Source organism: Dromiciops gliroides, chromosome 2, assembly GCF_019393635.1.
Source record: "Dromiciops gliroides isolate mDroGli1 chromosome 2, mDroGli1.pri, whole genome shotgun sequence".
Classification (NCBI taxonomy): domain Eukaryota; kingdom Metazoa; phylum Chordata; class Mammalia; order Microbiotheria; family Microbiotheriidae; genus Dromiciops; species Dromiciops gliroides.
Genome location: NC_057862.1, coordinates 526088620 through 526376977, shown reverse-complemented (window position 1 = coordinate 526376977; position 288358 = coordinate 526088620). Strand labels below are relative to the sequence as shown.

Below are 288358 nucleotides of genomic sequence, written 5' to 3'. Positions count from 1 at the left end.
TAAAAAACTACATTGACCATCTTTTATTTCCTTTTTATTTTATAATATTTTAAAATGACGTCACTATTATCGCTAATTCTCCCATCCCCATTAGTGTGGGGGAAAATACTCCACAATTTTTGGAGAGGCTAGACCCAGAAAAATCACAAATGTACACATGAATGTACACTACAATGAATGATTGTAATGGTAGTAACTATGACAATAGTAGTCAAAGTGGTTATTATGGTAGTGGTTGAGTGATAGTAATAGTAAATTTGGTGGTGGTCATGGTAGTAGAGTTAATTGTTGGTAGTGGATATGGTGATAATGGCATTGCTAAGGGTATTCAAAGCTGCTATTAAAGTGTTGGTGATTGACATGAAGTATTAATTATGATCATGGCATTGGTGAGAATTGATGTTGTTGGTTATTATAGTGATGATAAGACTTCTGGAAAGGGGAGTTTATTCCTTTCCCCCTTTCCCCATCTCTCCTTACATTTACTGTATACTATCTCTCTACCAGTTTTCAAGACATATCAATGATGTCTCAAGACCCTTTCAAGAAAATAGGTTGAACTATAGTATGAGCACTAGCTGAGCCTTGTTACACAGCATCACATCTGTGAATATATCTCACTGCTATCCATAAAGCCTGGTTGCATTTCTGAGTCTACTATGACACTCAGGCAGCAAATTAAGCATCAATACCATGGCTCAGTGAACAGAAGCAAATATTCACCCTTGACTGTACAAATCCATTTAGCAACAATATTTGGCTACACCAGCTAAGTCAATGACTAGTTAAAAGGAATTCTGAAAGGTATTCCTGTTCTTCTTTTAAGGGTGGAAGGATGGTGGCAGGTGGGAAATATAAGAATGGGGGAGATAATTCTTCTGGGGTTTCCTTTACAATCTGTTTACTAAAAACATTGGAGGGTTTTTTTTTTTAAACATGCTCTGCTGAATGACATTATCCTATTTTCAGCATCTGGGAGGAGATGACATTCTCCTTCTCCTTCTCCTTCTCCTTCCCCTCTCCAACCTTTCACATCTGTTTGTCTTAGATGTGAACCAAGTGTCTTCCTTCTCAAAGACCCGTTAAAAATCGGTAATGCAAGGTAGCAGGCAGGCTAGCCTGGCGGCCACTCATTCCTTATGAATCATCTGGCAATTTTGTAGTTTGACAATTGCACCTCATATATTTTAATATTGGTTTTGAAAGAAGAAAGTGGGTTACTTCCATTTCTTTATAGCTCCCTGTAATTTCAACTTGCTCTTTACTTATGTATGAAGCCGACTTGGGTGGAAAGGTTAGAGGCAGATGAATTTCAAGTTTCAGAGCCCAGGAAAGGCCAATAAAATGTGCAATAATCTTAATGCTGGGGTTTCACGGAGCTGGAAGTGTGTTTTATATTCATGGATAAAACACCCTGAAAATGAGGATACAGGATGGATATTTTTAAAGGATTTTTTCCCTTTTATTCTCTCCCCTCCTTGTTTGGAATTTTCCCAACTTCTTTGTATGAAGAATGGACTGGCATATCATCCCCCATAAAAGCTTTTCCAACCTCTTCAATATCCAGGGAAGATTAGGGTTTGTTTCAAAAGGTTACTAGCTTGATCATAGAAGATCTGTCTGCTCTCTTACCTTCTGTACACTTATATAATGAGTTTGAAATGATAAAATTCTTTAAATTTTATAAAAAATCCATTACTTACAACACTGTCATATAAGGGGTACAAAAATTATAATTTCCACATTGCAGTTGGAAAAACTGAATATTTTCTATGGTGAAACAAAAGATCAGATCGAGAAATCAAAACTATTTTTCCCAGTCTATTAACATGCTCTCTTGAATGGCGTTGTTTGTACTTGTGTTCAGGATCTGGGTGGAGCTGACTTTCTCATTCTCCTTCTACTTCTCTAGTCTGTCAATTTAACCTTGTCCCCCCCTGATTTTTCTCCCTTTGCTTGCTCTAAATATGTTATAAATGACTTAACAGATCAGGTCATAATCTTCTAATTCCCTTTCTTCTATCTGTACCTTCTGAGATCCTAGGTTTAGAATCAAGATGCAAATTATGCATGCAACTATTTACAAGTTCTTTAACTTTTTGAATCAGGATAACATAAGTGTATGAAGTGTTATTTTTTTCCTATGTTGGTGCGTGGGAGAAAAGGAGGATAAAGATCAAAAAAGGGACAGGGCTATGTTCCAGATGAATGAAATGAAGAGAATAGACAAAGCAGAAAAGGCAGAACTACTAAATATTTATTTTGCTTCAACCTTCTCTGGCAAACAGATAAATCTTTGGACTAGAAAGGACAAAAAATAGATAACACAAAGTTGTTTGTGCTTTCTCAGTCATCAAATATCTTGATGTTGGATTTATTCTGAACATTTATAATACTACCTGTATGATCTTATATGGGTCACAAAATCATCACCCCCTGCTCTGCTTTGTTCAAATGTAAAGTGAGGATATTAGACTTGATGATTTCTGATGTCTCAGCTCTAAATCTATGACATAGTTGCTATTTACTAAATGATTGCTGACTGGAACTGAATTTGTGGAACTATATGAGGAGTTATTAAGAGAACACCATTTTCCAGAATTAATTCAAGTCAAAGGCCAAGAAGGACTGCATCTACATGTAATAGGAGATCTGGACGATATGAATGCTTCATTACTGACATTGATCTTATAATGATTATGGAGAATAGGAAATCTGCCAAAATATTTGAGAAGTTGGTATTCAACCACAAATAGTTAAATACTATTAAACTCAATACTAATAAATTCAAACTCTTACAGAGCATAAGCTTGATTCCTGACAAAAATTGAGGTTCTTATTAAAAGGATAAGTTTTGAATAACTAGAAAGGAAACAATGATCATTAATAGTGAGAATGGCTTTATCAAGAACAGATCATGTCAGAATAAATACATTTAATTTATTCACAGGTTATTACAATGGTAGTTTGATTGAGTACTGTATACTATGAATATAGTAGATTTCAATAGAGCAAAGACACATGCTATCCTAATGCATAATATGGAGAGATATGAACTAGAAAATAATATAAATAATTGAATTCTGCAGCATTCATTCATTCATTCAACAAGAATTTTTAAGCACTCTCTCTTTGCCTCTGTTAGGCACTGGAGATTAGAAGACAAAAAATAAATATTTCCCATCTTTAAGGAGCTTAATCAATTAAATAACTGGACCTAAAGTATAGTAATTGATGGGTTGATTTCAATTTATGATAGGATCATAGATTTAGATTGAGAAAATATATTGAGGTCATTTAGTCTCACCCCTCCTTTTATTTATGAAACTAAAGTCCAGAAAGATTAAGAATTTTCCTAAGATTATAAGTAATTAGGGACAGGGTTAAGATTTGATTCAGGTTCCTATAACTTCAAAAACATTTTAAACTGTGCCCACAGAAATTTCTAGTGGGGTATCCCAGTAAGCTGTTTTTGGTGCTATTTAACTTTTATTACCAATGACTTGGATGAAAACATAAAGCAGAAGGTTCTAAAATTTGTAGTATAAGAGAAATATAACATGGTAGATGACAGAGTAAGGATCCAGAAAACAAAATGATCTTAATAGTTGAGAGTAATAGCCTGTCTACTTAAAACCAGGGTGATATGAAAGAAATCTCCTGAGATATAAATTTTCAGATTTGAAATGTTTGTCATTGTTATTATTGAATCCTTTCAGTCATGTCTGACTCTTTGTGACTGCATTTGGGATTTTCTTGGAAAAGGTACTGAAGTGGTTTGGTATTTCCTTCTCCAGCTCATTTTACAGATAAGGAACCTAAAACAAACAGGTTTAAATGAAATGTCCAGGGTCACACAGTTAATACGTGTCTGAAGCGACATTTGAACTCACAAACATGAGTCTTGCTAACTCCAGAACTAAAGGTGCACATACTGTGCAACCTACCTGCCTAGATTTGAACTACCATCTCATTTAATAGAAAGTATTATGAAATCTTAGGTGGGCAGTTTGGGGGTACAGTGTGTAGAGTAGCAGGGCTGAAGTCAAATATGATCTCAGACCCTTACTAGCTTTGTTACTCTGGGAAAGTCACTTAACAGCTTGCTTAAATTCCTCATTTGTAAAATGAGCTGGAGAAGGAAATGGCAAACCACTCCAGTATCTCTGTGAAAAAAACCCCAAGTAGGGTCACAAAGAATCAGACATTACTGAAACAAATCATCATTCAAAACAACAACAACAACAACAACAACAACATTGTGAAGTCTTAGGGTTGAGTTAAAAAAATCAAGTCTACAAGAACAAAATAGGAGAGAGCTTGTCAGACAACTAACTATTCATGTGAAAGATCTGGGGACTTTAGAATGTAGTCAAAAATCATTAAGATTCTAACTCAATAATAAAAAAAATCAATGAAATCTTAGTCTTCATTAAGGGAAGAAGCACAGTCATCAGAATGAAGGACAAAGTGGTAGTGAAGAGTTGGCCACCAGAGTTCACCATCTGCCTTCAATACATTTATTGTGTGATCATGAAAAAGTGATATTTTCTTAGTGTTCTAGAGCAACTAAGATTATAAGTTACCAAAGAAAAGAAAGAAATGAAGGAAATAAGCATTTATTCAGTATCTACCATGTGCTAGGCACCATACTAAACATTTTACAAACATATGATTTAATCCTCACAACAATTTTGGGAGGGAGGTGCTATTACCATTTTATAGGAGAGTAAATGACAAATAGAGAATGACTGACAAGACACAACTACCAAGATTCTGAAGTTTGGTTACACCTCAGGTCTTCCTCATTCCAGATCCATTGGTCTATCCAGTGTACAACATAGTTACCATTCTTATCAGTGGAGAGAGTTTCCATATGAGGAGTCCCCTATACCACCAATATCATTAGTCTGAATAACAATAGCAAAGTATTCAGAAATTTTCTACCCTTAAGAAAATTACATTCTACTGGTGTAATACCACATATGGTAAATTTAAAGTAAGTAAATATGAATAAATAAGTAATTATATAAATAAGATATTTATGTTACATATGAATAAATATATGTGAAGGAATTATAAGCAAAACAGAGAGAAACACACAGAGAAAGAGTGGCAGGAGGAGATTGAATAAACAATGAGAAAAATCAGGAAAGACCTTACTTAAGAAGTAGAACCAGAGTTGTACTTTGATGGAAGTCCAGGATCTTATGAATTGAGGGTAAGGAGGCAACGTATGGCAGATATGGTGGACCACCTGTGAAGGGCCCAGAAAATTTTTAGGTCATAAGTAGTTCTGAGTTACTCTTTGAATCTGGAACTATATAACCCCAAAGCAGGTAAAACAAACTTTGTGGACTGTTGTTGGCTCAATTCCTAAAATCCTCGACCCACAGTAAGAGACTTCTGATTCATTTACTTAAATTAACTTTCCTAAGGTGCTCAGTAAGCTACTTTTTATTTGCCTCCTTTCTTTCCAGCTGTGACAGTTCTGCCCTTCTATTTTCCCAAGTGCCTGATTGGAAAGGACATGGTCCAACATCTGGCATGGGATGAGACTTTATTATGCAGTACAGAAAAGTTACAATTGATTAAACATTAATGGCATGAACAAGCCGGTGCTTAAGTAACTTGTATGAAAGATTTTGAGAAAGAGGTTATTTTTTTCAGGGAGTGAGTTCTAAAATGGTGAGAATGAGAGTTGCCAGCTTAGATCAAAGCAATAATCAAAGGATTAGGTCTTGGAAGAAGGATTTAATGTGCTCTCCTTGGACTCTGGCTCAGAGGTAGGATTTATAGGTAATTTTTTCAGTTACATATTTCATTTAGGTCTAAGGACAATATTCTTTTGACAGTGAAACTATCCAAAAGTATAATGGGCTATCATGGCATGAGTAAGGTTTTTTTTTTCTTTTTTTGTGAGGCAATTGGGGTTAGGTGACTTGCCCAGGGTCACACAGCTAGTAAGTGTGACTGAGGTCAGATTTGAACTCAGGTCCTCCTGAGTCCAGGGCTCTATCCACTGTGCCACCTACCTGCCCCAAAAGTGAGTTTTTCCAATACAAAAGGCCTTTAAGCAGAGACTGGGTGACCATTTGCTAGGAATGCTTTAGAGGGCAACAGTTTCTGGATGACAGTTTCTCAGGTCAATGGATCAATAGAAGAAGTCCTCTTCATAGCCCTTTCATCATATAATCTATTTCTATTAGACTTTATCTTGTGGTCACATTAAAACTGTCATGTATGCATCAAAATCTCATTCTTTTTTAAGATAGTCATTAGCTGGACCAGAACTGATATCTATGATGCCTTATAGTTCTGGGGTTTTATGATCCTGAGAATGATCATTTTCTAAGCTAATTTCACCTAGATACGCAATTTCCAAGTTGTTTTTCTCCTGAAAAATTATCTGTAAGAGTGACAAAGGCCAAAATTATGGTTTAAAAAAAAACTAGTCCAAGTGAATGTGGAGATGAACCGCAGTGAACTCAAAATCAACCTCGGAATCTTAGGGAAAGTGTCTCTTTTCTTCGCCATCCTCCTCACCAATTACCATTCTTCTTCAACAGGAGATATAGTTGCTATGGCTATGTCTTGGTTTTGTTCCAGATTAACCTGAATACTAGAACAAGGACATATATAACTGAAGCAGTTCTTTGTTCTGTCCTTTGGATGCCTCAGCATCTTTACTTGAATCATAGAGAATTCCATATCAAGCTGATCCATATCCCAGTCTAAGAAAAAGTTTTATTCAAAGTAGATTGGACTTAGGTAGCAGTTTAAAAAAAAAGGGTTCTGTCACTTATAGTTTACCCTTGCCATTTCTTCTAGGCTTTGTAGTTAATTCAAAAGATCCCCCTCCATACATTTTATGTAATGAACAGCTCAATATAAAAAATTCAATGGGGTTCTTTATGAGGTAGTGAACTTCTTGCCACTGAAACTGTTGAAGCAAAGAAAGGAATAAGGAGAAACAGAAGAAAGGAGAGAGGGAAGGAGGGAGGGAGGGAGAGACAGACAGACAGAAAGAGACAGAGAGGGAGGGAGAGAGAAGAAAAAAGATGACAAAGAGTAATAGTAATAGTAGCAGCAGCAGCAGTAGCAGTAGTAGCAGTAGAACAACAAGAAAAAGGAGAAGAATAGAAGTAGCATGGTATTTACGAATTATTGTACCTACAATTAAGAGAGATCTGGAATTGAATAAACATTTTTACAACAAATTACAATAAAAAATAATTAGCAATAATATAATACTTTAATTTTTGGCTGTTATTGTTCTTTTAAGTTTTTATCATTTTCCTCAAATTATATGTACAAAATAATTTTAATGTCAATTTTTTTTTAGGTATATATTTTTTTTTAGTGAGGCAATTGGGGTTAAGTGACTTGCCCAGGGTCACACAGCTAGTAAGTGTTAAGTGTCTGAGGCCGGATTTGAACTCAGGTACTCCTGACTCCAGGGCCGGTGCTTTATCCACTGCGCCACCTAGCCGCCCCTAATGTCAATTTTTAAAACTTTGTGTTCCAAATTATCTTCCTCCCTTAAAAATGAAAGCAATTCTATATAAGTTATACATGTGTTGTCATGCAAAACACATTAGTCAGGATGGAAAGAAAACAGAAACAAAAAAACTTAAGAAAAAAGAACTAAAAAATATACTTCAATCTATATTCAGACACCATGACTTCTTTCTTTGGAGATGTACTGCATTTTTCATACGTTCTTCAGAGTTGTCTTGAATCATTTTGTATACAATACATTTCACTTTGCATCAATTCATGTAAGTCTTTCCAGATTTTTCTGATAGCATCCTGGTCATCATTTCTTATAGGAAAATAGTGTTCCATCATAATCTCATCTCACAATTTGTTTAGCCATTCCCCGATTTGTGGGCCTCTCCTCAATTTCAAATTCAAATTTTTGGTTTTTTGTCTCTTTTTGGATACCAACCTAGTAGTGGTATTGCTAGGTCAAAGAGTATGCATGGTTTTATAGGCCCTTTAGCCATAGTTCCAAATTGTTGTACAGAATGTTTGGGTTGGAGCAGTTTTTTTTTTCTTTTAATATGGCTATAGCTAGCTTTAATTATTTCATCTGAAAACTTCGTATCTTTAGATCATCTGTCAATTGGGGTATCGCTCTTATTTTAATAAATTTGATTCAATTCTCTATGTGTTTGAAAAATGAAGCCTGTCATACTTGCTTCAAATTTTGTTCAGTTACTACTGCTAACTGTATTTCCCTTCATCTTATTCCTTCCCCATGATGTTTGCTCTATTTTCTATCTTCTTTGACCCTCTCTCTCCTCAAATGTGTTTTGCTTCTGACTGCCCTGTCTCTCAATCTGCCCTCCCTTCTATTACCTCCATCCCTTAGCCCCTTCCCCTTCTTTCCTGCAGGGTAAGATAGATTACTATATCCAATTGAATGTGTATGTTATTCCCTCTTTGAGTCAATTCTGATGAAAGTAAGGTTCACTCACTCCCCAGCACCTGCCCCATATTCCCCTTCACTGCATAAACTTTTTCTTGTTTCTTTTATGTGAGATATATTACCCCATTACACCTCTCACTTTCCCTTTCTCCCAGTACATTACTCTCTCACTCCTTAATTTTATTTATATAAAGATATAACCCTTCATATTTAACTCACAGCCATGCCCTCTGTCTAAATATACTCCATCCACCTGCCCTAATAAGAAGAAAGTTATTATGAGTTAAAAGTAACATCTTTCCATGTAGGAATGTAAACAGTTTAATCTTTTGATATTCTTTATGATTTCTTTTTCCTGTTTACTTTTTTATGATTCCCTAGGGTCTTATATTTGAAATTCAAAATTTCCATTTAGCTCAGGTCTTTTCATCAATAATGCCTGAAAGTTCTCTCATTGAATTCCCATTTTTCCCCTGAAAGATTATAATCAGTTTTTCTGAGTATGTGATTCTTGGTTGTATTCCCAGTTCCTTTGCTCTCTGGAATATTATATCCCTAGCCTTCTGATCCTTTAATGTAGAAGCTGCTAGATCTTGTGTTATCCTGACTTGGGCTCCACAATGCTTGAATTGTTTCTTTCTAGCTGCCTGTAATATTTTCCCCTTAACCTGGGAGCTCTAGAATTTGGCTATAATATTCCTGGCAGGTTTCATTTTGGGATCTCTTTAAGGAGGTGATTGGTGGATTCTTTAAATTTCTGTTTTGCCTTCTGTTTCTAGAATATCAGGGCAATTTTCACTGACAATTTCTTGAAATAAGACATCTAGAATCTTTTTTTTAAATCATGACTTTCAAGTAGTCCAATAATTTTCAAATTGTATCTCTCAGATCTATTTTCCAAGTCAGTTGTTTTTCCAATGAGATATTTCATATTGTCTTCTATTTTTAATCCTTTTGTTTTTGCTTGATAGTTCTTGATTTCTCATAAAGTCACTAGCTTCCATTTGCTCAATCCTAATTTTTAAGGAATTATTTTCTTGAAAGAGCTTTTGTTTCTCCTTTTCCATTTGGCCAATTCAGCTTTTCAAGCTGTTGAATGTTTTTCCTCATGATTTTCTAGCATCACTCTCATTTCTCTTTCCATTTTTTACTCTATCTCTCTTACTTTATCTTCAGAGTCCTTTGTGAGCACTTCTGTGGCCTGAGACCAATTCGTATTTTTCTTGGAAGCCTTTTTTCTCACCATAGAAACTTTCTAGGGTGAGCATTATTTTCAGTTTCCTCATTTTCCCACCCTATTTCTTGACTTTTAACTGTTTGTTAAAGTAGGGCACTGTTTCCAGGGTGGAGGGTGCACTGTCCTAAGCTTCAGTGGGTTGGAGCAGCTGTTCTCCAAGATATTTCTAGGAATTTGTAAGTCTTTAGTTCTTCCAAGGGGGTATGATTTATGCAGAGATATGTTTACTACTTTCCTGCCCTGCACTCTGGTATGCAAGCAACCAAAAGCCTGCTTTTCTGCCCTGTAACTATGAAGCCTGCTCCACTATGGCTTCAAGCTCTGGTGTGCTTGTGTTCCTCCCCTGCCTGGGACTGCCACCCAAGACTGTGACCTGCATCCAAGTATGAGCAAAACAACAGAGTTGTGCCTGACTGCCAGAAAAGAGACTCCTGTAATCTCCTTCTGAGCAGTTGTTTGACCCCCTTACCATCTGTGGGCTGAGTGATGCCACTGATTCAAAAGCTTAGGAGGCTTGCTCCTGGTTTGCTGTGGTTATGGCTTGGTCTGCACTTGAATTGGATTTGCACTGGCATGGTCTGCACTGAGCTGCATTCCACTCTCACCCTGGTACAACAGACCTTTCCTGCCAACCTTCTAAGTTATCTTTGGCTGATAAATGATTTCACTCTATCCTTTTCTGGGTTTTGCTGCTCCAGGAATTGTTTTATGGCATTATTTGAAGGTATTTTGAGGGGTCTTAGGGAGAGCTCAGGCAAGTCACTGCCTTTCCTCCACCATCTTGGCTCCAGCCCCCAACATTTAAAATTTTTAAAGCACTTTTACATATATTTCAGTTGATCCTCCCAAAAATCCTGTGTGTTGGGAGCTAATTTATCTCTTCATCCTGGTACAAGGACCACATTTAATGTAATGGACCTTTTTTCACTTGAGTATTCAGATAAATCATCACTTGACTACAAGTACAAATGAGTACAAATTTCCTCAATCCCCTATAAAAATATGCTCAGTGAAGTACCAGTCCTCAAGAAGGTAAATGGAGTCCAGAAGAAAGTAAAAACAGACTATAAGGGAGTCAAAGCATCCTGTGATCAAGTTCTTTAGGTTCTCAAAAGCCTCCTGCTTAATCTATAGTATAGAGTCCTTGCCCAAAGGATCCCCAATTGGAAGTGTCCTGTAGAAAATAATTTAACCTGAGCTGCTTTGCATCTGTTCCAAAATATCCTGACTTACAACAAGTCTGGAATATGGATATGGGAACAGCTAGCTCCCATTATCTTGGTCCCCACATTACCTGACTCACAATACTTGAAGCATGGGGAGCAATAGTCATTAACAAATACTGCCCCAGGCCTGTATGATAGAATAATGATCCAAAGCAGCATACTTTGAATTTATAATCTACATTGATATTAATCAAGGTGTCCCCTGGCTTTTCCTTAGAATCATTCATCCATGGAGTCCATCTTATCCTTGGAGACTAAACTAGAAGCATGTTACAGTTCTCTGTATTGCACGTTCACTCCTAAAAGAGTCCACATGAGTACACAAGGGGAGAAGTTATTTTTTGTACCTTTGTCATATGGGAAAGTCTATGGCATTCAGTAAACATGATTCAGAGAGACACTACAAACTTAGTGGTTATTTGGCTGTACCCTATGAACCAATATATCAATATCTTTAGGATGCGTGACTCTACAAGCATGGTTACCTTTTCAGTAATGTAGAATACTATCTTTCTATGACTTACTAGTTCATCATTGTCATTTTTTTATGATTGAAAAAAAACCTCACCATACAATTAACCTGATGATATGTCTCTTTGCACTTAAGAAGACTTGCTTTTGGCTAAGAGACATACTTTGTTGTGAGACCAAAAAAGACTTTCTAGCTTGGTAGAGCCCATCAAACCTTGCTGCTTGGTGTAGCTTTCAGAAAACATGACTTGCTTCTTTGTCAAAATATGAAACATTGGAAGAAGTCTTTAGAAGAAGGGTCTGATCATGATTGAAAAACAATTATACAAATTGTTGCATTGAATTCATTTGATTTTCGTTATTGTTTTGTTGTGGCTTCTTGGGGAAAAATATGGAGATAAGCCTACATTTCCATTCATTTACTAACATATATTTTGGGGGAAATATTTCTTAAGTTCCTACTGTGTGCAGGAATTTTTTTTAGAACCCTTGAAGTATATACAACATTTAAATTCTAATGGTTGCTGTCCTTATAGAGTTTACAATCTCATAAAGGAAGGACACATAAACATCAATAACTATAAAACACAATATAATATCATGAGTGCATTGGACATAACAAAATGGTGTATACTTCGATTGTAACTTACTTCTGCTCTTAATGTGCTTTCAACAGTTGATTTCCCAATAGATTACTTGGCTCTCCATTAACCACCAGTAATTAGGGGGAAAAGTGTGGATTCTTTCCTATATGCCTAGGATGCAGATGTGGCTTTATTTAGGTACAGTATATACAATACACATCTATGTCATAAAAATTCAAAACATGCTTAAGCAATAGTCATAAACTCGTTAAATAAGACCATCCCAAGCAGTAAGAAGCTCTGTTTGCCAGCTGGGTGAGCCCCTTCTATATGTCATTTTGATAAAATGCACTCCCATTCTTGCCGTTATTATATGCAAACTATTTGAAAAGATGGTAGTTTGAATTGAAATCTGATTACATCTGGTTTAGGGTTTCTGGAGCATTAGCTCCGTCTTCCCCTCTTAGCCCCAAACTCTCTTGTTTTCTTTTTAATTTCCCAAATATGTATATATGTACAAAATCCCAAAGCTTCCTCCTACTCACCTTCCTCCTTCACTTTGAATCTGTATATTGTGTAGGCTTCTTAATTTTCATTTTTAAAGGTAATCAAGGTATAGAAAATAATGAAATTGTACATTAGAGGCCCATGTAAAAGAAATACATAACCTCTGATATAACCATCTGTGAATGGGGAGTGAGTACTGCATCAGATGAAACCATACAAACGCTAGGCTTCTTTAAATTCTAGCCCTGTAGCTATTTAAGAGCAGGTCTATAATCACAGAAAACCCCCTGTTGTATTAGCTTTCACTACGCAAGCACTTTTCATAGGAGAACCTTAAATCACTAACAACACATTTGATTAGTCCTCACAACTACCTTAGGAGGGAGATAAACATGATCTTCTATAGGTGATAAGACAGAGAGAAGTGGTGATTCGGTCTGGGTCGTATAAGAGCACAGCTACATAGAAAGGCCCTGAGATCCTCCTCCTGACATTTACTATACATTCACAATGAAAAGCTCCATTTTTTATGAATATAAATTCACATGGAAAATGCAAGTGTATGCTGAAGCATTGCTTCCTCCTTTCTCTCCTCACTCAATTTCAGAAGGAAACAAACATTTATTAAATGCTTAGCATGTGCCAGGCACTATGTTACTATTCAACAAACATGTTTTAAAGATCTAATAGTCAGGGGCAGCTAGGTGTCACAGTGAATTCAGCACCGGCCCTGGATTCAGGAGGACCTGAGTTCAAATCCGCCCTCAGACACTTTACACTTACTAGCTGTGTGACCCTATGCAAGTCACTTAACCCCAATTGCCTCACATAGAAAAAGAAAAAAAAAAGATCTAATAGTCAAATAGTACTAGACTTGGAGTCATAAAGATATGAATTCAAATCCTGCCTCAGCAACATTCTACCTGTATGAATTTGTGCCAGTCACTAAACATTTCTGAGGCTCAGTTTCCTAATCTTGAAAATTGGGAGAATTGTACTTGCTGCAGTCACTTCAGAAGGCTACTGTGAAGGAGTGACCTTTAAACCTGAAGTGCTTTACAAATGCTATTTGTGCTGCTGATGATAGTAATGATAATTATGATGTTAGGGATGAGAAAATATCTACAGAACACTGTAATATGCATTTAGAATATAAAGTTGAAAAATGGTACATTCCATGAATGAATTGAGCCTAATTTGACTATAAAGTTAGGTTTTGGTGAAAATCTCAAGTGAAGGGGAGTAGCCTTTCTCACAATGCTACTAGTTTGATTTTTCCCCCTTACATCAAACCTGTATATGTTTCATATCTCTTCAGTAAAATATAAACTCTTTGATGGCTAGACTTGATTTAACTTTTTTTTTCCTGATGCTTTTTTCATTATCACAGAACATGCCACCTGTAATGTGTGCAAAGAGGAAATGAGAGGATGAGGGAAGGGAGCCAAAGAGGGGAAGGCTCAACAGTTGTCTTACTTCTTCCCTTTCTTCTTGTCCTTTTCATTCATTATGCTAGGATCATCATAAGTTTCCAGAAGAGGGTGACAAAATCCAGGAAGAGGTCAACACTGTGCCAGATGTAATCCTTATCTCCATTCTCAGCTTTTTCAATTATGAGTTGAGTATCAAAAAGGACAAAACCACACATGACTACCAGTCTCACATACAGATTAGCCTGGAAGAGGCAAAAAGATCCAAAGAAGAAGTTCCCAAGGGAGGAAAACAGCATCAGGCTCATGGCTGACATCAAGATACTTCCTAGGAAGAGGTAGCTGCGACACCTCGCATAGAGTGCACTCAAGGTGAAGCAGCTGAAAATCATTGCTGTGCCAAGGAAGGAGGTGGAAATGATGCTGCGGTTGATGACAATGCATAAGTCCAGGGCAGGGCCCAACCAACTCCTGTAAGGAAAGCAAATCCAGCCAGAAGGCCCAATCTCTTCTGCTCAGTTTCATGACTGTGTGGTGTTGCCATCAGCCATATCATCAATCCCAAAGAACCTAAGGCTGAGAGCAAGCCAGCCTGAATGAAATGGGTAACCACGTGGACATAGGCACCTGTGGCTGCCACAAACATGCAGAGAACAAAACTATCATAGACCTTCAGGTGCTGCTGTGTAGAAGGTGTGATGTAGGAAAATTTTAAGAGCGCATCAAAGTTAATCTTCTGATCAAACATGTTCCTGGTGTTAGAGTCTGTAGGACACAGCCTTCACTCCACTCTGCCACTCACACGACCCACTCCTTTCAGCGCCAGATGTGTCACTCGATTTAACTTTTTTCCTTGTAAACACAGAAATCATTACCGTTTATTATAGGTAGAATAAAAATGATAAATACTTTGCTTTACAATGAATTGCAAAAATGTATATTTTATTTATTTCATTATTTCCCAATTACTTAAATTTTTAAATGTTCATTTTTAAAAATTTTGAAATCTACATTCTCTTTCTCCTTCCAAATCCTCCCATCTTTTGAGAAGGCAAAAAATTTTATATAGATTATACATATGAAGTCATGTAAAAAATATTTCTAGGGGCAGCTAGGTGGCGCAGTGGATAGAGCACCAGCCTTGGACTCAGGAGGACCTGAGTTCAAAATCCGGCCTCAGACGCTTAACACTTATTAGCTGTGTGACCCTGAGCAAGTCGCTTAACCCCAATTGCCTCACCAAAAAAAAAAAAAAAAATTCTATATTAGCCATGCTGCAAGAGAAAAGAGAGAATTTTAAAAGAAGGAAAAAATAGTAAAAATAGTAAACTTCAATCTGCATTCAGAGTTCATTAGTTCCATCTCTGGAGATGTGTAGCATTTAAAATTTTTTCAGATTGTCTTGAATCATTATCTAGGCTGTCATCCTTAACACTTTTTCATTGATTCCCTTGATGTTCTTGAACTTTTGTTCTTCCAGATGATTTTTTTTTCTAGCTCTATAAAATAATATTTTGGTAGTTTGATTGGGATGGCACTAAAGAAGTAAATTAACTTAGGGATAATAATATTTTTGTTATATTGGTTCAGCCTATTCACAAGCAATTAATATTTTGCCAATTATTTTAATCTCTTCCTCCTCTCTCTCTCATTTTTTAAAATTTTAGTTCTAAATTATGTCTCTCTCTCTCCCTCACCTCCTTCCCCCTCCTTGAAATTACAAACATTTGGATATACTTGTGGGATCATACAAAACATATTTCGATATTAGCTATGTTGTAAAAGAAAACACAGACCCCTCAAAAAAACCTGAGAAAAAAGAAAGTAAAAAAGAAACAAACTATGCTTCATTCTGTATTTAGACTCTATAAGTTCTTTCTCTGGAAGGTGATAATATTTTTCATCATGAGTCTTTGGAATTGTCTCAGATAATTGTATTGCTTAGAATAGCTAAGTTATTCACAGTTGATCGTCAAACACTATTGCTCTTATTGTGTACAATTCTCTCCTGATTCTCCTCACTTCACTTTGCTCTAGTTCATGTACATCTTTCTAGTTGTTTTTTTTTTCCTGAAGCCATGCTGCTCATCATTTCTTTTTTTTACCATGTATTTTTTCTGATAAAAGTATTTTATTTTTTTCTAGTTACATGTAAAGATAGTTCTCAACATTTGTTTATATAAGCTTTCCAATTTCAGATTTTTCTCTCTCTCTCCCCTCCCTCCCCTCTCCCCCAACAGCAGGTAATATGATATATATATATATATATATATATATATATATATATATATATATATATATATATATATATATATAACATTAAACATATTTCTGCATTAGTCATGTTATAAGAGAAGAATCAGAGCAATGAGGAAAAACCTCAAAATAGAAAAACAACAGCACCAAAAACAAAAGAAATAGTATGGTTCAATCAACATCTATACTCCACAGTTCTTTTTTTTTCTGGATTCAGAGATCCCCTTCCATTATGAGTCCCCTGGAACTCTCCTGTACCATTGCATTGGTGAGAAGAATCTAGTCCATCACAGTAGATCAACACACAATGTTGATGATACTGTGTACAATGTTCTTCTGGTTCTGCTCATCTCACTCATTATCAGTTCATGCAAGTCCTTCTAGGTTTCTCTGAACTCCTGCTGCTCATTGTTTCTTACAGCACAATAGAATTCCATTACATTCATATACATATACCACAACTTGTTCAGCCATTCCCCAATAGATGGGCAACCACTCAATTTCCAATTCCTTGCTACCATAAAAAGAGCAGCTATAAATATTTTTGTACATGTGGGTCCTTTTCCCTTTTTTATGATCTCTTTGGGAAAAAGACCCAAAAGTGGCATTGCTGGGTCAAAAGGTATGCACAGCTTTATAGTCCTTTGGACATAATTCCAGATCGCTCTCCAGAATGGTTGGATCAATTCACAGCTCCACCAACAATGCATTAGTGTTCCAATTTTCCCACAGCTTCTCCAACATTTATTATTTTCCCTTTTTGTCATATTAGTCAATCTGATAAGTGTCAGGTGGTATCTCAGAGTTGTTTTAATTTGCATCTCTCTATATTGATTTCTAATAGCATAATAGTATTGTGTCAAAATCATATACCACAAGTGGTATATGGGGAGTCAGGAAGATTCATCTGCTTGTGTTATTATCTGGCCTCAGACATATCCTAGCTGGGCAAATTATCTAACCCTGTTTGCCTCATTCCCTCATCTGTAAAATGGGTTGGGGAAAGGAAATGGCAATTCACTCCAGTATCTTTGCCAATAGAACCCCAAATGGGGTAATGAAGAGTTGGACTCCAATGAAAAATGACTAAACAACAACAAAATATGCAACATAATGGTAGTGTAATCATGAGCAAATCCATTAAGTTCTCATTGTTCTAGGTAGCTCTCTAAAACTGAAAGTTGAAAGAGTAGGTGCCAACTTCTAATTTTGAAGGGGTTTTCCTCATTGGGAATTCTCTACAACAATAAGTCACAAGCAGGTTCATTTCTCCTCCTCCTTTCTTCTTCTTCTTCTTCTTCTTCTTCTTCTTCTTCTTCTTCTTCTTCTTCTTCTTCTTCTTCTTCTCCTCCTTCTCCTTCTCCTTCTCCTTCTCCTTCTCCTTCTCCTTCTCCTTCTCCTTCTCCTTCTCCTTCTCCTTCTCCTTCTCCTTCTCCTCCTTCTCCTCCTTCTCCTTCTCCTTACCATACTTCTGACTGCTATCTGGCATCCAAGCATTTTTAGCAACAATCAAAAATGCCACAGCATAAGTTAATTTGAAATTTGGAAAGGATCACAGAGGCTACATAGTCCAACTAGTACCCAAAAGGAACTCCCACTGTAATCTATATGTAAGCATATATTCCTATAAATCTTCAATTGATTTTATTTTCCACATTAAATTGTTTTTATGTGATAATCTATAAACAAAAACTTTTGTTAATTTGAAATATTAGTTGGTACCATGACCTTAGGAACAAATGATGTTTTCATCACTTCTAAGTTTTAAAGGTGGGCTATAAGGAGAAAGACAGATATGGCAAGTGAACAGCTCATTAAAAAGATGATGTCTGGGGAAAAGATTTTTATTTATATATTACAGATTAATATTTAGAATGATAAAATCTGAGAGACATATTATGGGATACATGCGACAAAAACTGGTAAAATTCACATATACCTACAAACTTAAGAATCTGATTGAGGGCTTTAAATTAGAAATTAAGGTGAAAAAAAAATACCCACCCCCATATATACAAATATATATGTATGTAGATGTATATATACACACATATATTTTTACTAAGAGAGTAGCAGCTAAGACACGGAAAAGTAGATAGTAGTAGACTCACTCAGTACTTCCCATGGGAAATTATCCCGGAAAAGAGAAAACACAAAATAAAATAAACAAATGAGTTGTCCCTGGATATCAAAAGAGAAATGCACAAAATAAGGGAAATTAGAAAGAAGCACTAGTGGTGGTAATAGAAGAAGCAAATGTGATCTGAACTCTCATGGAGACATGGTAAGATATGATTCATAACTGGAATGAAGCTTTGAAAAGGTATGCCGTTTTACCATGGAAGAGAATCAATGAAAGGATGTGGATGGTGGCAGCTGAGTAGCTTTATATATTAAGGAGATATCCACATATGATAAAATTCAAGAGCCAAAATGGAGAAGCATGATCGAAAACATTTAGAATAAAGGCAGTAGAACAGAAAATAGAAGATATATAGTTGTGGAAATATAGAACAAACTACCTAGCCTGAAACAATAATAGATGATTTGAGAAAACAGATCACAGACCTTGATCAGAAGTATGATATAATAAGGAAGGGGGAGTTGTATCATCAACATATTTGCTAAAGCCATCACTCTCTTCTAAAAGCAGAGAAATTAGGGCAATCTAAGCTTAATTTAATGTTAATTTCATACTTCAAGAGGTGGTGAAATTATGAGTAAATTCCTATCCTATACTTGATAATGACCAATGAGGAAGAACTTGGTGATGAAGTAAAAGTGACTTGGGAGTACATGACCATTCCATCATATAGGAGAAGAAAGTAGTTTTAGATTTGATGTGCACTTTCAATTTTGAGGAAGATGATTTCAAATGGTTCAGATGAAGCATAGTTAGCATTATATGGCCAAAATTGACAGGAAGAGTGAGTTCAAAATGGATGAGGGACCCTCAAGTTGGAAATTCTAAAGCTACTGTTAGAAAAAATTTAAATATGAAAGAAAGTGGATAGTTAAATGGAATAATTTAGATATACAGGAAATGAATTAAGAAATAGGCTCAATGCCTGTCAGATTTGTAGAAGACACAAGGTGGGTGGAATAACTAATGTTTGGGGAGAAGATCAGGATTTGAGCAGACCTTAACAAGACAGAATGAGGGGCTAACTCATATCAGATGTAATTTGTTTTGTTTTGTGGGCAAATGTAATTTTAATAAAGGTAAATGTTAAATACCTCTCAGGTTAAAAAAATAACTTTACAGATTTAAGATGTTATGTGTGTTGCATTTAATTCCACATGACACTGAAGATTTATAAGTAGGGGAGAGGTATAGTCTTACCTTTCTTTTGGGAATAATAAACTGGTATCTTTTTAAGAGAATAATGGGATCCAGATTAATAGGCTATTGCAATAGTCTAGAGAGAGATGGTATTGATGCTGGCAGCAACAGCAGTGCTGATGGAGATGACAGTGGTGATAGACAACATGATATAGTAGATATAAAGCCAGAGTCAGAATCAGAAAACCTTAAATTCAAGCTCTGCTTCAGGTATGTGATATGTACCAGATTGTGATCACTTGACTGTGGACAAGTCATTTTATCTTTCAGTGCTATAGGCAAATAAAGAACTGATACTTCATGGCATTGTAGGAGTTTCATATGGTAATAAATAAAAAGTATAATTTATTATTAACAATATTCATAACATTATTATTAATAATGTTATATGATGTGTATACAAGCATACTTCATAATACCTATATTCCTTCTTTTTGAAGATTATGTAATATAGAGTTATGACTAAAATGGCCAGTATTGTACAAACAGTGCTTTCCATATAGAATGTATGAAAGTGACTGTAACTTCTTTCTTCAGTGACACTACTTCCTATGTTAGTAGTCAGCCTGAAATCATTGCTTTAAAAACAGCTAATCCCTTCTTTATAAGTATGTGCCAAGCCTATTAGTCAACTATGGAGTTGTTCCCTAGTCATCAGAGAATATCATATTATTTTGTTTATACTTTTGGTGGTTGAACTCTATTTTCCTTGCCTTTAATAATTCCAGCATAGTCCAATATACATGAGTCTCTTGAAGTACCATTTTTAACTTTCTTTGTTTTATATCCATGCTGACATGGTGGCTGTTATGTTCAAGTGCAGTGAGAATATATTCTCAAACTTCTAAACAAGTCATAAGCTTGTTTGACAGGAATTGGGAAAACTATGCAACGGCATACTTAAAACCCTTAAATTTGCTCCCCTCTCAAGATAGTGATTTTGACACTTGTAGGAAACCACCCTCTTGTTCTGTAGTTGCCAACAGCTGTGACAAGTGAGAAGATACTATTATGTGGGGTTGTACTGAAACAGCAAGTGAGTCTTTCCTGATTTCACAAACTTCTCTGACATCTCTGTTGGAGCTTCTCAGCTGTTTGCATAACTCCTAAAGACAAGAAAAGTTGCTTGAACTTGTATGCCTGGTGCCAATGTGAACAAAGGCCAGTAAAATGTAGTCGGGGTAAAAAAGTAATTGTCCAAAGAATGAATTACTGGTAACATTGGCTTTGGGCATATCATTATCTGGGTGAACCAGTTATAATGAATGCCATTCAAGAAGGACAGATGTATCATCCTCAGGATGTGCCAGAAGAGAGATATTGTTATCAATGATATCCTCTGCTGCTGCTTTATGCTATCATTAGGAGGAATAAAAATATCTGCCAAATATGTGGCTAAATCACAAACATCTTTCCAGTACAACATGGCGTGTCTTAAAAAGAGAGAGACAGATTTCTGGGAAAGGATTGAACCTTGTCCAAGGGCAAAAGTATGAATAACAAGATAAAATGATGAAGAGAAAAAAAATATGGGTTTAATGCAGCTTGAGAAACTTGGAATATATGAGATGTTTAGTGCATATAATGATCTTCCTTTATGACAGGCACACCTGTGGTGTCATAGGGTATACCCCAAAGATATTGTTGTTGTTTTTCCTTCTTTCCTGAAGGGGACCATGACATGAACATGATGTCATCACTTGCATTGAATCAGATTTAAATGAGGAAGGTCTGTGCAAGGTCATCAGCCTGTCCTTCACTCTCTCCTCCAGAGCCATCTGAGTCCAGTGCCAAGATATATATCAGACATCTAGTAAATATCTGAGGTGAGATTTAAACTCAAGTCCCCTTTATTCCAGGGCCAGTGCTCTATCAACTGCACCACCTAACTATCACATTGATAGTATTTACATTCAGGAAAGACATTAGTTTTATAGTCAATCAAAGCATGTTAAATCAAAAGGAAGGGAATTAAAACATTTTTTCCATTCATTCAGATATTTATTTAATAAATTTATTAAGTAATTGTATTATGTACAAGTCACTATGGTAGAAGCCAAGGAATAAAATGGTGAAGATATAGTCATAGCCTTCAAGGATTTCCAAACAATATCTGAAATTATGTGTAGTATACAAATATCATTAATTATAATAATAATATGTGCTGTTTCATTTGATCCTCCACACAATCCTCTGACAGAAATGTGCTACTATTATCTCCATTGTATGTCTGAGGAAATGAAGACTGAAAAAGGTTAAATGAATTGCTGAAATTATCTGGGCACAAATTGCCATAAAGTTATTTAATGTCTGAGAAAGGACTTGAACTTAGGTCTTCCTGCCTCCAGGTAGAATACTTAGCTGTCTAAAAGTGAAGTAGAATAACAAATGGGTGACTGAAATCTGAAATTTCAGGAACAGAAGCTTTTCCATGAATATCTTTAACTCATCAATTTGAAAAATGCCTAAACCAGTCAGAGTTGGATTGAAACATTCAGGATTAAGAGAGACCAAATCTTGATCACATAAAAAACATATAGTAAGCCTTTAAATTAGTGACCCCAAAGAAGTCTGACTAGGTCCCCTTCCAGCAACTTCCAATGAGTCATATAGTGAAAACCACTGTCTAGTTTGGAGTTTGGAGTTGTATAGCTTCCATGTTTTACTATATCACCTTTCTCCTAAATTATCTTGGCACTTATCTAAATTATCTCCCAACCCAAAGGTACTTTATTGAGTTCATTAGCATTGTCCAGTAAATTAAAATGTAGCAGACAGCTTGAAAGGAAAAAAGAAAGCAATATTTACTAATGAAGCATCTTACCTGAATGAGTTTTCCTAATCAGGTTAGGGAGAACACAGCATTGCTCAGCAGCATGCCTGTGGAGGAGGAAGGAAGGAAAGGCATCATTGATTGTCTTAATGAGAGAGTACCTAGCATTTAACACTAACCCTCTAGGACAGAACAGTGGACCAGCAAGCTGCTTTTGTTACTGTGATTAGACCAGTGCAGGATTTTCTGCAGTATAAATATAGGTTAGCCTGGACAGGCTAAATCATCCAATATGTTTAAAGGGAGGCCTTACCAAGGCAGTAGAATGGGGCTAAGTTAAAGGTTTGAGGGATCTTTTCTGTTTAATGAAGGTGAAAGAACACAGGATTCAGTGATAGAAAGAATCTTATGGAAATCAGCGAGTTCTCATTTTATTGTTGAAAAAACTGAGTACCAATAAAGTTAAGGAACATAAGTTCCTTACAGGTCACAGAGGTAGTAAATAGCAGAGCCATCATTTGCTTCAAGATTTTGGAGTACACATCCAGTGCTTTTTCCTCTCAATTATACATGCTCTATTCAGACCTTGGACCATAGTAAATTCTTTTTTTTGGTGGGGCAATGAGGGTTACGTGACTTGCCCAGGGTCACACAGCTAGCAAGTGTAAAGTGTCTGAGGTTGGATTTGAACTCAGGTCCTCCTGAATCCAGGGCCAGTGCTTTATCCACTGTGCCACCTAGCTGCCCCCATAGTAAACTCTTAATAAATGTCTTTGCATTTATTCTTTTTTTTTTTTTTGGTGAGGCAATCAGGGTTAAGTGACTTGCCCAGGGTCACACAGCTAGTAAGTGTCAAGGGTCTGAGGCTGGATTTGAACTCAGCTACTCCTGAGTCCAGGGCTGCTGCTCTATCCACTGCACCACCTAGCTGCCCCTTTGCATTTATTGTTAACTGAGGAAGGCCAAGTGGGGCCTCAGTGTGTTAAAACATAGAGGATGATGAAAGGTCTATTTCCCCCTCCCTGCAACCTCATAATCATCTCCAAACTCCCCAGCAACTCTTCTCCCCAGGAGTATGTCCTGTAGAAGTTTAGAAACATCTCAGTACTCCAGAGCAGTGGGTATCAAAGTAGTGGCGCATGGTAGTCCCTGAAGCCCTTTCAGAGGGTATATGAAGTTAAAACAATTTTGATGAAGATAAGAAGTTGTTTTAATTTCTACCATGGCAAATATAAAAAAAAGTTTTTTGAGATGTCCTCAATAATTTAAAAAAGGTTTTTAATAGTGTTTTATTTTTTTAAATTATGTGTAAAGACAAATGTTAACATTCATTTTTTTTAGTTCCAAATTTTCTCCCTCACTTACATTCTTCCCCCCTACCTAAGATGGTAAGTAATCTGATATCGATTTTATATGTGCAATCATGTAAAATATCTTTCCATATTATGTTATGAAAGAAGAAAAATACCAAGTTAAAAAACAACAAAGTAAAAATGTTATGTTTTGATCTGCATTTGGACTCTATCAGTTCTTTCTGTGGATATAAATATTATATTTCATCATGAGTACTTTGTAATTGTCTTTGATCATTGTATTGCTGGGAATAGCTAAGTTATTCATAGTTGATCATTGCACAATGCTGCTGTTACTATGTACAATGTGCCCCTGGTTCTGCTCACTTCATTCAGCATCGGTTCAATTTAATCTTCTCAGATTTTTCTGAAGTCGGCCTGCTCATCATTTCTTTCCACATGATAATATTCTATAATATTCATATACCACAACTTAATTCCAGAAAGTTTGACCAATGCTCTAGGGTAGGCTTCATTGAGTAATATCTTCCCTGGTTCTTTCCCATCATCTTTCCAACCCTTCCCTTGGTCCAGATTCAAAAAAGTATTAGGTAAATCTCCGATTCTTTGGAAAGGTTGAGAGGACTGCATACTCATATATAACTCTTACCCTTCTCCTGTCCTTAAAGTCACATTGTCTTTATTTCATGGATTACCAAGCCGAAAGAGTTTACTATAAAGTTACTAGCCTACAAATCTTTTAACTTTACATATGTAAGTGGGCTAGTCCTTAGAAAATGGAGATGATTTGTCACTTAGAACATACTCAAAATTGAATCACTTAGAGCTTGTGCTTGAATGTCATAACATTAAAGAGTGTATTCACCTACACACCACAATAAGACATCTGAGAAATTCTATACTAATCCAGATTAAACTATGCATTTATTATATATAATATGTGTATGTGTATGCAATATACATATATATGTATCTGTTTATAGCATATTTACTGATACACATAAATACATATATGTGTGTGTATATATATATATATATATATATATATATATATATACATATGTGTGTATATATCCCTGATAGAACAAAATAAAATATTTATAAGAAAACGAAAGCCTATGATAGGTTTTGGAGTTCTTCTTTTTCTGTGCTACTTCTATGATTTATGTATCTGACTACCTGCATTTTTCATTTGTTTTATTTTTTGTAAGAAACCATCAGAAGGGAGGAAGAAGAAAGAAAACTTTAAAGCTAAATTAAGTTATCCCAAGGACCATGAAAATGATTCCTATTCTCAGGGATTTTGGAAGCCTCCATCTTTTTCATAGGATTTGTGTACATACTAAAAGAAAGATGTGAACTCTGAACATCATATTTTTTTTAAGAATGTGGGTGTTTTCCCCTATATACTATATTAATATTTTAAAATGTTGATAAATAACTAAAGTTTTAAGTGACATAGGTTTTTCACTTATAACACTTAAGAAAGATAAGATCTCACTGTATCCTATATGTATTCCAGAAACACTTGAAATCTTATGGGAAAGGAAAATCAAGTTGTCCAGTCATTCTTAGAGGGGCAGAAAAAGATAAAAATAAATGTTAATATTTGTGGAGTACATGAAAACTGGAAGGGAAATCTTTCTATCTCGTTCCTTTATAATGCATTCTCCTCACTGTTGTTAAATTCTATTCCTTAAACACAGGACTGAGTGTATCACTCTTGGGCTAAAAATTCTCAGGGCTCCTATTTGCCTCTAGAATAAGATACAATTATTTCCTTAGCATTTAAAACTTTTCAAAATCTGGATTAATCATATTTTCCCAGACAATTTCACCTTGTTTTGCTTCACACAGTCTTCATTCCACCCAAACTGACCAACTTTTCACTCTCTATACAAGGTCATGTCTTATGTCAAGACAACATCCGTTTATGTGTACTTCACCTCTTAGAACCTCTAGCTACATTAAAAGATCACCTCATTTTGAACCTTCTATATAACACATATCCTGTAATCTCCATTTGTTAGTTAGGGCTCGCTGAAATCCCAGACTTTAGGTTGCTTGAAGAACTCTAGAGTGGATAGTAGATAGGCTATAGTAGAGCCTTTAGTCAGGAAAACTTGATTTTAAATCTAGATTCACTTAGTAGCTGTGTATGATCTTAGACAAATTATTTAAATTCTATCAGTCTCAGTTTTCTGATCTGTAAAATGGAGAAAATAATAACACCTTCCTCCCAGGGTTGTTATAAGGATAAAATGAGAATTTGCTGTTTGAAAATATTATAGAAATACTAGCTATAATTATTATTTTTAATTAACATTTTATTTAAAGTTTTAAATTTCCTCTCTCTTTCCTTCCCTCCCCTCCCCTTTCCTGAGGAGAAGAGTTGCTGGGGAGATTGGAGATGATTATGAGGTTACAGGGAGGAGGAAATAGACCTCCCAAATAGAGCTTTCATCATCCTCTATATTTTGACACACTGAGGCCTCACATGGCCTTCCCCAGTTAAGAATAAATGCAAAGACATTTCTTAAGAGTTTACTATGGGGGCAGCTAGGTGGCACAGTGGATAAAGCACCGGTCCTGGATTCAGGAGGACCTGAGTTCAAATCCAACCTCAGACACTTTACACTTGCTAGCTGTGTGACCCTGGGCAAGTCACTTAACCCTCATTGCCCCGCCAAAAAAAAAAGAGTTTACTATAGTCCAAGCTCTGAATAGAGCATGTATGGTTGAGAGGAAAAAGTACTGGACATGCATGTACTCTAAAAATCTTGAAGCAAATGATGGCTCTGCTATTTACTACCTCTGTGATCTGTAAGGAACTAAAGTTCCTTAACTTTATTGTACTCAGTTTTTTCAACAATAAAATGAGAACTAGCTGATTTCCATAAGATTCTTTCTATCACTAAATCTGTGTTCTTTCACCTTCATTAAACAGAAAAGATCCCTCAAACCTTTAACCTAGCCCCATTCTACTGCCTGGGTAAGGCCCCCCTTTAAAAATATTGGCTATACATACAATTAAGTAAAACATTTCCATATTTATCATTTTGTATAAGAGGACTCTAATGAAAGAAAATAAAAGTGAAAAACAGCATGCTTCTGTATGTCTTCAAACAATATCAATTTTCTATGGAGGCAGATAGTATGCTTAATCATGAATCTTTGGGGATCGTCTTGGATCATTGTATTACTGAGAATAGGTAAATCATTCACAGTTCTTCATCAAATGTGACATTTAAAATCTAATGTGTGGTCAACTTTTTTCTGTCCCCAGTGTGGGGGAAAAACTAGCTAGGTTTTACTTATAAGTTTGAAGTGTCAGTACTGGTTTTTGGCATTAAGTATTTATTAAAGATTAAGGAGAGAACACGTGAAGTTCAAAAGTTAAGAAAGAAACCTATCTACCCTAGGGTTCAGACTGGCCTTCTTCTTCTCCTTCTCTTTCTGCCACCAACACAAGGTTAGGGAAGAAGACCAAGAGAGAGAGCAAGAGAGAGAGAGAGAGCGAGAGCGAGAGCGAGAGCGAGAGCGAGAGAGAGAGAGAGAGAGAGAGAGAGAGAGAGAGAGAGAGCCCACACACTCCCTACTTCCTATGGGACAGCAAGACTGGTTGTCCCCACACACAACTCCAAGCTAATTGGCTGCTAGCTGGTAGACATGACTTAAAGGTGGTCCATGAATTGTGAGGTAACTTCCAGACACTGATTTTACCTCAGAAAGGTCACTTCATGCTTTCTTGGCAGAGGGTCCTGGTAATAATATTCTCACAAAAAAAAATTTTCTGTTACTTTGTACAATGTCTGGTGGTTCTGTTCACTTCACTATACATCAGTTCCTATAAGTCTTTCCAGGTTTTTCTGAAATCATCCTGCTTGTCATTTCTTATAGCACAGTAATATTCAATTATAATCTTATACCACAGCTTATTTAGCCATTCCGCAATTATGGCCATCCCTTTGATTTCTAATTCATAGCCACTACAAATATAGCTACTATATATTTTTGTACAAATAGATCCTTCTCTCTCTCTCTTGCTCACTTGCTCGCTCTCTCTTGCATGTCTTGGGATATAAACCTAGTAGTGGTATTGCTGGATCAAAGGGTATGCACAATTTTATAAATCTTTGGCCATAGTTCCAAATTGTCCTCCAGAATGGTTGGATCCGTTCACAACTTCACCAACAGTGGATTAGCATGCCAGTTTTCCCACATCCTCTCCAGCATCCAACATTGTCCTTTTTTGTCTTATTAGCTAATCATATAAGTGTGAGGTGGTAGCTCAGAGTTGTTTTAATTTGCATTTTTTTTAATTAATAGTTTGATTTTTAGGCAGCTAGGTGGCACAGTGGATAAAGCACTACCCCTGGATTTAGGAGGACCGGAGTTCAAATTTGGCCTTAGAAACTTGACACTTAGTAGCTGTGTGACCCTGGGCAAATCACTTGACCCTCATTGCCCTGCAAAAAAAAAAAAAAAAAAAAAAGAAGTTTGATTTTTATATGACTATAGATAGCTTTAATTTCATTAAAAAATACTTGTTCATATCCTTTGACTATTTACCAATTAGGGAATAAATTGTATTTTATAAATTTGATTCAGTTCTCTATATTTGAGGAATGAGAACTTTATCAGAGATACTTGTTTCAAAAATTCTTTCCCAATTTTCTGTTTTCCTTAAAATCTTGGTGGCATTGATTTTGTTTGTGCAAAAACTCTTTAATTTTATATAAACATTATCTATTTTACATTTTGTAATGTTTATATATTTTCTTTGGTTCTAAATTCTTCCCCTGTCCATAAATCTGGCAGATAGACTATTCCATGTTCTCTTAATTTGTTTATGGTAGCACCCTTTATCATGAACCCATTGTGACATTGTTTTAATTCTTTTTTTTTTTTTTTTTTTTTGGTGAGGCAATTGGGGTAAAGTGACTTGCCCAGGGTCAAACAGCTAGTAAGTGTTAAGTGTCTGAAGGCAGATTTGAACTCAGGTCCTCCTGAATCCAGGGCCGGTGCTTTATCCACTGTGCCACATAGCTGCCCTGTTTTAATTTTTTAATAAACCATCTCCTTTTATTAATTCATTTTTTACTTTCAATTTTATTAATTTCTCTTTTTATTTTCTAAATATCTTTTGTTTTTACTTTGTTCTCTTTCTAGCTTTTTAGTCTCATGCCCATTTTTTGATCTGCTCCTTCTCTCTTTTATTGATTGAAGTGTTTAGTTTCTCCTAAGTACTTCTTTGGTTATATCCCATAAATTTTTGCATGTTGTCTCACTATCATTATAGTTAATGACTTTTAAAAATTGTTTCTATGGTTTGTTCTTTGCCTTATTCTTTAGGATTGGATTATTCAATTTCTAACTAATTTTAATCTAAGCTTCCAAACTCTTGAGGGATGCAATTTTGGGGGGCAACTAAGTGGTACAGTGCATAAAGCATTGGCACTGGACTCAGGAGAACCTGAGGTCAAATCTGGCCTCAGACACTTAACACTTACTAGCTATGTGACCCTGGGCAAGTCACTTAATCCTTGTTTCCCTGAAAAAAAAAAAGGAATGTACTTTTTTTGCATTATAATTCCAAAATTGTAAATTTAGTGTTAATGCTTCTTTCTGAATTTATTTTTAGGGGTTTATGTACTAATATTTGTCCAATTTCTGTGAGGGTACAAAATGTATATTCCTTTTTATTCCTATTCATTGTTTTCAGAGATCTATCATAACTTGCTTTTTTGAAATGAATTTTATTAATTACTTAACTACTTTCTTATTTTATGGTTAGATGTATCTTGTTTTAAGAGTGGTAGAATGAGGTTCCTCCAGTAGCATGTTTTTTGTCTATCAGTGCCTAAGATTAATTTAATTAAAAACAATATGGATAGTATGCCATTTTTGCATAAAAATTTAGTATTATAACTTTGTTGTCTATTATACCTTTAGGAAAATGAAATTTTTCTGATTATCTTTTAAATTTGGTCCATTTTTGCTTCTGCTTTGTCTGAGATCATGATTGCTACATTTTTTTTTTTACTTCAGCTGAAGCACAACAAATTCTGCTCTAGCTCCTTATTTTAACCATGTGTGTGTTTTTCTTTGCTAACTGTGTTCCTTGTAAACATTTCCCCCATTTTTCCTCTCCCCTTTTCCTCCTCCAAGTACATTTTTTTTATATCTCTCATTTTCTTTTAGAATCATTCTAACTTAATAGATTCACACTCATCCCCCCTAAATAAACTACTTTTAACCCTCCCAGTGATGATAATATTCTTAGGAGTTCCATGAATCATCTTCCCATTTGGGAATGTAAAAAATTTAACCTTAAAAAAATTACTCATGATTTCTCATTAATGTTTATCTTTTCATGTTTCTTGAGTCTTTTATTGGAATATCAATTTTTTGTTCATCTTAGGTCTTTTCATCATGACTGCCTGGACATCCTTTATTTCATTAAATTTCTATTTCCCCTATAGGGGTATAATCCATTTTTCTAGGTGGATTATATCTGCTTGTAATGGTAGTTCTTTCATATCCTGTATACCATATTCTAAGCCTTTTACTCCTTTATTATGGTAACTGGTAAATCTTATGTAGGCCTGATTATATGTAGCTCCATGCAATTTGTATTATTTCCTTTAGGCTACTTGCAGTATTTTTTTCCTTGACCTGAGAGCTCTGGAGTTTAGCTATAGTTTAGCTATTCTGGTGGTTTTTCATTTAGAATTCTGTATTAGGAAGTGATTGGTGAATTCTTTCAATTTTTATTTTGTCCTCTTGTTTTAAGATATTGACACAGTTTTCTTTTATAATTTCTTGAAATATGATGTCTAGGCTCTATTTTTTTTTTTTTACGTGAGGCAATTGGGGTTAAGTGACTTGCCCAGGGTCACATAGCTAGTAAGTGTTAAGTGTCTGAGGCCGGATTTGAACTCAGGTACTCCTGACTCAAGAGCCAGTGCTCTATTGACAGCACCACCTAGCTGGCCCTCTAATTTTTTTGTTAAATCATGGTTTTGAGTTACTCAAATAACTCTTAAATTATCTTTTCTGGATCTAATTTGCAAGTCATTTGTTTTCCAATGAGAAATTTAATATATTTTTTGTTTCGTTCTTTTTATTGTGCTTTTTATTGTTTCATGGTGTCTCATTAAATATTTAGTTTCCACTTGAAGAATTCTTATTTTTAAAAATTATTTTCTCAATGAGGTTTTGTACCCTTAAAAAAACATTTGGCGAATTCTGTGGTTTTTGTTTTTGTTTGTTTTTTTTGAAACAAATCTTAATTTTCTTTTTTTTCCACTTAAAAGATTTTGAGTTCCAAATTTTTCTCCCTCCCTCCCTTTCCTCCCCCCTCCACAAGACAGCAATCAATCTGGTATAGGTTATATATGTACAATTCACAAGTGCTATTTTTATCAGTTCTTTCTATGGGAGTGAATATTATGCTTCAACATTAGTCCCTTGTGATTGTCTTGGATCATTGTTTTGCTGAGAGTAGTTAAGTCATTCACAATTGCTCATAGAACAATACTGTTGTCACTATGCTCAATGTCCTCCCAGTTTTGCACATTTCACTATACATCAGTTCATATGAGTCTTGCCAGGTTTTTCTGGGATCATACTGTTTGTCATTACCTATAGCACAGTATCATTCCACTACAATCATATACCACTAGAGCTTCTTTAGTCATTCCTCAATTAATGGACATTCCCTTAATTCCCAATTCTTAGCCACCACAAAGAGTTGCTATAAATACTTTTTGTGCAATTTTCCCCCATTTTCTCTTTTTCACTATTACTATTGCTGTTTCCCTCCCTCATATTCCCTTCCCCATGATATTTACTCTTTTATCTACCTTCTTTCACCCTATCCTTCTTCAAAAGGGATTTGCTTCTGTCTGTCTCCTCTCCCAATCTGCCCTCCTTACTTTTGCCCCTCTCTCTTTATCTCCTTCCCTCCTATTTTCCTGAAGGGTTAGATAGATTACTCCACCCAACTGAGTGTGTATGTTATTCCCTCCTTGAGCCAATTCTGATGAGATTAAGGTCTTTAAGCCAATTTTGATGAGTGTTAGGCCCATTTACTGCCCAAATTAAATAAATTACTCCACCCAATTGTGTGTGTGTGTGTGTGTGTGTGTGTGTGTGTGTGTGTGTGTGTGTGTGTGTGAATCCTTTCTTGAGCCAACTCTGATGAGATTAAGGTCTTTGAGTCTATTCTGATGAGTGTAAAGTTCATTTGCTGCCCTGCTCTTCCCCCATCTCTTCCCCCACTCCATAAGCCCTTTCCTGTTTATTTCATGTGGGATTTCACCTCATGCTACTCTGCCCTTCCCTCTCCTCCAGTGCATTCCTATCACCACTCAATTTTACCCTAAAGATGTCATCATGGGGCAGCTAGGTGGCACAGTGGGCAAAGCATACACCCTGGACCCAGGGGGACCCCAGCCAATACCCTGCCTCTGACATAAGGCAGTAGCCCACTGCATGACCCCAGGTATATCCCCCAACTCCAATATTTTATGGTTCTCCAGGGTCTTGTATTTGAAAGTCAAATTTGCCATTCAGTTCAGGTTTTTTCATCAGGAATACCTGAAAGTCCTCTTTTTCACTGAAGTCCCATTTTCCCTCTTGAAAGATTATACACAGGAACAGCTAGGTGGTGCAGTGGATAGAGCACTGGCTCTGGAGTCAGGAGTACCTGAGTTCAAATCCGGCCTCAGACACTTCACACTTACTAGCTGTATGACCCTAGGCAAGTAAGTCACTTAACCCCAATTGCCTCACTAAAAAAAAAAAAAGAAAAAAGAAAAAAAAAAAGAAAGATTATACAGTTTTTCTGGTTGTAATCCCAATTCCTTTGCCCTCTGGAATATCATATTCCATGCCCTCTGATCCTTTAATGTAGAAGCTGCTAGATCTTTTGCTATCCTGACTGAGGCTCCACAGTATTTGAATTCTTTCTTTTTGGCAGCTTGCAGTATTTTCTCCTTGAGCTGAGGGCTCTGGAATTTGGCTATAATATTCCTGAGAGTTTTCCTTTTGGGATCTCTTTCAGGAGGTGATTGGTGGATTCTTTCAATTTCTATTTTACCTTATGCTTCTAGAATATCAGGTAAATTTTCCCTGACAATTTATTGGAAGATGATGTCTAAGATCTTTCCTCGATCAAGGTTTTTAGGTAGAACAATAATTTTCAAATTATCTCTCCGGACTCTATTTTCCAGGTCAGTAGTTTCTCCACGAAGATATTTCACATTGCTTTCTATTTTTTTTTTATTCATTTGGATTTTCTTTATTTTGTCTTGGTTTCTTATAAAGTCACTGGCTTCCATTTGTTCAATCCTAATTCTTAGGCAACTATTTTCATCAACACCTTTTCCATTTGACTTTTCAATCTGTTGACTTTTTTCTCATTTCTTTCCTGTATCACCCCCATTTATCTTTCCATATTTTCCTCTACCTCTCTAACTGTACCTTCAAAGTCCTTTGTGAGGACCTCTATGGCCTGAGACCAATTCATATTTTTCTTGGAAGCTTTAGATATAGGGACCCTGATGTTGACATCTTCCTCTGAGTGTCCAACTCGTTTTTCCTTTTCACTAAAGAAACTTTCTATGGTCCTCTTCTTTCTCTGTCTGTTCATCTTGCCTTTCTTTTACTTGACTTTTAGCTCCTTAAAGTGAGGCACTGTTTTTAAGCTGCACTATCCCAAGCTTCAGGGGGTCCCAGGTGGTATGATTTAAGGAAGAGCAGGTTCTTCACTCACCTGACCTGTTCCTTGCTCTGTAGATGACCCCAGACCAACTTGCCAATCAACCACATTTGTGTTCGGGGGTTGTCAGCTCCAAGGAGCCTGTACCCCTCCCCAACAGGGGCTACTGCTACTCAAGCCTACCTCCTGGTTCCCAGCAGGGGTGCAGAACCCAAACTCTGCTTCAGCACCAGCATAGACACCTGTAGTCTCCCTCCTACCAAGGGTTCAGATCCTCTTATCAGATTTTTTTTTAAGTGAGGCAATTGGGGTTAAGTGACTTGCCCAGGGTCACACAGCTAGTAAGTGTTAAGTGTCTGAGGCCAGATTTGAACTCAAGTACTCCTGACTCCAGGGCCAGTGCTCCATCCACTGCACCACCTAGCTGGCCCCTCTTATCAGATTTTGACCTTATTTCCAGATGACACTGGAGCTGCAGCTGATTCAGAGGCTCTGCGGGTATCTTTCTCTGATGAGGCCTTCCTGGTACTGGGTCTGTGTCAGTGTGACTGTGAGGTTGAACTCCACACCTGTCTCAACACAGTAGCTCGCTCCCTCCTTCTGACCTTCCAAGCTGTTCTTGGTTGGAAAATGATCTCAGCACACTATTCTGTGGATTTTGTTGCTTCAGGAGTTGTCCTATGGCATTATTTGGATGTTTTTTGGAGCGATCATATAGTGAATTTGAAAGCTCACTGCCTATTGTCCACCATCTTGGCTCTGCCCTGGAAGTCCAATTCTGTTTTTAAGGGAATTTTTTTGTTCAGTATTTTTCTACCTCTTTACTAAATCATTCATTCTCTTTTCATTTTTTGCATTGTTTTCATTTATTTTCCATTTTTCCCTTTACCACTCTTTTTTGAATTTTTAAAATATCTCTTTATCTCTTCTAGAATTTTAGTTAGTCCTGTGTTCAAATTGTGTTTTATTTTGAGGCTTTACTTGTATATATTTTAATGCCATTATCTTCTTCTGAGTTTTGAGTTTCCCTGTCATAGTATTTTTTTTTTCATAGTCAGGTTCTTTTATTATTTGCTCATTTTTTCAGTCTATTTCTCGTCTTTGAACTTGATGGTTCAAGTTGGACTAAGTTCACCTCTAGGGAGTGATATGTCCTTCCCAATCGTGCTGCTTTTTCACTATGCATTTTCACAGTTACTTCTAGGGTATATATAAGTTGTTCAGGTTTCCAAGGTTATGTGATCTGAGGAGAGGTGTGGCCACTGCTGTCTTGGTCTGTGATTTAGTCTAGCAGTCCCAAAGCTAGGGCCTCTGCTTTCTTGAGACTGCCAGCCCTAGAACTTTTCACTGTCCTGTTACAATGACTAGGAAGTTGGTCCCTGTTCCCTTTCAGCCTTAAAATTATGACCAGGAATTAGGGTCCATGTTCCCTTGCATGGACTACAAATTCTTATCTCTACCTTGGGATTGTTACCAAGAACTGCATAATGTTCCATGGAATTCCCAAAAGGTATTCAGTTTTGTGCCCAGTGCCAGCAGAGTGGTCCCTTGTCATATCTTTCTTATCAGGTATCTAATCTCCTTACCATATTGGGATGGTATTTTCCAGTACTTATGTGGCTGCTGTTATTTCTGTCATGGCTGGTGTATCCAAGCCCCAAAACTTGTACTGCTGCTGCATTGTGTTCCATTCTGTACCACAAACTTCACTTTCCAACCTCCTAAGTTGTGCTGGCCAGAGAAAGTATCTTACCTCAATCTTTTGTTGGTTATGCCATTCCAGAACTTTATTTTTTCTGTTATTTCAAAGTAGTTCAAAGGGGTATTTTGAAACCGTTAAGCTTGAATGCTCCATGTACTCTGCCATTTTTGCTCAGCCTCCCATTAGCATTTCATATCAAAAAAAGAATACTCACATGGAAAAATCTAGGAACTAGAATGGGAAAGTATGATGAAGAGTATTTGGATAAAATTAAATGAAGAGATATAAATAAGATATTTAGGCATTAGGGAATACTATAAAATATAGAAAGATGAAATATGTGAGAAATTTATAAAATGGATCAGTAGCTTGTAACAGGCATACTATTACAGTGGTCAAGAATTTAAAGTATTTGAACATCTTTTGAAACTCAAATTTTGTAAAAAGCAGGGAAACTAATAAATTACTGACTTGCCTTAGCAATAATTGCATTCATCAATAAGTGGAGGAAGCAACAAGGAGAAATGTTATTCTGGATCTGATTCTCACTGACAGAGCAACTTGAAAGTTAGGCCAGGTAACAAAAGATGAATATAGGTGTGATAGAGTTCTATAACAATAATGTCAGGAATTCTAAAACTCAGAATGAGTTCAGGTAACAAATGGAAGCCAAGTACAAGAAATAAGCTTCATTTAACAATTTTGGGGACGAAATGGAGGATGGAATAAGGTGTTAGGCCCCAGTTTCAGGATTGAATGCCACAACTGTCATTGACAACAGGTAGAGAAGACAGAGTTGTTCAAGTCATATATTTTCTGTTTTCTCTGTAAAGGAGAATGACTACCCTAGAAATGAAAGAATAAAAATAACTAACAGGACATTGATATATGAAATTACTAAAGAAGTAATAAGACTGTGTTTAGATGTCACTGATGAAGTCAATTAATTTGGCCCACATGAACTTTATGCTTGGGTTCTGAAAAAAACAAAACTGAGATATATGATTCTGAGCCCCTGTCAGTGATATCTGAATGGTTATAACAATAGGAGAACAACAAAAGCTAAATGTCCCAATTTTTAAAATTAGGAAAGAACAAAATCTGAAAAATATAGGCCAATAATCTTGACTTTAATTCCTGAGAACAATAGAATTGAACTTGAAAGTCATAGTTGCTTAACATCTAGAATGTAAAGCAGCAAATATAAAGAAGTAATATCAAAAACATGTTATAACAGTGTAACTTCTGCTCTTGTCTGTGTCTGTGTCTGTGTCTGTGTCTGTGTATCTGTCTGTGATAGCATTCTTAAGCTGTTAATGAAAGCAATGTTCCAGGTATAGGTTACCTAGTTGTTGTTCTTTTTTAATCATGGCCAGATTCAACGTGTAGTTGTGAATTATTCAATATAAATCAGCCAGAGATCTTTAGGTCTTAGTGTCTGGTATATAGTGAGCTGCTTAAAAAATGCTCTTTGATAGACTGATTCCCCCTCCCACCAATAGAATATAAGCTTTTTGAGACCAGGAAGTGATTCATTTTGGTCTTTTTTTTTTTCTTAATACCTAGCACAATACCTGAGATACTTAAGAAATGTTTGTTGAAATAATTATCGAATGAACAAATAAAGAAATGGCTATCACATTGAGTGATGCATTACAATCCAAGGGGATTTCAATAGTCTAAAACACTAGTCTACATCTAACAGTTCTAAATTTAATAACAATAAATGCAAAGCCAGACACAAACTCAGAAACATACGTGCCAAAGTATGGAAATGACAAGTAGATAACAACCTAAATGATAAAAAACCTGTAGTATTAGTATAATATGAACTCATTATAAAACAACAATGTGAAATAGTAGTCAATGAAATTAATATGATTTTGGATTACATTAGTAGAAATAGTATCCAGAAAGAAAAATATAATAGTGCTATTTCCTTATGCTAAAAACAGACTAAATCTGGAGTATTATATTCAGTTTGGGGCCCCACATTTTAGGAAGCACATTGATCAGCTAGAGAAGGATGAGCAGGATGTTAAGCATTCTGGAAACCATGCAATTAACTAAAAGAACTGGAAATGTTTTGTGTAGAGAACAGAAGATTTAAGGCGATAGGATAGCTTTCTTTAAGCATTTAAAAGACTGCCATGAGGAAGAGAAATTGACCTTGGTTTGTTTTGCTGGGTGACAGAGGAAAAAACTATGAACAGTAAGTGGAAGTTGCTGAGAGACAAATTATACTTCAACATAAATATAAATGTTCCAACAAGTAAAGACACAAGAATTAGATTAGGGCATATTGGTAGATAATGGGTTTCCCATCACTGGAGATCATCAAGTAGGAATTGGATGATAACATGCACACTTGGAAGTATATATAGAATATATTCTAAATAAATACAATGTAATTGAAGAAGGTGACACTAACAAATTAGGGAATCAGGAAAAGCACTTTGCAGGAGGTTGTGTTTGAGCTGATTCTTGAAGGAAACTAGAGTCTAAAAGCCAGAGGTAGGGAAAGAGTGAATTCTAGGCATGTTGAAGAAATTGTACAATAATACAGGCAAAGTAATGGAATGATGCATGTGAAGCATAACAAAAAAGGTCAGTCTGACTGTATTAAAGTGAGTGTGAGGGGAAATATGTAGTAAACCTGGAGAGGTAGGTTAGAGCCAGTTATATATGTGGCTTCAAATGACAAACAGAGGAATTTTTATTTGATCCTAGAGAAAATTGAAAGCTGTAGGAGATTACTGCAAAGGACAATATCATATGCTTTAGGAATAACACTTTGACACCTGATCCTTAAAGGGATGTACTGAAAATATTTTAATTATGTGACCATTGGCATGCCACTTGAACTCTATGGTCTCAGTTGTCTCTCATGTAAAATGTACCTTATCTACTTCACAAGGTTGTGAATCATGGAATTAACATCATGAGCTTAGGGTCATAGGTCTAAAACTGGAAAGAACTTCTAAGGTCATCTTGTCCAACCCATGTGAATGAAATTATGTATTCAAAGATGTTTTTGAACTTTAAAGGACCATTAAATGTCACTTATGAAATGAAGAAAGTGAAGCTCAGGGAAATAATTATTTTCTCAATACCTTACCATGAGAATAAGGACTGAAACCTGGAGCTCCTTATGCAAAATTCAATTTTCTTTCTACTACTTTTTCAAATTGGCTACACAAATTGGACCACAGTTAGACCTTCTCAAGATGAGGTATGAAAGAGAACTATTTGTATTAGTATGGCCTAATTCATCTGTGAAAAAAAGTCCATTCTTCTCATAATAGTCATTGATATTTGATGCTGACACAACACAAAGTTTTAGGTTAAACAATTTCCAAATAGATTGATATAGCTAATATAATATTTGTTTAATCCCCTTTGCTTTAATTATATCAAGACTATGAAGCTAATTTCATATTTGTTGTTGTTATTGTTTTTAAATAAACCTTAATTTTTCCCAAGGATGTATGTTTGGTTGAAAAAATAATAATAAAACACCACCAAACAAACAAAAAACCCTGAAGGACTGGTAACCAAAGAGAATTCCCTGAGCAAAAGAAGGAAATGTAGATGAGCAAGACTTTATCTTTTCATATTGGTCTGCAGCTTGCACATGACTGACTGACTCACTCTCTCTCTCTCTCTCTCACACACACACACACACACACACACACACACACAAAATTGTGTTTTTAAAACTTATTTTTGTTTTTTTGTCCTCTTCCACTATACCCCAGTTATACCCATTTGCTACCTCAGAAGTGCCTTTCAGATGGGCAGTGAGGCTGAAATCAAATCAGACTTATGATGTTTGTTTCTGTGTATTTGTGTGCATTTGTGCACATGTGCATGATTTACATTTCTCTTGAATGACAATGACGGACAATGCAAACACCAATTAATAAAATGTTACTAAATTACTAAAATGTGTTAATAAATCTCAATCTTCACCCCCAAAATTCTCTCTCACCAAGAATATCTCCTTGAAATTCTATCAGTAATATTTTGCTTTCTAGAAATATGTGCATGTTCAATTGGTTAACGCTTCCTTTAACGTGGAATAGAAGTTGTGATGTAAAATAAAGAACTCTGGGTAAGGAAAACTGAATCCAACTTCACTAATTAGCTGGGAGTACTCCTGAAATTTGTTTAACTACTCAAAACTTCATTTGCTTCATTTGTAAAATGAGGGAATTGAATAGATGATCCCTGAAGTCCTTTTCAACTCTACTATTTTATTTTAAAATGCTTAGAAAGGGCAATAAGAATGCTAGGTGAAGTGTCATGCAAATATTAAGTATTAATAAATAGATATTGAATTGTAAAATCCAAGAACTTTTGCACCGGAAAGGATTCTGAAATATAAGATGAGCAGTATCAGACCTGGGAAGATTAAAGATCATAAGATCATAGCATTTTACAATTTTAAACTGACTGGTAACTTAGAAATCATCTTGCATAGATATCTCATTTTGTAGATTAGGAAACTGAAGGCTAGAGAAAGAAATAATCAACCAGAAAGTATCACATCTTTTGTTGTTGTTCAATTGTGTCTAATTCTTCATGACTTTATTTGGGGTTTTCTTGGCAAAGATACTAGAGTAGTTTGTCATTTCCTTCTCTGGCTCATTTATAGATGAAAACACTGAGACAAACAGGGTTGTGAGACTTGACAAGAATCATACACCTAATAAGTGTCTGAGGACAGACTGGAACTCAAGTCTTCCTGACTCTAGGCTCCAGGCTCTAGCTACTGTGCCATCGAGTTGCTCTTAAGTGTCTATCATGTATCAGGCACTATGCTAAGTTCTTTTTAATAAACGTCTTATTTTTTGTTGTTGTTGCTCAGTTCTTTTGGTCCTGTTTGGTCTTCATGACCACATTTGAATTTTCTTAGCCAAGATATTAGAGTGGCTTGTCATGTCCTTCTACAACTCATATTACAGTTGAGGAAACTGAGGCAAACTGGATTAAGTAACTTGACAAGGCCACACAGCTAGTAAGGGTTGGAGGACAAATAGGAACTCTTCCTGATTCCAGGGCCAATACCCCATTCATTGCCCCACCTCGTATCTACTGGTTGTGTAAAATGCAGTCAAGCTATGGATTGAAAAAAATGATATCAAATTACCTTACCAAATCGCATACTATATGATTCTGGGTTAATAACACATTGCATATATTAAAATACTACCCATTTATTGAAATTTGAAAATCACTTTGTGTACATCATCATATTTAATACAAATGAACCTATGATAAAGAAAATTATATTTATTAATATCCCTGGGACAGCTAGGTGGAGCAGTGGATTCAAGAGGATCGGAGTTCAAATCCAACCTCGGACACTTGACACTTACTAGCTGTGTGACTTTGGGCAAGTCACTTAACCCCCATTGCCCCACCAAAACAAATATATATATATATATATATATATATATATATATATATATATATATATATATATATATATATATATATATATATATATATATATATATATATATATATATATATATATATATATATATATAACAAATATATATATATATAACAAATATATATATAATAAATATATATATAATAAATATATATATAACAAATATATATATAACATATATATGTATATATAACAAATATATATATATATATATATATATATATATATATATCCCCATTTTATGGGCCTATGAGTTCAGGTAAGTCATCTGATTTGCCCAGGGTCAGAAAGCTACTAAATATCAGAGGTGAGATTCAAACTCAGAACTATCTCAATTCAGATCTAGCATTATTTTGACTATACCATAGGAAGCAATAGAAGTTTTGAACTGAAAGACATAATTTATTATTTATAGGATCATAAATTTAGAGCTGGAAGGGATCTCAAATGTCATTTAGTTCAACCCTCTCACTTTATAAATGATAAAATCTTTTTACATTCCCTGAATTTACAATAAAGAAAACTTGGAGACACTGAGAATGGCTAATCAATTCAATTCAATTTGATTCAATTCAACAAACACATTAAGATTGTAAAGACATTAGCTTGGAAACATTTTAATGGGTCCAATAAATGCATTTATCCATATACATTTTCAGCTACAAAAGAGGTCACCAGAGAGTTTAAAGGGTCTAACTCTCCAGAATGGTAGGAAGTATTTTAAAGAAGTGTTTTAAAGAAAGGTCTACATTCTAGAGTGTTGCAACATGTATTTCTATATAGGGAAAGCATGAAGACACTAGGTGATTGCAATGGTGGTAGAACTGTGATGTTGAATTGAGGGGAGAGAGAAAAAGGGTGAGGAGAGAGATAGACATAAAGACACAGAAAGAGATGGAGGGGTAAAATGTGATGGGGAATAGAGAGAAAAAGTGGGAGAAGAAGAGGGAGGGGAGTAAGGGAGAGAATCCATCTCTTTTTCTTAAGTGCCAGACATATCTAAAAATTAATTTTGGATCAATTCTTCTCCAGGTAAAATCTGTTCTCCGTGACTAACACTTGTACTCAGACATCTTTGCAACATCAGCTGGTATATCTCCAGCCCTCCTTCTCAGTACCTGTCACATTTTTTTTTCTTTTTCTAGTGGTGGGAAGCATTAGAAAGCAAAGAAGAGGGAAACCGAGGAAAGGTAGGGAAGAAGAAAACTAATGCCAGTTAGTCAATTCACTCTCTTCCGTTGAAGGGCAAAAATCTTGCAGCACAAATGCCAAATGAAGGAGAGGAGGAACAGCAAAGGATGGAAAATTACAAGATTAGCTAGAACTAAGCCTGATCAAGGCCTTAGGGCTTCTCAGGGAGTAAAGGATTTCTGCCCTGAGAAGGAATACTGGTTGCTTTCCATCCATTGATACCTGCCCCATGAAGTCTCTTCACTGAAAGCAAAGCAAGGTTTGTAAAGCTCATCAAAGCTGTGTCCCTAGTAACATTGAAACAGTTTACAGTACAAACTGAATCAAAAGAGACAGTGAATGTATATCAAGTTTGTCAATCATAGCATTCAAAAAGAGGCTTTGCTTTCTAATTGCTCTGCCAGTGGTCATTGGACATAATTGAATGTCTCAGGATTAGAGAGAACCAGGGAGGGGAGCAGCAGGAGAGGGCTGGTGAAGGTTTCCCAGTTCTTTGAATTTTCCTGCCCTTTCTTCTTTATGAAGTAAATCAGTTACTAAAACTACCTCAAATGGAAGGGAGGCCACAAGGTCTCTTGTTCACTCAATAGGTTAGAAAAGGACTTGTTGAGCTTCTCACTTTCACAAATAGATATGAATGGAAAGCCTCAAGTTATAGTGATTTTATGAAATGTGAGTCACATCTATATCTTATCAGAAGTTTCACTAGCCAAAAGCCCTGCTGCACATGAAGCCTAAGGAGGAGGTATCCCAAGCACTCTTGCACATCCGTGAATGGCACCCTGCTACAACTTTTGAATAGAGATGATGGCATGAGGAATGAATATGTCTCAGCTTGCGAAAGGATTAAGGACCCAGTGATAATCAAAGGGAATTAAAAAGACACCTCTTTGATGAAAAAAAAAAAACATCATCATTACCATTTATCATTTTAATCTTTCTCAATTCTTTACATAGCAACTAAAAATCACCAACCCATGGGATACTAATACTCTGAAGGCAATTGGGGTTAAGTGACTTGCCCAGGGTCACACAGCTAGTACGTGTTAAGTGTCTGAGGCCAGATTTGAACTCAGGTACTCCCGACTCCAGAGCCAGTGCTCTATCCACTGCGCCGCCTAGCTGCCCCTTAGGTGGATACATTTTACATGTCCCACAGGTATCCATCCTCTCTACACCTTAACTTAGCCTTCCATATGTTATAAGAGTTGGAGCTGGAAGGAACCTCATCTAATTGCCTCATTTTACGGTTGAGAAAAGTGAGGTCCATAACAGTGAAGAAGATATCTCTAACATCAAAGTTTTTCTAAATTGTAGAGATGGGAATTCAACCCAGGTCCACTGATTCCCAAAGAATCTCTGTTCTTTCCATTACATCATTCTGACTCTACTGTTTCATATAACAACAATCTAATAGAAAAGTACTTTCACCTTGAAAGACAATGTTGAAGTATACAAACACAAGTGCTAAAGAAAAACACCAGAAGGAACAAAAAGGAAAGCATGTTTTATATATTCTCTAATGCTTTCCCTGATTACTACCAAAATTCCCACTCATTGCTTTAATAAATGGAATGATTTATGAAAGATATCAAGACTTCAGCAAATATTTATTAACCCTTACATAAGGTATGGGCATGTGAGTGCATCAAATGCAGGACAGAAAAATGGAATCTTAGATTTTATAAAAGGAAGTGACCCTAGAGGTCATTAAATTCAACACTACCATTTTACCTAAAAGAAAAGTCCCAAAATTTTAAGGAAAGTTTTCCAAGTTCACACAACTAGTTAATGGCACAGTAAAGTTTATGATTAAGGTATCCTTAATTTCAATTCATTGCTCTTCCTGCTAGACCACATTATGAATAGCCTATGCAAAGGAAAATAGGCAGGGATATACAGACTATGTTTGAGGAATGAAAAGTAGCCTAGGTTTGTTTGACTGTAAGATTCATAGAAGTAAATGAGAATCAGTATGGCACCACTGAATTTTGTTAGATGCCATTAGGATGATTAATTTCTTTAAGTCCAAGGACATTGAAGAAGATCCTCTATAGAATCCAAAATCACCTAAAAGAGTTAAACATACAGTAGCAATTCTCACAGGGAAAACCAAGTAGATGAAATGTGTTTATTGCTCAGTTCATGACAAGCATTTGGTTAGGCAAATTATAGATAATCCATCAGTGTGCATATCTTGAACATTTCTTCTCTATTTTTATATACATATGGACCTATATCATATCGTTTAGATTAATGATAAGCTGTATATTGTAGTGGAAAACACGTTGAATTTGGAATCTGGAAGCCTGTGTTTCAATCTTGATTCAACCATTAACAAGCAGTGTGATCTTAGGCAACTCACTAAATACCTGGATTCATGCCTTCCCCATCTCTTTAAGGTAAATGATAGTAATAGAAACTTCTTGAGCATGAAGATAGCCTTAAAGCTTCTTCCTGATACAAAGGCCTAATTTTTAATATTAATTTTATTCCAAAGATTACATATGGACAAACTCTTCATGACCCTATTTTAGGTTTTCTTGACAAAAACACTGGAGTGATTTGCCATTTCGTTTTCCTGCTCATTTTGTAGATGAAGAAACAGAGGCAAACAGGATTAAGTGAATCCCCAGGATCACACAGATATGGATAGAAGTCATGGAATGCCACAGGCTAAAAAAGTAAGTCATTTCAAGTTACTCAAACCAATGAGTGTAAAAGAATTTGTTAAGCACCTACAATGCACAGATAATTGTTAAGCACTGGAGAGATTAATAGAAAATCAAGACAATTCCAAATTATAAGGAGTAAGCATTCCAAAGGGAGAAACAACAAATACAGGAAATTTCCATTCTAAATCATATGGAAAGGGCATGGATTCTTTAGCATGAAACAGCAAAGGTGATGTTGAGCCTTATTTAATTTCATTTTCATTAATAATATCAAACAGTTTTCTGATGTTGAATCGTTTCACAATGCCAGGGACTTTGGTAACTTGAATTTCTTTTCTGGGACTTTCATAGCTGTAGCTACTAAGAAACGTGGGGCTGTAGTACCAGGAGAGGAAGATGAAAGTCACATCTCCATAGAAGTAATTTCCCTAGATCATAGCTTTGAGGACTTATGAAAAGAGCTATTGGTTTGTGGGGTGCTGCTATGAAAAATGACAATTAAAAAGTTCATTTTAAGTATCAGTATACTGTGACATTTGACCAACAAAACATTGCACAGTAGTACTATTGTAAAATGAGTTAGTAATGTAGAGAGGGATAGGTAATAAATGGACTATGTGCTATCTTAATGTCTATATTTAATATTAATTAATCTAGAGAATAGTTATGAAGACATTGTGTGGACACCAGGTGGAGGACCTATGCAAATCATCCATAGGACGTGAAGTTGTAAATTGCTTACAATCTACATTATTGAAGACATCACCAACAATGAAATATTATACTTCAAAGTGGCAAAATTTCAAGTACTCTTGCTATTTAAGTTACAGAGTAAGTAAAATAGGGATGAGTGAACTTTAAAGAATTTAATAGTTCTTATTTATTCATGTATTGCCTTTTCTTATTTGTTTATTCATTTAAATTTATTTATCCATCCATCCATTATCTATCTTTGCATCAATCTATTGAACTAATTTAGAATCATCTCCCTATGTCATCCAGTTTGAGAGTATAGCAGCTGCTCATGGGACTGATCCAAATTCTGATTGGCATGGAAGACTTAATTGGCTCAGTTTTTCTGACCTGGACTGGCTTTCCTCTCCTGATAAAACATGGTGGTCCCACACCTAGGGGTGCATTATATTTGGGTCAGACCTACTGGGAATATCTTATTGGATTTATCCATATTGTAGCTCAGAAATCCCATACTCATGGGATCCATCCACCTAAGCCTCCCTAAGTAGCGATGATTACAGACATGTGACACCATGCTTGACTAATTGCAATTTTTTAATTAGTTGAAAATTAGTTTATTGATGAAAAATAAGAGAAAGAGAACAAGGAGGCTATGAAGGAGATATTTGAGGAGCAGGAAGGAGGAAGATGAACAAAGGGAATACTGGGAGAATTGGCTTCACTTTTTATTTTTGTTTATCCTTCAGGCAGCAATGCCTCATGACCTTCATAGGTACATAACTAGAGTCAGACTATTAAGAACTTTAAATGCTATGGTGAAGAATATGTATGTTATTCTAGATGCAAGCAGGAGTCATAGAAAATTTTTGAGAATTGCCAATATACTACATTATCCAAAAAAGATCATTCAACCTTTACTTGAAGACTGCTAGTATTGGGGAACTCACTACCTGTCATGGCTATTATTTCTCCTCTCCAAAAGTAATATTCTCACACACACACACACACACACACACACTCCATGTTCGCTGCATTTGACATTCTCAAATATCCTCTCAAACAAGCATGAAATAAATGTGACACTGTCCTTTTTGGCTATTGTTATCATACTCCATCCATTTCCTGAATCCAAGATTTTTCACTGGCCTTGAATATTCTCTATTCTCCCCTTCCTTTACTGTCATCCTTCAATATTTTGATGGCTAGAAGATCTTTAAGACTCTACCTTCTTTAGGGCACCTAGGTGATACAGTGGATAAAGCACTGGAATTCAGGAGAACCTGAATTCAAATCTGGCCTCAGACACTTGACACTTGCTACCTGTGTGACCCTGGGCAAGTCACTTAAACCTCATTGCCCCGAAAACAAAACAAAACAAAAAAACTCTACTTTGTTAAATAATTGCTGACCTAAATTTGTTGAGAAAGTTTCCTTACTAGTGAAATCTCTATATCACTGTTACCAATTATTCATATAAAATTATTCATTATGTCATTAATAATAATTATAATAAATAACCTACTATTTTTAGAATCTAGTTATTTGATGTAAAAAATATTAAGATGCAACTAGCTGATTCAGTGGATAGACCCCAGGCCCAATCTGGATTTTGAAAGACAGTTCAAATCTGGCTTCAGACATTTATTACCTACATGTTCCTTAGAAAGTCAATTAACCCCTGTTTGCCTCAGTTTCCTTAAGTGTAAAATGGCAATAATAATATCAAATAGATAATGTTCATAAAAGTCCTTAGTACATAGTAGATACTGTATAAATGTGTATTCACTCCCCCCCCTTTCCCACTAATATGAAATCTCTCCACTAAAAGTCTATTCCCGTGATAATTATTGTATGGGTGTGATAAATATACCAGCCAAGACTTGAATTCAAATCTTAGTTCTTTGACATACTCACTGTACAATCCTAGAAAAACAAAACAAAACACATTTTGTATCTTTGGGCTTTAAAGGAGATAAACTAGATAATATCTAGAAAAGTCTCTTTTAGGTATAAATCATGCAATCTTAGGAATCAACCATAATTCATAAGTACACATCCAATGGGATATTATTAACAGTAAGTTTATCCAGACACTTTGATGCTTAGCAAAGTTATCGCTATTCTCATTTCCTTTAAGGATTTTTGATGAGATGAGGATGAGTGAATGTATGTTTGAGGTGTTTGAAAGAATGGTAGAAAAGGGAGTTAAAATGATGGTGAGGGTTTTATGTGGATACCTTTAGCTGTATTTCTAAGTCTCCATTTTTGGACAGATATATGGATATCTATATACTTATGTATTTATATATAACACATGGAAACATATATGTATATACATATGTATAAATACATACACACACACACACACATATATATATATATATATGAATATCTATCAGTACCTATATCTATCTATTTCTATATTTATTACATGGAATATTTTCCAGGTTTGTGTTTCAGTAAAAGGACTTTTCCTTCACTTCAAGCCATTATAAGATGCACAGTTGTCTTGGGAAAATTTTTAAGCATGATATGCATTTAGACAGGTTGAAAATCGTGGGTTGAGATGGATATGTTGACTTCTCCCAGTTTTCTTCAGTGATATAACTACATAGCTGACTAAATTAGCCATTACACTGAAAAACAATATTTACTTCTAGAAGGCAATGATCTACCATGAACTGAGCTCTAACTAAGTTTGAAAAGCCCATGAGCATATTTTAGAACAATTTCCTTCTCTTGAAATTACAGTCATCTCAAAATGATCTTGCTCAAGTCAGAGAGCTAAAAACAAAGAAAATAAGTCAAATCACAGAATCTCATTCTAGTCTGTTACATTCATCTTCTCTATAACTGAATCTTCTTCCTGAGCAATTAGAAAGTAGCTAAAAAAGGGGAACCATGATTCCTGCCCAGTACTTCCCATGCCTTACCTCTATTGGAGATACTACAGAACAATTAGGGATTAAGAGGGTGAGGAGAATCCATAAACTAAATAGAAAAAAAGTAAAGTGAAGAAAAAGTGCCTCCAGTAAAATCATTCTTCAATGACTTATCATGGAATGTAGGTGATCTTCAGTATCTTAAAGGCTCATGTTTTAGATGTATAGACACAAAGCTGTGGCCAAGGCCTATTGATTTCACTTTTATAGGATTTCTTGAATATACATCCTTCTCTCCTCTGACACTACCACCATCTCCTGCCTGTATTTTTTTAATTTTAAAAACATATTTTATTATTTTCCAGTTATATGGAAATATAGTTTTCAACATTTGTTTTTATAAGATTTTGAGTTCCAAAATTTTCTCCTTTCCTCACTTCCCTCTCCTCAAGGGAGAAAGCAATCTGATATAGGTTATATATGTACAATCATATTACACATATTTGTGCATTACTCGTGAAAGAAGAATCAGAACAAAAGGGAAAAACCTCAAAAAAAAAAAAGTAGAAACATTGTGGTTAAACCTGCATTGGAATCCAAAAGTTCCTTTTTCTGGATGTGGAGATCATTTTCTATCATGAGTCCTTTGATATTGTCTTGGATCATAGTATTGTTGAGAAGAGCTAAGTCTATCACAGTTGGATCACCACACAATGTTGCTGTTACTGTGTACAGTGTTCTCCTGGTTCTGCTCATTTCATTCAGCATCAGTCCACTTAAGTCTTTCTGGGTTTTTCTGAAATCTGTCTGCTCATCATTTCTTATAGCAGAATAGTATTCCATTACATTCATATACCACAACTTCTTCAGCCATTCCCCAATTTAGGGGCATTCCCTAGATTTCCAATTCTTTGCCACAACAAAGAGAGCTGCTCGAAATATTCTTGTACCTGTGTGTCTTTTTCCCTTTTTATGATCTCTGTGGGATACAGACCTAGCAGTGGTACCACTTGGTCAAAGGGTATGAACAGTCTCATAGCCCTGTGGGCATAGTTCCAAATTGCTCTCCAGAATGATTGGATCTGTTCACAGCTCCATCAGCAATGCATTAGTGTCCCAGTTTTTCCACAGTTTCTCCAACATTTATTATCTTCCTTTTCTGTCCTATTAGCCAATCTTATAGGTATGAGGTGGTACCTCAGAGTTGTTTTAATTTGAATTTCTCTAATTAATAGTGATTTAGAGCACTTTTTATATAGCAATAGATAGTTTTGATGTCTTCATCAGAAAACTACCAGTTCGTATCCTTTGACCATTTCTCAATTGGGGAATGACTTAGATTCTTATAAATTTGATTTAGTTCCCTATATAATTTAGAAATGAGGCCTTTATCAGAAACACAATGGCTATAAAAATTGTGTCCCAGCTTTCTGCTTCCATTCTTATTTTGGCTGCATTGCTTCTGTTTATACAAAACCTTTTTACTTTAATTAAATAAATATCATCCATTTTGCATTTCATAATATTCTCTCTCTCTTCTTTCATCATAAATTCTTCTCCTCTCCATAGATCTGAAAAGCAAACTATTCCTTCCTCTCCAAATTTACTTATGTCTAAATCATGTGCCCATTTTGACCTTATTTTGCTATATAGTGTAAAATGTTGGTCTATGCCTAGTTTCTGCCATACTATCTTCCTGTTTTCCCAGCAGTTTTTCTCAAATATTGAGTTCCTTTCTCAGAAGTTGGAGTCTTTAAGGTTATCAAACAATAGATTAATACAATCATATTCTACTCTGTCTCCTGTACATAACCTATTCCCCATTGATCCACCACTATATTTCTTAGCTAGTACCCAATAGTTGTGATGACTGCCATTTTAATAGTATAGCTTCAGATTTTGGATGGCTAGCCCACGTTCCTGTGCATTTTTTTCATTAGTTGCCCTGATATTCTTGACTTTTTCTTCTTCCAGATAAATTTTGTTATTATTTTTCTTGTTCTATAAAGTAATTTTTGGGTAGTCTGATTGGTATGGCACTGAATAAGTAAATTAATTTAGGTAGAATTGTAATTTTTATTATATTAGCTCAGTCTATCCATAAGCATTTGTTATTTTTCCAATTATTTAGATGACATTTTTTTCTTGTTTACCTTTTTATACTTCTCTTATGTCTTGTATTTGAAGATCAAAACTTTTGTTTAATTCAGGAAATCTTGAAAGTCCCTTATTTCATTGAATGTCCATCTTTTCCCATGAAAGATAACGCTCAGTCTTGCTGGGTAGTTGATTCTTGGTTACAATCCAATCTCCTTTGCCTTCTGAAGTATCATATTCTCAGCCTTCCAATCTTTTAATTTTGAAGCTGCCAGATCCTATGTAATCCTGCTTGTGGCTCCATGATATTTAAACTGTTTCTTTCAGGCTGCTTACAATATTTTTTTCCTTTACCTGATCATTCTGGAATTTGGCTAAAATATTCCTTGGAGTTTTTTTTTTGTTTGTTTGTTTATTTGTTTTGATTTTTGGTGAGGTAATTGGGGTTCAGTGACTTGCCCAGGGTCACACAGCTAGTAAGTGTCAAGGGTCTGAGGCCAGATTTGAACTGAGGTCTTCTTGAATCTAGGGCCAGTCCTCTATCCACTGTGCTACTTAGGTGCCCCATTTTTCTTGGTGGAGTTTTTCTTTTGGGGCCCCTCAGGAGGTGATTGGTGGATTCTTTCAATGACTACTTTATTCTCCATTTCTAGGATACAAGGGCAGTTCTTATTGAAAATTTTGTGGAATAATATGTCTAGACTCTTTTTGATCATGGATTTCAGGTAGTCTAATAATACTTAAATTATCTCTCCTGGATCTATTTTCCATTATTACAGTTGTTTCTACTAGAAGTTATTTCACATTTTTCCAATCTTTTTTCATCCTTTGATTCTGTTTGATTCCTGGTGTCTCATGGAGTCATTAGCTTCCATCTGCCCAATTCTAATTTTTAAGGCAATATTTTCTTCACTAAGCTTTTATTTTTAGGGCAATAAGGGTTAAATGACTTTCCTGGGGTCACACAGCTAGTAAGTGTTAAGTGTATGAGTCTGGATTTGAACTCAGGTCCTGCTGAATCCAGGGCTGGTCCTTTATCCACCACATCTGGCCAGCCATCAATAAGGTATTCTCAGGGGCAGCTACCTGCCCCTTCACTAAGATTTTTTACCTCCTTTTCCATTTGGCCAATTTTACTTCAGAAGGAATTAATTTATTCAATGGATTTTTTTCCAATTTGGCCAATTGTATTTTTTTAAGGAATTGTTTTCTTCAGGCGAATTTTGTGCTTCTTTTTCCAAATTGTTGACAGTTTTTTTCATAATTTTCTTGCATAACTCTTATTTCTGTAATTTTTTTTGCATTTTTCTTCTACCTCTTAATTTATTTTTAAAATCCGTTTTTAGCTCTTCTAAGGAAGCTTTTGGGTCTTGATACTAATTCATCTTCCCCCTTGAAGCTTCACATATAGGCATTTTGACAGTATTTTGTTTTGGTCTTCCCTATCACCATAGAAGCTCTCAATGGTAAGGGTCCTTTTCTGTTTCTTACTCATATTTTAGACTTTTTTTGACTTTTAATGTTGAGGTCTATTCCTGGGGCACAAGGGCCACTCTTGTAAGCTTCTTGTTCTGGGGCATAGGGACCTGGCTTTCTGCTCTGAGGCTTCTGTGGGTTGTAGATTCCTTACTGCCCCAGGCTTGCTCCCAATGCTAGAATGGCTTTGACAATCATCCCTCTCGTGTGGGTGATTCGCTAGCTGGCAGTTTGTCCTCTTAGCCAGGGCTGGTGGGTCTTACAACTAGACGGCTGTACCACCAGCCTGCTCAGCCAGGACCAAGAAGCCTCAGCTTTTGATCTGTGCTGTGGCCAAGGGCCAGTACTTAATACATTGTATTACATGTAGCATTAAGGTGTTTAATGTTTATTGACTGATTGATATATATGTATGAATCCATTTGTGAAAGAAATTACTGAAGCATGGAGGAGATAGAGGTCTGCATTTATGTAAGAAGGATATACACCCATAAATGATATGTCTTTCAAATTGCTGAGTACTCATCACATCATTTTTTCATGTAACTTAGCAGAATCATATACTATTACACTATATTTTTTTCTTAACACTTTATATGATAAATGTGTGCTTATACATACATGTACACATGTGTATCTAGAGATATATGACATAGAAGTTAGAATATTTGTGATATATAAATGTATATATACACATGTACATGTCTTTGAAGTGTGTATGTATATATGTCTATATTAATATATATGCATATAAATTATACATGTATAATTGTCATCATAATGTTAACAATATAGTATGATTATCATATAACATATGAGCAATATTTATAATATTGTCTCTCTATATATCTACCAACCTATCTCTTAAAGCCTCCTTACTACTAAGGTCTTTCTGCAATTAGCCATAAGTATTTGTGAATAAGGTACTTTCAAGTACATGCAAAATGACTAACCATTTTCTATAGGTCTATAAAATATTCAGTAGTTCACTTTATTCTAGTTAGCTACATTAATCTAAGTTTAAATGAAAGAAACTGGGAGAGAAGGAAAGAAGCTTAATCTGCAAAGCTGATCCTAATAATGAAGGGATTTTTTTTATGCCCTCATCTGGGACCATATGTTGAGAAAACTACTTTTGAAGGGAAGTGAAATAGGAAGGCAACAGATACCTAAAGACAATGGAATGTATAATTCTTGGGAAGGATCTTGAGGAAAGAAGGACCAACAAGACTGGAAGTGGGATAACACCTTTCCAAAGTATGTCAGTCAGTGTCCTAACAGTTGAGAATAATATAAAATAAAACAATGTAAGTGAAAAAAGTGGTAAAAGGAAGACAACTACCTACAGTATAGGGAATTGAATTAGGACTAAGAGATATCAAAAAGATGTAGGAAGACTACCCATGGCATCAGTTTCAGATGCTACTCAATAAACTTAATAAGAGTTGATATTTACATTTTTTTTTTTTGCATTTAGGTGGCACAAAGTAAAGAGTATTCTGGACCTGATTCAGGAAGACAAGTTCAAATGTAGCCTCAAACACTTTCTAGAAATATGACTAAGGCAAATCATTTAACTTCTCTCTGCCTCAGTTTCTTCATCCATAAAATGAGATTAATAATAGCACCTACCTCCCAAGCTAATTCTGAGGATATGAGATATTTATAAAGTAATTTGTGAATATTAGACTGATTTATAAATCTTTGTTATGATTATTATCATAATCATTTTAAACAACAATAATAAAATCTAAGAATTTCTTCTATTGATGCCATAAATAAGTAGAAAGAGGGAAGATGACCAAAACTTTAGGCATAGAAATTCTGTTTTCTGATGCTGCAAACCTTCCTTTGAAGAACTGATCATGTTTCTCTGAAATAGCCTGAGTCCTTGACACAGACGGAAAGGTCAGACCACCATCATGGGTTGTCTGCAAAGGTGTTTTATTGGTACCCTGTCATCTTAGTTATACACAGCTATCATCAGTCTCACACATAGCTCATATTTCCACACATCTTTAAGGTTTATAAAATGCTTTCTTTATGACTACCGCTGAAGTAGGCGAGTTGTATCCCTAAGATACAAATGAGAAAAACAATACTGAGAGAAGGTAAGTAATGACATTGGTCAAGGTCATAGGCTGGAGTGTTGCCAGACTCAAATGTGATGATGGTTATACACCTTGCACAACTTAAAATGCTGGTGGTGGTGGTGGTTGTTTTGGTTGTGTTTAGCCTACTGTCACAAGGCTTCTAGTCCAGTGATAACTTCTTTCCCTGAGTCTTCTAATATCCTCCTGCTCAGATCAAGCAATGTTTTGTAGTAGTTAATTACATGTTCTCTCTCATTAGAATGTGAGATCCTTGAGGAAAGGACTGTGTTTTTTCCCCTTTTTATTGCTAGTGCTTAGCATAGTGTTTGGTACATCTTAAACACTTAATGCATGCTTCTTTTCTGACTATCATGTTAATACATGGGTATTTGATTTAAAATGGAAAGTATAGGAGGAACACAAAGTAGAAGAGCTGGCATAACAGATGGAAGATCCAGGGTTATGAGCCTCCAGTGACAGTGGGAAGAGGAGAGGCAGAAGATGGGGGAAAGTCCCGTCTTGCTGTTCAAATCTCCTTCCTGATCTATAGCCTCCCAGGGGACAAGAGGAAATGTCAATCCCTTTTTCCAGTCTCCCATTGCTAAGGTATGGAGAGAGGGTGCCACTCCATTAAGTTTCCAACCTGGTATCTTGCCTTGGGGAAGTAGAGTATCACCATTAGTTCTGTTCCAAGTTCTTGCCTCCTGACTCAAATTATCCAAGGTTCTATAAAGACTTCACTCACAGATCATAATTTTATTGACTTTGAGAATCTCTCTAAAAGCTTTACTTAATGAAGAACAAACTCCTACATGTTCTTGTTCTTTATATCCCAGAAATTCTGAATACCTGTAGGTCACCATTCAAACTTTACTCCCCATCTATTCAATTCTTTATTCTCATTGCCCTCAGTATTCTCCCTCTCATAAAAGTCCCAATGCAAATCTACTTACCACTTCCACTCTACCCTTTGGAAAGCCTATTCCTTAGGCAACAAATTTGCTTTCATCTTTAAAAGAGGTCCTTTCCCACCCCTTTCATCTTCTGGCTCTCACTGAAACCTGGCTCCCCCCTAATGACAGAGCCTCCCTTTTTTTCCCTTCTAGGAATGGCTGCATTTTTGATCACTGATTGAGATGCAGATGGTCAAACAATCCTTGCTCACCATAGCCATTTCCAGGTACTTATTATAGTACGTTCACTCAGAAACCTTTCTTCCTTTGAGTTTTATACAATCCATTTCTAAAATCATCCAAAATCCTAACAGCTATTGTCTACATATCTTCAGGACACTCCTTTCTTTAGTGAGTTCATTACCTGACTCACAATCTATTTTTTCTGCTCCTCAACTTTTATCCCAATAATAGGGGACTATAACCTACTCACTTCCCATGACCTACTCATCCAGCCCACCCCAGACACTCAAAAAGATGCTCATACCCTTGATTTTGCTACCCCCTCACAAATATTTCACTGATGTCAATGAACTCTGAAATTCCATGCTCTTCATCTAAACTGTAACTGTAAAATCCTTTATCCCTAAGTTATTTCTCAGGCCAGATCCATGAAATAGCTATATTCTCCTTCTTTCCCCATCTTGACCTATTGATGAATCAGTTCAACTCTTTATTATCTTCTTCTCTGGAATCCCTTGCTGTCTCTTATCATATCAATTCTGCCTTGGCAAACCTCAACCTTAAATCACTATCACCATCTTCTGCTTTCATTCCTACATAGTAGCAATTGTCCTGACTGAGTCCACTATAAATTTGTTATGTAACCTTAAATCTACCTTCACTGCTGTTTGGCAATCCTATATTTTCCCGAGAAACTCACTGTCTCATTCACCAGAGAAGCTGTTTTGAACCTATTCTTCTCTTCTCAAATCTCCCATGGCTCCCTTCCTCCACTCTCGCAGCTGATATATTTGCCTCTATTTTATTGAAAATAATTGATGGTGCTCACAAAAAGTTCCCTTTTCTCCTTTCTTTCTCGTGTCAATTTCATTTACATGCCTTCTGTTTTATTTCCTTCTCCAGCTCTTTCTAACATTTTTACCAAAACAAAATCTGCTGGTAAAAGTGATCCCATTATATCCTGTCTCCTCTACCATCCCCATAATTCCCCCTTATTCAATGTCTCCTTTTCTATTGGCTTGCTTCTCTAGTGCCTATAAATATGTCCATTTCTTTCTATTAAAAATACTCACTTTATCCTTCTATACTGCTAACTACCATCCCAATATCTCCCCTGCCTTTTGTGGCCATAACATTTGATAAGGCTGTATACAATAGATACCTCCACTTGCTCTCCTTTTACACTCTTAATTCTCTACAATCTGTCTTCAATTTCATCATTCAACTGCAACTGCTCTCTTCAAATTTACCAATGATCTTAATTGCCACATCAAATGGTCTTTTCTCATCCCTCATCCTCCTTAACATTTCTGCTGTCTTTGACACTGTAATCATCCTCTTCTTTTTGATATGCTATTCTTTATAGGTTTGGGAGACATTCCTCTCTTCTGGTTCCCTCCTACCTATCTGTCTCAATTTCCTTTGCTGGCTCTTCATGTAGGGAACATTAACTCTCTGTGGTTGTCGCACAGAATTCTGCCATGGGCCCTATTGTCTTCTTCCTCTATGCTATTTCATTTGGTCTTTATATCAACACCCACAGATTCAATTATCATCTCTATGCTGATGATGCCAAAATTTTCTTATCCAGCCTGAACTTCTCTGATGACCCAGTTTCACCTGCCTTTCAGACATCTCAAACTGGATGTCTTGTAGACAGCTTAAATTCAAATACCAAAACTGACCTCTCCCCCTAAACTCCTCTTTTAAACTTCCTGGAAACTGTGAAATGAACCACCATTCTCCCAGTGCCCCAGTCTTACAACTTAGATTATCTCCTCTCTATCTCTTACCATGCATATCCAATTGGTTGTAAAGCCCTACTGATTGCAACATCTCTTAAATACACTTTTCTTCTGCCCTCTGATACTGCCAATAACCCGGTGCAAATACTCATCTCCACATGGATGGACATTGCAATAGACAACTTGGTTGTCTATCTGCCACATTCCTTTCCCCACTCCAATCCATCTTCCATCCTGCAATTACAGTGATTTTCAAAAAGAAGTGCCAGTAATCTGCAGTGTCTATTTATTACCTCCAAGTTAAATATAAATCCTCTGTTTGGCACTAAAAGCCTTTCATAACTTACTCATCAACCTTTCTAATCTTTTTATACCCTATACCTCACCAGTTACTCTTTGATCCAGTGGTACTGGCCTCCATGCTGTTCCTCAATGAAGACATTCTATCTCTTGGTTCCAGGCATTTCCATTGTTGCCTATACCTGGAATGCTCTTCCTTATTTTCATCTCCTCCCTGTTCTAGGTTCCACTAAAATCCCATCTTCTACAGTAAGGCTTTTCTAATATCACTTACTTCTAGTGCCTTCCCTTTGTTGATTATTTCCTATTTAATCTATAGATAGCTTGTTGGTACATAGTTGTTTGACTCTTTTCTATCCATTTTGATTATGAGATCCTCAGGATGGGAATTTTGCCTTTGCATCTATAATTCTTAGCACAGTTCCTGTTACATGTTAGGCACTCAAATACTAATTGACTGACTGGTAAGTGATATATCCTAGGCTCAAACTCAAGCCTTTCATTGTGGAGTATAAGTTGGTATAGGAGAGAGAACATTAGATGTAAAGTCAGAAGAGACCTGGGTTTGAATCATATCATTGATGCTAACTATTTATAAAATTGAAACAAGTTACCTAAACTCTGTTTGCCCCAGTTTCCTAACTATGAAATGGGAAGAAAAATAATCTGAAATCAACATCATTTAGTCAAATTTTTTATGCAGTACATAATTTTCCTCCTTAGAATCTCTAAAAGTAAAGACTTAAGTAAAGTAATCTTGGGCTTTGCCCCAGAATGACAAATTTAAAGGAATCTGAGAATATTTGTCATATTTCAGCAAGTTAGAAACAACATGGCTTATCAACTATGGAACAAGAATAGTTAATTTAAAAAGAAGGGACTGGATGCTATGCAGAGTTGAACTCCTTCCTTCCTACCCTGTGATTGCTTCTACCAATCTCTTTCTCTATTTAATACATAGTGCTGTGCATGATGACCCTCAATCCCATTATCTGCTGTTTGCTTTCATCACCAAATTTCCTTGTTAGACTTATTTTTACTTTGAAAGACGTCAGTGAAGGCAAGTATACTTTTCTCCTTTTTATAGATGAAGTAAACTGAGGCTTAAAGACAAGGAGCAACTTGCCCAATGTCCCACTGCAAATCACATAACCTCCCTGAGCTCTAGTTTCCTGATCTATAAAATGAGACTTGTGGACTAGAATGGCCTCTGATACCCTTTCCAGTGCTAGAACAATAATCTGACAATCCCATGAAAAATAGAACCCAAATTCATATTTGACTTAATAAACACAGGTGATGATTACTGCCCTCCCATAATACATATACACACATACACTTATGTACAGTAAATAAAATTCTGGATTCAGAGTCAAAGGAACTACACCTCTGCCTCTTATGGTCTGCATAACTTTAGCTTAGTTAGCTAACTCTCCTAGATCTCATGTGTGCATCAGTTAAAGTGATGGAGTAGATTACCGTAGATGACCTGAATTCCCTTCAAAAGTCAAAATCTTCTGGTCTTTAGGGATAAGTGCCCAATTTTGTTTTGCTGATTTCCTTTTGTCCTTCACTATGAAAACTGGTCAAGCAGCCGTCTTTTTCAAAGGATTAGTGGAATAGCTTGGTATAGCACTTTGAGAAGCTCATGCTCCTGGCACACTATTGTCTTCTAAGATCCTTTAGTCTGGGCACTTGAATCGCTCTGCCTTAAGCACCCATATATATATATGAAGTGAAAAATAGAGTGGTTATAAAGAGCCTTTCTTGTACCTCTCAAAACATCTGTCTATTCCTCAACCCTGCCAAAGCAAAACAAAATAGCCCAATTAGGAGATTTTTGCTGTTTTGTTACCTTCTAAGAATCTCTTTCTTTTTAACCTGCCTTACAGAACATCTAAGTAGAAGCAGCAAAGGAACAGCTGAAGAGCTAACATTCTCAGAATGCTTTATCTGTAAGGGGTGCAGGGGATACCCCTGCTTCCTATTTCTAGGTGACAATTTCTCTTACAGAAAAATTGTCTTTGTAACAGTAAGAGAATGAGTAAAGCAGTAGCTAGGACTATTTATCAGTGAGCCTTGTATAGGGTGGCTCAAGGATTAGGGCTGAGGAGAAAAGGGGCAATTGATGCCTCTTTCTCTTCATCTCTAAGGCAAAAAGGGAAAGATTCTAGAATAGGTTAGAGGAGCAAAATAGAGAAAGAAAACTTTCTAAAGGAGATACCAAAGTACCTAAGAGAGCAAATATTTATAAAGTGGGGAACCACAGAGAATATAACTGACCTATAGTTGCCTCACTGCAGATTAAATAGGCTACCTAGGCTTGCATAAGGTCAATGGGGGAGCCAGAACATATCTGTTCTTTTAGATAGCTGCGTCTTATGATCTCATTGTTCAAAATGCATCAACGGAGTGACAATGTGGTGAAAAAAAGAGGTTGCCTTTTTAGATTTTGTTGGTAATATGTAACAATTACATTGCACTTGAAAGTAGGTAAATAGTCTCATATATATTATCTCATTTGAGCCTCATGAAAACTCTGTGGAATGTACCACAAATGTTTTTAATCCCACTTGAGATATTTGAAGATCAGAAAAGTTGAATTACTTGACCATGTTCAAACAACTAATCCATGTTTTCTTAATTTCAGATTCTGCAATCTACTCACTGTGGAGCATATAAGATTGTCTAGAATTGGAGTGGAGATGACTTCACTTTCTTCTTTCTTAATCAGACCGTATATAGGGTTTTGTGATCATTTAATGGATCATATCTTAGGAGGTATGTAGACAAGTTTTTGCATGTCCAAGATAGGGGAACTAAAATAGTGAAGGGATTTGAAACCATGCCATTTTAAGACCAGTTTAAGGAAATGCAAGTGTTTGCCCTGGCTAAAAGAAGTCATATGCATTTTGGAATTGTGCTAAAAATTAGCTAAAATGGTTATAACCATTGATGCAAAGATCCCACTCCTATGGTGTATAGGGATAGCATTATTCAAGTCAGTCTGATAGTTCAGGCTCAGGATTAGAATAAAGTGAGACACATATATCATGTAATATTTTTTGGTAATATATCATGTAACATTTAACTAAAGAAATTTATTCAACAATATTTTGGAAAGGACACACAACAAGTATACATTTTTTGTTAATATGCACACAGATTTCCTCCTTTCTCTACCACTTAATTTCCAATGGGTATTTGCATGGTCACTTTTGTTTACTGATTATGATTTAAATGAGAGTCCATCAAGCCTGAGGATCCCTAACTACTCATATGTTTGGCATTTATGTGTTATATGTTTAGTAAGTTATGTGAGCGGTTCAAGCTTTAAAGCTCTGGAACAATCAAGTCAAAAGAGTGGTTCTGTTGACTTTTTTTTGTTTGTTTTTTAGGGACAGTGAGGGCTAAGTGACTTGCCCAGGGTCACACAGCTAGTGTCGCGTGCCTGAGGCCAGATTTGAACTCAGGTCTTCCTGAATTCAGGATCAGTGCTTTATCCACTGCATCACCTAGCTGCCCAGTTCTGTTGACTTTTAAGGAAACTTTGGCATGTGTGGAAACTTTTGCTGTGCAATGGGGCCATCTGTCATTGTTTCTGACCATATTACTAGTATATCTTACTCTTATCACATAGGGATATAAGTCAAAATAATCAAAGACAGCAACATAGATACCTTATTTCACAAAATATGCATAGTAACAATTATTGTGGTAGTAAAAACAAAATAAAAATTTAGAAACAAAGTAGGTACCCATAGATTGAGAAATAAGTAGGGAAATTTTTGCACATTAATGGAATGGAATATTACTTCATTGTGGACAACAAAAGATTAAAGTAAAAAGTTTGGAAAAACATGTCTGTCAGTTTAATCAACAGATATGTGGAGATAGCCCTCTGTCCTGCCCCATTCCATTTATGTAATTGCTCTCATTGAGGCATTTCCCAAGGAGTGTTGACCTCCTCAATAATTGCAGTGACATCTGCACTTTGGATTCTTGATAAATCACATGTATAACAAAGTTTTAGGTTGGTACATATGTACACCACCTTTTCCTCCCCTCGTCCTAAATGAAAAAAAAAATCCATGGACTATATTAAAGAAGTGTGGCCATCGAGCAGAAAGAACAATATACTAAGTTGATTTTTATTAACTCTTTCCCCTTTGTGTTTTCTCTTTTGGCTCTCTCTGGCAACCTTTTATGATTTGTTGTTCTTTACACGATACAGATAATGTAAGAGTGATCCTGATATGGATAGCTGGACGCTTGTAAGTAATTTGAGAAGTTTGAGAAGTTTGAAACTCTTGGAATAAGGCCCAGCAGGAGATAAGTGCTGAAACAACTTTTGAGAAGAAAAGATAACTGCCTATAGAAGGATATGCCATGGGTTGCCAGGGCATGGAAATCTTGAGCAAATGCCTTAAGAATACAGAGCAAAAATGAACATAAAACAATTGTTTACAATCCCCCTTTTAATCTCCATGGAGAGTAGAATACGGTTATGGAATATTGCAGAATGTATTTATAATTGTCAATATGAGCTTATGTGTCTTATGTGATTTAAGCATTTCTTTTTTGGTGGAAGAAATTAGTAGATGTCTTTTACCTGTTTACTCCATAAATCAATTACTTTTCAAGAAGTGATACCATTAATCCCTGCTGTGGAGGCCAAATCTAAGCATAGTTTATGCTTAGTTATATTTAGGAATGTGGCCATAATGAGCCAGAAAGTGTGGAATGAACTTGACTAGTCTAATTTAGAGGTAAAGACTCCCAGGACCAAACTCAGTCCACTTTATTCCAGAATTATAATATTTTCTGGCATAGAAATCACCAATTCCTTGGTACCATGGGCTTATTACATAAGGATAGAATTAGAGGTGCTGATGCAAAGTGAGGAAAGTAGAACAACAAAATAAAGTATACATACATACATACATACATGTGTGTATATGTATATACACATATATGCACATGTATGTATACATATGTGAGAATCAGAGCTCTGCCCTGAGGAGAAAGCACGTGACTTGGCATCTGGAAATTAATTGCCTGTAGTCATGTCAATCAAAGCTAGCGTCCAATTAGCTTGGAGCTGTGTATGTGGACAGCCCTGCTTCCCATTTCACAGACAGCTTCTGGGAGAAGCCATTGAGGATCAGCTTCTTTTTGTCCAGGGAACGAGCGTGGTGGCAGATGGAGAATGGGGGCTGGGGGGGGGGGGGAAGGGGCTGGCAGAAGGGGGGCCTCTTAGTCATTCAAATACCAGCTTGGTGGTGGTAAGAGATTTCATGTGGGCTGCTAAGAAAGGTAATTGCTTTCTTTCTCTCTGGCTATACCAAATTAGGTCTAAGCTAGGATTTCCATTCTATAAGGAATCTTTTCTCAATCTCTCTCTTCACTTAACTTATAATATATATTTTAATAAATCTTTAAAAGCCTAAACTCTTGCTGAATTTATCAGTGATTTTAGCCAACTTCCCCCATAGACTCGGGGGGGGGATTAGAACCCACAATTTAGATTTTAAACGACACACATATAGACACACTAGCTAAACTTACACAACTGAAAAGAAGAATACAATGAAACACATTGCTATGGAATTATGATGACCAAGTTTTATCCTGCAGAAGAGCTGTAACATTTTAAATTCCATTTTTCATTTGCAGACGTAGGAGACTATGGATATGGGATTTTGCACATATTGTCAGACATGGTGGATGTTGTTTATTTTGGATTAACTTTTTTTTTTCTTTTAGAATCTGTTACAACAGAAACATGACTAGGTTGGGGGTAGTATATATATATATATATATATATACATATATATACATACATATATATATATATATATATCTGTAAATGAAAGTGTTGCCAAAACAAAATGCCTCAATAAAAATTTTGCAAATAAAAGTATGTAGGAGAGACATCATAGGTGTCTTCAAATATATGCAAACCTTTATGCACAGTGCAAATGTGAACTATTGTGATTATGCTTATTTAAAGGGCTGCCATGTGGAAGAGGAATTAGATTAACTTTGTCCCCAGAGAGGAAGCCTAGGACAATAAATAAAGTACAAAAAAAGGCTAATTTCAATTTAATATAAGGAAAAATTTCTAACATTTAGAACTTCCAGAAAAGAATAGGCTAATTCAAAAGGTAGTAGGTTCCTTGTTATTGAAGGTGTTCATTTGGAAGGTGAATGCTTATTTATGATGGATGTTATAGATGACATTTTTTTTAGGGATGGTTTGTTTGTATTAGATGGGCTCTGGGCTTCCCTCCAACTCTGAATTTCTTCAACTCCGTGAAAATTTTGGCTTCTTTAGCTAGCTTGAACTCTACTGCCATATAGATATTTGTTTTCTAAAATAGATATTGTTGGAGATAGTTCCCAAGCAGACCTCCTTTGGTGGCAATAGGAACAGGACCTTAGATGTTTAATTTCTGATGACAAAAACAATCAAATAGAGATCCTCAAATTCTATAGAAAAATTAAATATTTATTCTTCAAGGTCAAGACATTTTATGTAATGTTTAAATCCTGAATCAATTTTGGAGACAAACTGCAAAAATCTGTAAGAGGACAAGTTTCTAAACTGTAAGTATTGAAAAAAAATCACCTTCCTTATGAACCCATAACTGCTACCTGTAGAATCCCTAAGATTAAAGAGATATATTATATTAGGGCAGTTCCTCACTTATTTCACATCTGTTGCAAGACTAAGAACTGCTTTTTTTTGCAGTATTTAGAGTGGTAATTTGGACATGTAGGGACCAATTTTAATTGGGGAGTGTTAGCTAGGTATCTTGCCGCAATATTGGGGCAAGGAAGGAGACCAACAGCCTCCCTCAAGACAGAGCAGGATTTATTTAACAAGAACGAACTTAAAAAAACACAAACAGGATCAGTAGGATTAAGGGAAAGGAAATAAAATGGGGAAAGGAAAATAATGCAACCTGAATCACACCACTGCCCAGGAATCAGTTGAGAACACACAGCAGTGTTCTGTCGCCTTCCAGCTACAAGCTAGAATGGCAAAATACCTCCCTTCTTCCCAGCAGACCCCAGGCTGACCACACACAGCACCCAGCCAATTGTTTGGCCGCTCTGACAGTCACATGACTGCCCTCACTAGGCTTCTAATCATTATAATTTTGCCAGGCCCATGTAGGCATCAGCGAGTGGTGATGAAGTAAGGTGCCAGAACCATGGTGACAGCTACAACCAGTGGGTAGAGTACTGTGCCCTTTGCAGAGCCAGTGCACACCAAGGCATAAAAACCTCAATTAACAATTAATTCTTTACACACCCTACTACATGCAAGCTACTGGCCATTATGAAAGATGCAAACAGGCACAAGCAATGGCTACTCTCTTCAAGCAGTTATTTAATTGTAGTGACAAGACAGATAAATATTAAATATCATTAGTAATGTAATGTAGTATATCATAAGCAATAAGATACATTGCTAGAAGAAAAAATGCTGAACTTGGAATCAAGACCTGTTTTCTATACTTGCTTCTCACATATACTAGCGATGTGACCATGGGCAATCCTCAGTGCCCAACGCAACTCTGTATGAACATAAGATAAAAACAGATCCTCATTTGGTATACAGGAGTTTCTATGACAAGGAGTTCTCTATCCTAATGAAGCTATAGATCCATACATATACATATATGCATAATATATACTATAAGCTCCAAATTAGGAATGTTTCAAGAGGTCAAGGAAATGAAAGGACACCATAGGCCGAGGTTATTAAGGAAGGCTTCAGAAAGGAGTTGATATTTTATTGTGTTATTGAAGGCTTTGTAGCGTTCAGATAGCCTGAATTAAGTCAGAAAACATATTCTATGTAAGAGGAAAGATGTGAGCAAAGGAATGGTGACAAATCATAATACCATACTGATGTAGAACAAGAAGGACCCTTAGAGATCATTTAACCATTTGTATGAGTGGTTAAGTGAGTTGCCCACAATGTCACAGTTATTAATAATACTCTATCTCCCAATCCCAGTCTAGATTGGACATGTATAATTAATTGTTCTCTACATAAATTATAGTGTAACTCAGGAATAAACTGGAATAAACTCCTTTGGCACTCAAGAGTTCATTGTTAAATTTTTAATCACCATTTACAGCAATTGGCAAATGCTATACTTCACAGCTTGATTTTTTATTTCATTGATTGTATAGATTTAAGAAAGTGATGGAGATAATGTCAATGATGCAAATTAAATTTTAAAAGTGTCTTGTGAGTACTTTTTTCCACCCAGAAACCCAGTTGTTAAACACTTACTAGTACTCCCTGCTCTGACTCTTTAGTAGGGTATAGAATCATATATTTAGATATATAAGAAGACTCAGAGGTCATACCATCTATCCCTTTCATTTCCAAATGAAGAAACTAAGTGAGAAGGAGGAGGGATTCAACTCTCAGTATTTCTCTCCTTTAAACAGTATCCTTGTATATAAAATGATCTCTTTATATAAGGATGATCTCTAAAGTCTCTTTTGTTTCTAGAGTTTTACAATTCTAGGTTATTTGTTTAAACAATAAGTCAATCTATCAGTCAGCAAGTATTTATGAACATCCTATTCTATGCAGTAAAACTTGCTTCCCTGGGGTTTGATGGGGTTGTTTGAGCCATACTATTTCAAATCTTACTTAGGTAGAAATAGAGAAAGATTTGAAATTTCCTACGACAATATGACACTTTTCCTTTTGTCCTCATCCCTATGATTATGACATGCTTTGTTACTGAGGGCCCAGGATCACTTAGAGGAGAATGGCTTCTTCACTGTCAGAGGAAACATTGTCCCCTTGTCTCTTTTGGGAGAATATGACCCCTTGATTCTCTCCAACCAGGATGTAAATTAGGTCGTACAGTCAGAAGGTCTGGGATAGAGATCTTTATTATGTATCAGCTGTTTGATTTTCTGGGTAATGTATGTTGTGGACCAATGACTACAAGCCCAAACTGAAGTATCTTCCTGACATTAGGCCCATAGCACACTTAGCTACCCTCAAGGATGTGGCATTATTCTAGAAGAGACAACATATGAACAGATAAATATACAGAAAATATACACAGAGTTGATGGAAGGTAAGCTTAGAGAGTAGGAAATACAGTTGGAGATGGGAAAAGGAGAGGCAGAAAGTAGCATTTGAGTTCAGCCTTGCAGGAAACCAGGGACACTAAACCTCTATGGGCTTAAAGTTAAGAAATCATATTCTATAGTTCTCTGAGCTGTATTTCAATATTCTACTACCTGCATCCTCTGAAACCTTTTATGTCCTCTCTTTTCTGCACCCCAAATGACAGTCAGATCTCAACTATTTACTTTAGTAATAATGAAGTTAAACCTTCTGCAATACACTTTTGCATGCTTGTGAGCTAAGTAGCAAGGCAATTTGGCATTGTGGATAGTATTGGGAACACCCAAGTTCAAATTTTGCCTCATTTACTTAATGGCTTTGAGTGACACTACTTAATCTTTGTCAGGCTCAATTCAAACATTTATAAAATGGGTAAAATCCTAGACCCTCTTTCATAGAATTGTTAAGATCAATGAGAAAATGAATATAAAAGGATTTGTGATTCTAAAGGTGACTTAATAAATAAGCTATTATTGAGTACTACAAGTTATTATCACTTCCATTTTACAGTTAAAGGAACTGACACCAAGGTTAAGTAATTTGTCCAGGACCATGTGAATAATTATCAGAAAAGGGTTTGAAACTGTGTATAAATTGATTATAGTTATATAGCTAAAAGGGAACTTTAAGGTTATCAAGTCCAAACCCCTCATTTTACAGATAAGGAAATAAACAAGAGTAGAGAATGAATGAAGTTATCAAACATTTATTAAGTGCTTACTATGTGCTTGAAATTGTGCTAAACTCTAGGAATACAAAGAATGAAAAAAATAAACAAACAACAACAAAAAAACAAGAGGCCTTGCCCCTAAAGCACTCACAGTTAAGTGTCCGGAGGCACAACTTGAAACCAAATCTTCTTAAGTTCAAGTTCATATCCTCTCTAGTACTGTTCTCATTTCACTATTCTACAACTTATTAAAAAAAACAAAAACTCTGTGTGTGTGTGTGTGTGTGTGTGTGTGTCTTATTGCTTCCTGGGAAAGATTGATCCCATATTGCAATCCCATTTTCTCTATAATTAGTAACCCACTTTATCTGCCTTCTACACACCTACAGAAATACTTTGGATGTATTTAGCAGACTTCTTTTATGGGATATCAGTTATACATCCCTTGATCTCATGTTCTCTTACCTCCTCCAGGGCCTTGCCTCAGCAATAATCCTTATATTGTCACTGGCTCCTTCCCACCAGCCTTCAAACAAGCTTAGGTGTCCCTGATTCCAAATTAAGGGTCTCTCTATATATATTGAAGTGAGTGTCAGCTGTTCTAAATTGATACCTTTAGTTCCTTACTATCCATTCCTGTTGATCATTAATAATCAATTCTTATCTTCCTTTCTTTCCCTCCAACTTTTGTCATTGAGGATGTTCCCCTTTCCCTTTCCACTGCCTTCATTTTCCCCCAGCTTCTTTAGTTTTATTGTTTAATTTTCCCTTTACCTCTTTAACAATATTTTCTCTGTATTCTTTTGTGATCTGCTTGTTATTTGCCTAGCTGCTCATTTTTGTTTGTTTGTTTGTTTTGCAGGGTAATGAGGGTTAAGTGACTTGTCCAGAGTTACACAGCTAGTAGGTGTTAAGAGTCTGAGGCTGGGTTTGAACTTCGGTTCTTCTGAATCTATGGCCCGTGCTTTATGCACTGTGCCACCTTTGTTTTGGTTGTTTTGTTTTTTGTTTTGCCTAGCTGCTTATAAAAGATACTGTGCTACCAGTCCTATTTTTATCCCTCTACATGTTCTCTCTAATCTCTATCAACAGTATCATAGACCCTTTTGACTTCAACTATTATTGGGAGATGACTTCCAATCCATATCACAAACCTTCAATAATTTTTCTTAGGCTCCAGACCTACATCTTCAGCTACGTATATGACACGTCCACTTAAATAATTTACTGACACCTGAAAAACTCAGTATATCCCAAACTAAGCTTATTATCTTTTGCTGTAAACCTTTTAGTGTCATCACTGTATATTCCATTTCCTATGTTCAAAGCATCAGGGTTATTTGTGACTATTCCTTCTCTCTCACCTCTTACATCCAATTAATTAGCTACCAGGTTCTGTCCATTTTACTGCTAAAATGCCAGGAATATGTTTTCCCTTCTGTCTATTTCTTCTGTTACCACCTTAAAAAGCCCTCATTAACACATGCTTAAATTATGATGAGAATCCTCTGTGTCTCCCTACTGTGTTTTCTTTACCCCACCCAATATGCCTTTCAGACAAATACTAACACAACTTCCTCATATACAGATAAGGGCATGTCTTGCCTCTGCCCTAAAATCTCTAGTCTTTCTCTATAATGTGATAAATAAAATTCTTAAAAGTCCAGATACATTTAATTAGCATGATGTATTTTGAACATTGGCCTACTGCCAGGTATTAGCTGACAGAAGTGACTCCATATTTGACCATAAATCCTAAATTTAAGGACAGGAATAAAAACTCAGCCAACCAATAGCTTAGCAAACTTCATCTAAATCAAAGTGTGTAGTTAGTAAACTTTACTACTAATCAGTGTCCTTGTCCTTGAAAAAGGGATGAGAGGGGAGGGGACTTCACTCATAATCCAGAACATGTGATTACTGATTGCTTCTAAATTCTCCCTCTTTCTCAATTGCTGTGAATCTGCTCAAAAATAATAGTTGGATGGGGTAACTAGGTGGCACAGTCGATAAACCATCAGCCCAGGATTCAGGAAGAACTGAGTTCAAATGAAGTCTCAGACACTTGATACTTACTAGCTATGAGACCCTGGGCAAGTCACTTAACCCTCATTGCCCTGCAAAATAAAATAAAATTAAATTAAATTAAATTAAATTAAATTAAATTAAATTAAAATAGTTGGATTTCAGGGTAGACACCCAAAAGCCTTGTGCACTATATTGAGGTACCAATCCACTCTTCCCGCACTACTGTTAATGTCACAGTGTGCCAGCAAATCTGCAAAGCAAGGTAGCCACACCCATGTACATACCTGATAATAATAAACTACCTGATATATGATGCCTTGAACACTTATGTTACTTCTTGGTTATCTTCATGATTGCTTCACAAAAAATTTTTGAAAATCTTCATCACCAATTTTTGAGCCCTCTAAAATTTCTTCTCTTGATGTATTAAAGTAGTATAATGGATAGAGCACTGCACTGGAATCGGGAAGACCCCAGTTCAAATCTGTCATCAAACACTTGTTCTATGTGACTTTTGGCAAGTCACTTCACTTTTTTTTTCTTTTTTAGTGAGGCAACTGGGGTTAAGTGACTTGCCCAGGGTCCCACAGCTAGTAAGTGTTAAGAAGTCCCTTCACTTCTATGTATCTTAGTGTTCTGTAAGAAATGGAGATAATTATAGCACTGGCATCCCAGTATTGTTGTGAGGATAAGTTGAGATATTTATATATTTCCTGGAAAACCTTAAAGTGCTATGAAAATGTTAGCTATTCTAATGTACTACATATAACACCCCCCCCCCATACATTCCCTACACTTTCTTGCCTCCATAATTTTGGCCGTTCTGTTGTCATAATTCCCAACCTTGACCTCTTCACCATCGAATCCCTTTAAACCCAACTTAAAGGCCACCTCCTCCAAAAGCTTTTCCAGCCTGACAATCCATAAGAACTTTTTATCACAATGGCCTTCATGCAGCACTATATTTTCAACTCTCTAATGCAATTTTCATGTATTAATTTGTATTAGATTTATTTGAAATTTGTCATATCCTTACGCAACACAGGAAGCATGTCTCATTTAAATTGAATATTCCATAGCACCTAGGAGAGCAATCTGCCCATGGAAAATTCTTAATATCTGTTTGTTGAACTTTATCAATTTGAATTTTCTTTTTCTTGGTTTTCATGCCCTTTCCTTGCCCATGTCTTTTGTTGTTCCATTATACTGTGACCTCCCTGAGATTAGGGACCATTTATGTTGTTGTTGTGATTATTTATATACCCAGCAGTTAGCACAGTGCTGCACATAGAAGGTCCTTAATAAATGCTTCTTGCCTTGACCCCACATATAACTATACTTTTATTTTTTTAATTTATTTTTTATTTTTGGTAAGGCAATTGGGGTTAAGTGACTTGCCCAGGGTCACACAGCCAGTAAGTGTCAAGTGTCTGAGGCTGGACCTGAACTCAGGTCCTCCTGAATCCAGGGCTGGTGCTCCATCCACTGCGCCACCTAGCTGCCCCACTATACTTTTATTTTAAGTGATTGGCTTTCAAAATCTATTTCTAATCTTTCATGCCTAGAATTTTAGAAAGGGATATTCCCTCCTACATTTTCAGTCCTGGCTGAAACTACCATGAAGATCTTTTTACTATTTTCGATTGTATGAGATACATCTAGAAGAGTGAAAAGGCCATTATGGATACAGTGGATGGTTAGCAGAAAGGAGTAGAATGAAATAAGTTTAGAGAGGTAGTTTGGGACAAGTATTCCAAGATAAGGAATCTCATATGTCCTGGGATGGAGTGGGTAAGAAAAAAGTGTAGGATTTTCAATGAGGTTCAATTTAGGTACAAACCCTTGTTTATTTCTATGCCCACAAAATCTCTCATCTCAAGCCCCTTCTTTCTACTCATACATCTACCATGTTAATAAAGATCCTGATCACTCCTTGCCAGGATTACTGCAATAGTCTCTTAATGGGGTCTCAGGCTTCAATTTTTTCTCCATTTTTTCGTTCTTTGTGTGCCCTGAACATAGAACACAGTAGGTACCTAATGAATGTTCATTGACTGAGTGACTGGCATTTCTCTCAAAAAGATTTTCTTTTAAGTGCAGTTCTGATTATGTCATTACCTTACTCAATAAAGCCCAATGATTTTAGCTTTTAAAGCCCTTTTCAAACTGTCCACAAATCGTGTTTTCAGTCTTATATTGTATTATGCCCCTCCTGTACTCCATGATCTAGCCAAACTTAACTTTCTCTTCTATATATAGAAGACACTCCTGTATCTCTATCTTTTTACTGGCCATTCCATATTCCTGGAATCCACTCTTTCTTCATTTTGATTTTTACAGAATCTCTCTGTTCTTTAAAGTTGAAGCTCAAGCACCATCTTATAAAGTGGAACCTTCCTTAATCTCCCATGGCTGCTAGAGCTTTCTCTCCAACATGACATTGTTTAATTATTTTCTATTTATTACCTTCGTATTTATCCTGTTTATACATACATGTGAACATAAATTATATATGTGTATATATATATATATATATATTCATACATATATCTATGCTTATATATGTGAGCTCACTGTTTGTATGGATTGTTTCCCTCCTATTTTTGGGGGGGGGGCAGGGGTTGTTTGTTTTTGTTTTTTGGTGAGGCAATGAGGGTTCAGTGACTTGCCCAGGGTCACACAGCTGGTAAGTGTCAAGGGTCTGAGGTCAGATTTGAACTCAGGTCCTCCTGAATCCAGGGCCAGTGCTCTACCAACTGCACTACCTAGCTGCCCCTTTCCCTCCTATTTTTAACTCCAGCACCTAGTATAAGGCCTACCATATATTAAGTGTTTATTAAGTTCTTATTGATTGATCAATTGATGATATATAGACAGTGTTTTAGAAAGATGAGACTGCAATGCATGCTTTTCTCCAAAAGATCCTAAATATTGGCTGAAGTTCATTATTGGTGCAGATAATAAAGAGGGAAGAAATAAATTAGAAGTCAAAGATGCTCAAGCCTCTGAATCAGTATAAAAGTTAATTTCCTGACGTCAAAGAGGATAACACAGGTGATCTGGTGCTATCTGCCTACCACTCAATTTGCCAGCAAGTCCTTCTCACTGGTTGGTAAAAGGACTCTCCTGTAGTACCTGTGAATTTGCCCTTTTACATAGGTCCACGTCCAGCTGTTAAATACCACATTCACCTGGCTGTTATTTTCTCCATTTTTTGGAGTTTGGCCCTAATACAATTTGCTTCCATCTCTCATACTCCCCTGTTATACATTTGTCACAAGAGATCAATTTCAGACTTATTATAGGAAGTAATAATTGTTTTAATAATAAACAGGAAGGGCTGGAAAGATTGATTTGGTCAGCCCAAACAGGGATCTGAATCATTGGAGAAGTGGAGGGAAAAAGGAAAAAAAATTATAATGCCATTTAGTGGATATGGATTCACAGGAGCATTTAAAATAAAAACTGACAGTTTTGAGTCTGAGCAAGATGATGGACTTCTTTTCATTAGGAAGGAAGAGTGACAGGGAAGGTAGTGACTGACAACCATTTTAGAGCAATGACACTCTATCCTTTTAAAAATTCCCACCACTCTCCTCTCCCTCCTGTTAAAAATGCTGTAGGGCACATACTTATTTATTAAAATGAATTAAAATTAATTTTGTTTTCAGAACATTTTGAGAATTTCACAATACTCCTTGAGATAATTGGAGTCATTGCAGAGTGTTGGAAAGCTTTTCTTTTTCTTTTCTTTCTTTCTTTTTTTTTAAGGGAGAAAAATGTCATGGTGCAGTGGCCAATGTGGGCAAAGAGAGTCATACATTTTTAATATACTTCATTCATAGTTCCTGGCCTTAATTTAAGAATTTAATAAAACATTAGTTGATTATTAACAACAATAATAGCAAAATCTGAAGTTAATATTGTATTTTAAGTTTGTAAAATGATTTCCATATATGTCAAATCATTTGCTTATTTAGTTTCTTATATGCCAATGTTTCATAAAAAGTGTAAAATGGTTTGGCAAATTTCATATCTTAATTGTATTTTTTCCTTTCTGGTTTGATTTATTATTTTTCTCATTTTGTAAATTAGATATAAATGTCAGACTAGTGACTGAACTTGGGCTAACGTCTACCAATAATAAGGTCATGAGAGTTAGAGCTAAAAGGGATTTAGAAACCAGCTAGTCAAATTGCTATGGTTTGACATAGGAAGAAACTGAAGCTGAAAGGGCTTAAGTCTTGGTTAATAAGTGTTAAGAGGGAGCTCATAGATGAGATTTAAACCCAAATCCTGTGAACTTTAATCTACTATGCTTCACCAAGTCCCATTACCAATACTAAATGACTATTGGAAATCCATAAACAAAGTTCCTATTTATCAATCTCTTTTGTATAGTATCTCTTTGTTGGAATTCAGGTCTCAGTTTATGAAGATCAACATTTCTTTCACCTTTCAGAAGACAGAGGAAGTCATGAGCAATGGTACCATTCTGAACATAGAATCCCAGAAGCCCAGAGCTGGAAGAGACCTCAGAAGTGACTGAATACAAGAGCTGCATGAATTCCCTCTACCTTATTTATGTCAAATGTTCAACCATTCTCCAATTTGAAACAGCTTTCTATGTTGGGGGACTAACTGCCTATAAGTAGATATCATTTTCATTTCTTACAGTTTTCTTAGGGATTTTTTTTTTCTCCCCTTAAGTCAAGCTGAAATATTGGCACTCTACATATTCCTCTCATAGTTCCTAGTACTTACCTATAGAGATAAGTCAATAGAAGTCTAATCCCCCTTCCTTGACAGCTGTTCACATACCTGAACTGTTAAGGGCTAAAATTCTAGCTAGTCTGTCTAAAATATCTAATGAGTGGTCGCCAATAAATTATAAGCTTTAGCAAGAGTTAGGCTTTTAAGCATTTATTAAGGAAAACAAGAATTTGGTAAAGAGAGAGAGAAAGGCCTAGATTCCTATCTATTAACGGGAGAGCACATTTCTAGCTCCGCTCTCCACCAGAGTCCAAAGGAAAGAGTGCGAGACTGAGCGCCAGTCTCTTCCTTCCTCCTCCCACTCACCCGCGTCACTTCCTGATGCCAAAGAAAAGACTCCTGGTCTTGCCCTCAAAAACCTTCGCTTCATGGGTGGAACTCTTCTACAGTAGGTCTCCAGCAGGTGGCATCATTCCAATCGTTACAGAACAATAGCTACAAACTATTGTGCCTTTTCTTACATATCTGAATTTCCAGTTTAGAAGGGACCTTAGTGACTTTTTATTCCCATCCATTCCCAAAAAATAATAATAGCTAGCACCCATATAGTGTTTTCAGGTAGACAAAATCACTTTACACATATTAGCTCTTTTCAGGGAGGTTGATGCTAGAATTAGTCTCACTTTATAGATAAAGAAACTGAGGCAGACAGAAGTTAAGGGATTTCTCCAGGTTCACAATCTAGGAAGTATCTAAGACCAGATTTGAATTCATTTTTTTCTGGCTCCAAGTATAGTATAGCTTCTAATCTACTATGTCACTATATTTGCCTCTAGAACATATTCATGTTGCTTTCAGTTGAAGAATGGCAATGAAAGGGAAGCTACTACCTTTCAAGGGAGCCCATTTCATTTTAAAACTCTTGATTTAAGAATTTTGTTACATAAAGCCTACATTTCCCTTTTGGCTATGTACCTTACTTGCCTACTCAGTTTTTTATTCCATATTGAGATGGAATCTAACTCCTCTTTCCACAGGGCTACCTTTCAAATAGTTGAAGACATTTCAACTATTTGAAGTGATTTATGCAGGGTTACAAACTACGTGAGGCTAGATTTGAACACAAGTCTTTTTGACTTGATGTTTAGCATTCTATTCACTTCATCACTTGGCTGCCTTTAGAGCTGGACTTGGAGTCAGGAAGGCCTCAGTTCAAATATCACCTCAGACACTTATTAGCTATGTAGCACTGAGCTAAGCACTTAAACACTGGCTGCCTCAATTTCCTCAGGGTTGCAAGGAACAAATGAGGTAACATATTTGCAGCTTATTCATGTTTAATGTAAGTTGGTATTAACTGCTAATCTATGTGATGACAGAATCAAGATTTAAAATTATTTTGACAGACTATAATGATGTAGTGAATAAAATAGGATAAAATCTGATAGGGTACTTTGGGTTTCAATAATCTTCAAAAACACTCCAGAGGAAATGGGCAGAATGTTCTCCTGAGACCTAGGGTGGGCGGGACTAACGACTTTCAAGAGGCTTTCCTCCACTCTTGTGCGGCCAGGAAGCCCAGTTTCTCCCTTTCCCCTGGCGGGCTGAGCAGAGCATATATGATAGCCAGAGTCACAGTGAAGGACCTAAATTAGCAGGAGTTCCTCCAGGCCCTGGCCGCCTTCCTGAAAAAGTCTGCGAAACTGAAATAGGTGAACATAGTCAAACTGGCCAAACATAAGGAGCTGGCGCCCCATGACGAAAACTGGTTCTACACCTGGGCTGCCTCTACAGCCTGCCACTTGTACCCCCAAGGTGGTGCATCTTGTGGGATTCATGACCAAGATCTACAGTGGATGCCAGGACAATGCGGTCATGCTCAGTCACTTCAGCAGTGGCTGCAAGAGCTGGGCCGAAGGGTTCTGCAGGCTCCAGATGACCTCAAGATGGTGGAGAAGGACCAGGATGGAGGTCGCTGACACTTCAGGGACAGAGAGACCTGGACAGAATCGCAGGACAGATGCCTGCTGCCAACAAGAAGCATTAGGGCAGACCATACTGGATGGATTCACTAATATATTGCCTTGTTCATATATATATATATATATATATATATATATATATCAAAAGTGTGACACGGCAATTCAAAAAGCTGATGCAAATTTTAGTTTGCATTAGTAAACCCATACTGTTTATAACTCTTTATTTTACAACCCCGGTTTATTCTTCCCTCCTTCAGTCACATTTAGATTATAGTTCTGGCTACCACATTTTATAGCAATGTCAAAAAAGGAAAATAGATATTTTCTTGAAGAACCCCTATTGGCTTTTAGTGATGGTCACTTTCCCTTTCTAAATCCTTGCAGGCATCTCAATGCCATAAGCTTCTAGATCTTTTTGCCATCTGTCAATTTGAAGCTCTCCAAACTATACTTGAAGAATCTGAATGTTTTCCCCTTCTTGAAAATTGGGGCATCTGTTTTGACCTCTAATTCTCTGACACCTACTATTCTCCACTACTTCATAAAAAACGCAGGCTTAGTGATCACATGCACAACATCCTTCATGTACTAACTGTGGCATGTGGTTATAAACACTTTTATGTGTACATATGTCTATGTAGACATATATATGTATGTATATATATACATATACATATTTACATTATGAGAAAATAATTGATAATGGATTTCTTGGGGGGACCCACTGATCCAGTTTTATTTGGCTTCCTCTCCCACCACTTCAGAAATTTCAGTTCTTAAAGTTCTAATCTCTTTTTGAGACCAGCCTAAGGGTACAATGGAGGTGGAGATAGACTCTTTTGTCTAGTTCTTAGTGAACTGATGGGATTATACCTCACCTAGATAATGGATTTTGCCTTGAGCAATTTAGGGGGGTAGTCTTTTGCATACTTCCCCCTGATGCCATCTGTAGAGCTCATTTTAATACAGACCACCCTCCAGTCACATCAACCAATGGAATTGAATTATTGTAACCAATTAGATTTGACCAGTGTTGGTGACCTGTCTCTGTCAAAAGAGGATAAAGGCCAAGACCATGGGAGGGTCATGGGCTTCTTGATTATTGCCTTTCTGGACCCCCTGCTTGTTGGTGAGCATTCTACTCTTAGGACAGGGTAGGCTGGTAGGCCATGTACATTCTTAGAGACAATATGGCACCAGGGGTTTTCCTCTTGCTTGTGTTAACTGTCAGTAATATTCAATATTAATAATAAATACTGCCCAAATGGGTGCAATAGCCATTATTATACAAATAACCATTAATATAGTAGTAGAAATAATTTCAGAAAAACCCAGCATGGCTCAAATAATTTAATAAACACAACATATTATATATATTATATATATAATATATATACACATACACACACACATATATACTGCATTATATGGGCATAATATGAAGTGAACTCTTATTATTACAGTACAAAAACTATTTATCAAGTATTTATTTTGGGAGGCAGTTAGTTGGCAAAGTGGATAAAGGACTGGTCCTGGATTCAAGAGGACCTGAGTTCAAATCTGACCTCAGACACTTGACACTTACTAGCTGTGTGACCCTGGTCAAGTCACTTAACCCTCATTGCCCTGCAAAAATAAAATAAAATAAAAAAGTATTTATTTTTAAATTGAAATTATTTAAACCTTTTATAGATGATAGAAATTTTCAGGTAAGTTGAAGAATGCCTAAATTGTTGTTCTCAGAGAAGTGAATAAAATAAATAGATCAGTAAATGGATATGTAAACAAACATTGATAGATGATAAATAGGTAAAAGTAAATCAAGTGTTAAGTAGAGTTTGTGTCACTTTGCATATGTGTTATTTTAAATCTAAATTTTTAGTTCTAATCTGCTCCCTTCCATTCTTAGGGGGAAGTTGGCTAAAAATCACAGATAAATTTAGCAAGAGGGGGGCGGCTAGGTGGCACAGTGGATAAAGCACCGGCCCTGGATTCAGGAGTACCTGAGTTCAAATCCCACCTCAGACACTTGACACTTACTAGCTGTGTGACCCTGGGCAAGTCACTTAACCCCTATTGCCCCGCAAAAAAAAAAAAAAAAAATCAGCAAGAGTTTAGTCTTTTAAGGATTTATTAGAGTAAAGACAACACATGGGATCCCGTAATGCCAGAAAAGTCTATCTACTTTCTAGTTTCCTCAATTTCACTCTCCACCTTTTCTCTGTCTCCCACCAAGCAGAAGTCCTGAATGAAAAGAGGCCCTCTCTTTTTCTCTGTCTCTGCCACCACACGTTGGTTCCCGAACTAAAAGGAATGATCTTCCACCGCTTCTCCCAGAAGCTGTTTGTGAAACAGGAAGCAGGGCCATCCACACATACATCTTCAAGCTAATTGGCTGGTAGCTTTGATTGACATGACTACAGGTGGTTCTAAAGACATAACTTCAGGACGTCAAGTCACATGCTTTCTCCTCAGGGTGGAGCTCTGATTCTCACACATACAAAGGCAGAAAGATACTTTATCTTGTGAGTCACTTTCTTTTTTTTCTTTCAATGATCATTCAGAGGAAGCTGAGTCCACTCTGAATATAACTTCAATTTGTGTGCTATGGCAGTGGATGAAGAAATATAAAATATCTATGAAGATTTAGACAAGATTCTCAAAATAGTCTCATCACAAACCTTCATTCTTATTGACCTCAATAGGAAGGTGTGCTGTGTGGGTCATAAAGTCAAAACTATGTTAGAAAAATATATAGTTTGTAATCAAGAAATGCAAAAGCCTAAAGTTTGTAGACTACTAATAAGTTTGTATTACATGAATATTTTCCCTAAGAAGAAAGTCTGTGCTGGCTATGTTGAGCACTAAATAAGAAAACAAAGAAAATCAAAATAAATTAAAAAAAGATAAAATTGACTTATGTTATGGGACAGGACTTGCCTAGCTATTGTCATGAGAGTTACTCCAGACTTGGTTGTTCAAGAGCAGTCAGACCTTTGCAGTAAAGGTTAAAATCAATGCAAAATATAGAGAAATGCTGAAGATGAGTCAATACTGTTACATGTAAGTCACTTGGCCCCCAGTCACATTTGAGTAAAACAAAAAGCAAACTGAAAAAAACTGAAATGGGCAAAAGATAAGTTGTTTGTCACAATGTCATAGAGAAAGTTATCCTGTGCTAAAATTTTCAACTAAATTTGGAAGGAAAATAAAGCTCGATCAACAAACATTTGAGCATATCTGAGGAAAATGGGGTAGCCAAACATATTCTGGTTTAGAGAAGCCCATTACTAAAGCATTGAGCTAAGCAAATGGAAAGATAATAGAAGATTACTCGCGGGAATCCACACAAAATAATGAAAAAGTGTTTTGTTTTTTCCCATTAAAAGTTAAAACAGGGTTTTTAACAAACACTCTATAAGTTTCTTTTGTCATCATTTATGACAATATTCACACAAAACTGGAAAAGCTCAAGTATCTATGAAACAGAATAATATGCTTTACATCTTTATAGTGACCTATTTTCATCATCAACAAAAAAATGGAACTACCACACCATGACTCTTATCTCAGTATCGAATGACATGTGAGGAAGTGAGAAAAACAATTAAGAAGGTTAGATAGAACACTTGGATCTTGGACTGAACCAAATATTACATGAAAAACCCATTATGGAGGTGATTCATTTTGGCTATTGCTTGTTGTTTTTGTATTTGCACACACATACACACACTCTACACTTTATTTAGGAAAAAGAAAAAGCAGCTGGTTGGATGACCTAATGACTTATTTCGTACTCTGCGTGTGTGTGTGTGTGTGTGTAGAAATGCCACAGATGGATAACAAGATGCACCAAGAAATGAAACAGATAAGGATATCAGGTGGGATTACATGTGAGAAATTTCAAAGTAGGTTTAATCATCCCATGCTGCTTATTTGTGCAAAAACTCATCTTTCTAATACTGAAATTTTCTAGCTAATGTATTTAAGGATAAGAATGATGGAGTTCTAAGATCTCAGAAGAATAAGAAGTGTAGAGGATTGAAAGGGCAAGAGCAAAATGCATTATGGGTGTAAATAGGATGCAGAGTATTAAAAAGGAAGTTACCTATAAAAAGTGATGTAGGGGCAGCTAGGTGGTGCAGTGGATAGAGTACTGGCCCTGGAGTCAGGAGGACCTGAGTTCAAATCTAGCCTCAGACACTTAACACTTACTAGTTGTGTGACCCTGGGCAAGTCACTTAACCCCAATTGTCTCACAAAAAAAAAAAAAAAGTTATGTAAAAAGTAAAAAGATATGTGTTCCAGGAAAAAAAGAAATGTACCAAATATATAGCAAGAAATGAGGACACTAGACAAACAACTCATAGTCTTTACTACGTTGTTTTTCAAAAATTTAATTACTTCCTTTTGTTTTTTACCATCTTCATTTATAAACATATCACTCCCTAGTTCTGTTCACAGAGGTAAACCTTCTGCCATTTTATTTTTTGTTTTGTTTTGCTTTTTCTTTCTTTTTTATTTTTGTTGGGCAATAAGGGTCAAGTGACTTGCCTAGGGTCACACAGCTAGTAAGTGTCAAGTGTCTGATGCTGAATCTGAACTCAGGTCCTCCTTAATCCAGGGCCGGTGCTTTATTCACTGTGCCATCTAGCTTTCCCCATCCTTCTGCCATTTTAAAACAAATTTTAAACAAAGAAAGAGGAAAACAAATACCACTTTATCAAAATTAACTAATGAACCAGCTGATTCTGACATTGTATGCCACATTCCACATCCATAGTTCCCCACTTTTACAAAGAAATGAGGGACATTTTTTTTCTAGCAACAAGCCTAGTCATTATAGTTATAAAGAATTTGTTTTAATTTTGTTGTCATTCTTTCTATTTACATTGCCATGGCCATTATGTACATGTATGTGTATATATACAAATTAAAACTACTCTGAGGTGCCTCCTCATACCTATCAGATTGGCTAATATGACAAAAAAGGAAAATAATAAATGTTGGAGAAGCTGTGGAAAAAATGGGACACTAATGCATTGCTGGTGGAGTCATCAACTGAACTAAACATTCTGGAGAGCTATTTGAAACTATGACCAAAGGGTTATGGGGCTGTGCATACCCTTTGACCCAGTAATACCACTATTAGGTCTGTATCCTAAAGAGATCATAGAAAGGGAAAAAGACCCACAGGTACAAAAATATTTCTAGCAGCTCTCTTTGTGGTGGCCAAAAATTAGAAATATAGGAAATGGAGAATGGCTGAACAAGTTGTGCTATATGAATGTGATGAAATACTATTGGCTATAAGAAATGATGAGCAGGCAGATTTCAGCAAAACCTGGAAAGACTTAAGTGGACTGATTCTGAGTGAAGTGAACAGAATTAGGAGAACATTGTACACAGCAACAGCCACATTGTGTGATGATCAGCTGTGGTAGAATGAGCTCTTCTCAGTAATGCAATGATCCAAGACAATCCCAAAGGACTCATGATGGAAAATGCTTTCCACATCCATAAAAAAGAACTTTGGAGTCTGAATACAGATTGAACCATACTGTTTCTGCTTTTTTTGTTTTTGTTTTTTGAGCTTTTTCCCTTTTGTTCTGATTTTTCTTTCACAGCATGACTAATGCAGAAATGTTTAATGCACATATGTAACCTATATCAGATTGCTTTCTGCCTTGGGGAGGGGGAAGGAAGGGAGGAAAGTAGAAAAATTTGGAACTCTAAACAAATTTTGAAAATTATCTTTACATTTAGCTGGAAAAGATAAAATACTTTTATGATTGAAAAAAAAGATTAATGGCTGCATCCAGAGTTCCATTCTTCTTTGGAAAATATTATTCCCTTCCCTTCTGCATTTTCTGTTGTGTACACGGTAGTTTTGTGTTAATCAACTTCCCATTTTATTGTTTTTGAAGGTCTTTTATTCTTGAGCATTTACAGAATTGTTTCTGAATGAAATTGCTAAATTAAGCTACTATGTGACTTGGAGTTTATAGCTTTTCTTTTCTTTTCTGGAAGTAAAATATGAATTACTGTAGTTATTTCACTTTTTCTGTACAGAAGTTCTGGGCAGTTCTCTTATATAATTTCCTGCATTTTGGTCTTCAAATTATTGCCATATTTTTCTGGGGGATATATTAACCTTAGTTTGTCTCTACACATCCTATTTTTATATGCTTTGCTTAGATAATGAGCATATATTCTTTTAATATTGTTGTGGATTTTTGTCTTCTTTACTTCTATTTTTCTAGATTGCCCTTCACTTCTGTGTATTTTCATTCCCAATCTATTTTTTTTCTTGTATTTCTTTGGAAAGAATTTCCATTGCAGATTCCCACTGGAAGATTTCTATTCTGCCAATTACTTATGCAGTGCATACCATAAATTCTGATCTCATTTTTTAATTTTTGTTTTAATATTGTTGTGGTTCCATGATCTCCTCAAATTACACAGGGTCCTTTGATTCAAAATGTCTTGGATCCTTTTACTTAGCAGTACTTATTTATAGATGCTTGAACTTATTTACCAGATCTGGAAATCATATTTCCTTCTGCCAATAATGTTTTCTGTTTTTATTTTTTAATTTATTCTTTTTGTTCCAAGTATTTGAGATTTCTTTTTTCTGAGATAATTTCACTCTATTTCCACCCTTTATTTTCTCAAATTCCTCACCTTCTGATTCCTTGCCTTCTGATGTTCATTTCCCTGGGGGCTGGATCATAAAACATATCAGCCTGTTCCATGTTAAGATATCTATTGTACAATAGCTTATTTTTCTGACCCAAGATACTTTTGGGTGGTCAGTCCTGGCTTCAGTTATATGTTAGGCTCTTTCCTTCAGCCTTAGGGAATACTAAATAGTTCCTGATACCAAATGTCCTATTCTGCTCCTTCTGTGGTTCAGTTCTCTAGACGATTATCAGAAGCTCAAAGACCTGCCACATTAGTGCTACAGGCATACTTTCTATTGTTTAGGTCTCCAAGTTTCTCTGAGGAGTGTGGGATAGAGTGTAATTGAGGTCTATTTCAAGCCCAAACACATGTCCCATCTCTTTCCCCCTCTTCTACAAATCTTCAGTAGAGAGCAGAAATATTTTGTAGCACAGAATATTATCAATTGCCCTGGATAGCAAGGTCTTAGGAAACTTCTATAGCCTGAAGACTAGATCTCCATAGCACTGGAAGGTAGGGTCATGGCATAGGTGTGGGTTTATTGCAAACCTATATGTTTGGTTCTTGGGTCTACTATTGCAGTCTTGTTGCCTTGTAGTATGGTGAGTGTTGGGAGTAGAGATGGTGAGTGAAGTCAGGTCAGATCAAGTATCAGTTTATTTATTTTTTTTAATTGCAGGTAGCCTAGATAATGGAGATCATTGAATTTGGTTTGTAATTGTTGCATAATTCCTGTTTTGTAGACATTTGAGAGGTCATTGGTACCAGAGAAAGTGTCTAGTACTCCATTTGTTGATCATATAGTCCAGCCTAATATATAGTTTATGCACTTTTTGCCACCCAAATACACACAGAGGTCTTAGCATAATACCTTGTATGTACACACACCCACATGTGGGTGTGGTAATGATTTGACAAACACAAGTTTGATAAACATTCATTAAACAAACAATTAAATGGAATGGAATGTTCTAAGTTCCAGTCTTCTATGGAGTCATTTGCAACATATAATGTAGTGTTGCAACATTTTCACTTTATTACTCTGTCTCACATTTGAGCTAATGTGGAAATTATGTGTGGCCAATCCAAGGATTAAATGGAAATGTGTGTGGCTAGTAAGTGAGAAAGAATAAAGAAGAAGGATTCTAGAGTGGCAAAAGCAGTAGCAACCATCCCAGAAGAAAGACATTTTTCAGAGTTTTCCACTAATTTTGCATGGAGAATTCTCAGAAGTATGGGGTTCTTTCTTAAAAAAATTATAGATGGGAAAATAGTGCTTCAGTGCCATGAGAGTATCATAAGAATAGAAAGTTGGAAAGACAGGGAGAGGGAGAAAAGAGTGTAAGAAGAGTACAGAAGTACAGGGAGAAGGAGAATGGTGAGGTAAAAATGAGGAGAGAAAAATACCTACACACACACTTAACACTATTCAAATAGCAGGGAGCAGAAATGCAAGATGTGGGGTATGTCCAGGGAGAAACATTTTGTTAGGTAAAGGCTTCATCAGAGAAATCTTTCTATTTAGTATTAGGGTTGAAAAATCCGAGGAAAAACAAACATCCATGCATGGGACATACATTTAAAAAGCTCTCTACAATTATGAATTATTCTTGGGCATTAAAAAGACATTTAAAATGTTGCTTTTCAATTGTCATGCCATGAAACTTCTGGATCTTGGGTGTTTTCTGTGATGGATCATTGGTAAAGTGCTTTGAAACCCTCAGTCTAATATTGAAAACTAATAATTCTGCATTGCTCCATCATTTAGCTATTTGATACCAATCTTGAATTTAATAGAAGCCCTATCATATAGCACTCTGAAAATTCAGCAGTCAAATGGTTAACAGGGGAGGCAAATGATTGCCTGTGTAAAGAATAGTAATTCAATTCATTATTAATATATAATTTTGAGGGAAGATGAGTGAAAGAGCACTTACTTCCATATTTGATTTTCCACAGAGGAATATAGAAGAGTAAGCTTTAAAGAGAACTGGTATTTGAAGGTGGAAGCTCGAAGTTAAATCTATATGTAGAGTGAATGGTCTTAAGTTGTTGGGGAAAATGGTTCCTAGGGCAAGTCAAAGTCAGGTAACCCCTGGCTCTGTAATTGGCTGGTGAAGTTTCATGACTGAATCCTAGTGCCAATCCTCATGCAACAATCCTAGCATCTGGAAACAGAAATTATAACCTTTGTAAGATGTATATATTTAAGTGTTGTACTCAAGATCAGTCCCCAATAGCACTCAAAAGGAAAAAAAAAGACATGAAAAATTAAAAAGTTGCTTAAAGAGAAGGCAAAAGTACAGAGGTCAGTTGTGAATGGGATAGATGGATGTGTTTTATGTTCTTTCAAATAATCCCTAAACAGCTTATTTCTTAGCATCTGTAGTCTTTTTTTCTTCACTGATATCTTTTTACATTGTTACATATGAAATTCTTGCTTTTCTTTAAATTTTCTCCTTTCTTTATATGCTTTTTCCCTCTCTTCTTTAATTAAGAGATATCTGAGATCAATGGAATAGGCTAGGCTCAAGATCAATGGAATAGGCTAGGCTCAGGAAATGCAGTAGTAAATGATACTAGTAATGTAGTGTTTGATAAACCCAAAGACTACAGCTTCTGGGATAGGAACTCAGTATTTGACAAAAACTGCTGGGAAAACTGGAAGATAGTATGGCAGAAATTAGGCATAGACCAACATCTTACACCTTATACTAAAATAAGGTCAAAATGGATACACGATTTAGACATAAGAGGTGATACCATAGGTAAATTAGGAGAGAAAGGAATAGTGTACCTATCAGATCTTTGGAAAGGAAAACAGTTTTTGACCAAACAAGAGATAGAGTATATTATAAAATGCAAAATGGATGATTTTGATTATATTAAATTAAAAAATATTTGTACAAACAGAAGCAATGCATCCAAAATTGGAAGGGAGGCAGAAAGCTGGGAAACAATTTTTGAGGCCAGTTCCTCTGATAAAGGCCTCATCTCTAAAATATATAGGGAATTAAATCAAATTTATAAGAATCCAAGTCATTCCCCAATTGAGAAATGGTCAAAGGATATGAACAGGCAGTTTTCTGATGAAGAAACCAAAGCTATCTATTCCCATATGAAAAAATGCTCTAAATCTCTAATGATTAGAGAGATGCAAATTAAAACAACTCTGAGGTACCACCTGACACCTATCAGATTGGCTAAAATGACAAAAAAGGAAGATAATAAATGTTGGAGAGGCTGTGGGAAAATTGGAACACTAATGCATTGTTGGTGGAGCTGTGAGCTGATCCAACCATTCTGGAGAGCAATTTGGAATTATGCCCAAAGGGCAATAAAGCTGTGCATACCCTTTGACCCAGAAATTCCACTTTTAGGTCTTTTGCCCAAAGAAATCATGGAAGGGGGAAAGGGACCCACATGTACAAAAATATTTATAGCTGCTCTTTTTGTGGTGGCAAGGAATTGGAAGTTGAGGGGGTGCCCATCAATTGGGGAATGGCTGGACAAGTTGTGGTATATGAATACAATGGAATACTATTGTGCTGTAAGAAATGATGAGCAGGAAGAGTTCAGAGAAACCTGGAGGGTCTTGTGTGAGCTGATGATGAGTGAGATGAGCAGAACCAGAAGAACATTGTACACAGTATCATCAACATTGAGTGTTGACCTACTGTGATGGACTATATTCTTCTCACCAATGAAATGGTACAGAAGAGTTCCAGGGAACTCATGATAGAAGAGGATCTCCAAATCCAAGAAAAAAAAAAGAAAGAAAGAACTGTGGAGTATAGATGCTGATTGAACCATATTATTTCTTTTGTTTTGGGTGCTGTTGGTTTTTTTTTTCTATTTTGAGGTTTTGCATCACTGCTCTGATTTTTTCTCTTGTAACAGGATTAATGCAGAAATAGGATTAATGTTATTATGTGTATATATATATGTGTATGTATATATCTATATCTATATCTATATATATATAGAGATCTATATATATATAGAGATATATAGATATAACCTATATCAGATTACCTGCTGTCTAGGGGAGGGGGGAGGGAGGGGAGGGAGGGAGAAAAATCTGAAATTGTAAAGCTTGTATAAACAAAAGTTGAGAACTATCTTTACATGTAACGGAAAAAATAAAATACCTTATACATAAAAAAAAAAGAGATATCTGGCTCTCTATGAAGGACATCATATAGCCATATGCCTACTCTCTCCAGTGTTATTTGCTCCATCAAATGTTTCTCAATATACTTGGCCAAGAGAAAGAAGTGTACATTGTATATTTCTCTTTGTTATTAATGAAGCTAAATAAAAGGGTTTGTGGTTTTATATTCTATTTTGTTTTCCTATATTTTATTGAAAAAATATTTCTTCTATATCATTATTAACCTTGCATTTGTAAATGGAGATTCGGTCTCAGTACACCTGTTAATAATATCTATCTATGTATCTAATCAATCAATATATATTTCCCCAGGACTCATTGGTGAAAATGACAAACTAAGAAAATAAGAAAATTCATAAGTGTACCTGAATTCACCTCACCATGAGAAATTTCCTATCCCAAGAGATACAAAATTGTACATTTCCAACTGGACAAAAGGATTAGTTGTACCTCTGATATCACAAAGCCATACTAAAAACTAACCTCGGCAAAGTGCTATAAAACCCTCAGTCTAATATTGAAAACTAGAAATTCTGCTTTGCTCCATCATTTTAGCTATTTGATGCCAACCTCAAACTTAATAGGAGCCCTATCATACAGCACTTTGAAAACTCAGCAGTTAAAATAGTTAACAGGAGAGGAAAATGATGCATTGGAAGTTGAAACCATTATCACCACGCATTATCTTTTTTTCTGTATAAATCCATTTCTTGAGGAGTTTAAGAACTCAGTTCTCATAATGATTCAATAAATATAAACTTAAAAAAAAATCCACCAGAATCCCAGTAGCGGAAACAACATTACAATGCTAATACAGTCGGTAGGAGGCCACAATAATCCAGATTACCATACATAACTGTCTCATGGAAACTAATTTGACTTTTATTGTGCTGCTAAATGAAATTATTACATGATCTATAGATTATTGAGCCCCGTGGCAATACAGGATGGTTAGGTATTGTATGCATCTTTGCCTTGATGGGAGTAAGGTTTATAAGAGTTTGCACATTAAGAGTGACTAAAGCAGACTATAATACTTATCTATCCAGTGTGACTAAATAAATTACTTACCAGCAACCACAGCTATGACAGGGAGAATGCTGCATGCAAAACATTTATTCATTAGCAACATGCTTCTAATGAGGACAAAGTATTAAGAAGTACTCTCATGTGAGACCTGAAAAATTTGAGATGATGAGTTAACTTCTTTTTTGTTATTGCCTTGTTTTGTCCCCCTGTCTATTCCCTAAGCAATCCCCTACTGAACATGTGCCATTTCATAGGAGTTGTTATTTTATGACCCAGGGGATATTTCATTTTCTCAGCAAATTTTACATCTACTTGATAAAGAGAAAAACAACAGTGGTAATTTCGAATTTGCAGTCTTGGAGCCAAGAAAAGTTTTAGAATCACCAGAGAGGTTGTTTATTGAAAATACCTTTTCAAAGGGGAGTTAAGGGAGGGAGCATTTAGTTGGAGTCACAGAGAAAAGAACTGTTCAATAACTTCTTTTTGAATTGTCATCTTCTTGTAAACACCCAAGTTACTGCTATGTAGTAGTGGGTACATTAAAGTTTAAATCAGATTCTTTAATATGTAGCACTATGGTTTAAAGAGAAGCTCATAGACTAGGTTTCAGAAGACCTAGCTAGAGTACAAAGCTGGGCACATTCCGGGGGGGGGGGGGGCACTTTCTCCTTGACTTTCTCCTTGTATTCCAGTCATGATCACTACTTTTCCTTGATAGCCTCTTTTGTTCTGTGCACCTGTAGTGGGGTGAGGTTTATGGGGAGTGATCCCTGAATAAGTGGGGAGTTGTTTTCACAGGTAGCAGAAGTAATGAGAGGAGGGGCAAAGGATGTTAACTTATCTAGTGGCAGGACTGCTCACTCTTGCAGTTGGACTGTCTCTCTTAGATCCTGACTATATTGCTATATCTCACCAGTTGAATTGATTCCAGTTCTGGAATTCCTACTTATAGCTCTGCACATAACTTAAATTCTCCTCTTCATTCCATTGCTAACAAACTGTGTTGTCTTGGCCAAGACGCTGGACATACCTATGCTTCTGTTATTAAAAGAGGGGAAACTGGGGGCAGCTAGGTGGTGCAGTGGATAAAGCACTGGCCCTGGATTCAGGAGGACCTAAGTTCAAATCTGGACTCAGACACTTGACACTAGCTGTGTGACCCTGGGCAAGTCACTTAACCCCCACTGCCCCGCCCCCCCCAAATAATAATAATACTAAAAGAAGGGAAACTACAAAATGTTCTAGATTTAGTGGGTATAATTTAGAAACAACTCCATTACTGACTGCATGTGTGACTTTGGATGAAACACTTCACTTCCTGAGCCTCAGTTTCCTCATTTGAAGGTATTTACCAGACTGGCAAAACTTAGATATCCTTAACTGCTCTGAAAGAGGAGCTATAACCTGGATTCTAAATTTTTATTGTGATTGTATTTTCAACATTCTCATTAATACTGAGAACTTGAACATTCTTTTACTTTGTATTTTTTCTGCCTTTTCTTTCCCTGCATTTGTTGAAATTAATTAATTTTTAAAAGTCTTTTCCTTTGATAAGATTCAGTGATGTTCACTTTAGTCATAGGATCATAAATTGAGAACTAGAAGCAAACTTAGAAGCCATGAGGTCAATGTCATTCGTTTTATAAGGGAGAAAAATTATATACATGAAGGTCAAATGACTCAATCTGTATTTTCTAAGCTTCTCCATATGAACTCATAGTTTATGGAGAAGTTTTCTAGGATATTCAGTGTGTCTTTCTGAGCCAAGTACCAATAAATGGTTGTGTCTTTGTTATTATCATCAGGGCTAAGCTATACTTATATATGTATAGAAGTGTCTTAATACATAGCTGGGACATGAAAAAAATAGAAGAATAAAAATAAAGAAATCTAGTAGAAAGAATAAAATACGTGACCTTTTAATAATAAAATCTGTTTGAGTAAAAGAAGAACATGAATATTAATCATAGTTGTATGGCACTGTAATAAAGGTGATCTATTGTAGTGACTATGTTGAAAAGCGACTCTCTGGGTATGGTGAGGGCCACCAAATTAGCCTCTTTGTGTAACTATTATGTGGACTGAATCCATTTATATGACATCATAGAATCTCCTAGAAGAGAAATCATAATTATTCCCACAAGTTTGACCTTTCCATCTTCATGGGAAAGGCCAAGTGGATGAAGAATAACTCTTTCCCATAGTTTTATAATTTTATTTAGTATTTTATCTTCCCCAATTACAAGCGAAAACAATTTTGAACATTTTTTTTTAATTTCACATTCCAATTTCTCTTACTCCCTCCCCATGGCCATCATTGAGAAGGCAAACAATTTTATTTTGGTTATATATGAGTAATCATGCAAAACATATTTCTGTATTACTCATGTTGTAATAGAAAATATAGACAAAAAAGACCCAAAATAAAAAGTTTAAAAAAAGTATCTGTATTTAGACTTCATTACTTCTTTCTCTGAAGATGGAAAGCATTTTTCATCATAAGTCCTTCAAAGCTATCTTGGATCATTGTGTTGCTGAGAATAGCAGTCATTCACAGTTGTTCATCTTATGATATTGCTGTTACTGTGTACTGCTTCTATTGGTTCTACTCATTTAACGTAGCATAACTTCAGGTAAGTCTTTCCAGATTTTTATGAGAGCATACTGCTCATCACATCATATATCACCATAGTATCCCATCAAAAGCATATACCACAGCATGCTCTCTCTTTCTGTGTCTCTCTGTCTCTGTTTCTCTCTCTCTCTCTCTGCACACACATGTATATGTACATGTACACACAATACATATATACACAGATAAACAATGCACATATACACATACACATACACATACATATATACACACAAACACTCTGATATGTTATGATCATTGAATAAGAGACAAAGTAGACCAATGTCAATAATACCTAGGTTCAAATACCTCCTCTTGAAACTATTAATTGTACTACTGTGCTATAAGAAATGATGAGCTGGCAGATTTCAGAAAAACCTGGAAAGACTTACATGAACTGATACTTAGTGAAGTGAGCACAACCAGGAGAATATTGTACACAGTTACAGCAACATTGTGTGATGATCAGCTATGATAAACTTAGCTCTTCTCTGCAATATGGTGACTCAAAACCATTCCAAAGGACCCATGATGGAAAATGCTCCCCAAATCCAGAAAAAGAACTGTGGAATATGAATGCAGATTGAACCATACTACTTTTATTTTTGGTTTTTTTTTTCTCTTTTGAGGTTTTCCCCTATTTGTTCTGATTCTTCTCTCACAACATGACTAATGTGGAAATACGTTTAAGATGATTATAATGTAAAACTTATATGAAATTGCTTGCTGGCTTTGGGAGGGGGGAAAGGTAGGGAGGGAGAAAAATTTGGAACTCAAAATCTTACCAAAATGGATTTTGAAAATTATTTTTGCACATATATGGAAAAATTAAATATAGTATAAAATATACTGTAAATATTATATATTTATATTAATATATCACATGTATAAATATATTTTATATTATGTTATATATAACATATACCATGAAATTTATAACAAATATAAATGTATAATTAATGTTTTAAAATATACAATATATAAAAATAAAAATACTATCATCAAGGAATTTTATAACATGAAGTCAGTGGTCACATGGCAAGACGAATGGATCTCAGGTGCTTGTTTTTAGTTGTTTTCAGTTGTTTCTTACTCTTCATGACCCTTTTTGGGGTTTTCTTGGGAAAGATATTGGAGTGGTTTGCCTTTTTCTTCTTGAGCTTATTTTACAGTTGAGGAAATTGAGGCAAACAATGTTAAGTGGCATGCCTATGGTCACATGGCTAGTAAGTATCTGAGGCTAGATATGAAAAAAGGTTTTCCTGATTCCAGGACTGGTGCTCTATCCACTGAATATTATTTTTCTTGACATTGGGATAAAGCAAAGAAAACTTCAAGGATGTTGGGTAGACTCACTGTGGTGAACTTTTGGGAGAACCTGTATAAGAGTTAGATAGCATGGGCAATCATGGCTTGGTTATAATCTGCATCTCTTCAGATAATTGACATTCAATTTGACCATACATCAATTGCAATTTATATCACATCACAGTTACATATTCCTTTTAGTGGTATAATGGCTAGAACACTGGAATCATTGATCAAATAATTCTGCTAATAAATCTAGAGCTGCAAAGTAATTCAGAGACCATATAGTCCAACTAAATCATTTTATAAATGAGATCAATGATGACCAAGAAGGATAAGTGACTTTCCCAAGGTCACACAAGTAGTGGATAGCAGAAGTGAGGAGGTATTTAAAACTATATCATTTGACTCAAGAGATAGGGCTCTTTCATCTCTGTCACAAGAAATCAGAATTCCTGGCTTATTTTTCCCAGTTCCACCATTTACTATGTGACCATGAGTAAATTGGCTAATTCAATTCAACTGATCTCAACAAACATGCATTAATCAGTATATTCAGGATATTCATTGTATTCAAGGACTAGAGGAAAAAGATATAATGAAAACCTTAATTTCAAGAAAATTATAATCTAATAGGGGAAAGATGTATGTATGATATGGAAGAGTGTGGGGTTAGCATACAGGAAAGGAACAGGGAAAATGCTATAATGAACTTCAAGAGGAATGGAATTATACTTATCTAGGGACTTAGACTAGATCAAGAAAAGCTTTATGAAGTGATCAGCACTCATTTTTTCAGGTCTCATATAAGTGGTTTTTTAAAAAAATTCTGTCTTCTTAAGAAACATGTTGGATCTCTATGGGCTTAAAAAGGAGACAGGAAGAAAGGGTCCATCTAGCTACTATGGAGAGTTTGAGGTAAGGCCCAGATATGAAGTTGAAGGGAGAATAATGTATGAAGAGTAGTTCAGTTTTACTGAAAGGACATGAAATGGAATAATGTGAGATAAGGCTGGAAAATAAATTGGAACCTGACTGTGGATGGTCTTGAATAATAACTGATTTTCATTGTAGAAATTTGTGGTTTGCAAATAATGTTCTATGACCCATTTTACTCGCTTGCTCCCCAATATTTCGGGGAAATATAAATCCAAATTATTCTCTATAATCACTGGAGGGAAGAGGTGTCCACAGATTTGTACTTCTGGCTTGTCTATGTATACCTCTACTCCTTTGACTTTGGGTAATCTGAATCAATACTCAGAGAAAAAATCATCCTTCCCTGGTTACAACTCCTAATACCCATCAGAGTAAATTCTTCTACTCTCTAGTCTCTTTGTTCCCAAATCCTCTAGTAACATTTTCTTACATGGAAACCATATTTAAGTAATGGTTAGCAAACGTCTTTTCAACTTTGAACTTTTCTTTTCATCCTGTGCCTCTTCTTCCATTCTGTCAGTTGTATTAATAGCATTTATGAACTATTTACTATGTGTCAGGCACTGTGTTAAATTCTGAGAATAGAAAGAAGATAGTGATCTAAGATGGAGAGGGAAAAGAAAACTCTTGGCAAATAGCCTCAGTTTTGTCAGTGAAATATGAAGCAAGCTACTCAGTTGAAATGGTGGGTGAAGAAGTTCCTTGGGAGCCTTAAAGAGGGATAAAATATTTGGAAAAGAAGTCATGGTAAATCGGATAGTGAATCAACTTTGGAGGTGTAAAAGGATTGTCTTACTGTAATCAAAGGTGTAGTTGAGATTATGAAATACCAAGAAAATCTTGGCTGTCTCAGGTAGATGTTGCATCCCTCTACAATGTTTGTTACTCCCTTCCTCATGTCTCACAAACAGACTGGCCCAGCAGCAGGAGTTAGAATCATATCTACTGTGGACAGTCACATGCACACTCTCCTTCTTGCCACTATTACTCAGTAATCTCTCTCTGTCTCTCTCTGTCTTTCTCTCTCTCTCTCTCTCTGTCTCTGTCTCTCTCTCTCTGCATTCATCTATATCACCTAGTCCAGATCTTTGTGCCTGTGACCTGCCTATCCAAAATCACATTTCCTTTTGTTCTCAAGAAGTTCAGTACCTGACACCTAGTCCTTCTGTCCAACCCAATCCCCAAATTCATATTAGGATGCTTCTTTGTATACACTAAATTCCCTTCAAACAATCTTGTATCCTAGTTAATCACTTTCTCAACTCTCATGATTTACTGTTTCCCACTGAGATGCTCATACCTGAGCTTTCAGTTTTCCATAACTTTGACACCCCGATGATTTTGAATTAATTAATTCCCACTCTGACCCTGATCTTTCCTTTCTCTTTATCTTCTATATCACTTCTCTTAAGCCAGTGCTTTGTCCTCACCAAAACCTTCAAGCCCTCTATTCCTTCCCTTTTTCTATTTACTAGTCTATCACTTCCTCACTTGCCTTCCTTTCTTGGATAAATTTTTGACACTGTTCATTATTTGGCATTGTTCAATTCAATGAAATGAAGGTTTATTACATAATAAATGAAAGCCATTTTGCTAGTTATTAGGAATTTTAAAATCCTTTTCTTCAGGGAACATGCATTCTATTAGACCTTTTTCATATAAATATTTTCTTATTTTTCAGTTACATTTAGAGATAGTTTTCAACATTTGTTTTTATAAGATTTCTAGTTTCAATTTTTTTCCCTCCTTCCCCTCTCACAACCCTCACCAAGACAGCAAGTAATCTGATACAGGTTATATTTTATATATATATATATATATATATATATATATATATTAGACCTTTAAAACTACTGTCTTCCACTTTTGATTCCCTTGTCCCAGTATCTGTGGCTATCCACAGATAATTGTTCCTTACCCCTAGATAAACCCACAAAACCTTTTTCTTCCGTTTTACTCTTGACTAACTGAAGAACTTATCAGATTGACTGGATTTACTACAAATTTATGTTATCTAATCTCAAGTGGATTTTCACCATACACAACAAAATTGTTATTCTAAAACCACTACTACATTGCTCACTCCCCAATCTCTTTCAGCAGGTTTGCTTGCATTCTTTTTACTAAAAAAAATAGAGGCAGTCATAGAAGTTCTTCCTGAACTTTTCTTTAAGTCATATAAGTCCTTCTTTCTTCTTGTCTTTCTCTGTCCTTCAGTATGTTCTTTTTTATGGGCTCTTTCTTCACTGTCTGAAAATGTGCATGTCTATCCTTAAAAAAAACCCACCAAAATAACAACAAAATAAAACAAACAAACAAAAAAAAACCCCTTCACTTGACTCTCAAACTCTTTTTGTTCCTCTTTCTCTCAATTGTCTCTCCTGTACCTCCTTGGTAAATCACACAGTTCTTGATCCCTTGTCATGGTTTCTGACTTCACTTTCCTGGAGCTGTTTCTTCATAATTACCAACCAAACACACCCTACATGATAAATTGAATAGGCCTTTTCTCAAACCTTATCCTTTTTTAAAAAAATTTTCTGCAGCATTACATCAAAAGAGTGTCTTCTCATGGAAACTCTTTTCTCCCTTGGTTTCTGTGATATAACTTTCCCCTACTTCTCAACCAATTTGTCTGTTTCTATCAGAATTTTTTTTTTGCTAGATTATCATCCATTTCTTTTTTTTTGTTTGTTTTGTTTTGCTGGGCAAAGGGGGTTAAGTAACTTGCCCAGGGTCACACAGCTAGTAAGTGTAAAGAGTCTGAGGCTGGATTTGAACTCAGGTACTCCTGAATTCAGGGATGGTGCTTTATCCGCTGTGCCACCTAGCTGCCCCCATTTCTTTTCCTCTTCATATGGTTATACCCCAGGGCAAAGTTTTCTTCTCTCTGTGTACATAATCTCTTTGAAATCTAAATATTTTATGTATTTAAGTATCAAATCTCTATAGGCACATATTGCTCACAAATCAATATATCCATCTCCAAGTATGTTTTCTTAACTCATCATCTAAATAAATCACACACACATGATATAATTTGATGAATTCTTATGATGTACTGTGCTAAAGAGATGGGGACTTTTCCTGCCCTCAAGTAATCTATTATGATGGGAAAAATATAAAAATGCATCCTGAAAAGGTTCTGGAAGGCTATATTTATGATGGCATTGCATTTATATGGGCAGAAAATGATCTGGAGGCCTGAATCTAGGGAAAATAACATGATGGCTGACCTATCAAAGTCCAAGGTGGTTACCAGCACAGAATCTAATTTTCTGACATAGGAAAAGATAGAATGGATGATCAGAGTGGAGATGGCATGTCATGGAAATGGCCAGTGAGATAATAAAGTGCCTACTACATATCTCTCCCTGTGTGTTTTGTTGACAAATTCAATGAGAACAAAGAGATCTTACTAATATCCCTTATAAAACTTGACCATTTCACTATTTCTATTGTGGATACCATCTTCTCCCTCTATGTTACTCAAGATTTTTACTTCAGAGACACTCTTGATACTGCCTTCTTTCTCCCTCCCTCCCTATATCCAATCAATTTCCAAGATTTATGAATTTTATTTTCATAATATCCTCCATATATGTTCCCTTTTTTCTACAGACTTATCCAACACTCTTTTCCAGACCCTCATTTATTCTTGTCTATATCACTGCCATAAATTCCTAATTATTTACTCTCTTTGCATTATCTTTTTTTTCACAGTCATCTTCTACTAAAGTGATGCATAATCTTCCAAAGGTTTAGATCAGGTCATGTCTCTCAGCTGCTCAAAACTTTTGGTGACAACTGATTACCTATGAGGTAAAAAAAAAAATTTAAAATTAAAAAAAAATTAAAAAAAACCTTTTTAGCATGGTATTTAAATCATGCAATCTGCTTCTCACCTACTTGTCCAATTTTATTTCAAAATACTCAATGAAATAATTGTTCCAGTTCATTTAGACTATTAGTCATGTCATAAATGCAACACTATTCTGAAACTGTAAATTTTCTCAAACCAAAGGCAACTAGGTTATTCAATGAAAAGAACACTAAAATTGGATTCAGGAATACCTGAATTCAAATTCAATCTTAGGCACTACTAGCTATGTAATCCTGGGAAAGTCATTTAACTTCTGTTTACCTCAGTTTTCTCATCCCTAAAATGGGGATAATAGCAACACATATTTTCCAGGGTTACTGTGAGGGTTGAATGTGATAATACTTGCAGATTCTTTAGCACAGTGCCTCACACATAATAAAGTATTTAAATGCTAGCTAGGATCAGCAACATTATCATTATCACCACCCACATCCTCATCATCATTTTTGTCGTCATCATCATCACTAAATCCTTATCTTCTTCCAAGGCTTGACTATAACACCTTCTCTGTTAGCCTTCTATGATTTTCCTCTTTTATTAGTCATACTGCTTTCTTTAACTTCCTTCTATTGTATTTATTTCTGTTGTATTGTCTTCCCCATAGAATATAAACTTCTTAAAGGATGGAACTAGTTTTACTTTTCTTTGTCCTTACAGTATCTCACATAGTAGGTCGAACATGGTAGATGCCTAGTAATTGTTTGGTTAAATTAATTAGGAGTTTCTTTATTCTGTTATAAAATTTGGAAATTACTGATGTTTTGAAAGTAGAAGCATAAAATACAGTAATCACAGCAGTCTCCCAGGAAGATTGCATGGAATGAAAAATGGGATGGACAAGGTGAGCTTGGAGGTAGCAAAAACATTAAGTATGCTCTTTTAATAGTTTAAGTAAGAGAGATGAAGGATAAAAATGTGAATAGAAAGCATCGTGGCTTAGGGACAGAACTAATATAATATCAACCACAGTAGTTAGGCTTGAGGGCGGTGAGGAAAAAGAGAGAATCATGGATGATTTCAAGAATTTGAACCATGTAATTGAGAGACAGTACCATGAATAAATCTAGAGAACTTGGGTTTTGACCAATGTTTAAGAGGTTTGGGAGGCTTTTTTTTTTAACTTTGCAGTGTTGACATATGTGATGGTGGAGAGATCCAGCAGGTCACTGGAAATATCGAACTGGAGTTCTGGAGAAAGGCTTAATGTGGCGGTATAGATTTGGAAGTAAATCTGCTTAGAGGTGATAATTGAAAACATCATAGGAGTGAAAGTGATTGCCAAGGGGAATACAGAGAAAAAAAGAAAGGAGGATTGAAGACAGATAAGCTATGCAAATTTCCCTAAATGACTGCTTTTTGAGGAACAATATGGGGTTTGTGAAGGTTAGGTTTGGACAGTAGTTCAGTTACTAAGTAACATGAACTGTTAGATCAAGTCTCTCATCAGTGAAGTACACAAAACGACTATAATACATTTGTAGACAGACAAAACACTGAGAACTAGAATAATATGAAGTGCTGGTGCTGGCTTATAGGTATTTAAAAAAAAAACAAGTTTTAAGCAAGAAAACATGAACCCCTTCAGTGGCATTACAAGTTTTCCTTAGAAAGAATGAACTTCAGTCTTACAGTTCCCTTATTTAGTGAAAAAGCATAGTGGTGGGTAGTAAGTGGGCATAATTAGAGTTTGGGTTATGGAAGTTCTTTTCCTTGCAAAGAATAATGTTCTGAGAAATTATATACAGTACAAATAGACATATAGCTTTCTCCAAGTTCGGGAAAGTCAAGGGTTAATGAGTTCCTTTCTTTTTTTTTTCCTGTTGGAAATTTAGCCCAGAGCAGTCTGACAAACTACACTGCTTATGAGCTGTTTGAGACTCACATTTGTTTTGCATGATGGGGGCTTCAACCTATCCCTCTCTCTACTTTTTCCTCTTGTGCCCCCATTCTGCATGCAATTCATAGATTCTAGCAGGGCCAGCCTGTTCAGAATGCAGGGACAAGACAACAATACTGACTTGGGGTATTAAAAATGCATTTGGCCTGTGAGTCTGTTGGGGTTTTGCAGCTGATGACAAATGGCAGAAGCAGTGAAGTGAGGGAGTAAAAGATGGGAACATGTGTGAGAGCGTGCCTGTTGGGCTGATAGCCATGTTGTATGCCTTCTGTCATGCTCCTCTCACTTTTGTATTATCACCAGAATACTGAACTCATGACCAGTGAAGTTGAAAAAATTCGCTATTGCTTTGGCTTCTACAACATGGTTCTCAACCACTTCCCATCTAACCTTTGTAATCATTCTTCTATCCTTTCATTTTTTTCCTTTTCCCACCCCTAAAATATTGGCATTTTCCATAGTTATGCCTCTCACCCTCCCTCTCTCTCTCTTCCTCTCTCTGTTCTCCCCACCAAAGTTGTAACTATTACCTCCATATCTTGATGACTGATAACTCCATATCTGTATCTCTAGACCTGAATTTTCTTTCTGTCCCACATTTCCAGCTACCTCAGAACATGTCTGCCTAGATACTCTACTAGCTAGTCAAAATCCACATTTTTTTGTTTTTGTTTTTGCTATTGTTTTTGTGTTTTGTTTCTTGGTGAGGCAATTGGGGTTAAGTGACTTGCCCAGGATCACACAGCTAGTACGTGTCAAGTGTCTGAGGCTGGATTTGAACTCAGGTCCTCTTGACTCCAGGGTCGGTGCTCTATCCATCGTGCCACCTAGCTGCCCCAAAAATACTCACACATATTTAAACCTGATATTACAATTTTCTCTCAAAACCCATGTAGCTTCTTTACCTATTTCTGGTATGCATATTGCCATATGTGTATTTCTCTGTTACTCATGCTCAAATTCTTATGCCTCCATCTCATACACACTCCTCATCAAATATTTTCAAATCCTGTAATTTCTGTCTCCAAAATATATTTCATAGCTATTTTCACATCTCTATTATTACTTCTCTTGGGGGCAGCTAGGTGGCACAGTGGATAAAGCACTAGCCCGCAATTCAGGAGGACCCAAGTTCAAATCTGAACCTCAGACACTTGACACTTACTAGCTGTGTGACCCTGGGCAAGTCACTTAACCCTCATTGTCCTGCAAAAACAAAACAAAAAAGAACAAAACAAAATTTAACATGCACTTAACAATATCAAATATGCCCAATACTCTCCTTCCATGAGCCTTTGCTCCTATGGATCTCTTCACCTTCATATCCATACCTGTGAGCTCTGCTTCTCCAATTCCTACCCATACTTCAAGATTCAACTTAAGTCTTATTACCTCCTTTATGAAGTCAAAAACAAAACAAACAAAAACAAAATGCCCTCTTCCTCTTCAGAAATCCTATTATTATTTCTTTCTATAGATGTATATGTATATGATACTATACTTACTATATAGTTTTGTTTATCATCTCCCCTACATGATTGAAAGTTCAGTGAGTACCAGTATACGTCAATATGATCACTGTATTCCTTACTGAAGGTATGATAAGTACCATGTGCATTGAAAGTTATCAAGAAATAGTTATTTATTGAATGGATATATTATTATTGAAATGTGATTCAGCAAATGATCATCTTAATTAAAATAGATGGTTTGAAGCTCATCAGTTTAACAGCATGGAGTTGTGTGTATTTATATGCTAACCTGGAATTCTGCTTTATTGAATATTTTAACAGATGTTAATAGAGTTTCTACCAACTTAACAGGCATGATTTTTGGTCTCTATTGGCATATAGGCAGGTAACTGCCTGTATCTTATCACTGAAACTCACCAACTTTGTTTATTTGGCTAAATTGAGATAATAGAAAGAGGCTATTGTGGTACAGAGGAAAGAATATTTTGATGTAAATTCTGCTATGAACAATTTGGTGTATGTGGTAGCTTTCTGTATTTTTCCTTGGTAGGGCAAATGTCTAGCAATGGGTTATCTCTAGGTTTAAATGTATGGGCATTTTAGTGGCTTTTTTAAAAGTAAAATTCTCAATTGCTCTCCAGAATCATTTGATAAAATTTACAGGTGCACCAAAAATGTATTATTGTTCCTTTCCCTCCACAATATCTCTAAGAGTTCTATCTATGCTATCGGTCTGACAAGTTAGGTGGGAGTCAGATCAGGAAGGACTGTAAATGCCAAACAGATGATGTATTTTATCCTAGGAGCCTTTGGTGATTCTTTAGTTGGGAAGTGGCATAGACCGATGCTATAGGGATAATAATTTAGAACATAGATTGAGGAGGTATTGGAGGAGATTGTGAAGCTGGGTAATAGATTAAATTCTGATGTTTTGACAGAAATAAGGAAATTGCGAATGGTTGTTTTAGGGGGAAAGACTAGTTCTCTTTTAGAAGCATTGGGTATGATATGTCTATGATTATATATACATATGCATAGGCATAGGCTTATGGCTATGCCTATACACATGCATATACACATGCACACACACACACATGTACATGTACATATATGAATGAATGATGTGGATCCAGAAATATTTGTGGAATGCTGTATTTTTTTGCTGAAGTTCACTAAAGTCTCATTAAAACCAATAATGGTATAATCAATTAATGATATTTCATATGGTAATGAAAATAAAGTACCAATAATACTTCTAATAATATGAAAAATAATAGACAATATTTATATATTGTTTTAATGTTTCAAAATAATTTTACCTATATTATTCCATTTGATTTTCACAACAACTCTTTGAGGAAAATCCTATTATTAATTGCATTTTAGAGATGAGGACATGAGGCAAACAGAAGTTAAATGACCTGCCCAGCATCACATAGTGTTTGATGCTATATGCAAAGTCCGGTATTCCCTATTCTATTATCAACTGTGACACCAGCTGCCAAAATATAAAGAAATCTATGTTCCATACTTACAAGGGGAAGCAGAATAACAAAGAAAAGACCAGAAAAATGAAGGAGCAGATTTGTGTCCACATAATATGAAGGGAGAAATGGAGAGATAACTACAAAAACTACTTCTTAGCTTGAATGTTGATGTCTTTGACACATTATTAGACAAAAAAGAAAAACAAAACATTGAGCAAATGTAGAATATTGATGTTGCTAAGGTTCTTGGGTTCATCTGCTAGATTTTCTGGATCTTTGTTGAAACAGAAAGAAAAACAACTTTTTTTAATGCTGCCTTAAAAATATTCCCAACACTCATGTTCTTTTGTCCTCTACCTACCCACTCACATGCCTACATACATCTGTGGGGGCTCAGAAATCCAGATGATGTGGCAAACTTCTGGATGTTTTACAACATGGAAGAGTTGTTCCCAAAGGTCTCAGCTTCTTAGAAGAGCAATTGGTATAAAGCACACTCTGAAAACTCATGAAAATGTACTATTCTGAGCATGAATACTGCTTTAACCTAATATTTCTATTGAATTTATAGGCTGCAGTTTTTGGCACAGTGTTAGGTAAAGGGTTCTCTCCACTATTGATCTCTGAAAAATAAAGAATAAATGGTGCCATGGAAATTTTATTTTTATGCAATGGAAATGCATTGAAGCATCAATTATTGTTATACTTCATGTGTTTCAGGGACATTTCTATATCTATGGGACCAAATCAAATCAGACTTGGAGAAAGTAGGAAAAATATCTGCAGAAGGCATCATAGTCATAGAAAATGTAACAAAATAAAATCATCCAAAAGGTAAAGTCTTATGCAAAATAATGTTGGCAAGAACCAATCAATGATTACAGTTATTTTTAATGGACTTAATTTATTTCTAGATCTTGAATAGGAGACAAAAGTTTCCAGAAAATAATGTATTTTAGAGACACTAACGTAAGCCTCCTTTTTTATAGCCATCTTCCTCTATAGTCAATATCCCACTCCAATGCTGCATTAGGGAATGGAAGCGACTCTTGATTCCCACAGTCTATGCTCGTGGAACATAACCTTTGGCTAGTCATACCAAGTGAAAAAGGCTTTGAATACCAGTCAATGATATTGTTACTTTCACATTTTTTTAATGCATGTCCCATGCTCATGTCCATGGTAAATCTGCTCCCACTCCATCCCAGCTAAATAAATCTCTCCAAAAAATGAATGAAGGGGAACTCATAAAAAACACATAATTCATAAATTATATATGAAACTGTTTTATGCAAGGGTCAAAGGATCATATATCTAGAGTTAATAGGGACTTCAGAGTCCATATATTGTAACCTTCTAATAATACAGATGAGACAATTGGAGCCTGTGGAATTTAAGATGACTTGTGTAAGGTCCCATAGCTAAGTATCAGAGGCATGAATTGAATTCAGATCATCTGAATTTAAAATTTTTCTACTCCACCATACGGGGTTAACAAAATTTCTTGAAGTTTACATTTATAATCAAGTGATAATTTTACTGAGATACAAAGGATATAACCCTCAAGTATCAGCACAAGGATAGGTAGTGGGTATGACATCTCACAGTGGCCCTGTTCCCTTCCAAAGATTCCTGTGACCTCCTCTAAAGATGGTCACCATGGAGTTGGGGTTCTATAATGTATGAGAACTTGACTAGTAGGTATGAATAGGCTTAATGTACTCCCAATAACTTCCCTATCAGATAATCTCTTGCTCAGGGCCTAAAGCCTTAGGTAATTTAATCAGGGAAAGTTTCTTACTACATCATGATAACTAAGCTATTTGTCATCTAATGATATCACAGACTAACTGAACTCTTAGCCAACTTCAAAGATATAATCTGATTTGCCCGTTTTTCACCTGAACTTATTCTACTTGTATTTCTGAATGAAGGGGAGAATGGGGTGGGTGTGAGGGAGGAATGACAGTAGGAGCTGTGTCACTACCCTGCACACATACAAGGTCTTTCTTAACACAGCTTTCCCATGCTGACTTGGCCCATCTCTGTGCCTACAAGACATACATCAATTTGTTGACATTATTATTCTCTACCCTGAACACTACCCATAGTTTCCCATACCAAACTTACCCTCTTCTTGCACTCTCATTCTCTCACCATATAATGACTCATCTACTTTAACTACCAATACTAGCTCTCAGATTATTCTTTCACCACATCTAGACCGAAAAGAAATTATGCAGCTACATCTCCTTACTTTTGAACAAACCCCATTTGTTGCCTGTTTGTGATGCCTCTATGCAACTTGGAAGAGCAAGGTGCTATGAAAAATAATGTTACTGAGATGCCAAAAATATTTAAAATTGTTTTGAGTAGAGTTGGCCTGCTCCTAGAATTTGAATAGGAAACAAAAGAGCAAATGAGCATAATGAATTATTTCCATAATAAATTATGAAAAGAATAAAGATCAAATTAAATAATATTTGTAAAGTTCTTAGCTCAGTGTCTAGCTTTTAGTAGGTGATAAACAAAATCTTATTCCTTATGACCTTTACATCCTTTCCTTCCCTTCCCTTCCCTTCCCTCCATGTCCTTACCTTTCTGCTCTTTGTCTACCTTACTTAATTGGCTGTATTTCTATCTTATACCTTTCTGATGTAATCCTGCCTGTGAATACACACACACACACACACACACACACACACACACACACACACACACACACACTTTTATTTCCTCCCCTAATATAATAGTCCTGTAATGGATTTGTTTATACGACAGGATTCCAAATTTAGAGTAACTTGTTTGAGTAGTTGGAGGCTTTGGTTTATTTTCCTCACCTTAGCCAAGCTCTGCCTGCCAGCCCTATCTGATGCAGGCTTCAACAAACCTTTAGTAGAGATTTTGCATGAATTGGCTAGGTAACCCCATGTGCTGGGTCAAAGACACAAATAACCTACCTGCCTTTCACTGTAATCATATCTGTGGGATGTCAAGATACAGCATAGACTTCCTTCCATTTGTATTCTGTACTTAAAGAAATAAAAAAAGATCAGAAACTTCAGTTTTCAGGTTTTGTTTTTCATTTTTCTTTTCCCTAAGTGTCCACAAATACTCTATAGTTCTTTATTCATTATGTTTCATTTTTCCCCCTTTTGGCCTGGAGAGTCTATATTAATACTTCATGAGAACTTATTTATATTTATAAAGTTTCAATCAAAATGAAGCTTCAAAGCCAAAGATATTGAGCTTGAAATCCTCATGTGTTATAACAATTGGTGCCTGTAAGGCTGAAAAGTTAATTGCACTCAGGCACCCACCACTGAAATGGTAGTTTCCCTTAAAACCAACAAATTAGTGTTTTAACAGCAAGGTGCAATTTTTCCTACAATCGATGCTGAGGTTTGATGGGTAGCTAGATTATTGTACATTCTGAAATTCTAGTTTTAAAAGGTACAATAAGAAGTCCCAACTTGTTCTGTTATTGAATGGAGGCTTCCAATTCTGTACTCATAACTGTTACTCAAAACTGGGAAATGATGTTGAAGTCCAAGGTCACAAAGAATTTTAAACAGAGCTACTCCAGAGCCAGTCAGACTATCAAGTATTCTGAGTATTTGTTGTACATTGACTGTGTATCCAGCTTCATATTTGGGACTGTGGGTTATGCCAAAGAAGGTGTGGTTCCTGATCATCATGTTCCAGGGAAATGGTAGGGGGGTGTTGAGGTCCTTAGAAATTCCTCTTTAAAATTCCCTCTCTTTAAAATACCCTCTCTCACACAAATTCAATTAGAATAAAATAATATTTTATTTGGGTGCTAGAGAAAGGAAACCAAGAGAGAAATCCTTGAACTTCTTCTCACGAGAAGAGGGCATGGCACAGACACTTGTTTCTCTGAGATACCGATTTCCTTGAGCAGAAGAAAGGCAAATACTTTTATAGAGGACTGATGGGATGATCATCTGACTGTGGAAAGTTCACTTTGAGGGTAGGGGAAACTGGAATGAGGGGAGGTGGTCCTGACTTCTGGAGTTATCCATCCTCTAGACAACACTCAGGCAGCAGCCATAACCTATTAGGATTATCTTGCCAAGGGATTTTGGTCCTGGAGTTAACTCAGTCCAGATCAGGAGCAGTTTATCTCTTTAGGTGTGTCTATCCTTTGGTTTAGCTTCTTAAGGAGAATGTTTCCTGAGTTCCCCCAGAAAACTTGTGAGATACCCCAGTCCCAAAACAAATAGGACATTACACTTAAATTAGAGAGATTAAAATATATCCATGTGAAACATCTAGAGAATAACAGAAATTCTATACAATTGAGAGAAAATGTTATAATAATATCACCAACTTCTAGTGTTACTATCTGAATATAACTCTTTAAGACATTTAAAATGTTTTGCCTAATTTAGCTCTTTTGAATCACAAAGTAAAACAATGAGGTAGTGAATACAGGTATTTCCATTTTAAAGGATCAGAAAGGTTCAGTGACTTTCCCAGGCCTACAAAACTAGTAGGTGTCAGAGACAGAATTTGAACTAAGGTCTACTGTTACAGCTAATGCACATTAATCATAGGATATTGGATCTAGAAAAGACCTTAAAGATGATCCAGAAGACGAAGGAATAATACTAAAAAGAGGTAAAATGACTTTTCACAACACGGTGTCTAAACCATATCTTTTGACTTGTAGTATAGTGTTCTTTACCCTTTGTGATTCTACTTTCTAAAGCGAAGAAAAAAATACCTTAACATATTTAATTATCAAACCTTAACTCTAATTCTCTCAATCATAGATATACCACATCAGTCTTAAAGGGTTGGGAGGACAGAAAGCCCTCCAAGCCACTCCCTCTAAAAAGTATCAGTTTGGGTTTTCAGACTGCCTCCTAGGGCCCATGCACAATCAATCCCCCAACAGCATTTGTTAAATATCTACTATGTGAATAAAAAGATAGCCTTGGAATGAACATGTGAATTTAAGTCTTGACCATGACATATCCCCATTTGGTGATCCTGAGCAAGTAATTTGACGTCCCAGTATTCTGGGCAAACTTCCAAGACAGTAAGTTGCAAATATGTTGCCAGATGACATTTGTAGAGGTTGTTTCCTCCCCCGAGTTCCCTATTCAAATGTAACTATAGGTCCAATCCCTAACCCTATGTGCCTGGCGAAATTCTAGATCCTAGGGAAAAAGGCCAAAATGAAATGCTCCCTACCTTTAAAGAACTTATATTCTACACAGAAAATTGGTTTCTTGTAAGCATGTATATATGGATATATACAGAAACTTCAGAACAGGGTGATTCAAAGTACTCTTCTCTTGAATTCAGTCACAGTTGAATTTGGTGAAGAGATAAAATATATTTTTGGTGATGAAAACATGTGAAAAGAGGAAACCAGGAAACCTCTGTGCCCTCCTTCTAATGTTAATTCCTCCCTTCCATAATCTTCCCACTTGACTCCCTTAGATCTACCTAAATACAATTCTTCCCTTATCCTAAGATAAGGCAGACAAGAGAAGACCACTGTAAACCAGTATTTGCCAAGAAAAAATGAAACAAAAACAAAAGCAAAACATACAGCATTTAGAATTTTACAATGAAAACTAATGTGATAGAATTGTTGATTTTATGCATACTAGAATGGCTATGGTCTTCTAGGAACTATAAGAAACACACCAAGAGATAAAAAAATATTAGAAAAGCCTAGGAAAGAGCCTTAGGGTGCACCCAAGTCTAAGAAGTAGGTTGATCCAACAAAGGAGACTAAGGGGGTGGCTTTCAAACAGGTAAAAGAATATTCCACATTGACTCCTTTTTTACCATCTGATCTTACTGTCATTGTTCTCCTCTATCCTACTTCCCCCTTTCCCCCATGCTGTCTCCCATGACTTAAAAATATTCGGTCCCTTCACTCTGTATTTGGTCTTGTTCCAGTCAATCATGCCAGGAATACATTCCCTCCTCACTTCTGTCCCTCTATGTAGAAATCCCCTTTTTCCTTTATAGCACAGCTAAAATACCACCTTTTACATTAGCCCTTTCTTGATCCAACCATCTGCTAGTGCTTCCCATCCTCAATTACATGTTAGTGATTTCTTGTACATTTATGCTCCACGGATTCACTTTCATCACATTCAATATTTGTGCTTTTTATGTATGTATGTGTTGTTTTATAGACTGTAAGCTTTTTGAGAGCAATGGCTATTTCATTTTTATCTTTATATACTGTGTGTCTCAAATAGTTCTTGGCACTTGAAGATATAGGAACTGAACTTTTGTTTAACATTGGTGTAAGATTAAGAAACTTCCTCTACAAATGCAGGTTGACACCTCTGAAATTTATAGTCATAGAGAGCTTCCTAGATCAAACAGGGAACAGAAAGATCCTTGCTGGTCACATATTGACTAACAAAACTACCTATTATCTATTTTTTATTATGGCTTTCTTCATTTTGTTAAATATTTCCCAATTACATTTTAATACGAATTACTCTTCACCTAGGAGTGTTGTTGGCTGTCTGTTCCACATGTCTGGCCTGGAGCACTGAGAGGTTAAGTGACTTATCCCTGTCACATGATTAGTTTGTGTCAAGGTAAAATTAGAATTCAGGTCTTCCTGGCTTTAAGACTATCTCTCAAGTCATTACACCTCTAATCTGACATTTAGTAATAGCTTAAAACATGATTGTTGATTAATTATTTGACCAAATGCTTATAGGATTTAGAGCTGAAAAGAATGAGTGATGGCAAATGGAGTGATTTTGCCAATCACCCAGTGAATAAGTGGTAGATTCAGGGTATGAAACTGTGTTTTCTCTCCCTGTGTTCATTGGTTCATTGTGCTTTCTCTAAAATTATGCTGCCTTCAGACTTTTAGGACTGAAGCCATCACAAAACCAGCCAATGAAAGTCTTTATCTGTGTCTGCCAGAGAAGCGAGCATTCAGCAGAGGAGGCAGGCCTGTCTTCATTCTATATTAGTGCAGGCTTCCAGCAGATAAAGTGATTTAAGGTAAGGTGTCTTTATATAGTACCAAAACTGTTATGGTATAGCCAAAAGATAAGCAGATTTAGAGGGAATATATCTAGGTTTGAATTCAGGCTTTGTAACATACTAGTTCTTTGATGCTTATCATGCTATTCTACCTATTTCAATTTTCTCATGTCCAAAATGAGGCATTTGGATTATATTACAGTATCATAGAACTGAGGAAAACACAAAGTATATAGTTTAGCACCCTCATTTTATCCATGAAAAACAAATAGGTTTCATTAGGGTAACTGACTTTTTCAAGGTCACACAAGTAGAGGCAGAGGGGAGATGTTCTAAGTCCCTTATAATGGGAATTTTCATGAAAATGGGAAGCTATTCCAGATTTAGGAGGAAAGTAGAATAAAAGAGTAGCATGAATGTGAAATTCTGTTGAAACCAACAACTTGGGAAATTCATGATTTCTAAAAATCTTTGTGTTTGGAGAGGGAACAGAAGACATCTGAACTCTCTTCAGGTATTTCACCATACATGCTTAAGTTCAGAGAAAACAGGTAGCTATTTACTTAACATTTCTGCTCCTATATTAGTGAACCCATTCCTGATTTTTTTTAAGGATAACTATGAGCTGGAGGAATTGTACATTTTTTTAGAGCAACAAAAAGTTGCTGGACATATTAAAATTTCCATCATGCATCTGTTCTTTAGTGTATCAATTTCTCTGTCACTTGCCCTGATAGTCAATTTATGGGAATAGACCTTCAAATATAATGTCTACCAATCCCTAAAACATACAGAGCATGCCCTATTTGCTCTAAATTTTTCATTCTCTTGAATCTGTGGAAGAGATTGAGTATTTAGAGGGATTTTCATTAATTAGGCTTTCAGAGTTTTCATTCTTTAAGCATCTTTTGCCCAAGTGAAAATTACCTTAGCAAGAATAATACTTTAATCCCTTAGCAGCTAACACTTTCCTAGAAATTGTCTGACCAGTTAACCAGCAGATTACTCTGAGTGGAAAGGTGGTCAGTATAGTTGATAGATTAGCATTCTACCTTTGGTGGCTATACCTATGAGACCACACTTTCCCCCTCCCAAACAGTGGTTTAGAGAAAGTGAACTTCCTTTGGCCCACACCTGTATTTCTCCCAAACTCCCATTCCATGGATTAGAAACTTCACTGAGAAGTCTACCACTCCATGCCACTTCAATATTGCTTGCTCAAAACTCAGCGTTCTAGAAATAAATAGTCCTGAGTCGCATGTTTTATCTAGCTTTGCTCTTCATGAGCTTGTAAGAATTACTGATAGAAAGAACAAAACTAAAAGATTATCTCACAATTATAGCTTCTGGCCCTCAAATCTAGGATGAAACTGTAGCTATTTTAGACCAAGTTGCAAACCTTTGTTCCATCCAGTATTATATATTTCAAACTACTCACTCTCTTCCTTTATTGAAAAGAAAACCTCTACATGCAACTAATGAATAGCTACTAGTCTAAAAACATTTGTGACCAACCATAATTTCACATGAAACAATATTTGGAATTAGAAATAGCTTAATGAAATCAAGAAATTAAATTAGAAATGTTTGCTAATTTCATAAATAAGGAAAGTGGGAAAGGTAATGAAACCTTCATTGTTCTTTTACTAATCTTAAGGAGTGATAACAAACAGAAGCTTCAGTTTCTTTTAGCCACCTACTTCTTCTTAGGAGTCTAAATAGACCAGTCAGAAAACAAAGCCATTCTAACCACATCTATATGCCAGGGTTATTCTGCATTCAGAGTGTTCATTGGAATCTCTTCACCTCTTTAAATGTTGAAGCACTATCTACATTTATGATCCTACCACCCACTTCTCCCCTAAATCTGAACTAAACTTTTAACCCAGCTGTTTCAATTTAGCCAGCTACCCACGAAGTCTCATGATCCTTCTTCTAGGTGTGAAGACCTCTACAACTGGTTACACTTCTCAGAAGCCTACATAGATATTCAAGAGCCTTTCTGTGAGCTGCAGGGAAATTGTTCCCAATTCTAGGGTATAATTACTAGATGAGAGCAGAACCTGTCAGGGATGGAATCCAGCATAGTCACCTAGGGATATGTCAGATATTAAGTTTAAGTGAGGCAAGAGTTAGAAGAATGAGAATTTCTTTAATCCTAATATGTACTTCACATAGATTAGATTTTGGTTTATAATTGTATATTACCTTGTAAATTTAGAAGGGAAAAAGGTGATAAACTGGAAAGAACCTAGGGTATGTTAATTGAGTCTATAGCTGTCAGGGAATCTGGTTCAAAGAATATCTGTAATAAAGGCCAAGTGGTTTTGAAGGGAATTTCAATCTAAAGCCAAGGGGCTCAGACGTAAAGAGGACCATGTTTCTTCAAGGAATCATCAAATAAAAAAGGATAAGCCTTGGACTGTGAATCAGAATAGGGGAAATGAGCAAGATGCGAAGAGCATACCAAAAAAGAAATTAAAAGATGAATAGCCTGACGTAGGGTCAAAGGTCTGAGCTTCATTTTCTTCATCTGTAAAAGAGATATAATAATGCTGGCATTAATTACTCTAAAATATTTATTTTGTGTGTTTTGTAAATTATAAAGTAGTATAACCATATGATTAATTAATTTTGCAACCAATAATAATATCTATTTAAAAAGAGAGGCTATAAGATACTGTTGAATTAATGTTAAGCATCTTGTGTAACAAGACAATATAATTAAAGCTTGTTTTTATCTAAATTGTGCACAGGTAATTCTTATTAGTATACAAATTGATTAGTCTATAAAATGATGTGACAATGAATGAAATAATTCACAGGAAAAATAAGAGAGTGAAGACTAAATACTAATATGAAAAATCAACCCTGATATTCTGTGTAATGTAAGCAAATCAAAATTATGCAGGGACTTGTGGATTACCCCAGAAAGTCTTCTGTTTAATGTCTTCCTCCTTTTTCAGGCACATGAGGATGAGTGAGAGGCATTAACAGGTAGCTAAGGAAGGAGATGACCAAAAAGAAGGTTACAAGAAAAAAATCAAAAGTTTTCTTTGGTTTGGTTACTTCTGTAACGATTGGAATAACGCCACCTGCTGGATACTTACTGTAGAGGAGTTCTGCCCATGAAGGGAAGGTCTTTGAGGGCAAGACCAGGAGTCAGGAAGTGACGCGGGCTAGTGGGAGGAGGAAGGAAGAGACTGGCGCTCAGTCTCGCGCTCTTGTCCTCTGGACTCTGGTGGAGAGCGGAGCTAGAAATGTGCTCTCCCTTTAATAGATAGAAATTTAGGCCTTTTTCTCTCTCTTTACCAAATTCTTATTCTCCTTAATAAATGCTTAAAAGTCTAACTCTTGCTAAAGCTTATAATTTATTGGCGACCACTCATTAGATATTTTAGACAGTTTAGCTAGAATTTTAGCCCTTAACAGATGGCTGACCACGAAGAGGAAAGCTGAACCTCACTTCTGATCTTCCGGTTGGGTAAGAAATTTTCCCTACCCTAACCCTTTAAATCTTAAGTACTGCTGAATTGCCTGGTGTTTTCCCTTTAAATTTTTTCAAATGGACCTTTTAAACTCCCTAATTATCCTATTTTTGATTTTAGTCTGTTTAACCAGACAAATGGGAGATAAGATCATGTTAATGCTTTGTTTTTGTGGATTTTCTATTTTTCTTTTTATTTTTGTTAGAAGAGCCAGCAATGTACTCCCACAAAGAAATATCTCCCCCTCTCCCAACCATGCTTTTTCAGAGAAACCTGAAGAGATTCCTTCGGCTTTTCCCAGTTCTAACACTAATTGTTGCTCTAATTTTGCATGCCTGGAGGCAATGACCCACCCTCTAGAAGCTTTTAATCCCCTAGCACCTGGAGGCAAAGTGGGGGAAGAGGAATCCAGGCCTGAGTTCAAAATCAAGTCTGATTCAAATTGCTCTGGTCCCTCCCCTCCTCTCCAGACCCCACCCTCTACTCCTCACATGGCCAAGCCCATTGCTTCCCCTGCCTGGGAAGTCCAGAGATTTGATGCGCATGCTCAACTTTTTCTACCTGCATTTGCAGCTTCAGGCTCAGCCCTTCCCCATCCTGGCTGTGCTTTTGAGACAATCTTAGAAAACTCTTTAAATTCCAGATATGCTCGTTTTGTTCATAATTTTGCTAACCTGCTTTTGTCTTTCATTAGTAATCTTATAAAGCATTTGTATGGTGAAAAGCCCGACAGACAATATAGAGGGGTTAAAGAAGAAAAACTTAAGCTGAATAAGAATGACAATCATCAACATAGTTCAAGACAATGCTTCTTTTGGCATGGAAGGATATATATTTTAGAGAAATGTAGAAGTAAGCAGCAAGGTATTGATATGAGTATTGGGGATTTTAGATATCGGAATCAAAGGTGTTCTGAATTCACTCAGAGTATTAATATCAGTTCAGAGGTTACATAGGATTTCTATGCTATTACATATACATTTTGAAATTAATGGTATGGGTTTATTTTCATAGAGATTTTCATGCTTTTGAGATTGTGTTTTATATTTAGTTTTTAAAACAAGGAGAATATTTGTAAAAGCTTTTTATAGTCATGTGATCAAGTTTATATTTTATAATACTCTTATTAATATTAAGTTCACATTCATTTAGACTTCCTTAGTTTGAATTTCATTGTCTTTTATTGTTCCATGTGTATTTTCTTCTATTCATTTGTCTATCTAATTTTGAAACATTGCAAGATGGTTTTGATTTTATTATACAATGTTAATTCTAGGAGTATTGTGCTCCCATATTCTGAGTTGTTTGTTTTTGTTATTTTTTCTCAACTGATTATTTGATCAAACTCTTTAAAGCATTTCCCTAGCAAATTGTTTGCCATGGCAAGTGTAAATTAATTCTAGAAGTATTATTTTTGATAAGCATATTCCAAAAAAAAAAAAAAAGAGGGGAACATTTGTAAAAGTTTTCTTTTTTAAAAAAAAGTTTTCTTTGAGATTCTGTTGTGCTTTAACTTGTATTTAAATATGTTCTGATTTTTCACAAGAGTAATTGTATACTAAGTAAAAAAAAGGGGTATTATTTGAAATTGTTGCATAATTATATATTGTGTTCTGAGTCAAGGTGTATTCACATTTTTTGCAATCATTTATTATCCTCAATTTTTAAATCCATATGAGATTTTAAATTATGGGAATTTATCATTTAAGACATTAATTGCCGTTATTCTGAGTTATCAGATGTCAGTTGGCCAAGATGCCATCCAATCACAAGAGGAATACATGCAAGAGCAGACACTGAACTGTCACATGAGGGGAGACATGCATGAAGTCAAGGTATGGCCGAGGGAACGGCTTTTGACAAATGTTGAGGTTGGATTCTCTTGGTTTAATATTTTATTCTCTTTTTCCCCACAATATTGTACAGATGGCTGGAAGTATTCATCCCACCCATCTCACTTCTACACCTGGCTTCTATGCTCCCTCCTATATGCCTGATGCCATGGACATCTCAATCCCATGCATCTGATTAAGTCTGACTCAGTTTCTTCCAATATGTTCGGTGGCATGGACATATATTCCATCCACCTATTTTAAGCCTGGCATACTGTATGGGCAGTACATATTGCTCAAGTGTGGGAATGCTCATATCCCATCATTTCTCTGTTCTTTTATGGTAACCCCCATAATTATCTCAGGTGTCATGATAAATACACTGTTGAATTTGGCCTTGACATCTGTTACCAATTATATAAGATTTTAAAATTTCTCATAATGGCATGAGGATAATTAGGCAGATGATGCAAAAAGTGATGAAACAAAGACAAAAATTATTTTTAAAAATTAATATCACAGCAATTGTCTTCTCAATTACTCTCCATAAGGGGGGACTATAATAATAATGTAATTTTAAAGAATGGTTCAATTTTTGTTTTATTGTATGTTTCAAGTGTTAACAACTAAGATTCTGTATTCCCTTAGACATGTTTTTGAGAACTTTCATTGTTTGATTTGATTATTGACAAAGCTATTTTAAAGTTGTGTTAAGCTCAATTTTGTAGGAAATTTTCCTGGCTGATTACCAGCATCCACACCTCAACCCCTGACTTCCATTCCATGACTACACCTAGAGGACATCTGAGAAAAGACTTTCAGAGACTTTAAATGAACAGTTTTGATTTGTTTTTGTTGGTTTTTTTTCTCTTTCTGTTATAATATACACCATCTGTAACATGTATTCTCTGCAGAGGCCCTCCCTTTGCAAGACTAATGTCAAAGCGTCGGTTCATGAGGAAAAAAAAAAAATCGCCCCTCTGGACAAAACTTTCCTCTCTTCCTTTTCTATATTGTTGTTCACATATTATTAGTTAGCAATAGTTATTATATTCTTTTTACTGTTCCATCAAGGAAACATTTTGTTTCTTGAGGAACAACAGGGGGGACTGTAACGATTGGAATAACGCCACCTGCTGGATACTTACTGTAGAGGAGTTCTGCCCATGAAGGGAAGGTCTTTGAGGGCAAGACCAGGAGTCAGGAAGTGACGCGGGCTAGTGGGAGGAGGAAGGAAGAGACTGGCGCTCAGTCTCGCGCTCTTGTCCTCTGGACTCTGGTGGAGAGCGGAGCTAGAAATGTGCTCTCCCTTTAATAGATAGAAATTTAGGCCTTTTTCTCTCTCTTTACCAAATTCTTATTCTCCTTAATAAATGCTTAAAAGTCTAACTCTTGCTAAAGCTTATAATTTATTGGCGACCACTCATTAGATATTTTAGACAGTTTAGCTAGAATTTTAGCCCTTAACAGATGGCTGACCACGAAGAGGAAAGCTGAACCTCACTTCTGATCTTCCGGTTGGGTAAGAAATTTTCCCTACCCTAACCCTTTAAATCTTAAGTACTGCTGAATTGCCTGGTGTTTAATAATTATAAAAAGAAACGTGTCCAAGAGCAGTTCTACCGGGTAAGCTGAGAGTTGGCAATGAATATTTTGGACAGTGGCAAAAAACTGTGTCTGTTAAACAAGCTGGAGAATGTTGAGGTGATTTCACCAACCAATTATATTCATTTTGTTTGATTTGTTTTGTTTCTTGATAGCACTTCCATTACAAAGCAGTTTCCCCAATTCTCTTGACTCAGTTTATTTTCAGCATCTTTGTAAGGTAGCTAAAGGGATGAGAGGTAGATATTAAACTCTCATTTATAAATCAACAATTGTCTTTTGAGTAGAACATACCATCCAGAATCAGGTAGTCTTATGCTGCTTCAAAGTAACAAATGAGAGAAGAGATAACTAAAACAAAGAAATTTAGAAGTCAGATCTTTACTGGGAATTCATATTAAGCTGCTATTTTCCAAAAAGAGAAAACATTCATTACTTCAGTGCTTAAAAAAAAGGCTGCAGAATTCATATTAAAATGGCAAAGTCAGAATTTGAAATAACTATCTTGATGGACTATTTGTGTCATCTGTAAATACCTTCCCTGAACTATGTGCTGTTTTTTTTTTTATTATAATAGTTAATGCATCATGGAAGGGTATAAAATGTGCATTTTCTTTCATAAGGAAGACAGAAAGTAAAGCATCCATTTTACAATTCTAGTACAGAATAAAAGGTGTGGTGTTTTGACACCTTGTTACTTGAGGAAATGTTTGTGAAATCATGTTTTTCTTTAAAAAAAAAAGATCCAAGAAAATGACATCCAATCCTGATGATTCAATTAAGTCTGCCTGTGGATAAATAGGAGTGAATGACCTTGAGGAAAGAATATTCCGATACAAACATCAAATGGCATGTGTTGAGACAGATTTTATGTCAAGGATGCTCTGTTGAACACTAAAACACATTTGCTATCAAAGTGAGAATTTTTCATTGTCACCTACATGACTCTGGTTACTAATAGAGAAGAGAAAACCCAGTCTTGGCATGTATTACACTAATGGAACAATTAAAGAAAGGTGTATCTTACATATTATTAAGGCCTATTTGCTACTGAGAGTATTCATAATTTGTGTCCCTGTGACCAACTAGAAATTGGCATAGTAGATATAGTTTCAACAGAATAAGTAGGGATTTCTTCAACTGCATTTTAAGGATCAATATGATTATCCTTTGCTTTATAAGATGAGGATATTGATGGTAATATTTACTATGGATACAAATGAAAGTGAAAAGATCAATGAGGGACTAAATATTCCAAAATGAGGAAGCAGGAAGGAATCTCAGAGAGCCTTCATTATTAACATTTGAGTATCATCCATGTGAGGTACTATTCAAGAGTCTCTTTATTCCTACGGACTCATCTATGGCTTTGTCCACATCAGCTTTTTCTAATAGCTTTTTTAAGTTTTCCCCTTTGACAACTTCCTTCTCTATATATTGTAAGCTTCACCTTCCAGGAGAGTGCACAGGTGAAATGAGAAGAATGGATGTGGCTAGACAATATCTTATGTGAAAGGAACCCAGGGATTTTAGGGGACTGGAAACTTAGTGTCTGTCCAATGAATATTGTGATATGATGGGGGTAGGGGGGAAACTAATGCAATCCCATAATATGTTAAAAGAAGTATACTTTTTAGAATAATGGAAGTACTGGTCTGGTGGTAGACTGCTCTAATCAAATCATATCTAAAACATTGTGTTTAGTTCCAGGAACCATAATTTTGGAAAGACTTGGATAAGCTATAGTAGGTCCAAATGAGAGATACTTCAAATGAAAAGTATAAGGACCTATGTATTAAAGGATATTTATAGTGACTCTTTTTGTGGTGGCAAAGAATTGGATTTTAAGAGGATTCTCATTAACTGTAGAATGGCTGAACAAGTCGTGGTGTATGGCTGTGATGGAATATCATTGTGCTATAAAAATTGATAAGCAGTAAGGTTTCAGAAAAATCTGAGGAGTCTTATATGAAATTATTCAAAGTGAAATGAATAGAAGCAGGGGGGCATTGTACACAGGAACAGCAATAATATATGATGATCAACTGTGAATGATTTAGTTATTCTCAGAAATAAATGATCCAACACAATACTGAAGGACTTATAATGAAAAATGCTATTCACCTCCAAAGAAAGAACTGATGAAGTCTGAATGCAGATTAAAGCATTTTTAAATTTTCTTGAATTTTCTTGAATTTTTTGGTCTATGTTTTCTTTTGCCACATGGTTAATATGGATTTTTTTTTTTGCATAACCATACATATATAACCTATATCAAACTGCTTGCTTTATCAAGGATGGGGGAGGGGGTGGAGCATATAAAGAATGGAAACCATGCTGGATAGATATGGCCTATTGGGGGTAAACTACTATTCCATTCAAGTATTTGAAAGAAATTAACTGGAAAATGTAGAAGTGTTTTAATTAGCCAGAGCAGAACTAGGAAGAATGGGTAGAAATTGCAGATGATAGATTCCAGCCCAATACAAGGAAAACCTTCTACCAATTTGATATTGTCCTCAAGTACAACATGCTGTCTGGAAGTGTAGTGTATTTTCCATAACCGGATATAATCAAGAGAAGCCTGGATTAATTTTTCTTGGTGATATTTCAGAGGGGAGTCTTATTTAGTTATTTATTGGACTAGATAACTTCTGGTTTTACCTTCCAATCTGATCATTCTTTAAAAGCCAAGAGTATCATTTTTTTTCTAACCTTTAGTCATATGATTTAATTTGAGTGGAAGTCCTCTGCTATTAGTAAGAAGCTGCTAATCTATCCCACCTCACTTTGGATTATAAGGTAAGTGGGAAGAGGGGAAGTCTCAAATAAATTACATCATCCTAGCAAGTATTCTCTTTTAGCACCAACACTAGATGCAAAGCCAGTCTGACCCAGAAGAGTAAACAACAACAACTTAAAGAATGTTGTAGACAGAGGTACAAAAACAAGTTGTTCATAAGAATGCAATAAAAGAATTAAGAATCCAGAATATTTCCTCCATGTATAGAGAGCAGTGGTTTGGGTGTAACCACAGAAATTGAGAGCTAACTTATCTAACTCCACCCTGCCATGCTAGTCTTCTTAGGGTATACTTCAGAATTTTCTGTGTCCCTTAAAACTAGCTTCTGTGCATATGAAGTTTAAGAAAAAAATTTACTTACTCTAACCAAAATATTAGGTTGGTCTGGGAAGTAGCCACCAAGAGGGAAAACAAATTTGTCAAATTACGAATTTGTTTGTTTGTTTGTTTGTTTGTCTTTTCTGGAGATACCCTTCTTGTACTGACTAAGAGCAACTGTGAATCTGACTCACAAAAAAATGACAATATCACTAAGAAAATGGTTTCTCTCATAGGAGGGATGGAAACACTTCTCTAATAGGAAATAACTAACATTTGTGATGAAATAAACAACAGATGACAACAACAGTTGTGCTCAGAAGCAAAAAGTGGCAGTTTCAAAGGCAGAAAGATGTGCTAGCTGTACCCCAAACCAAGAATCATGAGGTGTCCATGCTACATATATTCTTACTTCAATTGGTTTTGTGACAGCATTTCTGAGACTATGCCACTTTGTATATGGATGTATTTTTTATTGTCATTTATTTTGTAATTCTATTTGACTAAATTTCTTTGTTCTGATTTAATGGAATTTATGGTGCAGGTTAGGTTAAAAAAAATGATTAGGGCAGCTAGGTGGCTCAGTGGATAAAGCACTGGCCCAGGATTCAGGAGGATCTGAGTTCAAAGCCAGCCTCAGACACTTGACACTTACTAGCTGTGTGACCCTGGGCAAGACACTTAACCCTCATTGCCCCCCCTCCCCCCAAAAAAACCCAATAATTGGATCAGGGATTCATATGCTGCAGTTTTAAATAAATGATAACCCAAATCATCTTAGAGTTATCTGTATCTTGAGTGAATGAATAAAAAAAATGTTTTCCTGTTCTAACCATTATGCTAAATGTGGAAACAAAAGCAATCAAGAAAATTCTTTGCCATCAAGTATCTTATATTCTAATAATACACCACATAAAGTTGGACACAATTAGAGATGGGAAAATGGAACAATAAGATTTAAAAAGAACTGGCAAGTGGGATAGTGGCCTAATTTTGAGTAAGATTAGGTGAAATCTCATCTGTCAGATTTCAGTGTCCCAAAGGCAGAATCCAAGTTCCAGTATGAGAAGGAGAGCACGTAGTATGGTTTGGAAATGGCTAATGTGCAGTTATGTCCTGGTTCCAGTGTGGGATAGTTGTGTAGTATATTTTACATAATTTTTATTTGCAATTTTTGAAAATGTAAACTTTTATTTTTCCTTTAAATGACCATGTGGTAGAACTACTTTTGTGGAAATCTGCATAGAGTAAGGGCTTAAGAAGTAACTATGGAGGTTAATTACATCAAAAGTTCAATATAATGAACACTTTTTGGTGGATAATAAAACAGGTCTAAAATCTGGTCCCCCATTTGAAGGACTTTATAGTCTTCTATAGGAGGTGGTGCAGGAAGAGAAGTATTACATATGCTTTCACAGGTTACTTATGACCTTGCACTTTACAAATCCTTTCCTTTTTCAATTTACTTTCCTCAGCCCTTATTTTCTATGACAGCTTTGTAGCACTGAACACCACTGAACATTCCCTTTTTTGTTGAAATTCTCTCCTTTGTTTTTTTTTATGACATCACATTATTATGGTCCTCTTCCTTTCTGACAGATCCTTCTCAGCAAATATGATTGTGTAATTGCTTTTAAAGGGACCAAAAGAAGATACCTTATGCGTTCACTTCAAGTTCTTACAAGGCTGCTATCATGTTTAAATAAACTATATTTAAATAGAATCCTGCCCCACCCTCATTGACCATTATAATCTGCCTAGGTCTGTTTCCTTGGGGGTTTCTATTTCTCTTTTCTCTCTGTCTCTGCCTTTCTGACTGTCTCCCTATTACTTTAACTCTGTGATTCTGTGCTCCTGTGTTTCTATATCTCTGTCTCTGTCCCTTTTTTATTCTCTCACTTACTTATTTAACCTCCCAGAGAACCTTAGGGTGAATCTTTCTTCTCTGTATACCCTTTGGAAACTTCCATCCCATGTACATTGACTTGGCTCTTCTATGTATGATCTGACATTCTGAAGGGTCATTTCTGGACTGCACATAAAGGGAACCTTGACAGCCTGCACAATTTCTTTTCTGTCATACAATTTCTTATAGTAAGGGGAATTCTTAAAATAGAATTTCATTTGTTTGAGGGTCAGATACAAAAGGATTTTTCACTAAACATTTTCTGGGATAATTTTTCTTTGCCCTGTTTGATGGTCATGTTTACTTACAAAGAAAATATTTTTTTTCTGTGCTTCTGGTGACTACTGGGGGTGATTTCAGAGGTGACCTTGACACATTCACCATTACCTATGTTGAACTCCCAATGGGCAAATTTGGAGAAGATCTTCACCAGGTAGATATTTGGAAGACCAATGTATTTGTATTGAACTAGCCCCTCTAAATGAGGAAAGCATTTTATTATTACAAGTTTATTGAATCATTTTTTTCCTCCCATCTACTAAAAGTGGCTTTACCCAACGTTTTAGCCTTTTGTCTTCTACATTTTGTGTCTTTTATTCTCTCTCTCAGAGGAATAGTAATAAGGTCATAGCATCTTTCTTTTACCATTGGTGGAAATTTTATATATATATATATATATATATATATAGTGTAAATTGTAAATGCAGTGTATATGTGGTATTGAAGACTGCATGGGTCTAAGGAATCTTCTTGCTCTGGGGGGCAAATTAGTACACAAAAGGAATTAGGGGGAGGACTAATCACACAAGGATAATGGAACTTGAGAGAAGGGGTGAAAAGAAGTAATGCAATTAATTGTATGTGAAAAGAGAATTGTAAGATGATAGAGGAGACAGTCCCAATATGCACTCCTCAGGTGCTCTGCCACATGAACTTCCATCATATGTAGTCTATTCCACAACATCAAACAGAGAAGAAGCCCATGAAAACATTCATGAATAGTCATCTATGCATTTTAGACCTTCATTGATAAGCAACTCACTGATTCCTGAGGTATTGCCTCTGCCCATAAGGAGCTTACAATATAGCAATATAGATCATCTTATTGCATGTTCTAACTCAATAGTTCCAAAAATAAAATTGATCATTCTCATCCTTGAAAGAGAATTCCTTATTTTTAATAGTGTTATTTTTCTACCAGTTAATTAGACTCTAAACATTCGAGTCTTTATGACTCTGTTTCCTTTTTTTTTTCCTTCACTTTTAGGTCATCAAGTGCTACCAAGCCTTTCTTCATAGTGTCTTGTGAATACATTTTTTTTCCTGTGTAATCCCACAACCCATTTAAACCATTTGCCACTGGCTTCTCACAGTGGCCCCATGACAGGTCCCCTGAATAAATCTTCACTATTTTGATATATCATTGTCCAAATATAATCTTTTTCAAATAAAGATTTGGGTTCAAATGATATAATTTTATTTCCCTTTATAACTTACTGCTGCTGCTGATAATGATGATGAATAACTATTATTTATATAATGCTTCAAAGTTGGCAAAGTGCTTCACAAATATTATCTGATTTTATCTAGGCATGTTTCTTTCAACACTCATAATGCTTCTTCTATTGTTCATACAATTACTACAACCAAAAATGCCTTCTTAAAGTTTCCATCAATTCAAATCTTAGCTATCATTCAAGATCTAATTAATATTATGAAAACTTTCCAAACTACTGCAGTTCAAAGAGATCTCTCTTTCCTAAGAATTAACTGTAGACATAGTTTCTATACATTACTTTCCACTTGTTATTCTTTTATTCACTTAATTATCTTGTTCCTGCGTCATAAGCCAGGCTGTTGTCATTAAGAAATTTAATTTCTAGAGGAGGAGGAAGTTCTGGACTTGGAGAAACCTTGGATTAAATTCTCTGTCCCTGCCCCTCTATGGAGTCTGAATGCAGATTGAAGCATACTATTTTCACTTTTGTTTTTGCTTCCCTTGTTGTTTATTCTTTCTTGTGTTATTTTTTCCTTTTGTTCTGATTGTTCTTTTACAATGTAACTAATATGAAAACATGTTTAACATGATTGTAAAATTATAACCTAAATCAGAATTTATATCATTGCTTCCTTACTTCAGGAGGGAGAAAGGAGACTGGGAGAAAAATTTGGAGTGGTAGATCAGTGGAATAGATTCAGTATACAACACATAGTAAATGACTATAGTAGTAATCTAGCATTTGATAAATACAAAGAGCCCAGCTTTAGGATTAAAAGTTCACCAATCAACAAAAACTGTTGTGAAAATTTGAAAGCAGTTTGGCAGAAAGTTTACATAGACCAGCATCTTATAGTATATGACAAGATAAAGTCAAAATGGATAAATTACTTAGACATAGAGGGAGATATCATAAGTAAATTAGGGGATCAGGGGAAAATGTACATGTAAGTTCTATGAATAAGAGATTTTATGACCAAACAAGTGATAGAAAGAATCATTGGAAGTGAAATGGTTAATTATGAATACATATTTTTTTAAATGCAGAAATCAAACTAATGTTTACAAAATTAGGAGGAAAACATGAAATGGAAAAAAAATACACCATTTAGCTGCTAAAAGTCTCATTTCTATTTTAAAAAGAATATATATTTTTCCAATTACAAATAAACATATTTTTTGAGCTCCAAATTTTTCTCCTACTGTCCCACTTCCTCCCCTCTCATGAGGCCAGCAATCAATCTGATATAGGTTATACATTACAGTCATGTTAAACATATTTCCACATTAGTCATGTTGTAAGAGAAGGATCAGAACAAAAAGAAAAAAACACAAGAAAGAATAAACAAGGACAATAAAAAATGCAACAACAAAAGTGAAAATATTATGCTTCAATCTTCATTCAGATCCAACAGTTATTTTTCTGGATACAGAGAACATTTTCTGCCATAAATTTTTTGGTATTGTCCTAGGTCATTGTATTACTGAGAAAGCTTAAGTCAATCACTCTTGACCATCACACAGTGTTGTTGATACTGTGTACAATGTTCTCTTTGTTTTTTAGGCCTCATTTCTCAAATAAATATAGGAAACAGCAAAATTCATAAAAAAAATGAGCCAATCCTTAATTGATGAATGGTAAAAACATTTGACCAGGCAATATTCAGGAGAAGAAATCAAAGCTATAAATAACACATAAAATTCTCTAAATATCTACTGATAGAGAATTGAAAATTAATACAACTATGATATACCACCTTGCACTTATCAGATAGGCTAACAGAAAAGGAAAATGAAAAATGCTGGATTCAATGTGGAAAAATTGAGACTTCAATTCACTCTTGATGGAATTGTAAACTTACCTAGGGATTATAAAGAAGAACTTAGAACTATGGCAAAAGGACTATAAAACTCTGTATCCTGTGTTAGTTCTTTAACCCAAAGACAGCAAAGAAAATAGGAAAGGATCTATTTGTTCAAAAATATTTATAACCAGTCTTTTTAGTTGTGAACATTTGGAAACTGAAGGCATGCTCATCAGTTGGGGAATGGCTGAATAAGTATGATTGTTATGGAATAATATTGTTCTATAAAAATGATATGCAATATTATTTCAGAAATAGCTGCAAAGTCTTATATGAGAAGATGGAGGAGGAACGGCTATAACTTTCAGAGCTCCCTACACAATCTGTCCACATACCTCCAAATAATGCAATAAGACAATTCTTGGAGAAGGAGAAACCACAGAAGAACAGAGTTAGATAATTTTCCAGTCAAAGGATGGTAGGGAAGGTCTGCTATACTGGGGTGAGAGAGGAGTGCAGCATGGCACAGATCCAGCCCCAGGCAGGCTTCAGAATCATCAGTATCAGCAGCTTCTTCTGGAAATCGGTTCATGGACCCATGAATGGGTCTAGCATTTGACTGGGGGAAATAACAATGGTCCCTGATAGAGCTGAGGTGGAGCATTGTTGTGTTGCTCAGGAAGCAGACCTGAATGCTGGTGTCCCAGTGGGGAAGGGGCACAGGCATGTCAAGCTTGTGACCATAGAAAAACAGATTTCTGCTTCTGATTAAAGAGAAAGTGGCCCCATGGTTACTTACAGGCCGGGCAGGCTGACAAAAAGCCTCTCCTTAAAATGTGCCACCTGGGACCTCCTGAAGCTTAGGACAGTGCATCCTGGAAACAGTGTCCCATTTTAAGAAGGAGTAAAAAGCCAAGAAATAGATATGCAAGATGAGCAGGCAGAAAAAGCAGCAAACAATCAAAAGCTTCTTTGGCGGTAGATCAAAATATACCCTCAGAAGAAGATAACAAAATCAAAGAACCTACAACCAAAGCTTTTAAGAAAAATATGAATTGGTCTTAGGCCATGGAACTCCTCAAAAAAGACTTTGAAGATAAAGTAAGAGAGGTAGAAGGAAAAAATGGAAAGAGAAATGAGAGTGAAGTGGGGGAAAAAAGTCAACAACTTGAAAAGCCAAATTGGGCACATCGAAAAGGAGGTAGAAAAGCCTTCTGAAGAAAACCATTGCTTAAGAATTAGGATAGGGGCAGCTAGGTGGTACAGTGGATAAAGCACCGGCCCTGGATTCAGGAGTACCTGAGTTCAAATCCGGCCTCAGACACTTGACACTAGCTGTGTGACCCCGGGAAAGTCACTTAACCCCCATTGCCCCACAAAAAAAAAAAAAAAAACGAATTAGGATAGAGAAAATAGAAACTAATGACTTTATGAGAAACCAAGACACAATAAGGGAAATAAGGGAAATCCAAATTTAAAAAAAAAATAGGGGCAATGTGAAATATCTCCTTGGAAAAACAGATGACCTGGAAAATAGATGCAGAAGAGATTATTTGAAAATCTTTGAACTACCTGAAAACCATGATCATAAAAAGAGCTTAGGCATCATCTTCCAAGAAATTGTCAGGGAAACTTGCCCTAAAATGCTAGAAGCAGAAGGTAAAATAGAAATTGAAAGAATCCACTGATCACCTCCTCAAAGACATCAAAAATGAAAACTTCTAGGAATATTATAGCAAAATTCCAGAGATCCCAGATCAAGGAGAATATATTGAAAGCAGCTAGAAAGAAACAATTGAAGTACTTTGGAACTACAGACAGAATAACACAATATCTAGCAGCTTCTCCATTAAAGGATCTGAGGGCATGGAATATGATATTATGGAGGGCAAAGGAACTGGGAGTACAGCCAAGAATCACCTACTTAGCAAAACTAATTATAATCTTTCAGGGAAAACCAAATGAGACTTCACTGAAAAAGAGGACTTTCAGACATTCATAATGAAAAGACCTGAACTGAATAGAAAATTTGATTTTCAAATACAAGACTCTAGAGAAGCATAGAAAGGTAAACAGGACAAAGAAATTATGAAGGATGTTAAAAGGTTAAACTGTTTACATTCCTACATGGGAAGATGATACTTCTAACTCATAAGAACTTTCTCAGTATTAGGGCAGCTGAAAGGAATATACTTAGAGAGAAGGCACAGGTTTAAATTGAATATGAGGGGATGATATCTGTAAAGCACTTATTTTTGTGTATCCTTGGATTCTGGGGGGCAGTCAGGGTGGGGTGGCTTATGTCTGGGGCCAGATTTGAGTTTGGGGCCTGATGGGTTTAGGGCTTGTGCTTTGTCCATTGTGTCACCTAGCTGACCCATGATGACATCTTTAAAATAAAGTTAAGGGGTAAGAAAAATGCACTGGAAAAAGGGGAAAGGGAGAGATAGACTGGGGAAAAGAAGCTCACATAAAAGAAACAAGAAAAGCTTATGGAGTGGAGGAGAAGATGGGGAAGGAGGAGGGGATTGAGTGAGCCTTACTCTCATCAGAATTGGCTCAAAGAGGAAATAACACACACTCAAGTGGGTATAGTAATAAATCTTGCCCTATGTGAAAGTGGGAGAGGAAGGGGTTAAGGGGGGAGAGGTGAAGGAAGAGAGGGCAGATTGGGGTAGGGGGTGTTAAAAAGCAAAACACTTTTGATGAAGGATAGGGTGAAATAAGATATAAAATAGAGTAAATTTCAAGGGGAGGGAATAGGATGGAGGGTAATATGGTTAGCAATAGTAACTATGAATAACTGATGAGCAAGATCCTATCAGAAGGACATATGAAAAATGCAATCAATCTAACTGTTCGTATCTGAATACTGATTGAAATATATATTTTTTCTTAGCTCCTCTTTCTAAAGTTATTTTTTCTGTTTTTTTTCACAACTTGACTAATAGAGAAGTTTTGCATAACTCCACATGTATAACTAATATTGAATTGCTTGATTTCTTAGGGAGGGGTGGGGAGGGAGGAAGGAAGAGAATTTGGAACACAAAATTTTTAAAAAATCAATGTGAAAAATTTGTTTTTACTTGTCACTTGGGGAAAATTCTAAATAAATACACACTTTAAAAAAGAGACTTATATGAATTGAAGCAAAGTGAAATGAGCAAAACCAGAGAACATTAATACACAGTAACAACATTATTGTAAGGATGATAAATAGTGAATGATTTAGCTTTTCTGATCGAGACAATGATCCAACATAATTACGATGGACATATGATCAACAATGTTATCTGACTCCAAAGAAAGAACTGTTAGATTTTGGAGGCAGAGTGAAACATACATTTTTTAAAAATGCTCTTTATTTTTCTTGATGTTTTATGTAGTCTTTTCTTTGAAACATGGTTAACATAAAATACGTTTTGAATGGCTTTCCACATGTAAACAATATAAGATTACCTTCTCAAGTGGTAATAGAAGGGCAAGAAGGAAGAAGACAATTTGGTACTCAGAATTTTTAAAAAATGATAAAATATTTACATTTGATTGGGAAATATTTAATGAAATGGAAATATTTTAAAAGCCTTTTCATACATAATTATTGTCCTACATTCTTGAAGGTCATGCAAATATAGAAGCATTGAAAAGATGCCCCAAACTGAATTCAAATAATAGAGTTTAAGGGTGAAAAAGTTATCAATTACATGTGCTGTCCAAAGGCTGGCAAAAATAAAAGTGGAGAGGCCCACTGTCAGAATTTTATCCAGTAGGTGATTGCATACATATATAGGTACATACATGTGTAAATATATTTATCTGTTTATATAGACATATAAAGATATGGATATGTGTGCACTATTTGTCCATAGCAACTGAAGAAATAAAGAAAACCAATATGCTTGTTCAACACTTTTCTATTCCTCTACTGATGATGAAAAAAAAGAATATGAGGGCAAATTATAGTGTTTGTAGATGATTAGAAATACAAATTTAATCATTATGGATCTTTGTTCAGTGACCTCAAAGTTAATATGCACTGGAGGAGATGAGTAACAAAACTATGTGCATATTTATATGATCACAAGAAATGAGATTATAAGACATAAAGGCCTTTTAACTGACTAAATATAAGGATGGCTCATAGCATCTTAGTGGAGAGTTAAATATGCCAAAGAAATTGGTATACTCCTTTTATAGCTTAAATGATTCAAAATTGCAGGTGATCAGAGGAGCTTTTGAAAGACACATGGGGGATATAAGCAGGATGCCATATACTGTGAATGATGAGTTATATGTGAGAAGTTATATGAACATCATTATTGAAAAAATATATGACCCTCCCAAAAAAAGAGTTTGGTCATGTGTCAATAATGGGAGGTAATAAATGGGCAGTGTGAGTGTAACACTCATAATCTAGATATAACAGGAACTACAGGAAATCTTCCAACATCTTGGAAAGATACTCTATAAAAGATTTATGACAAGAAATAAAATTATTGCACAATATTAAAGGTTCTGTTTGTATTGGAAGAAAGAATGGCCACAGATCCATCTAAATATTGAAATTACACTGCTGAATCATATTGAGTTATCAGTTCACAGAGACTCCCAGGTCTTTTCACATGTCCCTCATCTTGTAGTTCAATTTTTACAGCTGGAATCATAACTTGGTCAATAACACAGTTCATGAATATAACATTCTTCCCACAATGTCCATAAGTCTTCTTTAAGATCCTCACATACATGTTTGCAAAATAATGAGGACTGGCTTTATTGCTGTGTGATGTTAGCTTATCTGAATCTCTTGAAGTTATATGGCTTGTCCTAAAACTATAGCCTACTGATGGCTAAGATATGGTGTTAAACTTATTTATGTTCCTCATAGCGCCTTAGTCCAGTGTTATGCACACAGTAAATGTTAAAAATATATATCTTAGGGGCAGCTAGGTGGCACAGTGGATAGAGCACTAGCCCTGGAGTTAGGAGGACCTGAGTTCAAATCCGGCCTCAGACACTTGACACGTACTATCTGTGTGACCCTGGGCAAGTCACTTAGTCAACCCCAATTGCCTCACAAATATATATATATATATATATATATATATATATATATATATATATATATATATATATATATATATATATATATATATATATATATATATATATATATATATATATATATATATATCTTAAATAGATGTTGTAGGAATTTTATTGAAAAGAGCACTGGAGTGTGAGTAGAGACTTTAATCTTTTACTTACTAGCTATGTCATTTTGTATCCTCACTTTAAAATCCCTGGATCCTATTTTTTCTTTCTCTAAAATAAGAATATTGCACTGTGTTCTTTAAGGCTTCTTCCCACTCAATAATTCCAGGAATTAACAAGAACAAATTAAATACTGACCTGTGTGATGCTGGCCACTAGCATAGAAATATACTGAAAAATCATCTAAAGATCAGTGTGGACTAGATAATTTATTGGACAATGTACTAATTCTTTATTCGCTTCTTCTGTAAACTTGGGTGGGGGGAATTGGAATGAATAATATCTCATATTTCTTCTAGATCTAAATCCTAATATTCTAAATCTAGAAACTTTTTACAGAGGGGATCAAATTGTAATTGAACTAGTCCATGAGTAATATTCCAATTGGTAGAGGTAAGTTAAGAAAGTATCACAGAAGGTCTAGAGGCCAGAGAAGTAGGATTCAAGGTACAAAGGAAAGGAAGAATCTACTGTGTTGTATGGAGACCAATCAAAGGATAAAATTGGTGTTTATTGTGCAACAATAGGACAAGAACTTGTGGGGGTAAATACAATGTGGAGGGCTCCTCTAACCTACTATGAGGTAGAGGCAGAATTTATTATGTCTTCTTTCAAAATATGTCTTCATTTCTGGAAGTAGAAGTTTAGGAGCATTTCACAATCAAAAGCCAGGTTCTTCAAGTAAATAATGATCTCAAGGAAAGTCTTTTGTGCTGAAAATCTGATTATCCATATCTAATGTACCAGAGACTTTCTGATGTATTGGGAAAATATATGGAAAGCATTCTGTTAGCACTTTTAGTTCATGGCTTCTATTTATGACTTATTATTCAAAGAAATTTAATGTAAAAATCAAATAGTTTGATACAGAATGATAGATTATTTACTTCCAATGGGCAAAAAAGCAGGGAGAAAAGGTACAGAAGGGGGAAATAATTAAAAAATAGGGGGAAAGTATTCTCTCCCACTATCTATTGAACTTGGGGATTAGATATAAATTAAGAGGGTGGTCCCTTGGGCTCCTTAGTGAAATGAACTGGCAAGAGATTGACTTCTCATTTTGCCCTTTCGTTTAGCCTGTATATCCTGAGGATTTGCTATGTGATAAACACTGAGCTTGGCACTGCGAAGCACTATAAAATAAGGAATAACACCTAAGGAATGAGGAGTTGAAATGGTTACACAAAAGCCATTAAAGGTCAAGGAAACATAAAGCCACATGCACAGTAGTCCAAAACATACCTAGGAATGAAGAAACAGCAGGTGTGATCGTGATGGGTTAATGCTAATTAGAAAAAATGTTTTAGGAATAACTAAGAACATTTTGAACAACTTCTTAGAATTTGAGTTTTATGCAAAAAACTGGTTTGGTTTCTTTGCAGGGTACCTTAATCTTAAGGGATGCAATGAGGTAGAGGAGTGTTTATTGAAGCTATAAAAAGAATGGATAAATTTAAAGAGGGAATTGACTGCACACATGCATAATCAGTGCTTTAAATCATAAAAATATATTGTTAGTTCATAGAAGCACAGTTTTTAGTGTTAGAAGGAACCACACAAGCCATTCCAGTCCTGAACAAAAATTGCTTTTCACTAGGTACCCAAGAAGTCATTATCTATTCTTTGCATAAAGAACTACAGTGCAAGCAAATGAATGACCATGACCACCATGCCATCATTTTTTTGTGATGGACTTTATTCTATATTAAAATTAATTAAAATGCTCACTTCACCTATAAAATTGAATGTTGGAAAGAACTATTTTAGAAATAGAAAACTATTAAATTGCAACTTTGGTTTAACACACTGAAAAGGCTTCATATCCACCAACAATATAAAGATACAGCAGAGCTTCTCTTTGTTGTTTTTGTTGTTAGCAAAGGACTTGAAACAAAGTAGGTATCTATCAATTGTGGAATAATTCAACAAATTACGATGTATTAATGTAATAGATTATTACTGTGTTGTAAAAACTAAAAGACACGATGAACCTAGAAATTAATATAAAGACATATATGGAATGATACAAAGTGAAACAAGCAGATCCATGAAATTAAACACACACAGACACACACACACACATATATGTATATATGTATGTATATATATATATGTATGTATGTATGTATATATATATGTATGTATGTATATATATACAAATACATGTTGACTGCAACAATATAATAGAAGGAATAGCAATGGAAAACTTGCAGTAACAGAGCACTTTGTTTTAAATTCAACCAAACATTAAACAAGAGATTTTCCAAATTGCTGTGATTCTGTGCATTTGTATTTCTTGAAATCAGTACACTAAATTCCACTAAAATTAAGATTGGAGACATTTAGAGAGGAAAAAAAGGAGGGCATCTGACTACATTTTTATCTAGGCAAAATGAATGAAGAAAAGACATACACAGATTCACCCCACCCCACCCCAAATACGACCTCTTGGGTGAGGGGTGTGGGTGAGTGTGCATGTGTGTGTGTATTTGTATATAAAATATAAGAGATCTAAATTGAGGAGAAATGGCTATCTTTGTGGAAGAGGGTCTACAAGGTGTCTGGACTTTTGTTTTTAATAGGTAACATCAAGGAACCAGAGTCTCAGGAGTCCAGGTTTATATAGCTAGTAAGTATCTTTCAGATTTGAACTCCAGTCTTACTGACTCTAGGCCCAGCACTCTATCCACTGAGCAATGTAGTTGGCATTGCTAATGAATACTGATGTAAAATTATTAAACAAATCCAATTTTAACAAAGAGACTTCAGTAATATATTTTGACTATCATCTTATATAATGTACCTTTCAATTCCAAATGAATAAAATATGGAAATATTAAAAAGTCACAGTATCAAAAACAAATAAGAAGATAGCGTAAGATTGTATTATTCACAATTGTGAAGACAGAAATGATTATCAACTAAAGTAGAACAATTTTTTAAAAGACTAAACAGGCAATTTTAATTTTATATCATTTAAATTAACCAAGTTATATGACAAATAAAACCAATATGGGTAGAATAAGAAAAAAAATGGTTACACAGAAAAAAGAACTGAATATTTACATTAAACATCTTCAATAAAATTCTGCCTTCCAGCCCATTAAATCAGGGTAAGATTTAACAAATTATGGAATTTTGATGCATTATACTATATAATAAGATCAAATTATTTTGATGAAAATATAAAGAAGCATAAAGATTTCATGAAGTGATATGTACTGATACCTGATGCAAAATGAATAACCAGGAAAATATTGCATTACATTATTCGTTTATAGAAGGACCAAAGTATCACTCCATTTGTAGCAGGACACAAATGTTATTACATTAATATAAATTGAAAGATAAACAAAATATTCAGTACAAAGTGATGCAAGTCTTTACAACTAGCTTGGTAGCAAAGAAGAGATGTGAGAAGGAACTTCTCCCTTCCTCTTTGCAGAAGTAAGTTATTATTCATGTGGAATGCTACACATACTTTCACACTTTTTAGAAATGTCGATTTTTTTTAATCCCCCACCATTTTCTTCTATCTTTTATCAATAAGGGCTCTCTGCGTGTTGATACGGAGATGGATATATTAAAAGATATACGTAATATAAAAACAAAATATATTCACAAATTTAAATCTTTATCGCAAAATATATAGGGAATTTATAGAAATATATAAAATGGAGAGGCAGTTGCAAAACTGTCCAAATGATACAAAAAAAATTCCAAAAGAAAAAAAGAAAATTATAAAAAATTCAAATCTGAAAAAATAAAACTAAATAAATGGAAATCATTCAAGCCCATCAAATTAGCAGATGTGGCAAAAATGGGAAGACACATTATTGACAGGAATCTAGGAAGGAAGCATTTAACTGTATTTAAAGGTATGCATTATGTAAATTGTTTTGTAAAACAATTTGGAAATAAAAAAATGGAATTCAGAAATTAAGAAAACATTACTGAATTTTCAGATACTTTGATCCAATGGTATCATTGGTGTCATAGGAGATTAATTTGTCACAAAGAATTATGAAACTGAACAACTTAGAAAAATATGGTAAGCTTTGTATGAAATTATGAAGTATGGAGGTTACAGAGATGTATTATATACAATGACTTAAACAACATAAATTTAAAACAAACAACAATACAGCAGATGATGTAAGCACTAACAGGTAAAAATCCAACAGAAGGTTTTGACTTCAAGATATTACATTAAAGCATACATCTTTTTTTTTTGTCTCCTGACTTTTAAACTGTAAAAATATTTTATCAATTTGACTAATTTGGGGCGACTAATCTGACTGAAGAACTAATCTGTGGCCTCTTGACTCACTGGCTATCTGATTGCTATTAATTTAACATGGGCCATTTATAAAGTTCCACCACACTTGCTCCTCCCAAATTGATAAGCAAAATATTAAGAAGCCTCTTCCCTAAATAATCAAAGCAGAATTTATAAAAATCAAGTAAAAGATAAGGGTTAAGAAATGCAAATTATACAACCTGTCTGCTTTTAATATAATAAGGGCCTCTTCCTGCCTCTTGCCTTAGGGTATGCTCCAGTTTTCTCTTTCTTAGCTTTTTTTCTCCTTCACTCCAGCTTCCTGGTGCTTTCACTGCTCAACTGCTGAATAATCCCCTGCTTCACTCTTTAACTTCTCTCTCACTACCATACTCTCACCCCCAGCTTCTCTACCTTCTCTGTATCATAGCCCTTCCTCACTTTCTCCAAACTCCTGTTCTGTCTGTCTGCTCCATCAGTCCCCCTGCACCCCTTAGTGTCTAACTCCGTAGCACATATCTTCCTTCTAACCACTCAAACCTCAGGGCTCCCTGTGCCCCTACACATGTCAAACTAATCTGCCGCCCACACTAGGGCTGCAGCTGCAGGCCTGGGACCTTAGCAAGGGCTACTCCAGAGCCCAGCCAGGACAAGCCCAGGATCTCTGAGATAGATCCTCTCAGGGCAGAGGGAGCTGGGGTTTTTTCTTTTCTTTTTTCTTTTTTTTTTCCCCAAGCCATCTGACCTGGGGTCCTGAAAAGCCCAAGGGGCTTTTTTGGCTCAGCTGACATGGAGCCCCTCCCACACAGAAAAAAACCCTGAGGGCCCAAGGCTTTCTAATCTCAGCCCAAAGGTAGGGTCCTCAAATCGAAATAAATTTCCACAAAACTAATATAAAGTTCTTATCATTAAAAATTGTCTCACTTTTGTGACTCTGGGCAAGTCACTTAACCCCAATTGTCTCACTAAAAAAAATATATTTTATACCCAATCATCTACCAAATACTATATATTTTAACTTAACAATTTCATGTAGCCACACCCACCTCTTTATTTTCAGTACTATTACCATAATATAGTACCCAACATATTCCTACTTCTATTCGCTTCTATCCAATCCATCCATTACTCTTTTTGAGACAAATCTTCCTTATGCATATATCCCAGTGAGCTTAAAATTCTTTAATGGCTCCCTAATGTTAATGAAATAACATTCAAGCTTAGGCCATCATTAAAGGACCTCCTAAATATAATTTCTTCTCACCATACCTTTTTAACCTTATCTTGTAACAAAATCACCCCCGAATTCTGTCTTATTTAATGTTCTCTATTACCCCTAATGACATTAAAGTCCTGAGGGGACATTTGTAACACAACCCTCTTTTAGGATGTAAACATTTCACCTTTACCTACTGCTTCCAAGTATTTATGTTTGCTTTTTTAAAGTTTCTTTTAGCTGTGTGAGAGCCAAATTCATATACAGAACACTAATCTCCCCCTTTAAACTTTCCCTTTTATATATATATATATATATATATATATATATATATATATATATATATATATATATATATATATATATATATATATATAGACCAATAAGAAAAAGGAGTCACTGAGCTTTAATCTGTGAGGGATCAGTTTTTTTTTTGTTTTGTTTTGTTTTTTTATTGTTTGGGAATTAATTAGACAACAAGAGCATTTTATGCATTCCACAATTTCTTATTCAGAAATGCTTTGAAATCTTCTATTACATTAAAGGATCATTTCCTCTGCCCTACCACTTCTGTTTCTTCAATTATATTATGTTTCTGGGTAAGTTATTCTTAGTTGGAAGCCTTTATATTTTGCCTCTTGGACTACCATATTCCAAGCTCTCTGTACCTATTCAGTGGTAGCTGCTAAACCTTGTGTTATTTTGACTGTAGTTCCTTGGAATTTGATTTTTTTTTCTTTATAGTTGCTTGAAGAATTTTTTTTTGTCTTTCGATCTGGGTGCTCTGAGTTTTGGCTGAGTTAATTGTTTCAGTTTTACATTTTCTTTTTAAAAGTGACAGTTTAATTTTTTTCTATTTGCAGATTGTCCTCTAGTTTTTTGTTTGTTTTCTTTTTGTTTTTGTTTTGTTTGTTTTTTGTGTTTTTTTGTGAAGCAATTGGGGCTAAGTGACTTGCACAGGGTCACACAGCTAGTAATGTGTCAAGTGACTGAGGCCGGATTTGAACTCAAGTACTCCTGAATCCAGGGCTGGTGCTCTATCCACTGTGCCACTTAGCTGCCCCTGTCCTCTAGTTTTAATAGGTCTGATCAAATTTCTTTTATGATGTCTTGAAATATAATATAGACTTTTTGTTTTCATGTTTTTGAAAGTCATGGCACACATACATGTTTATCTATACACATATATATAATAGAAATACAGATACATGTCTGTCCTCTATGTATCTTTCTTTCTTTCTTTCTTTCTTTCTTTCTTTCTTTCTTTCTTTCTTTCTTTCTTTCTTTCTTTCTTTCTTTCTTTCTGTCTGTCTGTCTGTCTGTCTGTATATCTATTCTAACCTGGGAAAAAATGTTAGGTATACATTGATATGAGGTTACTCACATTTCCTTTTATTTTTTCCAGTTTTCTAAACTTTGCTTTAATATTTTTTGCTGCTTCATGAAGTCATTCTTTTATCTAGTGCATTCAAATTTTCAAGAAGTTTGCGAGTTGAATAAGATATTTTATCTAAGCAAAAGTTTTCATTCCCTTTCCTAAACTTTTTTTCAGTGCAATAAATATTTATTTTATTTTTTTTCCATTTACATGTAAGGGTATTTTCAATGTTCAATTTCATAAGATTTAGAGTTCCAAATTTTTCTCCCTCCCTCCCTTTCCTCCCCCCTCCACAAGATATCAACCAATCGGATATAGGTTATATATGTACAATACCACAGCTTCTTCTGTCATTTCTCAATTGGTGGACATTCTCTTGATTCCCAATTCTTAGCCATCACAGAGTTTCTATAAATATTTTTTGTACAATTTTCCCCCCTTTTCTCTTTTTCATGATTACAATTGTTAACTATTTCCCTCTATCCTATTCCCTTCCCCATGATATTAACTCTATTATCTATCATCTTTCACCCTATCTGCTTCAAAAGGGATTTGCTTCTGTCTGATCCCTCCCCAAATCTGCCCTCCCTTCTTTTGCTCCTCTCTCTTTATCCACTTCCCCTCCCTTTTTCCTGCAGGGTTAGATAGATTACTCCATGCGATTTGGTGTGTATGTTATTCCCTCCTTGAGCCAATTTTTATGAGTTTAAAATTCATTTACTGCCCTGTTCCCCCCCCCTTACTTCCCCCACTCCATGAGCCCTTTCCTTTCCTGTTTCTTTCATGTGGGATTTCACCTCATTCTACCTCTGCCCTAACCCCTCCCCCAATGCATTCCCCTCACCACTCAATTTTATGCTAAAGATGTCATCATGGGCAGCTAGGTGACACAGTAGATAAAACATCCACCCTGGACCTGGGGGGGGGGGTCCCACCCAAAATCCAGCCTCAGACACAAGACAGTCACACACTGCATGACCCCAGGTATATCCCCCAACTCCATTTTTTAATGGTTCTCTAAGGTCTTGTATTTGAAAGTCAACTTTGCCATTCAGTTCGGGTCTTTCCTCCACCAATACCTGAAAAATCCGCTTTTTCATTGAAGTCCCATTTTTTTCCTCTAAATGATTATGATCAGTTTCCCTTGATATGTGATTCTTGGTTGTAATCCCAATTCCTTTACCCTCTGGAATATCATATTGCATGCCCTCTGGTCTATTAATGTAGAAGCTGCGAGATCTTGTGCTATCCTGACTGTTGCTCCACAGTACTTGAATTCTTTCTTTTTGGCAGCTTGCAATATTTTCTCCTTGACCTGAGAGCTCTGGAATTGGCCATAATATTCCTAGGAGTTGTCCTTTTGGGATCTCTTTCAAGAGGTGATTGGTGGATTCTTTCAATTTCTATTTTACCTTCTAGAATATAAGGGCAATTTTCCCTGATAATTTCTTGGAAGATGATGTCTAAGTCCTTTCCTTGATGTTCAATTTAGCTTGGCAGGTCAGATGCAGGGGTCTCTTAGAGATAGTTAGATGAAGTTGGATTTTTACCTCTCTCTCTCCTCACCAATTTCTGATGCACTTTAATAAACTCTTGCTAAAATTCTAATTTAAGGTTACCACTCAGATTTTAGACATCATAGCTAGAATTTTAAGCCCTTACAAAGAAAAACAGCTTCCTCCTGACCTTCCAAGCCATCCTTGGTTGGAAGATGATTTCAGCACATACTTCTGTGGATTTTGCTGCTTGAAGAATTGTCCTATGGCATTATTTGGATGTTTTTTGAGCAATCATGACATGCGTACAGGGGCTGACTGCCTTTCCTCCACCATCTTGGCTCCACCACAGAAGTCCATCTAAGTCTTCAGTCCTAAACTTTTCTTAATAGCCTTCATTTCTAATTTTTTTTTCTGGAAAAAGAAATCATGTTCACCCTTTTATGTTTCTCTACAGTCTTGTATTTGAAACTCAAATTTTCTATTCACCTCAGGTCTTTTCACCATGAATGCATGGAAGTCCTCTCTTTCATTGAACTCCCATTTTTCTCCTGAAAGTTTAAATTCAGTTTTGATGGGTAGATTATTCTTGGTTGTAATACCAGTTCCTTTGCCCTCCAGAATAGCATAGCCCATGCCCTTTGATCCTTTAATGTAGAAGCTACTAGATCTTGTGTTATCCTAATTGTGTCTCCACAGTACTTGAATTGTGTCTTCCTGGCTGCTTGCAGTATTTTCTTCTTGACCTGGGAGCTCTGGAATTTGGCTCTAATATTCTTGGGGCTTTTCATTTTGGGAGCTCTACCAGTGGGGTGATCAGCGGATTATTTCAATTTCTGTTTTACCTTCTACGTCTAGAATATCAGGGTAATTTTCCCTGACAATATTCTTGGAAGATGATGTCAAAGCTCTTTTTTGGATCATGGCTTTTAGGTAGTTTTATAATTTTTAAATTATCTCTCCTGTATCTATTTTCTAGGTTAGATGCTTTTCCAAGGAGATATTTTATATTACCCTCTATTTTTTCATTCATTTGGATTTGCTTTATTGTATCTTGATTTTTCATAAAGTCATTAGATTCCATTTGTTCAATGCTATTCAGAGAGCTTTTGTATCTCCTTTTCCATTTGATTTTATAAGCTGTTGACATTTTTTTCATGACTTTCCATTATCACAGTCATTTTCCCTCTACTTTTCTTACCTTATGTTCAAAGTCCCTTTTGAGCACTTCTATGGTCTGAGACCAATTCATATTTTTCTTGAAAGTTTTGGATGTAGGAGCTTTCACTTTGGTATCATCTTCTGATGGTTTATTTTGATGTTCCTTGTCACCAAAGAAACTTTCCAGTGTCAGCATCTTTTTCTGTCTGCTCATTTTGCCAGCCTATTGTTCTTCTTTTCTTCTCTCTCTCTCTCTCTCTCTCTCTCTCTCTCTCTCTCTCTCTCTCTCTCTCTCTCTCTCTCTCTCTCTCTCTCTTTGGAGTGGCAAGGAGGGTTAAGGGATTTGCCCAGGGTCACACTGCTAATAAGTGTCAAGTGTCTGAGGCCAAATGGTTCTCCTGAATCCAGGGCCAGCACTTTATCCACTGTGCCACCTAGCTGTCCCCTTGCAGGCTATTTCTTGCTTTTAACTCATTATTAAAGTAGAGCATGGCTTCCAGGGTTCACTGTCCCAAACTTCATGGGTCCTAGATGGTATGATTTTAGGAGAGGCACTTTCACCATTCCCTTGTTCTGTGCTCTGGTCTGCAAGCAACCACAGGCCTGTTTGTCATTTGGCTCAGAAGAGAATCTATTTCTCTTATGGCTACAGGCTCTAGCATGCCTGCATCTCTCTCCTCCTGGGCTGCCACCCAAGACTGTAACCTGTATCTGAGCATGAAAAAAACAACAGAGTCCTGCCTCACCACCAGCAGAAACCACTCTAATCTCCCCCTCATCAACCACTCGACCCTCTCACCATCCACGGCCTGAGTTCCAGAAGTAGAAAATGCCAACTCTGACACCAAGTATCCTCTGCAGTGCAGCCTACCTGGGGCTTGGTCTGCATGGCGCAGTCATGATCTGCTCTCCACCAGGTACAACAGATTGTTCTTCCTGACCCTCCAAGTCATCTTTGGCTGAAAATGATCTTACCCCAGCCTTTTGTGGGTTCTGCTGCTAAAGGAATTCTCCTATGGCATTATCAGAAGGTATTCAGAGGCATTTTGAAGAGTGCACTGAGAAGTCACTGCCTTTACTCTGCCATATTGGCTCTGCCTCTGATATACGCTGCTCTTTCTTTTTTGGTTTTTCATTTATTTATTTATTTACTCATGTATTTATTCATTTATTTATCCATTCATTAAATTATTCATTCACTTACTTATTTATTCATTCATTAATTTATCTGCTTATTTATCTATTTGTTTGTTTCTTTGTTTATGTGTTTATTATTTATTTAGAATTTATTTAGAATGTCCCAAATTCTCATTCTTCTTCCATATTCCCCCTTAAGAACTCAAGCAATTCAATTTGAATTATACACAAGCAATTGTGCAAAACATAGTAGACAAAAAACTTAGAAAAATAAACTAACAACAACAAAATATACTTCCATCTGTATTCAGGTACAATCAGTTCTTTCTCTGTAGTTGGATTTCAATTTTCATAAGTCCTTCTGAGTTGTCTTTGATCATTGCATTGCTAAAAATAACTAAATCATTCACAGTAGGTCATCTTACAATATTGCTGTTATTTTGTATACATTACATTTCACTTTGCATCAGCTCATGTAAATCTTTCCATGTTTTTCTGATAGCGTTCTGCTCATCTATTTTTTTATTGTAAACTACATTTATATAATAGAGATATTTCCTTGCAAAACACCCATGAGGTTAATTATTGCAGCAAAAATAATAGCTAACATTTATATAGTACCTTATACGTGAAAAATAATTTTCTTTACAATAGCCCAGCAAAATAAGTATTATCCTCCTCCTCATCATCATCCTTATCATCCTCATTTTACATTGCTTTTGCCTCTGCTTCAAAATTTTTTCCCAGTTACTATTGCCAACTGTTTCCCTCCATCCTATTCACTCCCCATTATATTTATTCTGTTTTCTTCTTTTAACCTCTCCCTCCTCAAAAGTGTTTTGTTTCTGACTGCCCATTCCCCAATCTGCCCTCCCTTCCTTCACCCCTCCTCCCTTATCCCCTTCCCCTCCCACTTGCTCACAGAGTAAGTTATATTATTATTCCCACTTGAATGTGTATGTTATTCCCGCTTTGAATAAATTCTGATGAGATTAAGGCTCATTCACTCCACTGCTCCTCCCCCATCTTTCCCTCCACTCCATTAGCTTTTGCTTGCTTCTTTAATGTGAGATACTTTGCCCTATTCTACCTCTCCCTATCCCTTTCTGCCAGTTCAATCCTCTCACCCCTTAATTTTATTTTAAAGATGTCATCATGGGACAACTAGGTGACACAGTGGACAAAGCACCCACCCTGGACCCAGGAGGAGTCGAGTCCCTAGTTGGCCTCCAAGATAATACACTCCCCAACTGTGTGACCCTGGACATCCCCCCCAAAAAAACAAAAAAAACAAAAAAACCCAAACAAAAACAAAACTGACTGCCCCACAAGAAAAAAAAATGATAAACAAACAATAACTGCTTTATAGATATCATCCTGTCATGATTCCCACTTGTGTGCTGTCCAAATTTATTCTTTTCAGCTACCCTGATACTGAGAAAGTTCTTATTAGTTAGAAGTATCATCTTAGGAATGTAAACAGTTTAACCTTTTAACATTCCTCTTGCTTTATTTTTCCTGATTACCCCTGTAATTTCCCCTTGTACAGCTTCTTGGCCCTCTCACCAGACCAGTATTTGAGTTTCAGAAGTAGCCACAGCTGCAACCAATTATGAAGCTCTGTAGGTCTCTTTCTCTAGTGTGGCCTGCCGAGGTCCACTCCCATTCTGGAACAATAGATCTTTCCTGCCTACCTTCTAAGCTGTCTTTGAGTGGAAAATGAAATCACCCTGTCCTTTTGTGGGTTCTGCTGCTCCAGGAATTGTATTATGTCATTATCTGGAGGTTTTTGGAGTGATTGTGTTGGGAAGTTACTACCTTTCCTCCTCCATCTTGGATCCACTCCCAAAAGCATGCCATGCTTTTTCTTATACCAGTTGAAGCATAGTAAATTCTATTCCAGCCCTTTATTTTAACTCTGTGTATCTCTCATTTTTAATTATTTCTTGTAAATAACATATAATCTAATTCTGATTTTTAATCCATTCTGCTATTCATTTCCATTTTCTGTGTGAGTTTATATCATTTACATAAAAAGTTTTAATTACTATTTGTGTATTTCCCTCCATACTATTTTTCCTCATTATTTATCCTTCTTGCACTATTTAACTTATACTTCTGCACACATCAAATTTACATCTATTACCTTGTCCTCTTATTCTTTAATCTACCTCCCTCCTCAAGAATTCCTCCCTTATTCTCTTCTTTCACCCTTCACAAGTCTCTCCCTTAGCCCATCCCCTTGCCCTTTTATTTCTATATAAATTTAGAAGACTTTTATACACTTCTAGATATGTATGTTGTTTTCTCTTTAACCTAGTTTGAATGAGAATAAGGTTCCAGCACAACCAATACTCCACCCCCACTTTCTTCTACTGCATGAATTCTTCCTTTCATGCCTCATTTGTATGAGATAATTACTCCTTTTTATTTCTCCTTTCGAAGTTTTATTTTTTTAGAAGCAATATATCATATTCAGCTTAGCTCAAGCCTTTTTTAAAAATTTCCCAATTAATGATGACAGTCAAGCATATTTTTAACATTTTTCACATATGAGAAGTAAACAGTTTAATCTTATTGAGTCTTTTATAATTGGTCTCATGTCTCTCCTGCATCTTATATGTCAAATTTTCTATTGATGTCTGGTCTTTTTCTCACAAATACTTGAAAGTCTTTCAATTCATTAAATGTCCATTTTTTTTTCATTCAGGGTTATACTCTGCTTTTCTGGGTAAACTATTTTTTGGGCACAACCACACTTCTTTTCCTTTTTGAAATTTAATTCTCTAAGCCATATATTCTTTTAATATAGAAGCTGCAATTTGTGGCATGATCCTGATTATAGTTCCATAGAGTTGCAATTTTTTTTTCTTTTGTTTGTAGTATTTATTTTCTCCTTAAGCTAAGAGATTTGAAACTTGGCTATGATATTCCTGTAAGTTTTCATCCTCAGATCTCTTTCAGGTGGTGATAGGTGGATTTTTTTTTCTATTTCTACTTTACCATTTCATTCTAGAAGTTGAGGTTATTTTTCCTTAATAATTTCTTATAATATTGTGTCAAGACTTTTATTTGTTCATACTTTTCAGCTAGTCCAACAATTCTTATTTTGTCTCTCTATCTATTCTCTAGGTCAGTTGTTTCTCTAATGAGATATTTTACTTTCCCTTCTATTCTTTTAATTCTTTTGATTTTATTTATATCTTGATGTCTTATAATATCATTAGCATCTTCTAGCTCAATTCTACTTTTCAAGGAGTTATTTTCTTTCTTAAGTTTTTGGATCTCTTTTTCTAGTTTGTTGACTTTCTTTTCATAATTTTCTTGGATTGCTATTTTTTTCCTAAATTTTCCTCCATCTCTCTTATTTGATTTTTGAAGTTCTGTGTAAGTACTCCCCAGAACTCTTTTGAGGTTTGCAACCATTTGATGTTTCTCTTGAAATTAGGAGGCTAGGGGGCAGCTAGATGGTACAGTAGATAAAGAACCAGCCCTGGAATCAGGAGGGACTGAGTTCAAATCCTGCCTCAGACTCTTGACACTTACTAGCTTTGTGACCCTGGGCAAGTCATTTAACCCTCATTGCCCTCCAAAAAAAAATAAATAAAAATTTAAAAATAAAGTAGGAGCCCTTTTATTTGTTGTTGTTGTTGTTGTGTGTGTCTGTGTGTGTGTGTGTGTGTGAGATTTGGGGGGGCAGAGGGTTTGGGGTTCGTTTTCTTTTTCAGAAAATGAACTTGGATCTTCAATATCCCAATAGTAGCTGTCTATGGGCCAAGTTCTTTCTCCTTTTATTACGCATTTTTATTTTTGTTTTGTTTTACTTTTTTTTAGCAGCTTATTATAGTCTGACTCTAGTCCCAAGTTGTGGGAAGTGGTGCCCCAAGCTTAAGGTCCTTCTTACTGTTATTTTTGAGCTCTGTTCAGGGCCAACTTTAGGTACTTCTCTCTGTATCTAATCCAGAGGTGGGGCCCCCTGGCACAAAATTCTGCTAATGCTCTTGCTTCCTAAGGTGCCTCCCTTGGCTACAATCCTCTGCTCCCACCTCTGCTTTGGAACCAAAACCAGAGACTCTGCTCTCCTGCAAGTGTCCATAGCCACCAGGGCCCTCACCCCTTTGCCACCACACTAACCAGGTGTGCACTACCTCCTCCTCATCCATAGCCACAGCCCAGGATCTCATCTGGTCAGCAGAGCTGGGCCGGGCATCCGGAGATAGTAGAGAGTTCTTCAATCTGCCTCTATCAAGCTGCCCAACCCCAACACTCTCAATAAGGTGAAAATTTCTGTTGCAGAAGTTTCATTCCCAACCCATATGTCTCCCAGGGCTTGTTGTTTGTTGATTTAGAAGAGTCTGCCTAGAGGTGTTTGAATTTCACTTGGGCCAGGCCGCTGTTGGATGTTGGGTCTTTCCATACGTCCTCTCAAATTGACTTAAAATCTCAGCTTCTTTACCTTGACTTGTATATATTTCTGCTGCTCCATGTTTGCTTTGAAACAATATTCTGTGTTGTTTTGGGGGGAAATTTGGAAAGCCTGTTATTTTTATTTATTTATTTTTGGTGAGGCAATTGGGGTTAAGTGACTTGTCTAGGGTCACACAGCTAAGTAATTAAGTGTCTGAGGCCAGATTTGAACTCAGGTCCTCCTGAATCCAGGGCCAGTGCTCTATCCACTGTGCCACCTAGCTGCCCCAAGCCTGTTATTTTTTTCGACCTACTCTCCAATCTTCCCAGAATCCTCCTCATGCTTCACTTTTAAAGGAGTTAGTTTAGAATTTGTTTTCAAGTTTTGTTTTCCTTTTGGAGACTTACTTATAGAAGACTTGATGTCATCTTGTTCTGAGTTTATATCTTGGGCATTCCTATCACCATAATAGCTTTTTATGATGCAATTCTTTCTTTGTCTATTCATTCTTCTAGCTCTTCTTTTTGAATTGGAACTTTGTTCCTAGTTCTGTGCACTTCTAACAGGGATGCCTATGCCTTATTTGGTCCTGTTCATAGTCTCTTGTGTTCTACTGCTTTTTCTTTGTATTAAGTGCCCTGCTTTTTGCTTTGTTTGTTTTTTCCAAAAATCTCAAGAGAGATCATGCAGATTTCCCTACAACAAAGCTATCTTTTCCTGAGTAAGTCTAATTGTTGTGCTACTAGTCTGAGCTTTATCTCAAGTTTGTGTCTAAGCCACAAAACTGTTGGCTTGCACCTGGTTGGAGCTCCCATATATTAATGCTGGCCCCAGCCATTGTCAGTCAGCTAGAAAACTGTGAAGATTCAAAATGTCGGAACGTCAGGATTCTCCTTGTTCTGAGCTCCCTATAATCATATTTCTGGATTTGAAGTATTTTTTTCTCACATAGTCATAATCATAGTGAAGTCTATCATCACCTTGTTCCTATACTGTTCAACTGCCTGCTGTTTTGTCTCCCTGACTTAAGTTTCTCCTCAGTCCAGTCCATATTTTAGTCAGCTTTCAAGATAATTTCCCTAAAGTGGAGGATTGACCATATTACTCTCCTCAATAAAATTCAGTGGCTTCCTATTACATCAAGAATCAAACATAAAACTCTTCTTTGATTTTATTGTCTTTCAGAATCTGATTTCTTCTTTCCTTTCCATTTTTCTTTCATTTGACTATGCTTCACATATTCTACAATCCAGAAACACTGTGTTTCTTTCTGTTCTTCATACATGACAGTCTATCTCCCAACTTTATTCTTTGTGTGTGTGTGTGGGGGAATGGGGGTTAAATGACTTTCTCAGGGTCTCACAGCTAGTAAGTGGCAAGTTTCTGAGGCTGGATTTGAACTCAGGTCCTCCTGAATCCAGAGCCAGTGCTTTATCTACTGTGCCACCCACCTGCCCCCAACTTTATTCTTTTTTACTGGTTATCTATCATGCCTGAAATGCTCTCCTCCCTCACATCTGTGTTAATTTAAATTATTGGTAGACTAGGCTGGGTTCTCTAAAATATTACTAAATTATATATTAATGGCTATTGCATCAGTTTGGAGAATAAGCATTTATTATTAATTAATATCACATATTATTAAAGTATTGATTGCATGTTTCCCTGACTTCCCCACCATTCACAGTCTTATAGGCTTAAACAATTATATACCCAGCATATTAAGCCAAGAGGGTAAGGAAAAGGTGCATGGAGAGTAAAAGAGAGTCCAGGGAAGAAGAGAGCAAGCCCCTCATGGTTCAGTCATTTTTTCCTCCTTTTAGTAGAAGCAGGTCACTGTACATTGATCAAAGCATTTTGGTTAGCACAATTCAGCTCCAATGATTGACATGAATTGGGGGTAAGTTCCTGCTGGAGGTGTGTCTTCCCATAGCTAATCAAAAGAATCAATCTGCATGCCTTTGGTTAAGGTGAATTCATCCCAGGCAGGTTTCTGGTGTGAGGGGGTGAGAGCATGAAAGACTAATGTCTGTGTTTCTCCTAGAAATCCATTATTAATAATATTTTCTCATACATCTATGCCCAGCTTCCTGGCTTCCTTAAATATTTTAATTAAATCATACCATTTTCAAAATACTTTTCCTTTAAATCTCCCCATGTTTTCCCCACTACTAATGCCTTACCTCTGCAATTACCTTCTTTTAACACCACATATACACATATGTACATGTATGCCCACATGCATGTGATTGTATATATAAAACATATTGTAATTGGTTCCAACCCATTGGAACAAGAATACAAATTCAAACTATTTAACCACATCAAAGGATTTATTATTCACACTAATCAGCATCTAGCTGTGTATAGATATAAATATAGATATAGATACACATCTATATATACATATATGTAGATGTGTATGAGTATGTATATGTATATATGTATATGCATATATATGTGTGTGTATATATAGCTAGATCCTGATTAGTGTGAATTATGAAAATGTACATACATGCAATATATATACTTTTGTATATACACGTGTGTGTATATACAAAATATACACACATGTATACATATTGTGTATACATACATACACATATATTTATTTATCTGTACACATGGTCCTGATTAATGTGAATAATGAATCCCCTGAAGTGGTCAAATTATTTGAATTTGTATCATGTTTTCAGTGGGCTGGAACCAATTACAATATTTTATATAAATATAACTTCAAATAATACAAATTTTAATAAATGAAACTTTAGAGGATTCATTACTCTGACTAATTGGAACCTGACTATAGAAGTTTGCATATTGTTTTCACCATTAAATTCTGAACTGCTTAAATACAAGAACTCACTCACTCTCTCTTTCTCTCTCTCTCTCTCTCTTTCTCTCGCTCTGTCATTTCTATGCTCAATATAGTGCCTAGAACATAGTAAATGCTTAATGCTTCCTGACTATCTTATTAGGATCATTCTATTTCTTTCAGGGCCTAGCACAATGATTACTGAATACTACCACTTTACATATTTTTAAACAGTCATTATGTGTTTCTGTGGCCAAGAAATCCATTCATCTATATACAACTTATTCACATAAATTTTCTACATTTAAGCAAAAATATTTTTATAGGATTTAATGAAATGTTATATTCAATGTAAAGTAGCATGTGAAGTTCTTGCCAGGTATTCCAGCTCTCTCTTTTAACAACCCATCCCTCAGTACCCCTGTTGAAAACAAAATTCATGGTATGACTCCTGAGTCTGATTCAGTATGACAGTGTTTAAGGATTTTGAGTACTTCAGTAACCAAGATGATTCTGTCTTGTAGTGTATCGCACTCCATATCAAATGTAACTTGGAAAAGTTTTCTGTGTACTAGTATCATAGCAAATTTAGAAATAAAATTTACTGACTGGAAATATTCAAGTTCTGGCCCAAAGGACAATTTGGATCTTTTCTTGGGCAATTTTATAATTGGGGGATAAAATAGGAATGGATGACACTAAGGAAAAATATCTGGTGAATGCATCCTAAGCTTGTTACTCCTGTTCCACCATGTGACCTACTTGTGAATTTCTCATGTATGTGTCATTGTCTTTTGAGCTCGTCATACCTGGCCATATTCTACTTTAGTCATTGAGCTACTACTTCAGTGATTCATTGGAATAGATGGCACTAAAAAACATATATTTCATTGGAATAGATGGCATTAAGTACATCCCTTCTATACCTTTGTAAACATGAGTGTCTGTGACCAAAAAATTCAATGTGCTATGGACAATTTGATAGAGCCTTACAGAAGTTAAGTAGGTTAGTCATCAGAAACTTACTATCCTACTTTGAAATTGTCCAATGACATCATTTGAACATAAGATAGCAATAATAACTAGCATTTATAAAGTACTTTAAAGTTTACAAAATTATTTACCAAAATCTGAGTTCATCCTCACATCTCTGTTAGGCAGGTGTTATTATAAACGTCATATTACAAATATGAGAACTGAGGCAGACAGGTTAAGAATATTGCCCAGGAACAACCAGTTAATATAAGTATTTGATGGAGGATTTGAACCTAGGTGTTCCTGATTCTAGGTGGAGTGCTCTATCCACTGGGCTACCTAGCAGCATCTAAGATAGATATAGAGCAAGCCATTAACTCAGTAATTTCATCTTGCATTAACCAAAAATAACCCTTAACAAGTACATCTACATGGTGACATTATTAATAAAAGCTTTCTCAATTCTAGCCTTTATTATCCATGTAACCTTTTTTTAACCATGATTATCTTTGTAGAACCTTCTAAACAGAGGTGAACTGAACTTCTCTCCCATGTAGTCAATCAGAGAATTTGGAAAGCTAGAGAAAGAATAATAATTGTATTTGCATTTATCAAATTCCTTGAAGTATTGGGTATGGTGAGGTATGTCTTAGAATGAAATAAATTCTGTATTTTTCCAGTAGAAGCTTGTAGTATAGAATTACAAAGAGGAATAAGAACTCAGTGACTTCAAGACAACGCAAAAGATCCATAGCATAATCAATAGAGTAGTGGATCTAGATTCAAGAACACCTAAGTTCAAATCTCTCCTCTGGTACATATTATCTGTCTGGTCATTAAGAGTTAGAGAAAAGGCAGCCCAGGCCTCTAGCATAGCATTTCTAAACTGGCCTTCATTGTACAAATTTGTCTTTATGGTCATTAGGGTGAGGAAGAGAACCAATTAAGATAGCTATGTGGTAGAATAATGTTTCTTTAAAGAGTTTGATTACATCGATTATTTCCCTTGCCTTTCTGTTTTTTTCCTATTTTATGTGTTACGTGAGGGAGGGAGGGAAGGAGAGAGAGAGAGAAAGAGAGAGAGAGAGAGAGAGAGAGAGAGAGAAAGAGAGAGAGAGAGAGAGAGAAGCTTGTACATAGGACTATGCTGTGATCTGCTGGAAGTCTTAAGACACAGTACACAAATGCACTGATCCACTGATCCATGGTGATTCAATGACATATGTTCATGTCATGGTTTAAATCCTTAAAAATAACTTCTGGGCTATTTCCTGTTCCCTCAGGAAGGCCTGCAGTAGATATGGAAGGAACCTACCACAAAATCACCTTTATCAATTTTCCTGGAAAAAATTAAATGTATTTATATATGCATTTCTACCCAAACACTATTAATGTAGACTAACTTTAGATTATTATGGTTTTGGGGAGAAGAATGGAAATTCCTGGAGGCAAGGGAGCAAGGTGAGAAAGTAAATCCATATATGGAGAACAAAATTATAGCAGAATTTTGCTCTTTTCAAAACAAAGCAGACCCAAAGTGATGTCTAAAGTGTGAGAAAGAAGAAAGACTAATAGATGGCTGGCTAAGTTCATCTTCAATAATTCATTTGGAAATCAGTAGGAGAACAAAGTTGTAGAAATCTGAAAATGTCATAAAGAAGTGCTATTGAATGACTTTCTACCAGTGACACAAGGTCATGAGACATACTGGCTGGGGAACCCACAAAAACCAGAACATCAATCTCTAATTTTAACCACTGGATCATGCACCTTTTCCTTCTAGTTATGCTTCCCACCCTTTGGGAAATAAAAAGCCCTATAGCTAAACAAATCCAATTGCCTGTTACCATAACCTTATCTTTTAAAAGGCATTAGCTTAGTACCAAGTGGTAGTGGGTGTGAATTATTCAATGCCTATATCCATTCTAACTTTAAGGGTTCTTTTTTTTTTAAACTAGGTATCAAGACCATTAATAATTGATAAAGTATTTGTAAACCCTTAGAAAATGAACAGTCAAGGGACACATTAATAAAACATTTGTAAAAATCTCAGTCTGTGGCCTGATTTTCTTCATGCCCTCCTTGAGCAGAGTAAAAGGGACTGGTCTAGGTATATTGTGAGTAACTTTGCACATCACATGTAACAAGGTGAGCCAGAGGGCACCGACTTTCAGTGTGAATTCAAGCCATCTTTCACACAATTCACACTTCTCATACTTGTGAAAAGCTCAAAGAAATTCCCCAAGTAAAGAAAGTCCTTGGCATTAACTTTTCTGCTAGGTCACTAAATAAAAATTAAAAAAGGGACCTTTTGGCACTTCTTTCTGCAAAGTAAAACAATCAAGTTCCTTGGGGAATCTGATGAGTTAGGCATTTGGGAAAGGCCAGTGGAGATTTTTCACCTTGAGGTCATTATTCAAATACAGCTCCAGCTAAAGGGGAATCATCAGGTCAACAGCATATCACCACACTGAAGAAGATAAGTGGTTAGGCTTTTCTTCCTCTTCTTGGATTTTACACAGGAAACAAAAAAGTGCATTTTAATGATATAGCAACTTTTTCCTTATTTGCTTAAAAGATCATGCAAATAGTTATCAATAAATTAAGTACACTCAGGTAGGCATGACCATTGCAGTCTGGGCTCCTATATCTGCTAAGGGTGAGCAATCAGGCATCAAAAGATCATAGAATCATAGATTTTAGAGCTAGATGTGACATTAGAGATCAACTAGTCCAATTTTATCCACTAGGAGACTTAAACTCAGAGAGATTAACTGACTTTTTCAATATCACAGAGGAAGTTCCCAGTGGAAAACAAAAGTCAATGAACAAAAAGCACTTGCCAAGAGACTTTAGGTGAAATAATAAAAAAGAGAAAAAGACACCAAAGCATTGGTTCAAAGAACAGCCATACTGTAAGCAAAGATGGATTTATCTTCATTTAGAAGATCGATTTCCCATGACATATTTTGGGTGGGGAAGAAGAGAGAGAATAGGTAAATGATTAAATAAAAATAATTAAGCACTTACAATGCTGAAAGTACCAAACTAAGTTCTGGGGATATAAGTAGAAAAGCATCTTAATCCCTGTTCTCAAGGACATCATGTTCTAATAAGGGAAGCCAAGGTCTCAACTGTAAATCAGAAGAAAAGATCCTGAGGTCAGTAGAATACAACAGTAAAGCAGATTGTTAATTTTAATGCCATTCTCAGTGATTAACCCATATCTGTCTCTGATGTGGTCTATTTGACAGTGCAAATATGATGACAATTTTCTTTTCCAGTAACTGTGGCTGCTGATGAGAAAGGGACAGCAAGACCTGCAGAGAACATTGACAGGTCATGTATCACAAATGTAACTTCTCTAGACTCAAGATTTAGGGACCAGACTAGAAGCAGAGCTAGTGGTCTGAAGGACAGTGCTATTCCTCAGGGTTCTAGGTGTTTACCTGTCTTTTGGTGGGAGTTTACCATTACTTGGTGTCATCTTCATTATGAACAAATATTTGTTGATCACCTACTGAAGGCAGCTTGGTACTATGTAAAGACCATAGGTCTACAAATCAGAAGATCTGATTTAAATCTTAGCTACGACCTTAGTTACGTCCTAGGTATGTGATCATGGGAAAGTGACTACTTTTTTGTGAGCTTCATACTCATCACCTGTAAAATGACCATACTCATTTGTAAATTCATAGTTATTTTTCAAACTTGCAAACCTTTAATATGAGATAATATAGTTGTTACTGTTCACAGGGCACCAGGCTAAACACTAAAGATACAAAACGGCAAGAGGCCTGATCCTTGCCTTCGAGAGATTTTAAAGCATTTTCAATTAAAATTTGGCACCAAATAGATTGAAATTTGTAGAATAAATGGTATTTTTAGGAGGATGGGGGAAAGGAGGGAGCAGGAACTTCATTGTCTTTAGGAAAGCAGGTCACAAGTCTGACCAAGTTACTTCCCATTTTGTTACATAAGGTTCCCAGTATTATTTACATAAGCAAAAGGTATATTGGGAATTGGATGGTGTTAATATGAATTATTGACTTCAATGAAAGATTGCCAGCTTAAGTGGAAATGGGGGAAATATTTGAAAAAAGACAAACCTAATTCCTAAATAATTATATGGCTGCCCTGCTATTTATAGATGAATCACAAATAGGTGACTTGCCCAGTCACACAACTAAAGTCTGAGGCTAGATTTGGACTCAGGTCTTCCTGACTAGAGGCCTAGTGTTCTCACTGCAACAGCATCATAAAGGTAAAGATAGTGTCTTGTTTTCTAAAATCTTGGTGTTAATAGTGCCCAAAAGAGAACTTCTGCATGCAGGAGAAAAAAATCAATGGGATCACTTGCTTAATTGAATAAATAATAACTCAGGATTATTACGCAAAGTGTGAAAACAGCAACAACAATAACTGGTATTGACAATTCCTAGTAGGAGAGTTTAGAAGAAGGATTAATATAGGTTTATTATAATGTTACATAAGATATAGCCAAATAGTTACAGGCAGTGTTGTAGAAATAAGAAAAAAGTAAAAAAAAAAAATCCCACTAACCAGATAATGGGAATTTACCTAAACTCTCATTAGGTTCCTATTTCCAATTCCCTAAGTTCCTAGTTACTGACTAAGGCTCTTAGATGTCCACAGCCCTTCCAAAGATGCTTGGTAACTTAATTTTTCTGGCTATATATTGAAATTCATTTATCCTGGTAGAGTTTGGAATTTTGTTTTGGAAAACTCTTGAATCCTTTAAAGTAACAAGCAAATTCAAAGTAGGAAAAGGGAATAGAGATATTCAATGACTTCCTTGAGGGTTAAGTTATTCAGAAGACTCCACTGGAGTAATTCCAAACCTCCAAAGAAGACTCAGAAGCAGCCTCTATCTTTAAAGGATTTGACATGAAAACCAGCCTGGAAATGAAAATTAAGATTCTTTGTAAATCATGTAACCTTCATGTAGTTTCTCTGGTCCTTACATAGATATGTGTGTATAAATTATATATATATATATATATATATATATATATGAGATGCACTGGATAGTATATAATAGGGTAGGAAAATAAATAAGCCTCTACTCCTTTACACTTCATTTTAGAAAATAAGATTACTGGTTTCTACTCTTACAAGGAACAATTCATTATTGCTTAATTGGCATAGGCATTTATTGAGAGAAATATATTGATATCACCAAAGAGTAAGAAGTAGATGGCTGTCTTTTACTGGAAATTCACACACACATATACATACATACATACACACACATACATAAAGAAAAGGAATATAAATGTATATGTGTTTTATATATACATGTATATAGATACATTGATACATACAAACATATGTATATATTCCTTTTCTTTCACTATTTTTTTTTTGGTGGGTCAATGAGGGTTAAGTGACTTGCCCAGGGTCGCATAGCTAGTAAGTATCAAGCGTCTGAGTCCAGATTTGAACTCAGGTCCTCCTGAATCCAGGGCTGGTGCTTTATCCACTGCGCCATCTAGATGCCCCCTCTTTCACTATCTTTTAAAAGACTAGTTGGGAAATGAGAAATTATTTTTTGCCTCAATCTTCAGATCTCCTTGAACCACTTGTTTTCATTTGTGGCATTTGTGGAATTTAACCCAAAGAACTTCAACAACAGCCAAAAAAAAAAAAATCATGGAATTGAAATGTTACAGGAATGAGAACACAGATGTACTATATGTTGGGGAGTCTTGTCAATCACCTTTTTCTGGGATCAATGGACATAGAAAGCAAGTGATTACTCCTCCATCTCAGCAAGACTTTTTAAGGAATGCAGAGAGTATAAAAACTTTAAGCATTTTGGTACTAGTTAGAAAACTGCCTTGATAATAACAATATGTGGGGGCAGCTAGGTGGCACAGTGGCTAGAGCACCAGCCCTGGATTCAGGAGGACCTGAGTTCAAATCTGGCCTCAGACACTTGACACTTACTAGCTGTGTGACCCTGGGCAAGTCACTTAACCCTCATTGCCCTGAAAAATAAAAAAGAATATGTGATGATGCCATGATGATTGGAGACATGAAATCTGGTATGGTATACTGGAAAGGTACATCGACTTTGGAGTAAAACGACATAGGTTCAAATATTGCCTGTGTCACTCTCCACATGACCTTCGGGAAATCACTTATCTTACCTAAGTCTGAGTTTCCTCATTTAAAAGGAGAGGGTTGGACTAAATAGCCATTGATGTGCCATCTAGCTATCAGTTTATGATATGAAAAATATGCCTGGTAAAAGTAACAATATAGATCCCTTCAACAAATTCAGTTTTGATGGGGATACTAGGGATACTAACTCTATGGAGTTAGACATATATAATGAAAGACAGACCGGTCTAGGTGGAAATACCTGGACATGTCAAGGCCATTGCTTTAAAAGCTACAAATGCAAGAGGTGTAGCTTGAAACCAAATGAAAGAAGAGCACACAGGTAGATTTCAGAAAAATACTTGGAAAGACTTAAGTGGACTTATGCTGAAAGAAGTGAACAGAACCAGGAGAACATTGTACACAGTAACAGCAACATTGTGTGATGATCAATTGTGATAGACTTGGTTCCTCTCAGCAGTGCAATGATACAAGACAATTCCAAATAACTCATGATGGAAAATGTTCTCCACATCCAGAAAAAGGAACTGTGAATTCTGAATGCAGATTGAACCATATTGTTTCTACTTTTCGATTGTTTTTTTTTCTCTTTTCTGAGGATTTTCCCTTGTTTTTTATTCTTCTTTCACAACATGACTAATTCAGAAATATGTTTAATGTTATTGTACATATATGTACTATATCGTATTTCTTTCTGTCTTGGGAAGAGGGGGGAAGGAAGGGAGGGAGGGAGAAAAATCCAGAACAAAAAATCTTATGAAAACAAATGTTGAAAACTATCTTTACATGTAACTGGAAAATAATAAAATACTTTTATGATTAAAAATAAAACAAAAGAAAGAGAGGAAGGAGGGAAGAAAGAAAGAAAGAGAGCTCAACAGTTAATGCTGTGCGAGACCCATATCATTTGGATAATTTCATATTTAAATAATTGTTATTGCTATCAAGGTGTTAAACACCTTAAAAAATTAAGAAGTCCAAGCAAAGTCAGTCCTTCTGAATTTTCCAATCCTGGTTCAAGTTCTGGTCAGCCCTACCATAATAGTGCTGCTTCAGAGAGTTCTGCGAATGGGGATTGGAGAGATTGTATAATGCATCCTGAGTTTTCACTTTTTGAATCTTCATTATAAGTTTATAGTATGTAACTACTGGAGAGAGAGGGACAAGATTATTGACCAGTTTATGTCAGTATGTTTTGTATTTCAGGATGCTCCGGTATCTATATACATGCACATCTATATTGGGGAAACAAATTATGATAAGAGTTGTGGTCACTTAGATCTTAAGCTTACTCTCCTATTCCCTGTGGCCCTTGGAAAGTTGTCTCTAGGTTTCTCACTCATCTGAGAGAAGATATCCCAATATAACACAATGACACATAGTCCTTGATATCCAGCTTATCAATATACCTTTAGAATCTCTTGGCCCCTTCACCCATCCTACATCTGAATCCTTCTATATGTATATCCACCAATTATATAATGAAAGTAGGGACTGTCTTCTTCTTTCTGAATCCCCCAAATTTAGCAAATTATTTAGCACATAAGGAGCTTTTCATTCATTCATTCATTCCTCTAGAATCACACTGCCTATCTGAATTGTTCTTTTTGAGATCCCTCCTATTTTCCCATTTCCAAGAAGGGTGCTTGAGCATCATGGGAAAACCCCATAGTATTCTGTCACTGTAGGAAACCTTGTGACTTTCTTTTATTTTTTCATTAATTTATTCACTCACTAAATAAACATTTATCCAAGAGCTGATACATTCAAGGAAAAGACATAAGAGCTTTTAACCTAATGGAGGACATGGCATGCATACAAACAACAATAATAAAAAAGACACTAATTATTTTTTTTAATCATAAAAGTATTTTATTATTTTCTAGTTACCTGTAGAGATACTTATCAACATTTGTTTTTATAAGATTTCTAGTTTCAAATTTTTCTCCCCCTCCCCTCCCTTCCCCCTTCCCAAGATAGCAAGCAATCTGATATAGATCATATATGTATAATCACATTAAACGTATTTTTGCATTAGTCATGCTGTGAAAGAAGAATGAGAGCAAAAGGGAAAAATCTCAAAAAACAAAAACAAAAAAAGTAGAAATAGTATGGTTCAATCTGCATCTAGATTCCACAGATATTTTTTTCTGGGTTCGGAGAGCATTTTCCATCATGAGTCTATTGGAACTATCTTGGGTCACTGTATTGCTGAGAAGAGTCAAGTCTATCGCAGTTGATCAACACACAATGTTGTTGATACTATGTACAATGTTCTCCTGGTTCTGCTCCTCTCACTCAGCATTAGTTCATGAAAGTCCTTCCAGGTTTCTCTGAAATCCATCTGCTTATTGTTTCTTACAGCACAAAAGTATTCCATTAGATTCATATACCACAACTTGTTCAGCCATTCCCCAATTGATAGGCATCCCCTCAATATCCAATTCCTTGCCACCACAGAAAGAGCAGCTATAAATATTTTTATATGTGGATCCTTTTCCCTTTTTTATGATCTTTTTGGGAAAAAGACCCAAAAGTGATATTGCTGGGTCAAAGGGTATGCACAGCTTTATAGACCTTTGGGCATAGTTCGAAATTGCTCTTCAGAATGGTTGCATCAATTCATAGCTCCACCAATAATGCATTAGAATTCCAATTTTTCCACAACTTTTCCAAGATTTATCATTTTCCTTTTTTGAAAAAAACACTATTTAAAACATCATAAAGGAAGCTAACAATGAGTTCATCTGGGGAGAGAAAAAGGAAAGATGTTGTCTGATGTAGGTGATTAGGGAAGTGGAGGTGGTGACCTTTGAGCTAGGTCTTCTAAGATATCTAAGATTAACATTAATAGAATTGTGGGGAAAGGAAATACAGGTAAAATGAATGGCACAGACATTCCTCTTCTCAAAGTGATGAGGAATGATTGTGAATTGTTATCATCATTAATGAATAAAGCCCTAGGTTCTGTTTAATCTGACAAAGGTGAGTTAAGAAGATGTTAGGATATAATGAGAAAGACACAATCTACTTTACCTCGAAAATGGGTGAGGTCATAGTCTTCTCTGATTAAACTGAAAAAAAAATATGTGTGTGTGTGTGTGTGTGTGTATGTAGATAGATAGATGATAGATAGGAGTACAAAAGAGGAATCTAGGTAAAGTGAAAAACTCAGAGAGAAATTGCAGTCACCAGTGATGATAACAATGCGTGTGTGTGTGTGTGTGTGTGTGTGTGTGTGTGTGTGTGTGTGTGTGTGGTTGTAGTAGGGAAGTTTAGGTTGTCTTCATGGAGGAGATGCTATCTGACCTGAGCCTAAATGGAAAGTAAATGCTTCAACAGATAGAGATGATAAGAAAGAATGAAATAAATGAATGTAAACTCATTTATTAATGGATTACTATATGCCGTACACTGTTAAATTTGGGAGACAAAGATACCAACTTGAGATTTAGTACCTGCCCTCTAGTAACATACAGTCTGATGGGGGAGACAGCACATAGCAGAGTGGTGAGCAAGGGAGGGCATTTTCTTCTAGGATGTCACAGGGAGGCAAAGTGTAACATATCCTTTCTTTCTTCCTTCCTTCCTTTCTTTCTTTCTTTCTTTCTTTCTTTCTTTCTTTCTTTCTTTCTTTCTTTCTTTCTTTCTTTCTTTCTTTCTTTCTTTCTTTCTGTCTGTCTGTCTTTTTTTTGTGTGTGGGGTAATAAGGGTTAAGTGACTTGCCCAGGGTCACACAGCTAGTAAATGTCAAGTGCCTGAGGCTGGATTTGAACTCAGATCCTCCTGAATCCAAGGCCAGTGCTTTATCCACTGTGCCACCTAGCTGCCCCTACACATCCTTTCAATAAGCAATGGTGCTGTCCATATAATTATAACTCTCAAAGAGCATCAGGGAGATGCATGTGGCAATAGGACAGAAAGCTTGGATGAAGAATAACAATCATGTCTAGAACAGACTAAATATGGAGGCCTCACAGCCATCAAAGCCCCAGAGGAGTTCATTTCTTGTATGGGCAGGAAGGGGTTAGGGAGTGGGGGTGGGTTATGAGGACGTCTTCATTAAACTAGGAAAGGCTTGGGTTCTCGTGACAAAGGAAATGATGAATAATAATAATGAAATGATGAATAGGTTTGTATCAATGACAGCAGATTCAAATAAGAAGGTTCAGGAAACTGTACAACCTTAATCACAGAGGAATATTGTCTGACAAATACAGCATTTCTAAGGCCCTTTACAGTTCAAAAATCTATGATCCTACATTCATAAGACCATCGCATTCTTTCCATCTTCTCACAGAGGGAAAGTTGAGGGCATTTGTGTCTGCTTACACACACACACACACACACACACACACACACACACACACACACACTGCACACATACAAACAAGTGGCAGTAAAGATTCCATCAGCTTTCAGACAAGAAGAGATTTAATTAAGTCTCCTTACCTGTCTCTTCCCCACATGAGACAAACAAAGCAGGGAGCCTCTAAAGTATAATTAATTCAAAAGTGAACAGCTGACTCTGATTTAAACAAAATGAGAGAGGTGGCAAACTGGTTAGCGTTGAGAGTACTTCATTATTTTGGCTTCAGAGAACTGTCTCATGTTCAAGAAGCAATAACAATGACCTCACTATTAGTAATGGAATGATCTGTAAACATGCTTCCTAAATTTCACAGTGCAAAATTATGGTCCAAACCACGAAGTCAAAGTCTTTTCTACATGCTGTAAACTCTGAGGTAATACTACATAGATAAACATAGGGTCAAAGATACAGGACATGAATTCACAAAAACTAGGTTCAAATTTTGACTCGCTTTTTTGGTGTCATCTTGGCAAGTCATTTAGCCTCTCTATTCCTCAGTTTCCTCACCTGTAAATACATAGAGTTAGATTAAATGAGAGTAAGGTTAATTCCCAGCTTTAAAAACTATGCTCCTATGAACCTGTTGAAAAATGATTTATTGAAACATATTGGCAGCGATATCTGGCACTGAAAAATAGAGTAGGAAAAGGAGGAGTTGGAAGTCATATTAGACAGGGGATTGTCAGGATGCAGACAAAGTTCCTAGAGAAGGACAGGTAAACTATGAAGGACCTAACAATGGATAATAGGAAAAAAATCTGAAGTAAGTGAAACATCAGAATAATCTAAATGACAACAAGTATAAATCTAGGCTATTAAGATCATCAGTGGTCTGCTATTAGGAACCCAATCAGAGGGAATGATATTCTGAAGGAAGAATCCAACAACTACAAAGACTGTAGGTTAAAAAAGAACTGCAATGATACGTCACATTAATATAGTACTTTTAAATTTACAAAGTTCTTTCCTCACATTAGCTTTTTTGTAGTAATTAACATATTCTCATCCCCATTTTCTACATTAGTAACCTGAGTCTCAAGGAGATAAAATGCTTTTCATATGTTTTTTATAACAAATAAATGTCAGCTGGGATTCATAGCCAGGATTCCTGGCTCCAAGTTCTGTGCTATTTTAAAACATCATGCCACAATTCTGGTCAAGACATTGGTTCAGGCACAAAGAAGGCAGAGATCCAGATCCTGGAACTAGAAAACAAAATAGGACACTGGTAACATAAAAAAGGAAAAATCGTAGTTATTAGAAACAGTTTATAAAGTAAGGGTGGGATTTTCACTGGGCCTCATTTGATGCTGAGCCCTCTGAGTTATGACTGTAAAATAGTTATATATTTTCAGCTATATAGGTAAGGATTGGTTTTAGGAAATAAAATGGGATCTGTTAATCAATAAACATTTTTTTTAAATACCTACAATGTGACAGGCTTATGCTAAGCCTTGGAAGTTCAAAGAGAGGAAAAAGACTTTTCCTCAGAGTTCAAAATCTAATGGGAGAAGACAACACACACACACACACACACACACACACACACACAAGCTGAAAGGGGGAGACACAGGATGAAGTCCTACAGCAACATGGGCAATTATATAATGGTTGCTTTGTATTCCCCTTAAATGAAATATCTGGAAGGAGCCCTCTGATATCCTCATCCTCCCTATATCTTCTCCAATCAGAGGGAATGATGGGCTCCAGGATGTAGGGTATTGAGGAGGTATGAGTTTCAGGGCTGATGTAATCCTTCAGGATTATATGTTTCTGGAGACCATGATAAATTTCAGGAGACTAGCTGCGTGGGAAATGATGTGATGACTGGCTTAGGTTCCCACCTTAAATGGGAGATCTGGGAAGGGGAAATGACTCAATATAGAAGAATATGGGGGTATGGTGCTAACTTGGTTTTTATAGATTTTCCATTTAAATAGCTTCAGTCGAGCACACATTTCGAGGTGTGTATGTGTGCGTGTGATTTGCTTTGTTTTGTTTTGTTATTTTTTGTTTTGTGTTATTGTTTTTCTTCCTGGTCATATGGATGAACTTGTATCAATCCATGCTAATCCTTGTAAATCATTTGTAAATAACATGTCAGGATAAGAAGTCTCTGATCATGGAATAAGTAACAAAGCTACCTGCTTCACATACAGGGGTCCTTTACAACTTTGGCTTAGTAGAGAAAGAGTATTATAGTGAAAAGCTTGCTGCACTTTCTAAGTGGAATTGGAGTCATTTGACCTTAGTGCAAATCTTAGCTCTTCTTCCTTTGTTATATCGGACAAGTCACAACTTCTCTTGGCCTAAGTTTCTTTATCTGTAAAAGTAAGAGCCATATTAAGATCATAGATTTAGACCTAGAAGAGACCTTAAAAGTAATCTAGAACAACCCCTAGATTTTTTTTTTTGGTGAGGTAGTTGGGGTTAAGTGACTTGCCCAGGGTCACACAGCTAGTAAATGTTAAGTGTCTGAGGCCGGATTTGAACTCAGGTCCTCCTGAATCCAGGGCCGGTGCTCTATCTACTGTGCCACCTAGCTGCCCCAATTATCATCTTTTTAATCTTATTTGAGCAAAGTTGGATTTATTTCATTTTTAAGGCTGTCATTGTATTCTAATTGTAGGTCTCCATCACTGAACTGGTTTGGCTTAATTGGTTCCAGAATAGTCCACATGGGCAAACTTGTCTAAACCTTCTCAGTTAATAAATAAGTAAATTCTTAAAAGGCTTCACAAAGTGAAAAGTAGCTCAAGTTCTAGTTAAGGAAAATTCTATTTCTTTTCCCTTACATTAAATACTGGTTGAAACAACTAAGAATATTTACCCCAGAGAAAATAATGAATAGACATTGACATGGGGCTTAGCACATATCAAAGAATTAAGGGACTATCAAAGTTTAAACTGGCCAACTAGCTATCAGGATGCACACACCTAAGAAGTAAGGGGAGATAGAATTCTATAGCTGGAAAAGTTAGGCATGGCTACTACCAGAGCTCTGTTCTTACTGGCTGTGTAGCCCAGTGCAAGTTATTTATTCTCATTTTTTTCTTTTATAAAATGAGTTCATAATAACTGTACTACTCATATCATAGGTCTGTACAGAAGAAAGTGCTTTGTAAATCTTAAAGTACTATGGAAAATTGAGATGTTATTATTATGTTAAATTATATACTGGCTGATATTGTTCCATGTAAGGTATTATTGCTTTCTCAATTATGTTATAAGCTCTAGGACAGCAGCGACTGTTATAGTTCTCTTGTATCCCTTGCAGTGCCACAATAATGAGACTAGTGCTGGGCACATAATTAGGTGTTCACTATTGCCCAAGATTGATTGATTGAAAATGGTTTACTAGATTTTTTCTCTGAAGCTGTTGGTGTATAAAGTGATAGATGTGGTGACAGGATACCTAGAAGGGGAAAAAAACAAAAAGAAGTAGAAGACATGGTCCTTGCTTTGCAATAGCAAGTCAAAATTAACAAACCTAAGACAATTAGGGAGCAATGTTGTCATATAACCAAGTGTTGTCTGTAGCATATTGTGCTTATATGACAGAATAAAATTCAGAGTCATGTAATCACTTATATGGAATGGGCACTAAAATTATAAAAAAATGTCCCCAGAGGCAATTAATCACTCAAGATTTATTAAGTTCCTACTATTTGCCAGGTACTTTGCTAAGTGCTGAGGATACACAAAGAGGCCAAAAAAAATATGTTTCTTCCCTCAAGGAGCTTACTGTCTAATGGAGGAGACAACATGCAAACAAATATATAGAAAGCAAGTTACATACAAGATAAATAGGAAACAATGGATAGAAATTGAAGTTGGACATTTTTTAGGTCCAGATAAGAAAAAACATCGAAACAATGAAGGCTATCCAAAAGTGGATTGATCTCTCTTCAGAAGTAGAGTTCCCTTTTCCTGGAAGTCTTTTAGTGGAGGTTGGAAGACAACTTGTCCTAGGTATCATAGGCTGGATTGCTATTCATGTACAGGGTAGACTAGATGATCTTATGCTTCTCCTGTAGATCTGAGATGTTATAATTCTCAATGAGGAATGTAGCCCCTGGAAACATTTAGATACTCTAACTTTAAGAGTTCTATCATGGATACAAACACATATACCTTGTGGGGCAACTTAGAATTCTGGACCACAGGTTTCTTTGTTACTGGTTCATTCACAAACATCTGAATCATATAAAAGTGCTACTCTACTCACAGCTTTACTCTTGATCCTCACTACTCTTCCTCTAGGGAAATTCCTTTTCTCTATTTAAACACAGCTTTTATAAATTCTTTCAATTACCTATTAAAAAGTGTTAGCTCTTAAGGTGAATAGCAGTTCTCTTTAAGCCAGAAAACTGCTAGGCTCATCCAATTTCCTGTCTCTAGGTTATACAAACCAGGCCGGTCAATTATTCATTCACTTGGATGCTGCATTGCCTAAACCTAATGCAAATGGAAGCAAAACCAGATGTATCACAAGGATAACACCCCTACCCCCCAATTTTCATGTTCCATCTCAATCCAGAGGTGGCAGCAGAAAGCAAGCAAGGATCCCTGAAGAAAAGCTTTACCTTTCTCCAGCCCTAGGTGGAACTGCAGGACAAAAGCTATCATCAAAGTTCTTGTTCAATGATGACATTCTCTCCCAATCATCAGGAGTCACTTATTGTAACCTTTTCTCAACTGACTGACTCTAACTTGTACAGTTCCAAAGAAGCAGTTTTCTGAACTCAGCCCTTCATCCCACCATGTCTTCACTTCTCTGCAGGATTTTCTTCTCCTATTGCCGATCTCTTCTCTTGAACTTATACTTCTTTTTACCTATGGTAGTGGTAGTTTAATAGCTTAAATGAAAGGGTCTGATTCTTTATAAACACATTTAAGTTGTCCCATATATGGAATGGGCACAATGAATCTCCCCAAACTGATTTGCATTGGAAATATAGCAATTCATGAATTAATGGAAATTGGAAGGGATTTCACAGAGATAATGTAGTCTAACTGCCCCCCCCCCACTTATGGCTCAGAGAAGTTAGGTTATTATACAGTTGGGTCAGCATGACAGAACTCAGCTTTTCTGACTTCCAGCAGCATGTTTTTCCCCCTTAGATACACTGGGATCCTCACAGTATCCTAGGGAAATAAGGAATTTCAAAAGATTTTCTATTTTCTATACATTGGAAAAAGCATTATCATCAAAACTCATTTTACAAACATCTCTCTGTACATGGTGGTATTCTGAGAACATTAAATTGGGGAAAATGCCACTTCTCACCATCTTAGAGGTTCATAATCTAAATCTAATATTGCCACAAGCAGACAAACAGAGAACATATGAGTGGACATAGGATGTGCAGCGATAAAAAATAAATAGAAATTTTTTTAAAAAGATCAAAGGCCACCTTCTGGTGATGATGAAATGTATTTATGTTGCTCAGAGAAGATTTATAAGGCTTTCACCTTATCTTGGCTGGAACCCTGCTTTTCAGTCATTTCCTGGATATCTCCAACACATGCTACTCTGTACATCCTTCCACACCCATGGCTCCTCTTATGTGTAGTGTAATTCATTAGAATGTAAGTTTCCTGAAGGAAGAGACCATCTTGTTTCTTGTACTTATATCCCCAGTGCTTATCTATTTGTCTATTATATAGGAAGGGAGGGTGGAAGGGAGGAAGGAAGGAAGGGAGAGAGGGAGGGAGGGAGGGAAGAAATATCTGTTAAGTGACTACTATGTAAGAAAGTGTTTTACCCATTATGCTTTTAAGGCAGGTCTAAAGAGGAAAAGGAGCATTAGGGATCAAGGCCAATTGATGGAGGGAGGAGACAAGAGGCATGAACTATAAGTACTACAGGCAAAGAAAAATACAATAAGGTCAGGAGAATAGATCAGCAAAAGAACAAGATGCAGAGAAGTGAAGACATTGTGAGAGGAACGTATAAGGTAAAAAAAAAAAAAAACCCAAAACAAACAAACAAAAAAACCTGCTTATTTGACACTATAGGAGTTAAAGGCAGCCACTTAAGAAAAGATTATAGATAAGTGAATCCTGACTTCTAGGAGAGAATTATCATCATTGAACAAAAACTCCAACGACCATTTTTGCTTTTCAGCTTCACCTAGAGCTGGAGAAAGGTGAAGGTTTTCTTCAGTCCTCCTTGATGTGCTCTCTGCTGCCGTCTCTGGATCAAGAAGGAAAATCAGGAGTGTGTGTGTGTGTGTGTTTGTGTGTGTGTGTGTGTGTGTGTGTGTGTTTAGGGGTAGGGAATGGAGTCATTATTTTGGTGAGAGGAGTTGTGTTACTTTCATTAGGTTTGGACAGTGCAGCTTCAAGATGAATGGATAGTTGAGAGGGTTGCTTTGTATAGCCCAAAGATAGGAAATTGGATGAGCCTAACAGTTTTCTGGCTTAAAGAGAACTGCTATTCACCTTAAGAGCTAACACTTCTAACAGTTAATTGAAATAGTTTATAAAGGCTGTGTTTAAATAGATAAAAAGGATTTCCCCAGTGGAAGAGTGGTAAGGATCAAGAGTCAACCTCTGAGTAGAGTAGCGCTTTTGTGTGATTCAGATGTTCATGAACAGACCAGTAACATTGAAGCCTGTGTTCTAGAGTAATGAGTTGCCCAATGTACATGTGTTTCCTCTAATGTATTCTTCTCTGCTAGCTTCCTGTAAATGTTCTTCACACATTCTTCACCAAAGCTATCAAGTGCTTTGGTGGAAGAGTGTGATCTGGGTTTATATGTATATTATGAGGTATTTTTATACATTTTTAATGTATTATTATATAATTTATTTTGTCTTATTATTAAGTAAATAGTCAAGATTGAGATTTGGCACAGTGGATAGAGCACTGGCCCTGGAGTCAGGAGTACCTGAGTTCAAATCCAGCCTCAGACACTTAACACTTACTAGCTGTGTGACCCTGGCCAAGTCACTTAACCCCAATTGCCTCATTAAAAAAAAAAAAGGTCATTATTGTAAGTGGCTGTTTGTAAAAATAGGCAAATATATACAGTGTTCAGGGAGGGGAGGGGTTCAAGGGTTAAAGTAGTTAGTAGGGGAAGCATATTTCCCTCCAACAGAATTATTCCTAGAACCATAAGAAAATTAAAAATGTAACAATTGGTGGTAGTGATCAACCACTGGAAACTTAGATTTGTTAGTATAAGAAGAGATTAAAAGAGAAAACCAAACCCAGAGAAAGAAAACCAAACCCTTTTGTGTCTACACTCCTCCATAACCTCCAATTTAACAGGTTACATTGTGGATGTTTTAACATAGACTACAGATGACCCTGTTGGTACTGTTATGTGTTCTAAACTATTAATTCTCCTTCCCATTCTTCCTAGGTCTCATAATTATTGAGCATTATATTCTGTACCCCTCATTTCATATCTCTGACAAATTCTCTTTTGGCCAGTTTATTCTTTTCTCTGATACTGTACTTTGGACTTTTGGTTTAACTTTCTGCTTCTAGGTTACATCTTGGGCTTTTTTCAATCTATTCATTAAATTTGTATTTGGGCCTCAGACACTTAACACTTACTAGCTGTGTGACCCTGGGCAAGTCACTTAACCCCCACTGCCCCGCAAAACAAAAAATGTATTTGTATTTGTCTCAGTTCCTAAAATTGAGCTTTTTTGTTTGGTAAGGTTTTATTTCCACATACTTTCTTGGATAGTGTGGGCATGCTCTGAGTGGCCTTGGATGTATAAGTTTTACAGACTTCAGAGTCTTCAGGAATTTCTGTAAAGCTCAATGACAAATATATGTGAGTGCATATACATATATACATATGTATGTACATATATAAATACATATATACATTCTATATTTTTGTATCTGCCATGTATGGGATGTTCAAGGACTAGAAGCTCTAGTGTGAGGGCTTAACAAGCCCTTTTCAGAGCTCCTCTTATACTTTTGGTGTCCACCTGGCATTTTTCCTCTTCCACCTATGCCTCTAAGTAGCTATATATGTAGAGCAGTCCCAACCTATTAAAACTATCTTGGCAGACAGGCTAAAGTAGGTTGAGGGTAACTGATAGGCCTCAAGCCTGTTGGTGAGGTAGGTGATGTCTACCCCAAGCAAGTGAAGACTTTTCCCATGAGAATGGGTGGATGAGAAGAGTTCAATCCAATGGCTCTGTGGAGCACTTAGATCTTGGTTAGACACTGAAGAACCCAAGGTCATCCAATGCATCCTAGGCCACTGCAAGTCATTTTGACTTTTGTCTTGTCATTGGGCTTCTTTGATTCTGAAAGAGACAGTGAGCCTGACATTTTTGTGCAACTCTGCCTCATCTAAAATGATTTCATGCACTGAGTCAAGACATCACCCATGATGTCAATGGTCTTCTTCAAAAACAAACGACAAACAACAACATCACTATCTCTCTATGAGAACATATTTGTATATGTGTGTATATACATATGTGCAGATGTGTATATATACACACATATTCATATACATATACATAGAAATGTGTGTGTGTATATATATATATATATGCACATGCACTCTATGTATAGGTATGAACACACACATAATATATGCACTGAGGCTAAAATAAATTCAACTCCTGATTATAATTTTTTGATGGTGTCCTCCTTGGAAAACTGCTGAGTTGATTTCACATGATGGCCCTATTTTTCATTACTGGGGCTGAACCCAAAGCCTGTTCAGTTTGGTAGAACCTATTTAGTTTGTGCTACTCTGAACTAATGGTCATGAACACTATGATCCCTGCCACACCATAATGAAGCATCAAAATCAGACTTTAGTAAAGAAAGAAAGAAATATTATTTCTGGATGAAATGAATAAATAATAATCTTAATTGTAAATTTAATATTATATGATCTCCTAACATCCTTGTCCCTGAATGACATTTAAATAGAAACAACTTAAGTATTTACTTAATCTTAAGTAGAAATCAAATTATTTCTCCACAAACAATCTCCATCTTATTCTCGGACATGAGATGTTCTACTGTATTAGATGAAAAGCAATAGAGTTAATGATGTCATCAAATATATTGATGTGTCTTAAAGATTTAAGAAAGGTTTATATAACTCCAATTATGACATATCTTTTGGGGGCTTATTTAAGAAAGGTAAGAATGTTTAACAGTACAGATTTTTACTCTGTTAGCATTAATGTCAATCTTTCCCTACAGTGAACCCTTTGTTCCATGAATATTAGGCTAGATAGATGAAGGATCCGACCTTTCCATGACTAGTCTTTTGTTCTTGTATATTTGACTCTATAAATCTTTGCAACGTACCATGGGTTCATATATGAAGAGCTGAAAGGACCTTTATGTATATACTTTGAAATGTGTTGGTTAAATGACTTGTCAGACACAGATAGTAAAATTGAGAGCTCATTTTGAATTCCTGTCAGTTGATTAAATAATCAGTGCTTTTTCCTATTTACCCACTTGTTTACAGAGCACAATGGTGAGGATTTCAAAGTTACAATTTTGATATTCATATAGGACCAGGTGACCTTTCTTTATTTCATGTCTTACCAGAGATTCTCCGCTGCTTTGCGGCTATACCCACATATGGGAAAGGCTTCGGGAGTTAACCCCAAGGAAAAATCAGGAGTTGGAGTCCCTTAGGCAGTTGGATGTTGGACATCACATCCCTCTGGCAACTCCTGCGGCGGCACTGGTGCCAAACTGTATTGGCTCTGCCTCTCCTTTGGATCCACCAATGTTGCGGAGAGGGAAAACCTGCTGCATAGGCAACAGCTTGTTTTCCATATTGATCCATCCATGCCAGCGCCCTGGAGAGGACACTCCAGCTACTCCTCATGGGGTAGATGCAACACGGGATACGGCTGTTACCGGTTACAAGTCACTCAGGAGCTGCAGCTCCCGTATTGGACTGCACAGCCACACTGCGGCCTGTGGCTCTTCAAGGTGCTGATCCATGGTCGTCCGCGACTGGTGGAGGCCTACTACCAGAGATTATAATCCAAATTTTAGTCATCTACTTTGCCAGTGCATTCCATAATGGAGTTAGTTGGGAATGGATCCATTTTGCATTATCTCCAGTATATTTCCTTTCCTCTCCATTCTTACTGCCACCACCATAGTAAAGAAACCCATAAAAACTCATGAACTAACATAATATTTTCACTTCAATTAAATTCATATTTATTGACAAAGCATGGTAACTCCAGGAAGACCTAGACTTAAGGCCTGCTATTGAGAAGTGCTGAATGAATCATCGTAAGAAAGTATATTATTCTGTTTGTGCTGCACATAAGTAATAAAGTCTAAATTGTGGAATAATTACCAATTTATATTAATAATGGAATGCCCTACATTGATGAATTCAGAAGTCTATACCAAAAACATAAAATATTTATTAAACACCCAGCGTACAGTGTATTTTCACATCTACTGGGCAGATGTCAAGTTCAGATAATAGAAGAATGTTCCTCATAAAGATTATCTAAGTGAGAAAGAAGACATAGTTTAACACTAAAATTTCTTTCATCCTACCCATTCTCAAAATTGAGTCCTCACTAGTCCTTATATACAATCTAAAGTGTCCTATGCTCAAGATTTTGGTCCAACAACAGATAAACAATTCTGGACTGCCTGAGTCACTTGCCTCACTGACTGAGGTAGCTTTGTAGTACAGTAGATATAGTACTGGAGTTGGAGAAACGAAGTCCTGAATGTAAATCCTAATAGATACTTACTAGTCTATAACCTGGGGTAAATCATTTAATTTGTCTCAATTTTTGCATCTGGGGGATAATAATGACATTTAGCTCAGTGTTGTTGTAAGGACATGATAAGATAGGATAAGATAATTTTTTTTTTTTGTAAATCACATAAAGGCTATGATGGTGGTGGTGGTGGTGATACAAAGACCAATAACTATTTTATAACAGACACAATAATATTCCTTCATTTGGAATTACTTCTTCCTTTCTGTATCATTTTTCGAAAACCTTCCCATGCATGAGAGCCCCAATTTCACCTTCTCCATGAAGTTTTCTTTGAATTTTCTAGCAGATGTTTTTTCCTTAAGCCCTCAAACTTCAGAGATCACTTTGTCTTCTCCCCTCTTTTATATGTAGCAAATATTACTTTATATTACAATTAATTGTAAAGTCCTATGGCTTATCAAGATTCTCCATGTAGGATTTAATGAAGAATATAGTCAAGAATGATATGTAATTGAGAAAAAATTGTGCAGATTGAAATAAAAAGCAGTGGGAGTAGCACATATAAAAATAAAATCATGGATCCAATCCAAGCCAACTTATTGTTGTTGTTCTCTACCTGTTATGTGAAAGGTGTTGCATGAGGCACTGAGGATCTGAAGACAAATAGAAAATTTCCACAGAATTATCAAAATGTAACATATTTGTGTATATATCATGCTAGAAAAAAATCACTAAACTACACATCTTAAGAGGCCAGGGACTCTATCTTTTCAGCATTCTTGTTCTTTTCCTGAGTGTCTGGGATACTGTAAATCTAGCTCTAATACAGAAAGAAAATAAATCCAAGACCATGATCTCCTGAGAGTGAGGCTGTTACACAATCTCCTAGTCAAAGTGTAATATGCAATATTAACATCCCTAGACTTAGAGTCAGAAGACCTGTGAATCACTGCCTTTACATTTACTAGCTGTGTGGCTCTGGGGCTAGTCAGTAAATTTATCTGAATTTTTGTTTCCTTAGCTGAAAAAAAAGAGCAGGGATAATAATATTTTCATTACTTTCTTCATAGGAAAGACATGGACTCAAATTCCAACTCTGACACTTACAAGCTGTGTCACTGCTGGTGAAGTTATTTGAATTCTATGAGTCCCAGGCAATTCTCTCCAACTTATTTTCTAAGCCATAGTTGTGTTGTGATCAGTGGCTATGGAGAGAATTCTCACACTGGGATCTTTCCACATTAACAAAAAGTACAATTACATGTGCTGACTTCTGGGGACGGAGCCAAGATGGCAGAGAGAAGCTAGGAATGTTCCTGAGCTTTCCCGGATTTCCCTCAAAAACAACATTAAACCAAGCCTCTAAATAGATTCTGGAACTACAGAACCTACAAAAAGTGAGACAAAATCCTGCTACATGAGAAAATTTAGAAGACTTCAGAAAAGGTCTGTCTCACCTGGGGTAAAAGGAGAGGGCACCTCACCTCAGTAAAGCTCGGCTCAGTGTGGCTTAGTACCACTCATTTCAGCTGGCAGATCACTTCAGCAAAGCTCCACTCAGTGGCAGCTCAACACTGTTGTAACTCGACAGAGCTGAGAGTGGGGCAGCTGAGAGCAGTAAGAAACTTGCAACCATGAACCCTGTGCCCCAGGAGCAGACTTCAACTTGATAAGTTTAAAAATAGCCTACAACATGAGCAAGAAACAAAAAAGGACCCTTACCATTGAGAACCTCTATGGTGAAAGGGAAGACCAAAATTCAAACACAGATGAGTTAGTCAAAACGCCCACAAGTGAAGACTCAAGAGGGAAGATGATCTTGTCTCAAGACCAAAAAGCCATCTTTGAAGAGCTCAAAAAGGCTTTTAAAAATCAAATAAGAGAGGTAGAAGAAAAAATGGAAAAAGAAATAAGAGAAATGAGAGTTACACTGCAAAAAGAAGCACAAAAAATGACTGAAGAAAACAATTCCTTAAAAAATACAATTGGCTAAATGAGAGAAAAAATTAGGCAAACAGAAAAAGAAGTGCAAAAGCTTACTGTGGAAAATAAGGCCTTAAAAATTAAAATTGAGCAAATGGAAGCAGATAACTCCATGAGACAACAAGAATCTGACAAGCAGAATCAAAAGACTGAAAAAATAGAAGAAAATGTGAAATACCTCATTGGAAAAACAACTGACTTAGAAAATAGATCCAGGAGAGATAATCTGATAATTATTGGATTACCTGAAAGTCATGATCAAGAAAAGAGTCTAGACAGCATATTCCAGGAAATTATTATGGAGAACTGCCCTGAAATTGTAGAATCAGAGGATAAAATCATCATTGAAAGAATCTACCGAACACCTCCTGAAAGAGAACCCAAAAGGAACACTTCAAGGAATATAGTAGCCAAACTCCAGAATTACCAGGTGAAGGAGAAAATACTCCAAGCAGCCAGAAAGAAACCATTTAAATACCATGGAGCCACAGTCAGGATTGCACAGGACATGGCAGTTTCAACATTAAAGGATCGCAGGGCTTGGAATATGATATACAGGAAGGCAAAGAAGCTTGGATTATAACCCAGGATCAACTACCCAGCAAAACTGATCATTCCTTTTCAGAGGAAAAGATGGACATTCAATGAACTAGGAGATTTCCAAGGCTTCCTGAGAAAAAGACCAGAAATGAATAGAAAATTTGGTCTCCAAATACAAGACTCTAGAGAAATATAAAGAAGTAAACAAGGGGGAGAAAAGAGGTGTTCAATGATGTTAAACTGCTTGAGTCCATATGAGGGAGGATAGTACTTTTAACTCTTGGAATCTGTATTTCTGTAAATGTATTGTTATTAAATAAACTTTGATGTGATGATATAAAGAAATTAAAGGGACAAAATAAAAAAAAGACTAGGGGGAGGAGAGGAAGGGAGAGGTTGAATGGGGTTAATTATATCAAAGGAAGAGTCACAAAAAGAACCCATTAAAACAGAGGGAAAGAAGAGAGGAGTGGGCATTGTTGCAACCTTACTCTTATCAGACTTGGTTCAGGGAGGGAATAAAATACACTCCCATTTGTATAAGGAAACTTAGCTTACTCTTTAAGGAAAGAAAAGGGGAAGGGGGGAAATGGTGGTACTGATAGAAGGAAGGACACAAGTAGGGGAAAAAAGGGGCAAGAATAAGAAGGGCAGCTGATAAAAGGGAGGGCAGATTGAGGGAGGCAGTGGTCAGAAGCAAAACACTGGTCAAGTGGAATGGGGGAAAGAAGGGGAAAAAAAGAGTACAAAGGGGAAAAGAAGATGGAGGAAAATAAACAGTTAATAATTTTAACTGTGAATGTGAATGGGATGAAATCTCCCATAAAACGGAAGTGAACTGCAGAGTGGATTAAAAACCAGAATCCTACAATATGCTGTTTACAAGAAACACATTTGAAGCAGAGAGATACACAAAGAGTAAAGGTAAAAGGCTGGAGCAGAATATATTATGCATCAGCTAAAGTCAAAAAAGCAGGGGTAGCAATCCTTATCTCAGACAAAGCAAAAGCAAAAATAGATCTAATGAAAAGAGATAAGGAAGGAAACTACATCTTGCTAAAAGGTACTATAGATAATGAAGTAATACCAATATTAAACATGTATTCACCAAGTGGTATAGCATCCAAATTCTTAGAGGAGAAGTTAAATGAGTTACAAGAGGAAATAGACAGTAACACTAGGGGGATCTGAATCTTCCCCTCTCATAATTAGATAAATCTAGCCACAAAATAAATAAAAAAGAAGTTAAAAAGGTGAATAGAATACTAGAAAAGTTAGACATGATAGATGTCTGGAGAAAACTGAACGGGGATAGAAAGGAATATACCTTTTTCTCAGCAGTACATGGCACATTTTCAAAAATGGACCATGTATTAGGGCACAAAAATATCATAGGCAAATGTAGAAAGGCAGAAATAGTAAATGTATCCTTCTCAGATCATGATGAAATAAAAATTACATGTAAGAAAGCCATGGAAAGGTAGACGGAAAATCAATTGGAAACTAAATAATTTCATTCTAAAGAATGAATGGGTCAAACAACAAATCATAGAAACAATCAATAACTTTATCCAAGAGAATGACAATAATGAGACAACATACCAAAATCTATGGGATGCAGCCAAAGCAGTGTTCAGGGGGCATTTTATAGTTCTAACTGCTTACATGAATAAAAAAGAGAAAGAGGAGATCAATGAATTGGGCATCCAACTTAAAAAGCTAGAAAAAGAACAAATTGGAAATCCTCAAAATTAAAGGAGAAATTAATAAAATTGAAAGCAAGAAAACTATACAATGAATCAATAAAACAAAGAGCTGGTTCTATGGAGAAACCAATAAAATAGATAAATCACTGGTTAATTTGATTAAAAATAGAAAGAAGAAAACCAAATTACCAGTATCAAAAATGAAAAGGGTGATCTTACCACCAATGAAGTGGAAATTAAAGCAATAATTAGGAATTATTTTGCCCAACTCCATGCCAATAAATTTAACAATCTAAATGAAATGGATAAATATTTACAAAAATACAAACTGCCCAGGTTAACTGAAGAGGAAATAAAATCCTTAAATAAGCCCATATTAGAAAAAGAAATTGAACAAGCCATTAATGAACTTCCTAAGACAAAATCCCCAGGGCCAGATGGGTTTACATGTGAATTCTACCAAACATTTAAAGACCAATTATTTCCAATATTGTACAAATTATTTGGAAAAATAGGTGAAGGAGTTCTACCAAATTCATTTTATGACACAAATATGGTGGTGATACCAAAACCAGGCAGAGCCAAAACAGAGAAACAAAATTATAGACCAATTTCCTTAATGAATATTGATGCTAAAATCTTAAATAAGATAGTAGCAAGGAGATTACAGCAAGTGATCACCAGGATAATACACTATGACCAGGTGTGATTTATATGAGGAATGTAGGGCTGGTTCAATATTAGGAAAACTATCAACATAATCAACCATATCAATAAGAAAACTAACCAAAATCATATGATTATCTCAATAGATGCAGAGAAAGCTTTTGACAAAATACAGCACCCATTCCAAATAAAAACACTAGAGAGCTTAGGAATAGGTGGAGCTTTCCTTCAAATAATAAGCAGTATCTACCTAAAACCATCAGCAAGCATTATATGTAAAGGAGATAAGTTAAAGGCCTTCCCAATAAGATCAGGGGTGAAACAGGGATGTCCATTATCACCTCTATTATTTAATATTGTACTAGAAATGTTAGCCTTAGCAATCAGATAAGAAAAAGGAATTAAAGGAATTAGAATAGGCAAGGAGGAAACAAAACTATCACTCTTTGCAGATGATATAATGGTATATGTAGAGAATCCTAGAGAATCAACTCAAAAATTACTGGAAACAATTAACAACTTTAGCAACGTAGCAGGATATAAAATAAATCCACATAAATCATCAGCATTTCTATACATGACCAACAAAGTCCAGCAGCAAGAGACAGAAAGAGAAATTCCATTTAAAGTAATGGTAGATAATATAAAATACTTGCGAGTCTACTTGCCAAGAGAAACCCAGGAACTCTATGAACACAACTACCAAACACTTTTCAAACAAATCAAATAAGATCTAAAGAATTGGAAAGATATCATGCTAATATAATAAAAATGACAATTCTACCTAAATTAATGTACTTATTCAGTGCCATACCAATCAGACTACCTAAAATTATTTTATAGAGCTAGAAAAAAATAATAATAAAATTCATCTGGAAAAACAAAAAGTCAAGAATATCAAGGGAAATAATGAAAAAAAAATGCACAGGAAGGTGGGTTAACTGTACCAAATCTGGAGCTCTACTATAAAGCAGCAGTCATCAAAACTATCTGGTACTGGCTAAGAAATAGAGTGGAGGACCAATGGAATAGGCTAGGCACAGGAGACACAGTAGTAAATGACATTAGTAATGTACTGTTTGATAAACCCAAAGACCCTAGCTTCTGGGATAGGAATTCAGTATTTGACAAAAATTGCTGGGAAAACTGAAAGATAGTATGGCAGAAATTAGGCATAGACCAACATTTGACACCTTATACTAAAATAAGGTCAAAATGGGTACATGCTTTAGGCATAAGAGGTAATACCATAGGAAAATTAGGAGAAAAAGGAATAGTCTACCTTTCAGATCTTTGGAAAGGAGAGCAGTTTATGACCAAACAAGAGAGAGAGAATATTATGAAATGCAAAATAAGATGACTTTGATTACATTAAATTAAAAAGATTTTGTACAAACAGAAGCAATACATCCAAAATTAGAAGGGATACAGAAAGCTGGGAAACAATCTTTATGGCCAGTACCTCTGATAAAGGCCTCATTTCTAAAATATATAGGGAACTAAATCAAATTTATATGAATCCAAGTCATTCCCCAATTGAGATATGGTCAAAGGATATGAACAGGCAGTTTTCTGATGAAGAAATCAAAGCTATCTATTACCATATGAACATAAAGTACAATTGATAGGCTCATAGATTCCAAATTAACAATGACCTATGAAGCCATATCATCTAACCTCTTAATTTAGTAGAATAGGAATTTAGGTGCTTGGAGGAAAAGTAATGTTCCTAAGGACACAATTAGTAGGTAGAAATGATAACATTAAAATCTTGGGTGTTTTATTCCAAATCAAATATATACATATACATATACATATAAAGATACACATACATATGCAATACATATACACATGCATATGTATACACATACATATATTTTTTTCTCCCCATAGTAACACAGTATCTATTATATGCATATCTGCATATTTTCACCATATTGTGGCATATGCTTGAGCAACACTTAGCTTAGGATTCCATGGAACTAAAGAATGTGTGTACAATAGAATAAGTTTATCATGTAAAACATATGTACTGTTAAACCATGTGTGTAGACACATACATGCATATACATTCATAAACATATATATAAACACATGGTTGCATATGTATATATGCATATGGATGTTTGTACACACATATGTATACATGCATACACACATATAAACAAACATTTAAATGTGTGCATGAAATTACACATATATGCACATATTCACAAACTCATCAATCAAATATAACAGTGGGATCATATCTAACAGTATCTTTGAATAATAAATGTATTTTTTTTTCACCTATTTTACTAATGTGTCAAAGGCTACCACTACAATCGGGCAGATTTTGCAACTAGGAGACAGAATAGTCATCTCAGTACTAAACCAAGAATCTGGGTTATTCTAAACAACAGAAAACACCTAATTCTTCCCACAGAAATAGCAAACATTTTCTCACTTTGTTATGACTGTGAGGTTTGTTAGGACTTGACCCTTGACATCAGAATGACCACAGTCAATTATGGGAAGAGCAGATACATACAAAAAAACCCAAAAAACCAAAAAGTAGACTATGTTTTAAGTTAATGATAGAGGTGCAAAACAAATGCTATGTGAAGGCCAAAGCTGGAAAAGCTCATTAGCAGCAGGGAGCTCTTGGAAAGCTTCCTAGAAGAGGTGTTTGGTAAGTTAGATCTTAAAAGAAAGATAGAAATTTACTTAGTATAAGATAGAGGAAATTCCAGGCATAAGGGGCAGTCTAAGCAAAAACACAGAAACAAAAGAGGCCTGTTGAAATTTTGGTTGCAGAGATTAATATAGTGTATGTGTAGAGGTAGGGAGGAATGGGTGATAATACAGGAAGCTGGGTTGGACTATTTTGAGGGGAATATATATCATAATTTGTTGCTTGTTTATTTGCTGAAATGTTTGCATGCATGCATCTATGTACATACATGTGTAATAATCTGTATATCTATCTACTATCTAAAGTAGATTATACTTGCATGACCACTTTGAGATAACAAATTCTTTGGCAGAGCAGTGTATATTGATCTGAATTTTTCTAACTCCTAGCAAAGGCCAACCAGCATAGAAAGGCTCAGTGAATGTTTCTGGAGGATTGTAAACAGCATTTGGCTGAAAAGATATAGGCCTTACCTACTCACTGCTTTGCCAGGGAACTCTGTGTGCATCCAGTGCATAATTATTACTGCTGTTTTCCTGAAAAGGTCAGGCAGAGCCCCTTAAGGTTCTTGTTTCCATTATATACCATCTAAGACTGTGTCTTCCAGTTTTGCCATTTGCTATTATAGATTTCCTATATTTTCAATTATGTTCTTTTTCTAGGAAGTTAAATCAGCTTTGGGGGCAATAAAGGGTTAATTAAGTGATTGCAGAATAATTACTCATTAGAAAATAGCTTCCTTTTAGTCATGGCATGTGATTTTGTTTTGTTTTGTTTGAAACAGGGCAGCAGTGACAGTAAGCTGAGAATTCGAACGAGGTCTGTCTGTTCTCTGGCAATTTTGATCCCATATTGAAATGCATGTTACTTGTCAAAGGCACTATTAGGAAATTCACTGCAAGATGAAATGTGGAAGCAAAAAAAAAAAAAAAAGAGCCAACAAAAAACAACCACCTGCCTTTCTTTTCCCATTGCTCAAGAATGTTTGTACATGTATGTCACCAATGACAGCTTGAGATGTAAGACAGAGAATGCCTGGGTGCCTCCTTCATTTATTAGTTGTTCTATTCCCACTGCACACTGTTACCAAAAGAGAAAAAAAAACACACCCCAGCTAATACTATGATTATATCCAAGAGAATGAAGACAGAAGCCTGCCAAATCAATATGAATCAACAGGGAGATATGGAGGCCAAAACCATCAACATAAGTGTAGGCTTCATGAATAGAGACATAATGTTAAGAATTCCTTGGGAAGTTAAAGCCTTGTGTCCTTTGCCCTGGTCAGATTGCATCTGACATATTGTGCTCTGTTTAGGGTGCCTCATTTTAGGAAGGACATTGAAAGGTTAGAATATAATCAAAGGGGATCAAGATGGTTAGGAGAGGGGCAGCTAGGTGGCATAGTGGATAGAGCACCAGCCCTGGAGTCAGGAGGACCTAAGTTCAGATCTGACCTCAGACACTTGACACTTACTAGCTGTGTGACCCTGGGCAAGTCACTTAACCCCAATTGCCTCAAACCCCCCCCCAAACAAAAAACAAAAAACAAAAAAAACAAAAAAGCAAAACAAAACATGGTTAGGAGCCCGAAAAGAACAAACAAACAAACAAAAAGAAAGAAAAAACAAAAGAAAGGAAAGGAAGGGGGAAAATGACAACAACAGCAACAAAAACAATGTGCCATATGAGAACCAGTCATAGAATCACATATATATAGCTATAAGACCCTTAGGTGTCATTTAATTTAGTACCATAGAATTTCAGTGTTGAAAGGAACCTTCAAGGCTATTTGGTCCAACTCATACCTAACCCAAAAAGTTCCTCTTCATCACACCCAACAAATGGTCATCTATCTAGTCCTTGCTTAGTGACCTCTAATGAAATTTCAAAAGGTAATATAAATTAAGATTGGAGAATTATAAGCTTTTATGTTCTCACTTAGCACCCCAATTCTACTATCCTTTATTCTATAGCAAATTGCACAAGACCACCTATGGGCTTGCATGCTATACTACCTACTTAAGAAATTTCCTTCTGCTGCCTACATATCAATCAAAAAGTTTCTTTCAAAGAACCAAAAGTTTGAAGATGAAAAAAATTAATTTTAAAGCTTCCAACAGAAGCAGATATATACAAAAATTTAAAAGGAAGATTACTCAACATAAAAAGATAATATATTTTTTAAAAATATATTTTAAAGGAGGCAGCTAGATGGTGCAGTGGATAAAGCACTGGCCCTGGATTCAGGAGTACGTGAGTTCAAATCCAGTCTCAGACACTTGACACTTACTAGCTGTGTGACCCTGAGCAAGTCAATTACTCCTCATTGCCCTGCAAAACAAAAACAAAAACAAAAAAACAAAAACAAAAACAAAAATATATATATATATATATATATTTTAAGACAAAGGAAACTGAACCAGCAACTTATCAAGCACAGGAACTTAAGGATTCTAAAAGAGAGCAAAAACCACAACAGAATGTTACAGAATGCTTCAAAAGAGAAATAAGAAGCAGTAGATTTAGAATACAAATATACAATAGTGAAGGACAACCTGGTAAAAGAGAAGCAAAGGGAAAAAAGAACATAAGGTCTGTTAAAAAAAGAAAAGAAAAGAAAAGAAAAGATAGTATATGTACTGCCCACTTAAATATTATAGCTTATGGGGCAGCTAGGTGGCGCAGTGGATAAAGCACTGGTCATGGATTCAGGAGGACCTGAGTTCAAATCTGTACCTCAGACATTTGACACTTACTAGCTGTGTGATCCTGGGCAAGTCACTTAATGCCAATTGCCTCACACACAAAAAACTTATACCTTACCCCAGAGTATCCTAATAACCCCCAACATGAACACCTTAATGTGGGAAATAATACAAGGAACCCCTTCCCACAAATTTCTATGTACAGAAACATTAAATTCTTCACACTTACTAGCTGTGTGACCCTGGGAAAGTCACTTAACCCTCATTACCCCCCCCCCAAAAAAAGGTAAACAAACAAATAAATAAATAAAATAGGAAAGGTAAACAAAAAAAGTATAAACTGAAAGAACCAATACTAGCCATAAGTGGAAATAAAACTCTACCTATCATAATTCTAAGTTTGAATTAATTTAATCAGTCAACAAAACAATTAAGCAACATTGGATAATAAGACAAATTCCTACAATTAGTTCCTTATATGATGTAAGAAGAAAAAAAAATAAGTGGACGGTTAAAAAAAAATAAGATTTATCCAGGAAAATTAAAGTAGTAAAAATTAAACAAAAATAAACAAGAAAATGGTATTATATTGAAAGAGCTCAAACACAATAAACCCATGTCAACATTATATTTATATTGTCCAAGGGGAATAACATCTAAATGCATTAAGAAATATGCTAGGGGCAGCTAGGTGGCACAGTGGATAAAGCACCGGCCCTGGATTCAAGAGTACCTGAGTTCAAATCTGGCCTCAGACACTTGACACTTACTAGCTGTGTGACCCTGAGCAAGTCACTTAACCCCCATTGTCCTGCAAAAAAAAAAAAAAAGAAATATGCTAACTGAACTACAAAAAAGACAATAATAATAACATACTATAATGTTCATTTCTAATATTTGGGTAAATATAACATAATTAACAAAGTAGAAATAAAGAAAATTAAACACCTTTTGGAAGAAATTGGACCTTAAGGACTTAGGCTTAGCTAAAAGAGAAAAAAATATATACATTTTTCTCCATAAAGAAGCATGTATTAAGAACCTATTTCGTGATGCTTTGTGTCAGCACTCTGCTAAGCACTGGGGAATAAAAAGGTCAAAAACAAAACAAAACAAAAAATCTAGGTTTTCAAGATGCTAACAGTGTAATGTTCTAGACAACATGCTAAAGACTATTTTCTAAATGTTATATACAGGAGTAGTTGGTGATGATCTCAGGACAAAGGCAATAAAGTTAAAGAGGACCAGGAAAGTATCTTGCACAAGATGAACCTTGAGCTGAAACATAAGGGAAACCAAGGAAGCTAGGAGGCAGAGATGAGGAAGTAGAGCATTATAATCATAGGTGACAACTAGTAAAAAGGCTCAGAGTTAGGAGATGAAATATCTTTTGTGAAGAACAGGTATTTATACCAGCATCCATGGATTCAAATAAAGGTAAAAAATATGGATATACTAAGCATATTATTTATAGATGATAACACAGTAAAAATTGTGATCAGTAGAAGGAACAAAACCAAAAGACACAACTTAAGTAGAGACTTAATAAGGGGCAGCTAGGTGGCACAGTTCATAAAACACTGGCCTTGGATTCAGGAGGACCTGAGTTCAAATCCAGCCTCCGACACCTGACACTTACTAGCTGTGTGACCCTGGGCAAGTCACTTAACCCCAATTGCCCTGGAAAAAAAATAGAGACTTAATAATGAAATCATAAAGAATAAATGATGACTACTCATGTAAAACTTATTTTGAATTGCATGAGTTCTTGTGGGTAGGGGGTGGGAATGGAGGGAGGAAGAGAAGTTGGAACACAAAGTTTTAAAAAAATGAAGTTAAAATTTGTTTTTACATATATTTTGGAAAATAAAATTCTTTGCAAAGGGAAACAAAAGAATGAATGAGTCAAAGAACAAATCATTGAGAGCATGAATAATTTTTGTGAAATACGGTGATGCCAATGATGAGATAAGACACTAAAATTTTTGTAATGCAGGTAAAGCAATCCTTGTTGGGTGTCAGGGGGTGGGGAGTAAAGAGAGACATATATACAGGGTGTCCCAAAAGTCTTAGGGCACTTCTCTGATTTTTTAAAAGATTAAAACAACTTTTGGGTCACATGACTAAAACTAATACTTATTACCTCTTAAACTTCTTCAAAATAAGAATTATAAGCAGGATATGAAAAAAAATCAACTCTCTCCATGGTTTAGGGAACTAAGAACCATGAACAAACAGTAGAGAAGCCTAATACCTAACCCCTAACAAATTCACTTATGCCATACAATACGATATTCAGTGTTTAGTGAAGTATTTCACTAGCTGACTCATCACCTTGAAACAGAACTTGATTCTATATTCCAGGCCTCCCCCTACTCTCACTAGTGGCAAGGGAATTAAAAATACAGATATTTGATTTAAGTTCCAGCAGCAGTACGAAAAATTTCAATCAAGAGTGGTAGCATTCTGTACAGTAAAGAGAGCTCAGTCAATCAAAGAACAGACAACAGAAGGACATGTGAGTGAGGCCATATGGTACTCCTCTAAAATTGAGAAAAGCACCTGACCTCTAGTTAGGATGGATTCTGTCCTCTCACAAGTCACTTGAGGTAGAGACCTAAGCAGTTGAATCAGAATGAGTTACCTAGTGTGAGAGGAGGCTGAGTCTTTTTGAGATCTTTCCCAAGAGAAACTATTAAAAGGGAGGGAGTCAGAAAATTAATGAAAAGGGAAAATAATGAAATGAACAAAGATGAATTATCAAATATCTCAGGAAGAAGATAAATCAATTCGAGATCTTGAGCAAATGGAGATAAACCAATGAGTAAAATATTACTAACAAATGTAAATATGGCCTGCCCATCAAGTGAAAAGAGTTTAGACACTTATGAATAAGTATTATAAGACAAAGGAAAATGAATTAATAACTGAAAAATACATGGTCCTGTAGATTCCAAAGGAGGCCACAGCAAGATGTTCCTGGATTATTTAAAAGATAAATAAGAATTATGAACACAAAACTTATGATTTATACATGGCAGAAATAATGATCTGAATAGCAAAACTTAAATTGATAGTACCAAGTTGCACCAAAGAAACCAAAAGAGGGTATTGGTTGGAAAAGCAAATACACAGAATAGAAGAAAAATCTTGAAGAACAGAATAATGAAGTATTATCATAAAACTATAGCATGAGCTCCATACAAATACAAAATATTTATCTTTAAGGCAAGACATAGAGTCACCTTAAGAATTATAGATCTACCAGAGGAGCCCAATGAACCCTGCCCCCCCCCAAAAAAAAAAACACCTAAATTCTAAGCATAGGAAATAAAGTGACAAGATTGTCTCTAGAAAAAGAAAAAGTAAAACATCTCCATTCTTACTTTATTTATTTATTTATTCATTCATTCATTCATTCATTCATTCATTCATTCATTCATTTATTTATTTATTTTTGGGTGAGGCAATTGGGGTTAAGTGACTTGGCCAGGGTCACACAACTATTCAGTGTTAAGTGTCTGAGCTCAGATTTGAACTCAGGTCCTCCTGACTTCAGGGTCGGTGCTCTATCCACTGTGCCACCTAGCTGCCCCCTTACTTTAATTTCTTAGCATCCCTGGTTTCCTTTATGATTCAAGTCAAGTGCCATGTTGTACAATGGGCCTTTGCTACTTCCCCCCAGTTATTTTTATATTCACCTCTAACATTACCTTTCATCTATTCTGCATGCAACTTGCATATACCTATTTCTTTACACAGTCTCTCCCCTAGTAGAATGTAAACTTTTTGAGGAGAGGGACTGCTTTCCTTTCTATCGATGCTTAACACAAGACCATTTATATAGTACTGTCTTAAAAACTCCTGTTGGCTGATTATTAATTAGCATTGAAAATATTTTATTAAGTACATTACTATGTCTCAGGTAGTGTGTTAGGTACTAGGAGCCTGAAGACAAAATGAAATGATATCTCTTCTTAAGGTCCTCATATTTTATGTACTGTAGGAGACAACACACATATTTGTATATAAGAAACACAGAATAAATAAAACATCTTTCAAATACAAAATAGTCAATGACCAAGTAGTTGGGGAGGGAGGAAGGGCCGTAGAAGTTGAGGAGATCTGGAAAGTCTTCTTATAGAGGGCCATGCTTGAGCAACATCTTTAAGATAGTATCTTATGGATTCTATGGGATGGGAGTGAAGAGAGCACAATTTAGGCATGGAGATTAGAGATGGGCCATGTGTAAGGTACAGAGAGAAAGAAAATTTGAATCAAGCAGAGTCTAAGAGTATGAATGAATAATGAGGTTTGAAAAATATCTACTGGCCAGGACAAAAAGACTTTTACATGTGAACAAAAGAGGATTGTACATTCATAATAGAGGCAATAAAAACCCAATAAATTGTTATTGGAAAAAAAAGGAAAAGCATATTTAAAGCTGAGCTTTATGAAAAATATTTGGTACATAATTGGATGACGAATTACAGTGGGAAGAGACTTGAAGTAGGGAAACTGACTAGGAGACTATTGCTATAAATCAGGGAAAAATTACTGAGCTTCTGAACCAAGGTAGTGATTTGTGTGAACAGAAAGAGGGCTGGGATGCAAGAGATGTTGTAGAGGTATAAACAGCATGATTTAGAAACTAATTGGACATGTGACTGAATGATAAAGAAGAGAGGAGGATATTGTTGAGGTTATGAGTGACAGAGGCAAAGAAGTAATCCAAACAAAGATCATTATGAAATTTTTAGGAGATATCAAATTTCTATTGGAGAGGATTGGGTGAGAATGAGAAGATGTTATGGATCTTGCAATAAAAACATGTTTCTGAAAAGTAATCATTTGTAGAATGATTATTCCCCCCCCCCCCCATCACTCAGGAAAGGCTGCAGTGATAGCAGTTAAATGGAAATCACAGTGATAATTTGAAATGTCCTTTTTGTTGTGGATTCATCTTTGATTCCCAGTGGACTGTGACAAGTGCTGTAAGTTCATTTGTGCTGTTAAAGCACTTGTCTATGGTCTCACTAAATATAGATCCTCCAACATATCGAGATTATTCGCAATTGAATCTTGGTGCCATTGTTAAGTGTGAAGACAGATACATAATGTTACTTAAGATAAGAATAAACTTGCAGTATGATGACAGAATAATGGTAAAATAGTATAAGCTCTAGTCTCTTTCAAAAGGCTGTATACACATTATTCACAGAACATGAATTTTTTTTCAATTGTTGAAGGACATTGATGAAAGTCATTCTAGTGTAGAAAAGAATTACCATTATTACTATCATATAAAAAAGAAAGAAAATACATTTCCTTCCCAACCCCTCACATGCAAAAATAACATTTTAATGATACTTATATACTGAACCAAATACAGGAAACAGTGGATAATTTGGAGGCAGAAGACCTGGGTTTAAATACAGGCTCTATGGCTAGCAGACAGTTGTGTAACATCTCTCTCCACATTTACTCATCTCCAAAACAAGGTTGCTATAAAATGTATTGAAGATCCCTTCCAACTGTAAATGCATGATCTATGAAATTTGGGGTCCTGTGATATTTATATAATGGGAAAATTATAGAAATTATTTAGTCAATGAATATTAAGTATTTACTATATGCAGATCACTAAGAAAGATAAAAAGTTTAAAAAGACATGAAGATATGACATAATAAGACATAAATTTTAAATAAAACTTTTCATAGTACCTGGTACATACTAGGTGCTTAATAAGTGTTTATTAACTAAATTATAGTCAATATCACAAAGATTACAAGCATATGGGGATAAGACACAGGTATGGAAAACTGTAAGACCTACATGATAAATGAAAAAGAAAAGTAAAATGTAATATGTGTGGCTAAAGGGAAAGACCTTTATATCCTGGATTGAGCAGGAAAAAGATAAAAGGATCATAGAATTAGAGCCAAAAAAGATGTTGTATTATCATACATATTATATAGTTCTGCACTGTTTGTTTTGTTTTGTTTTGTTTTGTTTTACAGATGAAACCTAGGCCAAGAGAATTTATAGGAGGTGAAGTGACTTCATCAATGTCATGGGAGTACTAAGCGTCCACAAAAAACTCTGAACCCCAGTTTTTTTAGTGTTTCAGATACATAGTGCTGTCTCAGTTGTACCATGATAAGGCAGTGGCATTTTAATCATGCTTTAGTGGATAAAGATGAAAAGAAAAAGGGGCAGCTAGGTGGCTCAGTGGATAGAGCACTGGCCCTGGAGTCAGGAGGACCTGAGTTCAAATGTGACCTCAGACACTTAACACTTACTAGCTGTGTGACCCTGGACAAGTCACTTAACCCCAATTGCCTCACTAAAAAATAAAAAAATTAAAAAAAAAGATGAAAAGAAAAGCAGGTTGGACAACAATCTAGGTATAGGGGATACCATGATCATAGGATAGAGGATAGAAGAGTTGAACTGAAACGTGGAGTTCATGAAGAGGGTTATTAAGAGGTGAGTTAGGAAAAGTAAGAAGTTATAAATTGGAGAATCTTGAACTTTAGGCAAAATACACACACACACACACACACACACACACACACACACACACACACACCCCTACCTTTTTACCCCATTTGGAAGTAGTGAGGAATCACTCAAGATATTTAAGCAAAGGAATGGCATGACCATTTATGCATATACAAGTTTATGCGTTATAAATGATTATTTAGAGGGGATAAAAAGTAGAATAAGGAAAACTGGTTAGAAGAGTGATAATTACAACTCATACTAGGGAAGGGATCATAAGAAGAGAGAGAGGAAGGAGAATATAAGGAATCAACAGAATTTGACAGTTGGTAATAGTACTTACTGTCTTATGAACAAAATCTACATTTACATCCTATATGCCTTTGTTCATGTTATTTCCTATGCCAGAGAAGATATAGAAAAGAGGGAAGAGAAAATATTAGAACTAAGAACAGAGATGAAGTATTCAATTTATAGACCACTTTAAATGTTTGCAAAGTACTTACTAGGCAAGGAGAGAAATAAAATTAATTCACTCTTTCTCTGGCTCTGGCTCTAGATCTCATTTTCATTCTAACCTACACAACTAAATGTTTTAGCATTAGAAATTTCTGTAATGCTACATGTACCTTCACACTGTCTCTCCAAACCTTATTTTATGGAGCAGTTTCAGAGTACAGTGGATAGAGTGCCAGGTCTAAAGTCAGGAAGACTCATTTTCCTGGGTTCTAATCTGTCCTTAGACACTTACTAGCAGTGTGACCCAGGACAAATTACTTAACTGTGTTTACCTCAGTTTCCTCATTGGTAAAATGAGCTGGAGAAGTATCTTTGCCAAGAAAATCCCAAATGGGGTCACAAAGAGTCAGACATGACTAAAATAAATGAACAACTACAGACCTCATTTTGGGGCTTCTGCCCAACTCACAAAAGCTGTGTGGAAAATGGGCTACTAAGCTCCTTTTGTTCCTAATATCATTTCTGAGAAAATAATTACATAAAAGATGGATCATTTGAAGGAAATGGGAATATTTAGAATGGAGAAGAGAAAAGTAAGGGATCACATGAGTGCTGTCAGTAATTACTTGAAGGGTTATTACATGAAAGAAGCATTAGAATTATTCTGCCTGAACACAAAAGGAAGAATAAGGAACAATTGGTCCAAGTTGTGCAAAGTCAGGGTTTAGATGTAGATAAAGTAAAAAAAAAAAAAAAGGCAATCAGTTTTCATAACTAGATCTGTCCACAAGTAGAATGAACTTCCTAGGATGACTATGCATTCCCCTAGCAAAAAGACTCTTCAGGGAAAACAAAACAAAACAAAACAAAACACAGAATAACCTGTTTTTATAGTTGTCGAAGAAATCATCCTGTCTAGAACAAAAAGTCCCTGTTGTAAAAGAGCTCCCTTTAGGGTTAGGTAGTTATTGTATTTAGATTATTCAAGGCCTTGAAGGCCAGAGAGTGAATTTTAGGTTAATTGTCCATGGATTGTTTTTGAATAAAGAAATAGTAGGATTAAAGTAACATTACAGGAAAATTAGTTTTGTGGCAGGAAGCAGGCTGCGTTGGCGGGCACTGGTGGTGGGGAGGCCAGTCATGAGGTCACATCAGTGAATAGGTGTGTGATTCTAATAACTTTTATTAGGGTTGTATCAATGGGCAAAGAACTGATGGATATTAAATCATTCAAAAGATGATGAGGTGTGACTCATCCTCCCCCTCCCCCTCCCCCTCTCCTCCCTCTCCCTGTCCCTCTCTCTCTCTCTCCCCTGCCTCCCTCCATATCAATTTGTCTAGACTTTATGCACAAGAGACAAGATAATACATAAATTAAGATGTAATACAGTACTGTAAGGTAATTAGAGGTAGATATGACAGAGAATTACCCAGTCCTGAACTTGATGGTACTCAGCTTCCAAGGTAATTTACAAAGCTACAATTCTACTGGACTGATTATAACATGTCTGGCTCCTATGAGGGCCCATAAAGTAATTAAAACATTTTCCCTTAGCATACTATCATGAAAATTTCAGGTGTGCCTACCTGGGTGTGCTGACCCGTGTCCATTCATTCATTACACAATTTCAACCTCACTTTCATTCAATTTGGTAGTCAATTGCTTGCATGGCAGCTTTGGGGTGGAGGGTAATGGTGGAATGTTTAATCCAAATTTGTAGCTCATGTAACTCCACCTATATTAGTCAATATTATCTATCCTTAGCCCCTATTATTTTATTCTTCCACTTAGCATCATGTACTTTCTTCTGCTCAAACCTAAAATCTTCAAGCTGTTTCTCACCATTTTAGCCTCTCATCATCCTCTGTATTCTTATCTTGTAATTAAGATTTCTTCTTTATTTGACTCAGTTTCCTCATCTATAAAATGGGAATGATAATAATACTTACCTCCGAGGATTATTGTAAAAATTAAATGAGGTAATGTATATAAAGACTATTTCAAACTAACATATTATACTGTGGGGACAAATTTTTAATTGGGGAGTGCTAGCTAAGCGGCTCACCACAATATTGGGGAAAGGAAGGAGACCAGCAGCCTCCCTCAAAACAGAACAAGATTTATTTTAACAAGAACGGACTTAAAAAAAAGATGCAAACAGGATCAGTAGGATCAAGGGAAAGGAAATAAAATGGGGAAAGGGAAATTATAATCCCTTTAAAAAATACCACCGCCCAGGAATCAGCTGAAAATACACAGTAGAACGCCTGTCACTTTCCAGCTTCCACCTAGAATGCCCAATTCTCCTCCCCCAAACCTAGAAACACCCCACACAGCCCCAGCCAATGGGATGGCCGCTCTGACAGTCACATGACTGCTCTCACTAGGTTTCCAATCACTATAATTTTGCCAGGCCCATATAGGCGTCGGGGAGTGGTGATGACGTGAGGTGCCAGAGCCCTGGCAATGGCTACAACCAGTGGGTGGAGCATTGTGCGGTTTGTGGAGCCCCAGGCCAGTGCATGTGAAGGCATAAAAACCTCAAATAACAATTAATTCTTTTCTATCTATCTATCTATCTATCTATCTATCTATCTATCTATCTATCTCTATCTCTATCTCTATCTCTATATATTAACCAGTCAAATGTGACCTCTTGAAGGGACAGGAAATGATTTATTTTATCATTTTATACTCAACATCTAATATAGTACTTTGTACATGGAACATGCTTAATAAATGTTTGTTGAATTGGACCTAATTTCTTCTATTCTATTAAAAAAGATAATTCCCATGTTATCCATTTCAAAGCCTACTAAACAGATCAAAAGAAATAAAGAATTCAGAACAAAAAGCCTGGGAATTGTTGAATAAGGAGATTTATGCATGTTATGCCTAGGTCTTCAATAAATACTTGTTGACTGGTGGATTGACATATGTTGTGTGGTAAAGGGCAAGCACATTCTACTTACTTTCCAGGGGTTGTCCCCTAGCACTTTGCAGCATCCAGTAAATATTAAATAACTGTAATGTATAATCTTCGTACTAATATATTTAAGCACATCCTTACTGTTTCTGAAATGATAAGGGATAACAGCTACTTGCAATCCTCCATTTTAAAAAGTGAGATGAAAGACAAAATGCATAATCTTGAGATTGACACATAGCCATTATCTTCTCTGAATTACTCTCTATTCTTTTAGGCCTCAAAAATATCTTCTACAACCCTTTAGGTTCTTTCCTCACATTTCTCTGGCAACTTTTTTTTTTTTTATCAGATCTTAGTTACATTAAAAGGAGAGTAGAGTTAGATGTGATTTCTCTCTCTTCTTCAACTGTGAGAGTTCTGACTTTTGCCCATAGCCCATTTTGGACCCCTTCCCTTGAGGTTACAAATCCAATATCCTGTAATTAGCTATTGCCCTTGCATGTATTTTTGGATAAGAGCAAGGAGGCATAAATCTTTGGTTCTATCCCCATCAATACCCCCATCGTTGTCCATCTGTCTAATTGCTATTGACCACAGAAAGTAGTTTTTGATTGAGGTACAATGTAAAGTGATATTGATTACAGTAAATGAACTTTTCTGCAGTCTCTGAGTCAATTAAGAAATAAAAAAGAACCAGAGTTATGCCTCATGTAGCAAAGTCCAATTCCCACCATACTGTTTTGTGTCCCCCCATTCCTGGGTCTCTAAAGCAAATCCCTTCCTTGGTCTTCTCTACCCTGAGGAAAAGGGTGATAAAAATAGCTCTTTTCTGCTTCTGTACACTGTACAGAACTGAAGTAAGTTAGAACAAAAACAGATTTTATTTTTGATCCTTCAAATAATCACCTTTCCCCTATGCATTTTATACAAGAGCAGTGTACATTTTATTCTGCATTGGCAACCAAGAAATCCATATCAACACAATGTCAGCTTTTTGCAGCTCTTTCCTTTTTTTTCTTTTTTGAAGGTTGTTCAACTCATGATGTGATCTGAGATGACTGATAATGAGAGCACTGTAGGTAGTGAAGTGCTTTTTACTTGGAATTGCTTTACAAAAATTTCTTCTGCCAACCTTGTTTGCTCATATTTAACAGGAAGAAGGTGCCCTAATCCTTCTAAGGGTTTATAGGAAGCATTAAGAAAACAGTATGCTATAGTAAGTTGCAAAACCTCCAAGGATTTGTTGCTTGGTAGGAGGGGGGTACAGGTCTAAGCCCTCAAATGTAATTGAATTAAACTGCAGACTCTAAAGGATCATAAACATAACTAGACCCAGTCATACAAATCAATACTAGCCTTCATACCTAGGACCTTAACAAAACTGGACCTAAAAGAAATTTTACCAAGTATAGACTGTATCACAACCAGTTCTTACTCATTAACATGACAAACCTTAATAGGTTTTTGTGAAAATTATTATTGAGGAAGGACATGAAGTGAGTAAAATGGGTGCTATGAAAATATGTTTCTATTGCCAAGCAGTAGACAGATATGGTCATTGTTAGAAGGGGGTGGGATGGGTGGAAAGAATGTCTTTCTGAAACATACTTGGATTCAGTGAAAATTGCTTTTTTTTCAGATGCCTTTGGAATAATGACTTACCAACACATACTTCAAAATCAAAGGAAATATAGACATTCGAGATAGGGCCGGGAATGGGAAAGCACATCTAGGATGAAGGCTGGGGTTACACTAAAAGACAAAATATGTAATATGATGGGAAATTTAATACTGTAAAAGGTAGAAACATTTGTCTAATGTGAAGCATAAGTGCCAAGGAAAAGTCCCATATGGGAGGAAACAGTGTCATGGAATGAGCACTGACCTTGAACACAGGAAACCTGGGTTTTAATTGTAGAACTTCCACTTATTAAGTCAGAGCAATTCATTTTAACTCTTTAGGCCTTGATTTCTTCAGTTATCATATAAGGGACCTTGTAAGATCAAATCTGTCTTTCATTTGGTAGATCAATCAAGATACTACAACACAAGAAGTTTTACTGACTTGTCCTTGGCCACATTGGTACCATTAGAGTTGGCTGCAGGAACTCGCTCTGTCTCTTCTAAGCGAGTCCAGGCCATTCAACAACTCTCTGCCCCCACTACTAAGAGGCAGTTGAGAGCCATTCACTAGGCTTAGACTTAAGACAATTTGTATTGTATTTCTACTTTCCTATCCTTCTAATCAACATCACCTTGTGACTACCATACAATAAAAGCTCTAACTAGAAAACCAGAAGCTTCTTCCATTTACTAGTCTGGGAGATAAATTAAGGGAAAGGTTAAAGAGGGGAGATTTATGATCTAATATCCAATTTTAAATCTCACAGTTTGGCACTTTCAACAGTATCAAAATAAGTGCTCTTTTCACTGCACTACAGAAGATGACATCTGGGGCTTATGGCAGATAAAATGTTCTTTGATTCTATGTCTTTTATATATACATATGTATATATATATATATTTGATTCTATGTCATATGTGTATATATACATATATATTATTGTTCTCGAAAGTCATATGAACAAAAATCTAATCAGCCTCAAATCTCTGACTTCCAAAGATCTCATTTCTAGGAAAAAAATGTTTCCTCTGACAAGTCAACTTCAATATAGACACATGCATATAGCTCTTTTTTTTTTCTCTCCCAGATTTGTACCCACGTTTTTCTTCAGGTTCTAATGACCTGAGTCTATTTGCTTTATGAAAACATCTACTACGTAAGCAAGGGCCATTTCTTCTAAGACATCCTCTTAAATATTCTCAATTTATTAGTGGCTTAAAGCATTGTAGAGATGTCTTCCCAGACCAAAAAATACAGAATGACTTCATTATAAAATCTGATTGCTGCTAATTTATTAGAAGACAATAATTAGTATAATTATATTATCCTACAAAATAAATCAGCTACTTACACTCCTGCTGCCTTGTCATAAACATAGTACTGGAGTGAATAGAAGCTTTCCTAAGATAATATATAACAGAATCTTATCCATATGGAAAAGACGTAGTTTAAATAAAAACTACTTAGCTCACCCCCTAGGTTGAAATGGAGCATAATAAGACTTTTTCTTTTTTCATTTAAAAAATGGTCAGGAAATACTGCAATCTTTTGGGGGCATAGTTAAGCCATGCAAATATGCCTAGAGATATTGATCTGATCCATCTGTCTCTGTTTTTGACACAGAAAAGCCCAGCTGTGACATACTGGATCTATGATCTGGAATGGGAAGTATCCTTAGTCCATTTAGACCAAATTACTCATTCAACAAATAAAGATTATGGAGCATAGGGAGTTTAGGTGACTTGTCCAAAGTCACACAAGTTAAAAGCACTGAAGACAGAATTTTAATCTAGATCCTTTGACCCCAGAGATAGCAGTCTTTACTCTTCACTTACTACAGTAAGATTATATTACCTATGCCTACTTTCCATTCTCAATTATACCTATTAATCATTAGTATTGCTACAAGCACAAGGAACAGCTCTTCTTGTTGTATGGGTGTGTAATGCCCCTGGCAACAGTTAAGTGTAACGGGATAGAGTGGATTGGAGGTCTGCATGAGAATCCATGAGACAAATTTACCCCATGAAACAAATTTACCCCATGAGACAAATTTACCCCACAATATAGGGATTCAAGTAATTAGAATTAGTCCCCAGTATTATGCCTTGTATAAACAAGCCCCAAAGAGCTTCAAGTAGAACAGTTAGTGGCAAGGTATGGCACATGATCCAGGAGAGTGGACAATTTTTAAGAAGAGAAATGTTTTATATGGGGAAAAAACTGGAAACAAGTTTAACTTCTTTAGGCATTGTTAAAATCTTTCTATATTTTCTTTAATTAATTGATATTATTTATAGTAATAATTCATATTTATCCTCATTACAGTCTTGTGAGTTGGGTAGTACAAGTATTACACATATATGGAAATGAGGCTAAAAGAGATTACATGACTTTTCTATACTCATACAGCTATTATCAGACTTGAATTCAGGTCCTCTTGATTCCAAACCACGTATTCATCCTAGGACTAATCTGGATTAGGCAATGGAAAAATAGATAGCAGAGTAAAATGTCACCACCATGGCATGGGTATGGTAGAGAAAAAAGAACTCAATTTAATTCAAGCTTAACAGTGAGAGGAAAAGGATTGAGAATAGAAATTATGTGTTCTGCCCAATATAGATTCTTAGTGTCTGTTATTAAATGATTTAAAAATTAGATTAATAGGATATTTAAGATGGGGAAAATAGTTTGCCAATCATGGTGGCATCTCTAACCCTCAATTTCTAATTTCACTTTACCCAAAAATATTTGTTGCTTATCACAATAATAACTAATATACACACACATATATATATTATATATATATATAATTTCAAACTCTAAAATTATATATATATATAATTTTAAAGTTTGAAACTTTTTGCATATATAATATGGGTTAATTGAATGCTTAGAGTACCTCAAAAGGAATCTTTGCACATGGAGGAAATTAAGGAACTTGCTTCCAAGAAAGTGATGATGAAATAAAATTGAAGTGGCTTTAAGAGATTGTTAAGCATTCACTGACATTCTGTAACTGGTTCTGGTTGGATAACTACATCATGGATGAGAAGTACTTTGATTGGCTGTGAAAATCAGCCAACCAAAGAGCTTTAGCCACTTCTTTGCCCTATCTTTGGCTTCATTTAAAATGTCTGAAGAGAGATAATACTGTAAGGGGCCATGAAACTCTCAGAAAACAAGCCTCGACTTATGGCCTTTGCAGATGGTGTTTTTCTGTATAGTGAAAACGGATAGAGCCTCTGCAACCTTATGAGTTTCTGAAGATCATGATGGTGTTTGCATATCTGCATTACAGAGTCTGGGTTTTAGAGCTAGTGAAGTAATGTTGCCTCGAGGCAAGAACTCTTTGGACCTCAAGCCAGTGGAAACTGAGACAAGGAGTCATCCAGCCATCCAATTGTATTTGGACATTTGCACTTGCAAATGCATTGCATTTGGTAATACCAGTGCTATGAAGGAACTTAGCTAAATTTTGATACTGCCCACCACAGAAGGAAGTGTTATACGGTTTGGTATGTCCTTGAGATTGTTTTTGTGGATAAGGATGCTTGTACATTTGTTCTTGCCATATCTTTGAAGTAAATTATTTCTTTGTAAAGGCTACTCAGTGTGAAGTGTTTAAATAGAATTGGACGACTGGGTAAAGGCCCCTAAAAATGGAAGAAAAACATCCAGCAAGAAACCATCAAAATCTTCAGGGTACCTTAGAACCCAGAGAGGGGGACTTAACTCTGAATGGCTCTCAGAGAGGGAATCCAGGAGTACTCAATATGCAGACCTTATTTTATTGGAGCCTCATAATAACCTAGGAGGTAAGACAGAGGTTTTAGCATACCTGTTTCACAGATGATGAAACTTGTCCATAGTCAAGTAGTTAATAAATGTCAGAGGTGGTTTCAGAACACAAGCAGTTGCGAATTCACATGGAGCACTCTCTTTTCATGATACTGTATTGTCTTTAATATGATGCCTGTGAAATACAAAAGTCTATGTTAAAACCTATGAGAATGCCAAAATAATGCAGCTTCTCTGCTTTGAGGATTTAAAATCTTTTTTAAAAATAATATTTATTTTCCCCCAATTAAATGTAGAAACAAATTTTAACATTCTTTTTGTTGTTGTTTTAAGTTCTAAATTCTATTTCTCCTTCCCTCCCCTTCCAAAACCCCTGAGACAGTAAGCAATCTGAAATAGTTCATATACATATAATACACACATATACACATATAATCTCATAAATCATATTTCCATATTAGTCATTTTGTGGGAAAAAAAACTTGATCCAAAGAAAAAAAGGAAGAATTCCATGGGGTGGCTAGTACAAGATTAATTATCATTGTTTTATGGAGGAAGAAACTAAGGCTGTGTGGGGACCAATTTTTAATTGGGGAGTGTTAGCTAAGTGGCTTGCCACAATATTGGGGCAAGGAAGGAGACTGGCAGCCTCCCTCAAAACAGAACAGAATTTATTTTGACAAGAACAAACTTAAAAACAAAACAAACAAAAAAAAAACAGGAACAGTAGGATCAAGGGAAAGGAAATAAAATAGGGAAAGGGAAATTATACAACCTGAAAAAACACCACCGCCCAGGAATCAGCTGAGAATACACCGCAGCCTCTTCCAGTGCCTTCCAGCTTCCAGCTAGAATGCCGAATTCTTCTCAATCCCAGAAAACCCCACACAGCCCCCAACCAATTGGATGGCTGTTCTGACAGTCACATGACTGCCCTCACCAGGCTTCCAATCATTATAATTTTGCCAGGCCCAAGTAGGTGTTGGAGAGTGGTGATGACCTGAGGTGCCAGCACCATGGCAACAGCTACAACCAGTGGGTAGAGCACTGTGCGGTTTGCGGAGCCCCAGGCCAGTGCACGCCGAGGCATAAAAACCTCAAATAACAATTAATTCTTTACAGCTGAAACATATTGTGATTTGTCTATGGTCATCTGGATAGTCATTAGTTGAACTTATAAATCTAGGTCTTCTAACTCCAACCTGGGTACTCTTTCTAAAGGACCATGTTCCCCTGCCTTATGGAAATTCCTCACTTCCCCTCAAAGGGAGCATACTCCAGCATTTCCACTTTTCACCCTGATATAACACACACACACACACAAACGCACATGCACACTCATGTGTGTATGCGTGTGTGTGCATGTGTGAGTATACATATATAAATACACTATTTTTTTTGTTTGGTTTTTGGGCTTTTTTTGGTAAGGCAATTGGGGTCAAGTGACTTGCCCAGGGTCACACAGCTAGTAAGTGTCAAGTGTCTGAGGCCAGATTTGAACTCATGTCCTCCTGATTCCAGGGCTGGTGCTCTATCCACTGCTCCACCTAGCTGCCCCTAAATATACTATTAATACACTCTCTTTCCCCTAGTTTATGTCACTAAATCGATAAATGACTACAAACTTTTACCCTCCCTTGACCTTTTTATAAAACCTTTATATAAAGAATTAGAATACAATATCTAAATGGCAGCATGCTCTCCTGGAAAGTGCTGGATTTGAAATGAAAACTCTTGGACTAGAATTCTGGGTCTAGAGATAACTTGTTGTCTGACTTTGAAAATTCAATTCATTTTCCCTAATCTGTAAAATGGGGTCAACACTGGACCTTTCTCTCTTGCAGGCTTGTAAGGAAAATATTTGGTAAAACATAAAATAAATGTGCATGGTTATCAAACCTGACCCTAATAGTTTCCCTAATGAAGTCCCTTAGCATTAACCCTAATAAGAAAAGTTGTCTCTACAACTAGCTCTAGATATACCCTCAAGAGATGGAGGGAAGTTTGGAGGAAGAGCGGGTTTAGAAGAAAATGAGTTTTAGTCTGTTGTTTCTTGAGTGTCAGGTGCCATCAGGACATCTGTATGTCCAGAAGGCAATGGGACAGATAGTACTTAAGAGGTAACTAGGTGGTATTGCCAAAAGAGTTAGTGTTAAGAGCTTGAATCAGGAAGACCTGACTTCGTATCTGGCTTGAGACACTCACCTTGAACAAATGTGACTGAATACTTCACTTGATATTTCTACCTCTCAGTTTCCTTTATTTTTAAAATGGGGATAATAATACTTGCCTCCAAAGGGTGTTGTGAGGATAAAATGAAATATTTAAAGCTTTTTTGTACCTTAAAATAATATAGAGAGCTATTATTAGCTATTATTATTTCAAATGAAACTTTAGGACTGGATTTGAGAGTAATATTCATAATTATTGAATGATTGTAATTAGGGAGAGAAGCGAGATCAATAAGGGTGTGAATGAAGGAAGAAAAAGATAAGGGCCTAGACTACATAGGAAAAAAAGGAAGATGAAGCCAGATAGCTAGTTAATCAATTAGCATTAAGCTTTCAGTATGTGTCCAGCACTGTACTAAACCCTGGGCATACAAAGGCAGAGAAAAATAATCCCTGCCCTCAAATTGTCAAGTGAGAAGAGAACCAGTGTCAAAGAATCCAAAAAAAGGACACAGTATTATAATAATGATTTTAGGAGGCTAGGTCTAGGCATTGGATTTGGAATTGGGGCAACTAAACCCTTAAGGAAAGAGAGCTATGACACCTTTGTCACCTACCCCAGTCTATCCGGAGTTAATCTTAGTTTTGCCACCTCTGTGATCTTAAGCCATCCTTGAAGTCAGAAACTTTTTCATTTATCTTTATATGTCCAATGACTAGCCCAGTGCTTGGATCAAGTTCAACGGCTAATAAATGCTCTTTATGGATTGGTTGATTAATAAAATGGAGGAGTTGGGCATGATAACCTCAAAAACAGTTAGTTCAGTTGGGGACTTTTTAGTTGAAGAAAGTTGACAGCTCAAAATCATATCATCCTATAAACTCCCCATTTAAGCTAGGAAATATTTAAAGATGACCTCTTCTTGGGGTATAGCCAAGATGGTGGAGGAAAGACATTAAACACACAGAGCTCCTGATACAATTACTCCCAAAACAGCAATAAAAGAAACCCTGGAGCAGAAAAACCCACAAAAATACGGGCTGAGATTTTTTTCCAGCCATAGACAGATTAGAGGGGGCTATGATAGGCTGAGAGTAAAGTCCAACCCCAGACCAGAGAACAGGCCAGGTGAGAGAAAAAGGAAAAGGAGATTAAAAAGCTGTCTGAAGAAAATCATTGCCTAAGAATTAGGATTGAACAAATGGAAGCTAGTGACTTTATGAGAAACCAAGACATAGTAAAGGAAATCCAAATGAATGAAAAAATAGAGGGCAATATGAAAATATCAAATATTTCCTTGGAAAAACAGGTGACCTGGAAAATACATCTAGTAAAAAAAAAAAAAAAAAGATGACCTCTTCTCTACTTTTGAAACTGTTGTTTTCCTCTTTCCTTTGTCACTCCAGCATTCAAGCTCAGGTTCTGGGATATTGTTTACCTGATTGGTGAAAGGTAACTCTATCTTGGTATCCCCAGACCCATGACAATATACTCCAGTCATTTTCCTGTCATGTCACCATACTTCTTTGTTTTTGTTTTGTTTTGTTTTGTCTTTTTGTGTGGCAATGAGAGTTAAGTGACTTGTGCAGGGTCACACAGCTAGTAAGTGTCACGTGTCTGAGGCTGGATTTGAACTTATGTCCTCCTGAATTCAGGGCCTATGCTCTCTATCCACTGCGCCACCTAGCTGCCCCCATGTCACCATACTTTAAGGATATGTCAAAAGCAGTTTCTCTTTGTCTCTACTTACCATACATGTAATTTCCTAGGCAAATTTTCCCTTTAATGACCAATACTTCCTTGTATATGTCATCTTTTCCCATTGCAATGTAGCCTAATTGAGTACAGGGATTGTATCACTTATCAGTATTCTCAGGATTTAGCATAATGCCTAACATATAGTAAGCACTGAATGTGTTCATTCATTTATTTATTCATTGATCAATATTCCTTAATTTACTCATCTATTTATTCTCCTTTGTACACAAAATGTACATTATATTGTTCTGTAACTTAGGGTGAGTTGAAAATTGTCCTTGGAAGTAACACTAAAATAGCAGGTCAGTATCCTCCAGATAGACTCCTGATCCTCTAAGTGTATTTTGAATTCTGAGAGAATTAAGGTATGGACCTGATCTTTCCATGATATGTCTGCCTTTAACTAAAAAGCTAGTCCCTCTCCCATCACAAATTACCTTATTTTTTTTTTTAATTTTCTGTATAAAAAAGTAAGGCATCCTGTTCTCTGGGACCCTAGGCCACTTCTAGTGTTATACATAAGACTCTGCCTCAGAGCTAAAGGACTTTGTACATTGAGACAATGAAACAGTCCCGTTAATGGCCACTGAGAACCCCATCTCAGAGGAATTCGCAGAAGAGCATTCCATGACACATGTTCCAGAGAGAGGAAATAGACATAGATAATAAAGTTTATCTTTCCTCTTAAAATGAATTTAGGAAGTGTTTTCTGGCTCAGATTAAAGAAATCAGAGGGTTTTGACAACTTATCCCTAAGAGATAAATATAATTATATATATATAAATAGAATAATACATTAATAAGTATTTATTTTATATACAAATATGTATCTATATATTACATAATAGACAAACATATTTTATATGCAATTATCTGTTATGTATATAATTATATATTATCTATAATTCAAGTATACATTCATATATATATATATGTATATATGTATGTATGTGTGTATGTGTATGTGTATGTATGTATGTGTAATATAATGAAAACTCCTCGGGGGAGAGAAACTGTTGTTATACTTCTGTCATTGCATTCCCAGAACAGTTCTTAGGATATAGTAGATAGTTAATAGATGCTTGTTGGCTAATTGATTGATCATGGTATAATAAAGAGCATGGGATTTATATTCAGAAGACTCAGATTCAAGTCTCAGCTCTGATACTGATAAAATGTTTTACCCAGGACATCACCTCTAAATGCCTCACTTTCCTCTTCTGCTAAGTGGTGCTCATAATACTCTTGTTCTCTAATTTGACAGGGTTGTTATTTTATCATAAACACAAAATTGCTGTAGAAAAGTGACCTCTTCCCACATGATCTTTGCTCAGATCCATCTGTTTAAAAATCCTCCTCCATATGTACTATCTGCTCAGCTCCAAATTTTGGGCTTGAATACATTTGTGGTAGATTACAGGAAGGAAATTATCTTATTTGATCTTACATGCATGGAGCCAGAGCTTCTTGAATACAATATGCAGATTGATGTAAAAATATGCAAATCAGCCAGTCACCAGATTAACTGAATAACAAATCTTCTAGTTTTATCCCACATCTAACTCTTCCATTTCCATAACTTCTACTAGATGTTAAAATAAAACTGGGGAATCATAATGCCAGCCCTATACCCCTCCCAATAGTAGTGGTAAGGATCAAATAATAATAACTCCCACTGCTATTGCATTTCATTTTCCCCACAAGCCTTTGAAGTTGGTTGTGAATTTTTTTATCATGAGTACCAGGCTCAGAGAGGATCAGTGACTTGCCCATGAACATGCAGCTAGTAAAGGACAGAGACGGGCTTTGGATCTAGATCCAAAGTCTGTTGGAAGTCCAAATAATGAACTTTCCACTACTATTTTTTCTTTGTTTTTGGGGGGTTTTTTGGTGAAGCAATTGGGGTTAAGTGACTTGCCCAAGTTCACACAGCTAGTAAGTGTCAAGGGTCTGAGGTCAGATTTGAACTCAGGTCCTCCTGAATCCAGGGCCGGTGCTCTATCTACTGTACCACCTACCTGCCCCTCCAATACTATTTTTAAAAAGAAAAGGATTACATTTAAAATTTCAATGTATTTTCCTTATAACAATCTTTTGAGGGACGATAATATAGTATGAATATCACTGTCCCCGTTTTACAGATCAGAAAACTAAGGTTCATAAATTTATGTGATTTGTGGAAGGTTACACAGATACTAAGGGTAAAAATCAGGAATCAAACATATCTCTTGACACTAAGTTCAGTGTCCTTTCAATGACCTAATAAGGAAAGACATTAAAAACTGTTAAAGCACTTGGAGTGAATAGCCTGAAGATGAAAGAAATGCTAGATTTTGAATCAAAGGAATGGAGTTCAAATATTGGGGTTACTTATATGACTGAGCATATAATTTTTCATTGCTAGACCTTGGCTTCCTCAGCTATAAAATGAAGGGGTGGGAATCAAGGACCTCTCTGATTTCTTCTATTCAGAAGCAAGGACATATTTCTAAACAACATCAATAATAACAATGGTAATTGTAGAGAATATTACTAATTAATTATAATTATATGCTTTAAATAAGAACGGTTTGAAAAAATAGCTAGACTGTATATAAAAAAGGGAAGCGAATATGAATATCTCTATATAGTACCTTCTCTGTGCCAGGTGCCATCCTAAGGATTTTATAGGTATTAATTTATTGGATTCTAACTATTTGGTTATCTCATGTGTGCATAGCTCTTTATAGTTTACAAATATTTTAGTTATGTTATTCATTTGATTTTTATAACAACAAAAAAAAGATGGTTGGGGTATGGGAGCACTTCTGAGCATCATCTATCCTGTGATTACCTGCAGAAATCTATTCTAAAACTATATATAATATAGGCCCTGAGATCCTAAATTTAGCCGTTTGGAACATTAATTCATGGTGAGAAATAGCTAGGTGGTATAGAAGATAAAGTGATGGACTTGGAGTCAAGAAGATCTGCGTTCAAATCCAGCCTCAAATGCTTACTAGCTACAAGACTTTGAGTAAGCCACATAACCCCTGTTTGCTTAAGCTACTTTATTTGCAAAATGAGAATAACAATAGTACCTAGCTACCAGGTTACCAAAAAAAAAAAAAATAAGATAATTGTAAAGTTCTTTCCAAAGCTTAAAGCACTATTTATTTTTAAAATAACATTTTATTTTTCCTCATTACATGTAAAGATAATTTTTTAACATTTATTTCTTAAAAAGTTCCAACATTTCTCTCTTACTCAGAATTATATTGCTGAGAATAGCTGCATAAGTCACAGTTAATTGTACAATATTGTTGTTACTATGTACAATCTTCTCCTGGTTCTGCTTACTTCATTTTGCATCATTACATATTTTGAACCAATTCCAATGAGAATAAGGTTAATGTGTTGCTTGGCACCACCCCCCTATATTTTTCTCCATTGTAAAAGGTCTTTTGTGATTCTCCTATGTGAGCTAATTTATCCCATTCTACCTCACTTTTTTCCCTTTAGGAGTGCATCCCTCTTTCTCACTCATGGATATCATCTAATAATAGTCAACTAACATGTGTGACCTCTGTTTATGTATATTCCTCCTAAATGCCCTAATAATGATAAAGTTCTTAGGAGCTAAATGTAGCATCTTCCCATGCGGTCATATAAAAAGTTTAACCTTATTGAACCTGTTATGATTTCTCTTTCCTGTTAATGCTTTTATATTTTTCTAGAGTCATATTTGAAACTGAACATTTTTTATTCAGCTCTCATCTTTTTTTCTTTCTTTACTTCCTTCCTTCCTTCCTTTCTTCCTTCCTTCCTTTCTTTCTTTCTTTCTTTCTTTCTTTCTTTCTTTCTTTCTTTCTTTCTTTCTTTCTTTCTTTTTTTTGGAGGGGGCAATGAGGATTAAGTGACTTGCCCAAGGTCACACAGCTAGTAAGTGTCAAGTGTTTGAGGTCAGATTTGAACTCAAGTCCTCCTGAATCCAGGGCTGGTGCTTTATCCACTGAGCCACCTAGCTGCCCCCAAGCTCTTATCTTTTCACCAGGAATGTTTGAAAGCTTTCTGTTTCATTAAATATCCTTTCTTTTCCTGCTTGAAAGATTTTACCCACATTTGTGGGTGATTATTGATTAGTGATTATTGATTTGTTGATTGTAATCCTATATTTTTTGGCCTTTGGAATACTATACTCCAAGCCCTCATTTCTTTAATGTAGAATCTGCTAAATCTTGTATTGTCCTGACTGTGTCTCAAAATTATTTAATTGTGCCTTTCTGGCTGCTTGAAATATTTCCTCCTTGACCTGGGTGCTCTGGAATTTGGCTATAATAATACTGGGAGTAATCTCTTTGTAATATCTTTCAGTAAGTAACTAGTGGATTCTTTTTATTTCTATTTTATTTTCTGTTTCTATGATGTTGGGACCGTTTTCATTTATATATTTATTTTATCAAAATATTATGTCTAGGCTCTTTTTTAAAAAATCCTGTCTTTCTCATAGTGCAGTAATTCTTAAATTATTTCTCCTCAATTTTCCTTGTGACTTGTTTTTCCAAAGATACATTACACATTTTCTTCTGTTTTTAATGACTTTTTGCAACACAATTATTTTTCCTGATTTTCTTCTATATCTCTTATTTGATTTTTAAAATATCCATGAGATCTTTTTGAGCCTGAGACTAATTCACATTTTTCTTTGAAGCTTTGCATGTAGCCATTTTGACCTTGCCTTCTTCTGAATTTCTATTTTGATATTCCCCATCACTATAATACCTTTCTATGGTCAGAGTTTTTCTTTTCTTCTTTTCTTTTCTTTTTTGTGGTTGTTTTTGGTTTTTGTTGTTGGTGTTGTTGATTTTCAGCATATTTCTTGACTTTTAACTTCATGTTAAAGTTGGACTTTGCTTCTGTGGTAGAGGGGGCATTATCTGAAGCTTCAGGGTTTTTTGTTATTGTTGTTGGTCTGCTGTTTCCAGAACTAGTTCTTTATATCTATAAGTTTTCAATTTTTCTGAAGTGGTAAGATCTAATGAGAGATGTGTCCACTGTTTTCTTGGCCTATATGCTGGTCTATAAGTGAACACAAGCATTTTCTATTCTGTAACTGTGACCATGGAGCTCTAGTGTACTATTGGTACTGCTCATTTTCTTGGTGACTGTACTGAACTCTAGTCCTAACCACTACCCATGAGAAACATATTTTGCCAACCTCCTGAGTTATCTTGTTGACTGATTGAGGGATTAAAAGTCTTATATGGCATTTTGACTGGAAATAGACAGCTATGTGTAGGTAACTGCAAATTAAGTAAGTTTAACTGAAACACAGTTTGACTGGAGGTAATGTGAAATTGATTCTAAAAGAGTTTGGAGCCATATTGTGAAGGACCTTAAATGTCTAACAAATAAGTTTGTATTTTATCCAATAAGCAATAGAAAAACACTGAAGCTTCATGAACAAGGGAGTAAGGGAGTGTCATCATTGATGGGGGTGAGAATAGATGACAGTTTTGCTATTTGGAAATTAGGCCAATTTATTTGACAGATTATTTGCACCTCTCTTGTCTCCTTATTGGGCAGCTGCATGGCATGGTGAGTAGAGGGCTGGGTTTGAATTCAGGAAGACTCATCTTCCTGAGTTTAAATCTATCCCCAGATATTTAATAGCTGTGTGACCCTGGGAAAGACACTGAACCTTATTTTCTTCATTACTTCATCTATAAATTTAGCTAGAGAAGGAAATAGCAAACCATTCCAATATCTCTTCCAAGAAAACCCCAAATGGGGTCACAAAGAGTCAGATATTACTGAAAAACAACTGTCAAACAACAGATGTTCTTACCATCTATTTTTGTATTATTATTATTATTATTATTATTATTATTATTATTATTATTATTATTATTATTTCTTGCTTGTGTCTTTTTTACTTCACTTTAAGATCCTATTCATTAGGAATCCTATCTGATCTAAACTTTATATCATACTTCCAGTCCTGGCAAAATAATCTCCATTTTTATTTAATTTTAGATAAATGAACTTTGTCAAGTAATGGAGTTCTTCATTATAGAGCATAGCAAATGTCAATACAGGGTAACTGGTCTAGCAGTAAGTAAATGTCAGAAGACTTAGATTATTATAGCCAGTGTCTGCTACTTACCAGCTATATAATTTCCCAAGTCTCAGTTTCCTCACCTGTAAGTGAAAAAAAGAGGTTGTTTGTCATGGACTTGGAGGTCGCTTCTAGCTCTATTATGCTATAGAGTAAGATTTACTGATTATATTATAATTTCTGGTCTCTAGACATGCAGGTACCTAGCCAGGGGTATGGTGGGTAGAAAGGAGACTGAGTAAAAACCAGTCTTTGCCTTCTTCACTATATATTTCACTCAGGCCAAGTGGGCTGAGAATCCCTTGCCTGCTGATTACAAAGTGCTGAGATCACAGTCAAACTCTGACCTATCCCTCCCCCCATCTCACCTCAGAAACTGGGTGGAAAAGATAAAAAACACTTTTCCCTTTCAATACCTGAAATGTAAACTCCCTAGGCTGTGTCTTCAAGGTGTGGATGACTTCCCTGCATTGCACACTTATCTCTGTAACTGTGGGCAGAATTTATGTGCTGATTACAATGGCCCTTAAAGTCCTTTATTTTTTTTTTAATGTTGCAATGGCAGCCCATACGCATGAATAAACTCTTAATTACAATTTTAAAAATACCTTTATCATCCTGTCAATGCTATTGAGAGGAAGAGTGAATGCTTTCACACCAGTGAAAAACCCTGCCTAGGATTCTTGCATCTCCTTTCATGCACTCACCTACTTTCCTTCTTTTATGCTTTCAATAGTTCTCTCACCCCTTCTGTGCATTGTATTAATATCTGTCACTTATTCGCTGCTTTTATCCTTTTTATCTCCATCTTCTTGGTTCCTCTGTGGGCTGAACTTGAAATGATTTCTCCTCATTTTATTTTACTCACTCTGTGGTTTTTCTCTGATGTTTTCTTCCCTGCACTTTTATAATCCGTAATGTATTTATTGTTCTTTGCAGAATCCTTCTCCTTGCCATGTTCATTTACCTTTTGATAATCTTTATTAGATCTTTTACTTTGTAATTTTTTTCTGTTCTTTTTAATCCCCTTTTTATGCAAATGCTATTTTTATTTAATTCTCTTTTCTGCTTCTCTGCTCTTCTTTTGTCAATTTTATTAGTTTTCTCCCATCATTTTCACTTCCTTTTCCTTTATTTTCTGGGAGGGCATCCCCACTTTCTTTCAACTGTTCCGAATATTTTTCCTTGCCCCAACACTCCCAATCCTACTCATCTCCCTTCTGTCTCTGTTTCTGCTTGATTCCTTCTCATTAGTTTCATTGTAATAGGAGATTGCTTCAGGGTAGTGTTGCCCAAAGCCTGAGGACCAAGAAGTGCTTGCCTTATGAGGCCGGATTAAAATAATGAGCAAGAAGGATGGAAGGCATCCTGAGGAAAAGCAACACCTTCCTGGAGAGACACCCACTCAGGGTTCTTCTTTAATGGATTTTGTGCTGCCTGAGCACAAATGTGTCTCCCTTTCCCTGTCAAAATGCCACGGTTCCTTGGCATACTCAAGATTTTTCATTTTCCCACAGTTACTATGAAAATGATACTATGTCATAGTACAGTGGGAAAAGGTCTGACCTTGAAATTGGAGGATGTGGGTTTGAATCCTTGCTCTTCCACATACTCCTTGAAATTTTAGCAAGTTATTTGATTTCTATGGGGGGTGCACTATGTAGCATCTGAGGTATCTTTTACTTCTAGACCAATGAATCCATTGTCTGTAAAGAGGTAAAAATGATGCTGATGCTGATGCTGATGCTGATGATAGAGAAACAGACCCAGAAAGATTTTTAAAACTCTTTAGTTTGATCCAGACACTGTAGTAAGCACTTTACAAATAATATCTCATCTCATCCTCACAAAAACCTAATGAAGTAGGAGCTATTATGATCTGTATTTTAAAAATAAAGAAAATGAGACAGAAAAATTTTAAGTGACCTGTGTGTCGTTTGAAAATATATGGGGGTGCCTGTCTCTGTTCTGGGTTTTAGGGAACTTACCTGGGGTTTCTAATATATTGCTACATATAAATTAGAAGCTATACCACCATTCTTTGGCATTAAGCATATATTAAGTCATATTAAATGTAAGTAAAGGGAGAGCACACATTGCTCAGAATTAGAATTCAGAAGCCCAACATACTTAGATAGAAAAGAGAGAGAGTGGGGACTGAGTGGCTGCCTCCTCCAGCATCCCAGGCCCAGCATAAAATGCCAGGATGGGGAGAGGTACAGTGAGAAGGGGAGAGGTACAATGAGAAGAGCAGAGGAGAGAAGAGTGAGGGGGAGAGAAGAGACCAACTCCCCTTGTCCCAAAGGTTTTTATCCTCTCTCAGGTAGAGATGGATCAATGCACCTTGTCCCAAGCTAATTGGCTAGTAACATTCAAGTCCATTGATTGGCATGACTTGAGGGTGGTCCATATCAAAATGAGCAGTGCCCTGCTGCTCAGGGTCTGTGAAAGACAGACCCTCTGAAGGCAAAGCTTTTAGGTAAGTGTGGTTCTAATGTCTGCTGTCTCTATTCAGAGTCTAAGCTCCAACTTTTCTGACTCTGTGGTGGCCTTAAAAGAGGTCAGGGAAAGAAAACCTCAAGTGGGGGGGCCCTCTGGATCTCCAGAACCCCAGTATTTTCTCACACCTGCCTAGGGTCACACAACTAGTAAATGTCTAAGGCCAGGTTGGAAATCACGTCATCCTGTGTTTAGAAACTATGCTCTATGTACTGCACCACTTCACTGGAGAGATAGAAAAAGACAGAGAGAGAAAGAGAGAGACAGAGAGAGAGAGATACAGAGAGAGAGATACAGAGAGAAAGACAGACAGAGAGACAGAGAAATGAAGAGCATTTAGCATTTACTAAACACTCACTATGAATCAGGCATTTTACTGAAACCTGGAAAGCAAATAGGATATTCTCTGCCTTCAAGGAGTTTATATTAGATGAAGTAAGACAAGTTATTGGTATTAGAAAGGTGGGAAGAAACACCAGTTGGAAGGTGAGGAAAGTTTGGAGAAAACAGGCAGGTCACTGGTATGTTATGATGGTCTAAGAGAAAGGAATTAGTTTACTCTAATTTAGAAGAAGATCCTTTAGGGAATAGAAACAGGATAGGCCATAGTAATATGGGGTTATCAAGAGGGCAAAAAGGGACTACAGGAGAAGAAATAAGGTGCCAAGTAATAGTATTTTAAATATCTATAGGCTTAAAGAATTACAAAGGATTTTCCTCAAAACAGCTCCAAATGATAGCAGTTATTTTACACAAGAGAAAACTGGGACTCAGAGAGTTATATATACTTATTTTGTACATAATTTTGTATATGCATAGGATCATAGATTTAAAGTGAGAAGGGACTTCAAAATGTATCTAATCCAACCTCTTCTTTTTTCTCCCCCTGGAGAATTGGCACTTCTTGACAGTAAGGACTAATTCATTTCTCTCTATTTCCCCAGGGTCTAGCACAATGACTGACACATAGTGGATGCCTAAGACATGCTGGTTGGGTTGTTGGGTCTATCCATAAAGTTGCACCCATAAAGTTAACCAACTGGTAAGTGCAAAAGTCAGCATTCAAGCCCTGTGTTTTATTTGTTTGTTTGGTTGTTTTGTTTTTTGCCAGTTCCTAAATGGAGGTATTGCTTTATGCCTTACATAACACCTTCACTTACATTAACACCCTCATATCCCCAACATAGACTTTCCAGTTTCTAGTACTATTGGAGTAGGAGGTCAATGGTCTAATAAAATTTATTAAGAGATCAATGTACACATTTTACAAATGAGAGAAGTCTGATATAGGGGGGAAAAGAGATTCGCATAGTAAACATAAAAGTTAGGAATTGAAGCCAGGTTTTTACTGGGTTAAAATATCATGCCCTAGCCTACTATGAGATACTGCCCAACATAAACCTCACCAACGTCATTGCCTGGGGATAAAATGCAACTCTTGAACTTCATGGACAGAAGAGAAACAGTGGCTTTCAGGAGCATTAGAGAAAGGGAATAATTAGAATAATATTTAATAATATTATTTAAATATTTAAATAATATTTAGAAACAGATAGCTCAGATCTAATCATTTTCTGTAAAAATGTCTTTGAACAAATGAATTAAATCCATGAAACAAGTTCTGGCCACTTCCTATGTATGTAATGGGGAATGAATAATTATGGGCAATGGCCAAACTCAACCCCTTCCTCTTGTTTGTTCTAGGCTGTTAGCAAGTCCCTTTCCTTCTTCACTGACTTATCTGCATAATCACAATGATACTAACAACATAAAGGTGTTATTAATGAGTAAATTGTGCTAAAGACTTTAATATATTTATGCTAGAAAAAATGAATAATATTCCCATTACCACCCTCCTCAAATTTTTCATTAACTGCTTCTATATAGGTCATTAAAGCCTAGTCAAGATTAAGAACTCCTTCTCTGGAAGAGAAAGTTAGGTTTATCCTCCATGAGTTAATATAAGTTCTAATAACTAAGAAATCAAAGAGTTTTTTTCTAATATGTAGACCTTTAATGTACCTATTACTGAATATCCCAAACTTTTAACTTTGGTATTTGCTCCTTCTGTGACTTTGGGAAAGTCCTTATTAGCAAAATCAAGGGATCAAACTAGGTGATCTCTAGGGTAATTTTTTGGTTCTGACATACTGTGACTCTCATTGAATTTTCTTCTAGCCTTTCAGTCAGTCCCCTAATAAAATGCAAATGCCCTGAGAAGAGGACCTACTTTAAGCCCTAATCAGCAACCTTCTATGTTATGATTTGACATAGGAGTTAAATCTGGGAAGGTCCTTAGAGATCATTTAACATAATCTCCTTTTATAGATGAGAAATTATAACTTCAGAGGGGTTAAATTCCTTGTCCCAAAATAGCAGAGTCAAGCTTCAGACACAATGTTTGGATCCTGAATCCACATTCTTTTATCTACACCATATGTCCTCTCATACCATGCCACACTCTCTTAATAATTATTTGTTGAAATTTTCATGAAGGAAAGGAAATACTGGTATGGGAAAGATCAGGCCCTACACCTTGATATTTCTAAGAAAATCTACACCTTGATATTTCTGAAGAAAAAAGAAACAGAGTAGATGGGAGAGTATGGGAAATGCATCACAGTTTTGCCTAGGACTCTCCCTACCCTTCAAAATGCAATGGCCCTGTGGCCAATAATGTAGGACACTCTACAACTTTACTATGCTAAAAATGACAACTGCCAAAACTTTCTAGCCAACAACCTGGCAGACTGTTATTAACCAATTGGTTTATATTCTTTCAGTAAATGAAAAACTGTTAGTATGGATGGCCCTAGTCAATATTATATTTGAATGGTGGCACATATTAATAACCATTATGACAGAGAACAGAAGTCTAAGTGAAAGCTCTGTCATTTGCTACCTATGTGACCTCAGAGTATCATAGATTTAGATACACAAGACAACATGGAGATTATTTCATTCAATGCAATCATTTAATTTTTATTTTATTGATAACTTATTTTATAGCATATTTATTTTCTTTTTAACAATTTTAATAATATATTTCCAATTACATGTAAAGACAATCTTTAACATTAATTTTTAAAATCTGAGTTGCAAATTTCCTCCCTTTCTCTTTATCCTTTCCCATCCCTAAGACAGTAAGCAATTTGATATATATTATATATGTGCAGTCATGTAAAACCTATTTTCACATTAGTCATGCTATATCACATTCACTTTAAAATATACTTAGGTCATACAATGGATAGAGCATAGGATCCTGAGTCAGGAAGATATCAGTTAAATTCTGGTCTCAGACACTTACTAGCTAGCTGTGTAACCTTAAACAAGTCACTTAACTGCTATTTCACTCAGTTTCCTCAACTATAAAAATGGGGAAAATTATAGCACTTATTTCTCAAGGTTGTTGTAAGGATCAAATGAGATAATTGTAAAGTACTTAACATAGTGTCTAGCACATAGTAAGTACTATATAAATGTTAGCTACTCAGCTCTTTTCTGGTGGCAAAGTATGTGAAATTGAGGGGATGCCCATCAATTGGAAAATGACTGAACAAATTGCAGTTTGTGATTATGATGGAACACAATTGTGCTATAAGAAATGATGAGCAGGGTGCTCTCAGAAAAATGTGGAAAGACTTACACAAGCTGATGCAAAGTGCAATGTACTGTATACAGAGTATAAGAAATATTGTAAAATGATCAGGTGTCAATGACTTGGCTATCCTAAGCAATACGATTCAAGACAAATCTGAGGGACTTATGATGAAAAATGCTATCAGATCCCAGAGAAAAAACTGATGGTGTCTCAATACAGATTAAGGCATAATTTTTTGTACTTTATTTTTCTTGAGTTTTTGTCTGTTTTCTTTAACAACCTGACTAATATGGAAATAATTTGCATGACTACACATGTATAAGTTATATTGAGTTGCTTTCCTTCTGAAAAGTGTTGGGGAGGGAGGAAGGAAAAGAATTTGGAAAACGAAGTTTTAGAATTAGATATTTAAAATTGTTTTTACATGTAATTGGGAAAAATAAAATTCTAAAAAAAAGATAGCTAATGTTGTCATTATAAAAAAGATTTTTAAAAGAAAGAAAAAAAAATTAGCAAAACTAACCAAAGCATTAACAACTACTGATAGCATATATACAACTTTCTATACTCATAGTTCCTTTTCAATAAAATTCATGAATTGAGGTATATTTTAGAACTTTTCTCTGAGCCAAATTAGTCATTATAATTATACAAGGTTAAGTTTTGTTTTAGAATTATTTTTTTCTGTTCCTATAATTGTATATGTTGTGTTCCTTATTTTGCTTAGTTTACTCTGCATCAGTTCAAGTCTTACTATATTTCTTTGAAATACTCATATTTGTTTTGCATTATTGTATTATATTATTCCATTTCATCCATTCCATTCATATAAAATTTGTTAGTCATCCCTCAATTGATAGGGTACCTATTTTGTTTTTAGTTCCTTGCTACTACTACTATTACTACCACAAAAAAAAAAAGATATTATAAATATTTTTGTATGTGTGGGATCTTTCTATATTTAACTTCTTTAGAGCCTGGGCCTGGTAGTGAAATATCTGGGCCTAAGGACATGGATATTTTTGTCACTTTTTACATAATTCCAAATTGTGTTCCATAATGTTTATTTGGTTTTTTTGTGTGTTTGTTTTCTAATTCACAGCTCGACAAACAGGGTGTTAATGTGCCAGGCTTGCCTGAGCCTGTCCAATAATGATCACTTTCATCTTTTTGTCATCTAAACCTTCTTACTTTAAAGAATAAGAAACTAAGGGTCAGAGATGAAGCATTATTTTTTCTTTTTAGAATTTTATTTTTCAAATTATATGTAAAAACAAATGTTGACATCAATTTTTTTTTGGATTTTTTTTTTGGATTTTTTTTTTTTTGGTGAGGCAATTGGGGTTAAGTGACTTGCCCAAGGTCACACAGCTAGTAAGTGTTAAGTGACATCAATTTTTTAAAACTTTGTGTTCAAACTTCCCTTCCTCCCTCCCTTTCCATGCCCCACCCCCAAGAACTCAAGCAATTCAATATAAGTTATACATGAGTTGTCATAGAAAACCTCTCCACATTAGCTAGGTTGTGAGAGAAAACAGATAAAAACAAAACTTCAGATTAAGGAACCGTCCAAAAAAAAGTATCCTTCAATCTTTTTTCAGATACCATCAGTTCTTTCTCTGTAGATGGATTACAATTTTCAGAAGTCCTTCAGAGTTATATTGAATCATTGCCTTGCTGAAAATAACCACATGCTTCCCAGCAGATCAAAATAACTATTGCCATTATTTTGTATATAGTACATTTCACTCTGCTTCAATTCATGTAGGTCTTTTGAGGTTTTTCTGATAGTATCCTGTTCATAATAAGTTTTATATAGTACCTTAAACTTGACAAAGAATTTTCTTCACAATAGCCCAGCAAAGTGGGTACCATGAGTTTTGCCATTATAATCAATCATCATAACTATTTCCCTTCATCCTATTCCCTTTCCATATTTACTCCATATCTTATCTTCTTTTACTTTATTGCTCCTCAAAAGTGTTTTGCTTCTGACTGTCCCCTCCCCAGTTCTGCCCTCCCTTCTTTCACCCTTCCATCCTTATCCTCTTCTCCCCCTACTTTCCTGTAGGGTTAGATAGTTACTCCTCCCAATTATTCCCTCCTTGAGCTAATTCTGATGAGATTAAGGTCTTTGAGCTAATTATGTGTTCAAAATTTTCTTCTTTCCTCCCTCCTCTTCTTTCCTCCTCTCCTTTCCTCCCTATGAAATCAAGCAAATCAATATAAGTTATACATGTGCAGTTATGGAGAATATCTTCACCTTCCTTGAAAGTGTTTTGCTTTTTGCTGCTCCCTCCCCCAATCTGCCCCTTCTTCTTCTCCACTTTCCCCCGTTTAACTCTTTTCCTGCCCACTTTCCCTTGGGGCAAAATATATTACTATGCCCACTTGAGTATGTATGTTTTCCCTCTTTGAGCCAATTCTGATGATAGTAATTTCACTCATTCCCTGAATTCCTTCCCCCTCTTCCCCTCCCCTCCATAAGCTTTTTCTTGTTTCTTTTATGTGAGTTACTTTTCCCCAGTCTAACTCTCTCTTTGCCTTTCTTCTAGTGCATTACTCTTACCCCTTTTATTTTAAAGTTGTCATCATGGGTTAACTAAGTGGCACAGAGCACCAGCCCTGGACCCAGGAGGCCCTGAGCCCAAATCTGGCCCAAGACATAAGCCACCCCACCCTGCCTGCCCCACAAAAAACTAAACAAACAAAAAAACCCAAGAAGAAGCAAAAAATAAATTCTTACAGATATTATCCCTTAATATTCATTTCAGACCTGTGTTCTCTATCTAAGTGTATTCCTTTCAGCTTCTCTAATACTGAGAAAATTCTTATGAGTAAGAAATACTATCTTCCCATGTAGGAATGTAAAAATTTAATCTTTTAATATCCCTCGTGATTTCTTTTTCCTGTTTACCTTTTTTATGCTTTTCCAGGGTCTTGTATTTGAAAGTCAAATTTTCTATTCAGTTCAGGTCTTTTCATCACAAATGCTTGAAAGTCCTCTTTTTCATTGAAGTCCCATTTGTTTCCTCTGAAAGATTATATTCAGTGTTGTAGGCTAGGTGATTGTTGGCTGTAGTCCCAGTTCCTTTGCCCTCCGGAGTATCATATTACATGTCCTCTGGTCCTTTAACGTAGATGCTGCTATATCTTGTTTTATCCTTATTTTAGCTCTACAGTATGTGAATTCCTTTTTCTAGCTGCTTGCAATATTTTCTCCTTGGCCTGGGAGCTCTGGAATTTGGCTATAATATTGCTGGACATTTTTCTTTCGGGATCTCTTACAGGAGGTTATTGGTGGATTCTTTAAATTTCTACTTTACCTTCTGCTCCTAGAATATCAGGGTAATACTCCCTGAAAATTTCTTGGAACATGCTGTCTAACCTCTTATTTTGGTCATAATTTTCAGGTAGTATTATATAGTATTGTATGACTTGAAAAATGGTTTAAACTCCTATGTGTTTTGATCCTAACAACAACCTTGTGAGGCAAGGGCTATTATTTTCTCCATTTTAGATGATCAAACCAAGGTATTGTGAAAATATTTTCACTAGCTTGGCCTCATCTATCTGGAGGACTAATCTATCTGGGGATTTAATCTTGGGGGCTAATTTCAGGAGACTAATCTGACTGGGGGGCCTAATCTGGGGACTTTTGACTGTTTGGCTATCTGACTGCTATTAATTTAATAATGGACATTTAAAAATTTCTCCACACTGCTCCCAAATTGATAAGCAAACAATTAAGAAGCCTCTTAATTAAATAACCAAAGCAGAGTTTATTTATAAAAATCAATGTAAATGATAAAGGTTAAGAAATGCAAATTATATAACCTGTCTGCTTTTAATATAATAAGGGCCTTTGCTGCCTCTTGCCTTAGGGTATGATCCAGCTTTCTCCAACTTTCACTCTTTTTCTCCTTCACTCTAGCTCCCCTTATCCACTTTCACTGCTCAGCTCTTTTCTTCTAACTCCAAGCCTCTTTCACTTTGTCAACCTCCCTTACTAACTTTCCTCCCTGTACTGCCCCACTGAACCCCTGCATCTCTCTCTCTCTCTCTCTCTCTCTCTCTCTCTCTCTCTCTCTCTCTCTCTCAAAGACCTCCTTGCGTTCTCTTAGTCCTCTGGTGTCCTTCTTCCTTGCTCTTAGCTTTTTCTCCATCTCTGTCAGCCCCTCTCTTTACATAGCCCCAGTTTCCTTAGAGTCCTTGTAGTGGCCCCCTTTCGGTCCATTCATCCCTTACTATCTTCTTAATCTTCAGGCCTCCCCTTCACTGTCTTCTCCCTTGTATATAAGTTCCTTCTCTCCCCTCAAACCTCGAGCTCCCTGCGCCCCCTCACATGCCAAGCTAATCCGATGGCTGCACTACACCTGTGCCAAGCGGATCTTGAGGGGTCCATGCCCCTTGCTGCATGCCTGGGACATCCACACAAGCTGCGCTAGAGGCCAGCCTACACAAGACCAGGATCTCTGGGGTAGATCCCCTCAGGGCGGAAGGAGCTGGGGCTTTTTCCCCCAGTCATCTGACCTGGCATCCTATAAAGCCCACAGGGCTTTTTGGCTCAGCAGAAGTGGAGGGGGCAGAGCACCAACCCCTCATACACAGAAAAAAATCCCTGAAGGCCTAAGGCTTTTTAATCACAGCCCCAAGGCAGGGTCCCCAAATCAAAATACATTTCCACAGTATAAAGAGGTTAATTGGCTGGATCAATATCACCCAACTAATAAGATTCTTAGATGGCATTAGAAATCAGGTCTTCTTGACCTTGAATCTACCAAGCTGCCTTTAAAACCCACAATCTCAATAGGTATTAAGATATTGCTACAAATGTCTAACAGTGTTAACCTGGCTGTCTTCTACATTGGTTACACATACCACATCAAAATCAATGTGGTCAATTTTAAGTGTCAAATGGAACAAGGAAGAGCAATAATAAACTGAAGCACTTTCAGAGGAGGATGAGTAGAATGGTGATGGTATTTGAATCAATGCCATATAAGGTGTTGTTAGATCACAAAAGATTTTATATTATATATATATAAAGAATATTTTTGCTAACTAGGCCTAATGGGGGGGGGACTAATCTCACTGGGGGTCTAATCTATCTGTGTGACTAATCTGGGGACTTTTGAGTGGCTGGCTATCTGGCTGCTATTAATTTAATATGGGCTGTTTAAAAATTTCTCCACACTGCTCCCAAATTGATGAGCAAATGATTAAGAAGCCTCTTAATTAAATAACCAAAGCAGAGTTTATTTATAAAAATCAATGTAAATGATAAGGGTTAAGAAATGCAAATTATACTACCTGTCTGCTTTTAATATAATAAGGGCCTTTGCTGCCTCTTGCCTTAGGGTATGCTCCAGCTTTCTCTAACTTTCACTCTTTTCCTCCTTCACTCCTGCTTCACTTTCACTTCTAACTCCAAGCCCCCTTTACTTTGTCAACCCCCCTTATAGTCTAACTTTCCTCTCTGTACTGCTGTGCTGAACCCCTGCATCTCTCTCTCACAGACTTCCTTGTGTTCTCTTAGTGCTCCAGCGTCTTCCAGCCTCCTTGTTCTTAACCTTTTCTCCATCTCTGTCAGCCCCTGTCTTTACACAGCCTCAGTCTCCTTGGCGTCCTTGTAGCAGCTCCCTTCTGTCCATTCTCTTAATCTTCCAGCCTCCTTGTGTCCTCCTAGTCCTCCAGCATCCCCCCTTCACTGTCTCGCTAGCTCTGTATATATGTTTCTTCTCTCCCCTCAAACCTTGGGTTCTCTGTGTCCCCCCCCAGCCCCTCCCAAGTTAATCTTCCAGTTGCACTAGGGCTGTGCCCAGCAGGGCTTGAGGGGCCTATGCCCCTTGCTGCATGCCTGTTCTCTGCATGGGCTATGCTAGGGCCTGGCAAGACAAGCCTGGGATCTCTGGGGCAGCTCCCCTCAGGGTATAGGGAGCTGGGATTTTCCTTTATTTTTCCCCCCAGCCTTCTGACCTGGTGTCCTGGGGCTTTTTTGGCTCAGCTGAAGTGGAGGGGGAGGGGCACCAGCCCCTCACACAGAAAAAAACCCTGAGAGCCTAAAGCTTTTTAATCTCAGCCCCAAAGCAGGGTCCCCAAATCAAAATAAATTTCCACTATATACATATATATATATATATATATATATATATAATGTGTGTATGTATGTACATAATATGTGTATATATGTGCATGTCTGTATATGTCTGTGTATATGTATGTATGTTTAAACATACTTGTTCTGTATAAGACTTTAAGGGAAGAACTAGAAGCAATAAGTGATGTCTTCAGAGTCAGGTTTGGGTCAATATGAGGATATTAGAGTTGGCTAAAAGTGAAATTGGCTGCTTTAACAGTGAATCTGCCAGCCCTGGAGGTCTTTAAGTAAAGGGTAGATGACTACTATGTGAAAAGCTATATAGAAAGCATACCAATTTGGGTATGGTGTCTGCTAGATGGCCTCTGAGGTCCTTTCTAACTTCAAGCTTCTATGGTTCTACTGACAACATATAGGACACTTGAATGTCTGTCCAAAGTCAGAGCCTCAAAGTCACAAAATCCCCTTCAAAAAAGGGTCCTTCTGAATACTCCAGTGGCTATTTCCTAGAAACCCATTTCCCATTTTATTTTAACAGTGCTGAGGTCACCTCAAGGCCAAAGAGTGATGTGTACCAGTGACAGAATGGTTCGTGAGAGAGAAGAGACAAGACAGAAGATGGAGAGGAAGAGGAGCTAGGTTCCAAAACAGTGACTTTAATTGCTTTTTCCCTGTCAAAACAGAATTGAGTGGAAGGACAGCTAAGAAAAAGATACAGCAAAGAATTATGTACCGAGCACTAAGTATTCATGAAAACTTACAGCAGGGTCATTAATAATGGAATATTTCATGTTTTGAATTATTTCAGATTTTCTCTATAAACCCTCCAAAATTTTACTTCACATTGCTTGAGTGTTTACTGAGTTTTTCTTATGATAAACTTATACTATGTCCTTAACACCAGCTCCTTAAGCATTTATAGAACCATCCATAAACAAATATATCAACTAATTAGAAATAGCTCTACTAACTGCAGCTTGATCTAGAGAAATAAAATAAACATATTCACTAAATAGTCCATCTTTAAGATAGTCAGCAGGAGGAAATAGATAACTAGAGATCTATATAATACTTTTTTTAAGAGCTCACATTTAAATAACTCTTTTCTGTCTACCAAGTATTTTCTTCACATTTGCCTGTGGTGTAGGTCAGAAGTGTCAGACATAGCACATGACTCCCAAGATGGGAACCAGAATAAAAGCGGGAACTATTTTAAAAAAAAAGAAATAAAAATATAATAGAGCATGCATAAAATTGATATGTAATTTTCTAAGACAGTTACTCAGTGGCATGTTTATGCTTGGTTTAGTAACACGATATGTATATGAGTTTTATCCCATTGTTATAGGTAACAAATATTAATATGCTCATTTTACAGATGAAAAATCTCAGGTTCCAAAATGTAAATTGTTAATCCAGGGTCCTGTATCTAGGAAAAAGGAATAGATTCATGACTTGAACACACATCTTCTGACTCTAAGTTTAAGTGTACTTTTAAATTATACACTGATTTGAATGACTATAGTCTCCTATGTCTTAGTGTGTTAATGACTTTTTAAAAATGAAATTTTTTGTATGATAGAGAAAATCCTGCAAAAGTTATGGATATAGGTTGGAAAGAGAAAACTGAACCTGGATTTGAAAAACCCTAGGTTCTAGTCTCTGTTCTTTCCCTTAAATAGTTTTGTGAGCTTAAGCAAATCACTTACGTTTTCTAAGTCTATTTTTCCATAAAAGTGGTTCAAATGAAATAATTCACTTTGCCTCCCTCCTGCAATATCTGAAAATAAAAATGTTTTGACTCTAATTCAATGGTTTGTTCCATATAAAAACCTTTTACTAGGGTTTAGATTGCCACCTTGCTATCTATTGCTCTGTTCGCTAAAATACATGGTCTATACATCTTTGGTTTGTGGTTTTCTTTTTCCAGGAAAATCATAGAAAATGATAAAAAGTATATAGGAAATTTAAAATACATTTTAAAGTGTTACAAACTTCATTTACTCTATTTTTCATGAATTATAAGCAGATAGCTCTCCTATATGAGCAACACATGGCAAAAGGAGATGATGCATCAGCAGAGGTTAGTATTTCAATATACTAAAACTCACAAAAATAATAATCCAGAACACTTAATAATATGTATAATTATGTATTCAATAAATAATATTTAAATATTAGTAGTAAACAGTTCATGTAAATGACAATATTGTTTTTAGAGAGTTAAAATAAGCATTTTTTGAATTAGTTTGAAGGGAAAGAGTAGTTACAAACTGGATATAACATAAATCCACCTCCAAAGGAAGGCCCTTCAAAAGACCTTTGGGACTATAATAAGCCTCATAAGCACAGAAACTACAATCTCTCTCTTCTCCAGCAAAAGACAGAAATCATATGAGGATCTTTAGAAACTGTGGTTGACAAGTATTTCTGCCCCAGGGGATGGAAATCTAGAAGAGGTAGAGGTTAGGTACTTGGATACCTGTTTTCATTTTTTTTTTCTTGTCTTGTCTTTGCTCTTCTTTTCTTTTCTATACCCTTTTTGAGGGAGAGAGGATACTTGAGGATCAGGATGGGGACATGATATGAAAAGAGGAAGAAAAACAGTGATTGATACACCATGAAGGAGCAAAGGGGAATGTTAAGAGGGCAACTAATACTTCCCTTTCCTCCCTGAAGGCTACTTTTATATAGGAGCAGTAAGCTAAACAATGTGATTTAAAGGATCCACTTGAAACATAGACAAATCCTCAAAATATTTTCCAAATGTTTATGAAATTATATTAAAATTAAGTTTCACAAAGTGTTCTATGGCCATTAGATGGTGGTTATCAGTCATTCTCTTTTTTTTTTTTAATGAGGCAATTGGGGTTAAGTGACTTGCCCAGGGTCACACAGCTAGTAAGTGTTAAGCGTCTGAGGCCAGATTTGAACTCAGTTACTCTGGACTCCAGGGCCAGTGCTCTATCCACTGTGCCACCTAGCTGCCCCAGTAAGAATCTATTTAATAATTAAGTTTTCAACAAATAAGCACTAAGGGAACAGAATTTTATTGGTGTTGGTTTGGGGAATGGGGAGACATGTTCAAGATATTATTACTTCTTCACTAGCATAGAGCCTGTTTTAGGTAGCTATGCTGTGATGGGAGAGAAAGGGAAAGATGCAAAAGATTCTGAGGAGGTTGAATACATAAGATTTGGCAAACTGGTTTTTGGGGAATGAATGACAATGAACACTTGCAGATGACCAGTAGGTTATAATCCTGAATGACTAGAAGAATAATCTTGATGATCAAAAGAATAGGGAGCTCAAAATCTTCACTGATTTTCTGAAGAGGATGATTCAATTGTTGTGTCTTCCTTCAAAGATTACCCACAATTTATTCTGTATATAGATTATTTGTTGAGAATTGGTTTCATGTTGTCTTTCCCAATGGACTATTTCAGAGCATGAAGTATTTTGTTTTGGGGTTTTTGTTTTTGTTTTTGGGTTTGTCTGGGTTTTTTGCCATTCTTGATACTCCAAGTGTATGTACCAACACATTGCCTGGCACATATGATAATATGATAATAACACTTAACAAATATTTGTTGTTGTTCATTCTTCATTCTTGAAAAGGACCATTGATATCAGGTGAGTGATGTCTTGACTTGCAAGAGAATGAAATTTAAGTGAGCTAGAAGTGTACATAATCATCAGCCTCACTTTCTCCTCCAGAGTCATCAGAGTCATGTGGCAAGACATGTCAGGTTGACTGGAAATGGCCCTGGATGCATTGGGAGTCCTCAGCCTTTTGTTTTTTTATTTTTTTTGTGGGGCAATGAGAGTTAAGTTACATGCCCAGGGTCACACAGATACTAAGTGTCAAGTGTCTGATTTGATTTGAACTCAGGTCCTCCTGAACCAGGGCTACTGCTTTATCCACTGCATTATCTAGCTGTCCCCCCAGAGACCTCAGAATTTTTAAGCTAAAGTCTTTCCCAAGGCTCAATTTTTCTGAGGAAACAACCATTCAATAATTAAAGGCTAAGTAAGAGTAGAGGCAAAAGCCTAGTTTGCCTTCACAAAAGAATCAATTTGCTGGAGGTAAGATGGTTGAGGAAAGGCATTAAGAACTCAGAGCTCCTGATGCAATTACTTCTAAATGATCCAAACACAGCCTAAAGACAACCCCTGAAGCAGCAAAATCCACAAAAAGATGGGCTGAGATTATTTTCAAGACAAAGACAGCTTAGAATTTTGGCAGGAGGTTGTGCTGTGCTTGGAGTGGAGTCAACCCCACAGGAGTGCCAACACAGATCCAGCCCCAGGCAGGCTTTGTCAGAGAAACTTTCCCCTGAGCCTCTGAATCAGCTGCAGCACTGGTGTCTTCTGAAACTAAGCTAATGGTTGGGTGAGAGGGTGAACAGCTGGCTGGGGGGTGGGGGGGGAGAATACTGGGGTGTCTATAGGAACTGAGGAGGAATTAGATAGTCCTACCTCAGCAGGGAAACATAAAGAAATATTGAGCAACAGGGGAGCCTGGGGTGGAGAGGGGTAGAGGCTCCTCAGAGCTAACAACCACAGCACATTAAGTTTTGCTGCCTGGTTAATTAGCAAATTGGCCTGAGGTTATCCACAGACCAGAGTACAGGCCAGGCAGATGAAAAACCTTCCCTTCCTTAAATGGAAACACCTGGGTTCCCCTGAAGCTTGGGACAGTGTAGCTTGGAAGTAGGACCCCACTGTAAGAAGGAGTTAAAAGTCAACTAAAAGAGAGGCAAGATGAGCAAGCAGAGAAAATTATGAACAAAGGAAAGTTTCTTTAGTGATAAGGAAGATCTAGGTGTACCCTCAGAAGATGATAGCAGCATCAGGGCTCCGATATCCAAAGCTTCAAAGAAAAATATAAATTGGTCTCAGGCCATATAGGTACTCAAAAAGGACTTAGAAAACAAAGTAAGAGAGGTAAAGGAAAAAAATGGAAGGAGAAATGAAAGTGATACAGTAAAGTCATGAGAAAAAAGTCAACAGTTTGAAAAGCCAAATGGAAAAGGAGATGCAAAAGCTCTCTGATGAAAATAATTTCCTAAGAATTATGTTTGGATAAATGGAAGATAATGACTTTATGAGAAACCAAGACACAATAAAGCAAATCCAAATGAATAAAAAAAAATAGAGGACAATGTGAAATATCTTCTTGGGAAAACTGCTGACCTGGAAAATAGATCCAGGAGAGATAATTTGAAAATCATTGGACTACCTGAAAACCTTGATAAAGGAAAGATTTTAGACATAATCTTTGAAGAAATGTTCAGGGAAAATTTCCCTGATATTCTAGAAGCTGAAGGTAAAATAGAAATTGAAAGTATCCACCAATCACCTCCTGAAAGAGATCCCAAATGGAAAATTTCCAGGAATATTATAACCAAATTCCAGAGCTCCCAGGTCAAGGAGAAAGTATTTCAAGCATCCACAATGAAACAATTCAAATACTATAAAGCCACTGTCAGGAAAGCACAGGATCTAGCAGCATCTACATTAAATGACCAGAGTGCATGGAATATGATATTCCAGAGGGCAAAGGAATTGGGATTACAAAAAAAATCACCTACCCAGCAAACCTGAGTTTAATTTTTCAGGGTAAAAAATGGGACTTCAATGAAATGGAGGAATTTTATGTATTTGTGATGAAAAGACCTGAACTGAATAGCAAATTTGACTTTCAAATGTAAGACCCTAGAGAAGCATAAAAAATTAAACAGGAAAAAGAAATCATGAGAGATGTTAAAAGGTTAAAGTCTTTACATTCCTACATGGGAAGATGATATGTCTAAAAATCATAAGAGCTTTCTCAGTATTAGGGTAGATGATAGGAATAAATTTAGATAGAGGGCACAGGTAGGAATTGATTATGAAGGGATGATATCTGTAAAGCATTTATTTTTTGATTATCCTTTTTGGGGGGGTAGCTGGTAGGGGTTGATGAGTGTCTTGTGTCTGAGACCAGATTTGGGCTTTGGTCCTTCTGGGTCCAGGGTGGGTGCTTTATCCACTGTGTCACCTAGCTACCCCATGATGACATCTTTAGGGTAGAATTGAGGGAAAGATTACTGTACTAGGGGAGAGGAAAGGGGAAAGATAGAATGGGGTGAAATCACACATGAAAGAAGCAGGAAAGTGCTTATGGAGTGGGGAGAGTCATGGGGGAGGAGTGGAGAAATGAATGAACCTTACACTCATCAGAATTAACTCAAAAACCTTAATCTCATCAGAGTTACCTCAAGGAGAGAATAACAAACACACTCAATTGGGTGGAATAACCTATCCAACACTGCAGGAAAGTAGGAGGGGAAGGGCATAAGTAGAGAGGGGTGAAACTGGGGAGGATTAGGGTAAAAGAAGATGGAAAATAGAGTAAATATCATGGGAAGGGAATAAGATAGAAACAGTTAAAAATAGTAATTATGAAAAAAATGTATCCATACACTAATATTCTATTGTTTTAACTACATGGATGTGAAGAAAAAGGCTAGTACATAAATACTACATGTGAATGGAGCCAATGCAATTTTAATAGATTAAATAGAACATAAGTGATCAAGTCTGTGAAAGTGAGATTCCTACTACTAGGTCTGTATCCCAAAGAAATCATAGAAAGGTGAAAAGTGTCCACATGTAGAAAAATATTTAGAGCAGCTCTCTTTGTGGTGGCAAGGAATCAGAAATTAGGGGAATGCCCATCAATTGGGGAATGGCTGAACCAGTTGTGGTATATGAATGTAATGGAATACTATTGTTCTGTAAGAAATGATGAGCAGGTAGATCTCAGAAAAACCTGGAAAGACTTAAGTGAAGTGAGCAGAACCAGAACATTGTACACAGTAACGACAACATTGTATGATGATCAACTGTGGTGGACTGGTCTCTTCTTGGTGGTGCTGTGATCCAAGACAATTCCAGAGAACTCATATAGATTTTGAATGCAGATTGAACCATATTGTTTCTATTTTTGGAGTATTTTTTTTGAGATTTTTCCCTTTTATTCTTATTCTTCTTTAACAACATGACTAGTGCAGAAATAGGTTTAATATGATTGTACATATGTAACCTATATTACTTTCTATCTTGGGGAACAAGAGAGGGAAAGGAGGGAGGGAAAAAAGTTTGGAATTAAAAATCTTATGAAAACAACTGTTAAAATCTATCCTTACATGTAACTGGAAAATAATAAAATACTTTTATGAAGAAAAAAAAAGAATAAATTTGGTAAGGGAAGACATTCAGATTTTCTGGACAGAGAAGAAACACTTGCTATTCATTCACTCTGAACTATCAAAACCCAAAAAATGAGCAAGCGAGGCCTGGGCTGGGACCTATTTATAATTGGCTAATCAGGGAGAGCCATTATGAATTGTGTTTAAAGTCATAGTCAAGTAGTTCCATTAGAATTCTAATGGGCTTCATCAAAGCCTGAGTTTTGGGAGCTATATGTTAAGAAATCATAAATGAAAACTACATAAGGCAAAGAATTAATTGCTAGAATAAATAAATACAGAAGGGGAAAAATCTAGTCCCCAAACCCTTGCTAAATATAAGTGATCAAAATTTATATTGCTTTGGATAGAACCCCCACATATAAGAGTATGACTCTCCATGTGGACAGAGGGAGGAAGAAAAGGAGGAGGAGGAGGAAGAAAAGGAGGAACAAGAGTTTACAAAATAGCTTATAGTTTAAAACATAATGATTTCTGTTTAAGACATATGGAATTGAGACATTTATGGGGCATTCCAGTAAGAATGACAAGCAAGTTGTAAGAGACATGGGACTAGATTCCAGGACAGATATCAGGGTTGAATGTGAAAAAAATAAACTGCTTAGCATGGATTGAAGACTCTCTACAATCTGGTTTCAACCTCTCTTTGTTGCCTTATTGTACTCTACGATCCTTTTACACTTTATTCCAATAAAACCTGAATATTCGCTGCTCCTCAATTTGTCTTGCTTTTTCCTACACTGTCTCTCAGGCCTGTAACACATTCCCTTCTTGGACCTACCTTTTCAAAACCTCTCTTCTTTCAGGGACCAATTCAGGTGACATTTTCTTTATCAACCCTCCCTCCTTTTTAAATGTCCCCTTATGTAAAAATGTCTTCTTTGTCTTCAAATATTCTGATAGCTTATTTTCTGTATCTCTCCCTTGACCTTAAAACTTTCTACATTACATTATGCTTTGCACATGTCAAATTTCTGAGTTGAACAAATTTAAGAAAAAGGTAAGCAAAAAAGAAAATATGGAATTGAATATATTGGTTTTGGGCATGTTTTGAATAGGACCATAAAATAAAATACATGTTTCTCAGCACCACATGACACTTAACTCAAAACTGACCATGTGTTATAGCATTAAAAAAATTGTAAATAAATGTAAGAAGTCAAAAATACTAAATATAGGACAGCTAACTGGTGCAGTAGATAAAGCACTAGATTCAGGAGGACTTGAGTTCAAATTCAGCCTAAGATACCTGACATTTACTAGTTGTGTGACTCTGGGCAAGTCACTTAACCCTCTTTGCCCTTAAATAAAAACAAAAACAATAAAAAACCCAAATATTAAACATATATTTTAAATATTAAAATGCAATGAAGGGGGCAGCTAGGTGGTGTAGTGAATAGAGCCCCAGCCAGGAGGACTGACTTCAAATTCAGCCTCAGACACTTGACTCTTAATAGCTGTCTGACCCTGGACAAGTCACTTAACCCTCATTGCCCCACAGAAAAGAAAATGTAATAAAAACGATAATCAAAGAGCAAAAACAAAAGACAGAGACATTAATGGAGACTTAAAAATGGAATCATAACCATGAGTATCAAAAAATAAATTTAGAAAACAAATAATGTAATATACAATATTAATGATGAGACACTCTAAAAATTTCTGTGATACAGCTAAAGCTGTGAAGTGAAAAATCTTATCTTTACTAACATGTATTAATAAAATAAAAAATAAACTAAATAAATTAACACACCCTTCTTTTTGGGGGGGGGGAGGGGCAATGGGGGTTAAGTGACTTGTCCAGGGTCACACAGCTAGTAAGTGTCAAGTGTCTGAGGCCAGATTTGAACTCAGGTATTCCTGAATCCAGGGCTGGTGCTTTATCGACTGCTCCACCTAGCTGCCCCCACACACCTTTTTAAAATAAGAAAACTAGTAAATAATAAATGCAAAATAATCACAAAAGAGATATTAAACATTAGAGGAGAAATAGATGATTTAAAAACCAAAGTATAGAAAAGATAAATAAAATTAAAGGGAGGTTCTTTGAAAAGATTGATAAAATGGATAATCCTTTAGCTAATCTGATCAAAAGAAAAAAGGTTAAAATGTAAGAAATCAATAAAATAACAGACCAAGATGGCAAAGTAAAGGAGGGAACTCAGCTGGCTTGCCCAATATGCTCCTTCAAAAAAAATTTAAAATAACACATCAAATTGAATTCTGCAGTAGCAAAGTCTTAAAACAGGTTGGAATTAGATATTTTTCCTCTTCAAAACAACTTATAATGTCAAAAGGAGACATCTGTAACAATGAGTTGGCTCAGAGCACATACTGTGGCAACACTAGCAGAAGGCCTTGAAGGTGGCTGGGACAGCAGCAGCAGTGGCATCTTTAAGAGCTCTTAGTCAAGAGATGGGAAAGGGAAAGGACTAATGATTAAAAAGAAAATACAGGGGAACTCTCAAGCGCTAGGAGCAGGAACCAGTACTGTTTGGCAATTACATTTCCCATACATGGTTCTGGTTCACAATTCCAGGGCCGAGAAGAACACATGCAAGGGAGGAGTAGTCTTTGTCACAGTCCCAGGTCACAGACTATTTAGTAGCATTTCTGGTTTGAGGAGAGTAGGGGTCTCTCCCTGAGTAAAACCCAGAGCACAGACAAGGAAATCAGTAATCACACTTCACTCTAGATCACACCACCTTGGAAGGACTGAAAACTTACAGGTCCCTATAATTATCCATGAAAACAGCTGCACAAAATCCCTAAAATTTGGGACAGTGCATCTTCCACCTGGGAAGCAAAACCATGCTTTTACAGTTAAAGGTCAAGCAGTATCCTGGGAAAATTAGAAAAGAATAGAAAAAAAATTCTCCATATAAAGTTCCTATGGTCAAAAGGAAAATCAAAACACACACTCAGAAGAAGATAACAAAGACAAAGCTCCTACATCCAAAGATTCCAAGAAATGTGTGAATTGGTCTCAGGCCTTGAGAAGACACAAAATGGACTTTGAAAATCAAGTAGGAGAGGTAGAGGAAAAATTGGGAAGAAAAATTAGGGTGTTGCAGGAAAATCATGAAAAAAGTCAACAGCTTGGTAAAGGAGACACAAAATGGTACTGAAGCCAATAACACCATAGCAACATACTAGACCAAAAGGTAAAAGAGGTACAAAAAGCCAATGAGGAAAAGAATGCCTTGAAAAGTAGGAGTGGTCAAATAGAAAAAGAGGTACAAAAATTTTCTTTTTTTTTTAATATTCCTCTACACCATGAGAGGGACATATGGATATGACCCTCCACTGAGATGGAAAGTGCCCCCCCCTTCGGCCTAGTGATCTGATCTCAAAGTCTTAAAGTCCTTTACAGCCCCCTATTTCTCTCCCTCTATTTTTTTTTCTAGAGAGAGGCAATAATGGGAAGCTACTATCCCCCCTTTCTAAATATAGGCATATCAACTTAAAAATTGTTTCAAAGAGTCTGCACTGAGACATTATGTAGACATGATAAAGTTGTTGCAGAAACTGAAAATGTTGCAAAATAAGTAATCGCTGAACATTCCAGGAGAATGATTCATTGCTGAACCCAATTACTGCATTTTGCTCAAATTAGATGTCTGTAAAAAGTATAAAAACTGCTTGATTTCTAATCCCGGTGTGTCACACCTCCTGGTTGTCCCAGTGAGTGTGGTACACCTTTCTTTCAAAAGAAATAAAATCAATGCTTCGGCCTCCTTTCTCCTCGAGTCTCTATTACAGGGGTCAGTGGGTGTACTCCCATCCCACTCAACCATTTTATAATACACACCATTAACAGACTCTTCAACAAAATTATTGCCAGTCTTTTTTTAAAAAGACCTCTAACATAAAAATGCTAAAAATCTTTGGAATAGGGAAAAAAAACTCACATAAATTAAATTCATCAGATAATCCAAACTCAATTAAGATTGTAAAACAAACAACCAAGCTGTCTTAAGACTGCAAAACCCATAAAACAGTCTTGTTCCTAAAAACATACAGTTTGAGACAAGAGAAACTTAACATAGTAAAATAAAAATCTAGGAGACAAAGAGAAAAAAGAAATCTATCAAAGATTTAAAAATAAACCAGAAAAGTCTGGACCTGGAATGAAAATATATAAAAGTTGAGGATTGCTAGTATTGACCATTAGCTTTAGGAAAAACACGAATGCATCTCATCAGGGTTGGATATGTAGTAATAAAGTTCATTGTCACAATATTTGGCAAAAGAGGTGTGGAAGCCTGGTAGGAATATTATGTATGAGAAATGGACCACTTAAATTAAAATTGACAGACCAGCCAAGTTCCCTTGAGTAAGCAGCCCCCAAAAAAACAAACCAAAACCCTCACTCATTCCAACACACCCAGAAAACAAAACACCAACATTAAAGGGTAAGTTTAAAGTAGTACAAAGAGTCCTCCATAACAGACACTGTTATACTTCACAAAAGAGCCGAAAAAACAAGACCAACATGAACTGGAATTATTAAGAATGTGCTGATTCAGTAAGAACTAAGTCAAGAAGTTGAGTGGGCAGGGGTTATAAAGCAGCCGAAAGTTTAACTAAGGTCACTCGGGATGTGACCAAAAGCTTACATTGTTTGAAGAAAATCAACATGTTTTTGCAATCTTCGTCCAACAGCTTGCTAAACCTTACCCTCACCCCCAACAATAACCAAAACATAAAAAGACTATTTGCTCAGTGACTGCTAAAAAGTGACCAGAATGTTTATGTCCTGGTGGAGCTTGCTTAAAAAGGTACCCATAGGATTACAGTCTGAAAGCATCAGAACAGGCAGAGGTTTAATGGGGCAAAGGGGGAAAAGCTCTCAATCCATGTCAGAGATTTTGTCCCTGAGGGCAGATTGTGATCAGAGAAGAAAGCAAATGGCTTCATCAGATGAAGAACACGCTTTTAATGTCGAGGAAAGGGCAACACTTCGGGGATCAAACGTGGGTGGACCTTGGACCAGTCACTTCCCCTGGGTGAGATCGTGTCTCTCATCTACCAAATGCCGGGATGGAAGGAGAAAACCACCTTTTTTTCGACACGACTGGTCTCCTTTGCAAGCCCCGGCATTTCACGTTAGGCCCTTAAGAACGTTTTCTGGGAAGGGACCTGAAAGGGCACGACTTCCCGGGAGGCCCCGAGGGCGGTAGGGCCATCCGTGCGCCAGTGCCGCGTAAAATTGGGGGGCTGCAGCCGGGAGGGGGGAGGACGCGCACGCGGGCCCCACATTACACACACGCTCCTCCTTCCACCCGCCAGGGCGGAACCCGGAGCGGGAGGCGTCGGGGCGGAGCTCGGCCGGCCGGGCCTCAGTGTCCTGGGGATCAACGCCCGCCGCCCTGCGGCTTCGGCCGGCTGGCGCGAAGGCGGGGAGGGCCCCGCATGCGGGGCGCGGGGCGGCGGGAGGCCCAGAGAACCCGGGGCGGCTCACTTACTTGCCCTCCTGACAGTCATACAGGACGATGGAGTCATCTTAGCTCCTGGAGATGACAGTCTCGCCATTGCAGCTGAAGTCGAAGCAGTTGATCTTGTCCGAATTCTACCGGAACACCTTGGGCACACGGAAGCTCCGCAGCATGAGGTCTGTCAGCTTCACGGCAACGGCGCCTAGCGACCCAAAAATTTTCTAAAGAAGAAAATTTCTTAAAATGTAGAATTAGCCAAATGGGGGAAAAGTTATAAATATTTTGTGAAGAAAATCATTCCTTAAAAATAGAATTGAACAGGGAGCAGCTAGGTGGCACAGTGGATAGAGCACCAGCCCTGGAGTCAGGAGTACCTGAGTTCAAATCCGACCTCAGACACTTAACACTTAATAGCTGTGTGACCCTGGGCAAGTCACTTAACCCCAATTGCCTCACTAAAAAAAATAGAATTGATCAAATTGAAGCTAATTATTTTATGAAAAATCAAGAAACAATAAAACAAAGCAAAAGAATGAAAAAAAGAGAAGACTTTGAAATATCTGATTGGAAAAACAACTGATCTGTAAAAAAAAAAAGATCAAGGAGAGATAATTTTTTAAATATATTTGACTAGCTGAAAACCATGATCAAAAAAAAGAGCCTTGGTCTAATATTTTAAGAACTTATTAAAGAAAATTTCTCTGGCATTCCAGAACCAGAAGGCAAAATAAAAATTGTAAGAATTCACCAATCACCTCTTGAAAGGCATTCCAAAATGAAAACTCCCAGGAAAATTATAGCCAAATTCCAGAGCTTCCAGGTCAGAAGGAAAATATTGCAAGCAGCCAGAAAGAAACATTTAAAGTACCAGGAGCAACAGTCAGGATCACACAATATTTACCAGCTTCTACATTAAAGGACTGGGGAACTTGAAATATGATATTCCAGATGGCAAAGGAACTGGGTTTACAACCAAGAATTACTTATCCAGCAAAACTAAGTATAATCCTTTAGGGGGGAAATGGGCATTCAATGAAAAAGAAGGACTTTAAGTAATGCTTTTTTTTTTTTTTTTTTTTTTTTGCAGGGCATTGAGGGTTAAGTGACTTGCCAAGGGTCACACAGCTAGTAAGTGTCAAGTGTCTGAGGCCAGATTTGAATTCAGATCCTCCTGAATTCAGGGCCTGTGCTATATCCACTGTGCCACCTAGCTGCCCCTTAAGTAATTCTTGATGAAAAGACTAGAACTGAATAAAAAATTTGACTTTCAAATACAAGAAAAAAGAGAAACATAAAGTAAATAGGAAAAGGCAATCATAGGGGATTTGAAAAGATTAAGCTATTTACATTCATAAATAGGAATATGATACTTGTAACTCATAAGAATTTTCTCATTAATAGGTCAATTGGAAAGAGTTTATATAGACAGAGGTTATAGCTATGAGTTAATTATAGAGGGATGATACCTAAATCAATTAATAAACAAACAAGTAAACAAAAATAAATGAATGAATGAAAAAATAAATAGATAAATGAATAAATGAGTAAATAGGTGAATAAATAAATAAATGAATGAATAGATAAATGAAATTAAGGGGTAAGAGTGGAATGCATTGGGAGAAAGGGAAAGGGAAAAGTGGAATGGGGTAAATGATTTCATGTAAAAGAAGCAAGAAAAATCTTGTATAGTGGAGGGGAAGATTGGAAGGTGATAGGGAGTGAACTTTACTCATCAGAATTTGCTCAAAGAGGGAATAACACACACACACCAATTTGGGTACAGAAATCTGTCTTACCCAGCAAGAAAGTAGGAGGGGAAGGGGATAAGGAATTGGGGTGGATAATAGAAGGGAGGGCGGATTGGGGCAGGGTGTAATCAATAGCAAAACACTTTTAAAGAAGGACAGAGTGAAAGGAGAGAGAGTGGAATAAACAGGGCTGGGGAAGGAATGAGAGTGAAGTAAATACAATTAGCAATAGAAACTGTGAAAAAAAATAATTGAAGCAAGTTTCTCTAATAAAGGTTTCAATTCTCAAACATATAGGGAACTGAGTACAATTTATAAGAAATGAGTCATTCCCCAATTGATAAATAAACAAAAGTTTTCAGATGAAGGAATCAAAGCATTGAGTGTAACTTTCCCAGGGTCACACAGCTAGTGAATGTTAAGTGTCTGCAGCAGATTTGAACTCAGTTCCTCCAGAATCCAGGGCTGGTGCTTTATCCACTGAGCCACCTAGCTGCCCCATTCCAACTCACTGTTAATTGGACAGAGGTAAACCAAAACAATTCTAGGGTACTCCCATATACTTATTAGATTGGCTAATAGCCCAGAAGAGAAAAATGATAAATATTGGAGGGGATGTGGGGAAAAATATGTTGGTGGAGTTGTGAATTGGTATGATCATGCTGTAGAGTAATTTGCATGCTATAAAACCATGCATACTCTTTGACCTAGCAATACAATTACTTGGTCTGTGTCCAAGAAGACATAAAAAGAAGGAAAAGGACCTCTAGGTACAAAGAATATTTATAGCAGCTCTTTTCATGGGGTAAAAAAAATTAGAAATTAAGAGAATGCCCATCAATTGGGGAATGGCTGGATAAATTTTGGTATGTGATTATGCTGGAATACTACTCCTATTATAAAAAATGATGAGCAGGATGCTCTCAAAACAAAAAACAAACAAACACACACACACACACACACACACACACACAAATAAAAAACAGAAAGACTTCCATGAGCTGATGCAAAGTGAAATGCACTGTGTATAAAGTAGTAGTGATATTGTAAGATGATCACCTGTGAATGACTTAGCTATTGTCAGCAATAAAATGATCCAAGACAACTCTGAAGGCCTTATGAAATTAAGTTATCCATCTCCAGAGAAAACTGATGGTGTCAATACAAACTGAAGCATATATGTGTGAGTGTGTGTGTGTGTGTATGTATATGCATATATGTGTATGTGTATATGTGTATTTGTATATATGTATGTACATATATATGTATATATGTGTGTACACATATACACATATATTTGTGTATATATACTTTATTTTTCTTAAGGGTTTTTATGTCTATTTTTTTGCAACATGAATAATATGGAGGTGTTTTACATGACTACACATGTATAACATATTTAATTGCTTACTTTCCCAAAGGGGGAGGGGAGGGAGGAAGGTAGAGAATTTGGAACTCAATTTTTAAAAAAACAGATGTTTAAAATTGTTTTTACATGTAATTGAGGAAATAGAATTCTGAATACAGAAAAATAAGAGGTTGGGACAAAATCAATTATGCTTCAATGAAAGTAAAAAAAAGGTAGGGATTGCAATCATGAGCTCAAAGTAAAAGTGAAGCTAGAACAAATGATATTTTTGATAAAGGTACAATATACAATGGAGTAATATAGATATTAAACATATATGTGCCAAATGAAAGAATGTCTTAAAGGAAAAGTTAAATGAGATATAGGAGGAAATCAAGAGTACAACTTTATTACTAGGGGACCTCAACTTTCTCCTTTCAGAATTAAATAAATCTAACCATAAAATAAATAAGAAAGAAGTTAAGGAGATGTAGAGAAATTAAAAAAAAACAAAAACCTTCACATATGATGAAGCTCTTGTGAAAACTGATGGGAAATATAAAGGAGTATAACTTTTTTCTCAACATGGCACCTTCTTTTTTTTTTTATACATTGCACATTCAAAAAGACTGATTATTATTAGGGCATAAAATCCCCCATAATCTATAATTATATGGAAAAATGCTTTAGATCATTATTTTAAAAAATACTCTCTTTTATTGTTTTTCGTTTAGAATTTTATTTTCCAAATTACATGTAAAAGCAAATTTTGACATCAATTTTTTTTTTTTTTTGCAGGGCAATTGGCGTTAAGTGACTTGCCCAGGGTCACACAGCTAGTAAGTGTTAAGTGTCTGATGCCGGATTTGAACTCAGGTACTCCTGAATCCAGGGCCGGTGCTCTATCCACTGTGCCATCTAGCTGCCCTGACATCAATTTTTTTTTTTTTTTTTTTTTAGTGAGGCAATTGGGGTTAAGTGACTTGCCCAGGGTCACACAGCTAGTAAGTGTGTAAAGTGTCTGAGGCCGGATTTGAACTCAGGTACTCCTGACTCCAGGGCCGGTACTCTATCCACTGCACCACCTAGCTGCCCCTATGACATCAAATTTTTTAAAAACTTTGTGTTCCAACTTCTCTTCCTCCCTCCCTTCCTATCCTCCACACCAAGAGTTCAAGCAATTCATTGTAAGTTATACGTGAGTAGTCATGGAAAACATCTCTACATTAGCTAGGTTGTGAGAGAAAACAGATAAAAACAAGACTTCAGATTAAGGAGTTGTCCCCAAAAAAATGTGTTTCAGTCTGTTTTCAGATACCATTAATTCTTTTTCTGTAGATGTATTGCAATTTTCACAAGTCCTTCAGAGTTATATTGGATCATTGCTTTGCTGAAAATAACCACATGATTCCCAGCAGATCATCTTACACTATTGCTGTTATTTTGTAGACAGTATATTTCTCTCTGCCTCAGATCATAAGGATCTTTCCAGGTTTTTCTGATAGCGTCCTGTTCATCATAACCTGTATATAGTACCTTAAACCTGAAAAATAATTTTCTTCACAAAAACCCAGCAGTGTAGGTACCATATATTTTGCCATTGTAGTCAATCATCATAACTATTTCCCTCCATCCTATTCCCTTCCAATGATATTTACTCTATTTTCTATCTTATTTTGCCATATTCCTCCTCAAAATTGTTTTGCTACTGATTGCCCCTGCTCCCGGCTCTACCCTCCCTTCATTCACCCTTCCCCCCTTATCCTCTTCCCCTCCTACTTTTCTGTAGGGTAAAATAGATTACTCCTCCCAGTTGGGTGTGTATGTTATTCCCTCCTTGAGCCCACTCTGATGAGGTTAAGGTCTTTGAGCTAATTCTGCTTTCTTAAATTATTCTTCTTCCCATCCTCCTCAACTCTCCCTTTGAAATCAAGTAATTCAATATATGTCATACATGTGCTGTGATGCAGAACAATTGTTTACCTTCCTCAAAAGCATTTTGCTTCTTACAGCTCCCTCTCCCAAACTTCCCTCCTTCCCTTCTTCTCCTCCCCCCCTTATCTCCGTCCCCACCCAATTTTCCACAGAGCCAAAATATATTACCATACCCACTTGAGTATGTATGTTATTCCCTCTTTGAGCCAATTCTGATGATAGTAAGTTTCACTCACTTCCCTATTCCTTCCCCCTCTTCCGCTCCCCTCCATAGGCTTTTTTCTTGTTTCCTTCATGTGAGCTACCTCTCCCCTTCCCCCTCCCCAAGTCTATTGTTCCTACCCCTCAACCCTATTTAAAATATGTCATCATGGGTTAGCTATGTGGCACAGTGGACAAAGCACCAGCCCTGGACCCAGGAGGTCCTGAGCCCAAATCCAGCCCTAGACATAAGACACCCCACCCTGTTTGCCCCACAAAGAACAAGGATAAACAAAAAATGAATGCTTTGCAGATATCATCCCTATATATTCAATTCAGACCTGTGTCCTCTGTGTATTCCTTACTGAGAAAGTTCTTGGAATTTAATTATCATATATTATCTTCTCATATAAGAATGTAAACAGTTTAAACTTTTTAATGTCCCTCATGGTTTCTTTTTCCTGTTTACCTTTTTATGCTTTTCCAGGATCTAGTATTTGAAAGTCAAATTTTCTATTCAGTTCAGGTCATTTCATCACAAATGCCTGAAAGTCCTCTTTTTCATTGAAATCACATTTTTTTTCCTCTGAAAGTTTATACTCAGTTTTGCTGGGTATGTGATTCTTGGTTATAGTCCCAGTTCCTTTGCCCTCTGGAATATCATATTCCATTCCCTCCAGTCCTTTAATGTAGATGTGGCTAGATATTCTTTTATCCTTATTGGAGAATCACAGTATTTGAATTCCTTTTTTTCTAGCTGCTTGCATATTTTCTCCTAGACATGGGAGCTCTGGAATTGGGCTATAAGATTCCTGGAGGTTTTCCTTTTGGGATCTCTCTCAGGAGGCTACACTACTCTTCCTAGCTTTAGAGGGTCCCAGGTGTTTTGGTTTGAGGGAGGGCAGGTTTTTCTCTCACCTGGCCTGTTCTCTGTTCCAAAGATAATCTGAAGCCTACTTACTAATTAACCAACCAGCAAAGCTTTCTGTGGTATGGTTCTTAGCTTTGACGAGCCTGCACCCCTCCCCAACCTGGGCTTCCGGCCAATCAAGATTTCTTCCTGCTTCCCTGCTCTGGAGGGACAGCTGAATTCCTCCTTAGATCCCACTGTACTTTCCCTCTGGCCAGCCATTCAGCCCTCTCACCTGACCGCAAGGTCAGTACCATAATTTGCTGGTGCTGAATCTGATTCCAGTGGCTCAGGGGTTAAGTTCCTCTGGTGAGGCATGCCTGGGGTCTCTGTCAGCGAGATCACGGAGTTGGACTTTACCATTAGCTCAGCACAGCTCCCTTTAATCACTCTATGGCTAGAAAATAATTTCAGCCTGGATTTTTGTGGGGTTTTCTGCTCCAGTGGTTCTTTTATTGCCATGTTGAGGGTAATTTTATCAGGAGCTCTGTGCATTTAATGTCTTTCCTCTACCATCTTGACTCTGGCCCTCTAGATCATTATTGATTAGAGAAATGAAAATTAAACCAATTCTGAGGTATCACCTTACACCTATCAGAGTGGTAAATATAACAAAAATGGAAAATATTGTATGTTGGAGGGCATATGAGAAAGATGGGATGCTAATCCACTGTTGGTGGAGTTGGGAAACGATCCAACCATTCTACCAAGCAATTTGGAACTATGCCCAAAGGGCTATAGAACTGTTCATACCCTTTGACACAGCAATACCACTGCTAGGATTATATCCCAAAGACATCCCCCCAAAGAAAAAAAGACCTATTTCTTCAAAAATATGTATAGCAGCTCTTTTTGTGGTGGCTAAGAATTGTAAATGAAAGGAATGCCCATTAATTGGAGAATGGCTAAACAAACTGGTATTTGATGGTTATGGAATATTATTGTGCTATAAGAAATGACAAGCAGGATGACTTCAGTAAGGCCTGGAAAGACACATATGAAATGATGTATTGTGAAGTGAGCAGAATCAAGAGAACATTGTACACAAAGACTGCAATATTGTTTGATGAAGAAATGTGAATGACTTGACTGTTCTCAAGAAAACAATGATCCAAGACAATCCTAAAGGACTATTGATGAAAAATACTATCCACCTCCAAAGAAAGATCTCAAATTGATGGAACAGAGTGAAGCATGCTATTTTTCACTTTATTTCTTTTTTTAAATTAAGTTTTCTTGTACAAAATGACAAATATGGTATTGTTTTACATAATCATACATGTATAACCCATATCTGATTGTTTGTCACCTCAGGGAGGGAGGAGAGGAAGGAGGGAAAGAGGGACAAAAATTGGAATCCAGGGGGCAGCTAGATAGCGCAGTGGTAAAGCACCGGCCTTGGATTCAGGAGTACCTGAGTTCAAATCTGGCCTCAGACACTTGACACTTACTAGCTGTGTGACCCTGGGCAAGTCACTTAACCTTCATTGCCCTGCAAAAAAAAACAAAAACAAACAAAAAAAAAATTGGAATCCAAAACTATAAATAAAAATGTTTATTATTAAAAAAACAGAAATTCCAAAGAGCAGAAATATTAAATGTATGCTTTTAGACAATATTATAATATAATTACATTTAATAAAGAGCCTTGGAAGAATGGATTAAAATTATTTGAAAACTAAATAATCTAGTCCTTAAAAAATGAATGGGTAAATGAACAAATATTAGAAACAGTAATAGCAAAAGAAAAGTGTGAAATCATATCAAAATCAGAAAAAGGGCATTATCAGAGGGTACTATGCCAATTTAGATGCTACCAAAACTAGAAATTGAGGAAAACTTATAAAATATAAAATACCTATTAGACATGGTAATCTGAGATTATTTTAAATAAAACAGTCACCCCAAAAGGAAATTGAATTAGCTGTAAAGAAATTTTCAAAAAAGGGTGTAGGGATTTCCTAGGTCTGATGAATTCACAGGAATAATCTATGCATCCTTTAAAGAAAAAGTAGTACCATAGCTTCACAAATCATTCTCAAAAATCTTTTTTTTAAAAGTTCACAACTAGATTTATGTGAAAGGTATTATTCAAATCCCTAATCCAGCGAATGATAAAACATACGATAATTATAGACCAATATTATTAATGATTATCAATTCATATTGTTCCTGATTGATTTGTACTGGAATCCAATCACCCTTTTACAAACAGCACCTTATTACAAACAGCAATACCACAACAATTACTTTAAAAATTGGGAAAGAATACAATGTTGAAAGAAATATTACCTAAAGTATGGAAAAATAAAGCAAAAGTGAAATGTAAATAAATATCTTCAATGAATATGGATTGAAAAATTTTAAATAAAATCCCATCAGATTATAGCAATTTATGCAAGAAAGCATTTATTATGGCCAATGTAGTTCATCTGTAGGACAACAATCACAATAATTATTCATAACTAACAATTACGATAGATATGTATATGATTTTTTTCTGACAAGGATGAGATATCAACTAAAACTAATCAACTAATAATAACTCCATTCATATATTATTTCAAGTGTTTAAGATGGAATCTACACTGGTACCTGAGAATAATTATGTTCAAAATGACTACTTTTGGATATACTAATACTTCTATCAGTCAGCTACCTTCCTGAGATTCATGCGTAGGGTGACTTCCCTTTTATCTCAAAGCAAACACAATATATGCATCTAAACAGAAAAGAGAAAGGTAACATATTTCCAATAGTTTTTATGGCTCAAACATATGCCACTATAAGATCCATCACAATACTAATTTAAATATAAAGTTATTTGATAAATCAGGGGATTCTTGAATTTTCTTAAAAGAAGAGCTAGATATATAATGCTTTATCATTTATAAGTACCCATTACTCTACTTATTATTTGAAAGTTAGAAATAACATTTTGCTTTAATGAGGGGTCAAGGGAAAAGTTCATATACCTGGTCAGTGAGGTATCCTCAAACAATTCATATGTAATGTATTATGACATTGGTTTGGATGCTAAAATCAAACTATATGGTAAGATTTAAAGACAAGTGTCCTTTAACTAATGTATCTAGTCTTTACCTATAATTTGTTATCTATACAGTCAATTAATCATTTTTCTTTGTGGTTGAAAGTTTTATTTTTATTTTTTTCTCTTTGGAACTTAATTTTGGCTACTGTTATTGTACTGTGTGTGATGCTATTACTGTTATGTCTGAAAATCCAACATGTTTCATGGTTTATGGATCAGTTTGATAGTTGTCATTTGAAGAGCACCCAAGGATGTCTCAGCAAAGTCTTATCAATATAAACTAGGCTATACAGGAAGGCTTATCTCTATCCACATTGGAGGTACCTAGCATAGCCATAGAACACAAAACACTCCATGAAGAGGAAAAATTCAGACGCAACTCAAAGCTCCCTTGGTTATTTTCACATAGAACAGTATGCTTGGAAAGGCCCCTGGAGACATCACAACATCAAATTCTGGGGATCAGAAACAATGCACTCTTTCCATTCTTATCTATTGGATGCTTATCTGAACCTGTATCTCTCCCCAGAAAATTGAATATATACCAAAAGGCTATGTGTCTGTGGCCTATCTAATTAACCACCATCAGGAGGAACTGCTCTTTCTTTTACTTAAATATTTCCACTATATATCACTCCTGAATATCCGTAGTTGCAGTGTAATGCAGCCCAGGTCTGGCCAGTTGTCATAAAGCTTTTTTATAATTTATAAATTCAACAGGCATTTATTAAATGCCTACTATGTGCCAAAGAGAAAACAAAATCAATACTGACCCTCAGGGACCTTAAATTCCAATGGGGAAAAATAATGATAAACAAATTTAAAATATATACAAATTAAATTCAAAGAAATTTTCAGGAAGTAGAGATAGGAACAGAACGGCTCAGCACTGAACGAGTGAACGAGCAAATTGTTACTAATCACATAAATGATCCTAACTGTGGTACTTACAATTTCAGAAGCCTAACATTCAATATTTTAAAAGAGATATGAAGACTTTAGTTTATATTTGTTATTAGGTGTGATTGTAGAAAGAATAGAAAATAGATGAATTGCCTGAGGAGTTTGAGCCAATCAATCTCATGATCACCTTGCCCATAAAGAACATACTTCATGGGGAAGTTATTTTATTATCCCAGAAGGCAGTTTTTATGTTATCTTGGCCATGAATCATATCAAAGAATCCTATTTATAAAGTCATTGGTTAGATGCTATATGGTGACCTGCAATTTAATAGGATATTGAAAAGACTGTAGAGGAGTATAGCACATGTTAAAGGTTTAGCACAATTAGCACAGAGCTAGTTATTTGCCATAACTTGGGAAAGGCATCTCGCTTCTGTTGGAAGGAAACAAGCTATCTTAGTCATGAAGCCACATTGATTTTTAGCTTAATTTCATGAAATATGTCTTGATACTAATAGTTTTCATTTCAAAATTAATTAAAATATAACTAGTTCCATCACAAGTTCTACAACATTAATTATACCTCTAAATGAGTCTCCCCATCTTATTTTCAGAAACTCTCATTTCTATAATATGGGATCTGTCTCACATAAATATAAGGACCACCACAAAAGTTCTGCTCCAGTGGTTCAATTGTGTCAGAGAGGTAGAAAAAAAACAACACACACACACACACACACACAGACACACACACACACACACACACACACACAATACTGGGGTCAGCCCTGCTGAAGTATAAATGGGATGATTTCTCGAGACTCCTCTAAATAGTTTCTATTCAGATTTAACTGAATATTTACAACAAAAAACGATCATATTAAATGAGTATTGTCTGCACTAGTATGTCTTTCATTATTGAACTAGACCAAAGTGTGTTGTCTTAAATTTAACAGAGTTCAGATAAGTCAGTATAGATTCACCATATTAACAGACTTAAAAACAAATAATACAAAACAACATTTCTCTCAAAATCCGTTAAGAGTGGCAGAACAATTAACAGCATAAATGCTCGAGATAACTAGAAAACATGTTCTGGAGACAGTGGAATCACAAGTTAAGGGAAAGAGATTTCTAAATATTAAATATTCTGAGAAACTACTATCCTGCTTCATGGTCAGAACTTTTTGTTCAAAGTTATAAAGACTTCCAGACAATAGAAATTTTCATTCATTTATTCATTCATTCATCCCTGCATTTATCCATTCATTAATTTGTTAATTAGGTATTTATTTAGATACTTACTTATCTATTTTTTCATTTATTGTTTCTTTATGATTCATGCATTCATTTATTATTTTTTGTTCATTCATTTACTTGTATATGTATTTGTCCATTTGCTTGCCGGTTTATTAAATATTTATTCATTTATCATATGTATTTATTATATTATTAATATCAAGAATGAAAAAAGTTATGGTTTTTCCCCACTATTAGAAATCATAAAGCAGTTAACTCAAGAATGGAAGACCACAGGGAGCATGTTTAATATGTAAAGGGCTGTTGTGAATATTGGGGAGAGTTTGATAGAGCTTATGTTGAAATTGTACACACAACTTATTCAGGGATTTCCAGAGTGTGACACACACATCCTCCTTTTAACCACACACTCCTACTTCTTCCAATTTCACCACATGAACTTATGCATAATTTCAAGTTCAGGGCAGGGACAAACTACACATATGAGCATAATATATAAAAAGTTTCTGAAATATTTTTTTTTTTGCATTTCCTAAAAAGTGGTGTTTACTAGGGGGCAAGAAATATTACACATGAAGGCTAAGTTATAAAGTATGCTATGCATTGTTAGTAGTTTTATTATTTTGTTTGTTGTCAGTACTTTCTTCATTTTAAGTTCCCATAATTGTAGGTTCAATTAGGGTATTCTGCAGTTAAAGAGTCCTGTCATGTTGAAGACCAGCTTATCTTCAGACTTGCTTATGGTTACTAATGAAATTAAAGTTTTATCTTGTTTTCATAAGTCCCGAGGAGTGTGTCGAAGTGTGAAAAGAAGGTAGAAAATAAAGTGTGTGTGTGTGTGGAGCAGGGGAAGTGTATTATATAAATTATTGGGGGGCTAGCTAGGTTTTAGTGAAATTACTGGGGGCCAGACTAGGTTTTTCTAAAATACTTGTGGTGTTTAAAATTATATGGGGTGCCTATCTTTGTCCCAAGTTTTAGGGAACTTAACTGGGTTTTCTAATTTATTGCTACTTATAAATTTGAGGCTATAGTACCAGTTTGGGGAATTAAGCATTCAATAAAGCATATTAAATATTAGTAAAAAGAAAACACATGTCTCCAAATGTTCAGAAGCCCTAGGTACCTAGGATAGAAAAGCAAGAGAGAGCAAGTCATGGCCACCTCATCTGAGTCTCAGGCCAAGAGAGCCCCTGAGAGTGTGTGTCAGCAGAAACTTCCTGCTGATCGGAGGAGAGGCAGCCCTCCCACACTGCTCAAAGCTAATTGGCTAGCATTATTCAAATCTATTGGTTGCTGGACTTGAGGGTGGTCCATTAGCACTAGGTACTGATGTCAGAGTATGGCACCCTCCTTTTTCCCCTCTTAGGGGACAAAGCCTTCAGGTAGGTGTGGTTTGTAGTGAGGTAACTTTTATTGTCTGTATTCACAGTCCAAAGTCCAACTACATTTCCTTTGAAATTCTCTTGACTCTGGGCTTGCCTTAAGAAAGGTCTGGCCAGATTCTCTGGGTCTCATAGAAGCCCATTATTTTCTCACATAGTACTATTTATAAATTAATGACTATTGCACCCATTTAGGCAATCAGCATTATTAAATTATATTAAATATTAGTAAAGAATTAACTGGGTTGCATTTCCCTAATTCCTCATGAATCACAGGCTTACAGGCCTAAGCAAGTACATACCCAGAATAATAAACCAAGAGGAGAGGGAACATGGCAAGTTCAAGACAGTTCCAGGAAGCAAGAGCACAAGCCCCCTGTGGTCCACAGCTTTTCCTCCTTCCACACTGATCAAAGCTAATTGGCTAGATTCATTCAATTCCATTGGTTGATGTGACTTGAGGATGGTCCATATTAAAATGAGATATACTATGATGACATCAGGGTCTAATGGGAGACAGACACTGAAGAGTAAGGGCACATTCAGATAGTGTGGTTTTAATCCCCTTAGTTCACTGGCCTAAACACAAAGAGTCTTATCTCCATTCCTTTAACTTACCTTGACTTCTGAAGTAGGGAGAAGACTAAGACTGGGTCCCTGGGTCCCCCCAAGAAATCCATTATTAATAACTATTTTCTAACAAAAGGAAATAAGTAGGGAAGTTGGTGAGATGATGACAAGGAAATGAATGAGGAACAAAATAAAAAGAGGAGTTGGGAGAAAACAAGGTGAAGGAATGATAGGTTAAAGAGAACTTTGTAAAATTTGTCTCCCATTTGAAGAATGTCTTTTCTCCTTACCTTCACTTCAGAGAACTCTTAGTTCCCTTCAAAGCAAACCTTGCATGCTACTTCCTATATAAGTCTTTTCCTACTGGGTATTAGCACTCTGGCTTCTAGTTCATTTTTACCATTTTAGAGCTTACTTATCTGTATATTACTGTATTTCTGCATAGACTGTATACCCACAGTAGAAATTACACTCTTGAAAAACAAAGGTGGATTCATACTTGCAAGCTAGGACACGAGCCTATTTGAATAGGACTCTCTGGTAAATATTGATTATTCAGTGTTCTGTGTCTATGCAAGGAGTACAGTTGACAAAACCTTGGGAGAAGAAAGATACTCTAGTTTTTGACTTCTAACTTCAAGATAAGACATGCAGTTACAGATACTTTTTAAGGGAGAAATCTATGGTAGAAACCAATAAGTTGAGGATCAGATTCCTTGATCATGCCCCATGTCCCCATGGGAAAGACTTGGGGGAATTTCTCCTTGAATGAGATTTGGGACTAAATTGAGATATCTCACTCCCTGTGGGAGAGCTCATTCACTCTGTGTGTTGTCTTGTATTTTCTAATCTGTATAACTCCTGTGATTTCTGTTTTCTAAGAGTTTGGATAAATAGATTTATTTTCTATTCACTCTGTGTTGATGGTCATCTGGTAGGAAGAGAATAAAAAATTTGGATATATAGCATGAAGTCTTTTTTTTTTTTTTTTTTTTAGTGAGGCAATTGGGGTTAAGTGACTTGCCCAGGGTCACACAGCTAGTAAGTGTTAAGTGTCTGAGGCCGGATTTGAACTCAGATACTCCTGACTCCAGGGCCGGTGCTCTATCCACTGCGCCACCTAGCTGCCCCTATAGCATGAAGTCTTTATTCCTTGTTAAAGGAAGAGTAGTAGCTTGAACTGAAAAAAAAAAAGCATGTCTCCTAGAATAAAATATATATATAGTAGGTGTAGGGAGAAAGTTAAATATAATTCTAGACTGATCTGTTCACTCTGAGGAGAAGAGTGGCCATTGTCATGACTCCAATATTCTGCTCCTCTCCTTGGCAGGAATCAAAGTCTCCTTCCTGGAAGGGTGGGCAGAGGAGAATCTAGTGATTGATTTATTCCATCGTTCCTTTGAGACAGGTCTAGACAAATCCATTTAGATTCACATAACCTACATGCACATCACATACACACATCCTACTTTGTATTTGTATACAAGTCATGTCTTTTTTTTTTGCAGTTTGTTCATACCATACTTTGCACATAGTAGGGCTTTAATAAAGTTGAATTAAATTGAATACAAGGAAGAAAAGGAGAAGCAAGGATGTTATGGGAAAAGGGAAGAGGTGGTAAGATAATAAAGGAAAACTTTAATTAAATTATTCAGTGAATGCCTTGTGCCTAGATAAATAACAGAACTACTTTCTGTTGGTGTCTTCTGACTCCTGCTTCATCATCTTTTCAATGAGCTGTGCTCTTGTATATCTTGTTTCTCATCTTTTCAGACTCCAATCTTACCTGGAATTGTTTGAAATAAAATTAGTGTGAAAAATGAGATTTTACATTCCTAAAGAAAAAAATTTATAATAGCCAGTTACTTCTCGTGAATTCTGGCCAGATTAAATGTCCTAGCTACTACAACTGGAATCACCCTGTTAAAAGAATTCTTGAACATTTGGAAGGTATATATTCCATAGTATCTCCTTTTGTAATCACCTTTAAATCCAGTGGCATCTGTTTCTCACAAAGGACCTAGCCTGCGGAGCCAAGATGGTGGAGAGGAAGCACCAAGCTGTATGAGCTCTTCTTCTGTTCCCTCAAAAAGAACATTAAATCAAGCCTCTGGACAAATTCTGAAACTATAGAACCTGAAAAGAGAGAGAGGCACAATCTTCCAACCAGAGATAATTTAGAAGATTTCAGGAAAAGGTCGGTCTGACTCAGGCAAAAGGGAGGCCCAGCACAGGGAAGCAGCCCAACGCCGAGGGGGTCAGGGCAAGTCAGCAGGAGCTGAGGGCCACAGCCGAACAACTGAGGCCCCTGGAACCTGGCTCAAAAATCTGGTGGCCAAGAAGGACAGTGGAAAAACCTACCTGCACTGGCCGGGTGGGTGGGCGGTAGGGCCACGAACAGGACAGGTGGGATCGGGCGCCTGGCTGAGCGCACCCAGACAGGAAGTGTAGGGGGTCGAACTGCACACACTATAAAGGCCTCAGAGTAAAAAGCCGGTCACACAGCACCTATACCCCTGCACAAGAAGCCCAAAACAGGAACCCTGGTGCCCCCAGAGCAGACCTCAACTTAAAAAATAAACAAACAAGCTGCAATAATGAGTAAGAAGCAAAAAAGAGCCTTCTCCATTGAGAGCTTCTATATCAATAGGGAAGAAGCCAACACAAACTCAGATGAGGACAATAGCCTCAAATTGCCTACATGTGAAGCCTCACGAGGGAAGGTGAACAAAAAGCCTTCCTGGAAGAGCTAAAAAAGGATTTTAAAAATCAATTGAGAGAGGTAGAAGAAAAAATGGGGAGAGAAATTAAAGCAAAACAAGAAAACTATGAAAAAAGAATCAGCAGCTTGGAAAAGGAAGCACAAAGATTGACTGCAGAAAACAACTCCTTAAAAAATTCATCTGGCCAAATGGAAAAAAACATGCATAATTTCACTAAGAAAACAATGCCTTAAAAAATTCACTTGGCCAAGTAGAAAAAAAGGTGCATAATCTCACCGAAGAAAACAACACCTTAAAAAATAAAATGGGACAGTTGGAAGATAAGGAATCCATGAGACACCAGTAATCAGTCAAGCAGAATCAAAAGAATGAAAAAATAGAAGAAAATGTGAAATACCTCATTGGAAAGACAACTGATCTGGAAAAACAGATCGAGGAGAGACAATCTGAGAATCATTGGACTGCCTAAAAGCGATGACCAGAAAAAGAATCTAGACACCATATTCCAGGAAATTATTAAGGAGAACTGCCCTGATAGCATAGGGTAAAATCATCATTGAAAGAATCCACTGATCACCTCCTGAAAGAGACCCCAAAAGGAAAACCCCAAGGAATATTGTAGCCAAATTCCAGAATTATGAGGTGAAGGAGAAAATACTCCAAGCAGCCAGAAAGAAGCAATTTAAATATCATGGAGCCACAGTCAGGAATTCACAGGACCTTGCAGCTTCAAAATTAAAGGACCGCAAGGCTTGGAATATGATATTCTGGAAGGCAAAGGAGCTTGGATTGCAGCCAAGAATCTATTACCCAGCAAAAATGAGCATTCTCTTTCAGGGGAAAAGATGGACATTTAATGACATTGGGGACTTTCGATCTTTCCGGGTGAAAAGACCAGAACTGAACAGAAAATTCGATTTTAACATACAAGACTCAAGAGAAGTTTAAAAAGGTAAACAGAGGGGGAAAAAAGGTTACCCAATTAGGTTAAACTGTTTATATCTCTACATGGGGAGATAATACTCATAACTCTTAAGAATTGTAAATGTATTTGGGCAGAGAGAAGGAGTTTACAAAGAGGGTATAAATATAAATTGTCTTTGATGTAATGACATAAAAAAATAAGGGGTCAAAAAGGGAATCTATGGGGAGGAGAGGAAAGGGGAGGTGGAATCAGATGAATTATATCATAGGAAGAGGTGAAAAAAAAACCTATTACAATAGAGGGAAAGAAAGGAGGGGTGAACATTGTTTCAACCCGACTCTTATTAGATTTGATTCAAAGAGAGAATAACATATACGTTCATTGGGATAAAGAAACTTAGCTCATTCTTTAGGGAAGCAAAAGGGGAAGAGAAAGGGGGGACTGATAGAAGAGAGGACAAAAAGCAAGGGAGAAAAGGGTAAAGAAAAGAGACGGGAGTGATAAAAAGGGAGAGCAGATTGGGGGAGGCAGGGGTAAGAAGTAAAACATCAGTGAGGAGGAATAGGGTGAATGAAGGGGGGAAAAGTACAAAGGGGGTAAATAGAATGGAGGGAAATAGACAGTCAGTAATAATAACTGTGAATTTGAATGGGATACACTCTGCTATAAAACAGAAGCGAATTGCAGAGTGGATTAAAAACCAGAATCCTACAATATGCTGTTTACAAGAAACACATTTGAAGCAGAGAGATACACACAGAGTAAAGGTAAAAGGCTGGAGCACAATATATTATGCTTCAGCTAAAGTAAAAAAAGCAGGGGTAGCAATCCTTATCTCAGACAAAGTGCAGGCAAAAATAGATCTCATTAAAAGAGATAAGGAAGGAAACTACATCTTGCTTAAAGGTACTATAGATAATGAAGAAATATCAATATTAAATATGTATGCGCCAAATGGTATAGCATCCAAGTTTTTAGAGGAGAAGTTAAATGAGTTACAAGAGGAATTAGACAGTAATACTATACTAGTGGGGGACCTGAATCTCCCCCTCTCAGAATTAGATAAATTGAGCCAAAAAATAAATACGAAAGAAGTGAAAGAGGTGAATAGATTACTAGAAAAGTTAGACATGATAGATATCTGGAGAAAATTGAATTGGGATAGAAAGGAATATACCTTTTTCTCAGCAGTACATGGCACATGTTCAAAAATCGACCATGTATTAGGGTACAAAAACATCATAGTCAAATGTAGAGAGGCAGAAATAGTAAATGCATCCTTCTCAGATCATGACGCAATAAAAATTACATGTAAGAAAGAGCCAGGGAAAAGTAGAATGAAAATCAATTGGAAACTAAATAATATCATTCTAAAGAATGAATGGGCAAAACAACAAATCATAGAAACAATCAATAATTATATCCAGGAGAATGACAATAATGAGACAACATACCAAAATCTATGGGATACAGCCAAAGCAGTGCTTAGGGGAAAATTTATAGCTCTAAATGCTTACATGAATAAAAAAGAGAAAGAGGAGATTAATGAATTTGGCATGCAACTTAAAAAGCTAGAAAAAGAACAAATTAGAAATCCCCAATTAGATACTAAACTAGAGATCCTGAAAATTAAAGGACAAATTAATAAGATTGAACGCAAAATAACTATAGAATTAATCAATAAAACTAAGAGCTGGTTTTATGAAACAAACAATAAAATAGGTAAAATATTGGTTAATTTGATTTAAAAAAAGAAGAAAACAAAATTACCAGTATCAAAAATGAAAGGGTGATGATACCACCAATGAAGTGGAAATTAAATCAATAATTAGGAATTATTTTGCCCAACTCTATGCTAATAAATTTAACAATCTAAATGAAATGGATGAATATTTACAAAAATACAAACTTCCCAGGTTAACTGAAGAGGAAATAAAATCCTTAAATAAATCCATATTAGAAAAAGAAATTGAACAAGCCATTAATGAACTCCCTAAGACAAAATCCTCAGGGCCAGATGGGTTTATGGGTGAATTTTACCAAACATTTCAAGAACAATTAATTCCAATATTATACAAATTATTTGGAAAAATAGCTGAAGAAGGAGTTCTACCAAATTCGTTTTATGACACAAATATGGTGGTGATACCAAAACCAGGCAAAGCAAAAACAGAGAAAGAAAATTATAGACCAATTTCACTAATGAATATTGATGCTAAAATCTTAAATAAGATATTAGCAAGGAGATTACAGCAAGTGATCACCAGGATAATACACTATGACCAGGTGGGATTTATACCAGGAATGCAGGGCTGGTTCAATATTAGGAAAACTATTAACATAATCAACCATATCAATAAGAAAACTAACCAAAATCATATGATTATCTCAATAGATGCAGAGAAAGCTTTTGAGAAAATACAACACCCATTCCTAATAAAAACACTAGAGCGTTTAGGAATAGGTGGAGCTTTCCTTATAATAATAAACAGTATCTACCTAAAGCCATCAGCAAGTATTATATGCAATGGAGATAAATTATAGGCCTTCCCAATAAGATCAGGGGTGAAACAGGGATGTCCATTATCACCCCTATTATTTAATATTGTACTAGAAATGTTAGCTTTAGCAATCAGAGAAGAAAAAGGAATTAAAGGAATTAAAATAGGCAAGGAGGAAACAAAACTATCACTCTTTGCAGATGATATGATGGTATACTTAAAGAATCCTAGAGAATCAACTCAAAAATTACTTGAAACAATTAACAACTTTAGCAAAGTAACAGGATATAAAATAAATCCACATCAATCGTCAGCATTTCTATACATGACCAACAAAGTCCAGCAGCAAGTGACAGAAAGAGAAATTCTATTTAAAGTAACGGTAGGTAATATAAAATACTTGGGAGTCTACTTGCCAATACAAACCCAGGAACTCTATGAACACAACTACCAAACACTCTTCACACAAATCAAATCAGATCTAAATAATTGGAAAGATATCAATTGCTCATGGATAGGCAGAGCTAATATAGTAAAAATGACAATACTGCCTAAATTAATTTACTTATTCAGTGCCATACCAGTCAGACTACCTAAAAATTATTTTATAGAGCTAGAAAAAATAATAACAAAATTCATCTGGAAAAACAAAAAATCAAGAATATCCAGGGAAATAATGAAAAAAAATTCCCAGTAAGGTGGATTAGTGGTACCAAACCTGGAGCTTTACTATAAAGCGACAGTCATCAAAACTATCTGGTACTGGCTAAAAAATAGAGTGGTAGGTCAATGGAATAGGCTAGGCACAGGAAATGCAGTAGTAAATGACACTAGTAATGTAGTGTTTAATAAACCCAAAGACTCCAGCTTCTGGGATAGGAACTCAGTATTTGACAAAAACTGCTGGGAAAACTGGAAGATAGTATGGCAGAAATTAGGCATAGACCAACATCTTACACTTTATACTAAAATAAGGTCAAAATGGATACATGATTTAGACATAAGAGGTGATACCATAGGTACATTAGGAGAGAAAGGAATAGTCTACCTATCAGATCGTTGGAAAGGAAAACAGTTTATGACCAAACAAGAGTTAGAGTATATTATAAAATGCAAAATGGATGATTTTGATTACATTAAATTAAAAAAATTTTGTACAAACAGAAGCAATGCATCCAAAATTAGAAGGGAGGCAGAAAGCTGGGAATTAATTTTTGTGGCCAGTACTTCTGATAAAGGCCTCATTTCTAAAATATATAGGAAACTAAATCAAATTTATAACAATCCAAGTCATTCCCCAATTGAGAAATGGTCAAAGGATATGAACCGGTAGTTTTCTGATGAAGAAACCAAAGCTATCTATTCCCATATGAAAAAGTGCTCTAAATCTCTAATGATTAGAGAGATGCAAATTAAAACAACTCTGAGGTACCACCTGACACCTATCAGATTGGCTAAAATGACAAAAAAGGAAAATAATAAATGTTGGAGAAGCTGTGAAAAAATTGGAACACTAATGCATTGTTGGTGGAGCTGTGAACTGATCCAACCATTCTGGAGAGCAATTTGGAATTATGCCCAAAGGGCGATAAAGCTGTCCTTACCCTTTGACCCAGCAATACCACTTTTGGGTCTTTTTCCCAAAGAAATCATGGAAAGGGGAAAGGGATCCACATGTACAAAAATATTTATAGCTGCTCTTTTTGTGGTGGCAAGGAATTGGAAGTTGAGGGGATGCCCATCAATTGGGGAATAGCTGGACAAGTTGTGGTATATGAATACAATGGAATACTATTGTGCTGTAAGAAATGATGAGCAAGAGGAGTTCAGAGAAACCTGGAGGGTCTTGCATGGGCTGATGATGAGTGGGAAGAGCAGAACCAGAAGAACATTGTACACAGTATCATCAACATTGAGTGTTGAGCTACTGTGATGGACTATATTTTTCTCACTAATGCAATGGTACAGAAGAGTTCCAGGGAACTCATGATAGAAGAGGATCTCCAAATCCAAGGAAAAAAAAAAGAACTGTCGAGTATAGATGCTGAATGAACCATACTATTTCTTTTGTTTTTGGTGCTGTTGTTTTTTTCTATTTTGAGGTTTTTCATCATTGCTCTGATTCTTCTCTTGTAACATGACTAATGCAGAAATAGGATTAATGTTATTATGTGTATATACTTTTATATACAACCTATATCAGATAACCTGCTGTCTAGGGAAGGGGGGAGGGAGGGAGGGAGGGAGAAAAATCTGAAATTGGAAACCTGTATAAACAAAAGTTGAGGACTATCTTTACATGTAATGGAAAAAAAATAAAATACTTTATTAATTAAAAAAAAAAAAGATGACCCTGGGTTCCACTAGCTCTAGCAGGTTCTATCATGCTAGAAATGCTTCAAGTATGGTTCCAATAAACAGACCAAATTCTTTTTAGAAAAACAAAACAAAACAAACCAACAAAAAAAAAACCAAAGGACCTAGCCTGTGGAGAAGACTTCAACTTCCACACTCAGTTTGTTTCCATAAAATAATCTTAATGAGGAATGTTCTAACATAAATATTCTGTATCCCTTTCCAAATAACCACTGCTTTCATCATTTTTTTACAATGTTTTCTAAAATAGTATTTTATTTTCTTATTTTCTAATTACATGGAAAGACAAATTTCAATGTTCATTTTACTTTCATATATATGTATATATGTGTGCATATACAGACATGCACACACATACAAATATATACATATGCCTTTATAGTCCAATGCTTATTTCAGTCCCTATCACATAGTGAGCTCACACACATAAATATATATATACACATATATGAATAAATGTATGTAGTGTGTCCCATGTACAAGTACATATACATACACATGCATTTGTAATTACACATATATGCATGTTCATGTATAGACCATATTAATATGTATATATTCACATATATATGCATATTTATATATACATTGCATAAGAATGAGTATTTTCTATATAATTGATATGCCTTGCAATCCTGTATATTTTATTATATGAATTAAAATATATTACTCTGAGAAAAGGTCCATAGGCTTCACTATACTACCAGAATGGTCCATGACATTAAAAAGGTTGAAAGTGCCTGATTTAGGGGGATTTGAGATTTATCAGAAAACAGCTTAAGGATTGACTGTTCTGTAGAAAGAGAATTAGTATGGTATATACATGAACATACATATATGTGTAGTTACAAATACATATGCATGTATATGTACTTGTACATGGGACATACTACATACATTTCTTCATATATATATATATATATACATGCTCACTATGTGATAAAGACTGAAATAAGCATTGGAATATAAAGGCATATGTATAAATGTGTGTGTGTGTGTATATATATACATATATACATATATATGAAAGTAAAATTTGCCTTTTTGCCTGCTATGTCATACTGTTGACAGATATTGAGCTTATAGGTCACTGACACCCCATGCTCTCTTTTTATTATTTTTTTGTTTGTTTTTTGTTTTTTGTTTTTAGTGAGGCAATTGGGGTTAAGTGACTTGCCCAGGGTCACACAGCTAGTAAGTGTTAAGTGTCTGAGGCTGGATTTGAACTCAGGTACTCCTGATTCCAGGGCTGGTGCTCTATCCACTGCGCCACCTAGCTGCCCCCATGCTCTCTTTTTAGACAAATTTATATCTAGTAATTCTTTATCTATCTTATATATGTATATAAGGTATTGTTGAATCCAAATTTGACATCATCTCTGTTTAACTTTATTTTATTATAAATCCACAGACATTGAAATCTCTGCACAGCCTTAACCCATCATCCTGTTTATTAGCTACTGCTATTAAGATTCAGCCATCTACAATTTTGATAACTATGACATTTTTTGCTTGATCTTATTCATTAATAATATTGATTGAACTATGCCTTATTTTGACAAAGGAAGAAGTTATTTAGTGAACCAGATTTTTCTCAAGACCATCCCTTTCTATTTATATGACTAAAAACAGTGAGGGAGCATTAGTGACATTTCAGGTTAAAATGAATCAAATTTCACCTCTGAGGTCTATGCTTTATATCTTAAGTAACACCTTATCCACCAAGCAATTATTTTTACTACTTTTATATAAAAATCAGTCAGTATTAAAGGCATTGCTAGCTTTCATATGGTACACTTCTGACAGCAGTCCTGTTTCAGGCTTGTGTATTTACAATGAATAATATATTCTCCTTCTAGAAACTCTATGGAGATTTTATGGAAACGTCAATAGTTTCCACCTCTCTCTGGACTCATTTACCCTGTTTACAAAATACTATCAAATGTCAGCAACTCATCTGTGATTCATTTCCTGACATTTAATTATTACTTACTAAATCATTTACCTAAGGAAAGGGAGAATAGCATAAAGGGATTTATAATCTTGTGATGATATCATAATTATTTTTCTGTTAGTACCACAGTCCTTTAATAGTAAAAAGAAAAACACCCTTCAGTAAATTTATTGTTTGGAGAGGCATGGGAAGATTTGTCACTTGCTTAAAGGCATGATGACATGAATAATTTTGATAGGATGTCCACAAGGTAGCCATTGACTGCCAACACCCTTTGACCTCAGATGCACACATACCTGACAAAATAGAAAAGGAATCAGACTGTTTTCAAGGATGTAGCTGTCACTGACCTTGTGATATGACCTTGCACTTTCATTCAGACTCTCAAACTCATAGGTAATGATGAGGGAATCAGAATAATCATCACTTGCCATTGTCAAATACAGACTTTCACTCTACTACCTTTGCTCAGAAACCTCAGCATCTATAAGGTTCATACTATTCAAATTTGTCATCCCACACTGGAATCTGGTGACCTTTATCTACTGTTTCACATTTTTCTCTTCTTCCCAACCCCTGCCTTCATAGTAGTAGACATCAACATATATATTTATACTCCTCCAAATACTCTAACTTCTTAGTTCCTCAGTCTACTATATTCCCATTACCTGTACCCACACTTCATTTCAACTACACACAGGGACTGCTATAACCTTGAAGTTGCCATCACACAAAAGTCTTCCATTTCTATGTTCATGAACTCTGAAATTCCTTTATTTGATCATAACATTCTGTGATTCTATCTTTCCCTGTGCCTTTTGCATCAAACCCTGTACTTTGTTATCCCTATGACCCCAGTACCCTCTATGACTCACTAAAAATAATTGTAGTAAAATAATAACAATAGTAGTTCTAAAAAAATGAAAGAATAAAATTGATTGATTAAGAGCTTACCAAGAGCCAGATACTATGGTAATCAGTGAGAGAATGCTAAAACAAAACCAAAGCAGTTCTTAAGTTTCAGGAACTATTTTTTTAAAGAAAGAAAACACACAGAAGAGACTTGTCTAGGGAAGGATTTTGGACATGGGAAGTGAAAGGAATGGGAAAGAAAGCTGTATAGTCAGTTGATATTCTTTCCAAAATAAAGGGACTATTGATTTAATTTCAGTCTCCAGTGCAAAAAGTGTATGTGATAGAGTATACAAATAATAGCAGAATAGATGGCAAGAAGATAGCCAGGGTAAATGTCAGGAGGCATGGCATAGTGGTTGTAACACAGGGTAACCCTCATCCTAAAGTATTATAAAAATGATTGTCCCACATATTGATATTTGAAATACAGTTCTTTGAAATCTTACCTATTTGAGGACAGCTGTCTTCTATGTGTCTCCAATATAGTTAATGAGATAAATATACTATTCTTAGAGATGCTTTCTAGTTCAATCCTTGGCCATATTTTATACTTTATGTACTTAGTTGCACACTCATCCAGCTAACTATTATATGTCAGTACCTGTACTCCTCAATTAGCAGTTGCATTTATGCCTACTTATCTCCCATACCCTCAATAGCAATGTGTAGAGAGCAAGATTTATATCTCTGCAGAGGTAGAATAAAGTTTCTAGTGCTACATAGCATCTTAGAAACAAAGGACAATTTAAAATTCCTATCTTATACCTCTCCATCCAAGAACATATATTAAGTCCCTGTGCATCATCAGTCACTGAATTGTCATGCTGGTTAGAAATGACACTGGTTTACATCTTTTCATTCTCCTTTCATTGAGAGTTAAGTGACTGTAGTTCCTCAATAAAAGCTGCAAACTATCTTCCCTTGTGTTTTAATTTCTCCATAAAACTATAATAAACTGTAGTCTATCTTCTTTTGTTGTTTATACAATCACTCCTTAAGACTGAATTTGAACACTATTTATATACCCCTGATGAAGATAATCTGGGAAGAAAGGTATTCACTCAGTGATTTAGATATTAAGGTGAAGCTAGAATTTTAGTGATACCATCTCCAATACAGATCACAACCCCTTCCCACCTTCTCATCCCCTGGTCTCCTTTTGTATCATCTGAAGAGGATGCACCCTGGAGCTCTCTTTTGTCCTTTAACATTTTGAGGATCCCATTATGAAGATAATAGTGAAATTAGTATATTTAGATGATGTCAAGTAAAGTTGTATGGACTAATCGTAAGACAGCTGACTATGAAGTCAGAAAGACTTGGCTCCATATCCTTCCTCTGATCCAGTTACTAGCTATCTCTTAAAATCTCTTAACTTCTCAGAGGGGCAAGTAAGTTGTAGTATGTAAATAGCAGAGCAGTTACTTATCTGCATTGGTAAAAGGAGTATCCTCCCTGGATACTCCACCCATAAAAGTACAGATCCTGAAACCAACACTTAACATGCAGCAAGGTAGAGAAGGAAAGCATAGACAAACATTGTATGTTTTTGTTTGTTTGTTTGTTTCAAGGTTAGCCATATCCCTCCTACAAAATCATTAACTTCTTGTCAATCTTTCTGGCAATGGGTTTCTTCGAGGTAGTGGACACTAAGTGTACCTAAAGACTTATTTGCTTTTCCTGTCACAAGCTTTGTTATGTATTCTTTGAATCTGCCAGTCAACTAAACCTTCTCCAGTGAAACTGTCTGCTGCCCTGAGATTCACCCAATTCTAAACTTTTTTGGTTTATTTGTGAGACATAACCTGTGATTTCATTGGTAGAAGGAGCTCCTAAGGAGGAAATTCCTTCTACCAATCAAGATTATAGTTTCAACTTGTAGTTTCAGAGAATCATATAGGGGAATGAGAGATGAAGTGACTTGCCCAGAGTCACACAGTCGATATATGTCAAATCTAGGACTTAAACCCACATTGTCCTGACTCAGAGGCCATTTCTTTGTCAAGGAAATTTGCCTAAGGGGTAGAATTTTATGACACAACTCTATAGCTTAAGTGAGTCTGATAGTTAAACATCATGCCAGCTAAATTTTCTTGATTTCTTCGGACAGATTAGGGAATTTTTTCCAGCATTTGGAAGCAATGCTCTCAAAGTTAGGATGAAAATTGGCTGAGCTTTCCATTTCATCCATATGAGCAAATGTCTTCACATTCAAAATCATTACTAACCTGTCTTCCTGATGGTGACCTTTGCCAATTCCTCATTGCACATGTAAGCCCTGAAGATGGAAGACAGACAAAGATGTCACTTTGGACTATAGCATAACAATTCTTAACCTTTCAAAACCCATGCTTCCTTTCACTCAAGAGCTCATTGTGGAGGAAATTAATTGTGTCTTAAAATCTAAGATTGGATTAGGAGAAGGGAGCTTTCATGAAGTAAAAGAATCCTGCCTTACTGTAGGAATTATTCCTTACATCATATCCTTATCAGTTTCTAAATGTGTTCCCTAACATTTCTTACTCTAAATCAAGATCACAAAAGAATCCTGAGAGTACAATTCTTCAAAGCCTGACCATAGCTGAAACATTTTCAGATAAAGATGCCCTATAGATATTTGATTTTAAAATGAATATTCCAGAAAATTCAAATTATCTTTTGTTAAGTGTTTTAGTCACTTAAAGATATTTCTCATTCCAAGTCATGTCCAGGCTAAGTTTCATTAGTCACCACTAGCTGTCTAATCACTCCCTCTAACACCCATTCCTTTCTTTTAATAGCTGACATTTATATGATGCTTTAAGATTTACAAAGAAATTTGCATCTATTATCTCATTTAATACTGACTCTGTTACATAGATAATTCAAGTACTCATTTCATTCATCAATTAATTCAAAAAGCATTTACTAAATACCCACTTTTGCCAGAGGACTGTGGAAGGTGAAAAGGAAGATTAAAACAAAACAGAAGGTTAGAAAAGATGGGATCCTTGACTTCATGGATGTTACAGTCTATTAGGGGAGCTAAGAAAACTCAGGCCAAATCAAATCAAAAATATTTTAAATATTTAATGGTAGAGAGTTGTGGGAAATTTAAGTTTTTGAGAGATTATAATCTCAGCTTTCAAAGAATTTCAAATCAAGTAGGATAATAAGACAAAAACAAAGAGAGCTACCATATACTATGTTATGGAGTTGGGAGGTATGAGTCCAGATCCTAAATAACACACAATAATTACATGACTATGCTTGTCATTTCACCTCTGTGAGTTTCCTCATTTGTAGAATGAGGGTAAAATTTCTCAATATATACTTTGCAGGATCATACTAAAGAAATGGTTTTGTAAAGCATAATATTCTCTGCTTTCCAAAGCAGTTTGCATACATAATGCCATTTGTTGCTTTCAGCAACTCTCCTATTATTTCCATTTTACAAGTGGGACATAGTTATATTCCTTCCTTGGAGTCACACAGATGGTATTTAAGAAAAGACTGGAAACCAGTTCTTTCTGACCAGTATATATCTATTCACTCTATTATGCTGCCTCTATGAATATATAAACATGAGTCACTGCTCTTTTTATATGTTATATGAGAACATTTCAGAACAATGGACTAGTCTAAGGGGGAGTCACCCTAATTTGGGATTGCATGTGACTTTATAGATTGGATGGATGTGATGTTGCTTTGTGAAAGAGGTGAGAATTGAGTTGGACATTAAAGAATTATGAGAGTGACCAGAGATGGCAGAGCGCAAGCAGCAATTCAGCTGTCTCCCAATATTCACCTGTAAATAAGTTCAAAATAATAAGGCCACAAATTAAATTCTAGAATAGCAGAGTCAACAAAAATTTGGGGTACAACATTTTTCCAGTTCAGGACAACTTAAGAGGTCAGCAGGAGAGGGCTGTGACACCAGGGTGGAGCTTGGCTCAGAGCACAGCACATGACCCAGCAACACCTGTAGCAGGCCTTAGAGTTAGCTGTGTCAGGGGCAGGGTAAGCTCTAAGAGGTTTCAGCCAGAGACAGTAAGGGAGCTGAAAAAAATGGTCAGGGAGATAATACATTGGACCCTGTGCTGGCACTGGGTACAGGACCCTTTTGGATTGCCTATACAGAATTTGAGGTCACAGTTCCAGTGCAAAGAACACTAATACTTGCAAAGTTGGGAAAGCAGGGGTGCTAGTCATTGTTTCAGGGCCCAGGCATGTGATAACACTTGGAACTATGGAGGAACAAGAGTCTTGCTAATAGTCACAGGATGAAGAAGAGTATTTGTAGTCTCACATAAGGGAACAGGGGGTCTAGTATAAGTGAAAAGGCAGAAAATACCATTAATTCTTGCAACTACAGGAGATAAAGGGAACTGTTCACAGTACAAGAGACAAGAACAGAGCTAGAAATAGCAGCTTCAGGGGAACAAAATCCCTTCCACACTAAAAATCAGAGCACAGAGCAGGAGAGCAACTAAACTAAGTCTCTAATCATGGCATCTTGGGAGCACCAAAAAGTTAGAAATCACTAGAATTGGCTCTGAAAACTAGAGCACAAAGTCGTAAATTTATTTTTTATTTTTTTATTATTATTTTTTGTTAGATTATTCTTTTTTATTGAATAGAATTTTATTTTCCAAAATATATGTAAAAACAAATTTTAGCATCAATTTTTAAAAAATGTGTGTTCCATCTTCGCTTCCTCCTCCATTACCACCCCCCACCCACTAGAACTCAAGCATTTCAAAAGAAGTTCTACATGAGTAGTCATGGAAAACATTCCCACATTAGCTAGGCTGTGAGAGAAAACAGTCAAAAAAACCCCCCAAAACTTCAGATTGAAGAATTGTCAAAGATGAAAAACAAATTTAAAAAAAAATGTGTTTCCATCTGTTTTCAGATACTATCAGTTCTTTCTCTGTAGATGGGTTGCCATTTTCATAAGTCCTTCAGGGATAGATTGGATCATTGCTTTGCTGAAAATAACCACATGCTTCCCAGCAGATCATCTTACACTATTGCTGTTATTTGGTATACAGTACATTTCACTCTGCTTCAGTTCATGTAGGTCTTTCCAGGTTTTTCTGATAGTATCATGTTCAGCATAACCTGAATAAAGTACCTTAAATTTGACAAAGAATTTTCTTCATATTAGCCCAGAAAAGTAGGTACCATATGTTTTGCCATTATAATAAATCATCATAACTATTTCCCTCCATCCTATTCCCTTCCCATGATATTTACTCTATTTTCTATCTTCTTTTAGCCTATGCCTCCTCAAAGGTGTTTTACTTCAGACTGTCCCCTCCCCTACTCTGCACTCCCTTTTTTTTCACCCTTCCTTCCTTATCCTCTTCCCCTCATACTTTCCTATAGGGTTAAATAGATTACTCCTCCCAACTGGGTGTGAATGTTATTCCCTCCATGAGCCCACTCTGATGAGTTTAAGGTCTGTGTTCTAAATTTTCTTCCTCCCTCCCTCCTCAATCCTCCCTATGAAATCAAACAATTCAATATGTCATACTTGTGCAGTTATGCAGAAGATCTTTACCTTCCTCAAAAGTGTTTTGCTTTTTACTGCTCTCTTCCCTGATCTGCCCTTCCCTCCTTCCCCTCTCACTCCCCCCCCCCCTTATTTCCCTCCCCTCCCTCAGGGCAAAATTATGTTACTATACCTACTTGAGTATGGATGTTAATCCTTCTTTGGGCCAATTCTGATGATATTGTGGTTCACTCACTCCCCAATTCCTTCTCCCTCTTCCCCTCCCCTCCATAAGTTTTTTTCTTGTTTCCTTCATGTGAACTACCTCTCCCCAGACCATCTCCCCCCTTCCCCCTCCCCCAGTATATTTCTCCTACACCTCAACCCTATTTTAGAGATGTCATCATGGGTTAGTTAGGTGGCACAGTAGACAATGCGCCAGCCCTGGACCCAGGAGGCCCCAAGCCCAAATGTGGCTCCAGACATAAGACACCCCACCCTGTCTGCCCCACAAAGAACAAAACATAAATGCTTTACAGATATCATCCCTTTATATTCAGTTCAGACCTGTGCCCTCTGTGAATTCCTTACTGAGATAGTTCTTCTGAGGTCAAAGTATTATCTCCCCATGTAGGAATATAAACAGCTTGATCTTTTACTATCCCTCATGAAGTCTTTTTCCTGTTTACCTTTTTATGCTTCTCCAGGGTCTTGTATTTGAAAGTCAAATTTTCTATTCAGTTCAGGTCTTTTCATAGCAAATGCCTGAAAGTCTTCTTTCTCATTGAATATCCACTTTTCCTCTGAAAGATGATGATTAGTTTTGCTGGGTATGTGACTTTTGGCTGTAGTCCCAGTTCCTTTGCCCTCTGGAATATCATATTCCATGCCCTCTGGTCCTTTAATGTAGAAGCTGCTAGATGTTGCTTTATCTTTATTGGAGCTCCACAGTATTTGAATTCCTTTTTTCTAGCTGCTTGCAATATTTTCTCCTTGGCCTCGGAGTTCTGGAATTTGCCTATAATATTCCTGGAGGTTTTCCTTTTGGGATCTCTTTCAGGAGGTGATCAGTGGATTCTTTCAATTTCTATTTTAGCTTCTGCTTCTAGAATATCAGAGCAATTTCCCCTCACAATCTCTTGGAGGATGGTATCTAAGCTCTTTTTTTGGTCATGGTTTTCAGGTAGTCCAATGATTTTCAAATTATCTCTCCTAGATTTATTTTCCAGATAAGCTGTTTTTCCAAGGAGATATTTCACATTTCCCTCTATTTTTTTTTTTATTCTTCATTTGGATTTGCTTTACTGTGTCTTGTTTTCTCATAAGGTCAACACCTTCCATTTGTTCAATCCTAATTCTTAGGCAATTATTTTCATCAGACAGTTTTTTTTAATCTCCTTTTCCATTTGGCTTTTCAAACTGTTGACTTTTTTCTCATGACTCTCCTGCATTGCTCCCATTTCTCTTTACATTCCTTCCTCTTTTTCTCTACATCTTCATTCTATCTCTCTTACTTTCTTTTCAAAGTCCCTTTTGAGAGCTTCCATGGCCTGAGACCAGTTCATATTTTTCTTTGGAGCTTTGGATTTTGAAGCTTTGACCCTGTTATTATCTTCTTCTTCTGAGGTTGTATTGTGGTCTACCTTTTCCCCAAAGAAGTTTTCAATGGTCTTCTGCTTTCTCTGCCTACTCATCCTGGCTTACTATTTCTTGGATTTTTACTGATTCTTAAAGTGTACCTCTGCTTCCAGGACACAATGTTCATGCTACAGTGTGGCCCAGGGGGTGATTGGGCTTCTTCTCAGCCTGCCTGGCTTATGACTAATCATGGCTGCTTTCTTTTGTAAGTGTCAAGTGTCTGAGACCAGATTTGAACTCAGGTACTCCTGAATCCAGGGCCAGTGCTTTATCCACTGTTCCACCTAGCTGCCCACAGCTGCTTTCTCTTTGACCCAGAAAGCGAAGTCTTAAAACCCTTAAAACCCTAAAATTTAATACAGTGCCCCCTCCAACCTGGGTTACAGTAGTGCATGACTCTTTGTGACCCCATTTAGGGTTTTCTTGGCAAAGATGAGGCAACTGAGAGAAACAGAATTAAGTGACTTGCCCAGGGTTACATGGGTAGTAAGTATGTGAAGGCAGATTTGAATATAGGTTGTCCTGACTCAGAATTGGTGTTCTGTTCAATGTACCACCCAGTTGGCCACCCTGAGTGCAGATCCCAAATTTAACATAAAGTTAAATGTCAAGAAATAGGCAGGAAAATGAATGACAAAACCAAACAAACAAAAAATAACTTTACCAAAAAAAATCCACCCTGGTGACAAGGAAGATCAAGACAAAAACTCAGATGAAGACATTTATGTAAAAAATACTGCAATCAAAATGTCAAAGAAAAAATGTAAATTAGACAACACCCCAGCAACAATTCCTAGAAATACTTTAGAAAATTTTTAAAAATCAAATAAGAGAGGAAAACATGAAATTGGCTAACTAAAAGAGATTAATGCAAGAAAGATATAAAAAGAGAGTCAATAGTTTGGTAAAAGTCACAAAATAATGAAGAAAATATCAACTTAAAAAATAAAATTTAAAAAAGGGCAGAATTGGCCAAATGCAAAAGAGGTAAGAAATATCATTAAATGAAATAATTCCTTAAGAATTAGAATTGGGAAAATGATAATGATGACTCCAAGAGACATAAAGAAAAAAAAAGTCAAAGGGATGTAGGGGCCAAATTTAATATGGGGAGAGCTAATTAGATGGCTTGCCAAATATTGGGGTTCAGAAAATAATGAAGGACCTCTAGGTTCAAAGTTTCCTCCCCCAAACTGCCTTTTTTAGTTATGTCTCCCGGGCTGGAGGGTGAGGGGAGAAACTAAAGGAAAAATAGAATATAATTCTGACCTGGAAAATAGATTAAGGAGAGATAATTCAAAATTGATTTGATTACCCGAAATCCATTATCAGTAAAAAGGATCATGGAAATAATACTTCAAGAAAAATTCAAGAAAAAAAACACCCTGATATCTCAGAGCCAGAGTATTAAATAAAATTTGAAAGAATCCACCAATCACCTCCCAAAATAGATCCCAAAATGAAACTTCCAATGAATATTTTAGTCAAATGCCAGAATTTTCAGAGCAAATAGAAAACCTTGCAAGTAACAGAAAGAAACAATTCAAGGAGACAGCTAGGTAGCACAGTAGATAAAGCACCAGCACATTATAATTATCACTCTCAATTTTGGGAATCCTTCCTTCTCTAATAAGAGAGTCAAAACAAATGTGCCTTAGGTTCAGGAGGACCTCAGTTCAAATATGGCCTCAGACACTTGACACTTACTAGCTGTCTGACCCTAGGCAAGTCACTTAACCCTCATTGCCCTGGAAAGAAAAAGAAAAGAAAAGAAACGATTTAGATATCATGGAGTCACAGTGAAAATAACCAAAGATTTAGCAGCTTCCACATTAAAGGAGGGGAGGGCTTGTATTATGCTATTTTAGAAAGCAAAGGAGCTAGAATTATAACCAAGAATAATCTATGCAGAAAAACTGAATATGATCATTCAGGTGAAAAAATGCACATTTAATTAAATGAATGATTTTGAAGAATTCCAGATGAAAATAACAGAGTTGAATAGAAAATTTGACTTTCAAATATAATAGAAACATAAAGAGGTAAACATGAAAGAGAAATTACAAGGGACACAGCATGGTTAAACTGTTTACATTCCTACAAGGGAAGATGATAGTCTACTTCTGTAACGATTGGAATAACGCCACCTGCTGGATACTTACTGTAGAAGAGTTCTGCCCATGAAGCGAAGGTCTTTGAGGGCAAGACCAGGAGTCTTTTCTTTGGTATCAGGAAGTGACGCGGACTAGTGGGAGGAGGAAGGAGGAGACTGGGGGGCTCTTTCCTCTGGACTCTGGTGGAGAAGGGAGCTAGAAATGTGCTCTCCCTTTAATAGATAGGAATTTAGGCCTTTTTCTCTCTCTTTACCAAATTCTTATTCTCCTTAATAAATGCTTAAAGTCTAACTCTTGCTAAAGCTTATAATTTATTGGCGACCACTCATTAGATATTTTAGACAGTTTAGCTAGAATTTTAGCCCTTAACAGATGGCTGACCACGAAGAGGAAAGCTAACCCTCAGTCTTCTGATCTTCTGGTTGGGTAAGAAATTTCCCCTCCCTCTCCCTTTAACTGCTAAGTACTGGTGTACTGGCTGTGTTTTCCCTTTAAATTTTTTCGAATGGACCTTTTAAACTCCCTAATTACCCTATTTTTGATTTTAGTCTGTTTAACCAGACAAATGGGAGATAAGATCATGTTAATGCTTTGTTTTTGTGGATTTTCTATTTTTCTTTTTATTTTTGTTAAAAGAGCCAGCAACTTACTCACACAAGGAAATATCTCTCCCTCTCCCAACCATGCTTTTTCAGAGAAACCTGAAGAGATTCCTGCAGCTTTTCCCAATTCTAACACTAATTGTTGCTCTAATTTTGCATGCCTGGAGGCAATGACCCACCCTCTAGAAGCTTTTAATCCCCTAGCACCTGGAGGCAAAGTGGGGGAAGAGGAATCCAGGCCTGAGTTCAAAATCAAGTCTGATTCTAATTGCACTGGTCCCTCCCCTCCTCTCCAGACCCCACCCTGTACTCCTCCCATGGCCAAGCCCATTGCTTCCCCAGCCTGGGAAGTCCAGAGATCTAATGCTCATGGGCAACTTTCTCTAACTACATTTGCAGCTTCAGGCTCAGCCCTTCCCCAGCCTGGCTGTGCTTCTGAGACAACTTTAGAAAACCCTTTAAATTCCAGATATGCTCGTTTTGTTCATAATTTTGCTAACCTACTTTTGTCTTTAATTAGTAATCTTATAAAGCATTTGTATGGTGAAAAGACTGACAGACAATATAGAGGGGTTAAAGAAGAAAAACTTAAGCTGAATAAGAATGACAATCATCAACATAGTTCAAGACTCTGCTTCTTTTGCCATGGAAGGATATATATTTTACAGAAATGTAGAAGTAAGCAGCAAGGTATTGATATGAGTATTGGGGATTTTAGATATCGGAATCAAAAGTGTTCTGAATTCACTCAGAGTAATTGTATCAGTTCAGAGGTTACATAGGATTTCTATGCTATTACATCTACATTTTGAAATTAATGGTAATGGGTTTATTTTCATAGAGATTTTCATGCTTTTGAGATTGTGTCTTATACTTAGTTTTTAAAACAAGGAGAATATTTGTAAAAGCTTTTTATAGTCATGTGATCAAGTTTATATTTTATAATACTCTTATTAATATTAAGTTCACATTCATTTAGTCCTAGTTTGAATTTCATTGTTTTTTATTGTTCCATGTGTATTTTCTTCTATTCGTTTATCTATCTAATTTTAAAAAATTGCAAGATGGTTTTGATTTCATAATACAATGTTAATTCTAGGAGTATTGTGGTCCCATATTCTGAGTTGTTTGTTTTTGTTTTTCTCAACTGATTATTTGATCAAACTCTTTAAAGCATTTCCTTGGCAAATTGGTTGCCATGGCAAGTGTAAATTGATTCTAGAAGTATTATTTTTGATAAGCATATTCCAAAAAAAAAAAAAAAAAGAGGGGAACATTTGTAAAAGTTTTCTTTTTTTAAAAAAAGTTTTCTTTGAGATTCTGTTGTGCTTTAACTTATATTTAAATATGTTCTGATTTTTCACAAAAGTGATTGTATACTAAGTAAAAAAAAAGGGGTATTATTTGAAATTGTTGCATAAATATATATTGTGTCAAGTCCAGATGTATTCACATTTTTTGCAATCATTTATTATCCTCAATTTTTAAATCCATATGAGACTTGGATTATGGGAACTTATCATTTAAGACACTAATTGCCTTTATTCTGAGTTATCAGATGCCAGTTGGCCAAGATGCCATCCAATCACAAGAGGAATACATGCAAGAGCAGACACTGAACTGTCACATGAGGGGAGACATGCATGAAGTCAAGGTATGGCCGAGGGAACGGCTTTTGACTAATGTTGAGGTTGGATTCTCTTGGTTTAATATTTTATTTTATTTTTCCCCACAATATTGTACAGATGGCTGGAAGTATTCATCCCACCCATCTCACTTCTACACCTGGCTTCTATGCTCCCTCCTATATGCCTGATGCCATGGACATCTTAATCCCATGGATCTGATTAAGTCTGACTCAGTTTCCTCCAATATGTTCGGTGGCATGGACATATATTCCATCCACCTATTTTAAGCCTGGTATACTGTATGGGCAGTACATATTGCTCAAGTGTGGGAATGCTCATATCCCATCATTTCTCTGTTCTTTTATGGTAACCCCCATAATTATCTCAGGTGTCATGATAAATACAGTGTTGAATTTGGCCTTGACACCTGTTACCAATTATATTAGATTTTTAAATTTCTCATAATGGCATGAGGATAATTAGGCAGATGATGCAAAAAGTGATAAAACAAAGATAAAAAATTATTTTTAATAATTAATATCGCAGCAATTGTCTTCTCAATTACCCTCCATAAGGGGGGGACTATAGTAATATTATAATTTTAAAGAATGGTTCAATTTTTGTTTTATTATATGTTTCATGTGTAACAACTAAGATTCTGAATTCCCTTAGACATGTTTTTGAGAACTTTCATTGTTTGATTTGATTATTGACAAAGCTATTTTAAAGTTGTGTTAAGCTCAATTTTGTAGGAAATTTTCCTGGCTGATTACCAGCATCCACACATCAACCCCTGAAAAGACTTCCATTCCACGACTACACCTAGAGGACAACTGAGAAAAGACTTTCAGAGACTTTAAATGAACAGTTTTGATTTGTTGTTTTTGTTTTTGTTTTTTTCTCTTTCTGTTATAATATACACCATCTGTAACATGTATTCTCTGCAGAGGCCCTCCCTTTGCAAGACTAATGTCAAAGCGTCGGTTCATGAGGACAAAAAAAAAATCGCCCCTCTGGACAAAACTTTCCTCTCTTCCTTTTCTATATTGTTGTTCACATATTATTAGTTAGCAATAGTTATTATATTGTTTTTACTGTTCCGTCAAGGAAACATTTTGTTTCTTGAGGAACAACAGGGGGGACTGTAACGATTGGAATAACGCCACCTGCTGGATACTTACTGTAGAAGAGTTCTGCCCATGAAGCGAAGGTCTTTGAGGGCAAGACCAGGAGTCTTTTCTTTGGTATCAGGAAGTGACGCGGACTAGTGGGAGGAGGAAGGAGGAGACTGGGGGGCTCTTTCCTCTGGACTCTGGTGGAGAAGGGAGCTAGAAATGTGCTCTCCCTTTAATAGATAGGAATTTAGGCCTTTTTCTCTCTCTTTACCAAATTCTTATTCTCCTTAATAAATGCTTAAAGTCTAACTCTTGCTAAAGCTTATAATTTATTGGCGACCACTCATTAGATATTTTAGACAGTTTAGCTAGAATTTTAGCCCTTAACACTTCATAAGAACTTTATGATTATTTCAGAAAGCAAAGGATCTAAGACTATACCTAAGACTCACCTACCTGGTAAAATTAAGCATAACACTGCAATGGGGAAACAGCCATTTGATAAAATAGAATGATTTTAAGTTTTCATAAGGAGAAGACCAGAATTGAACAAAAAAAAAAATTGATCTCTAGTATCAAGACCCAAGAGGGGCCTTAAAAGGTAAAAAGAGAAAAGAAAATATAAAGAATTCAAAGGAGCTGAATTATTTACATCCCTACATGGGAAGATGATATTTCTAATTCTTAAAAATTATAACACCACTAGTACAGCTAGAAGTAATATATGTAAACAGATGGTAGAGTTATAAGGTGAATTTGAGGGAATGATATAAAAATAATTAAGGGATGAGATAGAGGAATTCACTGGATTCAGAAGAAAGGGAGAAGTAGAATGGGGAAATTATTTCACATGAAGAGACTCAAAAAACCTATTACAATGGAGAGGAAGTTGGGAAGGTGAGTGATGGGCATCATTTAAAACGTATTATCATCAGTATTCACTCAGAGAGGGAATAATATACACAACCAGTTGCATATATAAATCTATTTTACCCAACAGGAAAATAAATGGGGAGGAAATTAAGTAAAGGGGAAAGGGCACTGACAGAAGGGAGGATATACCTGGGTGCTGTAGACAGAAGCAAAACACTGTCAAGGAGGAAAAAAGGTGAAAGAAGAGAGCAGACAAACAGTAGGAAAAATAGGGCAGAGGAAAATAACACAGTTAATAATCATAACTGTGAATGTGAATGTGAATGGGATGAACTCTTCCTCAGAAGCAGATAGCAGAGTGTATCAAAAACCAGAATCCTACAATATGTTGTTTACAAGAAGTCCTCTTGAAGTAGAAAGAAATAGAGTAAAGGTAAGTGGCTGGAGCAAAACCTATTATACTTCAGCTGAAGTAAAAAAAAAAATCAGGTGCAGCAATCCTGATCTGACAAAGCAAAAGCAAAAATATATCTAACTAAAAAAGATAAAGAAGAAAACTACATCTTGCTAAAAGGTACCATATATAATGAACTAATATCAATACTAAACACATATGTGCCAAGTGGTATAGCATCCAAATTCTTTTTTTTTTTTTTTTTTAGCACGGCAATTGGGGTTAAGTGACTTGCCCAGGGTCACACAGCTAGTAAATGTTAAGTGTCTGAGGCCAGATTTGAAGTCAGGTACTCCTGACTCCGGGGCCAGTGCTCTATCCACTGCGCCACCTAACTGCCCCAGCATCCAAATTCTTAAAGAAGTTAAATGAATTACAGGGAATATTTTAGACATAAAGGGTGACAATATAAGCAAATTAGAAGAGCAAAGAATAGTCTACCAGTCAGATCTGTGGAGAAGGGAAGAATTCATAACCAAACAAGAGAAAGAATTACTAAATATAAAAAAGAAAATTTTATTATATTTAATTAACAAGCTTTTGCATAAATAAAACCAATGCAACCAAGATTAGAAAGAAAATAGAAAGCTGGGAAACAATTTTATAGCAGGTATCTGATAAATGCCTCATTCTCAAACATATAGAGAACTGAGTCAAATTTGTAAGAATACAAGTACTCCCCCATTAGTAAATGGTCAAAGCATAAGAACAGTCAGTTTTCAGATGAAGAAATCAAATTAATCTATAGTCATATAAAAAATGCTCTAAATCACTTTTTATTAGAGAAATACAAATTAAAACAGCTCTGAGATACTACCTCACACTTATCAGATTGGCTAGTATGACAAAAAAGGAAAATTATAAATGTTGGAGAGGATATGGTAAAATTGGGATACTAACACACTGTTGGTAGAGTTGTGAACTGATTCAATCACTCTGTAGAGTAATTTAGAGCTATGTCCATAAGTCAACCAAACTGTATATATCCTTTGATACAGCAATACCACTACTAGGTCAATATCCTAAATACATCATAAAAAAGCAAAAACGACTTGCATTTGTAAAAATAATTATAGCAGCCCTTTTCATGGTGACAAAACACTGGTGACCTATCATTTGGGGAATGGCTGGACTTGCTATGCAATATGAATGTAATGGAATACTGTTTGCAATAAAAATGATCAACAGGCAGATTTCAGAAACACAAACACAGAAAAACTTGTATAAACTGACGCAAAGTGAAATGAGCAGAACCAGGAAAACATTATGCACAGTATTAGCAGCATTGTGTGATGATCAACTATGATGTCAGCCTTTCTCAGCAACACAATGATCCAAGGCAAGTACAAAGAACTCACAAAAGAAAATGTTATCCACATCCATATAAAGAATTGACCGATTCTGAATGCAGACCAAAGCATATTCTTTTTTTTAAACTTACTTTATTCTTTTTCATGTTTTTCCCCCTTTGATCTGTTTCTTCTTTCACAACTATGATTAATATGGAAATATGTTTTACATTATAGCACATCTATAAACTGTATCAAATTGCCTGCCATTTTAAGAAGAGAGAGGGAGGAAGGAGAAAATGTGGAACTCAAAATCTTGTAAAAATAAATGCTAAAAATTGTCTTGAACACGTAACTGGGAAAAAATATTAAAATGTAATAAAAAATCCCCAATTAAACACAAAATTGGATACCTTGAAAAGCAAAGGAGAGATTAATGAAACTGAAAGAAATTCATTGAATGAATAAATAAAATTAGCAGCTTCTTTTATGAACAAAAATAATAAAATAGATTAAATGTTTTTTAATTTTATTAAAAAAAGAAATAAGAAATCAACATTATCACAAAAAGGGTGAATTTACCACTAATGAAGAGGAGTAAAACAATTATTAGGAACTACTTTCCCCATATATATGCCAATAAATGTGACAATGTAAGTGAAATGGATGCCTATTTCTAAATTATATATTTATATATAACCTATAATAGAAGAAGAAATAAATTACTTAAATAACTCCATTTTAGGAAAACAAATTGAATAAACCATACACGACTTACCTAAGAAACAACCTCTGACAATGGATGAATTCACAAATTAATTTGCAAAAAATAAGTTAAAGAATAATTAATTCCAATATTATTAACTATTTGGGAAAAATGGGCAAAGGAATACTACCAAATTTCTTTTATCATGAAAATATGTTGCTGATATCTAAAGTAGGAAGGGCTGAAACAGAGAAAGAAAATTGTAAACCAATTTCCCTAATGAATAATTAGGCAATTAAAAAAAAACACTAACAAAGAGATGACAATAATAGTTCACAAAGATCATAAGCTATGAGCAGGTGGGATTTTTAGCAGGAAAGTAGGACTGGTTTAATATTAACAAAATTATCAGTGTAATTTACCACATCAATATGTAGGGGGCTAAAATTCTCCCTAGTCTCTAAAATATCTAATTAGTGGTCGCCAATAAATTATAAGATTTAGCAAGAGTTAGACTTTAAGCATTTTTTATTTTATTTTTTTTTTTTAGTGAGACAATTGGGGTTAAGTGACTTGCCCAGGGTCACACAGCTAGTAAGTGTTAAGTCTCTGAGGCCGGATTTGAACTCAGGTCCTCCTGACTCCAGGGCTGGTGCTCTATCCACTGTGCCACCTAGCTGCCCCCAACTTTAAGCATTTATTAAGGAGAATAAGAATTTGGTGAAGAGAAAGAGAAAGGCCTAGATTCATCTATCTATCAAAGGGAGAGCGCATCTTTTGCTCTGCTCTCCACCAGAGTCCTCATGAAAGAGAGCGAGAGTGCTAGCCTTGCCCCCTCTTCCTTCCACAGGCAAATATCACTTCCTGACGCCAAAAAAAGCCACATGTCTTGCCCTCAGGTGCCTTCTCCTCATGGCAGAGCTTTCCTACAGTAAGTCTCCAGCAGGTGGCATCATTCCAATCATTACGAATAGCAAAAACAAGGAAAACCACATGATTATCTGGATTTATGCAGGAAAAGCTTTTGACAAAACCCAACACTCATTCCTATAAAAGCACTAAACAACATAGGAATCAAAGGAGCAGTACTTAAAATGATATGTAGTATATATCTAAACCTATCAGCAAGTATTATCTGAAATATGCATGAGCTAGAAGCCTTTCCTATAAAATCAGGGATAAAGCAAAAGCTCCCATTATCATCACTGTTATTAAATATTATGCTAGAAGTTCTAACTATAGTTATAAGACAAGAAAAATAAATTGAAGGAATTAAAATAGGCAATGAGGAAACAAAATTATAACTCTTTGCAGACAATATGAGGGTATACTTTAAGAATCCTAGAGCATGAAATAAAAAAAAAAAACCTAGTTCAAATAATTACCAACTTTAGCAAAGTTATAGAATATAAAATAAACCCACAGAAATCTTCAATATTTCTATATATTACTAATAAAGTCCAGAAGAAGTAGATAGAAAAAGAAATCCCATTTAAAATTACTACAGACAATATAAAATACTTTAGAGTCTACTTGACAACATAAACCCAAGGATTATATCACTATAATTAGAATATACTTCATACAAATAAGGTTATATGTAAGCAATTATAATGGGAAGACCAATTCAATATAATAGAAATTATAATTATACCTAAATTAATTTGCCTGTTCAGAGCCATTCCAATAAAAATACCTAAATTATATTATAAAGATTTTAAAAAATAATATAATTCATTCAGAAGAAGAAAAGATCAAGAATATCAAGGGAATGAAGAAAAAACAAAACAAAAACATGAAAGTGGCCTAGTAGGACCTGATCTTAAAGTATATTACAAAGTGAAAATTATCAAAAGCAACTGGTTCTGGCTAAGAAACAGATTAGTAGATCAATGGAATAAATTATGTAGACAATATATAACATCAAATGAACATATTGATCTAGTGTTTAATGAACTCTAAGATACATTCTTTGGGGACAGTAATTCACCATTTGACAAAAATTGCTGGGAAAACAGGAAAGTGGTTTGGCAGAAATTAGGTACAGACCAACATTTCACAATGTGTAGCAAGACAATGTCAAAATGGGCATATAGGGGCAGCTAGGTGGCGCAGTGGATAAAGCACTGGCCTTGGATTCAGGAGGACCTGAGTTCAAATCCAGCCTCAGACACTTGACACTTAACTAGCTGTGTGACCCTGGGCAAGTCACTTAACCCTCATTGCCCTCAAAAAAACAAAAACAACAACAACAAAAAATGGGTATATAATTTAGACGTAAAGAGTTCCACCAAAACAAATTAGGGAAGCATAGCAATTATTTTTTTGGAAGCATAGCAAATTTTACCTCCCAGACCAATGAATAAGTGAAAAATTAATGACCAAGAAAGACCTTGGGATCTTGGGAAGTAAAATGGATAATTTTGATTACAGGAAAATAAAAATGTTTAGGACACAAACTTAACCAATGAAACCAAGATCAGAAGGAAAACAGGAAACTGGGAGAAATTTTATAGCAAATTTCTCTGATAAAGGCTTAATTTCTCTAATATACAGAGAATTGAATCAAATTTATAAGAATATAAATTATTCACCAATTGGAAAAATTGCCAAATGGTATGGAAGTTTTCAGAATAAGAAATCAAAGTTATCTCTAGTTATATGAAAAAAAATGTTCTAAATCACTATTGATTGGAGAAATGCCAATTAAAACTGCTATGAGATATTACCTCATATTTATCAGATTGGAAAATATGAGAGAAAAGGAAAATAACAAATGTTGAAGGGGATGATGAAAAATTGGTACACTAATCCAATATTGGTTGAGTTGTAAACTGATTCAAACATTACACAAAGCAATGTCAAATCATGCATGAGGTGCTATAAAACTGTCTATACACTTTGGCTCAGCAATTCTACCATGAAGTCCATATTCAAAAGACATTAAAAAGGAAAATGTAAAGAAACAACAAGTATAAAAAGTGCATAGTATTTCTTTTGTTGTGGTGGCAAAGAATAGGGAACTCATGGGATGCCTATTGTGAGATTTAAAATTGGATATTAGATCATAAATCTCCCCTCTTTAACCTTTCCCTTAATTTATCTCCTAGACTAGTAAATGGAAGAAGCTTCTGGTTTTCTAGTTAGAACTTTTATTGTATGGTAGTTACAAGGTGATGTTGATTAGAAGGATAGGAAAGTAGAAATACAAAACAAATCACCTTATGTCTAAGCTTAGTCTATATTCCGTATAAAACTCACCAAAACCCAAGGCCACCTTTGAGGAGAGAGAGGGACCATGTCAAGCACGTGCTGCTGCTAACCGCGAGCCGGGCCAAGTCAAACTCCAGTCAGCATCTGGAGTACAGCTCAGTCAGGAGACCAGCAGAGCAGGAAAAAGATCCCACTTCCATTCTCTCCTTGCCTTTTAAGTTCGCACCCTGGAAGTGGAGTGCTAGCAGGCCGACTGGCTTGCATAGCTCATGCCATTGGTCTCCTCCCCGAAAGGGTGGTCCTTAAAGAAAAACTTGCATCTCTCCATTATCACTAACCGACTGTTAAAACTTTTTACCACACTATCAATTGAGGTATGGTTGAACAAGTTGTAGTATGATTGTGAAGGAAAACTTTTGTGGTATAAGAAATGATGAGAGAGGCAGCTAGGTGGCACAGAGTCAGGAGGACCTGAGTTCCAATCCCACCTCATACTTGATACTTACTAGCTGTGTGACCCTGGGCAAGTCACTTAACCTTCATTTCCCCACTGTGATGTTTAAAATCTAAATATGGGTCTTAACCTGACCCCTCAGTTTTTTCGGGAAACTGGTTAAGATTTGCTGATAAATTCAGCAAGAGGTTAGGTTTTTAAGGATTTATCATAACACCAGAAAAGTCTATCTACTTTCCTCTCTTTCTCTCTATGCCTTTTCTCTGTCTCTCACCAAGCTGAAGTCCCAAATGAAAAAAGAGATCCAGCTAACTAACCTCCAATTCCTAGTTCCTGTCCCCCTCCCCAAAAGGGGAAGTCCTTAAAGCTAAGTGGTTGAGAGTGGTCTGCTGATGTCAGTAGTCCAAAGCCTCTGAGAACAACAAGTCACTCAAGGCCAGCCAGGTGTGGTCTCCATCCAATCACCCTTAAGTAGGTTCTCACCCAATTCAATCAATTCTAAATCAATCTTCAGGTGGGGCCCCTGGGCATCTGTCAAATCCCATTATTTTATCCAACCACAATTTTTTTTTAAATGATGAGCATGATGTTCCCCCCCCCAACAAAAAAATGGGAAGACTTATATGAACTCATGCTAAGTGAAGTGAGCAGAACCAGGAGAACATTGTACACAGTAGCAATATTGTAATGATTTTGCTATTCTGATGACTACAATGATCCAAAACAATTCTAAAGTATTTATGATTTTAAAAAATGCTCTCCAAGTTTCAGATATAGAAGTCATAGAATCTGAGCACAAACTAAAGCATAATTAAATATATACATATATTATTGATTTTTTTGTTTTATTTTAATGTAATATAGATAATATGGAAATATGTTTTGAATGATTTCACATGTATAATTGATATTACATTTCTTGCCTTTTCAGTGGGTGGGGGAGGGAAAGAATTCAGAACTTAAAATTTGTTAAAACAGCATGTAAAAGTAAATACTAATTTTTAAAAGATAACAGAAAAGAATGAATATAGTGGAAAAGGTCGTTTTAATATCTACTTTTTAACAATAATTTTTATTGAAACTTTCATTTCCTGGGGGCAGTTAGGTGCAACAGTAGATAAAAGCACCAGCCCTGGATTCTGGAGGACCTGAGTTCAAATCCAACCTCAGACATTTGACACTTACTAGCTGTATCACCCTGGGCAAGTCACTTAACCCTCATTGCCCTGCCCTCCCCCAATGCTCCTGGTTTCAAGAACATTTAAAATTCTGAAATATCAGCACTCATGCTGCTAACAAAACTTTGTTTTCCCTTTTTTTTCTTTTTTCTCAATTACATGTAAATAAAAAAGTTTAACATTCATTTAAAAAACAAGGTTCAGATTATCTTTCTCCTCTCTTTTCCCACCACATTAAAAAGACAAGCAATTTGATATAGATTATACATGTGTAGTCATGCAAAAGACATTTCCCTATTAGCCATGTTTTAAAGGAAAACACAGACAAGAAGAAGAAGAAAAAGAGGAAGAAGAGGAAGAAGAGGAAGAAGAAGAAGAAGAAGAAGAAGAAGGAGAAGAAGAAGAAGAAGAAGAAGAAGAAGAAGAAGAAGAAGAAGAAGAAGAAGAAGAAGAAGAAGAAATGAAGAAATAGTATGCTTCTATTAAGTAAGTTCTTTCACTGGAAGTGGGTATCATTTTTCATCATGTCTTTGCAAATTGTTTTGAATCATTATATTGCTGAGAATAATTAAATCATTCACAATTGACCATTATACAATATTGCTCTTACTGTGGACAATATTCTCTTAGATCTGCTAACTTCACTTTGCATCAATTTATGTAAGTTTTCTGAGGTGTTTTTTTTAAATATCATCTTGCTCATCAATTCTTATAGCACAATAATTTTCCATCACAATCATATACCACAACGTGTTCAGCTATTCCCCAATTGATGGGTATCTCCTCATTTTTAAATTTTTTGTCACCACAAAAAGAGATACTATATGTGTATGTATATATGTATGTATGTATGTATATATATCTATATATATCTATATATATATCTATATCTATATCCCTATCTGTCTGTATCTTTAAATCTATATTTTCCTTTTCTTTACTCTATATGGGATACAGACCTAGTAGTGGAATTGCTGAGTTAAATGGGGATGCACAGTTTTAAAGAACTTTAGGCACAATTCCAAATTATTCTCTTGAATGGTTGGATCAGTTAACAACTCTATCAACAGTGCATTAGTATCCCTTTTTTTCCTTCATCCTTTCCAAATTTTCATTTTCCTTTTCTGTCATAATACCTAATCTGATAGATATGGAGTGGTAATTAAGAGTTGTTTTAATTTACATTTCTCTATTAAATAGTGGTTTAGAGCTTTTTATTCCATTTGAGTATAGATAGCTTTTATGTATTTTTCTGAAAACTCCTCTGTTCATATTCTTTGATCATTTATCAATTGGGGAATTAATATCCACATTTTACAGATGAGGAAACAGGCTTAGCATCATGAAGTAACTTGTCTAATTTCCCACAGTGATAATGCTATGAAATGAACCCATAGCCTCTAGAATGCAAATGAAAATGTTTATTTCAATATACAATTATTCACCTTCTTCAAAAGGAAATTACTATTTCTATATTGAGATAGTAATTAAATTGCATTCATAGTACAATGGGAAGAATTAGATAGATAATGATGACTGAGGATAAGAGGAATGGAGTTAGGGAATGAAATAAAGTCAACCATCATTATATGATGTTAGTTGGATATATTTCCATAATGGTCTGAGGAGCACTTTTTTTACAAACTCACTTCTTTTACTACAGTAGGTACTGACATGGGCTGTTTCTCATCATGGGAAGTCCTCAAAAGGAGTTAGGATGGCCACTCATTAGTAATGAGGCAAAGGATACTCCTGTTATGGAACAAGGGGAATTAAATTGTTTCTAGGCTACCTTCCAATTCTGAGATAATAGACTTCTGCATTCCAGAAAAGGCAATATAAGCCAACAAGAAATTGGCTAACAGCTGGGATGAATATACTGTGCATCTGTGGTTATGGGGTGACTGAGGAGGAAGCAAGCTGAAAAATATCTTCTTCCCTGTTTTTTTTTTTTTTTATGGGTATTAGCTTGCCTTTACTGTCTCCAAAGAATTAGCCTTTCTCTTCAAGCTCCTAATTATCCACATTCTAATAGGTAAAGAAACAGAATGGGCATGCTGGGAATACAACCTATTTCCCTCCTCCAAGAACAGATCAGCAGGAGAGTGCCCTGCAGTCCAATCCCCTGTCTTACTGCCTTTGAAGTTAAAGAAACTTGTTTCAAGTCTCTTCTGTCTTTGGTTTCAGGGGGCTCATGAGGAATTCAGTGGACTGTCACTCTGCTAAAGCTTCTCTCATCTTTGGTTACCAGTCATCTGGTAAAGTTCAATATAACTGCCATACCAAAAGTATAATCTATAGATTCTGGAGCCCACTGCTTCAAGAAACAAGGAAAAGGCCTAAGACAGATGCAAGCATCACTCCTTAACTGACATCAGTTAAAGGGAAAAAAAAGAAGGAAAATAGATCAGGATGATTTCCAGTGGAGTGTGAGATTTCTGCTTTAAGCAATGTGTAACTTTGGCCAAGTGAAACATGAAAGGACTGGCTTATTATTGATGCCTAGTGAATCAGCTTGGTCTCACAGCAAGACTGTTGGAATAAAATTCCACAACAAGTACTAGTTTCCACTAATTAAAATGGCATATTTTGTGTGTATTTTTGTGTTGGGAGAGGAGGGTAATGGTGGTCTTACTTAATACACAATCACATGCATAGAACCACACACTCTTAGAAATTCAGACCTGGGAGGGACCTTAGAGATGATCCAATTCCATCTCTTCATTCTACAATAGCTCAAGGGGATAAGTGACTATTTGGTTTGTGATAGAACTAGGTTTAGAATTCATTTTCTATCTCAGAACCTTTGGGGTCTTTTCAGTATTATTACATATTCTTGAATTTTCACATTTTCTGAGTCAAATAGTCCTGGAATTGTTCAATGGAGTAAAAGAAAAATCAAATATCTATAACATCTCTAAAAGATGTTGCCCTGGCCTGAAGGCTTGATGGCCACTATAGCTTCTTTGAATTTTACCTTCCATTTGAAAGGGATCAAGGAGCCCTTGGACTTTACCTCATTCATTCTTTTTTTTTTTCTTGTGAGGCAATTGGGGTTAAGCGACTTGTCCAGGGTCACACAACTAGTAAGTGTCAAGTCTCCAAGGCTGGATTTGAACTCAGGTCCCCCTGCATTCAGGGCCCATTCATTCTCTTTTTTTTTTTTTTTAGGAAATGGGGGTTAAGTGACTTGCCCACGGTCACACAGCTAGTAAGTGTCAAGTGTCTGAGGCCGGGTTTGAACTCAGGTACTCCTGAATCCAGGGCCGGTGCTTTAACCACTGCGCAATCTAGCTGCCCCCCCCCATTCATTCTTTAACTGCTTATCTGACCCTTCATTTGAGGTGCTGATATTCCTGACTAGTTTTGTTTCTAAAGTTTGACTCCTTAAATAGGACCTATTTTTTTTAAGTACTCCTGTTTAATCCATTGTTAGAGACTGCTGTGGCCAAATTTGTTTTATTTTAAATAATAAAAGTATTTTTTTATTTTCCAGTTACATGTAGAGACAGTCCTCAACACCCATTTCTATAAGATTTCTAATTTCACATTTTTCTTCCTCCCTCCTCTCCCTCCCCTCTCCCCAAGACAGCAAGTAATCTGATATAGCTTATATATGTACAGTAAGATTAAACATATTTCTGCAGTAGTCATACTATAAGAGAAGAATCAGAGCAAAAAAGGAAAAACCGCCAAAAAGAAAAACAGCTCCAAGAACAAAAGAAATAGTCTGGTTCAATTCACATTCATACTACACAGTTCTTTTTTTTTCTTTTGCTGGATTTGGAGAATCCTTTCCATCATGATTCTTCCTGAACTAACTTGTACTGTTGTACTGCTGAGAAGAATCAAGTCTATCACAGTTGATCAACACACAATGTCGTTGATACTGTGTACAATATTCTCCTGGTTCTGGTCATCTCACGCAGTATCAGTACATGTAAGTCCTTCCAGGTTTCTCTGAAATCTGCCTGCTCATTGTTTCTTACAGCACAATAGAATTCCATTACATTCATGTACCAAAACTTGTTTAGCCATTCCCCAATTGTTGGGCAGCCCCACAATTTCCAATTCCTTGCCACCACAAAAAGAGCAGCTATAAATATTTTTGTACATGTGGGTCCTTTTCCCTTTTTTATGATCTCTTTGGAAAAAGAACCAATAGGCATATTGGTGGGTCAAAGGGTATGCACAGCTTTATAGCCCTTTGGGCATAATTCCAAATTGCTCTTCAGAATGGTTGGATCAGGTCACAGCTCCACCAACAATGCATTAGTGTTCCAATTTTTCCACAGCTTCTCCAACATTTATTATTTTCCTTTTTTGTCATATTAGTAAATCTGATTGGTGTCAGGTGGTACCTCAGAGTTGTTTTAATTTGCATTTCTCTAATCAATAGGGATTTAGAGCATTTTTTTATATGGGAATAGATAGCTTTGATTTCTTCATCAGAAAACTGCCTGTTCATATCCTTTGACCATTTCTCAATTGGGGAATGACTTGGATTCTTATAGATTTGATTTAATTCCTGATATATTTTAGAAATGAGGCCTTTATCAGAAATACTGGTTATAAAAATTGTTTGCCAGCTTTCTGCTTCCCTTCTAATTTTGGATGCATTGCTTCTGTTTGTACAAAACCTTTTTAATTTAATGTAATCAAAATCATCAATTTTGCATTTCAGAATATTCTCTATCTCTTGTTTGGTCATAAACTGTTCTCCTTTCCAGAGACCTGAAAGTTAAACTATTACTTCCTCTCCTAATTTAGCTATGGTATCACCTTTTATGTCTAAGTCATGTACCAATTTTGACTTTGTTTTAATATAAGGTGTAATATGTTGGTCAATGCCTAATTTCTGCCATACTATCTTCCAGTTTTCCCAGCAGTTTTTGTCAAATTGCATGGCTTATCCATGAGAAATTTGTATTTTTTCATTTGTTTAGATCTGATTTTATTTTTGTTAAAAGTGTTTTATATTTGTGTCCATATAATTCCTGGATTTGTCTGGGCAGGTAGACTCCAAGATATCTTATATTGTCTACAGTTATTTTAAAATGGAATTTCTCATTCTATCTCTTACTGCTGAGCTTTATTGGCCATATACAGAAATACTGATCATTTATTTTGTGGCTAGATTTTTTAATTCTGAGAGGGGAAGATTCAGATCCCCCACTAGTAGAGCATTACTGTCTAATTCCTCTTGTAACTCATTTAACTTCTCCTCTAAGAATTTGGATGCCATACCACTTGGTGCATACATAATTAATATTGATATTACTTCATTATCTATAGTACCTTTTAGCAAGATGTAGTTTCCTTCCTTATCTCTTTTAATGAGATCTATTTTTTCCTGTGCTTTGTCTGAGATAAGGATTGCTACCCGTTTTTTTTTACTTTAGCTGAAGCATAATATATTTTGCTCCAGCCTTTTACCTTTACTCTGTGTGTATCTCTCTGCTTCAAATGTGTTTCTTGTAAACAGCATATTGTAGAATTCTGGTTTTTAATCCACTCTGCCATTCACTTCTGTTTTATAGCAGAGTTCATCCCATTCACATTCACAGTTATTATTACTGTCTATTCCTCTCCATTTTATTTACCCCCTTTTAACTTTCCCCCGCTTCTTTCACCCTATTCCTCCTCACCAATGTTTTGCTTCTTACCCCTGCCTCCCCCAATCTGCGCTCCCTTTTTATCACCATCCTCCATTTTCTTGACCCTTTTCTCCCCTGCATTTGCCCTCCCTTCTATCAGTCCCCCCTTTCCCTTCCCCTTTTATTTCCCTAAAGAAAAAGCTAAGTTTCTTTATCCAAATGAACATATATGTTATTCCCTCTTTGAAACAAATCTAATGAGCGTAGGCTTGAAACAATGTTCATCCCTCCCTTCTTTCCCTCTAATGTAATTCACGCCATTCCACCTCCCCTTTCCTCTTTTCCCCATAGACTCCCTTTTTAACCCATTAATTTTCTTTCTATTATCACATCAAATACAATTTATATTTATACCCTCTGTGTATAATGCTTCTGTCTGCCCAAATACATATAAAGTTGTCAAGAGTTATAAGTATTCTCTTCCCATGTAGGGATGAAAACAGTTTAACCTAATTGAGTAACTTTTGTTCCCCATTTACCTTTTTAAACTTCTCTTTAGTCTTGTATGTTAACATTGAATTTTCTATTCAGTTCTGGTCTTTTCATCAGGAAACCTTGAAAGTCCCCAATGTCATTGAATATTCATCTTTTCCCCTGAAAAAGAATGCTCAGTTTTTCTGGGTAATAGATTTTTGGCTGCAATCCAAGCTCCTTTGCCTTCTGGAATATCATATTCCAAGTCTTGTGATCCTTTAATGTTGAAGCTGCTAGGTCCTGAGCAATCCTGACCATGGCTCCATGATATTTAAATTCCTTCTTTCTGGCTGCTTAGAGTATTTTCTCCTTCACCTGGTAATTCTGGAATTTGGCTACAATATTCCTTGGAGTTTTCCTTTTGGGATCTCTTTCAGGAGGTGATCGGTGGATTCTTTCACTGACAATTTTATCCTCTGATTCTATAATATCAGGGCAGTTCTCCTTAATAATTTCCTGGAATATGGTGTCTAGACTCTTTTTCTAATCATGGTTTTCAGGCAGTCCAATTATTCTTCAATTATCTCTCCTGGATATGTTTTCCAGGTCAGTTGTCTTTCCAATGAGGTATTTCACATTTTCTTCTATTTTTTCATTTTTTAAAATTCTGTTTGACTGATTCTTGGTGTCTCATGGAGACAGTATCTTTAAACTGTCCGATTTTAATTTTCAAGGCATTGTTTTCTTCAGTGAGATTATGCACCTTATTTTTCCATTTGGCCAGATGACTTTTCGAGGAATTGTTTTCTTCAGTCAATCTTTGTGCTTCCTTTTCCAAGCTGATGATTCTTTTGTCATAATTTTCTTGTATTGCTTCCTTTTCTCTCCCCATTTTTCTTCTACCTCTCTCAATTGAATTTTTAAATCCTTTTTGAGCTCTTCCAAGAAGGCTTTTTGTTCTTGAGACCAATTCATCTTCCTTCTTGAAGCTTCACATGTAGGCAATTTGGGAGTATTGTCCTCATCTGAGTTTGTGTTTGTCTCTTCCCTGTTTATACAGAAGCTCTTAATGGTGAGAGCTCCTTTTGTTTCTTACTTACACTGCAGCTTATTTATTTATTTATTTTTTAAGTTGAGGTCTGTTCTGGGGGCACCAGGGTCCCTGTTTCAAACTTCTTGTGCTGGGGTATAGGCACTGTGTCACTGGCTTTCTACACTGAGGCCTCTATGGCTTGTGGATTTCTCCCCGCCCTGGGCTTCCTGTCAGAGTACGTTGGAATCAGTAGGCATGGTAGCACCTGTCCTGTGTGTGGTCCTCCAGCTGGCAACCTGCCCTCTCAGCTGGTACAGGTGGGTTTTGACACTGTCCTCCTGCACCACCAGAATTTTGAGCCAGGATCCAGGGGCCTCAGTTCCTCAGTTGTGGCCCACAGCTTCCTGCTGACTTGCCCCAATATCCTCTGGACTCTGCTGCCACCCTGCACTGCTCCTGCCTTTTGCTCGAGTTAGACCAACCTTTCCTCAAGTCTTCTAAATTATCTCTAGTTGGAAGACTGTGTCTCTCTGTCTCTTTTCAGGTTCTGTATTTTCAGAATCTTTCCAGAGGCTTGATTTAATGTTCTTTTTGATGGAACAGAAGGAGAGCTCAGGCAACTTGCTGACTCCTCTCTGCCATCTTAATGATGATCATTTACATGGATTTATTTTATATCCTGTAACTTTGCTAATGTTGCTAATTTTTTAATTGATTCTCTATGTATACCATCATATCATCTGCAAAGAGTGATAGTTCTGATTCCCCCTTGTCTGTCTTCAATTTCTTTTAATTTTCTTCTTGCTAAAGATAGCATTTCTAGTACAATATGAATAGTAGTGGTGTTAATGGTGATAATAGACATCCTTGTTTCACTCCTGATCTTATCGGGAATGCTTCTAACTTATCCTCATTGCATATAATGCTTGTTGATAATTTAAGATAGATACTGTTTATCATCTAAAGGAAAGCTCTAGAGGCAGTGCCAAGATGGTGGAGGAAAGGCAGTAACTTGCTTGAGATCTCCCCAACACCCCTCCAAATACCTTCAAATAATGCCATTAGACAATTCCCGGAGCAGCAGAACCCACAAAAGGACAAGGTGAAATCATTTTCCAGCCAAAGACAAATTATGTCAGCAGGAAAGGTCTGTTGTACCTGGGTGAGAGTGGAATGCAGGCCAGTACAGGGCAGGCCAGTACAGGGCATGCCAGCCATAGACCCTTGGAGCCTCTGAATTAGCTGTGGCAGCAGCTGCTTCTGGAACTCAGCCAACAGATGGTGAGGGGCTCTAGTGGTTGACCAGGGGGAGATTATAGGGGTGTCTGCTGGTGCTAAGGCAGAACTCTGTTGTTTTGCTCATGCTCACATCTGGGTCGCAGTCTTGGGTGGTGGTCCCAGGAGAGGGAGGAGCAGAAGCACACCAGAGCTTGCAGCCACAGTGTAGCAGGGCTCTGTTTCAGGTTCCAAGGTAGAGAAGCAGACATTTGCTTGCTTAGAGACCAGAGCACAAGCCAAAAGAGTGGTAAACATTCCTCTCCTTAAATCATACCCCCTTGGAAGAACTAAGGATTTACAAATTCCTAGAAGCAAATTGGAGAATAGCTGCTCAACCCCCCTGAAGCTTGGGGCAGTGTACCCTCCTCCCTGGAAGCATTGCCACAGTTTAACAAACAGTAAAAAGTCAAGAAAAAATAGTCTGGAAAAATGAGCAAAATGAAAAAAAATGCTGAACCTAGAAAGTTTCTATGTTGGCAATCTGTCTCCAGAGAAAGAACTGATGGTATCTGAATACAGATTGAAGCATTTTTTTTTTACAATTCCTTTTTCTAAAGTGTTTTTTTTTTTGGGGGGGGGGCAGCTAGGTGGCGTAGTGGATAAAGCACTTCCCCTAGATTCAGTTCGACCTGAGTTCAAATCTGGACTCAGACACTTGACACTTACTGGCTATGTGTCCCTGGGCAAGTCACTTAACCCTTATTGCCCCGCAAAACAAAACAAAAAAACAAAAATAAAGTGTTTTTTTGCCTGTTATCTTTCACAAGCTGACTAATATGGAAGTGTTTTGCATAACTACACGTGTAGAACTTATATTGAATTGCTTGAGTTTTTAAGGGGACTTGGGGAGGGAGGAAGGAAAAGAATTTGGAGCACAAAATTTTAATAATCAATGTGAAAACTTTTTTTACATATAATTTGGGAAAATAAAATTCTAAATAAAAAAGGAAAGCTTGATTAATTCCTATGTTCTCTAATATTTTTAATAGGAATGGGTGTTGTATTTTGTCAAAGACTTTCTCTGAATCTATTGAGATAATCAAATGATTTTGGTTAGTTTTGTTATTGATGTGGTCAATTATCCCTGGTATAAACCCTGCCTGGTCACAGTGCATTATCCTGGTCATAAATTGCTGCAATCTATTTGCTAATAGTCTATTTAGAATTTATGCATCAATATTCATTAGGAAGATTGGTCTATAATTTTCTTTCTGTTGTTGTTATTCCTGGTTTAGGTATCAGTACCATATTTTACTCATAGAAGGGATTTTGTAGGATTACTTCTTCAACAAGTTTTCCAAATAGTTTGTGTAGTATTAGAATTAATTGTTCTTTATATGTTTGGTAGAATTTACTTGTATAGCCATCTGGTCCTGGAGATTTTTTTCTTGGGTTGTTCATTTATGGCTTGTTCAATTTCTTTTTCAGAATTGGCCTTATTTAAGGATTTTTTTCCTCTTCTGTTAATCTGGGCAGTTCATACTTTGTAAATCTTCATCCATTTCATTTATATTGTAAACTTTATTAACATACAGTTGAGTAAAATAGGTTCTAATTATGACTTTAATTTCCTCTTCATTTATGGTGAGTTCACTCTTTAATTTTGATGGTGGTAAATTGGTTTTCTTCTTTCTTTTTTAAAAATCAGATTAACTAAAGGTTTACCTATTTTTTTGGTTTTTACATTGGACCAGCTCTTAGTTTTATTTATTATTTCTCTGGTTTTCTTAGTTTCAATTTTATTAATCTCACCTTTAATTTTCAGAGTTTCCAATTTAGTGTTTAATTGGGGCTTTTAAATTTGTTCTTTTTCTAGCTTTTTTAGCTGCATGCTCAATTCATTGACCTCCTTTTTCTCTATTTTATTCATGTGGTCCTTTAGACATATAAAATTTCCCCTAAGAACTGCTTTGCCTGCACCTGCTAAGTTTTGGTATGTTGTCTCATTATTGTCATTCTCTTGGATGAAGTTACTGATTGTTTCTATGAGATTATTTAGTTTTCAATTAATGTTTGGTCTATGTAACGATTGGAATAACACCACCTGCTGGAGACTTACTGTAGAAGAGTTCCGCCCATGAAGAGAAGGTCTTTGAGGGCAAGACCAGGAGTCTTTTCTTTGGCGTCAGGAAGTGACGCGGGCTAGTGGGAGGAAGAAGGAAGAGACTGGCGGCTCGGTCTCACGCTCTTTCCTGAGGATGCTGGTGGAGAGCGGAGCTAGAAATGTGCTCTCCCTTTAATAGATAGGAATCTAGGCCTTTCTCTCTCTCTTTACCAAATTCTTATTTTCCTTAATAAATGCTTAAAAGCCTAACTCTTGCTGAAGCTTATAATTTATTGGCGACACTCATTAGATATTTTAGACAGACTAGCTAGAACTTTAGCCCTTAACAGATGGCTGACCAGGAAGAGGAAAGCTGAACCTCACTTCTTATCTTTCTGTTGGGTAAGAAATTTCCCCTACCCTAACCCTTTAAATCTTAAGTACTGCTGAATTGCCTGGTGTTTTCCCTTTAAATTTTTTCAAATGGACCTTTTAAATTGCCTAATTACCCTATTTTTGATTTTAGTCTGTTTAACCAGACAAATGGGAGATAAGATCATGTTAATGCTTTGTTTTTGTGGATTTTCTATTTTTCTTTTTATTTTTGTTAAAAGAGCCAGCAACTTACTCACACAAGGAAATATCTCTCCCTCACCCATCCATGCTTTTTCAGAGAAACCTGAAGAGATTCCTGCAGCTTTTCCCAGTTCTAACACTAATTGTTGCTCTAATTTTGCATGCCTGGAGGCAATGACCCACCCTCTAGAAGCTTTTAATCCCCTAGCACCTGGAGGCAAAGTGGGGGAAGAGGAATCCAGGCCTGAGTTCAAAATCAAGTCTGATTCTAATTGCACTGGTCCCTCCCCTCCTCTCCAGACCCCACCCTGTACTCCTCCCATGGCCAAGCCCATTGCTTCCCCAGCCTGGGAAGTCCAGAGATCTAATGCTCATGGGCAACTTTCTCTAACTACATTTGCAGCTTCAGGCTCAGCCCTTCCCCAGCCTGGCTGTGCTTCTGAGACAACCTTAGAAAACCCTTTAAATTCCAGATATGCTCATTTTGTTCATAATTTTGCTAACCTGCTTTTGTCTTTAGTTAGTAATCTTATAAAGCATTTGCATGGTGAAAAGACTGACAGACAATATAGAGGGGTTAAAGAAGAAAAACTTAAGCTGAATAAGAATGACAACCATCAACATAGTTCAAGACTCCGCTTCTTTTGCCATGGAAGGGTATATATTTTACAGAAATGTAGAAGTAAGCAGCAAGGTATTGATATGAGTATTGGGGATTTTAGATATCAGAATCAAAAGTGTTCTGAATTCACTCAGGGTAATAATATCAGTTCAGAGGTTACATAGGATTTCTATGCTATTACACCTATATTTTGAAATTAATAGTATGGGTTTATTTTCATAGAGATTTTCATGCTTTTGAGATTGTGTCTTATACTAAGTTTTTAAAACAAGGAGAATATTTGTAAAAGCTTTTTATAGTTATGTGATCAAGTTTATATTTTATAAGACTCTTATTAATATTAAGTTCATATCATTTAGATTTCCCTAGTTTGAATTTCATTGTCTTTTAATTTGTTCCATGTGTATTTTCTTCTTTTGTCTATTTAATTTTGAAACATTGCAAGATGGTTTTGATTTCATAATGCAATGTTAATTCTAGGAGTATTGTGCTCCCATATTCTGAGTTGTTTGTTTTTGTTATTTTCTCTCAACTGATTATTTGATCAAACTCTTTAAAGCATTTCCCTGGCAAATTGGTTGCCATGACAAGTGTAAATTGATTCTAGAAGTATTATTTTTGATAAGCATATTCAAAAAAAAGAGGGGAATGTTTGTAAAAGTTTTCTTTTTTCAAAAGAAGTTTTCTTTAGGATTGTGTTGTGCTTTAACTTGTATTTAAATATGTTCAGATTTTTCACAAAAGTAATTGTATACCAAGTTTTAAAAAAGGGGTATTATTTGAAATTGTTGCATAATTATATATTGTGTTCTGAGTCAAGATGTATTTTTGCAATCATTTATTATCCTCAATTTTTAAATCCATATGTGACTTGGATTATGGGAACTTACCATTTAAGACATTAATTGCCTTTATTCTGAGTTATCAGATGCCAGTTGGCCAAGATGCCATCTAATCACAAGAGGAATACATGCAAGAGCAGACACTGAACTGTCACATGAGGGGAGACATGCATGAAGTCAAGGTATGGCCGAGGGAACGGCTTTTGACAAATGTTGAGGTTGGATTCTCTTGGTTTAATATTTTATTCTCTTTTTCCCCACAATATTGTACAGATGGCTGGAAGTATTCATCCCACCCATCTCATTTCTACACCTGGCTTCTATGCTCCCTCCTATATGCCTGATGCCATGGACATCTCAATCCCATGCATCTGATTAAGTCTGACTCAGTTTCTTCCAATATGTTCGGTGGCATGGACATATATTCCATCCACCTGTTTTAAGCCTGGCATACTGTATGGGCAGTACATATTGCTCAAGTGTGGGAATGCTCATATCCCATCCTTTCTCTGTTTTTTTATGGTAACCCCCATAATTATCTCAGGTGTCATGATAAATACAGTGTTGAATTTGGCCTTGACACCTGTTACCAATTATATTAGATTTTTTAATTTCTCATAATGGCATGAGGATAATTAGGCAGATGATGCAAAAAGTGATGAAACAAAGATAAAAATTATTTTTAATAATTAATATTGCAGCAATTGTCTTCTCAATTGCCCTCCATAAGGGGGAACTATATTAATTTTTTTTTAAGTGAGGCAATTGGGGTTAAGTGACTTGCCCAGGGTCACACAGCTAGTAAGTGTTAAGTGTCTGAGGCCGGATTTGAACTCAGGTACTCCTGAATCCAGGGCCGGTGCTTTATCCACTGTGCCACCTAGCCGCCCCAGGGAACTATATTAATTTTAAAGAATGTTTCAATTTTTGTTTTATTATATGTCTCATGTGTAACAACCAAGATTCTGAATTCCCTTAGACATGTTTTTGAGAACTTTCATTGTTTGATTTGATTATTGACAAAGCTATTTTAAAGTTGTATTAAGCTCAATTTTGTAGGAAATTTTCCTGGTTGATTACCAGCATCCACACATCAACCCCTGAAAAGACTTCCATTCCATGACTACACCTAGAGGACATCTGAGAAAAGACTTTTAGAGACTTTAAATGAATAGTTTTGTTTTGTTTTTGTTGTTTTTTGTTTTTTGTTTTTCTCTTTTCTCTTTCTGTTATAATATACACCATCTGTAACATGTATTCTCTGCAGAGGCCCTCCCTTTGCAAGAGCAATGTCAAAGCGTCAGTTCATGAGGACAAAAAAATCGCCCCTCTGGACAAAACTTTCCTCTCTTCCTTTTCTATATTGATATTATCATATTGTTAGTTAGCATAGGTTATTATATTCTGTTATTTTTGACTGTTTCATCAAGGAAACGTACCGTTTCTTGAGGAAACAAAGCGGGGAACT

At 36.0% G+C, this 288358-nt stretch overlaps 1 protein-coding gene across 1 annotated transcript; it reads right to left on the bottom strand.

Moving 5' to 3' along the window:
• Positions 1-13815: 13815 nt before the first annotated feature.
• Positions 13816-14761, bottom strand: LOC122739244 (bax inhibitor 1-like). The gene is given in 4 exon segments (XM_043981055.1): positions 13816-13967; positions 13970-14352; positions 14355-14654; positions 14692-14761. Coding segments are annotated over 4 exon segments (789 nt in total). The 3' UTR covers positions 13816-13931.
• Positions 14762-288358: the final 273597 nt, after the last annotated feature.